The 267,576-nt window shown below is 42.1% G+C and overlaps 4 protein-coding genes, 4 long non-coding RNA genes and 1 pseudogene across 8 annotated transcripts; 6 read left to right on the top strand and 3 right to left on the bottom strand.

The window, feature by feature from the left end:
• Nucleotides 1–5,827: 5,827 nt before the first annotated feature.
• Nucleotides 5,828–10,681, bottom strand: LOC121841604. The gene is made up of 2 exons (XR_006080618.1): nucleotides 10,240–10,681; nucleotides 5,828–7,115 (listed from the first exon to the last, which is right to left on the bottom strand). It is a non-coding gene; the product is annotated as an uncharacterized LOC121841604 (long non-coding RNA).
• Nucleotides 10,682–46,439: 35,758 nt separating this feature from the next.
• On the bottom strand, nucleotides 46,440–56,317 carry LOC112257880 (zinc finger protein 664-like). The gene is made up of 2 exons (XM_042310849.1): nucleotides 55,732–56,317; nucleotides 46,440–50,139 (listed from the first exon to the last, which is right to left on the bottom strand). The coding sequence occupies exons 1-2, from the start codon at nucleotides 56,063–56,065 to the stop codon at nucleotides 49,019–49,021; spliced, it is 1,455 nt and encodes a 484-aa protein (XP_042166783.1). The 5' UTR covers nucleotides 56,066–56,317; the 3' UTR covers nucleotides 46,440–49,018.
• Nucleotides 56,318–60,133: 3,816 nt separating this feature from the next.
• Nucleotides 60,134–63,568, top strand: LOC121841603. The gene is made up of 2 exons (XR_006080617.1): nucleotides 60,134–60,294; nucleotides 62,371–63,568. It is a non-coding gene; the product is annotated as an uncharacterized LOC121841603 (long non-coding RNA).
• A 65,525-nt stretch (nucleotides 63,569–129,093) lies between these two features.
• On the top strand, nucleotides 129,094–130,928 carry LOC112259456 (zinc finger protein 180-like). The gene is made up of 3 exons (XM_024434160.2): nucleotides 129,094–129,115; nucleotides 129,595–129,660; nucleotides 130,042–130,928. The coding sequence occupies exons 1-3, from the start codon at nucleotides 129,094–129,096 to the stop codon at nucleotides 130,770–130,772; spliced, it is 819 nt and encodes a 272-aa protein (XP_024289928.1). The 3' UTR covers nucleotides 130,773–130,928.
• An 890-nt stretch (nucleotides 130,929–131,818) lies between these two features.
• LOC112257879 (zinc finger protein OZF) lies at nucleotides 131,819–222,950 on the top strand. The gene is made up of 2 exons (XM_042310857.1): nucleotides 131,819–132,507; nucleotides 221,484–222,950. The coding sequence occupies exons 1-2, from the start codon at nucleotides 132,438–132,440 to the stop codon at nucleotides 222,602–222,604; spliced, it is 1,191 nt and encodes a 396-aa protein (XP_042166791.1). The 5' UTR covers nucleotides 131,819–132,437; the 3' UTR covers nucleotides 222,605–222,950.
• LOC121841605 lies at nucleotides 153,741–163,632 on the top strand. Its single transcript, XR_006080619.1, has 2 exons — nucleotides 153,741–153,894; nucleotides 163,207–163,632. It is a non-coding gene; the product is annotated as an uncharacterized LOC121841605 (long non-coding RNA).
• Nucleotides 182,613–188,646, bottom strand: LOC112257881 (annotated as a pseudogene).
• Nucleotides 210,180–232,025, top strand: LOC121841594 (zinc finger and SCAN domain-containing protein 31-like). Its single transcript, XM_042310871.1, has 2 exons — nucleotides 210,180–210,792; nucleotides 231,365–232,025. The coding sequence occupies exons 1-2, from the start codon at nucleotides 210,447–210,449 to the stop codon at nucleotides 231,883–231,885; spliced, it is 867 nt and encodes a 288-aa protein (XP_042166805.1). The 5' UTR covers nucleotides 210,180–210,446; the 3' UTR covers nucleotides 231,886–232,025.
• A 1,661-nt stretch (nucleotides 232,026–233,686) lies between these two features.
• LOC112257889 lies at nucleotides 233,687–235,812 on the top strand. Its single transcript, XR_002954656.2, has 2 exons — nucleotides 233,687–234,437; nucleotides 235,484–235,812. It is a non-coding gene; the product is annotated as an uncharacterized LOC112257889 (long non-coding RNA).
• Nucleotides 235,813–267,576: the final 31,764 nt, after the last annotated feature.

Genomic DNA, 267,576 nt, shown 5'->3' on the forward strand with positions numbered 1-267,576 from the left:
TGGATTCAGGTCTGGGGAACGGGCGGGCCAGTCCACAGCATCAACGCCTTCCTCTTGCAGGAACTGCTGACACACTCCAGCCACATGAGGTCTAGCATTGTCTTGCATTAGGAGGAACCCAGGGCCAACCGCACCAGCATATGGTCTCACAAGGAGTCTGAGGATCTCATCTCGGTACCTAATGGCAGTCAGGCTACCTCTGGCGAGCACATGGAGGACTGTGCGGCCCCCCAAAGAAATGCCACCCCACACCATGACTGACCCACCGCCAAACCGGTCATGCTGGAAGATGTTGCAGACAGCAGAACGTTCTCCACGGCGTCCAGACTCTGTTACATCTGTCACATGTGCTCAGTGTGAACCTGCTTTCATCTGTGAAGAGCACAGGGCGCCAGTGGCGAATTTGCCAATCTTGGTGTTCTCTGGCAAATGCCAAACATCCTGCACGGTGTTGGGCTGTAAGCACAACCCCCACCTGTGGACATCGGGCCCTCATACCATCCTCATGGAGTCTGTTTCTGACCGTTTGAGCAGACACATGCACATTTGTGGCCTGCTGGAGGTCATTTTGCAGGGCTCTGGCAGTGCTCCTCCTGCTCCTCCTTGCACAAAGGCGGAGATAGCGGTCCTGCTGCTGGGTTGTTGCCCTCCTACGGCCTCCTCTACGTCTCCTGATGTACTGGCAGTGCCTACATGCTCTGGACAATATGCTGACAGACACAGAAAACCTTCTTGCCACAGCTCGCATTGATGTGCCATCCTGGATGAGCTGCACGACCTGAGCCACTTGTGTGGGTTGTAGACTCCGTCTCATGCTACCACTAGAGTGAAAGCACCGCCAGCATTCAAAAGGGACCAAAACATCAACCAGGAAGCATAGGAACTGAGAAGTGGTCTCTGGTCGCCACCTGCAGAACCACTCCTTTATTGGGGGTGTCTTGCTAATTGCCTATAATTTCCACCTGTAGTCTATTCCATTTGCACAACAGCATGTGAAATGTATTGTCAATCAGTGTTGCTTCCTAAGTGGACAGTTTGATTTCACAGAAGTGTGATTGACTTGCAGTTATATTGTGTTGTTTCAGTGTTCCCTTCATTTTTTTTGAGCATTGTATATTAAATATATATTGAAAGATAAATGGCATCGACATTGTAAAATAGAAAAACATATTGGAGAAGGCACTAGCCAATACAGTACTGCCACACAGTAACAGTACTGCCATACAGGCCTAATATCACATTTCAAGATATCTTTGTACACAAATTGTTCAATATTTTCTCAGGCTGACTTGAAAGATTATACACAACATTTTGCTGCGTGGCAATACTGTGTTTGGATTCTGAAGGGTATTTATACAAGAGGTAGCCGAGACACTGTATTAATACCATTATGCATTTGAATTCCATCTACAGCTACCATCTAAGATATTAATTTCCCTCCACAAGGGGGCGTCCATGTAACGTTACCAAAATGGGATAGTATTGTCCATGTAACGTTTCCAAAATGGGATAGTATTGTACATGTAACGTTATGCCCCCTTGTGAGTTAATAGTATTGCTTGCTGTAGCAGGCTATATAAAGAGGAAGACCTCCATTGACGATTCTGTTCGTTGTAACATCTCGTCTGGACAGGTCACCGTCCTTAGTTAGTTAGTTCGTTAGTTAATTAGCTATTTCGTTAGTTAGTTAGTTAGTTAACGTTAGCTAGTTCATTATCACAAAAGTGAGAACTGCTCTGGATTGGAAACTTACGTTAATGCCTGTAAAGCCATGTTGGCTATATGGAAACGATATACAATATATGAGAAAGAAATATAGTTCAGGGAAATAATCCAAACCTAGTTGTGCCTAGTTAGGATGAACTACTAAAATAATGATTTTGTCAGACAGCATAGACAGCAGCTCTAAACTTTATGATCCATTCATCCTTCTATCCCTCCTCAGTCTTCCTCTCCTCTGAAGACCCAGTGAGGGTGGAGCTCAGTCAGAGAGCTGTTGAGGGACTGGTTAGGAAGAATACTTCTACAGCAAGAGAGGTGAGAGGTCACACATGGTTTAGATGGCAAATATTTATGTCCCCTTAGCGGTTCATCACATCAGCAAAAGGGAATATGTTCCATCATCTATGTTAATTTACATTAGTGCAAATTGTCCACTGATATTGGTGTAATTTCTCACCCCTTTTGGCTGTATGAAAGTTAATTTCTTCTCAGGCACACACATTTGTTCTTTGATATTATGAAGGTAATTTGTGTGCAATGTACTTTTCCCCACATCTCTTTACATTGCTTATGCATATTTGGTGGCCTGACTATGTCAAAGGCCCACCCTGGTTGTTCTGAACCTAATGCTTAGAGTGATTGGATGACAAAAGTCACATTTAGGTGATAGGTGTAACTGAGGGCATAGATGCTCCATATCCATTACTTTGAGAGTTTTACATAATATGACTAAATGTGTTTCTTTCTGTGTTGCAGGGGCAGTCAAGAACTGGAACGGCAAGGCCACAGAACATGACATAAGCAGAGCTGTGGAAGACCACCTCAAGCCCCTGGTAGAGCCGGGGGTGGTGTTTACCACTCCACTACGCCTTCAGCAGGCTGGAAAAGTGGGGTTGATCTGTTTGATCCATTTGTTTGTTTCAGTTTGCAGTAGTTGAATCCTTTCACATGGGATAATACTGATTTTCATACTAAGAGGGACCAAGAGTCTGTTGATTTGGTCTTTGGGTTCATTTGTTGAAATCAAATCAAGCTTTATTTGTACCGCTCACGAGCTTCTAGAACTCGCGTCTTCCTAAAACTCACTAGCTTCGAGAACTCTCGTCTTCCTAAAAGTCACTAGCTTCGCGAACGCTCGTCTTCCTAAAACTCACTAGCTTCTAGAACTCTTGTCTTCCTAAAACCCACAAGCTTCTTGAACTCTCGTCTTCCTAAAACTCACTAGCTTCTAGAACTCTCGTCTTCCTAAAACCCACAAGCTTCTTGAACTTGCGTCTTCCTAAAACTCACTAGCTTCTAGAACTCTTCTAGTACATTTGGGTTGGCACATCTGAGAATGAACCCTGATATTCTAAAAGAAGGGCAACAACGTCAATATAATTATACCCAAAAATTGTCAGTTGGTTGCACAAATAATTAATAAATGTTACATAAATTCAAATCAAATGTATTTATAAAGCCCTTCGTACATCAGCTGATATCTCAAAGTTCTGCACAGAAACCAGCCTAAAACCCCAAACAGCAAGCAATGCAGGTGTAGAATCACGGTGGCTAGGAAAAGGTCCCTAGAAAGGCCAAAACCTAGGAAGAAACCTAGAGAGGAACCAGGCTATGAGGGGTGGCCAGGCTCTTCTGGCTGTGCCGGGTGGAGATTATAACAGAACATGGCCAAGATGTTCAAATGTTCATAAATGACCAGCATGGTCAAATAATAATAATCACAGTAGTTGTCGAGGGTGCAGCAAGTCAGCACCTCAGGAGTAAATGTCAGTTGGCTTTTCAAAGCCGATCATTAAGAGTATCTCTACCACTCCTGCTGTCTCTAGAGAGTTAAAAACAGCAGGTCTGGGACAGGTAGCACGTCCGGTGAACAGGTCAGGATTCCATAGCCGCAGGCAGAACAGTTGAAACTGGAGCAGCAGCACGGCCAGGTGGACTGGGGACAGCAAGGAGTCATCATGCCAGGAAGTCCTGAGGCATGGTCCTAGGGCTCAAGGTCCTTCGAGGGAGAGAAAGAGAGAATTAGAGAGAGCATACTTAAATTCACACAGGACACCGCATAAGACAGGAGAAGTACTCCAGATATAACAAACTGACCCTAGCCCCACGACACATAAACTACTGCAGCATAAATACTGGAGGCTGAGACAGGAGGGGTCAGGAGACACTGTGGCCCCATCCGAGGACACCCCCGGACAGGGCCAAACAGGAAGGATATAACCCCACCCACTTTGCCAAAGCACACCACTAGAGGGATATCTTCAACCACCAACTTACCGTCCTGAGACAAGGCCGAGTATAGCCCACAAAGATCTCCGCCACGGCACAACCCAAGGGGGGGGCGGGAAGATCACATCAGTGACTCAACCCACTCAAGTGAAGCACCCCTCCTAGGGACAGCATGAAAGAACACCAGTAAGCCAGTGACTCTGCCCCTGTAATAGGGTTAGAGGCAGAGAATCCCAGTGGAGAGAGGAGAACCGGCCAGGCCGAGACAGCAAGGGCGGTTCATTGCTCCAGAGCCTTTCCGTTCATCTTCACACTCCTGGGCCAGACTACACTCAATCATATGACCCACTGAAGAGATGAGTCTTCAGTAAAGACTTAAAGGTTGAGACCGAGTCTGCGTCTCTCACATGGGTAGGCAGACTATTCCATAAAAATGGAGCTATATAGGAGAAAGCCCGGCCTCCAGCTGTTTGCTTAGCAATTCTAGGGACAATTAGGTCTTGTGACCGTAGCATACGTGTAGGTATGTACGGCAGGACCAAATCAGAAAGATAGTTAGGAGCAAGCCCATGTAATGCTTTGTAGGTTAGCAGTAAAATCTTGAAATCAGCCCTTGCCTTAACAGGAAGCCAGTATAGGGAGGCTAGCACTGAAATAATATGATCAAATTTTTTGGTTCTAGTCAAGATTCTAGCAAGCCGTATTTAACACTCACTGAAGTTTAATTAGTGCTTTATCCAGGTATCCGGGAATGTAGAGCATTGCAGTAGTCTAATCTAGAAGTAACAAAAGCATGGATACATTTTTCTGCATAATTTTTGGACAGAAAGTTTCTGATTGTTGCAATGTTACGTAGATGGAAAAAAGCTGTCCTTGAAACAGTCTTGATATGTTCGTCAAAAGAGAGATCAGGTTCCAGAGTAACGTCGAGGTCCTTCACAGTTTTATTTGAGACGACTGTACAACCATCAAGATTAATTGTCAGATTCAACAGAAGATCTCTTTTTTTCTTGGGACCTAGAACAAGCACCTGTTTTGTCCTAGTTTAAAAGTAGAACGTTTTCAGCCATCTATTTCCTTATGTCTGAAACACAGGCTTCTCGTGAGGGCAATTTTGGGGCTTCACCATGTTTCATTGAAATGTACAGCTGTGTGTCATCCGCATAGCAGTGAAAGTTAACATTATGTTTTCGAATAACATCCCCAAGAGGTAAAATATATAGTGAAAACAATAGTGGTCCCAAAACGGAACCTTGAGGAACACCGAAATGTACAGTTGATTTGTCAGAGGACAAACCATTCAGAGACAAACTTATATCTTTCCGACAGATAAGATCTAAACCAGGCCAGAACTTGTCCGTGTAGACCAATTTGGGTTTCCAATCTCTCCAAAAGAATGTGGTGATCGATGGTATCAAAAGCAGCACTAAGGTCTAGGAGCACGAGGACAGATGCAGAGCCTCGGTCTGATGCCATTAAAAGGTCATTTACAACCTTAAGTGAAGTCTCAGTGCTATGATGGGGTCTAAAACCAGACTGAAGCATTTCGTATACATTGTTTGTCTTCAGGAAGGCAGTGAGTTGCTGCGCAATAGCTTTTTCTAAATCTTTTGAGAGGAATGGAAGATTCGATATAGGCTGATAGATTTTTATATTTTCTGGGTCAAGGTTTGGCCTTTTCAAGAGAGGCTTTATACTACCATTTCTAGTGAGTTTGGTTCACATCCGGTGGCTAGAGAGCTGTTTATTATGTTCAACACAGGAGGGCCAAGCAAAGGAAGCAGCTCATTCAGTAGTTTAGTTGGAATAGGGTCCAGTATGCAGCTTGAAGGGTATATATATTTAAATTGTAAATATGAAGTACCAAAACCAAATGTACACCCCTTTGTTAATATGTATTGACAATAATTTACTTAATGGTGAGGCACGAAATAATACAAAATTAATATACACACAAACTTCTGCCACAGAAATCATATTACTTGTATTTTTTTAAACAAGCACCTTAAAAACTGCACAAGTAGCAATAAATCACTGATATCGATTTGGGGGGAAATCAGGTTGCATATCCTGTTAAAACCAACACAGCAAAAACCACAAGGAATTTGTAAAAAACAGCTAGCTACATTTTGAAGTGTTGCATTTTGATTTAAGTGGGTCACCAATGTGGCAAGTGTAACAACTATTTTTTGTAAGTCACTTTTTGTTAAATCACATAAATAGTACTCTTCCAATTCAGAGCCTGGATTTTCCCCGAGGCTAATATCCATATCATGCTGAAATCAATAGAACAGGCGACAAACGTTTACAGTTCTACATTGTGACATCATTTAAAATACTCCTTCTACAATGTTAAAACATTCTACATTGTGACATCATTTCATTTATATCATGAAACAACTCCTCCATGTATTTTCTGATGTTTGATCAGAGTATGTCTTGTCACATTGATCACAGTTATGAGATTTCTCTCGTGTGTGTTCTCTGGTGTACAATAAGATGGTTAGATGTAGTAAAACTCTTTCCACATTCCTCACAGCTAAAAGGTTTATTTCCTGTGTGTGTTCTCTGGTGTGATACCAGGTTGCCTGACTGAGTAAAACTCTTCTCACATTGATTACAGCTAGAAGGTTTCTCTACTGTGTGTGTGTTCTCTGGTATGATTTTAATTGTCCTGAGTGAACAAAACTCGTTCCACAGTCAGAGCAGCAAAAAGGTCTCTCCTGTGTGGATTTTCTGGTGAACTTTAATGTCTGCTGAGGCGAATCTCTTCCCGCATTGCGCACAGATATAAGATTTCTCTCCTGTGTGTGTCCTCTGGTGCAATATCAGGCTGAATGACTGAGTAAAACTCTTCCCATATTGAATACAGCTATACGGTTTCTCTCCTGTGTGCGTTCTCTGGTGTTTAGTCAGACGCTAGATGTAACATATCTCTTCCCACATTGATCACAGGTATAAGGTTTCTCTCCTGTGTGTGCTCTCTGGTGTGATTTTAAACATCCTGAAGAAACAAAGCTCTTTCCACAGTCAGAGCAGGGGTGAGTTCTCTTCCTTGTGGGCCTCTGCAGGTGTTTCTTGGGGTGTTTTGATCTGGAGAGACTGTTTTCTGCCTTGTTAGCATCATGATTTTGTTGAGGCTCCACGATAGTCCCGTCTCTCTCCTGTGTGAGCAACAAAGTCAGATAGATGGTTAAAGCCCACAACAGCGGAAATCCACTGTAAAAGGTGATGCCAACAGCGTAGCCATGATGTTGTACAACAATTGAAAATCTGTAATGAATGTTAAAATTATTTGACAATGGTCGTAAAATGAGCAAGAATAGTCAGTCTTGTTTTCACATTAGTAGTAACATCGATGATTGTAGGCTAGAAATAAGATATTCATGTTGTTGAAACTCTAAACAGTGTGCCAGATGACTTTTGGTCTCCAATATAGGCCATGCAATTTGGTTGTAGAAACTCCTCCATGCTAATGAGGAAACCACTATTTACCAATATCGATTTTAGTTTTTCACAATGTATTCTGAATATTACAGCGCAATGTGTGTCTATATATGGAAAGATACATGTCAAAAATGTTCAACCAATTGATTGGTAGAAACAACAGAAGACTCTTGGTTGGCCAAGATTTATTTTAGTTGGGGACAGCACTAGAACATGATTTTGGGGCTCCCGAGTGGTGCAACGGTCTAAGGCACTGCTAAGACCCTGGTTCGAATCCAGGCTGTATCCCAACCGGCCGTGATTGGGAGTCCGATAGGGAGGCGCACAATTGGCCCGGCGTCGTTCGGTTTTGGCTGGTGTCGGCCATCATCGTAAATAAGAATTTGTTCTGAACTGCCCTGCCTAGTTAAATAAGAGAAAATGTAATAAAACTTCAAGGGCATTCAGAAAGTTCAGACCCCTTCCCTTTTTCCACATTTTGTTAAGTTACAGCCTCATTCAAATGTTTAATTACCTCCACAGGCAATCTTCACTGGCAATTCTAGAATATACTATATACAGTGCCTTGCGAAAGTATTGGGCCCCCTTGAACTTTGCGACCTTTTGCCACATTTCAGTCTTAAACAAAGATATAAAACTGTATTTTTTTGTGAAGAATCAACAAGTGGAACGACATTTATTGGATATTTCAAACTTTTTTAACAAATCAAAAACTGAAAAATTGGGCGTGCAAAATTATTCAGCCCCCTTAAGTTAATACTTTGTAGCGCCACCTTTTGCTGCGATTACAGCTGTAAGTCGCTTGGGGTATGTCTCTATCAGTTTTGCACATCGAGAGACTGAAATTCTTTCCCATTCCTCCTTGCAAAACAGCTCGAGCTCAGTGAGGTTGGATGGAGAGCATTTGTGAACAGCAGTTTTCAGTTCTTTCCACAGATTCTCCATTGGATTCAGGTCTGGACTTTGACTTGGTCATTCTAACACCTGGATATGTTTATTTTTGAACCATTCCATTGTAGATTTTGCTTTATGTTTTGGATCATTGTCTTGTTGGAAGACAAATCTCCATCCCAGTCTCAGGTCTTTTGCAGACTCCATCAGGTTTTCTTCCAGAATGGTCCTGTATTTGGCTCCATCCATCTTCCCATCAATTTTAACCATCTTCCCTGTCCCTGCTGAAGAAAAGCAGGCCCAAACCATGATGCTGCCACCACCATGTTTGACAGTGGGGATAATGTGTTCAGGGTGATGAGCTGTGTTGCTTTTACGCCAAACATAACATTTTGCATTGTTGCCAAAAAGTTCAATTTTGGTTTCATCTGACCAGAGCACCTTCTTCCACATGTTTGGTGTGTCTCCCAGATGGCTTGTGGCAAACTTTAAACAACACTTTTTATGGATATCTTTAAGAAATGGCTTTCTTCTTGCCACTCTTCCATAAAGGCCAGATTTGTGCAATATATGACTGATTGTTGTCCTATGGACAGAGTCTCCCACCTCAGCTGTAGATCTCTGCAGTTCATCCAGAGTGATCATGGGCCTCTTGGCTGCATCTCTGATCAGTCTTCTCCTTGTATGAGCTGAAAGTTTAGAGGGACGGCCAGGTCTTGGTAGATTTGCAGTGTTCTGATACTCCTTCCATTTCAATATTATCGCTTGCACAGTGCTCCTTGGGATGTTTAAAGCTTGGGAAATCTTTTTGTATCCAAATCCGGCTTTAAACTTCTTCACAACAGTATCTCGGACCTGCCTGGTGTATTCCTTGTTCTTCATGATGCTCTCTGCGCTTTTAACGGACCTCTGAGACTATCACAGTGCAGGTGCATTTATACGGAGACTTGATTACACACAGGTGGATTGTATTTATCATCATTAGTCATTTAGGTCAACATTGGATCATTCAGAGATCCTCACTGAACTTCTGGAGAGAGTTTGCTGCACTGAAAGTAAAGGGGCTGAATAATTTTGCACGCCCAATTTTTCAGTTTTTTATTTGTTAAAAAAGTTTGAAATATCCAATAAATGTCGTTCCACTTCATGATTGTGTCCCACTTGTTGTTGATTCTTCACAAAAAAATACAGGTTTATATCTTTATGTTTGAAGCCTGAAATGTGGCAAAAGGTCGCAAAGTTCAAGGGGGCCAAATACTTTCGCAAGGCACTGTAGCCTAGAAACCTGGTTAAACGATCATTATGACATCATGGATGGCCAGTCCTTGTATTCATAGTGTAGTGAATTCAGGGGGTAGCCCTGAGCTGAACTCAAACCTGGGTCCAGCGACTGTCAAGCCAACACCTTATAACTGTTACACCAAGATCTCTAAACTACTTGACGTGGTCCCTTGGTTTTGGGTTAAGTTTGCTACAATAGCTTTCTCTATGAATTTGAGATTGGTTACATTTCTCCAGCCCCAAGTGTCTGGGCAGTCAATTTGTTTCTGTTTAAATACTAGGTTGTCGCTTTAAAAAAATCAATCAACCAATCTGCAGTTAAAACACTAACAAAGCTGTAATTCCACCACTGTTTTGGTAATAAGATGATGATGGGGCTGGAGAAATGTAACTGGTCTCAAATTCATACAGACAGACCTATGGATGCAAGGACTGACCGTCCATGATATCAACATTATAGTTTTAACCATGTTGAGGTGATTCATCGTTTCTAAACAGAGTAAAAAAAGAGTGTTAATCAGCTGTTAATCAGGGCCTGTTAGAACCATTGGATGCCTTAAGATGCGTTTGGGAAACCGGGCCCAGATATCCAGTTTCCTTCTTATACAGTAACATCCTCCTCTTTCACTCTCAATGCGTCTTCCTCTTCTTTCACTGTAACAGTCTCACCCTCTACTTGCTTTTGTAATGTAACAGCCTCCTCTTCCTCCTCCTCTTTCACGAGAACTTCTTTCTCCGTCCAGCAGACCTCCTCTTCTTTTTTTTCAGGAGAGTAGCTAAGTGACCGCATGGTCGGGGATGTTAGCTAGCTAGGCTAATGCTAACTTAACCAGCCCGCTAGCTGACTAATAACAACACCGTAAATATGAAATTAAATCGGATAACTAACTAGACGACAGAGGTGGGTTTTAAACACAGTGGCTAATATACACGAAAGCGTCTAAAGAGCTTTATTGGTTCGGCTATTTTGTCTAGCAAGCTACCGAGGTGTCTGACGAACTGTTGTTGCTGTTGAAAGAAGCGTTCCGTCCACTAGATTATACGTCACACTAGCAGCATCGCCTTAAAGTCAGACCGCCATCTGCTGACTGGAGTGGGTAACGCAGTTGAGTAAAATGTATATTGTAATGTTCAGACAAAAAGTTAAAGTGTAGGAATCAGAGACGACGCTAGTCCTAAAATATTAAAAAGCCCCCCTAAATAAATCAATATCAGTCAATATATTTTTTCTGTGATTAATTTTTTTCGTGAACTTTTCCATCGCATCTTAAACTTCTTACTGGGCCGGCACTAGGACCGGGGGAGGCTGCTGCTGCACTAGTGACTGTTGGACTTTCTTCAGCAAAGATGGCTGACAGAAATACTAGGAGAGAAGGGGTACCCCTACACAGAACTGAACTGGATTAAAGATGGCGGACAGAAATACTAGGATGGAAGCAAATGTAAGGGATTATAATGTCATAACGAATCATGCAAAAACATGTACAGTTGACAGGAATGTTAGTTAATGTAGAGACAAACGATTATGCTTTTTAATTTAAAAAAAAATATTTTACGAAAATCGGGATTTAGCCAGCTAGCTGCCAAGCTAACATTAGCTAGCTTTATGGGTCTCGTGACATGACTATGCAATTGTCATTCTGGTTGTTTGAGGGACTCCTGAAGCAACAAGAAAACCTGGCTGTCATTTTGTGAAACAGTGGATGTATAGAATCTAGCTAGCTGAAGAATTTACTGCAAATTTAATGTAGTGTTGTAAGCTTGCCTTGGTGATATTTGCCATGCAGATAGATTAAATAACGTAGCTAGCTATGTTCTTGCTTATTGTGCAGTGGATGATTAAAATACCTGTAGTGTACTGTATAGAGGTGTAGCTAGCTATCTAGCCGATCTGTGTATGGACCCAAACGTTTGGTATACATATTAGTTAAGAACCTAGCTATGAACCTCAGCTATCATAGACAGTTGTATCAACTTCAAAACAGCCTGAATGACATTCATGAAGCCTATGGATTGAGTAGAATATAATATGTTGTACCAAGGATGCAAGTCCTATATACATGTAGTTATTACCATGCATGAGATCCCCACATTGTAGCCTGTACATTTAATATATTCACTGATCATGTACTCTACCTTGGTAAATAAAGGTGCTGTTCAGGTATGAATGTCTTTGAGATTATTTTTAAGTCATATCCAATACCAGGATTATCGATGTAGCCAGATCAGATCCAGGATCCAGCTGATATATCCAGCTGATATAACCTAGAGGATTTAGGGAGAAGGGGGATGAAGTGAAGGAGAGAGGCTGTTATTGAGAAAATAAGGTAGTTAAAGTGACAGTGTTCAACAGGAATCTGTGTGTGGCCTCACCTGGTGTCCACACCATACTAAGTGGCTGCAGAGTACTTTATGCTGAAAAACATGAATGGACAAACAATATAGCGTAGTTATAGAAATAATGAAGTGTCTTACTATTCTCCACGGTTGGCCCTCTTGCCTATTCTTTGAAGGTGGAAGAAGCCACAGTTATACACCTGAACCGGCTTACTGCACACCACAATCCATCAATCAGATTGATACATGAGTGTGTAGGTGTGGGTTATAGGGTGTCTAATTGTTGTACATGTTGTTTTTTTGCCCAGACATCACACCTTTACCTAAACAGCACCCTCACATGAGAAGTAGAAATCAAAGGGTGAGAAACTGTGAATTGAATAACTGCAGTTGACATAGCTAAGTAAATGGAAGAATACTCTTATTGCAATGTGAATGGCTCTTAAACGAGCCTTTGGTTGTGCATAGTATAGTCTAAGGTGTTGCCAGGGAACAGCACCCTCTTTGAAGAAGTAGGAGGTGAAGATCTCCTGCACACGGAATGCCTCTTTTGCTGCGTTGTTGGACCCCATCCTTGAAACATCCTGCAGAGCAGCAGACTTCTCCTCTGGGACACAACGGCGAGCTGCAGATCCCCTCCTGGTCCTCGTGTCCATCCTCATGAAGTTGCGCAGGACACAGGTAGCCTTCACACACCTGAATTGCTCCAGGAGGCAGTCCCAGATGACCCTGGTCACCCAACCTTGCAGTGCCCTACATTAACATTAACTGTAGGAAATTGTTTTGAAGAAATCTCCAGTTACAAGGTATCTGTAGGAATATGGAAAACATTGAAAATATTAGACTGTTACATCACCAGGTCATTGTGGATTACTGAAGTATAATATCCCTGATAACAAATATAACATTGTATTGATAGATGCATGGGTACACATATGTGCATGTGTAGCATGTGACAATAACAGGATCATATCAAGAATGGCATCACAAATGAATACATAAATACCACTTGAAGCTTGATGATGAGTTGATCATTTGAATCAGCTGTGCAGTGCTAAGGCAAAAACCCTCAATGTGCCTCTTTGAGTCCCCAGGACTGAGAACCACTGCTCTTCATTGGGACCTCTTCATATGTAGACTGGCTTTCATAGAGCTCTTTATCTAAGGACAGAAAACCTCACAAGAAACAGACTTCATTATAGTCAAATTACACCACACTGAATATTATTTTACTATTATCTCCGTCCTCACTTCTAGGGACAGGAACAACACAAAAGTACCTGCCCTTTCCAGAATAGCCTCCTATCTCACTGACAGTTGGGTCTGCTATCCTTTCATCCTCCTCCATGGCTGTTAGCCAGCTACCTACAAATGCATTTGGAGTTTGTTTTTTACAGTGATAAATACAACAAGATAGCTAATATGAAGTTAGGTAGCAGGTGATATTTAATTAACTTAGCTATCTATCTATACAGTATTTGAAGTTAGTTAGATAGCCAACTAGATAGCTCATTTGAGTTAGCCTGCACTGGAGCTAGTTAGCTAATAATACATCGTTTTTTTTTTTACATTTTCAAAATCTATTTACTTACTTACTTGAAGAGGTTCTCCCAGAAATGTGGACAACTGGAAACAGGGCAGCAAAGTTCATCACCAGAGGGGTTTAGAGGATATTACTATTGGACTATGTACCCATTTAATAACCAGACCTTCATATACACTTGCTCTGCAGAATTCTTGACGGAGTCACAGCGGGCGGCCTAAGCGGCATCTAGTCCATCTGCTGACTGGACGCAGTTGAGGAAAATGTACATTTTATTTTCAGACAACAAGGTAAAGTGTAGGAAGCATGAGTTTTTACTCACCAGTGTAACACAGTGTGGTTAAAGACTTAGTAACTTAGTTGTAGTCACGATTTGGTTACCTACAAGTACAAACAGTTTTGTTTTTGTTTTAAATTTACAAAATTAAAATGACATTTTAAATGTTTTCTTTACTCAAGTATGATAGTTGGGTACTTTTTTCCACCACTGTATTTTTATAACGATCCCTTGCGTCATGCAGCAATTCCTCTGAGTAACCCCGCTGTCTGAAACACTCATCCAGCCATTCCTCTGGGTAACCCCGCTGTCTGAAACACTCATCCAGCCATTCCTCTGGGTAATCCCGCTGTCTGAAACACTCATCCATACAGTCGGCTTGTTTGTCATAGTCACTCTGTGTACTACAAATCCTGTGTATGCAACTGTATTGGCTGATGGGGAGGATCTCTTTTAGGGGTGTAGGGTGGAAGCTGTCTCGGCGTAACAGGGAATTGCTGTCAGTCGGCTTCCTGTATAGGTCTGTGCTAAAGCCACACCCCTCCCTCTTAATCAAAAACCAGATAACTTGTTTCATGTTCATCAAAGGTGAGAGTGAATTTCAGATGTTCACTGCTTGTATTGATGAAAATGTAGCCTTTTACAGAGCCTGATGAGGTGCTAGAATGGATTGTTAGGGCTGACAATCACATTCTTCTCTAACAACCCCACATAGAGATTGGCATAATTAGATGCTATTTTTAAAACTACAATGACCATAATGCACTGTGTGTCTACTTGTCTTGTCTGTTTATTTTACACCTGCTATGTAAGAGACAGAATAATGCACAATGGTCAATGCTATCCGGGATCCTTAGGACATCCCTACCCTAAACCCTAACCTTAACCCCTACCTAATGATTTTAAATGCCAACTTCAAAGGGCTAAGGACATCCCAAGGATGTAGCTCTACCTGAAAATACATGATCTAAGTGATTGATAGTTGGTATTCATCAGTTATAAAGCCTAATTCACTTTAATGAACTACTAAAATAGTGATTTTGTCAGACAGCAGCTCTACCCTTTATTGACTGACTGATCCATTCATCCTTCCATCCCTCCTCAGCCTTCCTCTCCTCTAAAGACCGAGTGAGGGTGGAGCTCAGTCAGAGAGCTGTTGAGGTACTGGTTAGGAAGAACACTTCTACAGCCAAAGAGGTGAGAGGTCACACATGGTTTAGATAGTAAATATTTATGTCCCCTTAGTGGTTCATCAAGTCAGCAAAGGGGAATATGTTCCATCATCTATGTTAATTTACATTAGTGCAAATTGTCCACTGATATTGGTGTAATTTCTCACCCCTTTTGGCTGTATAAAAGTTCATTTCCCCTCAGGCACACACATTTGTTCTTTGTTATTACCTGAGCTACTGCCTGTTCACCCCGCTATCATCCAGAAGGCGAGGTCAGTACAGGTCTACTAAAGATGGGCCGAGAGACAGAAGCTGTTTTTCAATCTCAAGGCCATCAGAATGTTAAATAGCCATCAATAACACAGAGAGGCTGCTGCCTACATACACAGGCTTGAAATCATTGGCCACTTTAAGGAATGGAACACTAGTCACTTTAATAAGGTTTACACATCTGGCATTACTCATCTCATATGTATATACTGTATTCTATCCTATTCTACTGTATCTTAGTCTATGCCGCTCTGACATCACTCGACCAAATATTTATATATTCTTAATTCCATTCTTTAGATTGTGTGTATTGTTAGATATTACTTGACTGTTGGAGCTAGAAACACAAGCATTTTGCTACACCCGAAATAACATCTGCTAAACAAGTGTATGTGACAAATAAAATGTGATTTGATGTACATAGGTCTGGTGTTGGTCATTCTACACTCTGTGTTCTACTACCCAGGTCTGGTGTTGGAGATCATTCCACAATCTGTGTTCTACTACCCAGGTCTGGTGTTGGAGATCATTCCACACTCTGTGGATCTCCTGCATGTATTTTCTGATGTTCAATCAGACCACTTGAATGAGAGTATCTCTTGTCACATTGCTCTCAGCTATATGACTGCTCTCTTGTGTGTAGATTCTGGTGTAATTTCAGGGAGCTTGACCGAGTAAAACTCTTCCCACATTGATCACAGCTATAAGGCTTCTCTCCTGTGTGTGTTCTTTGGTGTCTATCCAGGCTGTTTGACTGAGAAAAACTCCTCCCACATTGCTTACAGCTATATGGCTGCTCTCCTGTGTGTGTTCTCTGGTGTGATACCAGGTTGTTTGACTTAGTAAAACTCCTGCCACACTGATCACAACTATAAGGTTTCTCTCCTGTGTGTACTCGCTGGTGTATTTTAAGTTTTGATGAAGATTTGCAATGTTTCCCACAGTCAGAGCAGTAGATAGATTTATTCCCTGTGGGTTTCTGCTGGTGTTTCTTGAGGAGTTCTGATCGGGAGAGAGTCTTCTCTGCCTCGTCAGCTTCATGATGTTGTTGAGGCTCCCCAGAGGATCCACGATAGTCATGTCTCTCTCCTGTGTGAATGACAAAGTCAGACAGATGATTAAAGGCCCACAACAGCAGAAATCCACTGTTTATTTGAGGTAAAAGGTAGCGTACCCATGAAGTTGTACAACAATTGACATCTGTTAAATTATTTGACAGTTGACAGAGGACCAGGGCACAAATAATAATATAAATCAATCATTTTGCTCTTTATGCTATCTTACAAATAAAACCTTTGTTCATTGAAAATTGTGAATAACTCACCACAGGTTAATGAGAAGGGTGTGCTTGAAAGGATGCACATAACTCTGCAATGTTGGGTTGTATTGGAGAGTCTCTGTCTTAAATAATTTTCCACACACAGTCTGTGCCTGTATTTAGTTTCATGCTAGTGAGGGCCGAGAATCCACTCTCACATAGGTTGTCAAAGCAGGATACTCTGAGCGCAGCCCAATCCTTCTGATTAAATAACATTTTCACAGAACCGCTTGTTGCAATTTCGATGAGGTTCTCTTGTTAAGATATCGGTAAGTGGACTGGAGGCAGGGCATGAAAGGGATAACAGTTGTTTGTGTCATCCGTTTCGGGAAAGTACCTGTGCAATTGCGCACCCAACTCAGGTGCTTCGCTACATCACATTTGACATTGTCCGTAAGCTTGAGTTCATTTGCACACAAAAAATCATACAGTGATGGAAAGACATGTGTGTTGTCCTTGGTAATGCAGACAGAGAACAGCTCCTACTTCATAAATCATAGCCTCAATTTTGTCCCGCACATTGAACATAGTAGTCATGTGAGAAACTCGTCATCATGCAAGCGGTCAGACAAGTGAAAATTATGGTCAGTAAAGAAAACGTTAAGCTCGTCTCTCAGTTTAAAAATACTTTGCCCCTTGATAACCAGCGCACTTCTGTATGTTGTAAAAGCATTACATGGTTGCTGCCCATATCATTGCATAGTGCAGATACACGAGAGTTCAGGGGCCTTGCTTTAACAAAGTTAACCATTTTCACTGTAGTGTCCAAAACATTTTCCAAGCTGTCAGTCATTCCCTTGGCAGCAAGAGGCTGTTGGTAGATGCTGCAGTGTACCCAAGTGGCATCGGGAGCAACTGCTTGCACGTGCGGTACCACTCTACTATGTCTCCCTGCGCAATCAGTACAGATACCAACATGAGCAGCAGCTACGTTTGGCTACATATATTAGTGGAATTTCCGCGAGAGAGTAACGGTTAATGTGATTGGAAGTTAATTATTTGACTAAGCTACCTGTATTTGACATTTGTGTTCCTATTTCGCTGAACACTAGATGGTTTAATTGTATTTTTGGCAATGAAACGAGGCTACTCGCGTGAGAAAAAAAACCCCACCAAAATGTAAAGCCCTGTTGGAAAATATAAATTGACTGTTTGAAAATGTGAAGAAAATGTATTATTTGCACATTTAAAAAAAAATGTGAATCACATTATTACTTGGAGTACCCCGGAAGGCATACTCCAGTTTGGGAATACCTGCCATAGACTTACTGTAGGACCTATAACTTCACCTAACAACAACATAGACCTACTGTAGGACCCATAACTTTACCTAGCAATAATACAGACCTACTGTAGGACCCATAACTTCACCTAACAACAACATAGACCTACTGTAGGACCCATAACTTTACCTAGCAATAATACAGACCTACTGTAGGACCCATAACGTCACCTAACAATAACAGAGACCTACTTTACGACCCATAACTTCACCTAACATAGACCTACTGTAGGACCCATAACTTTACCTAGCAATAATACAGACCTACTGTAGGACCCATAACTTCACCTAACAACAACATAGACCTACTGTTGGACCCATAACTTCACCTAGCAACAACATAGACCTACTGTAGTACCCATAACGTCACCCTAACAATAAAATAGACCTCTGACTATAAATCATTTAATATTTCAGGTGAAACATGGAAACTAAAATGTCTTTTTCATGATATTTCACAACCTGGTCACCAGATAATTTTGTTAATAGTCCCACTAGGCTACTCTGTAATGTGTTGTCATTCTAAATGTCTTGAATAAAGGAAAATAGCTCTGTGTGTTGTACAATAGCCTATCCATCAAGGAACAGTTCTCTACACATTATGAGGAAAGTATCTCTGTGTCCAAACCGACAAACGAGACCCGACAGTAAATCAAGCAGACAATAACACATTATAAACATCAATTTGTTAGGGATGTTGGATCCAACATGGAGCACGGCATAACTGTCTTTACCAGAGTAATGAATGAAGAAGCACTTTGGTTGTTGTTGCATGTCGTGACGTTTGTCATTTCACTGTCAGTCAGAAAATTATTTCCTGATTCACTTGACGATAGTTAAACATGTGACTGTAACAAAATAGCTACAGTATTAAGAATGTCTAATTCTTATAGAACCACGTTAATGACAGTATCCATTTAGGTGTTGTCAATAAAGTTAAGGTGACTCTCGGTTAGAACCATTGAGTAGTGCAAAATCTGAAATTATTCAGGATTTCTGTGCCCATGAAAACTGTTTTCCCAGCGTAATTTAAGGAGACACTAAATGTTACGTAGGTAGAGTACATTTCAGAGATCTGAATACAAAAAACTGTAGGAAAACAAAACCAATCTAAACTGGAGGAGCTTACCAAGATGACATTGAATGTTCCTGAGTGGCGAAGTTACAGTTTGGACTTAACTTGTCTTGAAAGTCTATAGCAAGACTAGAAAATGGCTTTCTAGCAATGATCAACAAACAACTTGACAGAAAGGGAAGGATTAAAAAAAAGAATAATGAATATTCACATGAAGATCAGTCACCTATTGGATGACATCACAACTTCCCATCAAGCAAACTCCTTTAAGGCCTTACTATGACATCACTCACTCCTTCTAGTTTCCAGTTGTCTAAAAAAAAAACGATTTTGCTCAAAACATTTATTTGCTTCCCTTTATTAGTGTTTATACTTTACTGTATTTATATATCACTTATCAACAGGAAAAGTTCAAATCACTGGAGGACATCATGAACAATTCAGACAGTACAAAAACATATTCAAGTGTAGAATGCTCTTTTAAAATCACACATTAGTTCAACAACAGCAGAGTTTGTGCCCCTATTAAGATAGTACTCACTGTATTTACTGGTGTTAATCAGATCAATGTCCCTGTTTTATAAGATAGTACTCACTGTATTTACTGGTGTTAATCAGATCAATGTCCCTGTTTTATTAGATAGTACTCACTGTATTTACTGGTGTTAATCAGTTCTCCAGTCTTCTCTTCTTCGTCCTCCTCCAATGTGACAGTAATCTCCCCCTCTTCATCCTCCACTCCCAAAACGGCACCTTCCTCCTCCTCTTTCACTCTGAAGGCGTCCTTCTCTTCCTCCTCTTCTTTTACTGTAACATCCTCCTCTTTCTCTTCCTCCTCTTCTTTTAATGTAACATCCTCCTCCTCTTTCACTCTGAACGAGTCTTCCTCTTCTTTCACTGTAACGGCTTTCACTTCTTCTTTCACTGTAACAGCCTCACCCTCTACTTGTTTTTGTATTGTAACATCCTTCTCTTCCTCCTCCTCCTTGACGAGAGCTTCCTTCTCCGTCCAGCAGACATCCTCTTCTTTAACAGGAGGAGAGTAGCTTAGTGAACTCATGGTCGGGGATAATAGCTTGTTAGCATTAGCGACTAGACTAGTGCTAACTTAACCAGCCAGCTAGCTAGACTTATAACGTAAATATTAAATTAAATGAGGTAGCTAGTTGTTTACACATACGTATGTTTAAAGCATAGTGGCAAATAAACCACGAAATTGTCTAAAGAATTTGAATGTTCCGACTTCGTTGTCCAGCGAGCTACGGAGGTGGCTGCAGTTGTAGAAGAAGCGTTCCGTCCACTAGATTAAACGTCACAGTAGAAACATCGCCTGAAAAACACATATCGCCATCTGCTGTCTGGAGGGAGGAAACGCAGTTGAGGGTGGAAAACTTTTTTTTTCCTTCAATAAATTATAATATTATAAAGCAGTTTAGGGAAACGTTTTTTTCCTCGCCATTAAATATGCATATTATTTCAACACGTACAAAGAGCAACAAGTGTTGTTTGATTAGTTCAGAGTTTTTATGAGAATTTAAAACAAACTCTACATCTACTTCCACATCTGTATTTCTGATTCAGTCAAATAACTAGATATCAAAATAAGCACCTAGTTATTGATACCTTTGATAAAGATGAGCAAAAATACCTGTATAAAATAAATAAACTTTACCCACTACCAGGATATTTTAGCCCAAAACCTGGTAACCTCTCTGCTAGGAGGCTGAAACTTGGCCATACGTGGATCTTCCAGCAAGACACATCAACATCCAGGAAGAAATGGTTAATTGGGCACAAACTCAACATTTTCAATGGCCATCTCAGTTGTCAGACTTGAACTCCATTGAAAACCTGTGGTTTGAATTGAACAGGGCAGTACATAAGCGCAGACTAAATAAATCAAGGACCTGGAGAGATTCTGCATGGAGGAATGGTCTAAGATCCCACCCAATGTGTTCTCTAATCTCATAAAACATTTCAGTGCCGTTATCCTCCTGAGGGGAGGGTGCTGGAGAATTGAAAACATGGGTGGCAATAATTCAGATCCCTACCTTTTGAGAATTACATGTTAAACTATATATTTTTCTCTGAGCAATTGTATTCGTATAAAATAATATAATTTCCCTTTATTTTTTTTACATACAATATAGCTCAGTATTTGAATTCTTTATTTTATAGTGTCGTTTATCTCATCTTTATCAAGGGTGTCAACAATTTGTTCCCCCACAGACCTCCATATTGCTGCTACATGGCGTAACAATACATCATGTAGATGTATATAATGAACAGACTAGGTCTATACTGCTCCTACATGGTGTAACAATACATCATGTAGATGTATATAATGAACAGACTAGGTCTATACTGCTCCTACATGGTGTAACAATACATCATGTAGATGTATATAATGAACAGACTAGGTCTATACTGCTCCTACATGGTGTAACAATACATCATGTAGATGTATATAATGAACAGACTAGGTCTATACTACTCCTGCAGTGCATTCAGAAAGTATTCAAACCCCTTCAATTTTGCTACATTTTGTTACGTTACCATGTCAGCCTTATTCTTAAATGGATAAAAAATACTCATCAATCTACACACAATAACCCTTAACACGTTTTTAGATTTTTCTTTGCTAATTTATTAAAATAAACTGAAAAATCATATTTACATAAGTATTCAGACTCTTTGTATTTTGTTGAAACACCTTTGGCAGCGATTACAGCCTTGAGTCTTCTTGTGTATGACGCTACAAGCTTGGCACACCTGTATTTGGGGAGTTTCTCCCATTCTTCTCTGCAGATCCTCTCAAGCTCTGTCAGGTTGGATGGGGAGCATCACTGCACAGCTATTTTCAGGTCTCTCTAGAGATGTTCGATCGGGTTCAAGTCCGGGCTCTGGCTGGGCCACTCAAGGCTATTCAGAGACTTGTCCCGAAGCAACTCCGCCGTTGTCTTGGCTGTGGGCTTAAGGTCGTTGTAGGTGAACCGTTGCCCCAGTCTGAGGTCCTGAGTTCTCTGTAACAGGTTTTCATCAAGGTTCTCTCTGTACTTTGCTCCGTTCATCTTTCCCTCGATTCTGATTAGTCTCCCAGTCCCTTCCGCTGAAAAACATCCCCACAGCATGATGCTGCCAACACCATGCTTTACGCCAGGCGAGACGCTTGGCATTCAGGCCAAAGAGTTCAGTCTTTAGGTGCCTTTTGGTTCCAAGCGGGCTGTCCTGTTGTTATTACTGAAGAGTGGTTTCCGTCTGGCCACTCTACTATAAAGGTCTGATTGGTGGAGTGCTGCAGAGATGGTTGTCCTTCTGGAAGGTTCTCCCATCTCCACAGAGGAACTCTGGAGCTCTGTCAGAGTGACCATCGGGTTCTTGGTCACCTCCCTGACCAAGAACCTTCTACCCCAATTTCTCAGTTTGGCGCGCAGCCAGCCAGCTCTAGGAAGTGTCTTGGTGGTTCCAAACTTCTTCCATTCTAGAATGATGGTGATGACTGTGTTCTTGGGGACCTTAAATGCTGAAGACATCTTTTGGTACCCTTCCCCAGATCTGTGACTCGACACAATCCTGTCTCGGGGGTCAATATGGACAATTTCTTCGACGTCATTGCTTGGTGTTTGCTCTGACGGGCATTGTCAACTGTGGGACCTTATATAGACAGGTATAATCATAAACAATATGATTTCACGTGGCATAAACAAAAACACAAATTCTCAGTCAGAAAATATAAGTCAGAACACAACGCCTTTATTCTCTCATGTGATTTCAGGTTCTGTGATTGGGAAAATGTCCTTCCACACAGAAAGAGAGCAGTGTTAGGGCTTTTTTGGTGTGTCTTCTTATGCTCCCTCAGGATCCTTAACCAGACAAAACTCTTTACACACTGGGAGTATTGGAAAGGCTTTTCTCCTGTGTGTGTCCTCTCATGAGCTTTTAGGTCCCCTACTTGTGAAAATCAGTTTTTACGCTGGGGGCAGTGGTAAGACTTCTCTCATATGTTTGTCCATTCGTGCTCCTTCAGGCTCCCTAACTGAATAAAACTAATTCCAAAGTGGGAACAGTGATAAGTCTGGTCCCTCTCATACCAAAGACAGAGTATTTAGTTAAATACTAAGAAGAGAACTGAATTAAACCTCCATAAAATAAGACTGTCTTCCTGTGAGAATTAGATTCCTCAAAAACCTGAAGTCAGTTTTCAGAACATACCATCATTTCTTAACTTGGTGGCCGCCATAATAATAATAATAATGCAGAACATAAAATCTAATCTTTCTCTCATGTTTATAGCAGAGCTCTATAGGCAAAGGGGGATACCTAGTCATGCAACTGAATGCATTCAACTGAAATGTGTCTTCCGCATTTAACCCAACCCCTCTGAATTGGAGAGGTGTGGGCGGCTGCCTTAAATCGACATCCATGTCATCGGTGCCCGGCTTTTCGTCTGTGTGTTTTCTCTCATGCCTTTTCAGGGTAGCTAACACGGTAAAACTCTTTCTACAATGGGAAGAGTGGAAAGGCTTTTCTCCTGTGTGTGTCCTCTCATGAGCTTTTAGGTCCCCTACTCGGGAAAATCCATGTTTACACTGAGAGCAGTGGTACGGCTTTTCTCATGTGTGTATTCTCTCATGCTCTTGTAGATGCCCTCTCTGAGTAAAACTGTTTCCACAATGGGAACATTGGAATGGCTTTTCTCCTGTGTGTATTCTCTCATGCCTTTTTAGGTTACTTAACACGATAAAATTCTTTCCACACTGGGAACATTGGAAAGGCTTTTCTCCTGTGTGTGTCCACTCATACTCCTTCAAGCTCCTTGACTGAATAAAACTCATTCCACAGTGGGAACAGTGATGAGGCTTTTCTCCTGTGTGTATTCTCTCATGCCTTTTCTGGTTAGCTAACACGGTAAAACGCTTTCTACACTGGGAACAATGGAAAGGTTCTTCTCCCGTGTGTGTCCATTCATGAGCTTTTAGGTCCCCTGATCGGAAAAATCTCTTTTCACATTGGAAGCAGTGTTAAGGCTTTTCTCCTGTGTGTATTCTCTCAGGCCTTTTCAGGTTAGCTAACAAGGTAAAAATCTTTCTACACTGGGAACACTGGAAAGGCTTTTCTTCTGTGTGTGTCCACTCATGCGCCTTCAGGCTCGCTAACTGAATAAAATTCATTCCACAGTGGGAACAGTGATAAGGATTTATCCTGTGTGTATTCTCTCATGCCTTTTCAGATTAGGTTACACAGTAAAACTCTTTTTACACTGTGGGCATTGAAAAGGCTTTTCTCCTGTGTGTGTCCTCTCCTGAGCTTTTAGGTCCCCTGATTGGAAAAATCTCTTTTCACATTGGAAGCAGTAGTATGGCTTTAATCCTCTGTGTGTACTTTCATGAGCTTTTAGGTCCCCTACTTGTGAAAACCTATTTTTACACTGGGAGCAGTGGTAACGCTTTTCTCCTGTGTGTATTCTCTCGTGCTCTTTTAGGTGCCCCCTCTGAGTAAAACGCATTCCACACTGGGAACAGTGATAAGGCTTTTCTCCTGCGTGCATCCACTCATGCTCCTTCAGGCTTCCTAACTGAACAAGACTCTTTTCACACTGGGAGCATTGGAAAGGCTTTTCTCCTGAGTGTGTCCTCTCATGAACTTTTAAGTCCCCTGATCCAGAAAATATTTTTTCACAGTGGGAGCAGTGGTGTTGTCTCGCTGGTTTGGGCGTCTCTGGGTCTGGTTCCCCAAAAGGACTCTTCCTGCTGTCATAGCGAGAGTCTGGTCTCTCTCCTGCCAAAGACAAACAGAGTATCTAGTTCAACAGAGACCTGAATGAAACCTCCACATGATAAAACTGTCTTCCTATGAGGTTTAATCTAGACTAGATCCCTCAATAAAAGAGCAGAACTGGTCGTCACAGAGTGGCTGTAGTGCTTTGTAGGCTGGGTAAATCCATTTGAATTCAATATATTTTTGACAGCATCCCTTTTGATTTAAAAACAATCTTTCCTTAAATGTTTGACTACGGAAGAAGTGGTAAGAAAGTTACATTTTGTAACTGAATGTAAAAACATTCATGAGATATACAGTACCAGTTAAAAGTTTGGACACACCTACTCTTTATTTTTTATTATTTTCTACATTGTAGAATAATCTTGAAAACTATGCAAACACATATGGAATCATGTAGTAACCAAAAAAAGTGGTAAACAAATCAAAATATATTTTAGATTCTTCAAAGGTGCCACCCGGGGGGACAAAATGGCGCCATAGAGAGAACACTGTGTTTCAGCGAGCTCCCGTGGCATTCGTAAATTTATATTTTTACATTAATCTCCTAGCTTGAAAAAGTGGTAGAATTGGCTAAATAAGTTATCCTATAATGAGTCTTGACGGCTATTTTGCAAAAATCTCCAACAACATGCCTAACAGAACTACTAAGAAGTCGACCAAAAACACCATTAACACTATTAACTCTCAATCAACAGATAACCCCTCGCTCCTTTGGGAGACCTGTAAAGTGTATGCCAGGGGTCTGATTATGCCATACACAGCTAGTAAGAGACAGAAAAAGCGTGAAAAGCAAAAAATGTTAGAGGGTGAATTAGGAACTAAAGAGAAGGACTACATTAAAACTCCCACTCCTGCCCTATTAAAGGAAATATCAGTCATTAGACTTTAGACTTTATCAGTCATCAACGTTAGACTCTCTCCTAACACAGGACGCTGAAAAGAAAATTAGATTTGTCAGGCAAAAGCTATATGAACATTGCAATAAGCCAGGAAAGTACTTGGCATACCAAGCTAAGAAGAGGGCTGACTCTCAGTCAATTGCTAATATTACTGATTCTGATGGTAATCATTTATATGAAAATAAATTGATAAGTGACTCATTTAAGAAATTTTATACAAACCTTTATGCCTCAGAACTGCCAAAGGATGCACCCAAATTAATGGAGAACTTCTTTTGTAAGATTGAGCTCCCTACTATCTCTGAAGAACAGAGGTCTCTCCTTAATGCCCCTATTACCAAGGAAGAGATAATGTTCGCAATTAAGAATCTGCAAAATGGTAAGGCCCCAGGACCAGACGGGTTTTGTAGTGAGTTCTATAAAGAGTTCCATGGCCTGATCCTTGAGCCATTGCGAGATATGTTTAACCACTCATTTTCAAATGACCAGCTCCCTCAAACGCTGAGAGAAGCCAACATTTCACTTATTCTCAAAAAGGGAAAATGTCCAGTCTTGTTCCTCGTACAGACCAATTTCCCTTCTGAATGTGGATTGAAAATTGCTTTCTAAAATTCTAGCCACAAGATTAGAGGACTCACTGCCACTAATTGTGAAAGGAGACCAAACTGGCTTCATTAAGGGCCGTAAGTCATGCAACAATGTCAGGCGGCTTCTTAATGTAATTCAAGCCTACCAACAAAGTGCTATGGATGGTCTTGTGCTCTCCTTAGATGCTGAGAAAGCATTTGATCGTGTGGAGTGGTCTTACCTATTATTTGCTCTAAATAAATTTGGTCTAGGGGACAACTTTATAAAATGGGTGAACGTTTTATATGATGATCCTCAGGCTGCTGTCCTTACTAATGGGCGAAGGTCAAATAGCTTCTCTATACACAGAGGTACCAGACAGGGCTGTCCTTTATCCCCTCTCCTCTTTGCACTCGTTATGGAACCACTGGCCGAGGCCATCAGGGTAAAGCCTGCTATACAAGGGCTGCTCATTGGTGATGTTCACCATAAAATAAGCTTGTATGCTGATGATGTCCTGATATTCATCTCTAGTCCCGAGACTTCAATTACATCTCTTATGAATATTATTTAATTATTCAGCGAATTCTCAGGCTACAAGATTAACCTAACTAAGTCAGTGGCTATGCCACTTGATAGTCTACACTCTGTACCTAATACTTCTCCCACCTTCCCTTTTAAATGGTCTCCCTCAGGTTTCAGGTATCTGGGTATATTTGTAACTCCTAAATTCCAGCAAATGTACAAAGCCAATATTGTTCCCTTGTTTGATACAATAAGACAGGATCTGGAGCGTTGGAACTCTCTCCCGATTTCTTGGTTGGGTAGAATATCCCTCTTGAAAATGAACATTTTACCTAGACTACTTTACCCAATCCAAATGATCCCAGTATTACTCTCCAATAAGGTAATAAAGGGTGTAAATGGATGGCTAAGTTCCTTTATATGGAGTAAACGCAAGCCAAGACTTAAGATGGCAATATTGCAGCTGCCAAGTTCTATGGGCGGCTTGGACCTGCCCAATATCAGGTTCTATCAATGGTGTGCCCACCTTTGTTATATTTCTGACTGGATCACAAATGATGACTCCTCTATTTGGTTAGACATTGAGACTTCTCTTTCAAAATACCCCTTACAGGATATTTTATTTTTCAGAAGTTTCAAGTCTGTAGAAGATCACTGCAATAATCCTGTTACACTTAACACACTTAAAGTATGGAGGTCAGTTCAATGCTTCCTGGGAAGGTCCAAACTAGCCTCTGCTCTTACCCCTATTCTTAACAACCCAGATTTCTGTCCAGGATTGCTGGATGCTGGCTTTAACTTTTGGCTTAATAAGGGCATACGCAGGCTAAATGACTTATTTGCTGATAAGATTTTATTGTCATTTGAGCAGATGGTCGAGAAATATCGACTCCCAAAGCAGGACTTTTTCCGCTTCCTACAAGTAAGACATTATATTCTGAAGAGCACCACCTTAATTGGTAACCCTGATGTGTCTGTCATTGAAAGAATGCTTTTTTTCCCACAAAGGAAAATGTCTGTAAGTCTGTTTTATGAAACTTTTAGGTCCTTTTCTGCTGTCAAGACACAGAGGGTGAAACAAGTGTGGGAGAAAGAATTGTCTGTTACTATTGACGAAGAGATGTGGGAGGACATTTGGTGATATGCAAAAACAACATATATATGTAATCGTACCAGAGCAATCCAAATAAGAATAATACACAGATTGCATATATCCCCAAATCGCAGACATGCTTTTAGCCCCACTTCCTCTTCCCCTCAGTGTCTTAAATGCAAAACTGATACAAGGCACCCTAACACATTGTTTATGGTCATGCACCAAAATGCAAAGATACTGGTCTGGTGTTCTGCAAGAAATTGAAAAGATCCTAGGGGTTGATCTAGAATTGGACCTAGTTTCTTTACTGTTAGGTCTCCCTAGTAGGCATGTTACTTCTGTGGGAAAAAGGAGGCTTTACAACATCCTTACCTTCGCAGCGAGGAAAAACATCCTTTTACAGTGGATTAGTGATAAGGTTCCTTCTATTCAAGATTGGCATAAGATACTATTTGAATGGGTGCCTCTGGAATATCTGACATGTACATTGCATTCTAAAACAGACCAGTTCTACAAAGTATGGGAACCTTATCTAAATTACCTAGAACCTGAGGTATCAGCTATTATGCTGCAAGGATTCTCTTAGAATGGCGGGGATCTATGTATTTCAGAACTACACTGTACGTTCCATGTGTGGAACCTAACCTCTTGGTTGAAACTGAGCTTTTTTGTTTAATTTCTGTTTGTAAATTTGTTTAAAATGTATGTATTGAGAGACGCAATGATGGGGATGGGGTGAGAGAAGCACCGAGCGGGAAGAGGAAAATGGTGTACGTATGTATGGGTGTGTGTGGTATGTATGTATGTGTGTGTATGTGTGTGCGTATGCGTATATATGTGTATATGCATGAGTGTATGTATATGTATGTGTGTGTATGTATATATATATATATATGCGTAGATATGTGTAAGTGAGTGCTGTTTTTTGTGTGTGCTTTGCCTCTGTTGTTGTATCTCTTAATATGGGTGAAAATTGTGAAATTCCAATAAAAATACTGTAAAAAAAAAAACTTTAAAAAAAAATGTGCCACCCTTCGCCTTGATGACAGCTTCGCACACTCTTGGGATTCTCTCAACCAGCTTCACCTGGAGTGCTTTTCCAACCGTCTTGAAGGAGTTCCCACATATGCTGAGCACTTATTGGCTGCTTTTCCTTCACTCTTTGGTCCAATTCATCCCAAACCATCTCAATTGGGTTGAGGTCAGATGATTGTGGAGGCCAGGTCATCTGATGCAGCACTCCATCACTCTCCTTTTTGGTCAAATAGCCCTAACACAGCCTGAAGGTGTGTTGGGTCATTGTCCTGCTGAAAAACAAATTATAGTCCCACTAAGCGCAAACCAGATTGGATGGCATATCGCATCTGGGCAAATTTATTTAAATAGCCCTTCTTAGATCAGCTGATATCTCAAAGTGCTGTACAGAAACCCAGCCTAAAACCCCAAACAGTAAGCAATGCAGGTGTAGAAGCACGAATGCTTCAGAATGCTGTGGTAGCCAGACAGGTGTGTGCCTTTCCAAATGTCCAATCAAATGAATTTACCACAGGTGGACTCTAATCAAGTTGTAGAAACATCTCAACGATGATGATGGAAACAGTATGCACCTGAGCTCAATTTCAAGTCTCATAGCAAACAGGTTGAATACCTATGTAAATAATAATAATAAATAATAATAAATGTTTTTTATTTTAATAAATGTGATTTTTTTTCTAAAAACCTATTTTCGCTTTTTCATTACGGGGTATTTTGCGTAGATTGATAAGGATTTTTATTTATTGTAGAATAAGGCTGTAATGTAACAAAATGTGGAAAGACTTTACTGACATAAATAAGGGATTAAAGACATCCAAACAAATCTCACAGATATAGGACAGACACCAGATATAGGACGGACACCAGATATAGGACAGACACCAAATATAGGACAGACACCAGATATAGGACAGACAGCAACAAACTTCCTTTAGATGTTTTGGGGGAAACAATGTTACTATGGTTACTGTTGTTCCATGTTGTGAATGTTATCCAATGTGTTACTATGGTTACTGTTGTTCCATGTTGTGAATGTTATCCAATGTGTTACTATGGGTTATAGCAGTACGGACAAATAATTTTTGGACATAAAATAATGTAATATTTTTTGTTGATACATCCATTGGTCTTACAATTCAAAATTTAATAGCAAAATCATCCTTGGTATAACCTTAAAACGTTACTCATTCCGTTGTCGTTGGAGTGAGGCCTAGCCTACCGGTGAACGGGGTCTCATTCATATTGGGAAATTATTTGGCTGGAGGAAGGTTGTGCCAAATCCTGTCGCTTGTAAGGAACCCAGAATTGAGGAACCTGATGGTTTATCAGAAAAATACCCTACAGTGTTCCCAGCATGTGCTCTGTCTGAGAAAGTCGCCGGGAGCAAGTCTAGGATGTCAGCAATCCCAGCATGGTCGATCTGTCGGTGATTTTCGGTGAACCTCCTCATTTCGGTGAACCTCCTGAGTTGACCTCTCCTTTGAAAACCACAAAGGTGAGAGTTTGTAGAACCTCAATGAAGAGAGGATCCCTACAGTTGACACTTGGATGTCTTGGAAGCAGCTGACTGCTGAACAGAGCAAAGATGTTTCTAGGAAGCAGCAGATTGCTGAACAGAGTAGAGATGTTTCTAGGAAGCAGCTGATTGATGAACAGAGTAGAAATGTTTCTAGGAAGCAGCAGATTGCTGAACAGAGTAGAGATGCTTCTAGGAAGCAGCAGATTGCTGAACAGAGTAGAGATGTTTCTAGGAAGCAGCTGATTGATGAATAGAGTAGAGATGTTTCTAGGAAGCAGCTGATTGATGAACAGAGTAAAGATGTTTCTATGAACATTCTAATGAGAAAACGGCGCTCTAATGAGGAAATGGTGTTCTCGCGCCACTTCTGGGCAAGACGATTGGCCCAGTTTCGACCGATTATGATTTTTCAACGCCGATACCGATTATTGGAAGACCACAAAATCCGATACCGATTAATCGGCCAATTTGGTATTTATTTATTTGTAATAATGACAATTTCAACAATACTGAACAAACACTTATTTTAACTTAATATAATACATCAATAAAATCAATTTAGCCTCAAGTAAATAATGAAACATGTTCAATTTGGTTTAAATAATGCAAAAACAAAGTGTTGGAGAAGAAAGTAAAAGTGCAATATGTGCTATGTAAGAAAGCTAACGTTTCAGTTCCTTGCTCAGAACATGAGAACATATGAAAGCTGGCCTCGGCAGTCCAGTACTCCCTGTTCCTCCTCCCCGCACTCGCTCTGAGGTGCGTGTCCTCGGCCCAGTACCACCAGTACTGTAATCACGCACCAGGCCAACAGTGCGCCTCGCCAGTCCAGAGCGTCCGGCAACAATACCCAGTCCAGAGCGTCCGGCCACAGTACCCAGTCCAGAGCGTCCGGCTACAGTACCCAGTCCAGAGCGTCCGGCTACAGTACCCAGTCCAGAGCGTCCGGCTACAGTACCCAGTCCAGAGCGTCCGGCTACAGTACCCAGTCCAGAGCGTCCGGAAACAGTACCCAGTCCAGAGCGTCCGGCAACAGTACCCAGTCCAGAGCGTCCGGCAACAGTCTACAGACCGGAACCTCCTACGACGGGCCGCAGACCGGAACCTCCTATGACGGGTCGCAGTCCGGAACCTACCACGACGGGTCGCAGTCCAGAACCTACCACGACGGGTCACAGTCCGGAACCTACCACGATGGGTCGCAGTCCGGAACCTACCACGACGGGTCGCGGTCCGGAACCTACCACGACGGGTCGCGGTCCGGAACCTACCACGACGGGTCGCGGTCCGGAACCTACCACGACGGGTCACGGTCCGGAACCTACCAGTCCGGATCCGCCAGAGTCTCCCTCCAGTCCGGATCCGCCAGAGTCTCCCTCCAGTCAGGATCCGCTAGAATCTCCCTCCAATCCAGAGGCGCCACTCACTCCAGACTCGACCATCAGTCCAGTGGCGTCCTCTAGTCCGTGATCTGCGGTGAGGTTTCCCGCTCCAGAGACATTAAGTAAGGGTGAAGTGGAGCGGGGTCCACGTCCTGAGCCAGAACCGCCACCTCGGAGTCATGCCCACCCACACCCTCCCATTTAGGTTTAGGTGTGCGGCCGGGAGTCCACATCTTTGGGGGGGGGGGGTACTGTCATGCCCTGACCTTAGTATTCTTTGTTTTCTTTACTGTTTTGGTTAGGTCAGGGTGTGACATGGGTGATGTTATGTGTTTTTGTACTGTCTAGGGGTTTTGTAGGTTTATGGGATTGTTTACTATCTAGGTGTTTATGTATGTCTATGGTTGCCTAGATTGGTTCTCAATTAGAGGCAGCTGTTTATCGTTGTCTCTGATTGGGAACCATATTTAGGCAGCCATCTTCTTTGGGTATTCCGTGGGTTATTGCCTATGTCTATGTCTAGTTGCCTGTGTCTGCACTCGTTGGTCATAGCGTCACGTTCGTTTTGTTGTTTTTGTTTTAGTGTTCTTTGTGGTCTTCCTTCAATAAATAATTAAAATATTCTAATCACGCTGCGCTTTGGGCTCCCCTTTACGACAGAGCAAGGGAAACAACCACCCCAAGGCTCAGAGCGAGTGACGTTTGAAATGCTATTAGCGCGCGCTAACTAGCTAGCCATTTCACTTCGGTTACACCAGCCTCATCTTGGGTTGTGATAGGCTTGAAGTCATAAACAGCGCAATGTTTGAGCTGCACAACGAAGAGCTGCTGGCATAACGCAAGGAAGTGCTGTTTGAATGAATATTTACGCATAAAATAAGTTTAATGCTAGCTAGCAACTTACCTTGGCTTACTGCATTCGCGTAACAGGCAGTCTTCTTGTGGAGTGCAACGAGAGAGAGGCAGGTCGTTATTGCGTTGGACTAGTTAACTGTAGGGTTGCAAGATTGGATCCCCCGAGCTGACAAGGTGAAAATCTGTCATTCTGCCCTTGAACAAGGCAGTTAACCCACCATTCCTAGGCCGTCATTGAAAATCTAGTTAAATAAAAGGTATAAAAAAATAAAACATATATAAAAGAAAATCGGCCCAATCGGCGTCCAAAAATACAGATTTCCGATTGTTATGAAAACTTGAAATAGGCCCTAATTAATCGGCCATTACGATTAATCAGTCGACCTCTAGAACAGAGTAAAGATGTTTCTAGGAAGCAGCTGACAGCTGAACAGAGTAAAGATGGTGTTCTAATGAGGACATGGTGTTCTAACGAGGAAATGGTGTTCTAACGAGGACATGGTGTTCTAACGAGGACATGGTGTTCTAATGAGGACATGGTGTTCTAACGAGGAAATGGTGTTCTAACGAGGACATGGTGTTCTAACGAGGACATGGTGTTCTAACGAGGACATGGTGTTCTACCGAGGACATGGTGTTCTAACGAGGAAATGGTGTTCTAATGAGGAAATGGTGTTCTAACGAGGACATGTTGTTCTATCGAGGACATGGTGTTCTAACAAGGAAATGGTGTTCTAGCGAGGACATGGTGTTCTAACGAGGAAATGGTGTTCTAGCGAGGACATGGTGTTCTAACGAGGAAATGGTGTTCTAACGAGGACATGGTGTTCTAACGAGGACATGGTGTTCTAACGAGGACATGGTGTTCTCACGAGGAAATGGTGTTCTAACGAGGACATGGTGTTCTAATGAGGAAATGGTACTGTCGCCGGAAGCTCTGGACTAGGTACTGTCGCCGGAAGCTCTGGACTGCCGAGTCGCACTGGATACCTGGTGCGTGGTGCCGGTACCGGGCTGGTGACACGCACCTCAGGGCGAGTGTGCGAAGCAGGCACAGGATACGTGGAGACGCATTGGAGATCTGGGACATAGAGCTGGCTCAATGCGTCCTGGTTGGATGCCCATTCTAGCCTGGTATATGCGAGGAGCTGGAATAGATCGCACCGGGCTATGAATGCGAACTGGAGACACCGTGCGCATCTCTGCATAACACGTTGCCTGACCAGTCACACGCTCCCCAACGTAAGCACAAGAAGTTGTCTCAGGTCTCCAACCTGTCTCAGCCAATCTCCTCGTGTGCCCCCTCAAAACATTTCTTGGGGGCTGCCTCTCAGGCTTCCGTGCTAGCCGTGTCCCCTCATATCGTCGTCGTTCCTCCTGCGCTGTTTCTACCTGCTTCCATGGCAGAGTCCTGTCCCCTCGGTACTTCTCCTCGTAGTATCGCCATTCCGCTTTCGCTGCCTCTATCTCCTCCTTAGAAAGGCGATACTCCCCCGGCTGCGTCCAGGGTCCTGCTCCCTCCAGTATTTCCTCCCATGTCCATACTGACTGCTCCTCCTGAACACGCTGCTCGGTCCTTTTATGGTGGGTTCTTCTGTCACGGTCGTTGTATGGATGAGAACAAGGCGCAGCGTGGTAAGCATATATTATTTTTTAATTAAAGAAAGAACACTGAACAAACTATCAAAACAAAACGAACCGTGAAGCTAATATGGGTAGTGCAGACAGGCAACTAAACATAGACCAAGAACCCACAAAATACCCAAGGAATATGGCTACCTAAATATGGTCCCCAATCAGAGACAACGATAAACAGCTGCCTCTGATTTGGAACCAATTCAGGCCACCATAGACCTACATAAACCTAGACTTACAAAACCCCTAGATATAAAAAATATTTAAAAAAACATTCAAAAACTAACATACCCACCCTAGTCACACCCTGACCTGACCAAAATAATAAAGAAAACAAAGATAACTAAGGTCAGGGTGTGACACATGGTGTTCTCGCACCACTTCTGGACAAGACGATTGGCCCAGTTTATCTCAAATTGTTGTTCCAGTTGCACTTCGACAAGAGATACTGAGGTTGGCTCACGATGGTAGTATGGCAGGTCATCTTGGGGTCAACAGATGTCTGAAACAGGATGTTGTGGCTCACTGTAAATCCTGTGGCGTTTGCCAGCGGACAGGTAAACCGAACCAAGCCGTACCAGTTGCACCTTTGCAGCCTCTTCCTGCTTTTGACAACCATTTCAGCAAGGTTCTGGTGGACTGTGTTGGTCCTTTGTCCAAAGCCAAGAGTGGTATTTCAGTTAACTATAATGCAGACATGATATAGTAGTTCATATGCATCTGGTTGAGTGACAACACTTTCCTGCATTTCAGCACAGCAGGCCAATTAGTTCTATGCTCAGGTGGGAGCTCCCTCAACATTATCAGGACAGAGAAACCAGACACACGCCCCCTCAACATTATCAGGACAGAGAACCAGACACGCGCCCCCCAACATTATCAGGACAGAGAAACCAGACACATGCTCCCTCAACATTATCAGGACAGAGAAACCAAACACGCGCTCCCTCAACATGACCAGGACAGAGAAACCAGACACGCGCCCCTCAACATTACCAGGACAGAGAAACCAGACACGCGCTCCCTCAACATTATCAGGACAGAGAAACCAGACACATGCTCCCTCAACATGATCAGGACAGAGAAACCAAACACGCGCTCCCTCAACATGATCAGGACAGAGAAACCAGACACGCGCTTCCTCAACATTATCAGGACAGAGAAACCAGACATGCGCCCCCTCAACATTATCAGGACAGAGAAACCAGACATGCTCATTGCTCACCTGGAGAACTCCAAACAAAAAGACAATGAAAAAAATGGACGAATCTTGTAAATGATGGTTCAGAAATAAACCAAAACTGGTTTCTCACAAGTGTAGCAGGTTTTGAACAGAGAACGTTTCCACTCCGAGGAATGACAACGGTAATTAACGGTAATTAATACATGCATTAACAGAAATGAATGCTACTAAATAACAGGAAGTAACGGTACATTTACTACTGGTGACATTTGTAATGGGGAATTGATCAAATACACTCAATCAATTCACACAATGAAACAATGAAGGAGCAAGAATTGGTGGAAGCCAGCACCACCACACAACCCTCCCCTTCTCCTTGTCTCAACATTTTAAATTATACTCAAGAAACATTATCTTCACACATATTTGAGATGCTTTTCACTGACAGCTGCAACTCAATAATCAGCGAAGCCTATTGCCACACGCACTGCCCAAATAGGCATAAGCCTACAAGCTTCATTATGGGGTAATTTGATGTCATTATGGGGTATGAAACAGGAGGTACAAATGTATAACATAGGTTCAAAATATCAACATTCAATGTCTCAAAATATATGACCAAGCTGGAAGTGGAAACGCCAGCCAAGCCACAATCATAGAGGTTCACTGATGATCAACCTCCTCCTTCACATCTGACTCCTGATGATCAACCTCCTCCTTCACATCTGACTCCTGATGATCAACCTCCTCAATGCAGTATGCAGTAATAACGAACAAGTAATCTAACTAACAATTCCCAAAAAACTGTCTCATACACAGTGTAAGGGGATAAAGAATATGTACATAAGGATATATGAATGAGTGATGGTACAGAGCAGCATAGGCAAGATACAGTAGATGATATCGAGTACAGTATATACATATGAGATGAGTATGTAAACCAAGTGGCGTAGTTAAAGTGGCTAGTGATACATGTATTACATTAGGATGCAGTCGATGATATAGAGTACAGTATCTACGTATGCATATGAGATGAATAATGTAGGGTAAGTAACATTATATAAGGTAGCATTGTTTAAAGTGGCTAGTGATTTATTTACATCATTTCCCATCAATTCCCATGATTAAAGTGGCTGGAGTAGAGTCAGTGTCATTGACAGTGTGTTGGCAGTAGCCAGACCTTAAAATACATCAAAGAATTCACACAGAAGAGAAACCTTATGGCTGTGATCAATGTGGGAAATATTTATCAGATCTAGCTATGTAACTATATACCAGAGAACACACACAGGAGAGAAAACATGTAGCTGTGATCAATGTGGGAAGAGATTTGGTGCTTCTGGATGTCTGACGACACACCAGAGAATACACACAGGAGAGAAATCTTATAGCTGTAATCAATGTGAGAAGAGTTTCCCAACATCAAGCTGTCTAACTATACACCAGAAAACACACACAGGAGAGAAATCTCATAGCTGTGATCAATGTGACAAGAGATACTCTGATAAAAGATCTCTGATTAAACATCAGAAAATACATGAAGGAGTTGTTTCATGATATCAATGAAATTATGTCACAATGTAGAATGTTTTAACATTGTAGTAGCAGTATTTTAATGATGTCACAATGTAGAACCCTAAATGTTTGTCCCCTGTTCTATTGATTTCATCATGATATGGATATTAGCCTCAGGGGGGAAATCCAGGCTCTGAAATGAAATAGTACTATTTATGAGATTTCAAAAAAAGAGTTGTGTTACACTTACAATGTTGGTGACCCACTTGAATCAATATGCAACACTTCAAAATGTAGCTAGCTGTTTTCAACTATTTGTTTTCTACAAATTCTCCTCCAACCAGGGATGTACACATTATTCCCAGATTCCGTGTAGTTTTTGAGCTGTTAGTTTTAACAGGACGTGCAACCTCATCTCCCTCCTCTCGGCACAATTGATTTCAACATGATATTGATGAGTTATGACAAATAAGTGTTGTGTTCCTTTGTTTAGCGACCACTACATTTAAATGCAGCGCTCCCAAATGTAGCTGACTGTCTTCTAATCAGTGAGGTAAAAGATATCTCCCATTTCCATGTGTTTTTTTAGTTGTGTTAGTTTCAACAGCACGTACAACCTAATTTCCCCCCTAATTGATATCATTGATTTATTGTTACTTGTAAAAACAACAACGTTTTTGGTGCTTGTGCAGTTTATAAGGAGCTTGTTTAAAAAATACACGTAATATGATTATTGTGGCAGATGTTTGTGTGTAAATAGCACATGTTATGTTTAGGTTTTCAATTTATCCCAAACTGTTTCTGCATATTGGTTATTGATTTGGACACGTTAAACTGTGTTGTGACATTGGGCTACCCACCAAGCAAAATGTCATTGAAAAGACGTTGAAAATATGACTATGCAATCATATATTTCAGATTTACATTTCATGTAACATTTGGTAGTGATATTTATTCATGCAACCAACTGACAATTTTTTGGTACAATTATATTGACATTGTTTCCCTGTTTTTAGAATATCGGGGTTAATTCTCACATGTGCCAAACCAAATGTACCAGAGCATGACATTGGGGACTGGGCCCTGATCCAACAACATGCCTATCAAGTAAACCCTGAAAAGAGAGAAGCTCCGCAGTGAGGTTGAAAGGTACTACGGATATTGCAGGAGTTTCCTCTTGAAATCCGTGGTGTCCGTGGTAAGGACAACTTGGTTGCTGTTTGTCTCAGGGGTGGGCAGTCAAAAAGTTTTGCGTTTTGCGTTTAGGCAGTGCGTTGCCATGGATCACAATTTATTTTGACTGCACGTTTTCCGTATTGGAGATTAGTTTTGTTTGGGCTCATTCCAAGGGGACGAGAGTTCTAGAAGCTAGTGAGTTTTAGGGGGACGAGAGTTCTAGAAGCTAGTGAGTTTTAGGAAGACGAGAGTTCTAGAAGCTAGTGAGTTCTAGGAAGACGAGAGTTCTAGAAGCTAGTGGGTTTTAGGAAGACGAGAGTTCTAGAAGCTAGTGGGGGAAAATGTAGTTTTTTTTTCTCCCTATTTTTAATTGTTGACAGTAGACACCGTGTTTATATTGATTGGTGAAGCATTGTAGTTGATTATTATGTGAAATGGAAATTGTTTTCTGTTAGTGGTGAGCAATCTTGTCCAACAAAAATATAGCATATATTTGTTGTCTTAAGGGAGAAGGTGTTACAGGCTTTGGTTTTTCCATTTATGTTTAGAGGTTGGACTTTCGCACATACAGCTTGTTAGCACGTAGGACGCACTGATTGGTGTCACCTCGTTAGTCAGTATGTGTTACACCTGTGCTGGCTTGTCCATCTCGTTAATGGGAAGGTGTTTCACCTGAGCTGGTCTAGGTTCTATTTAAGAGAGTCTGGCCCAGTGCTCCAGTTGTCTGATAGATGTGGAGAGTCAACCTTTAGTTGCTCCACCTTTATGATTTAAGATGTTTTCATTTCAGGTTGAAGCTTCTTTCTGAAGAGAGCTTTTTTATGAAGAAGAAAAATGAATACAAACAAGCAAACCTGGTCGGTTCCGGGGATTGGTATAGCAAATACCGTAAGATTTTCATGGACTGAAAAGGAGATGGAACCTTGGGGCAGGGAAACTTTTGGAAGGACCATATTGATGGGATGCCTCAGGATAGAGGTGAAGGAAGTACTCTGCCTTCAAGGCAACCCAAATGAAAAGGGTTTTGATGTGACGTTTCACAAGCAAGAGAAACATGATGATGTATTGAAGATGGCAAAGGAAGCGGAAAGAAAAGGACCCCTGTGCCATTATGCGGTGATCAGCCTGGCAAAGAACAACTTCAGGGTGGTCACCGTAAACATGTACAATCCGCACGTGAAGGATGAAGAAGTGAGGGCCTTTCTGGGGAGATACATGGACAATGTCTCCTCAGCGAGGTACCTCAGACTCCCTGGGTTTCTGGAACGGGAGGAGAGGGTTCCAGGCGTTACTCAGGGAGTCCCCGAAGAGTGTGGATTTCTACCTCCATCCTCCGGCGATGTTCTCCCTGGGGGCTGACAGGGGAACACTCTACTATGCACGTCAGCCCCCGTTCTGCAGGCGTTGTATGGCCTACGGCCATATCCTGGCCTCGTGCAGAGCCAAGAAATGTCGTTTTTGTGGGTCGGAAGAGCACGAGGCCAAGGAGTGTGACGAGCCCAAGGCTTGCCACGGGTGTGGCTCGAAAGTACACCTGTGGCGTGATTGCCCGGCTCGTCACAGGTCATACGCGTCTGCAGCTGGGGGGGGAGCGGGGGATGGGGGGAGGAAAGAAAGGACACGTGCGGATTGCATGGATGGCACAGGGGAAAAGACGGCGCAGGAAGAAGATGGGAAGAAGGATGAGGTGGGAAGAAAGAGGCGAGGAGAAGAAAAGAATGGAACAGAAGGAGAGAAGAAAAAGGGGACGGAAGAAGGTGGAGGAGCTGAGAAGAGGGAGAAGGGGACAGTGGTACGAGAAGGAGTGGAAGAGGGAACGGGGACAGTGACGGAGAAGGAGGGAGGAGTGGAGGTGGGGGGAGGGGGAGAGGGGGGGGAAGGAGGGGGGACAGCCTGCCAGGCTTCCTCGAGGTCGAAATGAGGGATTTGGTGGAGGAGTTAGCGGGGATGGGACGTTGTGTCTCCCCGCTACCTCCTTCACCAAAGAAGAAGGGATAAAGAGGGGGAGCTTGGCAGGAAGTGAGAGGGAGGGGGGTGTGGAGGGGAGGGGGCTAAGAGAGTGGCGGGGGGGGGAGGGTAATTTGTCCTCCCGGTTTGCCTCAGCCCCTTGCATTTTAGTGGATGACTCCAGTGAGGGGTCGGTGGGCTGTTTGCTAGAGGGATCCCAACTCCTGTTTGGGGAGGTGGGGTCCCCTACATGCAGCCCCGAGGAAAACAGGGAGGGGGGTGGTGGGTGGGGAGGGAGGACCCAACACACTGCCTGGGTCATGGGTTGGGATGGAGGACGGGGGGGCATCAGGAGAGGAGAGGACGTCCCCGCCTGTGGAAATGGACCAGGGGAGCATCGGGTGAGTCTCCTGGTTTTTCTTTGTTTTTTTAAAATTTTATTTGTTGTAAATAATTAAATGAATAGTTCTGTTTCTTTTTTTAGTCTAAATGTTAGGAGGTTAAGGGATAATGTTAAAAGGAGGGCGGTTTTTTGTTATTTAGAGGGTGTGGGGTTTGATTTCTGTTTTTACAGGAGGTTCACCTGAGGGATGGTGGGGACGTGTGTAGATTTAAGAGGGAGTGGGATAAGGGGGAATCTTTTTGGGGCATAGGAGGGGTGCACTCAACAGGAGTAGGGATTTTGTGTGGGCATAGAGAGGTTAAAATAGAGAACACTTTTGTAATAATGCAGGGTAGAGTTTTGGGGATAGATGTTAAGTTTAGAGAAGCTAGATATAGGTTAATTGGGGTGTATGGGCCACAGGTGGCGGCAGACAGGAGGGAGATGGTGGACTGTCTGGCGCCCCTGTGTGTTACAAACAGGCACTTGGTGATAGGAGGAGACTTTAATATAGATTTAGGGGTAGGCGGTGATAGCAGTGCAGGTGCCATCTCTGGGCTAATGGCTTGCCATGGTCTGGTTGATGGTGGCCTGCACACTAATCCGGCAATGGTCGGTCCTACATGGCGCAACACCAGGGGGGTTGTGCGGAGGCTCGAATACATTTTTGTATCCAGGTCTTTGGGTCAGTTGTCTGGGCGGCTGTTGCCTGTTTTCTTCACGGATCACGACGGGGTGTTCCTGCAGGTGGGGTCGCCAGTCTGCCTCTTCGGTAGGGGGTACTGGAAGTTAGATCGGGATATACTGGAGGAGCAGGCTTTCGTTGACGCATTTTTTTGTTTCTTTCGGAGGATTGACGGCCTCCGGTCCATGTGCGAGGGCGTGTTAGAGTGGTGGGATTTAGTTAAGGTGAGGATTAGGGCTTTTATAATAGGATATTGTAGAAGGAAAAAAAGGGAGGAAAGGAGGGAGGTGGATCGTATCCAAAGGTTAATTGAACTCGAGTACGAGGCAGGCAACCTCGGCGGGTCGATTGACTGGGAGAGATTCGCAGCCCTAAAGGCGCAGCTCAGGGAGCTGCAGGAGCAGAAGGCTCGAGCTTTCCTGGAGCGTGCGCATAGTGGCTTTCTAGAACATAATGAGACTTGTTCCGCTATGTTCTTTAAGTCGGTTAGGGCCAGGCAGAGTAGGAAGGTAATGCATGGAGTTAGGGAAGAAAATGGTAGTATAGTAAGTAAACCAGAGGAAATGGTCAGGGTGACAACTGATCATTTCCAAGGTTTATTTAAGGAAAGGGAAATAGATGTAGAGCAGGGAAACGTGTTTTTAGAACACTTGTCCCGGCGGTTGCCAGAGGACATTAGAGACGTGATGGAGGCCCAGATCTCACTAGAAGAGGTTGAGAGCGCTCTTAGGAGGATGGGAAAAGGGAAGGTGCCTGGGATGGATGGGCTGCCGGCTGAGTTTTACCTCAAGTTTTGGGGTATACTTGGACCAGTGGTTCTCGAAGTCTTGAAGGCCATCCTTGAGACGGGGTCCCGGGGGGATCAATGGCTGTTGGTGTGCTGTCACTTCTTTATAAGAAGGGGGAAGCAACTGACCTTGGCAACTGGCAGCCATTGACCATGCTGTGCGTAGATTACAAGATTCTTGCAAAGGTTTTAGCAGACCGGTTGCGCACAGCCCTTCCCTACGTCGTCCACGAGGATCAGACGTGCGGGGTAGAGGGCCGCTCTATAAGATGGAACCTACAGTTGATCAGGGATTCCATCGCTTGGGTTGAAGATAGAGGGCTGCCTTTAATGGTAGCAGCGCTAGATCAGGCGAAAGCTTTTGATCGCGTGAATAGATCTTTTCTATTCAGGGTGTTAGGTAGATTAGGATTTGGGGAGAAGTTTATAGGATGGATCCGTACTTTATATGTCGGAGCGGGGTGTCGAGTTAGTGTAAATAGTCACTTAGGTGACATTTTTGACCTCTCGTCTGGGGTCAGGCAGGGATGCCCACTCTCGGCTCTCCTCTTCGTTCTGTACATGGAGCCTCTGGGGGCTGCCTGGGCAAAGTCCTGCTCCTAAAGGTGGATGTGTTGCCGTCTCTTTTGGATTTGGCATACATCTACCCATTGCCGGCTTGTCTGAGGAGGCCTCTAGTGAGGCTTGTGTTTCAGTTTATGTGGAGTGGCAGGTGCGAGTGGGTCGCCAGGGCACGCATGATCTGTCCCATCGGGGAGGGAGGTAGGGGGGTACCACATTTCCCCCTCAAGCTGGACGCCATTTTTGTTTCTTTCTTGTTGACGGAGCTTGCTCGTCCGGTTATACACCCGTCCGGTTACCTCCTGCGGGTGTTTTTCTCATATAAGGCGAGAAGCGTAATGGTGTGGTCTAACGCGGGTCCTCGGGCGGAACAGCTGCCGTGGCACTTTGGCCATGCGGCCAAGTGGCTGCGTGCGCACCCCGAGGTTGAAGTTGCCCGAGTAGGTTTAGACCACAGGCACCTGTACGAGGTCAGGCAGGCAGGGAGTCCTGCGCCTGTAGCGGGCATCTCGTCAGTGGTCTGGGAGGGAGTGCAGGCGCGGGGCCTGGACAACAGGCTCAAGGACCTGAATTGGTTGGGCCTCCATAAGCGCTTGCCGGTACGTGCCATCTTGTACCGGTATAGTTTGGTGCAATCCCCCACCTGTCCAAGATCCTCTTGTGGCAGGGAGGAGACTGTGCGCCATGCCTTCTGGGACTGTGCCTTTGCCGGACTAGTATGGGCTAGGGCACGGGTGATGCTAGGTGTGGTTAGGAGTGATTTTGTTTTGACATGGGCTAGGCTAGAGAGAGGCGTAGGGAGAGCAAAGGGAACGGATAGGGACAGGTTTCTGCTCTGGCTTCTCATGAGTCTCTTTAAAAGGGGACTGTGGGAAGCCAGGCAGAATTTAGTCAAGACAGGGAGAGATTGGGGGGGTGGAAGGGATAGTGAGAAGGGTGGAAGGTGATTTGAGGGGGAAGATGAAGAGGGAGGAGAGGAAGTGGGGGAAGCATGCGGCACGGGAGGTGGAAAGGGGGTTTAGGGCTGGGAGTGTTAGAGTGAGTTTGGTAAGGGGATAGATTAGGGAAGGGGAGATAGGGAAAGGGTTAGGTATTGGTTAGGTATGACGGGGAGGGACGATGCTCCCCTGAGGTTTGTTTTTGTTTGATGTTTTTGTAAATAGAATTAATTAAGAATGAATGAGAATTATGATTTTGTAATAGTATGAATGGTATTGATTGTAATAAATTATTTTAACCACCTTTTTGGTTTGCTTCCTGTCTTTAAGTTTGTTGTCAGTTTGTCTTTTGTTTTCCTCTTCTTGGTTGTGGTTGTTCGTTCCCTCTTCTGTTTGAGGTCTTTCTTAACATCAAACAATGGAGTAAGACAAGCTATTTTGGGTTGGATAACCCTAACCCTGCAACACAAACACATTTAGTCATATTATATAAAACAATCAAAGTAATGGATATGGAGCTTCTTTGGCCTCAGTTACACCTGGCACCTAAATGTGATTTCTGTCATCCGATCACTCTACGTTCCATTAGGTTCAGATCTAACAGGATGGCCTTTGACATAGTCTGGATGAAGTTAGGCCACCAAATATGCATAAGAAATGTAAAGAGATGTGGGGTAAAGTAAATTCTACACATATTACCTTCATAATATCAAAGAACAAATGTGTGTGTCTGAGGGGAAATTTACTTTCATACAGCTAAAACAGGTGAGAAATTACACCAATATCATTGGACAATTTGAACTAATGTAAATAAACATAGATGGACCATATTCCCTTTTGCTGATGTGATGAACCACTAAGGGGACATAAATATTTACCATCTAAACCATGTGTGACCTCTGGCTGTAGAAGTGATCTTCCGAACCAGTCCCTCAACAGCTCTCTAACTGAGCTCCATCCTCACTGGGTCTTCAGAGGAGAGGAAGGCTGAGGAGGGATGGAACGATGAATGGATCAGTCAGTCAAAAATGTGTAGAGCTGATGTCTGACAAAATCACTATTTTAGTAGTTAATTAAAGGAAATAAGGCTTTATGACTGCTGAATACCAACTATCAATCACTTAGATCATGTATTTTCAGGTAGAGATACATCTTCGGGACGTCCTTAGCACGTTGAAGTTAACATTTAAAATGGTTAAGTTAGGGGTTACGGTAGGGTTTAGGGTAGGGATTTCCCAAGGATCCCGGATAACATTGACCATTGTGCCTCTTTTACATAGCAGGTGATGGGTTCTGACTTCTGTACATTAAAATATGAAATATCCTTATGTGAAATTAGAATGAAACAATAATGTATGTTGATGCTAATATGATGTACAATATTCCATGATGTTTCTATATGATAACAATAGAGTAGTATATTTAATATTTATATATATATATTATATAGTATTTTTTAACAGTTTCACTAATTCATTTGAATTAACTTAATTATGACACAGCCCTCACTATTGTCATTGGTTACACTATTTGTCTACATAACCTGGTTCAAGTATTCATGACATCACCCTGAGGAAGGCACAGTGATGATGAAACGTTGGTAAAAACCCATTAAATTGCTGGGAGTTTAGACATGGAGAGACTTTATTTTGATAGTTTATAGTTTATTCTCCGTTAGTCAGCACCTCCTCACACACTATTTTTCTGGGTGTGCGCCATCTCATGTTTTTTAAGGGTAGGTAACAACACATCCGCCACGCTGATCCTCAACACAGGGGCCTCAAACTATCATGGTCCAAGCACACCAAGACAGTCGTGAAGACGGCACGACAAAACCTAATCCCCCTCAGGAGACTGAAAAGATTTAGTATGGGTCCTCAGATCCTCAAAACGTTCTACAGCTGCACCATCGAGAGCATACCTGCCTGGTATGGCCACTGCTCTGCCTCCGACCGCAAGGCACTACAGAGGGTAGTGCGTACAGCCCAGTACATCACTGGGGCCAAGCTTTCTGCCATCCAGGACCTCTATCCCAGGCGGTGTCAGAGGAACCCCCCACTCTCTGTTATCATCTATGCATAGTCACTTTAATAACTCTACCTACATGTACATACAGTGGGGCAAAACAAGTATTTAGTCAGCCACCAATTGTGCAAGTTCTCCCACTTAAAAAGATGTGAGAGGCCTGTAAATTTCATCATAGGTACACTTCAACTATGACAGACAAAATGAGGAAAAAAATCCAGAAAATCACATTGTAGGATTTTTTATGAATTTATTTGCAAATTATGGTGGAAAATAAGTATTTGGTCACCTACAAACAAGCAAGATTTCTGGCTCTCATAGACCTGTAACTTCTTCTTTAAGAGGCTCTGTCCTCCACTCGTTACCTGTATTAATGGCACCTGTTTGAACTTGTTATCAGTATAAAAGACACCTGTCCACAACCTCAAACAGTCACACTCCAAACTCTGCATGGCCAAGACCAACAAGCTGTCAAAGGACACCAGAAACAAAATAGTTTCAATCATCTGATTGACCATATTTCTATATGTTACTATCCAAACGTCAGATTAAGACTAATTTCCACAGTGACACAATGCTATTCCCAAACATACCTAATCAATTAGTTGTTTAACAATATTTTAACCTGCAGGAATATTTTCACATTTCTATCTTATGGTTAGTTCCTAGGATAATGCAACTCATACATTTACATCTTTTAATACTTCTAAAATGGGGTACAGGTTTAAAACAAGTAAATGTTAAAAATAATTACAGATAGCCGACTCGGCCTCAGAGCCTTGTGACTGGGCCTACACCCCCACACAGGAATACACACTCAGAGCCTATGAGGTTTTTCTAAAAATTACACTTTGCGTGTTTCACTCACCTCTTTATTTAAAAAAAAGCTGTTGAGCTGTGGTATCCACTCAGATCAAAGGTGGGTTCATCTGCTCCGTTCCCGAAGTGTGGTCTCCCTGAGATCCCAAGTTAGAGGGATCTCTCGTGTACCATTTAGCCAGGTCGTCAGTCACCAAGTCAAGATTCACGCCCTCATCGTCAAATGTGGTTGTTGATTTCTTTCATATCAAATGAGGTGACAAACGTATCACACAAGTCAGAGTTATACTTGAACTAAATCTTTATTCACTTAATAATAAGGGAGCAGGTCAAGACAACGTACACATATGAAGTTAATCAATTGAGTGGTCTACGATAATGATGGCTGGTCGACGTATCACCCCCAGATGATTCGTTGAGAGCCCAGATACAAAAGTACAAAGGTCTTTTATAGCCAAGATGCACCCCTTTCAACCTGCATGACAAACAACAGATGTATAGAATGGGTCACAAGGTTAAGATGTGTATGAAAGATACTGTCTGCTGAGAATTACAAGTATCCGATGTAAAAACAGTACTCTTTGTGTAAAGACCAGTGTCTGGCCCTGGGGTCATCTCTCCCTGGTACCATATAGAACAGAAACATTAACTCATGCTCTGGAATGCGGTCTCTTTAGGTTTTATCACCCAAAAGACATTGTAAATCTCCTGTCATTGTTTAGAACACAGACACTATAGTTACAAGAACCCTCTATTCGTTACAAGAACCCTCTATTTGTTGCATAAAACAACCATTTGATGCAATAAAAGTATTATAACAATGTTGCAGTTTTGCTCTCAGTGTCCACTGAAAGTTGACTAGTAACAACAACTGGGACCAAAAAGACACCCACCATGAGACCCACTAAATCAGCCCAAGAAGAGGCAAACAAAAGAAAAACCCACAACAAATGTAAAAAATAATAATAATAATAAAATAAAAAAAGGGACGCAAACCAAATAGGTAGCGCAACTAAAGGTGTTGACTCTCCACATCTATCAAGACAACTGGAGCACTCTTAAATAGAACCTGGACCAGCTCAGGTGAAACACCTTCCCACTAACGAGATGGTCAAGCCAGCACAGGTGTAAGACATACTGACTAACGAGGTGACCCCAATCGGTGCAACCTACGTGCTAACGAGCTCTACGGGCAAAAGTCCAACCTCAAAACATAAATGGAAAAACTAAAGACTAACACCTTCCCCCTTAATAAGAGAATGCTTACCACCAACATAAAACAATTTCAATTACACATTATAATCAACTACAATGCTTCACCTTCACCAATATAAACATGGTGTCTACTGGCTATCAACAATTAAAAACAAGAAAAAAATGTTTTTTTCCCCACTAGCTTCTAGAACTCTCGTCTTCCGAAAACTCACTAGCTTCTAGAACTCTCACCCCTTGGAACGAGCCCAAACTAAAATAATTTCCAATACGGAAAAACGTGCAGTCAAAATCAATTGTGATCCATGGCAACTCACTGGCTAAGAGCAAAACACAACACTTTTGACTGCCCACCCTTGAGACAATCAACAACCAAGTTGTCGTTACCAAGGACATGTCTGATTTCAAGAGGAAAGTCATGCAATAGCCGTAGTAACTTCCCAACCCACGGCGGAGCTTCTCTCTCTTTTCAGGGTTCACTAGAAAGGCATGTTGTTGGATTGGGGCCCAGTCCCCAATGTCACAATCTAGTACATTTGGGTTTGCACATCTGAGAATGAACCATGATATTCTAAAAGCAGGGAAACAATGTCAATATAATTGTAGCCCAAAAAAATGTCAGTTGGTTACATAAATAATTATGATTACTAAATGTTACATGAATTGTGAATATGAAATATTTGGTTGCATAGTCTTATTTTCAACGTCTTTTCAATGACATTTTGCTAGGTGGGATAGCCCCAATGTTAAAACACAGTTTTAACTTGTCTAAATCAATAACCAATATGCAGAAACAGTTTGTGATAAATTGAAAACCTAAACATAAAATGGGCTATATACACAAACATCTGCCACAATAATCATATTACTTGTATTTTTTAAAACAAACTCCTTATAAACTGCACAAGCACCAGAAACACTGTTGTTTTGACAAGTAGCAATAAATCACTGATATCAATTAGGGGGGAAATCAGGTTGTTCGTGCTGTTGAAACTAACACAACTAAAAAAAAACACATGGAGATGGGAGATATCTTTTACCTCACGGATTAGAGGACAACCTGCAGAAGACAGTCAGCTACATTTTGGAGTGATGCATTTAAATGTAGGGGTCGCTAAACAAGGGAACAACACTTATTTGTCATCACTCATCAATATCATGTTGAAATCAATTGTGCTGAGAGGAGGGAGATGAGGTTACACGTCCTGTTAAAACTAACAGCTCAAAAACCACACAGAATCTGGGAGTAATGTGTACATCCCTGGTTAGAGGACAATTTGTAGAAAACAGCTAGCTACATTTTGAAGTGTCGCATTTTTTACTCAAGTGGGTCACCAACGTGGTAAGTGTAACACAACTTGTCAATTTTTGTTAAATCACATAAATAGTACTCTTTCAATTCAGAGCCTGAATTTTCCGTGAAGCTAACATCCCTATCAAGTTCAAATCAATAGAAAAGGGGCAAATGTTTAGGGTTCGACATCGTGACATGACTAAAATACTCCTACTACAATGTTGAAACGTTCTACATTGTGACATTAATTCATTGATATCATGAAACAACTCCTTCATGTATTTTCTGATGTTTGATCAGAGGTATTTTATCAAGGACAAACACTGATCACAGCTGAGAATTCTCTCCTGTGTGTGTTATATGTTGTGTAGTCCGCTTGCTAGACGTAACAAAACTCTTCCCACATTGAGCAATGCTATGAGATTTCTCTCCTGTGTGTGTTTTCTCTGGTGTGATATAAGGCTGGTTGACTGAGTAAAACTCTTCCCACATTCAGTACAGCTATAAGATTTCTCTCCTGTGTGTGTTCTCTGGTGTTTAGTCAGACTGCAAGATGTAACAAAACTCTTCCCACATTGAGCACAGCTATACGATTTTTCTCCTGTGTGTGTTCTCTGGTGTGATATCAGGCTGGTTGACTGAGAAAACCTCTTCCCACGTTGAGTACAGCTATACGGTTTCTCTCCTGTGTGTGTTCTCTGGTGTCTATACCAGTTGCTAGATGCAGCAAAACTCTTCCCACATTCAGTACAGCTATAAGATTTCTCTCTGGTGTGTGTTCTCTGGTGTCTATACCAGTTGCTAGATGTAGTAAAACTCTTCCCACATTGAGCACAGCTATAAGGTCTCTCTCCTGTGTGTGTTCTCTGGTGTGCTATCAGGGTGGTTGACTGAGAAAAACTATTCCCACATTGAGTACAGCTATATGGTTTCTCTCCTGTGTGTGTTCTCTGGTGTCTAGTCAGCTTGCAAGATGTAGAAAAACTCTTCCCACATTGAACACAGCTATAAGGTTTCTCTCCTGTGTGTGTTCTCTGGTGTGATATCAGGGTGGTTGACTGAGAAAAACTCTTCCCACATTGAGCACAGCTATAAGGTTTCTCTCCTGTGTGTGTTCTCTGGTGTGATATCAGGGTGGTTGACTGAGAAAAACTCTTCCCACATTGAGTACAGCTATACGGTTTCTCTCCTGTGTGTGTTCTCTGGTGTCTAGTCCGCTTGCAAGATGTAGTAAAACTCTTCCCACATTGAGCACAACTATAAGATTTCTCTTCTGTGTGTGTTCTCTGGTGTATTTTAAGTTCATACGAAAATTTGAAATGTTTCCCACAGTCAGAGCAGCAGTGGGTTCTCTTCCATGAGGGTCTCTGCAGGTGTTTCTTGAGGTGTTCTGATCTGGAGATACTTTTCTCTGCCTCGTCAGCATCATGAGGTTGTTGAGGCTCCCCAGAGGATCCACGATAGTCCCGTCTCTCTCCTGCATGAACCACAAAGTCAGACAGATGTTTAAAGGCCCACACAATTAGCAAGAATAGGAATATTTTCACATTAGTAGTAACTGATGATTGTAGGCTAGACATTGGTTATTAAAGTTGTTGAAATCCTAAGCATTGTGCCAGACGACTTTTGTTCTCCAATATAGGACGCTTTCTGTGTTTGCTAAAATTGTGGTATGACGTCGATGCACACGCATTTTGTTGTAGAAACTCCTCCCCTCTAATGAGGAAACCGCTAGTTATGGATTTAGTATATCTGTCTGGAGCAAAAATGGCGAGCAAAGATTTGAGTTTTTCACAATGTAGTCTGTATGTGAATGGGGGAAAACTCAGGGAAGTAACCTCCATTTCCAGGAAGCTTATGAGAGCATTTCACACTACTTTGGATTATAATTGTAAGGCTCGCTTGAATGTCCTGCTTAATATGTTTGCGTCATCATCGCAAATCAATCGCTTTGTACTTTAAAAAAAAACACTTCAACCAATAAAATGCTCTTTTTTGCTAGATATTCCATCAGCCTGACAACAAGGGTTTGTACACTAAGTGTTTGCCAAATTTGCCCATAACTTCACCTAACAACATAGACCTACTGTAGGACCAATAACTTCACCTAACAACAACATAGACCGAGGACTATAAATAATTTAATATTTCAGGTGAAACATGGAAACTAAAATGTCTTTGTCATGACATTTCATAATCTGGTCACCAGATAATTTTGTCAATAATCCCACTAGGCTACGCTGTAATGTGTTGTCATTCTAAATGTCCTGAATAAAGGAAAATAGCTCTGTGTGTTGTACAATAGCCTATCCATCAAGGAACAGTTCTCTACACATTATGAGATAAGTATCTCTGTGTGCAAACAGACTAACGAGACCCTACTATAAATCAAGCAGACAATAACTATAAACATCAATTTGTTAGGGATGTTGGATCGAATGTGGAGCACGTCATAACCGTCTTTACCAGAGTAATGAATGAAGAAGCACTTTGGTTGTTGTTGCATGTCGTGGTTGGTTGTTGTCGTTTGGTTGTTGTTACAAGCATTTCGCTACACTCGCATTAACATCTGCTAACCATGTGTATGTGACAAATAAAATTTGATTTGATTTGATGTTTGTCATTTGACTGTCATTCAGAAAATGATTTCCTGGAACAGCTGATGATAGTTGATCATGTGACTAACTAAATTGCAACAGTATTAAGAATGATGTGTAATTATTGAAGAACCGCGTAAATGACAGTATCCATTTGGGTGTTGTCAATAAAGTTAAGGTGACTCTAGTGTTAGAACCATTGGATTAAGCAAACTCTGAAATGATTTCGAATTCCTGTGCCCATGAAAACTGTTTTCCCAGCATAACATAAGACACTAAATGTTACGTAGTTAGAGTGCATTTCAGAGATCTGAATACAAAAAAAACTGTCCCACAGCAAGATCCAGTATTTAAGTTGAAGTTCATCATACGACATGCTTAACGTTATGACTATAACTACTGTTCCCCGAAGGAGGGAAACTAGGTACAACATACTATTAAATCCACACCTCGCTGGAAGCCCCGCCTTCCACAGGTGATGAGCGTGAGGCTCGGGTTTATTCCTTAAATTTAATACCGCTCTTCACCGACCCAGGAAAGGGCGGGTTCAAAACAGGTGTTGTACCTCATTTCCCTCCTTCAGGGAAGAGTAATTAAAGTCAAAGTTACATTTGGGATGTCTGATAGTATTTCTGATTGTCTTAACGCACCACCACTAATGAGTTGGAGCTTCTCAAAGTAATTTTTCTTCACCTCAAACAGCAAGTAAACAAAGTCTAATCGAAATCCATTGCGAATGACAATAATTCCTCAAAGTATTTTCATAAAATATTTCCAGCTCTCTCCCTTTCGATAAACACTCAGCATAAAAGGGAAAAATGTAATGCTCTGATCAAGTGGAAATGTCATAAAATACCTGATTACTTCTTATCCTTTACACAAATAGCCGACAGCGGTGTCTGTCCCAAACTCACTGGCCGGGAAACTCTGAGTGCCCAGAATATTTTATACAATGTTGCAAGCTTGCTATCACGAGTATCGGGCCAACCCAGTTGATACCATGTTTAAAGTTTGTTGAAGACAGGCCATGTGCAGCCAATGTGATTTATAGGATATTTATTTTTAATCAGGATATTTTCTACCTTCAGGCTGCAATGTTGTTATTTGTTGGCTTTATGTCGGCTATTTTTACATAGTTGGCAATGGCAATAAAAGTTACTTTTCGAGTTGTATAATTTTCATTTAGATTCATATAGAATGTAGATTAATGTCCCCTGTAACTATTCCCCAGGTCGTTGCTGCAAATGAGAACGAGTTCTCAGTCAACTTACCTGGTAAAATAACAGATACATTTTTATTCATTTATCACTGACGATGATTTTGAGATACTACTATAAATTAATCTGATCCACAAAAATGAGCACATGAAAATCATAACTTGCATGCAGATTGGTAGAAATGGTAAAATAAATTAGCACTATTAATGGAAAAAGTTTGACGACCGCTGGTGCCGTGTATTACTGAAAACTTCAGGAGCATAACGACAGAATTTACGAAGTCCAGCAGCAGCGGGAGGAGGAGAGTTTTTCTACTTCTGGTTAGGTGATATTGATGAATGGCTCCCTTGAGTAATTTGTGTATCTGTAATTAATTAATCAAAAAGCATGCTTAAAGCATCAGACGCACATACAGTTGATTTTATTAAAACATGGGGTGATTAGTATAAAGAACAGATGACTCTTGGTTGACCAAGATATATTTTAGTTGGGGACAGCACTAGAACATGATTTTGGGGCTCCCGGGTGGTGGAGCGGACACTGCATCTCAGTGCTTGAGGCGTCACTACAAACACCCTGGATCAAATCCAGGCTGTAGCACAACCGGCCGTGATTGAGAGTCCCATAGGGCGGCGCACAATTGCCCCAGAGTCGTCTGGGGTAGGCAGTCATTGTAAATAACAATTGGTTCTTAAATTATTTGCCTAGTTAAATAAAGGTTACATTTAAATAAATAAAAAGTATTGTTTTATGACAAACCATTTTCTACAAATCTGTCAAGGCACCAACTTTGAGAAGGTTATAAAACAAAGGTTTCAAACCAATTCATGAATGTAACTGAATCTAGGTATGTTTCGCCTTTAACGTAATGGCATGAAAATAAATAGGCAGAATATTATACAATGACATATCAACAGCTGAAACAATTTGGAAATCTACACTGGCAATTCTAGAATAAAGTATTTGATCCCCTGCTGATTTTTCACATTTGCCCATTTACAAGGAAATTATCAGTCTATAATTTTAATCGTAGGTTTATTAGAACAGTGAAAGACAGAATAACAACAACAAATATGTTATAAATTGATTTGCATTTTAATGAGGGAAATAAGTATTTAACCCCTCTGCAAAACATTACTTTGTACTTGGTGGCAAAACCCTGGTTGGCCATCACAGAGGTCAGACGTTTCTTGTAGTTGGCCACCAGGTTTGCACACATCTCAGGAGGGATTTTGTCCCACTCCTCTTTGCAGATCTTCTCCAAGTCATGAAGGTTTCGAGACTGACGTTTGGCAACTCGAACCTTCAGCTCCCTCCACAGATTTATGGGATTAAGGTCTGGAGACTGGCTAGGCCACTCCAGGACCTTAATTTGCTTCTTCTTGAGCCACTCCTTTGTTGCCTTGGCCGTAAGTTTTGGGTCATTGTCATGCTGGAATACCCATCCACGACCCATTTTCAATGCCCTGGCTGAGGGAAGGAGGTTCTCACCCAAGATCTGATGGTACTTTGCACCTGTCCATCGCCCCTTTGATTAGAAGTTGTCCTGTCCCCTTCCCAGAAATTAACCCCCAAAATAATGTTTCCACCTCAATGTTTGACAGGTGGGATGGTGATATTGGGGTCATAGGCAGCATTCCTCCTCCTCCAAACACAGCGAGTTGAGTTGATGCCAAAAGCTCCATTTTGGTCTCATCTGACCACAACACTTTCACCCAGTTGTCCTCTGAATCATTCAGATGTTCATTGGCAAACTTCAGACGGGCATGTATATGTGCTTTTTTTGAGCAGGGGGGCCTTGCGGGCGCTGCAGGATTTCAGTCCTTCACTGCGTAGTGTGTTACCAATTGTTTTCTTGGTGACTATGGTCCCAGCTGCCTTGAGATCATTGACAAGATCCTCCCGTATAGTTCTGGGCTGATTCCTCACCGTTCTCATGACTGTGGTTACAACTCCACAAGGTGAGATCTTGCATGGAGCCCCAGGCCGAGGGAGATTGAGAGTTCTTTTGTTTCTTCCATTTGCGAATAATCGCACCAACTGTTGTCACCAAGCTGCTTGGTGATGGTCTTGTAGCCCTTTCCAGCCTTGTGTAGGTCTACAATCTTGTCCCCGACATCCGTGGAGAGCTCTTTGGTCTTGGCCATGGTGGAGAGTTTGGAATCTGATTGGTTGATTGCTTCTGTGGACAGGTGTCTTCTATAGAGGTAACAAACTGAGATTAAGAGCACTGCCTTTAAAGAGTGTGCTCCTAATCTCAGCTAGAAACCTGGTTAAAAAGACACCTGGATCAATTCTAGAAATCTTCCTGATTAAGAGGGGGTCAAATACTTATTTCCCTCATTAAAATGCAAATCAATTTATAACATTTTTGACATGCATTTTTCTGGATTTTTTGTTGTTGTTATTCTGTCTCTCACTGTTCAAATAAACCTACCATTAAAATTATAGACTGATCATTTCTTTGTCAGTGGGCAAATGTACAAAATCAGCAGGGGATCAAATATGTTTTCCCCCTCACTAGAATATACTATATAGCCTAGAAACCTGGTTAAACTATCATTATGACATCATGGATCAATTCTAGAATATACTATATAGCCTCAATCTGTTTAAAACGATCATTTTGACCTCATGGATGGCCAGTCTTTGTATTCATAGTGTATTTAATTCAGGGGGTAGCCCTGAGCTTAACTCAAACCTGGGTCCAGTGACTGTCAAGCCAACACCTTATAACTGTTACGCCAAGATGTACAGTTGCTACAATAGATTTCTCTATTAATTTGAGAGTGGTTACATTTCTCCAGCCCCCATCCCTCAGCTGTTTACCAAACCAAGTCTCTGGGCAGCCGTTTTGTTGCCATTTAAAAAAAAAAAAACACACAACCCAGCAATATGCAGTTCAAACAATAACAAATCTGTCATTCCACCACTGTTGCTAATAAGATGAAGGATGGGGATGGAGAAATGAAACTACTCTCAAATTAATAGACAGACCTATGGATGCAAGGACTGACCATCCATGATTTCAACATAATTCTAACCATGTTGAGGCTATACAGTGTTTATTTACATTGTTTACAACAGTTGAACTAAGCTTATGAGGCATGTGTTATATTCTTCAATAATCAGTGGCTATAAATAAATAATTTAAAAGTCACAATATGGATGTAGCAATTGCTGATTTCCCGCTTTAACACCAAACATCAGTTCAAGAACTGCAGAGTTTGTGCCTGTTTTTAAGACCGTACTTACTAGTGTTAATCATGGAACGGTTTCTCAATACCATCTTTTGGCTAAATTCACCGTTAGAACCATCTGACACCTTAAGATGCGTTTGGGAAACCGGGCCCAGATATCCAGGTTCCTTCTCCTCTTCCTCGGCCTTTGTGGATGTGACAGTCATCTCCCCCTCCTCCTCTTTCAATCCATAAAACGCTTCCTCCTCTTCTTTTACTGTAACATCCTCCTCCTCTTTCACTCTGAACGTGTCTTCCTCTTCTTTCACAGTAACGGCCTCACCCTCTACTTCTTGTTTTACTGTGATACCCACCTCTTCTTTAGAAGGAGAGTAGCTTAGTGACCGCATGGTCGGGGATGTTAGCTAGCTAGGCTAATTCTAATTTAACCAGCCCGCTAGCTGACTAATAACTACAACACCGTAAATATGAAATTAAATCGGATAACTAACTAGAGGACAGAAGTGGGTTTAAAACACCGTGGCTAATATACACTAAAGCGTCTAAAGAGCTTTATTGGTTCGGCTATTTTGTATAGCAAGCTACCGAGGTGACGAACTGTTGCTGCTGTTTAAAGAAGCGTTCCGTCTACTAGATTATACGTCACACCAAAAGCATTGCCTTAAAGTCTCACTTCGCCCTCTGCTGACTGGAGTGGGTAACGCAGTTGAGTAAAATGTATATTTCATTTTCAGACAAGTTAAAGTGTAGGAAGCATGAGTTTTGAAAATTATACCTGCTTGCTCCTTTTTGTTTTGTCAACTTTTCGGTAGGGATGTTACGTTTGATATTTGGAGCTATGCGGCATGCGTCCAACTCGCTAAGCAGTAAACTTCTAAGCAGTGTGCCGATGCCTGTACCACTTTATCAGCAGCACGTGATCAATGACGTCTGAAGCTTAATTTCGTCGAACAACCACCTGATTGGTTTGGTTTTGGGCTTGTTCGACACTGCAGGCGACTGACTGACCTTCAAATCACTATACATTGTAATTAACTACTCATTATTATTTATAAATCAGTCAGCCAGTCACCATTTACCCACAATGCAGCATGGATTTGATGCTCTCGAACACGGCCAGTGGTTTAGTAAATGACACAAAGGCTACGCTGCTACGGTGTGGGATGTCATCTATAATAATGACATTAGGGCTGTGCTGCTACGGTGTGGGACGTCATCTATAATAATGACATAAAGGCTATGCTGCTACGTGTGGGATGTCATCTGCAATAATGACATAAAGGCTATGCTGCTACGTGCGGGATGTCATCTATAATAATGACATAAAGGCTATGCTGCTACGTGCTACGGTGTGGGATGTCATCTATAATAATGACAAAGGCTATGCTGCTACGGTGTGGGACGTCGTCTATAATAATGACATAAAGGCTCTGCTGCTACGGTGTGGGATGTCATCTATAATAATGACATAAAGGCTATGCTGCTACGTGCTACGGTGTGGGATGTCATCTATAATAATTTGGCTGTTCTAAATTCTGTGTTGCTCAAAGTCTTGAGTAATGAACCTATTTTTGAGACAATTGGCTGGAAAGCGTCAATGCTTCAGGAAGCTTTGTTTCCCCATCATGGAATCTTATCTATTTTGGATTTTGGGGATTTTCCCTGCCATCATTCTGTAGGTCTCTGCTCTTCTGATCTGCAGTCATGTTTTAGTTGGGCTCTGTTAGTTGGGTCCTAACTGGTCGCCATTAGTTGGGCTCCAGCTCGCTGACCATAGTGTCACAAACCAGCTCGAAGAACGTGACAAAAAGTGAGACAACATGGAGATAAAGAATAACAGAATATATTTATTAACTGAAGTAAAGTATATACAATTAACAATGGTGTGTTTAGTCAGTAGTGTAAGTGAGTGGTCGCGTGTATACATGTGATAATGAGGGGTGTTGAAAGGTGCCAATGCAAACCAAAATATGTCTGTCTGCATGGAAAGAGTCTCCTCAATGAATGGGGAAGAGGTACATTTATCCTGGGACACACCCGAGCCCAGGTGTGTCCCATTTCACTGACTACCCTCCCGGTTCCGCCCACCGACATCCTATTAAGGAAAACAAGAGCAAAGAGAAAGAATTCGGCAGACAGAGTGGGAGGGATGTCACAGAAGTCTGGTGATATACCAGGGCCTGAGGATGCAGTTATGTTTGTATGCAGTCTGATGATATACCAGGGACTGGGGATGCAGTTAGGTTTGTCTGCAGTCTGATGATATACCAGGGCCTGGGGATGCAGTTAGGTTTCTAATCAGTCTGATGATATACAGTGCCTTGCGAAAGTATTCGGCCCCCTTGAACTTTGCGACCTTTTGCCACATTTCAGGCTTCAAACAAAGATATAAAACTGTATTTTTTTGTGAAGAATCAACAACAAGTGGGACACAATCATGAAGTGGAACGACATTTATTGGATATTTCAAACTTTTTTAACAAATCAAAAACTGAAAAATTGGGCGTGCAAAATTATTCAGCCCCTTTACTTTCAGTGCAGCAAACTCTCTCCAGAAGTCCAGTGAGGATCTCTGAATGATCCAATGTTGACCTGATCACTCTGGATGAACTGCAGAGATCTACAGCTGAGGTGGGAGACTCTGTCCATAGGACAACAATCAGTCGTATATTGCACAAATCTGGCCTTTATGGAAGAGTGGCAAGAAGAAAGCCATTTCTTAAAGATATCCATAAAAAGTATTGTTTAAAGTTTGCCACAAGCCACCTGGGAGACACACCAAACATGTGGAAGAAGGTGCTCTGGTCAGATGAAACCAAAATTGAAATTTTTGGCAACAATGCAAAACGTTATCTTTGGCGTAAAAGCAACACAGCTCATCACCCTGAACACACCATGCCCACTGTCAAACATGGTGGTGGCAGCATCATGGTTTGGGCCTGCTTTTCTTCAGCAGGGACAGGGAAGATGGTTAAAATTGATGGGAATATGGATGGAGCCAAATACAGGACCATTCTGGAAGAAAACCTGATGGAGTCTGCAAAAGACCTGAGACTGGGATGGAGATTTGTCTTCCAACAAGACAATGATCCAAAACATAAAGCAAAATCTACAATGGAATGGTTCAAAAATAAACATATCCAGGTGTTAGAATGGCCAAGTCAAAGTCCAGACCTGAATCCAATCGAGAATCTGTGGAAAGAACTGAAAACTGCTGTTCACAAATGCTCTCCATCCATCCTCACTGAGCTCGAGCTGTTTTGCAAGGAGGAATGGGAAAGAATTTCAGTCTCTCGATGTGCAAAACTGATAGAGACATACCCCAAGCGACTTACAGCTGTAATCGCAGCAAAAGGTGGTGCTACAAAGTATTAACTTAAGGGGGCTGAATAATTTTGCACGCCCAATTTTTCAGTTTTTGATTTGTTAAAAAAGTTTGAAATATCCAATAAATGTCGTTCCACTTCATGATTGTGTCCCACTTGTTGTTGATTCGTCACAAAAAAATACAGTTTTATATCTTTATGTTTGAAGCCTGAAATGTGGCAAAAGGTCGCAAAGTTCAAGGGGGCCGAATACTTTCGCAAGGCACTGTACCAGGGACTGGGGATTCAGTTATGTTTGTATGCAGTCTGATGATATACCAGGGACTGGGGATGCAGTTAGGTTTATATGCAGTCTGATGATATACCAGGGCCTGGGGATGCAGTTAGGTTTGGATGCAGTCTAGTGATATACCAGGGCTTGGGGATGCACAGTTAGCTTTGTTTTCCTCTAGCTATTCTCCAGTTTGCTCCCAGCTGCTTTCGTAGAACATAGATCACTGTTAAACTAGGCTGCAGAGCGTTCCTAGTTTGACAGATAATTCAACCAGTGTGACCAGTGGGTTTCTTTTAAATGAATGAATATGAAACTGCCTTAAATACAGATATGAAGGACAGTATGTTTTAAATTCTCACTCAATATGCACTGCTCTATTTAAACGTCTCAATATAATATTTTTATTTAATGAAAGGAATGAAAAATAAACAAACGTATCTTAACTGCGTTACCCATTCCAGTCAGCAGACGGCGATGTGCGTCTTTCAGGCGTTGCTGCCTGCGTGACGTATAATCTAGTGGACGGAACACTGCAACATCAACAACAACGAGTCTGCCACCTTGGTAGCCAACAGCCGAAACATTTAGACTGTTTCTGTGCATATTTGCCTCTGTGTTTTAAATATACTTCTGACATCTAGTTAATTGCCCCGTTTTAAATGTTACACGTACATTGTTAGTCAACTAGCTGGCTTTATAAGTTAGCCTAGCACTAAACTAGTCGCTCATGCTAACAACTAGCTAGCTAACATCTCCGACCATGAGCTCACTAAGCTACTCTCCTCCTGCTAAAGAAGAGGAGGTCTGCTGGACGGAGAAAGAAGCTCTGGGCTGAACGTTGTCATGAAAGAGGAGAAGGAAGAGGAGGATGTTACAGTAAAATAAGAAGTAGAGGGTGAGGATGTTACAGTGAAAGAAGAGGAGAAAGAGGAGGATGCAGTTTTTGAAGTGAATGAGGAGAAAGAGGGAGAGAGAACTGTCGTATTGACAGAGGAGTCAGGAGATCGGATTACCACCAGTAAGTACAGTCTTAAAAAAGGGCACTAACTCTCCAAAGTTTTTTGAACGAATGTAGCAGCATGCTACTGAAATTCTATACTTGTAAATGTTGTTCTGTACTACAGGAATTTGTTATATAATGTGAAAGCTAAGTTTTAAAATGGGTGGTTAAAGCCCTGAATGCTGATTGGCGAGGCCGTATACCATAGGTATGACAAAACATGTATTTTTACTGTTCTGATTACGTTGGTAATCAGTTTATAGTTGCAATAATCCACCTCGGGTTTCTGATATATGGCCAATATACCACGGCTCAGGGCTGTATCCAGGCACTCTGTGTTGCGTTGTGCATAAGGACAGTCTTTAACCATGCTATATTGGCCATATACCACACTTCCTCAGGTCTTATTGCTTAACTGTGACATGTGTATACCATCAGAGTCCCCCCCCACCACAAAATCACAACTTAATTGTCTCACCAAATGGCAAACAAGTTATAAATGAAACGTTTGACGTGTCTATTGTTGACCTTGCATGGAGTGTGTAAATACGCAAAAAGCAGATTTTTAAATCATGTTGGAGAAATACAGAAAATAACAAACATTATTGATATGAAAAGGACACGTGTTTTGGGGAGACTAAACATATTAGCAAAAGGACAAGCGTTTTGGGGAGACTGATCATATTAGCAAAAGGACAAGCGTTTTGGGGAGACTGAACATATTAGCAAAAGGACACGCGTTTTGGGGAGACTGAACATATTAGTAAATGTTTGTTAGTCGACAAAAAACGGGCAAAATAGCCATTTGAAGGAAAGGCTGAACTACAGAATGATCATTTAGAAAAGATAGTCATTATTACTTTAGAGATGAAGTGGGACACCAACAAAACGTTAACATTGGATCAAATGCAGCCTGAAATAGTACTATATATATTATTATAGAGCTCTGATCAGCCTATAAACATGACATTATATATTATTTTAGAGCTCTGCTCAGCCTATAAACATGACATTATCTATTATTTTGGAGCTCTGCTCAGCCTATAAACATGACATTATCTATTATTATAGAGCTCTGCTCAGCCTATAAACATGACATTATCTATTATTTAGAGCTCTGCTCAGCCTATAAACATGACATTATGTATTATTTTAGAGCTCTGCTCAGCCTATAAACATGACATTATCTATTATTATAGAGCTCTGCTCAGCCTATAAACATGACATTATCTATTATTATAGAGCTCTGCTCAGCCTATAAACATTACATTATCTATTATAGAGCTCTGCTCAGCCTAAAACATGCCAATATCTATTATAGAGCTCTGTTCAGCCTATAAAAATGACATTATCTAGTATTATAGAGCTCTGCTCAGCCTAAAACATGACATTATCTAGTATTATAGAGCTCTTATTATGACATCAAGACATTCCCTGAGAAATTAGATTTGGAGCTCTACGTCATTTGTTCTTAAATCTCAACGTCACCAAGTTTATTTTTAATGATGTAATGTTGTGAAAACTGACCTCAAGTTATTGAGGGATCTAGTCTAGATTAAACCTCATTGCAAAAATCGCTGAAGTTGGAGACTTATCTCCCTCACCAACTTCAAACATCTGCTATCTGAGCAGCTAACCGATCGCTGCAGCTGTACATAGTCTATCGGTAAATAGCCCACCCAATTAACCTACATCATCCCCATACTGTTTATATTTATTTACTTTTCTGTTATTTTGCACACCAGTATCTCTACCTGTACATGACCATCTGACCATTTATCACTCCAGTGTTAATCTGCAAAATTGTAATTATTCGCCTACCTCCTCATGCCTTTTGCACACAATGTATATAGACTCTCTTTTTTTATTTCTACTATGTTATTGACTTGTTAATTGTTTACTCCATGTGTAACTCTGTGTTGTCTGTTCACACTGCTATGCTTTATCTTGGCCAGGTCGCAGTTGTAAATGAGAACTTGTTCTCAACTAGCCTACCTGGTGAAATAAAAAAATAAAAATAGGAAGACACTTATTTAATGCAGGTGTCATTCAGGTCTCTCTGTTTAACTAAATAATCTGTTTGTCTTTTGGCAGGAGAGAGACCAGACTCTGACAGCGGGAAGACTTCCTCAGAGGAAACAGACATGGAGACGCCTAACCAACACCACTGCGGAAAGAGTTTTAAGTGGTTAGGGAGCCTGAAAATGCATGATGCATGAGAGAACACACACAGGAGAGAAGCCTTAACACTGATCCCACTGTGGAAAGAGTGGTGGTTAGGTGGTTATGGGTCCTGAAAAAGCATGAGAGAAAACACACAGGAGAAAAGCCTTTCCAACATGCTAATACACAGGAGGAGAAGACATACCACTGCTCTCATTGTGAAAATACATTTTCCCAGTCAGAGGACCTGAAATCACACGAGAGAATAGAGAGGCTGTGTTCTGACTTTGTCCATGGCCAGGATTCACAGGGCCAGGGTGTCCGCTATAGGCACCTGGAAAAAATCAGCAGCGGACATTTCTGAACATTTATCCAACAGACCTGTACATCCATGAATGGATCTCTATAGTGTGTAACTATTTCTGCTGTATTCTGATGTATTGTTTAATTGTACTATGTTAGGTGTAATATTTGTGTTGTGGAGAAATGACCAGGCAGGAAACGGGAGTACAGTTAGTTTTCGTTTAGTCAAAACCCCTCGTGCTCTACAGTTCCCGGCACCCCAGTGCGCATGTGCATTTCCTATTAGGTGTAGTAACGTAACACTGCCGTAATGCATTACTGCTTAGTAACAGCACAGTAACTAATATAAACAGATGTAGATCCCAGATACTACATTAGGTATATTTATCTGTGGGTTTATTTCAACAGATTTTACTGATGCTATTAGATTTTACATTTATCTGTGGGTTTATTTAAACAGATTTCACTGATGCTATTAGACTGCTGTGTGGGGGGAGTTTTATATATACAGAGGCTTCAGAAAGTATTCACACCCCTTGACTTGTCCCACATGTTGTTGTGTTACCTCCTGAATGTATAATGGTTCCCCCTTGACTTGTCCCACATGTTGTGTTACATCCTAAGGAAGATGTAACACTGGTGGTCTTGATCTTTAGTCCTACATGGAACACAGAACAGACTGCCTCCCATCAAAGGAGGGACAATGTACAAAAGTATTTTATTGCCAAGATACTCTCCTTTCAACCTACATGATGACTAACAGATGTATAGAACGGGTCACAAGGTTAAGATTTGTATGAAAGATACTTAAAATTCTCAGCAGACAGTATCTGCTGTAAAAAGAGTAGTCTTTGTGTAGAGACCAGGGTCTGGCCCTGGGGTCATCTCTCCCTGGTACCATATAGAACAGAAACATTAATTCAAGCTCTGGAATGCGGTCTCTAAGTTTTATCACCAAAAATACATTGTAAATCTCCTGACAGTGTTTTCTCCCAGAGGCCCATCCTCAGTAGAACAGACAATAGTTATAAGACACTATGGGGGTGTCCACTGAAAGTTGACTAGTAACAACAACGGGGACCTAAAAGACACCCAACATGAGACCCAGTAAATCTGCCCAAGCATCAAACAAAATAAAAACCCACAACAAACTTAAAAACGGGAAGCAAACCAAAAAGGTGGTTAAAATAATTTATTACAATCAATACCATTCATACTATTACAAAATCATAATTCTCATTCATTCTTAATAAAATTCTATTTACAAAAACATCAAATTAAAAACAAACCTCAGGGGAGCATCGTCCCTCCCCGTCATACCTAACCAATACCTAACCCTTTCCCTATCTCCCCTTCCCTAATCTATCCCCTTACCAAACTCACTCTAACACTCCCAGCCCTAAACCCCCTTTCCACCTCTCCCGTGCCGCATGCTTCCCCCACTTCCTCTCCTCCCTCTTCATCCTCCCCCTCAAATCACCTTCCACCCTTCTCACTATCCCTTCCACCCCCCAATCTCTCCCTGTCTTGACTAAATTCTTCCTGGCTTCCCACAGTCCCTTTTTAAAGAGACTCATGAGAAGCCAGAGCAGAAACCTGTCCCTATCCGTTCACTTTGCTCTCCCTACGCCTCTCTCTAGCCTAGCCCATGTCAAAACAAAATCACTCCTAACCACACCCGTGCCCTAGCCCAGACTAGTCCGGCACAGTCCCAGAAGGCATGGCGCACAGTCTCCACCAATTCAACCAATTCAGGTCCTTGAGCCTGTTGTCCAGGCCCCGCGCCTGCACTCCCTCCCAGACCACTGACGAGATGCCCGCTACGGGCGCAGGACTCCCTGCCTGCCAGACCTCCTCGTACAGGTGCCTGTGGTCTAAACCTACTCGGGCAACTTCAACCTCGGGGTGCGCACGCAGCCACTTGGCCGCATGACCAAAGTGCCACGGCAGCTGTTCCGCCCGAGGACCCGTGTTAGACCACACCATTACGCTTCTCGCCTGATGCGAGAAGAACACCCGCAGGAGGTAACCGGACGGGTGTATCACTGGCTGAGCAAGCTCCGCTAACAAGAAAGAAACAAAAATTGAGTCCAGCTTGAGGGGGAAATGTGGTACCCCCCTACCTCCCTCCCCGATGGGACAGATCATGCGTGCCCTGGCGACCCACTCGCACCTGCCACTCCACATAAACTGAAACACAAGCCTCACTAGAGGCCTCCTCAGACAAGCCGGCAATGGGTAGATATATGCCAAATACAAAAGAGACGGCAACACATCCACCTTTAGGATCAGGACTTTGCCCATAAAAGACAAATACCTAGCCTTCCACATTGCTAGCTTCCTCTGTACCACTGCGATACGCATGTTCCAGTTTAGCGTCGCTGAGCCGGAGGTCTCAAAATGAACCCCGAGAATCCTCAGGGCCCCTTCACAGAGAGATAACCCCCCAGGCACATCCGTTCTACCGCGCCATCTTCCGAAAAACTTGACGGAAGACTTTGCATGGTTCAGAACTGCTCCCGACGCTCGGGTGAAATCCCCAAAGCTGGCAAGGGACCTTGTCAGGCACGAGTCCTTGCACAACAGCAAGGAAGTGTCGTCGGCGTACTGCGTCGTCTTAACACGCAGCCCACCACTTCCAGGGATCAACAAGCCTTCCACCCCTGTGTCTGCCCTAATGGCAGCCCCCAGAGGCTCCATGTACAGAACGAAGAGGAGAGCCGAGAGTGGGCATCCCTGCCTGACCCCAGACGAGAGGTCACGTTTGATCCTCTTGGACGACGTAGGGAAGGGCTGTGCGCAACCGGTCTGCTAAACCCTTTGCAAGAATCTTGTAATCTACGCACAGCATGGTCAATGGCCGCCAGTTGCCAAGGTCAGTTGCTTCCCCCTTCTTATAAAGAAGTGACAGCACACCAACAGCCATTGATCCCCCGGGACCCCCCGTCTCAAGGATGGCCTTCAAGACTTTGAGAACCACTGGTCCAAGTATACCCCAAAACTTGAGGTAAAACTCAGCCGGCAGCCCATCCATCCCAGGCACCTTCCCTTTTCCCATCCTCCTAGAGCGCTCTCAACCTCTTCTAGTGAGATCTGGGCCTCCATCACGTCTCTAATGTCCTCTGGCAACCGCCGGGACAAGTGTTCTAAAACACGTTTCCCTGCTCTACATCTATTTCCCTTTCCTTAAATAAACCTTGGAAATTATCAGTTGTCACCCTGACCATTTCCTCTGGTTTACTTACTATACTACCATTTTCTTCCCTAACTCCATGCATTACCTTCCTACTCTGCCTGGCCCTAACCGACTTAAAGAACATAGCGGAACAAGTCTCATTATGTTCTAGAAAGCCACTATGCGCACGCTCCAGGAAAGCTTGAGCCTTCTGCTCCTGCAGCTCCCTGAGCTGCGCCTTTAGGGCTGGGAATCTCTCCCAGTCAATCGACCCGCCGAGGTTGCCTGCCTCGTACTCGAGTTCAATTAACCTTTGGATACGATCCACCTCCCTCCTTTCCTCCCTTTTTTTCCTTCTACAATATCCTATTATAAAAGCCCTAATCCTCACCTTAACTAAATCCCACCACTCTAACACCCCCTCGCACATGGACCGGAGGCCGTCAAGCCTCCGAAAGAAACCAAAAAATGCGTCAACGAAAGCCTGCTCCTCCAGTATATCCCGATCTAACTTCCAGTACCCCCTACCGAAGAGGCAGACTGGCGACCCCACCTGCAGGAACACCCCGTCGTGAACCGTGAAGAAAACAGGCAACAGCCTCCCAGACAACTGACCCAAAGACCTGGATACAAAAATGTAGTCGAGCCTCCGCGCAACCCCCCTGGAGTTGCGCCATGTAGGACCGACCATTGCCGGAGTAGTGTGCAGGCCACCATCAACCAGACCATGGCAAGCCATTAGCCCAGAGATGGCACCTACACTGCTATCACCGCCTACCCCTAAATCTATATTAAAGTCTCCTCCTATCACCAAGTGCCTGTTTGTAACACACAGGGGCGCCAGACAGTCCACCATCTCCCTCCTGTCTGCCGCCACCTGTGGCCCATACACCCCAATTAACCTATATCTAGCTTCTCTAAACTTAACATCTATCCCCAAAACTCTACCCTGCATTATTACAAAAGTGTTCTCTATTTTAACCTCTCTATGCCCACACAAAATCCCTACTCCTGTTGAGTGCACCCCTCCTATGCCCCAAAAAGATTCCCCCTTATCCCACTCCCTCTTAAATCTACACACATCCCCACCATCCCTCAGGTGAACCTCCTTTAAAAAACAGAAATCAAACCCCACACCCTCTAAATAACAAAAAACCGCCCTCCTTTTAACATTATTCCTTAACCCCCTAACATTTAGACTAAAAAAAGAAACAGAACTATTCATTTAATTATTAACAACAAATAAAAAACCCAAAAACCCACAAAAAAAACAGGAGACTCACCCGATGCTCCCCTGGTCCATCTCCACCGGCGGGGACGTCCTCTCCTCTCCTGACGCCCCCCCGTCCTCCATCCCAACCCAGGACCCAGGCAGTGTGTTGGGTCCTCCCTCCCCACCCACCATCCCCCTCCCTGTTTGCCTCGGGGGCTGCATGTAGGGGACCCCATCTCCTCAAACAGGAGTTGGGATCCCTCTAGAAAACAGCCCACCGACCCCTCAATGGAGTCATCCACTAAAATGCAAGGGGCTGAGGCAAACCGGGAGGACAAATTACCCTCCCCTCCCCGCCACTCTCTTAGCCCCCCTTCCCCTCCACACCCCCCCCTCTCACTTCCTGCCAAGCTCCCCCTCTTCATCCCTTTCTTCTTTGGTGAAGGAGGTAGCGGGGAGACACAACATCCCATCCCCGCTAACTCCTCCACCAAATCCCTCATTTCGACCTCGAGGAAGCCTGGCAGGCTGTCCCCCACTCCTTCCCCCATCTCCCCCTCCCCTCCCACCTCCACTCCTCCCTCCTTCTCTGTCACTGTCCCCGTTCCCTCTTCCACTCCTTCTCGCACCACTGTCCCCTTCACCGCTCCTTTACGTTCTTCTGCCTTCTTTTCGTTCTCCTCTTCTTTTCCACTCTTTCCTTCTTCCCGCCTCTTTCTTCTCATTTCTTCCTTCTTTCCATCCTCTTCTCTTGCCTTCTTTTCCCCTGTGCCATCCGTACAATCCGCACGCATCCTTTCTTTCCTCCCCCCATCCCCCGCTCCCCCGCCCAGCTGCAGACGCGTATGACCTGTGACGATCCGGGCAATCACGCCACAGGTGTTCTCTGGAGCCACACCCGTGGCAAGCCTTGGGCTCGTCACACTCCCTGGCCTCGTGCTCTTCCGACCCACAAAAACGACATTTCTTGTTACTGCACGAGGCCAGGGTATGGCCGTAGGCCATACAACGCCTGCAGAACGGGGGCTGACGTGCATAGTATAGAGTTCCCCTGTCAGCCCCCAGGGAGAACATTGCCGGAGGATGGAGGTAGCCATCCACACTCTTCGGGGACTCCCTGAGTAACGCCTGGAAGCCTCTCTTCCCATTCCAGAAACCCAGGGAGTCCCTGAGGTACCTCGCTGAGGAGACATTGTCCATGTACCTCCCCAGAAAGGCCCTTACTTCTTCGTCCTTCACGTGCGGATTGTACATGGTTATGGTGACCACCCTGAAGTTGTTTCTTGCCAGGCTGGTCACCGTGTAATGACACAGGGGACCTTCTTTCCCTTCCGTCACCGTCTTCATAATCTCATTGTGTTTTTCTTCCAAATATAGGGTTACATCAAACCCCTTCTCCATTGGGTTCCCCTGAAGGCATAGAACATCTTTAACCTTCAATTTTAGGTGCCCCATTAGGATGTTCCTCCCGAAGGTTTCTCTCCCCCAAGGCTCCATCTCTTTTCCCCGCCAAGAAAAGCGCACCGTGTTGGCCAGTCCAATCCCCGGAACCGACGGTCCAGATGTACTTTGCGCCATCTCCTCACGGACGATGGCGCACCCGTCCCACCACCTCAAACTTATAAACAGGAAGCAAATAACCAAAAAGGTGGAGCAACTAAAGGTGTTGACTCTCCACATCTATCAAGACAACTTGAGCACTGGGCCAGACACTCTTAAATATAACCTGGACCAGCTCAGGTGAAACACCTTCCCACTAACGAGATGGACAAGCCTGCACAGGTGTAACACATACTGACTAACGAGGTGACACCAATCAGTGCACCCTCCGTGCTGACGAGCTATACGTGCTAAAGTCCAACCTCAAAACATAAAATGGAAAAACCAAAGACTAACAACTTAAGAGTGCTTACCATCAACAGAAAACAAATTCCATTTCACATTATAATCAACTACAATGCTTCACCTAGAATATAAACATGGTGTCTACTGGCTGTCAACAATTAAAAACAAGAAACACACATCCCCACTATCTTCGAGAACTCTTGTCCCCTTGGAACGAGCCCAAACCAAACTCATCTCCAATATGAAAAAACTTGCAGTCAAAATAAATTGTGATGCACTGGCTAAAAGCAAAACACAAAACTTTTTGACTGCCCACCCTTGAGACAATCAGCAAACAAATACTCCTTCTACAATGTTTGATATAATGAAAAAACTCCTTCATGCATGTATTTTCTGATGTTTAATCAGATTTTTTTTTTATCAGAGTATCTCTTGTCACATTGATCACAGCTATAAGGATTATTTCCTGTGTGTGTTCTCTGGTGAGTAGTTAGCTGGCTAGATGTAGTAATGAGGAAACCGCTAGTTTGGGATGTAGCATATCTGCCTGGAGCAAAAATGGTGAGTGAAGATTTTAGTTTTTCACAATGTATTCTGAATATTACAGCACACTATCAGTGCAAGATCAGGATGCTACTCAAGGAAACTCACATGAACTTCTTCAGTCTATTTAAATTCACATTCTTAAACCGAGGCGTCCCGCTAGCGTGACAAATTCCAGTGAAACTGGAGGGCGTGCAATTCAAATTTATAATCATAAAAATTATGGATATTAAACATTTAGGTACATATACAGTTGAAGTCAGAAGTTTACATACACCTTAGCCCGAAACATTTAAACTCAGTTTAAACTCAATTCCTGACATTTAATCCTAGTAAAAATTCCCTGTTTTAGGTCAGTTAGGCTCACCATTTTATTTTAACAATATAAAATGTCAGAATAATAGTAGAGAGAATGATTTATTTCAGCTTTAATTTCTTTCATCACATTCCCAGTGGGCCAGACGTTTACATACACAATTAGAATTTGGTAGCATTGCCTTTAAACTGTTTAACTTCAGTCAAACATTTTGGGTATTCTTCCACAAGCTTCCCACAATAAGTTGGGTGGACTTTGGCCCATTCCTCCTGACAGAGCTGGCGTAACTGAGTCAGGTTTGTAGGCCTCCTTGCTCGCACACGCTTTTTCAGTTCTGCCCACACATTTTCTATAGGATTGAGGTTAGGGATATGTGATGGCCACTCCAATACCTTGACTTTGTTGTCCTTAATCCATTTTGCCTCATCTTATGGAATTATGCTTGGGGTCATTGTCCATTTGGAAGACCCATTTGCAACCAAGCTTTAACTTCCTGACTGATGTCTTGAGATATTGCTTCAATATATCCAAATACTTTTCCTTCCTCATGATGCCATCTATTTTGTGAAGTGCACCAGTTCCTCCTTCAGCAAAGCACCCGCACAACATGATGCTGCCACCCCCGTGCTTCACCGTTGGGATGGTGATCTTCGGCTTGCAAGCTTCCCTCTTTTTCCTCCAAACATAACGATGGTTATTATGGCCAAGCAGTTCTGTTTTTGTTTCAGCAGACCAGAGGACATTTCTCCACAAAGAACGATCGTTGTCCCCATGTGCAATTGCAAACCATAGTCTGGCTTTTTTATGGCGTTTTGGACCAGTGGCTTCTTCCTTGCTGAGCGGCCTTTCAGGTTATGTCGATATAGGACTCGTTTTACTGTGGATATAGATACTTTTGTACCTGTTTTCTCCAGCATCTTCACAAGGTCCTTTGCTGTTGTTCTGGGATTGATTTGCACTTTTCACACCAAAGTGCATTCATCTCTAGGAGACAGAACGCATCTCCTTCCTGAGCGGTATGACAGCTGTGTGGTCCCATGGTGTTTATACTTGCAAACTATTGTTTGTACAGATGAACGTGGTACCCTCAGGCATTTGGATATTGCTCCCAAAGATGAACCAGACTTGTGGAGGTCTACAATTATTTGTCTGAGGTCTTGGTTGATTTCTTTAGATTTTCCTATGATGTCAAGCAGAGGCACTGAGTCTGAAGGTAGGCCTTGAAATACATCCACAGGTACACCTCCAATTGACTCAAATTATATAAATTAGCCTATCAGAAGATTCTAAAGCCATGACATCATTTTATGGAATTTTCCAAGCTGATTAAAGGCAGTCAACTTAGTTTATGTAAACTTCTGACCCACTGGAATTGTGATACATTGAATTATAAGTGAAATAATCTGTCTGTAAACAATTGTTGAGTAATCGACTCGTTCAACATGCAGACAAAGGAATCCAAAAAGCTAAACCCTAAACTTAGTTTCAACAAGTCAAAATACATTCCTATTTACTCCTCAGATACCCTAAAATGTAATCAAACTATAATATTTCTTACGGAAAGAAGTATGTTCAATAGGAAACCGACTTTAGCAGGTGCGTCCTGTCTTCATGTCGAGCGTGCAAACACGAATTTCCAAGACTGTGTCCCTGTACTAAAACTGATATTTCTTATTCATTTTGGAAGTTACAAACCTGAAACCTTGAACATAGACTGCTGACACCCTGTGAAGCCATAGGAATTGCATCCTGGGAGCTAATTTTCAGTATGCCCTTTCTCTTGCAATTCTAAGACCTACTGTAGGACCCATAACGTCACCTAACAATAACATAGACCTACTGTAGGACCCATAACGTCACCTAACAATAGCATAGACCTACTGTAGGACCCATAAGGTCACCTACAAATAGCATAGACCTACTGTAGGACCCATAACGTCACCTAACGATAACATAGACCTACTGTAGGACCCATAAGGTCACCAAACAACAAATATACCTATGTCGTGATGTTTGTCATTTGACAGTCATTCAGAAAATGATTTCTTGAATCAGCTGATGACAGTTGAACAAGGAGTCACGAAATGTTAGGTAGTTCAAGTGCATTTCAGAGATCTGAATACAAAAAACTGTCTGACAACAAGATCCCATATTTAAGATTACTTCTTATCCTTTGCAAAAATAGCCTAAAATTGTGTCCGTCCCGAACTCACTGGAAAACTGAGGGCCCAGAATACTTTATACAATGTCGCAAGCTTACTATCGCGAGTTTCGGCCGAACCAGTTGATAGAATGTTCGTGAAGTCAATGTGATTTATAGGATATTTATTTTTTATCCTGATATTTTCTACCTGAAATGTTTTTATTTTTTGGCTTTTATGTAGGCTATTTTTACCTAGTTGGCAATGGCAATAAAAGTTTATTTTAGATTTGTATAATTTTCTTCTTCTGGTTAGGTTATATTGATGACTGGCTCCCTCTAGTAATTTGTGTATCTGTAATTATTTAATCAAACAATGTGCTTAAAGCATCAGACAAGTTATGTACATATAGTTGATTTTATAAAAACACATGGGGCGATTGGTAGAAAGAACAGATGACTCTTGGTTGACCAAGATTTATTTTAGTTGGTGACAGCACAAGAACATGATTTTGGGGCTCCCGAGTGGTGCAGCGGTCTAAGACACTGCATCTCAGTGCTCGAGGCATCACAACAGACACAGCCTGGATTCGAACCAGGCTATCACAACCGGCCGTGATTGGGAGTCCCATAGGGCGGCGCACAATTGGCCCAGTGTCGTCCGGGTTAGGCAGTCATTGTCTATAAGAATTTGTTGTTAACTGACTTGCCTAGTTAAATAAAGGTTACATTTAAATAAATAAGTGTTTTTTGACAAACCATTTTACAAATCCGTCAAGGAACAAACTTTGAAAAGGTTCTAAAACAAAGGTTTCAAACCAATTCATGAATGTAATTGAATCTACGTATGTTTTGCCTATAGTATAACGGTATGAAAAAACATTGTCTGAATATTATATATCTAAGAAACTGCATCTCGGGGCTCAAGGCTACAGACTTTACTTACAAGCCAACAAAGAAGTCAAGAAAAATGAGTGTTAAGTAAAAAATACAAAATAAAACTAACAAGTAATTAAACAGCAGCAGTAAAATAACAATACCAATATACAGGGAGTACCGGTACAGAGTCAATGTGCGGGGGCACCGGTTAGTCGAGGTAATTGAGGTAACATGTACATGTAGGTAGAGTTATAAATGCCTGTAAATGTTAAACTGTCGTCTCCCATCAGAACACAAAATAAGCTTTTTTTATATACTCCGAACAAACACAGAATAAAAGGAGCAAGCAGGTATGATTTTCTCTTTCATTTTGACACCACGGGAAAGGGCACCAGAACCTACCGTGCTAACGAGTTCCCACTAGATAACACAACCACACAGTGCATGAAAAGCATGAGGTGTGGCTAACGTTTGCACGATTGTGCTAACTACCAAGCTAGCATACAAACTCGGTTGAACAGAGTAGATCCTCCATATGATGTTGAGAAATAGTGCATTGTGAGTTGTGTATAAGACCCCTCTTTCACGCTGCTGCTACTCTCTGTTTGTCTATGAGTCACTTTAAGTGAATTCTTAAAGAACCAGATGGGTATATCATATCATTAATGTATAAATCCCAAAATGGATGTAACAACTGCTGACTGCCCCTTTAAGACTACATATTGGGCTAATCTAACAGTATTTCAGGCATTGTCATTGGATGCATTTGATCAATTGTTAACGTTTTGTTGATGGTCAACTCTTGATGTTCTACACGTTACAGTGTAGCTTCAGCCATTCCTACAGAACAACATTAAAGTGTAGAACCCCTTTACTGCATAAAATCAAATCATATTGGTTCAACGACTGCAGAGACGGTCCTTACTGGTGTTAAACAGATCTCCAACCTCCTCTTCCTCCTCCTTCTCCTCTTCCTCCTCTTTCAATGTGACAGTCATGTTCCCCTCATCTTTCACACCCAAAACTGCATCCTCCCCTTTTTCTTCCTCTTCTTTTACTGTAACATCATCCTCCTCTTTCACTCTGAACGCGTCTTCCTCTTCTTTCACTGAAACGTCTTTCTCTTCTTCTTTCACGGTAACAGCCTCACCCTCTACTTGTTTTTGTAGTGTGACATCTTTCTCTTCCTCCTCCTCTTTAACGAGAGTTACTTTCTCCGTCCAGCAGACCTCCTCTTCTTTATCAGGAGGAGAGTAGCTTTGTGAACTCATGGTCGGGGATGTTAGCTAGCTAGCATTAGCGACTAGCCTAGTTCTAAGCTAACTGAGAAAACCAGCTAGCTGACAAACAACGTAAATATATAATTAAATGGGCCAACAAGTACATACGACAGAAGTGTGTTTAATACACAGCGACTAATATACACCAAAACAGTGTAAAGAGAGTGAATGTTGTAGCTATGTTTGCTAGAAAGCTACCGATGTGTCTGACTAGCTGTTGTTGGTGAAGGAGCGTCCCGTCCACTAGATTATACGTCACACTGGCAGCGTCGCCGGAACCAAAAAGATGCACATCCCCATCTGCTAACTAGAGTGGGCAACGCAGTTGAGGAACCAAACGTTTATTTTTCATTAATTTCATAAAAGTGTAATATCATATTAAATCGTTCAAATAGAAGCATGTGTTGATTGATTCGTGTTTAATGAGTGAGAATTTAAAACAAACTTTACACCCACTACATATTTGCATTGAACAATACTTCTAACATGAATCATTTTGACCCCAGAGGCATACAGTGGGGCAAAAAAATATTTAGTCAGCCACCAATTGTGCAAGTTCTCCCACTTAAAAAGATTAGAGAGGACTGTAATTTTCATCATAGGTACACTTCAACTATGACAGACAAAATGAAAAGAAAAAAATCCTGAAAATCACATTGTAGGATTTTTTATGAATTTATTTGCAAATTATGGTGGAAAAATAAGTATTTGGGCAATAACAAAAGTTTGTCTCAATACTTTGTTATATACCCTTTTTTGCAATGACAGAGGTCAAAAGTTTTCTGTAAGTCTTCACAAGATTTTCACACACTGTTGCTGGTATTTTCGCCCATTCCTCCATGCAGATCTCCTCTAGAGCAGTGATGTTTTGGGGCTGTTGCTGGGCAACATGGACTTTCAACTCCCTCCAAAGATTTTCTATGGGGTTGAGATCTGGAGACTGGCTAGGCCACTCCAGGACCTTGAAATGCTTCTTACGAAGCCACTCCTTCGTTGACCGGGCGGTGTGTTTGGGATCATTGTCATGCTGAAAGACCCAGCCACGTTTCATCTTCAATGCCCTTGCTGATGGAAGGAGGTTTTCACTCAAAATCTCACAATACATGGCCCCATTCATTCTCTCCTTTACACGGATCAGTCGTCCTGGTCCCTTTTCAGAAAAACAGCCCCAAAGCATGATGTTCCACCCCCATGCTTCATAGTAGGTATGGTGTTCTTTGGATGCAACTCAGCATTCTTTGTCCTCCAAACACAACGAGTTGAGTTTTTACCAAAAAGTTATATTTTGGTTTCATCTGACCATATGACATTCTCCCAATCTTCTTCTGGATAATCCAAATGCTCTCTAGAAAACTTCAGACGGGCCTGGACATGTACTGGCTTAAGCAGGGGGACACGTCTGGCACTGCAGTATTTGAATCCCTGGCGGCGTAGTGTGTTACTGATGGTAGGCTTTGTTACTTTGGTCCCAGCTCTCTGCAGGTCATTCACTAGGTCCTCCCGTGTGGTTCTGGGATTTTTCTCACCGTTCTTGTGATAATTTTGACCCGACGGGGTGAGATCTTGCGTGGAGCCCCAGATTGAGGGAGATTATCATTATCTTCCATTTCCTAATAATTTCTTCAAACATTTGATTTCTTCAAACCAAGCTGCTTACCTATTGCAGATTCAGTCTTCCCAGCCTGGTGCAGGTCTACAATTTTGTTTCTGGTGTCCTTTGACAGCTCTTTGGTCTTGGCCATAGTGGAGTTTGGAGTGTGACTGTTTGAGGTTATGGACAGTTGTCTTTTATACTGATAACAAGTTCAAACAGGTGCCATTAATACAGGTAGAGAGTGGAGGACAGAGGAGCCTAATGGTTTAGTATTTCTGTATCAAATGCACATTTAACACATTCAAATCCTTTGGAGTCATCTCGACCCCAGCCAAAAGCACCTTTGATAAATAGTACATTTATTTCAAATCAAAATCAAATCACATTTCATTGATCACATACACGTGTTTAGCAGATGTAATTGCAGGTGTAGTGAAATGCTTGTGGTTCTAGCTCCGACAGTGCAGTAATATCTAACAAGTAATATCTAACAATTTCACAACCCAATACACACACATCTAAGTATTTGAATCTAGGTTTCTCTGTAGACATAATCCATCCCACCAGAGGGTGGAGGGGCACCTCTATCAGTGGTTTTGACCAGATAGACACCTGCAGACACACAGTATAGTGCCTCCCATGTACTCTCCTAAGATTGGATTGTTCCGTGCCACGTATCACGTGACTGTATACAAAACTGCCAGCGGTAGAAACCTCAGCCAGCTTTGAAGAAAACTCTGCCAGAGGTATACAATGCATTCGGAAAGTATTGAGACCCCTTCACCTTTTCCACGTTACAGCCTTATTCTAAAATTGAAAATTTTCCCCCCTCCTAATCAATCTACACACAATACCCCATAATGACAAACCAAAAACAGGTTTTGTAAAAAAAAGGGCTTATCCTTAAGAGGTTTTAATCATTGCTACATAAAGGCCTGATTGGTAAAGTGCTGCAGAGATGGTTGTCCTTCTGGAAGGTTCCCCCATCTCCACAGAGGAGCTCTAGAGCTCTATCAGAGTGACCATCGGGTTCTTGGTCACCTCCATGACGAAGGCCCTTCTCTCCCGATTGCTCAGTTTGGCCAGGTGGCCAGCTCTGGGAAGAGTCTTGGTAGTTCCAAACTTCTTCCATTAAAGAATGATGGTGGACATTGTGTTCTTGGGGACCTCCAATGATACAGACATCTTTGGTACCCTTCCCCAGATCTGTGCCTCGACATAATCCTGTCTCTGAGCTCTACGGACAATTTATTTGACCACATTTCTTGGTATTTGCTCTGACATGTATTGTTAACTGTGGGACCTTAAACAGACAGGTATAATCATAAACAATATGATTTCATGTGGCATAAACAAAAACACAAATTCTCAATCAAAAATAAGTCAGAACACAGCGCCTTTATTCTCTCATGTGATTTCAGGTTCTCTGACTGGAAAAATGTCCTTCCACACAGAGAGAGAGCAGTGGTGGGGCTTTTTTAGTGTGTCTTTTTATGCTCCTTCAGGCTCCTTAACCGGAAAACTCTTTCCACACTGGGAACATAGAAAATGCTTTTCTCCTCTGTGTATTCTCTCATGCTTCTTCAGGCTGCCTAACCAGGAAAAACTATTTTTTTACACTGGGAGCAGTGGTAAGGCTTTTCTCATGCTGTATTCTCTCATGCTCTTTTAGATGCCCTATCTGAGTAAAACTTTTTTCACAATGGGAACATTAGAATTACTTTTCTCCTGTGTGTATTCTCTCATGCCTTTTCAGGCTAGCTAATATGGTAAAACTCTTTCCACACTGGGAACATTGGAAAGGCTTTTCTCCTGTGTGTGTCCTCTCATGAGCTTTTAGGTGCCCTAACTGAATAAAACTCATTCCACAGTAGGAACAGTGATAAGGCTTTTCTCCTGTGTGTATTCTTTCATGCCTTTTCAGGTTAGCTAACACAGCAAAACTCTTTCCACACTGGGAGCATTGGAAAGGCTTTTCTCCTGTGCGTGTCCTCTCATGCAGTTTTAGGTTCCTTAACGAGCAAAAACTATTTTCACAGTGGGAGCAGTGGTGTTGTCTCACTGGTTTGGATGTCTCTGGGTCTGGTTCCCCTGAAGGACTCTTCCCGCTGTCAGAGTGAGCGTCTGGTCTCGCTCCTGCCAAAGACAGAGTATCTCGTTAAACAGAGACCTGAATGAAACCTCCACATGATAAAACTGTCTTCCTATGAGGTTTAATCTAGACTAGATCCCTCAATAAAAGAGCAGAACTGGTCATCACAGAGTGTCTGTAGTGCTTTGTAGTCTGGGTAAATCCATTTAAATTCAATACATTTTTGACAGCATCCCTTTTGATAAAAAAAATAAGCTTTCCTTACATGTTTGACTATGGAAGAAGTGGAAAGAAAGTGACTTGATGTAACTGAATGTAAAAATATTAATGAGATATACAGTACCAGTCAACAGTTTGGACACACCTAGTCATTCAAGGGTTATAATGATTTGTTTTACCATTTTCTACATTGTAGAATTATTGTGAAGACATCAAAACTATGAAATAGAACATATGGAATCATGTAGTAACCAAAAAAGTGTTAAACAATTAAAAATATATTTGAAATTTTTCAAAGTAGCCACCCTTTGCCTTGATGACAGCTTTGCACACTCTTGGCATTCTCTCAACCAGCTTCACCTGGAATGCTTTTCCAACAGTCTTGAAGGAGTTCCCACATATGCTGAGCAATTGTTGGCTGCTTTTCCTTCACTCTGCAGTCCAACTCATCCCAAACCATCTCAATTGGATTGAGGTTGGGTGATTGTGGAGGCCAGGTCATCTGATGCAGCACTCCATCACTCTCCTTCTTGGTCAAATAGCCCTTACAGAGCCTGGAGGTGTGTTGGGTCATTGTCCTGTTGAAAAACAAATTATAGTCCCACTAAATGCTGTGGTAGCCAGACAGGTGTGTGCCTTTCCAAATCATGTCCATTCAAGTTGTAGAAACATCTCAACGATGATCAATGGAAACAGGATGCACAGCTGAGCTCAAAGTAGAGTCTCATAGCAAAGGGTCTGAATACTTAAATAAGGTGTTTCTGTTTTTTATTTTTAATAAATGTGACATTTTCTCTCCAAACCCATTTTCTCTTTGTCATTATGGGGTATCGTGTGTAGATTTATGACGATATGTATTTATTTAATCCATTGAAGAATAAGGCTGTAACGTAACAAAATGTGGGAAAAAGTGAAAAAAAAGGGATAAAGACTTTTATAAATATATTTCTAGATAAATAAATATTTATATTTGTTATTATATCTCTCAGATAAAGGACAGACACTCAGAACAAACTTCCTTTAGATGTTTTGGGGGAAACAATGTTACTATGGTTACTGTTGAGCCATGTTGTGAATGTTATCTAATGTGTTACTATGGTTACTGTTGTTCCATGTTGTGAATGTTATCCAATGTGTTACTATGGTTACTGTTGTGCCATGTTGTGAATGTTATCCATTGTGTTACAGCAGTACGGCCAAATCATGTTTTGACATGAATCAACTGTTGAATATTTTTTGTTCATACTTCAAGGCATTTTACAACTCAAACTCAGAAAGCCAAATGAACCTTGGTATAACCTTAAAACAGTACTATACCGGGGAAGCCCTTCATGTTGGAGGGTGTTTCTACAGTACTATACTGGGGAAGCCCTTCATGTTAGTGTTTCTACAGTACTATACTGGGGAAGCCCTTCATGTTGGAGGGTGTTTCTACAGTACTATAATGGGGAAGCCCTTCATGTTGGAGGGTGTTTCTACAGTACTATACTGGGGAAGCCCTTCATGTTGGAGGGTGTTTCTACAGTACTATACTGGGGAAGCCCTTCATATTGGAGGGTGTTTCTACAGTACTATACTGGGGAAGCCCTTCATGATGGAGGGTGTTTCTACAGTACTGTACTGGGGAAGCACTTCATGTTGGAGGTGTTTCTACAGTACTATACTGGGGAAGCCCTTCATATTGGAGGGTGTTTCTACAGTACTATACTGGGGAAGCCCTTCATATTGGAGGGTGTTTCTACAGTACTATACTGGGGAAGCCCTTCATGTTGGAGGGTGTTTCTACAGTACTATACTGGGGAAGCCCTTCATGTTATTTAAACCTTCTTAAAACAATTCCATATAGCTTAGAAGAACCTCCCCCTCAGACAAGGCTTAGACTGTAATGGGTTAAACTATCCGAAACTTACATTACTCTGAGACTAGTTATCCTGGGATCTAACATTACTCTGAGAATAGTTATCCTGGGATCTAACATTACTTTCAGACTAGTTATCCGGGGATCTTACATCTTACATTACTCAGACTAGTTATCCTGGGATCTAACATTACTCTGAGACTAGTTTTCCTGGGATCTTACAGCTTACATTACTCAGACTAGTTATCCTGGGGAATAGTTTTAATACATTTGCAGTCAGCAGATGGCGGTCTGGGAATTTTAGGCGATGCTGCTAAAGTGACATATATTGTAGCGGACGGAACGTTTCTTTCAACAGCATCAACAGTTAGTCAGACACCTCAGTAGCTTGCTAGACAACATAGCCGAACCAATAAAGCTCTTTAGACGCTTTAGTGTATATTAGTCACTTTGTTTTAAACCAACTTCTGTCGTCTAGTTAGTTATCCGATTTAATTTCATATTTACTTTGTTGTTTTTGGTCAGCTAGCAGGCTGGTTAAGTTAGCATTAGCCTAGCTAGCTAACATCCCCGACCATGAGGTCACTAAGCTACTCTCCTGTTAAAGAAGTGAAAGATGAGGAGCAAGAGGAGGCTGTTACAGTGAAAGAAGAAGTGAAAGAAGAGGAAGACGCGTTTAGAGGGAAAGAGGAGGATGATGTTGCCACGGTATTCCTCCTCTTCGTCTGAAGAAGAGAGGCGAGAAGGATGGGAGGACCAATATGCGGCGTGGTAAGTGTTCATGGTTCTTTAATAAGAAAACTCAAACATGAACAAACTACAAAATAATAAACGTGAAAACCGTAACAGTCCTAACTGGTGCATAAAACACAAAGACAGGAAACAATCACCCACAAAATACCCAAAGAATATGGCTGCCTAAATATGGTTCCCAATCAGAGACAACGATAAACACCTGCCTCTGATTGAGAACCACTCTAGGCAACCATAGACTTACCTAGACAACTAAACTGAACACAACCCCATTAATTTAATAAACCGCTAGACAAGACGAACACAATAAATCACCCATGTCACACCCTGGCCTAACCAAAATAATAAAGAAAACAAAGATGATTAAGGCCAGGGCGTGACAGTACCCCCCCGCCCCCAAAGGTGCCGACTCCTGGCCGCACACCTAAACCCATAGGGGAGGGTTTGGGTGGGCGTCTGTCCACGGTGGCGGCTCTGGCGCGGGACGTGGACCCCACTCCACCATAGTCTTAGTCCGCTTTTGTAGCGTCCTTTGAGTGGCGACCCTCGCCGCCGACCTTGGCCTAGTAACCCTAACAAAGGTCCCACCTGGACTGAGGGGTGCCTCATTACTGAGGAAGCTCAGGACCGAGGGGTAGCTCAGGACCGAGGGGTAGCTCAGGACTAAGAGGTAGCTCAGGCAGGTTGACGGCTCTGGCAGATCCTGGCTGACTGGCGGCTCTGGCGGATCCTGGCTGACTGGCGGCTCTGGCGGATCCTGGCTGACTGGCGGCTCTGGAGGATCCTGGCGGCTCTGGAGGATCCTGGCTGACTGGCGGCTCTGGAGGATCCTGGCTGACTGGCGACTCTGGAGGATCCTGGCTGACTGGCGACTCTGGAGGATCCTGGCTGACTGGCGACTCTGGAGGGTCCTGGCTGACTGGCGACTCTGGAGGATCCTGGCTGACTGGCGACTCTGGGGGCTCCATGCTGACTGGCGACTCTGGCGGCTCCATGCTGACTGGCGACTCCATGCTGACTGGCGACTCTGGCGGCTCCATGCTGACTGATGACTCTGGCGGCTCATGACAGACGGGAGACTCTGGCGGCTCATGACAGACGGGAGACTCTGGCGGCTCATGACAGACGGGAGACTCTGGCGGCTCATGACAGACGGGAGACTCTGGCGGCTCATGACAGGCGGGAGACTCTGGCGGCTCATGACAGGCGGGAGACTCTGGCGGCTCATGACAGGCGGGAGACTCTGGCGGCTCATGACAGGCGGGAGACTCTGGCAGCTCATGACAGGCGGGAGACTCTGGCAGCTCATGACAGGCGGGAGACTCTGGCAGCTCATGACAGGCGGGAGACTCTGGCGGCTCATGACAGGCGGGAGACTCTAGCAGCTCTGGACAGGCGGGAGACTCTGCAGGCCTGGTGCGTGGTGCCGGTGCTGGTGGTACTGGGCCGAGGACACTCACCTCAGGGCGAGTATGGGGAGGAGGAACAGGGAGTACTGGGCTCTGGACACGCACAGGAAGCCTGGTGTGGGGGGCTGCCACCGGAGGGCTGGTGCATGTAGGTGGCACTGGATAGACTGGACCGTGCAGGCGCACTGGAGCTCTTGAGCACCGAGCCTGCCCAACCTTACCTGGTTGAATGCTCCCGGTCGCCCTGCCAGTGCGGCGAGGTGGAATAGCCCGCACTGGGCTGTGCAGGCGAACCGGGGACACCATGCGTAAGGCTGGTGCCATGTACGCCGGCCCAAGGAGACGCACTGGAGACCAGATGCGTAGAGCTGGCTTCATGGCACTTGGCTCGATGCCCACTCTAGCCCGGCCGATGCGAGGAGCTGGTATGTACCGCACCGGGCTATACACCCGCACTGGAGACACCGTGCGCTCCACAACACGGTGCCTGCCCGGTCTCTCTCGCTCTCCGGTAAGCACAGGAAGTTGGCGCAGGTCTCCTACCTGTCTTCGCCATACTTCCTGTGTTTCCCCCCCTAAGAAATTTTAGGGGCTGACTCTCAGGCTTCCTACCGCGCCGCCGTGCTCGTTTCTCCAACTCCATTCTCCTGTAAAGCTCCAGCGAATCTGGATCTCGATCTCTTCCCAAGTCGTATAGTCCAGATTTTGCTCCCAAATCCAATAATCCTGACATCGCTGCTCCTCCTGCCGCTGCCTGTCACCACGCCGCTTGGTCCTGTTGTGGTGGGTGATTCTGTCACGGTATTCCCCCTCTTCGTCTGAAGAAGAGAGGCGAGAAGGATCGGAGGACCAATATGCGGCGTGGTAAGTGGTCATGGTTCTATAATAAGAAAACTCAAACATGAACAAACTACATAACAATAAACGTGAAAACCGTAACAGTCCTAACTGGTGCATAAAACACAAAGACAGGAAACAATCACCCACAAAATACCCAAAGAATATGGCTGCCTAAATATGGTTCCCAATCAGAGACAACGATAAACACCTGCCTCTGATTGAGAACCACTCTAGGCAACCATAGACTTACCTAGACAACTAAACTGAACACAACCCCATTAATTTAATAAACCGCTAGACAAGACGAACACAATAAATCACCCATGTCACACCCTGGCCTAACCAAAATAATAAAGAAAACAAAGATAACTAAGGCCAGGGCGTGACAATGTTACAGTAAAAGAAGAGGAAGAGAAAGAGGAGGATGCAGTTTATGGGGTGAAAGAAGAGGAGGGGGAGATGACTGTTACATCCAAAAATGAGGAGGAAGAAGAGGAGGAAACTGGATATCTTGGCCCGGTTTCCCAAAGGCATCTTAAGGCATCCAATGCTTCTAACGATGAACAGACCCTGATTAACACTAGTAAGTACTGTCCTAAATACAGAGGCACAAACTCTGCAGTTGTTGAACTGATGTTTGGGGTTAAAGGGGAAATCTGCAATGGTTATATCCATATTTGGACTTTTAAATTATTTATTTATAGCCATTGATTCTTGAAGAATATAACACATGCCTCGTGAGCTTAGTTCAACTGTTGTACCCCATCAGAATCCCAAATAAGCTTTTTTTACTTCAATGTTTAGAAACAATGTAAATCAACACTGTATAGCCTCAACATGGTTAAAACTATAATGTTGATATCATGGATGGTCAGTCCTTCCATCCATAGGTCTGTCTATGAATTTGAGAGTAGTTACATTTCTCCAGCCCCATCCATCATCTTATTACCACAACACTGGTGGAATTACAGCTTTGTTATTGTTTGAACTGCAGATTGGTTGATTGACGTGGCTTTTTTAAACGCCAGGATTTAAACAGAAACAAAATGGCAGCCCAGAGACCTGAGCTGTGTTTCAATACTCATACTAACCGCACGGTTTTGGTTTCTGGTGGGGTAATACAGTTGAAACATTTGAGTCATTTATAAGTTATATTCTTCAAGAATCAATGGTTATATAGTAAATGGGTCTTTCTATAACTGTCAGTGTAGATTTCCTGTGGGGGTCAAATTGTTAGAGCTGTTAAGTCATTAGCTGTGTTAGAACACTCATACTAACCCTACTATTTGTGATGTTAATTGAGTATATAGTATGCTTTTTGTCATAGTATGGATATAGTTATTAATATGCTAGAAGTTCCCTGTTGTCGTACTACATTCGCCAAAATACGAAGTATACATGCAGAGGACACTATTTCTGTGCTTTTAGGGCCCAAAATGCAATTCTTCAGGAAATGGGCGTGGCTTCAACTATTTTCAGATTTGAAGAAAATGGCGGAAAATATGCAGCTGAAGTCCGACGAGAGAGTGGATACAAATGAACTGCTTTAAATAATTATGACAAATGTTAAGAAAATGTTGAACAATGTAATGACTTTTCAAATAAGAAACGTTACACATTGTTAGCTACGCTCTCCTTACAACCCGCATAGCATATCTTTACAGCAGTATGTACCAGTATGTGAGCTAGCTACCTAACGTTACTTGGCTACTTAAACATCAAACTTGCCAGTATAGTAACTATATTCTAACTAACTACCCAATGTTTATTGACTTGATTATTCACGTCATTCTTAGCCAAGGGGTCGTGTTTCTCAATGGACATTGTTCATTCGGGGGCGTGTGTATATTCGCTCTGGCTCTCTACTCCGATTTTCAGAGCACTCTAGTCTGAGTGTACCAGAGCGCAGAATAATGAATTTACTAGCGCTTAACACCCATTTAATATGTCCAGGTGTCAGTAAGCGTAGGCCGAAAAAGCTCAAGTTAAATTGTTGCCAGCAGCACAGTTAGTCACCAACGCTCTGAATAACTTGAAAACAGCATAACCAGCTCTGCTAGGGCAAGTAAAATGGTCAGAGAGGTTTTCTTTCATTTGTGTATAGCAAGTTATCCAACGTTAGCCAGTTAGCGGTTAGAGGTGTTGCATCTATATTGTTCGCATTCCAGTACAGTTGCTGCTTCACCAACTTTTTGAATAAAACAATATTGTGACCTGTATTGTTAGGGAGTTTGTAAACAAATCCAAACGCGCGTTCTGGCCCAGTTATATTACAGGTCGTAGAAACATGTCAAACTAAGTATAGAATCAATCTTTAGGATGCTTTTATCATAAATCTTCAATAATGTTCCAACCGGATAATTCCTATGTCTGTAGAAAAGCAATGGAACGAGAGCTAACTCTCTCGTGACCGTGCGTCACGAGCCTGTGGCACTCTGCCAGACACCTGGCCCAATCTCCTCTCATTCAGCCCCCCTTCATAGTAGAAGCCTCAAACAAGTTCTGAAGACTGTTGACATCTAGCGGAAGCCTTAACAAGTGCAATATGACCCCATTTACACTGTATATTGGAATGGCAACGAGTTGAAAAACTGCAAACCTCAGATTTCCCACTTCCTTGTTGGATTTTTCTCAGGTTTTCGCCTGCCATATGAGTTCTTTTATACTCACAGTCATCATTCAAACAGTTTTAGAAACTTCAGAGTGTCTTCTATCCAAATCTACTAATACGATGCATATATTAATAACTGGGACTGAGTAGCAGGCAGTTTACTCAGGGCACACTTTTCATCCAAACTTGAAAATGCTGCCCCCTATCCCAAACCGTCTGTCTGACTTTGTTGTTCACACAGGAGAGAGTCGGTAGTCGTGGATCCTCTGGGGAGCCTCAACAACCTCACGATGCTGAAGAGGCAGAGAAGAGTCTCTCCAGATCAGAACACCTCAAGAAACACCTGCAGAGATCCACAGGGAAGAGAACTCACTGCTGCTCTGACTGTGGGAAGAGATTCACCTCATCAGGCCTTAAAATTCATCAGAGAACACACACAGGAGAGAAATCTTATAGCTGTGATTAATGTGGGAAGAGTTTTGGTCAATCTGGAGAACTGACAGTGCACCAGAGAATACACACAGGAGAGAAATCCTATAGCTGTGTTCAATGTGGGAAGAGTTTTGTTCGATCTGGCCATCTGACGTTACACCAGAGAACACACACAGGACCTCGTAGCTGTGATCAATGTGGGAAGAGTTTAACTACATCTAGCCATCTGATTGTACACCAGAGAATACACACAGGAGATAAATCTTATAGCTGTGACCAGAGATAATCTGATAAAAGATCTCTGATTAAACATCAGTAAATACATACATGAAGGAGATGTTTCATGATTTCAATGTATTAATGTCACAATGTAGAATGTCTTAACATTGTAGTAGGATTATTTTAACGATGTCACAATGTAGAACCCTAAACGTAGTTGATTATAATGTGAAATGGAAGTTGTTTTCTGTTGGTGGTAAACATTCTCTTTAAGGTGTTACTGTTTTTGTTTTTTCCATTTATGTTTTGAGGTTGGACTTTAGCACGTATAGCTCGTTAGCACGTAGGGTGCACTGATTGGTGTCACCTCGTTAGTAAGTATGTGTTACACCTGTGCTGGCTTGTCCATCTCGTTAGTGGGAAGGTGTTTCACCTGAGCTGGTCCAGGTTCTATTTAAGAGTGTCTGGCCCAGTGCTCCAGTTGTCTTGATAGATGTGGAGAGTCAACACCTTCAGTCGATCCACCTTTTTGGTTATTTTGCTTCCTGTTTATAAGTTTGAGGTGGACTCTACACCAGGTGCGCCATCGTCCGTGAGGAGATGGCGCAAAGTACATCTGGACCGTCGGTTGGGGGAATTGGACTGGCCAACACGGTGCGCTTTTCTTGGCGGGGAAAAGAGATGGAGCCTTGGGGGAGAGAAACCTTCGGGAGGAACATCCTAATGGGGCACCTAAAATTGAAGGTTAAAGATGTGCTATGCCTTCAGGGGAACCCAATGGAGAAGGGGTTTGATGTAACCCTATATTTGGAAGAAAAACACAATGAGATTATGAAGACGGTGACGGAAGGGAAAGAAGAAGGTCCCCTGTCAAATCATTACACGGTGACCAGCCTGGCAAGAAACAACTTCAGGGTGGTCACCGTAACCATGTACAATCCGCACGTGAAGGACGAAGAAGTGAGGGCCTTTCTGGGGAGGTACATGGACAATGTCTCCTCAGCGAGGTACCTCAGGGACTCCCTGGGTTTCTGGAATGGGAAGAGAGGCTTCCAGGCGTTACTCAGGGAGTCCCCGAAGAGTGTGGATGGCTACCTCCATTCTCCGGCAATGTTCTCCCTGGGGGCTGACAGGGGAACCCTATACTATGCATGCCAGCCCCCGTTCTGCAGGCGTTGTATGCTGTACAGAAACCCATACCCTGGCCTCGTGCAGTAACAAGAAATGTCGTTTTTGTGGGTCGGAAGAGCACGAGGCCAGGGAGTCTAGGACGAGCCCAAGGCTTGCCATGGGTGTGGCTCCAGAGAACACCTGTGGCGTGATTGCCCGGATCGTCACAGGTCATACGCGTCTGCAGCTGGGGGAGTTGGGGATGGGGGAGGAAAGAAAGGACGCGTGCGGATTGTACGGATGGCACAGGGGAAAAGAAGGCAAGAGAAGAGGATGGAAGGAAGGAAGAAATGAGAAGAAAGAGGCGGGAAGAAGGAAAGAGTGGAAAAGAAGAGGAGAAGGAAAAGAAGGCAGAAGAACGTAAAGGAGCGGTGAAGGGGACAGTGGTGCGAGAAGGAGTGGAAGAGGGAACGGGGACAGTGACGGAGAAGGAGGGAGGAGTGGAGGTGGGAGATGTGGAGGGGGTGGGAGGGGGAGATGGGGGAAGGATGGGGGGGACAGCCTGCCGGGCTTCCTCGAGGTCGAAATGTGGGATTTGGTGGAGGAGTTAGCGGGGATGGGACGTTGTGTCTCCCCGCTACCTCCTTCACCAAAGAAGAAAGGGATGAAGAGGGGGAGCTTGGCAGGAATTGAGAGGGAGGGGGTGGAGAGGGAGGGGGGGGGGGGGCTAAGAGAGTGGCGGGGGGGGGGGGGGGGAGGGAATTTGTCCTCCCGGTTTGCCTCAGCCCCTTGCATTTTAGTGGATGACTCCAGTGAGGGGTCGGTGGGCTGTTTGCTAGAGGGATCCCAACTCCTGTTTGAGGAGGTGGGGTCCCCTACATGCAGCCCCGAGGCAAACAGGGAGGGGGATGGTGGGTGGGGAGGGAGGGAGGACCCAACACACTGCCTGGGTCATGGGTTGGGATGGAGGACAGGGGGCGTCAGGAGAGAGAGGACGTCCCCCGCCGGTGGAGATGGACCAGGGGAGCATCGGGTGAGTCTCCTTTTTTTTTGGTTTTTGGGGTTTTATTTGTTGATAATAATTAAATGAATAGTTCTGTTTCTTTTTTTAGTCTAAATGTTAGGGGGTTAAGGAATAATGTTAAAAGGAGGGCGGTTTTTTGTTATTTAGAGGGTGTGGGGTTTGATTTCTGTTTTTTACATGAGGTTCACCTGAGGGATGGTGGGGATGTTTGTAGATTTAAGAGGGAGTGGGATAAGGGGGAATCTTTTTGGGGCATAGGAGGGGTGCACTCAACAGGAGTAGGGATTTTGTGTGGGCATAGAGAGGTTAAAATAGAGAACACTTTTGTAATAATGCAGGGTAGAGTTTTGGGGATAGATGTTAAGTTTAGAGAAGCTAGATATAGGTTAATTGGGGTGTATGGGCCACAGGTGGCGGCAGACAGGAGGGAGATGGTGGACTGTCTCGAAATGGGGATTTGGTGGAGGTGTTAGCAGGATGGGGGGCCCCTGTGTGTTACAAACAGGCACTTGGTGATAGGAGGAGACTTTAATATAGATTTAGGGGTAGGCGGTGATAGCAGTGCAGGTGCCATCTCTGGGCTAATGGCTTGCCATGGTCTGGTTGATGGTGGCCTGCACACTACTCCGGCAATGGTCGGTCCTACATGGCGCAACTCCAGGGGGGTTGCGCAGAGGCTCGACTACATTTTTGTATCCAGGTCTTTGGGTCAGTTGTCTGGGCGGCTGTTGCCTGTTTTTTCTTCACGGATCACGACGGGGTGTTCCTGCAGGTGGGGTCGCCAGTCTGCCTCTTGGTAGGGGGGTACTGGAAGTTAGATCGGGATATACTGGAGGAGCAGGCTTTCGTTGACGCATTTTTTGTTTCTTTCGGAGGCTTGACGGCCTCCGGTCCATGGGATGGAGGACGGGGGTGTTAGAGTGGTGGGATTTAGTTAAGGTGAGAATTAGGGCTTTTATAATAGGATATTGTAGAAGGTTTCTTTTTTTAAAAAAAAGGGAGGAAAGGAGGAGGTGGATCGTATCCAAAGGTTAATTGAACTCGAGTACGAGGCAGGCAACCTCGGCGGGTCGATTGACTGGGAGATTCACCTAAAGGCGCAGCTCAGGGAGCTGCAGGAGCAGAAGGCTCGAGCTTTCCTGGAGCGTGCGCATAGTGGCTTTCTAGAACATAATGAGACTTGTTCCGCTATGTTCTTTAAGTCGGTTAGGGCCAGACAGAGTAGGAAGGTAATGCAGGGAGTTAGGGAAGAAAATGGTAGTATAGTAAGTAAACCAGAGGAAATGGTCAGGGTGACAACTGATCATTTCCAAGGTTTATTTAAGGAAAGGAAATAGATGTAGAGCAGGGAAACGTGTTTTTAGAACACTTGTCCCGGCGGTTGCCAGAGGACATTAGAGACGTGATGGAGGCCCAGATCTCACTAGAAGAGGTTGAGAGCGCTCTTAGGAGGATGGGAAAAGGGAAGGTGCCTGGGATGGATGGGCTGCCGGCTGAGTTTTACCTCAAGTTTTGGGGTATACTTGGACCAGTGGTTCTCGAAGTCTTGAAGGCCATCCTTGAGACGGGGGTCCCGGGGGGATCAATGGCTGTTGGTGTGCTGTCACTTCTTTATAAGAAGGGGGAAGCAACTGACCTTGGCAACTGGTGGCCATTGACCATGCTGTGCGTAGATTACAAGATTCTTGCAAAGGTTTTAGCAGACCGGTTGCGCACAGCCCTTCCCTACGTCGTCCACGAGGATCAGACGTGCGGGGTAGAGGGCCGCTCTATAAGATGGAACCTACAGTTGATCAGGGATTCCATCGCTTGGGTTGAAGATAGAGGGCTGCCTTTAATGGTAGCAGCGCTAGATCAGGCGAAAGCTTTTGATCGCGTGAATAGATCTTTTCTATTCAGGGTGTTAGGTAGATTAGGATTTGGGGAGAAGTTTATAGGATGGATCTGTACTTTATATGTCGGAGCGGGGTGTCGACTTAGTGTAAATAGTCACTTAGGTGACAATTTTGACCTCTCGTCTGGGGTCAGGCAGGGATGCCCACTCTCGGCTCTCCTCTTCGTTCTGTACATGGAGCCTCTGGGGGCTGCCATTAGGGCAGACACAGGGGTGGAAGGCTTGTTGATCCCTGGAAGCGGTGGGCTGCGTGTTAAGATGACGCAGTACGCCGACGACACTTCCTTGCTGTTGTGCAAGGACTCGTGCCTGACAAGGTCCCTTGCCATCTTTGGGGATTTCACCCGAGCGTCGGGAGCAGTTCTGAACCATGCAAAGTCTTCCGTCAAGTTTTTCGGAAGATGGCGCGGTAGAACGGATGTGCCTGGGGGGTTATCTCTCTGTGAAGGGGCCCTGAGGATTCTCGGGGTTCATTTTGAGACCTCCGGCTCAGCGACGCTAAACTGGAACATGCGTATCGCAGTGGTACAGAGGAAGCTAGCAATGTGGAAGGCTAGGTATTTGTCTTTTATGGGCAAAGTCCTGGTCCTAAAGGTGGATGTGTTGCCGTCTATTTTGTATTTTGCATACATCTACCCATTGCCGGCTTGTCTGAGGAGGCCTCTAGTGAGGCTTGTGTTTCAGTTTATGTGGAGTGGCAGGTGCGAGTGGGTCGCCAGGGCACGCATGATCTGTCCCATCGGGGAGGGAGGTAGGGGGGTACCACATTTCCCCCTCAAACTGGACGCCATTTTTGTTTCTTTCTTGTTGACGGAGCTTGCTCGTCCGGTTATACACCCGTCCGGTTACCTCCTGCGGGTGTTCTTCTCGTATAAGGCGAGAAGCGTAATGGTGTGGTCTAACACGGGTCCTCGGGCGGAACAGCTGCCGTGGCACTTTGGCCATGCGGCCAAGTGGCTGCGAGCGCACCCCGAGGTTGAAGTTGCCCGAGTAGGTTTAGACCACAGGCACCTGTACGAGGAGGTCAGGCAGGCAGGGAGTCCTGCGCCTGTAGCGGGCATCTCGTCAGTGGTCTGGGAGGGAGTGCAGGCGCGGGGCCTGGACAACAGGCTCAAGGACCTGAATTGGTTGGGCCTCCATAAGCGTTTGCCGGTACGTGCCATCTTGTACCGGTATAGTTTGGTGCAATCCCCCACCTGTCCAAGATCCTCTTGTGGCAGGGAGGAGACTGTGCGCCATGCATTCTGGGACTGTGCCTTTGCCGGACTAGTCTGGGCTAGGGCACGGGTGATGCTAGGTGTGGTTAGGAGTGATTTTGTTTTGACATGGGCTAGGCTAGAGAGAGGCGTAGGGAGAGCAAAGGGAACGGATAGGGACAGGTTTCTGCTCTGGCTTATCATGAGTCTCTTTAAAAAGGGACTGTGGGAAGCCAGGCAGAATTTAGTCAAGACAGGGAGTGATTGGGGGGTGGAAGTGATAGTGAGAAGGGTGGAAGGTGATTTGAGGGGGAAGATGAAGAGGGAGGAGAGGAAGTGGGGGAAGCATGCGGCACGGGAGAGGTGGAAAGGGGGTTTAGGGCTGGGAGTGTTAGAGTGAGTTTGGTAAGGGGATAGATTAGGGAAGGGGAGATAGGGAAAGGGTTAGGTATTGGTTAGGTATGACGGGGAGGGACGATGCTCCCCTGAGGTTTGTTTTTGTTTGATGTTTTTGTAAATAGAATTAATTAAGAATGAATGAGAATTATGATTTTGTAATAGTATGAATGGTATTGATTGTAATAAATTATTTTAACCACTTCCTGTCTTTAAGTTTGGTGTGGGTTTATCTTTTGTTTGCTTCTTCTTGGGCAGATTTAGTGGGTTTCATGTTGGGTGTCTTTGAGGTCCCAGTTTTTTGTTACTAGGCAACTTTCAGTGGACACTGTGAGAGCAAGATTGTTATAAAAATTGTATTGCATCAAATGGTTGTTTTATGCAACAGAATAGAGGGTTTTAATAAATATTGTGTCTGTTCTACTGAGGATGGGCCTCTGGGAGAAAACACTGACAGGAGATTTACAATGTCTTTTGTGTGATAAAACCTAAAGAGACTGCATTCCAGAGCATGAGTTAATGTTTCTGTTCTATATGGTACCAGGGAGTGATGACCCCAGGGCCAGACCCTGGTCTCTACACAAAGAGGACTGTTTTTACAGCGGATACTGTCTGCTGAGAATTATAGGTATCTTTCATACAAATCTTAACCTTGTGACCCGTTCTATATGTCTATTGTTGGTCATGTAGGTTGAAAGGGGTGTATCTTGGCTGTAAAATACCTTTGTACTTTTGTCTCGGGGCTCTCAACGAATCATCTGGGGGTGATTTGTCGACCAGGCCTCATTATCATAGAGACTCAATTGATACACTTGATATGTGTGTGTTGTATTGACCTGCTCCCTTATTAATAAGTGAATAAAGATTTAGTTTAAGAATAAATCTGACTTGTGTGATAATTTTGTTTCCTCATTTGATATTAAAGAAATTAACCACCACATTTGGCAATGGGGATGTGAATCTTTACTTGGTGACCACTCCTGACTATCTGGGTAAATCGTGCACGAGGGATCCCTCAAACTTGGAATCTCAGGGAGACCACACTTCGGGATCGGAGCAGATGGACCCACCTTAGACCTGAGAGGCAGCGAGCACATTCTATACAGCTAGTTTAAAAAAAAGTGAGTTTTTAGAAAAGCCTCGTAGGCTCTGAGTGTGTATTCCTGTGTGGAGGTGTGAACAGGGCCCAGTCAGGAGGCTCTGAGTGTAAATGTATGAGTTACATTATCCTAGGAACTAACCATGAGAAAGAAATGTGAAAATATTCCTGCAGGTTCAAATATTGTTGAAAAACAACAAATTGATTAGGTATGTTTGGGAATAGCATTGTGTGACTGTGATATGAGAGTTGTGGAAATGAGTCTTAATCTGACGATTGGATAGTAACATATAGAAATATACTTAAATCAGATGATTGAAATTTGGATAATCAGCTGGATGATATTTTAGAAAGCAGATCTATAGTTCCTGGGAGGCTTGATTTTGCCATGGTATCTGGGAGGGTAGAGACCTGTTGGGGATCCCATGGTCATTGTCCGGGACACACATGTTCATTGTTTTTTGTTCTGCTGGGAGTTTGGAGTGCTGCTTTGTAGCTATGGAGAGTCCTTGAAAAAGCAAATGGAATGGTTGTTGTGAGTACCTGAGAAATTCTTACGTTTTCTATGGATTCTGTGAATATATGAAAAGATGATTAATTGTATGTGTGTATAATGATTACTAGAGATTTGATAAAGTAATACTGGCATTATAATTAGATACAATTTGAACAACCCATATGTAGATAAACGTAGGTTTTGAGTTGGTATCTTTAATGGATAATTTGATAAAGATGAGGTTTAAGCATTATTAAACAGTCTACAAAGTCTGGGCAGTTGTCTCAGAAACTGATGGGAGTGTGTCCACTTTAGGATAAGTTACCCTAACGATGTAACTATAAAACGCTTACTTGATTTTCTCCGTCTGGGTACTACAATGGAAATAAAACTGCCCTTAAAATTAAGGCATGAAAATTCGGGGGGTGTGTCTTCCCAGTATGAGAGGAGTTGCTATTGTAACAGTAGAGCTTCCCTCTCTCTCCTCGCCCCGAACCAGGGACCCTCGACACACATCGACAACAGCCAACCTCGAGGCATCGTTACCCATCGCTCCACAAATGCCGCGGCCGTTGCAAAGCAACTACTTCAGAGCGAGTGACGTCACCGATTGAAAAGCTATTAGAGTGCACTCCGCTGACTAGCTAGCCATTTCACATCGGTTACACTATATTTATTGAATAAAACTTTTTCCATAAAGTTAGAGTGAAGCAAGGTGGTGTGGGAGAAAGATGTACATATAGGGAGGAACATAATACTGTAACACAAGAGAAAGATACACAGAGTGCATTTGCCATTCTGGTAAAATGCATTGTCTATTGTATAGGACAGGAGGCCAGAGTAAGGCCATGAGAGCATAGGACAGCTGGACAAACCAAGGTCAGAGGGACATACAAAGGAGGGGGTCAGCCAAATGACCAACTGATGGACTGTAGACATAGGCCATATATTTTTAGGACATGAAGATGCTGAAGGAATATCAGAAGAGACACATAATCTACGAGTCCTAATATGGACAGACATACCAAAGATCACACCAGGCTGAACGTAAGGGGGCCCATAGCATAAGATGGGCATGTATTATTTTTGGGACATGAAGAGGTCCTGTCACCATTATAACTTGACTGAAAGCAGATATGGGCGTTATCTAGCTGAACAAGCAGGATGCACAGATTGGGATATAATGGTGGCAGATGGACTGAGGGAAGTAACTTAATTTGCATGCGGGATGGACTCATATGTTGTATGTGTATAAATCAGAGCCAGTGCTCTGGACAAGTGTGTGTTCCGCGGACCATCTAGGCTTCTGATATGTTTGTATTAGAAGCCTATATTGAATTCACAAGTTCTTGTAAGTGTTACATTTTGTTACGATTCTCCACGACAGTGGCTGACTAGCTGTTGATGTTGTAGAAGCGTCCCGCCCACTAGATTATACATCACAGTGGCAGAATCACCTGAAAGACGCACATCGCCATCTGCTGACTGGAGTTGGTATCGCAGTTGAGAAAATACTTTCAGACAAAAAGCGGCTGCTCCTAAAAACCATCGACTCCTTTTGAAAATGGGCAATGTGGCATCAGAAACATTTATTAATGTGTAAAAATGTACTACAAAGTGTAGCTAAATATAATAACTTTGTTCATACCCACTCAGCACGTAACGTCCAAGGACGTCGAATTATGGGCGATATCAGGTCTGTCTGTTGTGGCCGCTATTTCGCACTAAAATAGTCATCCCAAATTGGGCTGTGTATAACTATGTAAATGTCTCTTGGACAAGGTGACTTTTATCAATATACACTCTAAAAACTAAAGGTTCCTGGAGTATCCTGTAGGGGTTCTTCAAATTGAAACTGTGGGGGAACCCCTAAAAGTTATTTGAAGAACCTTTTTGTGGGAGGTTCTTAATGGTCCCTCTATCATGGTTCCTCTGAGAACCTTTTGGGGTTCATTTTGTAAACCCTGTCCTCCCTCCATTATAAAAAGATATTTTAATAACAATATTGACAATATTGATTTAAATAATTCATTGTTTTTTTAGTGGCACCACAAATGTGAATTAATATTTACAAAACAATTTACCAAACAAAACACATTACAAAATTGCAACGTTTCTGCAGACATGTCAGACCATAATAAATAATACATTTACTTTGTATAGTGCTTTTCATGACATTTATTGAAAAAAAAAATACATATATATAAAAATATATATATATATATATATATATATATATATATATATATAAATAATGATGTACAATAAAAACAACATACATTAAAACTGAATCATTGGTAAACTAACAATATCGTAGACTTGATGCTAAATACAGATTTTTCAGCTTTAGTGTGTATATCGTATCTACTTAGTTATGTTAGGAAGTTTGCCATCTTTATGACCGACCCTGGTAACTTCACCCCAACTTCTCTTCTCCCCAGAACACAGTAACTTAAGAACAAAAGTGTTTTTCTGACATTTTGGGGAAATTCAAGGGAAAATAAAAAATACAGCCCTAGCAGAGCCCCAAGTCCCATGGGGACGTCCTCGAGGGCATGGATTTTCTCCCCATCAAAGGCCGGCGAGATTTCACTCTCATGGTGAAATAGATTTCCACCGATATGCAGTAAAGGAGTGAAGAGCTGGGAAATCTATGTCAACAAAAGTAATGAAAGATTAATACACATACAATTAACAAAGAACATAAATGTTCAGCTGTCGTTTTATATAAGCATGCACACCTATATTTATGAAGAAATAGATGATTTGTGCATAGGTATACCTTGTCACGGACATAAAGGCCGCTCAGGTCCTCATTGAAGAGGTTGGGCAAGAGCAGGATCGCTGCTGTGGTCTCCAGTCCTAGTAAAGCAATGATCTTACTACACTTGCTAATTTTATTACAAAATACATTAGAGAAAGGGAAGGAATAAGAGCAAATACCTCTTCTGTATTGTCCTTCAGGGACTGTCAAAATAGCAGGATGATGTCCTCACCCCTGCCTCTCTACCTCTGCTTGTCCTTGAAATCTCTTTTTGTCTATATCCATTCAATGGACTTGATTCATTTCTGAGAAGATCTGAAAAGATCATTTGCACACATTTGTATGCTAATAGATGTCAGTTTGTACTGACTGCTATGTAGGTTAAATGTACACTTCAAATGCAGCTGTCCTACAACAGATTTTACCTTATTCTTGATCCCATTTGCATTGTGTAAAAAATAAAAGTGAGAATTGCTCTAGATTGTAAACTTACATTAATGAGTGTAAAGTCATGTTGGCTCTATGGAAACGATATACAATATATGGGAAATAATATAGTTGAGGGAAATAATCCAAACCTAGTTGTGTCTAGTTAGGACATAACGTTATCTAGCTAGATAACGGTACTGTACTGTAGCTCATACAATGCCGACGGTCGAACCCGGCTTTCTAATATTTACGGTAATTAACTATAGAAAAGTTATGGAAGCTATTCACAGAAACCATCATTGTCTTCGTTATTCATTATTAGTATGTTATATTACAATAATACATTTTTTCGAGACATACTCAGAGCTAAAAATCAACCCAACTTAATCTTTTCAACTTGTCACATCCAAACTTGTCACCGTCGTTTTCAGTTGTAATTGCGAAGTTCCCGGAAGAAGTCCAGCAACAACGAAGGTTCCTCGATGAACCCACCTTCTAACAAGTTCTTTGAAGAACCTTTTGTGGCTGTTTTTCATTGACCAAGAACCCTACGGTTCTTCGGGGATCTGAGAACAGCTCCAGTTGAACCCTTAATTTTTAGAGTTGTAGTCGGCTCTATATACTCTCAGATTCAAAACATGATGTTAAGCATCAACGATCAAGTCAAATGCTGCTGCTCCAATACAGTATGAGGTGAGACGGTGAACTGATGTTGAACCGGGCAATCAGCTGCTGCTGCTCCAATACAGTATGAGGTGAGACGGTGAACTGATGTTGAACTGGGCAGTCAGCTGCTGCTGCTCCAATACAGTATGAGGTGAGACGGTGAACTGACGTTGAACCGGGCAGTCAGTCATTCTGTACTATGAGTCTGGTCTAACATTGTTACTGCACATTGTGGTGGAAATTCTAACCAATCAGGAAAGACTTTGTCATTCCTTCAAACAATCAACCTTTATTTGATAAGAATTGCAATAATGTAGGTGGTCAGTCCTACACTCTGAGGTGGAAGGCTGAGAGCTCCATGACACAAGGAGTTCAGAAGCCTTATATAGTCAAACTATCTTGTGCATATAGAAAACACATGATCTTGGTATGTGTCCGTGTGTGGAGAATGAGGCACGGACTAACTGTGAATTGGTCGTCTCAGTCTGTAGCAACAGGTAGTTCAAGTCTTCTAGTGAGGTGTCAAAACAACAGGAAATCACTCTAAACACAGTTCCTCTGAAGTAGATCAACGGTTCCCCGAATTGGGGCAAGCAAGCGCCTTTGGCCTGTCTGCCGGATGGGTGTGTCTAGAGCGAGTCTAAAGATAAATCAGACCCAGCCTGAACTGTGTGATGGAGTAGGGAGTTGTAGTTTCCAACAGGCCAATATTCTACATAGTTTAGCCGCATAAAACATAATTAACTTCAATGACCATAATCCATTGCGTGCCTACTTGTCTCACCTGTTTATTTTACACCTGCTATGTGAAAGAGACAGAAGAATGCATGATGGTCAATGCTATCTGGGATCCTTGGGACATCTCTACCCTAAACCCTAACCTTAACCCCTACCGTAACCATTTTAAATGTCAACTTCAACAGGCTAGGGACGTCCCAAGGATGTATCTACATGAAAATACATGATCTAAGTGATTGATAGTTGGTATTCAGCAGTCATTAATTACTTTAATGAACTATTAAAATAGTGATTTTGTCAGACAGCAGCTCAACAGTTTATTGGCTGACTGATCCGTTCATCCTTCCATCCCTCCTCTCCTCTGAAGACCCAGTGAGGTTGGAGCTCAGTCAGAGAGCTGTTGAGGGACTGGTTAGGAAGAACACTTCTACAGCCAGAGAGGTGAGAGGTCACACGTGGTCTAGATGGTAAATATTTATGTCCCCTTAGGGGTTCATCACGTAAGCAAAAGGGAATATGTTCCATTATCTATGTTAATTTACATTAGTACAAATTTTTCACTGATATTGGTGTAATTTCTCACCCCTTTTGGCTGTATGAAAGTTAATTTCTCCTCAGACACACACATTTGTTTTTTGATATTATGAAGGTCATTTGTGTCAAATGTACTTTTCCCCACTCATTCATCCCAACTCTTTATATTGAATATTTAGTGGCCTGACTGCATCCAGACGATGTCAAAGGCCCATCCTGGTAGATCTGAACCTAATACAGCTTGGAGTGATCAGATGACAGAAGTCACATTTAGGTGTCAGGTGTAACTGAGGCTGTAGATGCTCCATATCCATTACTTTGAGTGTTGTATATAAATCAAATCAAATGTTATTTGTCACATACACATGGTTAGCAGATGTCAATGTGAGTGTAGCGAAATGCTTGTGCTTCTAGTTCCGTCAATGCAGTAATAACCAACAAGTAATCTAACCTAACAATTCCACAACTATTACCTTATACATACAAATGTAAGGGGATAAAGAATATGTACATAAAGATATATGAATGAGTGATGGTACAGAACGGCAGAGGCAAGATGCAGTAGAGTACAGTATATACAGTGCCTTGCGAAAGTATTCGGCCCCCTTGAACTTTGCGACCTTTTGCCACATTTCAGGCTTCAAACAGAAAGATATAAAACTGTGTTTTTTTCTGAAGAATCAACAACAAGTGGGACACAATCATGAAGTGGAACGACATTTATTGGATATTTCAAACTTTTTTAACAAATCAAAAACTGAAAAATTGGGCGTGCAAAATTATTCAGCCCCCTTAAGTTAATACTTTGTAGCGCCACCTTTTGCTGTGATTACAGCTGTAAGTCGCTTGGGGTATGTCTCTATCAGTTTTGCACATCGAGAGACTGACATTTTTTCCCATTCCTCCTTGCAAAACAGCTCGCGCTCAGTGAGGTTGGATGGAGAGCATTTGTGAACAGCAGTTTTCAGTTCTTTCCACAGATTCTCGATTGGATTCAGGTCTGGACTTTGACTTGGCCATTCTAACACCTGGATATGTTTATTTTTGAACCATTCCATTGTAGATTTTGCTTTATGTTTTGGATCATTGTCTTGTTGGAAGACAAATCTCCATCCCAGTCTCAGGTCTTTTGCAGACTCCATCAGGTTTTCTTCCAGAATGGTCCTGTATTTGGCTCCATCCATCTTCCCATCAATTTGAACCATCTTCCCTGTCCCTGCTGAAGAAAAGCAGGCCCAAACCATGATGCTGCCACCACCATGTTTGACAGTGGGGATGGTGTGTTCAGGGTGATGAGCTGTGTTGCTTTTACGCCAAACATAACGTTTTGCATTGTTGCCAAAAAGTTCAATTTTGGTTTCATCTGACCAGAGCACCTTCTTCCACATGTTTGGTGTGTCTCCCAGGTGGCTTGTGGCAAACTTTAAACAACACTTTTTATGGATATCTTTAAGAAATGGCTTTCTTCTTGCCACTCTTCCATAAAGGCCAGATTTGTGCAATATATGACTGATTGTTGTCCTATGGACAGAGTCTCCCACCTCAGCTGTAGATCTCTGCAGTTCATCCAGAGTGATCATGGGCCTCTTGGCTGCATCTCTGATCAGTCTTCACCTTGTATGAGCTGAAAGTTTAGAGGGACGGCCAGGTCTTGGTAGATTTGCAGTGGTCTGATACTCCTTCCGTTTCAATATTATCGCTTGCACAGTGCTCCTTGGGATGTTTAAAGCTTGGGAAATCTTTTGTATCCAAATCCGGCTTTAAGCTTCTTCACAACAGTATCTCGGACCTGCCTGGTGTGTTCCTTGTTCTTCATGATGCTCTCTGCGCTTTTAACGGACCTCTGAGACTATCACAGTGCAGATGCATTTATACGGAGACTTGATTACACACAGGTGGATTGTATTTATCATCATTAGTCATTTAGGTCAACATTGGATCATTCAGAGATCCTCACTGAACTTCTGGAGAGAGTTTGCTGCACTGAAAGTAAAGGGGCTGAATAATTTTGCACGCCCAATTTTTCAGTTTTTGATTTGTTAAAAAAGTTTGTAATATCCAATAAATGTCGTTCCACTTCATGATTGTGTCCCACTTGTTGTTGATTCTTCACAAAAAAATACAGTTTTATATCTTTATGTTTGAAGCCTGAAATGTGGCAAAAGTTCGCAAAGTTCAAGGGGGCCGAATACTTTCACAAGGCACTGTACATATGAGATGAGTAATGTAGGGTATGTAAACAAAGTGGCATAGTTTAAAGTGGCTAGTGATACATGTATTACATACAGATGCAGTAGATTATATAGAGTACAGTATATACATATACATATGAGATGAGTAATGTAGGGTATGTAAACATTATATTTATTGGCATTGTTAAAAGTGGCTAGTGATACATTTTTTACATCAATTTCCATTATTAAAGTGGCTGGAGTTGAGTCAGTGTGTTGGTAGCAGCCACTCAATATTAGTGGTGGCTGTTTATTAACAGTCTGATGGCCTTGAGATAGAAGCTGTTTTTCAGTCTCTCGGTCCCTGCTTTGATGCACCTGTACTGACCTCACCTTCTGGATGATAGCGGGGTGAACAGGCAGTGGCTCGGGTGGTTGTTGTCCTTGATGATCTTTATGGCCTTCCTGTGACATCGGGTGGTGTAGGTGTCCTGGAGGGCAGGTCGTTTGCCCCCGGTGATGCGTTGTGCAGACCTCACTACCCTCTGGATAGCCTTACGGTTGTGGGCAGAGCAGTTGCCGTACCAGGCGGTGATACAGCCCGACAGGATGCTCTCGATTGTGTATCTGTATAATATGACTAAATGTGTTACTGTTACTGTAATTTAATGATGCCAATAAGTTTTCATTAATTGAAAACCCTTAATCTATTTTATGAGAATTTGTAAGATTCTTGTTTGCATAAAATAGACGGAGACCAGTCTTTTCAATAATAGGTAACAGAATTTATTCTCGGAGCATGCTGCCACTTCACCACGATCAACAGTTTATAGACAAAACATGACGTCATTTCATTGCTTAACAGAAACCCCTCCTCTCGACAGGGATAAAGTGAGGTGAAAAGTTCATTCTAACTTACTAACACACTCCCAGGTAACTTTTGACCCCTCAACATTATCAATCACCACTTAGCTGACAGTTCTAATTAACAGAAAACCTAGGAATGCAGTCACTGTCTTATCTAAAAATCCCAGAGCTAAGTTTCGTTGGTTCAACCACAGGTTAACGACCTTGTCTGTGTCACACAATCCAATCGTATGAACTCATATTGTTAATCAGATATAATAAAACAGAGTATAAGTTTACTTAGTTACAGTTCCATTTAAAATGATTTGTTCAGTCATTTAATCATAACTTTTCCAACATTCCACCCTAAAAATGACTTAACAACTCATACCATCATTAAACACTACATGGAAATATCAATGATATACTAGAAGAAGACAACCCAATACATGTATGTACACACAATCAACTTCAATGACTGTTCTAACCTACATCAGAATCTTAACTCTACTTATCAGGATTTTCCGTTACAATCTTCATGAAAAAACAGTCTATACATTTAAACAAGAAAACATCTAAATTCCCTAAACATCAAATATGGTCTCCTCGCGAGTGAATGTATTTTGTATTCCACTGGTCAGAGCTTAGGATTGTTCCATATATCACCATCTGAAGTGTCATTGATTTCTCCAGAGTCCTGGAAATGATAACTTTCATACACACAATCAAAACACATCCGCACAAAACTAACACAGTCACACAGGTGACGGTAGCCCATAACACAGTAATCATACATTTTTTCCATCTTCCAAACACACTGTCAACCCAATTAGTCAGAGAAGTATTCACCCCTGAGTTCACTGCCAACTTGTGAGCTAGGGTGTGTAAACCAGCCAAGGCCTTGGTCACTGATCCATCTGGAGCTGTGTCATCGGTCCCCAAACTACCCCCATACACTCCCACCCTTTTCAGCCAGCAAACATATCCAAGACTATTCTATTCTGCCAAGCCATTCATTACATCTCTGATATAATTGGTGAAGCGCTGTGGATTTTTAATAGATATAATTGAGCCAATCCACATTCTCATTGAGAGTGGACCACCAAAAAATACTTGACTCTAATCCTGCCAGGATCTAATTTATAGCTTTGATCTCATCTGGCCCCCCGTGGAACCACAATGTTATTAATACAAACCCTATCATCAAAAGACCCAGACGGAGTACTTCTTTTCTCCCATTTAGTCAACATCATGTCATGGTGTTGAATGAGTGTGAAAGGCATTCTCAAATGCACATACCCCTGTCCAATTAGCCAGTAATACTCAGCCATAACGTCATTCCCCCACACAACCACCACCAGATGTGTGCCCTGGGCCTCCTTATCTTACTGAAATCCCCAGATCTCAACCAGCCTGCCAAATCACTCATTTGCTGCATCAGAAGTAACATTATCTGTCCTATTGCATGGAATGATTTTCCCCACATATTTCCCAGAAGTACTATACCGAATCAAACAGTAAACAGTCTCCCCTTGCCTCTGTGAAAGGAGGAAGCTTAGATTTCAGAGGAACATGTGGATATAAATAGTTCAAATCCATACAACTGTTATTATTTGGCTTTCCTGCTTCCATGAATAGCTTTACCATACAGGCCATTCCCTTAGGTGAATTAATTCCATTTAATGGAAAAAGGATGGTTGTCAACTGAGGTTTGCTGTGGCACAAGCATAGCATTCTTCTTTAGCTATTGATCTGGCCGTATATTGAATCTTTCATCTGAACTATCCACACTGGCTCTTGGCTCTGGACAACTCCACAGTCAGTGTCTGCTTTGTCAGGGGGATTCTGCTTGTATTCCGCTGACTATAGAGCAATTATATGCTCAAACTTTTTCTACCCAGAATGCACTAGATTATCAACTGAAACCCTTTCTTTCACTACACTCCATCTTCTTCCATACTGGGTATGTAGATTTATGTAGCCCTCTCACATGATGTGAGCTATAACCTGTTCCCATGAACTACACAGGGATTTGCATAGATGTCTTCCATAATAGCTGCTCTTAATCCTGAACTGCTAAGGAGTCAGAGGCCCCATTTGGTCTACATAGAACTCCACTGAGACATCCTTCCAAATCCCACTCTCACTTCCTGTTTATCCAGATCAAGTGATCTCTTATGCTTGGTTAACTTCTTAGAGATAGGGGGCAGCATTTCCACTTTTGGATAAATAGCGTGCACAATTTCAACTTCCTGCTACTCATGCCAGGAATATATTATATGCATATGATTAGTAGGTGTGGATAGAAACCACTCTGACGTTTCTAAAACTGGTTCAATCATGTCTGTGACTATAAAAGAACTTATGTAGCAGGCAAAACCGCAAGGAAAACCACACCCTCTTCCAGAGAACACATCATTAGCAAGAGCCAGACACACTTTCACTTCTATGAACAAAAACATGGATGGAATGACGGGAAAGGAAATCTTAATTCGAGAGATGGCCCCCAGAATTCTGTTAATTCCAGTTCTCCTCTCGAACACTGTTATTGTTCGACAGTGTCAATGTGTCTTACCCTCCCGCAGTGTGATATGAATCCGGGTAGCTCTTTCAGCTAGCTGTCACCAGGAGTCCTTGGTATGGTCCCCCCAACAGGCCTCAGGGACTGGATTGAGTGACTTCACCTGTAATTCACCTGTAGTGCATAAAATCTTGGACATACAGGTTTGGTTAACAAACAGTTTCTCATTTGTTCTGATTATATCTTTAACTTATATACCTACTTGTTAGCTTTTAAAAATGTTTTTGTTTATTATCCAGTAGTCACATCCTATCCTAGAACACAATTTACCCATCCCCCCTTTGTTACCTGGCTCTGCCCAGGTAACAACCTTGCCTACTCTAAACAATGACTTAGGTAAGATTAGTAAATTATCCTTATATCTGACATCATCATGTAGGAGTGCCCCTTTCATTTTCCACATGTCCAATTCTCCCTTGGGCGTCCATTCATGTCAATCCTGTACCAATTCTCTGTCAAGTGTCTTATCTACTTTAAGAAGTATCTGTGCTACTTATATATTTTCTTAAATATATATTTATCGTTTTAAACAGTAACCCTTTTCTCTCCTATCTCTCAAATACCACTAAGTGTCTCACTGTTTGACTTTATCTAAAATCATTGATTTTAGAAAAAACATGTCTATGAGTGGCAATCTCTAAAGTCCTTACACTAGTAAGTACTGTCTTAAAAACAGAGGCACAAACTCTGCAGTTGTTGGACTGATGTTTGGTGTTAAAACTGAAATCTGCAATTGCTACATCCATATTGTGACTTTTAAATTATATATTTATAGCCATTGATTCTTGAAGAATATAGCACATGCTTCATGAGCTTAGTTTAACTGTTGTACCCCATCAGAACCCCAAATTAGCTTTTTTTACTCCAATGTTTAGAAACAATGTAAATCAACACTGTATCGTCTCAACATGGTTAAAACTATAATGTTAATATCATGGATGGTCAGTCCTTGCATCCATAGGTCTGTCTGTCTGTAGTTACATTTCTCCAACCCCATAATCATCTTTATACCAAAACAGTGGTGGAATGACAGATTTGTTATTGTTCGAACTGCAGATTGCTGGGTTGTGTGGGTTCTTTAAACAGCAACAAAATGCCTGCCCAGAGACTTGGTTTGGTAAACAGCTGAGGGATTGGGGAAGGAGAAGTGTAACCACTCTCAAATTCATAGAGAACGCTATTGTAGAAACCGTAACCCAACACCCAGTGACCTTGTCAAGAAGTTCAGACATCTTGGCGTAACAGTTATAAGGCGTTGGCTTGACAGTCGCTGGACCCAGGTTTGAGTTCAGCTCAGGGCTACCCCCGAATTCACTACACTGTGAATTCAAGGACTGGCCATGCATGAGGTCATAATGATAGTTTAACCAGGTTTCTAGGCTCTATAGTATATTCTAGAATCCATCCATGATGTCATAATGATAGTTTAACAAGGTTTCTAGGATTTATAGTACATTCTAGAATTGCTAGTGAAGATTTCCCGTGGGGTCAAATTGTTAGAGCTGTTGATAAGTCATTGTATCATATTCAGACTATTTATTTTCATGCCATTACATCAATATCACCCAACCAGAAGAGAAGAAACTCTTCCTGAACCACCACCTCCTGCTGGCCTTCATAAATTCTGACTTTGCTGGTAATAGTCGATACAAGCAGTCAGCAACCTACATTTGGAGTGCACATTTATCTTCCATTAAAACTGATCTGCATACCAATTATGATTTTAATATTTTCATGGAACAGTTTCATTTTATTGATAATAGTATCTCGAAATCATTGTCTGTGATTAATCTACATTCTATCTAAATGAAAATTATACAAGTCTAAAAGTAACTTTTATTGCCATTGCCAACTATGTAAAAAATAGCCAACATAAAGCCAACAAATAAAAACATTGCAAATAAATATCTTGTAAATCACATGGCCTGTCTACAATGAACTTGAAACATTGTTTAAAATAATTCTGGGCTCTCGGTTTCCCGTGCCCGTGAGTTCGGGACAGACACAGTTGTCGGCTATTTGTGAAAGGGATAAGAAGTAATCAGGTATCAGTAATCAGTAATAATTTCCACTGGATCAGTGCATTACATTTTTCCCTTTCGTGCCGAGTGGTTATCGAAATGGCGAGAGCTGGATTAAAAAAATATATACTTTAAGGAACTATTCTCATTTGTAATTGATTTTGATTAGACATTGTTTACATGCTGTTAGAGGTGAAGAGAAATTTGCTTTGAGAAGCTCCACAACTCATTAGTGGTGGTGCGTTAAGACAATCAGAAATACTATCAGACATCCCAAATGGGCACAATTATAGGCCTAGATTTGTGCTCCGGCCAGGTAGACTAGTCCTACTCCCACAGGCGTAGTAGGTCTTTGTTGTTGTTAGGTTAAGTTATGGGTCCTGCAGTAGGTCTCTGTTGTTGTTAGGTGAAGTTTTGTGCCAATTTGGCAAACACTTAGTGTACAAACCCTCATTGTCAGGCTGATGGAACAGTTAGCCAAAGAGCATTTTACTGGTTGACGTGTTTAAAAAAAAGTATAAAGCTGTTGATTTGTGACAATAACACAAACATTACATTATTAAGCAGGACATTCAAACGAGCCTTACAAAGTAGTGTGAAATGCACTCATAAACAACCTGGAAATGGAGGTTACTCCCCAGAGTTTTCCCCCATTCACATTCAGTAAATATTGTGAAAAACTAAAAGCTTTGCTCACCCTTTTTGCTCCTGGCAGATATAGTACATCCATAACTAGCGGTTTCCTCATTACCAGATATACTACATCCATAACTAGCGGTTTCCTCATTACCAGATATACTACATCCATAACTAGCGGTTTCCTCATTACCAGATATACTTCATCCATAACTAGTGGTTTCCTCATTACCAGATATACTACATCCATAACTAGTGGTTTCCTTATTACCAGATATACTACATCCATAACTAGCGGTTTCCTAATTAGCAGGGAGGAGTTTCTACAACCAAATTGGGTGTGCATCGCCCTTGTGCTGCAATTTTAGCAAACACCGAAATTGTCCGATATTGGAGACCAAGAGTCATCTGGTACATTGCTTAGGGTTTTCCACAACTTGAATAACTCAATCATCGATGTTACTACTAATGTGAAAACAAGGCAAAATATGACTATGACTTCTTGCTAATTTTAACTTTTTTTTAAGTAACTTTTTTTTCTTTTGAACTTTTACAGTGTATTTCTGCTGTTGTTGGCCTTTAACCATCTGTCTGACTTTGTTGTTCATCCAGGAGAGAGACGTGACTATCGTAGATCCTCTGGGGAGCTTCAACAACATCGTGATGCTGACGAGGCAGAGAAGAGTCTCTCCACATCAGAACACCTCAAGAAACACCAGCAGAAACCCACAGGGAAGAGAACTCACCGCTGCTCTGATTGTGGGAAGAGATTCACCTCATCATCAGGCATTAAAATTCATCAGACAATCCACATAGGAGAGAGACCTTTTAGCTGTACTCAGTGTGGGAATAGTTTTACTCAGTCAACCAGCCTGATAGCACACCATAGAACATACACAGGAGAGAAATCTTATAGCTGTGATGAATGTGGCAAGATTTTTGTTACATCTAGCAGTCTGACTATACACCAGAGAACACACACAGGAGAGAAACCTTTTAGCTGTACTCAATGTGGGAAGAGTTTTACTATGTCTAGCTATCTAACTATACACCAGAGAGAACACACAGGAGAGAAATCTTATAGCTGTGCTCAATGTGGGAAGAGTTTTACTCCCTCAACCACTATCACGCCATAGAACACACACAGGAGAGAAACCTTTTAGCTGTGCTCAATGTGGGAAGGGTTTTACTATGTCTAGCAGGCGGACTTCACACCATATAACACATATAGGAGAGAAAACTCAGCTGTGATCAGTGTGACCAGAGATAATCTGATAAAATACCTCTGATCAAACATCAGAAAATACATACATGAAGGAGTTGTTTCATGATATCAATGAATTAATGTCACAATGTAGAATGTTTAAACATGGTACTGGGAGTATTTTAATAATGTCACAATGTCGATCCGTAATCATTTGCCCCCTGTCCTATTGATTTCAACTTATATTAGCCTCACGGAAAAATCCAGGCTCTGAATTGAATGAGCTACTATTTATGTGATTTAACAAAAATTGTGTCCCACTATGTCAAGATAGTGCATGGTATGTAAGTTTACTATCACTTTTCAACCAACCCATTTGTTGAAAATAAGTCATTGAAATCAACAATATGTCATGTTCTGTGGCCTTGCCATTCCATTTCTTGACTGCCCCTGCAACACAGAAACACACACAGTAATGGATATGGAGCATCTACTGCCTCAGTTCCACCTGGCACCTAAATGTGACTTCTGTCATCTGATCACTCCAAGCTGCATTAGGTTCAGATCTACCAGGATGGGCCTTTGACAGTCTGGATGCAGTCAGGCCACTGAATATGCATAAGCAATGTAAAGAGATGGGGTGAATGAGCGTGGAAAAATACATTCGACACAAATTACCTTCATAATAAATCAAATGTTATTGGTCACATACAGGTGTTCAGCAGATGTTATTGGTCACATACAGGTTTTCAGCAGATGTTATTGGTCACATACAGGTTTTCAGCAGATGTTGTTGGTCACATACACGTGTTCAGCAGATGTTATTGCGGATGTTATTGTGGCGAAATGCTTGTGTTTCTAGCTCCGACAGTTCAGTAACAAGTAATATCTAACAATTTCACAACATATACCCAATACACACAAATCTAAGTAATGGAATAAGAAAAAATAAATATATGGATAAACAATGTCAGAGCAACATAGACTGGGATACAGTTTATACATATGAGATGAGAAATGCAAGATAGGTAAACATTATTAAAGGGCCAATGATTTCATGATGCCTGTTTAACAGTCTAATGGCCTTGAGAAAAACAGCTTCTTTCAGTCTTTTGGTCCCAGCTTTGATGCACCTGTACTGACCTCGCCTTCTGAATGATAGTGGGGTGAACAGGCAGTGGCTCAGGTAATAACAAAGAACAAATGTGTGTGCCTGAGGGGAAATTCACTTTCATGTGTGACCTCTCACCTCTGTGTCTGTTGAAGTGTTCTTCCTAACCAGTCCCTCAACAGCTCTCTGACTGAGCTCCACCCTCACTGGGTCTTCAGAGGAGAGGAAGGCTGAGGAGGGATGGAAGGATGAATGGATCAGTCAGTCAATAAAGTGTAGAGCTGCTGTCTGACAAAATCACTATTTTAGTAGTTCATTAAAGTAAATAAGGCTTTATGACTGCTGAATACCAACTATCAATCACTTTAAAAAAAATCATTTTCTAGGTAGAGATAAATCCTTGGGACGTCCCTTACCCATTGAAGTTGACATTTAAAAAGGGTTAAGGCAGGGTTTAGGGTAGGGATGCCCCAAGGATCCTGGATACCATTGACCATTGTGCATTCTTCTCTCTTTAACATAGCAGGTGATGGGTTCTGAACTTAAAAATATTAAATATCCTTATTCATGTCACTGTTTGAGAGAGGGGAATTTAGAACGTTTACCTTCTGTCAGAATGTGTTATTGTTAGACGTCAGGGATCCTATGGAAGGAGAACAAGTCAACAGGATAGCCATGAGGTATGACGGAGAAGGGCCACAGTCTGGTATAAGTCAACAGGACAGCCGTGAGGTGGGAGGAATTTAGGCTGAGGTCAGATGAAGTGAGGAATAACTGATGTGACTAAAGTTCTGCCTAGCAACAGAGGTGTGAGGAGGAGACTCAGCATGAAGGGTTAAATACCAGTAAGGAGGAGACTCAGCATAAAGGGCTAAATACCAGTAAGGAGGAGACTCAGCATAAAGGGTTAAATACAGGTCAGGAGGAGACTCAGCATAAAGGGTTAAACTCAGCATAAAGGGTTAAATACCAGTAAGGAGGAGATTCAGCATAAAGGGTTATATAGCAGTAAGGAGGAGACTCAGCATAAAGGGTTAAATACCAGTAAAGTGGAGATTCAGCATAAAGGGTTAAATATCAGCGCTTGTGTGAATATGTCTTGGTGTTATGCAGCTGTGTGACTCAGTGGGTGAATAAACTTGGTTTGAGCTTTACTTATCGTCTGAGTTTTTACTCTTTATTTAGAACTTAACACAGGTGTAAAAGAAACACAGACAAGACAAGTTGGCGCGCAGTGGATTATGGTCATTGTAGTTAATTACAACGTTTTATGCCCTAAACTATGTAGAATATTGGCCAGTTGGAAACTACAACTCTCTACTACATCACACAGTTCAGACTGGGTCTGATTTATCTCCAGACGAGCCCTAGAAACACCTTCTGGGCAGACAGGCCAAAGGCGCTTGCTTGGTCCAATTCAAGGAACCATTGATCTACTTCAGAGGAACTGTGTGGAGAGTGATTTCCTGTTGTTTGACACCTCACTGGTAAACTAGAATAACTAGCTGATGCTACAGAACGAGAAGACCATTTCACAGTTAATCTGTGTCTCGTTCTCCACACACGGACACATACCAAGATCATGTGTTTTCTATATGCACAAGATAGTTTGACTATATAAGGCTTCTGAACTCCTTGTGTCATCGAGCTCTCGGCCTTCCACCTCAGAGTGTAGGACTGACCAGCTACATTATTGCAATTCTTATCAAATAAAGGTTGATTTTTTAAAAGAAATGACAAAGTCTCTCCAGATTTGTTAGAATTTCCACCACAATGTGCAATAGGCTTTTTCAATACCAACAATGACAGACCAGACTCATAGTACAGAATGAATGACTGGCTGCCCAGTCCAACGTCAGTTCACCGTCTCACCTCATACTGTAGTGGAGCAGCTGCAGCTGACTGCCCAGTCCAACGTCAGTTCAACGTCTCACCTCATACTGTATTGGAGCAGCAGCAGCTGACTTGATCGTTGATGCTAATCAGCATGTTTTGAATCTGAGAGTAAATAGAGCCGACTACAACTCTAAAAATGAAGGGATCAACTGGAGTTGTTCTCAGATCCCCTAAGAACCGTAGGATTCCTGGTCAATGAAAAACAGCCCCAAAGGTTCTTCAAAGAACTTGTTAGAAGGTGGGTTCATCGAGGAACCTCCGTTGTTGCTGGACTTCTTCCGGGAACTTCGCAATTACAACTGAAAACGATGGTGACAAGTTTGAATGTGACAACAGTTAAAAAGGTTAAGTTGGGTTGATGTTTGGCTCTGAATACGTCTCAAAATAATTTATATATAATAATATAACATACTAACAATGCATAACGAAGACAATGGTGGTTTTCTGTGAATATCTTCCATAACGTTACTATAGTTAATTAAGGTAAATATTAGAAAGCCGGGTTTGACCGTCGGCGTTGTATGAGCTACAGTACAGTACCGTTATCTAGCTCAATAACGTTATGTCCTAACTAGGCACAACTAGGTTTGGATTATTTCCTGAACTATATTCTTTCCCATATATTGGAAACATTACATGTACAATACTGTCCGATTTTGGAAACATTACATGTACAATATTGTCCCATTTTGGAAACGTTACATGTACAATACTGTCCCATTTTGGAAACATTACATGTACAATACTGTCCCATTTTGGAAACATTACATGTAAAATACTGTCCCATTTTCGAAACATTACATGTACAATACTGTCCCATTTTGGAGATGTTGCATGTCCACCCCCCTTGTGGAGGGAAATTAATATCTTAGATGGTATCTGTTCAAATGCATAATGGTATTAATACAGTGTCTAGACTACCTCTTTTGTATAAATGCCCTTCAGAAGCCAAACACAGTATTGCCACGCGGCAAAATGTTGTGTGTAATCTTTCAAGTCAGCCTCATAAAATATTGAACAATTTGTGTACAAAGATCTTGAAATGTGATATTAGGCTTGTATGGCAGTACTGTATTGGCTAGTGCTTTCTCCATTATATTCTTCTATTTTACATTACATTGTATGTCATTGCCATTTATCTTTCAAGATTTATTTAATATATATATATATATATATATATATATACATACATACAGTGGGGCAAAAAAGTATTTAGTCAGCCACCAATTGTGCAAGTTCCCCCACTTAAAAAGTGTCATTGCCATTTATCTTTCAAGATTTATTTAATATATATATATATATATATATATATATAAATATACATACATACAGTGGGGCAAAAAAGTATTTAGTCAGCCACCAATTGTGCAAGTTCCCCCACTTAAAAAGATGACAGAGGCCTGTAATTTTCTTCATAGGTACACTTCAACTATGACAGACAAAATGAGAATTTTTTTCCAGAAAATCCCATTGTAGGATTTTAAATTAATTCATTTGCAAATTATGGTGGAAAATAAGTATTTGGTCAATAACAAAAGTGTATCTCAATACTTTTTATATACCCTTTGTTGGCAATGACAGAGGTCAAACGTTTTCTGTAAGTCTTCACAAGATTTTCACACACTGTTGCTGGTATTTTGGCCCACTCCTCCATGCAGATCTCCTCTAGAGCAGTGATGTTTTGGGGCTGTTGCTGGGCAACACGGACTTTCAACTCCCTCCAAAGATTTTCTATGGGTTTGAGATCTGGAGACTGGCTAGGCCACTCCAGAACCTTAAAATGCTTCTTACGAAGCCACTCCTTCGTTGCCCGGGCTGTGTGTTTGGGATCATTGTCATGCTGAAAGACCCAGCCACGTTTCATCTTCAATGCCCTTGCTGATGGAAGGAGGTTTTCACTCAAAATCTCACGATACATGGCCCCATTCATTCTTTCCTTTACACGGATCAGTCGTCCTGATCCCTTTGCAGAAAAACAGCCCCAAAGCATGTTTCCACCCCCATGCTTCACAGTAGGTATGGTGTTCTTTGGATGCAACTCAGCATTCTTTGTCCTCCAAACACAACACGTTGAGTTCTTACCAAAAAGTTATATTTTGGTTTCATCTGACCATATGACATTCTCCCAATCTTCTTCTGGATCATCCAAATACTCTCTAGCAAACTTCAGACGGGCCTGGACATGTACTGGCTTAAGCAGGGGGACACGTCTGGCACTGCAGGATTTGAGTCACTGGCGGCGTAGTGTGTTCCAGATGGTAGGCTTTGTTACTTTGGTCCCAGCTCTCTGCAGGTCATTCACTAGGTCCCCCCGTGTGGTTCTGGGATTTTTGCTCACCGTTCTTGTGATCATTTTGACCCCACGGGGTGAGATCTTGCGTGGAGCCCCAGATCGAGGGAGATTATCAGTGGTCTTGTATGTCTTCGATTTCCTAATAATTGCTCCCACAGTTGTTTTCTTCAAACCAAGCTGCTTACCTATTGCAGATTCAGTCTTTCCAGCCTGGTGCAGGTCTACAATTTTGTTTCTGGTGTCCTTTGACAGCTCTTTGGTCTTGGCCATAGTGGAGTTTGGAGTGTGACTGTTTGAGGTTGGGGACAGGTGTCTTTTATACTGATAACAAGTTCAAACAGGTGCCATTAATGCAGGTAACGAGTGGAGGACAGAGGAGCCTCTTAAAGAAGTTACAGGTCTGTGAGAGCCAGAAATCTTGCCTGTTTTTAGGTGACCAAATACTTATTTTCCACCATAATGTTCAAATAAATTAAATAAAAATCCTACAATGTGATTTTCTGAATTTTTCTTTCCTCATTGTCTGTCATAGTTGAAGTGTACCTATGATGAAAATGACAGGCCTCTCTCATATTTTTAAGTGGGAGAACATGCACAATTGATGGCTGACTAAATACTTTTTTTGCCCCACTGTATGTATGTATGTATGTATGTATGTGTGTTTTAATGCTTGTTAGACTATTATTTGACAAATTTTCTCTTCCTTTGAAATTCTTATAGGACAGAACATGGACACAATGCAATTGGGATCAAGAAGAAGGTACAGATATGTTGTAGGACAGCTGCATTTGAAGTGTACATTAAACCTACATAGCAGTCAATACAAACTGAAATCTATTAGCATACAAATGTGTGCAAATTATCTTTTCAGATGTTCTCAGAAATGAATCAAGTCCAGGGAATGGAAACGAGAGTGAAATCCCGCTGGCCTTTGATGGGGAGAACATTCACGCCCTCGAGGACGTCTCCATGGGACTTGGGACTCTGCTAGGGCTGTGTTTTATATTTTCCCTTACATTTCCCAAAAATGTCAGAAGAACACTTATGTTCTTAAGTTACTGTGTTATGGGGATAAGAGAAGTTGGGGTGGAGTTACCAAGGCCGGTATTAAAGATGGCAAGTTTAAAAAATGAACCCCAAAATGTTCTTCAAAGAATAACATTTAGGGGTTCCCATGCAGTTTCAATTTGAAGAACCACTAAAGGATACTCCAGGGACATTTACTGTTTAGAGTGTATATTAATAAAAGTCACCTTGTCCAAGAGACATTTACATTGTTATACACAGCCCAATTTGGGATGGCTAATTTGGGGCGAAAAAGCGGCCACAACAGACCGACCTGATTATCGCCCATAATTCAACGTCACGTGCTGAGTGGGTATGACCAAAGTTATTATATTTAGCTACACTTTGTAGTACATTTTTACACTATAATAAATGTTTCTGATGCTACATTGCTCGTTTTCAAAGGGAGTCGTTGGTTTTTAGGGGCAGTCGCTTTTAGGGGCAGTATTTTCTCAACTGCTGTAACGGTTTTCTAGTGGTGATGAAGGAGAGTCGGACCAAACTGCAGCGTGTCGATTGAGATTCATGTTTAATCAAATAAAGAAACACGAACACTACACAAAACAATAAACGTAATCGAAACCGAAACAGCCTATCTAGTGCAAACTAACCGAGAGTACACATAGGACACTAAGGACAATCACCCACGACAAACTCAAAGAATATGGCTGCCTAAATATGGTTCCCAATCAGAGACAACGATAAGCACCTGCCTCTGATTGAGAACCATTCCAGACAGCCATAGACTTTGCTAGATAACCCACTAAGCTACAATCCCAATACCACCACCAAAACCCCAAGACAAACACACCACAATTACAAAAACCCCATGCCACACCCTGGCCTGACCAAATACATAAAGATAAACACAAAATACTTTGACCAGGGCGTGACAACTGCGATACAAACTACAGTCAGCAGATGGCGATGTCCGTCTTTCAGGTGATTCTGCCACTGTGATGTATAATCTAGTGGACGGGACGCTTCTTCAACATCAACAGCTAGTCAGCCACCTTGGTTCACTAACTTTATGGAAAAAGGTTTATTCAATACATCTAGCAACTCCGCTCATACTGGGAAGTATAAATCCAATAAGCGTTTTATAATTACATCGTTAGGTTAACTTACCCTAAAGTAGACACACTCCTATCAGTTTCTGAGACAACTGCCCAGACTTTGTAGACTGTATAATAATGCTTAAACCTCATCTTTATCAAATGATCCATTAAAGATACCAACTCAAAACCTACATTCATCTACATATGGGTTGTTAAAATTGTATCTAATTATATTCCCAGTATTACTTTATCAAATCTCTAGTAATCAATTATACACACATACAATTTATCATATATTCACAAAATCCATATAAAACATAAGAAATTCTTAGGTTCTCACGAAAAACATTCCATTTGCTTTTTCAAGGACAGTCCATAGCTACGAAGCAGCTCTCCAAACATACTCCCAGCGGAACCAAAAAAATATGCTTTTGTTTCCCGGACAATGACCGGATCGTCAATGGTTCTCTAACCTCAATGGTTCTCTAATGGTTCTCTAACCTCTCTAACCACGGCAAAAATCAAGCCTCCCAGGAACTATAGACTTTCCGCTGCTTTCTAAACTATCATCCCGCAATCTTCTATGATGGCAGTGAAGGAACGGAACCCCAAGATAACGTTATATCAAAGCTTATTATCCACATATCAATCATCTGACTAGGCATATTTCACTGTGAGGAATTATAGATCTCTAGGAGGAACTAGGGATCTGTGAGGAACTACAGAGATGTCCGTGAGGAACTACAGAGATGTCCGTGAGGAACAACGGATATCTCTAGGAGGAACAACGGATATCTCAAGGAGGAACAACGGATATCTCTAGGAGGAACAACGGATATCTCTAGGAGCAACAACGGATATCTCTAGGAGCAACAACGGATCTCTCTAGGAGCAACTACGGATCTCTCTAGGAGCAACTACGGATCTCTCTAGGAGCAACTACGGATCTCTCTAGGAGCAACTACGGATCTCTCTTGGGAGCAACTACGGATCTCTCTAGGAGCAACTACGGATCTCTAAGAGCAACCTCGGATCTCTAGGAGCAACTACGGATCTCTAGGAGCAACTACGGATCTCTGTGAGGAACTACAGATCTCTGTGAGGAACTACAGATCTCTGTGAGGAACTACGGAACTACAGATCTATGTGAGGAACTACAGATCTCTGTGAGGAACTACAGATCTCTGTGAGGAACTACGGAACTACAGATCTCTGTGAGGAACTACAGATCTCTGTGAGGAACTACGGATCTCTGTGAGGAACTACGGATCTCTGTGAGGAACTACGGATCTCTGTGAGGAACTACGGATCTCTGTGAGGAACTACGGATCTCTGTGAGGAACTACAGATCTCTGTGAGGAACTATGGAACTATAGATCTCTGTGAGGAACTATGGATCTCTAGGTTGAACTATGGATCTCTAGGAGGAACTATAGATGTCCGTGAGGAACTATAGATCTCCTTGAGGAACTATAGATCTCCGAGCTCTCATATCAGTCACACAACTCTCATATCACAGTCACACAATGCTATTCCCAAACATACCTAATCAGTTCCATGTAGTTCCATCTAGTTTTCATTCAGTTCACACAGATAGCTGACTCACCCTCAGAGCCTCCTGACTGGGCCCTGTTTACACCTCCACACAGGAATACACACTCAGAGCCTCCTGACTGGGACCCTATGAGGCTTTTCTAAAAACTACACATTGCGTGTTTCACTCACCTCTTTCTTTAAAAAAAACTAGGTTTGAGTTGTGTGTCCACTCAGATCAAAGGTGGGTTCATCTGCTCCGTTCCCGAAGTGTGGTCTCCCTGAGATCCCAAGTTAGAGGGATCTCTCGTGCACCATTTAGCCAGGTCGTCAGGAGCCAGGTCATTTACCCAGGTCGTCAGGCACCAAGTCAAGATTCACGTCCCCATCGCCAAATGTGGTTGTTGATTTCTTTGATATCAAATGAGGTGACCAATGTATCACTCAAGTCAGAGTTATACTTGAACTAAATCTTTATTCGCTTAATAATAAGGGAGCAGGTCAAGACAACGCACACATATAAAGTGAATCAATTGAGTGCTCTACGATAATGATGGCTGGTCGACGAATCACCCCCAGATGATTCGTTGAGAGCCCCGAGACATAAGTACAAAGGTATTTTATAGCCAAGACACACCCCTTTCAATCTACATGACAAACAAGAGAAGTATAAAATGGGTCACAATATTAAGATTTGCATGAAAGATACTTAGAATTCTCGGCAGACAGTATCTGCTGTAAAAACAGTACTATTTGTGTAGAGACCAGGGTCTGGGTCTGGGGTCATCTCTCCCTGGTGCCATATAGAACAGAAACATTAACTCATGCTCTGGAATGTGGTCTCTTTAGGTTTTATCACCCAAAAGACATTGTAAATCTCCTGTCAGTGTTTCTCCCAGAGGCCCAACCTCAGTAGAACACACAGACACAATAGTTATAAGAACCCTCTATTCTGTTGCATAAAACAACCATTTGATGCAATAAAAGTATTATAACATAATGTTTCAGTTTTGCTCTCAGTGTCCACTCAAAGTTGACTAGTAACAACAACTGGGACATAGAAGACACCCACCATGAGACCCACTAAATCTGCCCATAAATGGAAAAACCAAAACACCTTCCCCCTTAAGAGAATGCTTACCACCAACAGAAAACCACTTCCATTTCACATTATAATCAACTACAATGCTTCAACTTCACCAATATAAACATGGTATCTTATGGCTGTGAAAAATTAAAAACAAGAAAAAAACACTCCTAAAACTCACTAGCGTATAGAACTGTTGTCTTCCTAAAACTCACTAGCGTCGGGAACTCTCGCCCCCTTGGAACGAGCCCAAACAAAACTCATCTCCAATACGGAAAAATGTGCAGTCAAAATAAATGGCAACGCACTGGCTAAATGCAAAACACAAAACTTTTTCACTGCCCACCCTTGAGACAAACAGCAACCAAGTTGTTCTTACCACAGAGATGTTTTATTTCAAGAGGAAACTCCTGCAATATCCGTAGTAACTTTCCACCTCACTGCAGAACTTCTCTCTCTTTTCAGGGTTCAATAGATAGGTATGTTGTTTTATCGGGACCAAGTCCCCAATGTCATGCTCTAGTACATTTGGTTTGGCACATATGAGAATTAACCCTGATATTCTTTAAGCAGGGCAACAATGTCAATATAATTGTACCAAAAAATGTGTCAGTTGGTTGCATAAATAATTATCATTACTAAATATTTCATGAAATGTAAATAAATAAAATATTTGGTTGCATAGTCTTATTTTCAATGTCTTTTCAATTACATTTTGCTAGGTGGGATAGCCCAATGTCAAAACACAGTTTTAACATGTCCAAATCAATAAATAAATCAATAACCAATGTGCAGAAACAGTTTGGGATAAATTGCAAACCTAAACATAACATGTGCTATATACACAAACGTCCACCACAATAATCATAACTTTTTTAAACAAGCACCAGGAAAGCCGTTGTTTTGACAAGTAGCAATAAATCACTGATATCGATTAGGGGGGAAATCAGGTTGTTCGTGCTGTTGAAACTAACAACTAGAAAAAAACATGGAAAACTCACTGGTTAGAGAACACCCTGCAGAAGACAGTCAGCTACATTTTGGAGAGATGCATTTAAATGTAGGGGTCGCTAAACAAAGGAACACAACACTTATTTGTCATCACTCATCAATATCATGTTGAAATCAATTGTGCAGAGAGGAGGGAGATGAGGTTGCACGTCCTGTTACAACTAACAGTTCAAAAACCACACGGAATCTGGGAATAATGTGTACATCACTGGTTAGAGGACAATTTGTAGAAAACAGCGAGCTACATTTTGAAGTGTTGCATTTTGATTCAAGTGGGTCACCAACGTGGTGTGTGTGTAACACAGCTCTTTTTGTGTTAGTCACTTTTTGTTAAATCACCTAAATAGTACTCTTTCAATTCAAAGCCTGGATTTTTCCCAAGGCTAATATCCATATCACGCTGAAATACATTGTATGGGGCAAACGTTTAGGTTTCTACATTGTGAAATTCCTTAAAATACTCCTACTATAATGTTAAAACATTCTACATTGTGACATTTTTTAATTGATATCACAAAATAACTCCATGTTTTTTCTGATGTTTGATCATAGATCTTTCATCAAAGTATCTCTTGTCACACTGATCACAGCTATAAGGTTTCTCTCCTGTGTGTGTTCTCTGGTGTACTATCAGCACTCCAGATCCACCAAAACTCTTCCCACATTGACCACAGCTATACGATTTCTCTCCTGTGTGTGTTCTCTGGTGTTGAGTCAGATGGCAAGATCGACCAAAACTCTTCCCACATTGAACACAGCTATAACTTCTCTCTCGTGTGTGTTCCCTGATGAATGTTAATGCCTGATGAGGTGAATCTCTTCCCACAGTCAGAGCAGCAGTGAGTTATCTTCCCTGTGGATCTCTGCAGGTGTTTATTGAGGTGTTCTGATCTGGAGAGACACTTCTGTGCCTCTTCAGCATCACGAGGTTGTTGAGGCTCCCCAGAGGATCCACAGTAGTCCCGTCTCTCTCCTGTGTGAACAACAATGTCAGACAGATGATTAAAGGCCCACAACAGCGGTAATCCATTGTAAAAGGTGATGCCAACAGCGTAGCCATGATGTTATACAACAATTGATGTCTGAATGTCAAAATTATTTGACAATTGTCTTAATATGAGCAAGAATAGTCATATTTTGTCTTGTTTTCACATTAGTAGTGACATCGATGATTGTAGGGTAGAAATAAGATATTCATGTTGCTGAATCTCTAAGCAGTGTGCCAGACGACTTTTGGTCTCCAATATAGGCACATTTCTGTGTTTGCTAAAATTGCGGCACAAGGGCAATTTGATTGCAGAAACTCCTACCTGCTAATGAGGAAACCGATAGTTATGGATGTACTATATCTGCCTGGAGCAAAATTGGTGAGCAAAGATTTGTTTTTCACAATGTATTCTGAATGTGAATGGGGGAAAACTCAGGGGAGTAACCTCCATTTCCAGGTTGCTTATGAGTACATTTCACACTACTTTGGATTATAATTGTAAGGCTCGTTTGAATGTCCTGTTCAATATAATGTTTCCGACAGTATTATGAATTATGTGTAATTATTGAAGAACCGCGTTAATGACAGTATCCATTTGGGTGTTGTCAATAAAGTTAAGATTAAATTTTTTATTTCACCTTTATTTAACCAGGTAGGCCAGTCGAGAACAAGTTCCCATTTACAACTGTGACCTGGCCAAGATAAAGCAAAGCAGTGACAAAAAACAACAGAGTTACACATGGGATAAACAAACATATAGTCAATAACACAATAGAAAAATATATATACAGGGTTTGCAAATGGAGTAAGGAGGAAATGCATTAACTAGGCCATAGTAGCGAAGTAATTACAATTTAGTAAATTAACACTAGAGCGATCGATGTGCAGATGATGTGCAAGTAGAAATACTGGTGTGAAAAAGAGCAAAAAAAGAAAAACATGGGGATGAGGTAGGCAGCTGGATGGGCTATTTACAGATGGGCTGTGTTCAGCTGCAGCGATCAGTAAACTGCTCAGATAGCTGATGCTTAAAGTTAGTGAGGGAGATATAGGTCTCCAACTTCAGCGATTTTTGCAATTCGTTCCAGTCATTGGTAGCTGAGAACTGGAAGGAAAGACGGCCCAAGTAGGTGTTGGCTTTGGGGATGACCAGTGAGATATACAGTCTAACATATGTGGACAACAACAAATACAATGCCTTGCGAAAGTATTCGGCCCCCTTGAACTTTGCGAACTTTTGCCACATTTCAGGCTTCAAACATAAAGATATAAAACTGTATTTTTTTGTGAAGAATCAACAACAAGTGGGACACAATCATGAAGTGGAACGACATTTATTGGATATTTCAAACTTTTTTAAATCAAAAACTGAAAAATTGGGCGTGCAAAATTATTCAGCCCCTTTACTTTCAGTGCAGCAAACTCTCTCCAGAAGTTCAGTGAGGATCTCTGAATGATCCAATGTTGACCTAAATGACTAATGATGATAAATACAATCCACCTGTGTGTAATCAAGTCTCCGTATAAATGCATCTGCACTGTGATAGTCTCAGAGGTCCGTTAAAAGCGCAGAGAGCATCATGAAGAACAAGGAACACACCAGGCAGGTCCGAGATACTGTTGTGAAGAAGCTTAAAGCCGGATTTGGATACAAAAAGATTTCCCAAGCTTTAAACATCCCAAGGAGCACTGTGCAAGCGATAATATTGAAACGGAAGGAGTATCAGACCACTGCAAATCTACCAAGACCTGGCCGTCCCTCTAAACTTTCAGCTCATACAAGGTGAAGACTGATCAGAGATGCAGCCAAGAGGCCCATGATCACTCTGGATGAACTGCAGAGATCTACAGCTGAGGTGGGAGACTCTGTCCATAGGACAACAATCAGTCATATATTGCACAAATCTGGCCTTTATGGAAGAGTGGCAAGAAGAAAGCCATTTCTTAAAGATATCCATAAGAAGTGTTGTTTAAAGTTTGCCACAAGCCACCTGGGAGACACACCAAACATGTGGAAGAAGGTGCTCTGGTCAGATGAAACCAAAATTGAACTTTTTGGCAACAATGCAAAACGTTATGTTTGGCGTAAGAGCAACACAGCTCATCACCCTGAACACACCATCCCCACTGTCAAACATGGTGGTGGCAGCATCATGGTTTGGGCCTGCTTTTCTTCAGCAGGGACAGGGAAGATGGTTAAAATTGATGGGAAGATGGATGGAGCCAAATACAGGACCATTCTGGAAGAAAACCTGATGGAGTCTGCAAAAGACCTGAGACTGGGACGGAGATTTGTCTTCCAACAAGACAATGATCCAAAACATAAAGCAAAATCTACAATGGAATGGTTCAAAAATAAACATATCCAGGTGTTAGAATGGCCAAGTCAAAGTCCAGACCTGAATCCAATCGAGAATCTGTGGAAAGAACTGAAAACTGCTGTTCACAAATGCTCTCCATCCAACCTCACTGAGCGCGAGCTGTTTTGCAAGGAGGAATGGGAAAAATGTCAGTCTCTCGATGTGCAAAACTGATAGAGACATACCCCAAGCGACTTACAGCTGTAATCACAGCAAAAGGTGGCGCTACAAAGTATTAACTTAAGGGGGCTGAATAATTTTGCACGCCCAATTTTTCAGTTTTTGATTTGTTAAAAAAGTTTGAAATATCCAATAAATGTCGTTCCACTTCATGATTGTGTCCCACTTGTTGTTGATTCTTCACAAAAAAATACAGTTTTATATCTTTATGTTTGAAGCCTGAAATGTGGCAAAAGGTCGCAAAGTTCAAGGGGGCCGAATACTTTCGCAAGGCACTGTACCTAAGTCAGAATCGTCCAGAGTAGTGATGCTAGTCAGGCGGCGGGTGCAGCCAAGATCGGTTGAAGAGCATGCATTTAATTTTACTAGCGTTAAAGACCAGTTGGTGGCCACAGAAGAAGTTTGGTATTGCATTGAAGCTCGTTTGGAGGTTTGTTAACACATACAGAATGGTGTCGTCTGCGTAGAGGTGGATCAATGAAAAACCCGCTGTAAGAGCAACATCGTTGGTATATACAGAGAAAAGAGTCGGTCCGAGAATTGAACCCTGTGGTACCCCATAGAAACTGCCAGAGGTCTGGACAACAGGCCCTCTGATTTGACACAGAACTCTGAGAAGAAGTTGTTGAACCAGGCGAGTCAGTCATTTGAGAAACCAAGGCTGTTGAGTCTGCCGTTAAGAATACGGTGATTGACAGAGTCGAAAGCCTTGGCCAGGTCGATGAAGACGGCTGCACAGTACTGTCTCTTATCGATGGCGGTTATGATATTGTTTAGTACCTTGAGTGTGGCTGAGGTGCACCCGTGACGAGCTCAGAAACCGGATTGCACAGCGGAGAAGGTACGGTGAGATTCAAAATGGTGAGTGATCTGTTTGTTAACTTGGCTTTCGAAGACTTTAGAGAGGCAGGGCATGATAGATATAGGTCTGTAACAGTTTGGGTCTAGTGTGTCACCCCCTTTGAAGAGGGGGATGACAGCAGAAGCATTCCAATCTTTAGGAATCTTGGACGATACGAAAGAGAGATTGAACAGACTAGTAATAAGGGTTGCCACAATGGCGGCAGATCATTTTAGAAAGAGAGGGTCCAGATTGTCTAGCCCAGCTGATTTGTATGGGTCCAGGTTTTGCAACTCTTTCAGAACATCAGATATCTGGATTTGGGTGAAGGAGAAGCTGGGTTGGCTTGGGCTGGGAGGAGGTGCTCTTATTCTCCATGGACTATACATTGTCCCAAAACTTTTTGGAGTTAGAGCTACAGGATGCAAATTTCTGTTTGAAAAAGCTAGCCTTTGCTTTCCTAACTGACTGTGTGTATTGGTTCCTGACTTCTCTGAAAAGTTGCATATCGCGGGGACTATTCGATGCTCGTGCAGTATGCCACAGGATGTTTTTGTGCTGGTCGAGGGCAGTCAGGTCTGGAGTGAACCAAGGGCTATATCTGTTCTTAGTTACACGTTTTTTGAAAGGGGCATGCTTATTTACGGTGGCATGGAAATTACTTTTAAAGAACAACCAGATATCCTCTTCTGATGGGATGAGGTCAATATCCTTCCAGGATACCCGGGCCAGGTCGATTAGAAAGGCCTGCTTGCAGAATTGTTTTAGGGAGCGTTTGACAGTGATGAGGGGTGGTCGTTTGACCGCGGACCCATAACGGATGCAGGCAATGAGGCAGTGATCGCTGAGATCCTGATTGAAAACAGCAGAGGTGTATTTGGAGGGCAAGTTGGTCAGGATAAGATCTATGAGGGTGCCCATGTTTACACATTTAGGGTTGTACCTGGTGGGTTCCTTGATAACTTGTATGAGATTGAGGGCATCTAGCTTGGATTGTAGGACGGCCGGGGTGTTAAGAATATCCCAGTTTAGGTCACCTAACAGAACAAAATCTGAAGATAGATGCGGGGCAATCAATTCACATATGGTGTGCAAGGCACAGCTGGGAGCTGAGGGGGGTCTGTAACAGGAGGCAACAGTGAGAGACTTATTTCTGGAGAGATTCATTTTTTAAATTAGAAGCTCGAACTGTTTGGGCATAGACCTGGAAAGTATGACAGAACTATTCAGGCAATCTCTCTAGTAGATTGCAACTCCTCCCCCTTTGGCAGTTCTATCTTGACAGAAAATGTTGTAGTTGGGAATGGAAATGTCAGAATTATCTCATTCGTTAAGTATTCAGACCCCTTCACCTTTTCCATATGTTGTTACGTTACAGCCTTATTCTAAAATTGAATCATTTCTCCCCCTCATCAATCACACAATAGCTCATAATGACAAACCAAAAACATTTTTTTTTAAATTGTTTTTTATTACATTTTTGTAAATGTATTTAACTATTCAAACCCTTTGCTATGAGACTCAAAATTGATCTCAGCTGCATCCTGATTCCATTGATCATCCTTGAGATGTTTCTACAACTTGATTGGAGTCCACTTGTGGTAAATTCAATTGATTAGACATGATTTGGTAAGGCACACACCTGTCTATATAAAGCCCCACAGTTTACAGTGCATGTCAGAGCAAAAACCAAGCCATGAGGTCAAAGGAATTGTCCATGAAGCTCTGAGACAGGATTGTGTCGAGGCACAGATCTGGGGAATGGTACCAAAAAATGTCTGCAGTATGGAAGGTCCCCAAGAACAAAGAGGCCTCCATCATTCTTAAATGGAAGAAGTTTGGAACCACCAAGACTCTTCCTAGAGCTGGCCACCCGGCCAAACTGAGATATCGGGGGAGAAGGGCCTTGGTCAGGGAGGTGACCAAGAACCCGATGTTCACTCTGACAGAGCTCCAGAGTTCCTCTGTGGAGATGGGAGAACCACCCAGAAGGACAACTATCTCTGCAGCACTCCACCAATCAGGCTTTAATGAAGCAATGATTCAATTAGCAAAATGTAGTTCAATGAACAATTCAGTGAACTGTTCTGTGAAAGGAGCTTGCAGGTATTTGTTGTTTTGCATGTTGCCTACTTTGATGCTAATTAACATTTTCCAATTTGAGAGTAAAGAGACACAAATATATTGATAAAGTATTTGTATTTATTATGGATCCCCATTAGTTCCTGCCAAGGCAGCAGCTACTCTTCTGGGGTTTATGATGGATCCCAATTATTTCCTGCCAAGTCAGCAGCTACTCTTCCTGGGGTTTATGATGGATCCCCATTAGTTCCTGCCAAGTAAGAAGTAAGGTCAGGGAGCGTGCCAGCCTGCCTGAACCGCCCCTTTCGAGCAAAAGGTATAAATGATGGGTCATGAACTAACAGGAATAAATGATGGATTATGAATCAACAGGTATAAATGATGGGTTATGAATTAACAGGTATAAATGATCAGTTCTGAATTAGCAGGTATAAATGATGGGTTATGAATTAACAGGTATAAATGATGGGTTATGAATGAACAGGTATAAATGATGGGTTATGAATGAACAGGTATAAATGATGGGTTATGAATTAGCAAGTATAAATTATGGGTTATGAATTAACAGGTATAAATGATTGGTTATGAATGAACAGGTATAAATGATGGGTTATGAATTAACAGGTATAAATGATGGGTTAAGAACTAGCACATCCCCTGCGAGCCCAGGCATTTCAATACATTCAGGATTTCTTACGGTCCATGTGCAATATGTTCCTTGCAATTATTCCAATATTTTCAAGTATATTTCATGACTGGCAGAAACGTGCTGTTTTTTTTATTGGGCCATTAACTCTGTCTCAGAGATTTTTGTGATTGGTTACATTTCAGTCACATGTGCATAAGAGAGAGGTGTTGTCTGATGTCTGCAGGTCAATGCAACTGAGAAATATGATCCTTGTAATTATTCTCTGTGAATATCAGCAGTGGTAATGATTGTGAAATATTTAGTTCATTTCATGAGCGATATAATAATTAATGATTTCTGAACAACCATTTTTTATTTAATGTCTATTAAGAATATCTTATCAACTTTATTTCACTTGGTGATGTTTCATTATAGAGAACATAACATGACTGTTATGGTTTTCTTCTGGTGAAAGAGAGGAGGACCAAAATGCAGCGTGGTTATCTTTATACATCTTTAATGAAAGATGAAAATAGAACAATATACAAAACAAGAAACGTGAAAAAACCAAAACAGCCCTATCTGGTGCAACAAACACAAAGACAGGAAACAATCACCCACAAGAGACCTAAAGAATATGGCTGCCTAAATATGGTTCCCAATCAGAGACAACGATAACCACCTGCCTCTGATTGAGAACCACTCCAGGCAACCATAGACTTACCTAGAATACTTAACTAAACACAATCGCATAAACTTCAAAACCCCTAGACAAAACAAACCACATAAATCACTCATGTCACACCCTGGCCTAACCAAAATAATAAAGAGAACACAGAATACTAAGACCAGGGCGTGACAATGACAATAGATGACATTAAGTAGCTGAATATGATTATGGACTAACAGTCTAACCGTTTGAAGGACACAGCTCATGTTATTCTGGTTAATCAGTGGGAGACTAGTTGATTATGGACTAAAGGAGTGGAGATTGTTTTACAATTGGGAAATAATATGTCATGTTTTACTCGTACCTCAGCCAGCATTGTGAATGGTTAGGAAATAATATGTCATGTTTTACTCGTACCTCAGCCAGCATTGTGAATGGTGTCTGAGGCAGTGACCATGGCAGAAAATCAAATTTCTTAGGTGTTTTCAGTCATGCATGAAAGGTCTGGGGTGGTTCTGTGGTTATAAGTTTCTGACCTTGGAATACATTTCTGGCCATGCTGGCAGGGTCTGAATCAAACCCAATGTCCACCTGGCACACTGACAGGGCCTGAATCAAACCCAATGTCCACCTGGCACTCTGGCAGGGTCTGAATCAAACCCAATATCCACCTGGCACACTGGCAGGGTCTGAATCAAACCCAATGACCATCTGGTACACTGGCAGGGTCTGAATCAAACCCAATGATCATCTGGTACACTGGCAGGGTCTGAATCAAACCCAATGTTAAAGGGAGGGAAGATTGGTTAAGAGGGTGATGATTATGGTTGTTCTACTGCCTGATTGTTATGCAAGAACACTATTTACAAATCCTTTGTTAAAGAACAAGTTGTTGTTTGTGTCTCATTGCTTTGCTTTATCTTGGCCAGGTCACAGTTGTAAAAGAGAACTTGTATCAACTGGCCACCTGGTTAAACTATCATTATGACATTATGGCCACCTGGTGAAACTATCATTATACACTGATGAAGACAGCCTTTAATTACGTTGGTAATTAAAATTTTGCATCTGAGCTCCTAGAGTGTGCGGCTCTCTTTTATTTTCAAGTTTTCTACTCTGCTAGTCAGCACCTTGCCAAAATAGGTGTGCGTTTATTTTTCTTCTAGATTACACTATTATTATGAAATCATGGCCACCTGGTTAAATAAAGGTGCATTTAAAAAAAAAAATTTAATCTTTTTTTGTAACATTAACAATGTCTACTCTGTATTTCTGATCAATTTTATGTTATTATAATGGACAAAAAAATTGCTTTCTTTAAAAACAAGGACATTTCTAAGTGACCCCAAACTTTTGAACAGTAGTATACATCTACATGATGTATTGTTACACCATGTAGGAGCTGTATAGACCTAGTCTGTTCATTATATACATCTACATGATGTATTGTGACACCATGTAGGAGCAGTATAGACCTAGTCTGTTCATTATAAATATCTACATGATGTACTGTTACACCATGTAGGAGCTGTATAGACCTAGTCTGTTCATTATATACATCATGATGTGTTGTTACATGATGTGTATGTTCATTATATACATCTACATGATGTATTAGTAGGAGCAGTATAGACCTAGTCTGTTCATTATATGCATCTACATGATGTATTGTTACACCATGTAGGAGCAGTATAGACCTAGTCTGTTCATTATATACATCTACATGATGTATTGTGACACCATGTAGGAGCAGTATAGACCTAGTCTGTTCATTATATACATCTATGTGATGTATTGTTACACCTCGTAGGAGCAGTATAGACCTAGTCTGTTCATTATATGCATCTACATGATGTATTGTTACACCATGTAGGAGCAGCATAGACCTAGTCTGTTCATTATATACATCTACATGATGTATTGTGACACCATGTAGGAGCAGTATAGACCTAGTCTGTTCATTATATACATCTATGTGATGTATTGTTACACCATGTAGGAGCAGTATAGACCTAGTCTGTTCATTATATACATCTACGTGATGTATTGTTACACCATGTAGGAGCAGTATAGACCGACAGTAGCTGGCGACTTGTTTAGATTTAGTTTGACTTAATGAAACTTCCTTAAATCTGCTGTGGTAAACATTTTTATTCGCACTAATCAATCAGCACATTCAGGTCTTTGTATGTCTCAGTATAATAGTATTATTTAATTAAATACATTTAAAATTTACTTTATCTGAAAATAAAATATGATCCTCAACTGCGTTTCCCCCTCCAGTCAGCAGACGGCGATGTGCGTCTTTCTGGCGACGCTGCCAGCATGACGTATAATCTAGTGGACGGTTATTCAGAAACAGCTCGTCAACCACCTCGGTAGCTTGCTAGCCAACATAGCCGAAAGATTCAAGCTATTTATACGTTTTCGGTCTATATTAGCTTCTGTGTTTTAGAAGTACTTCTGTCGTATCTACTTGTTAACCTATTTAATTTAATAATACGTTATTTTGTATTAGTCAGCTATTGTAGCTGGCTGGTTAAGTTAGCACTAGCCTAGTCGCTAATGATACATAACTAACATCCCCGAACATGAGCTCTCTAAACATCTCCCCTCCTGTTAAAGAAGAGGAGATCTGCTGGACGGAGAAAGAAACTCTGGGGCTGAACATTGTCGTGAAAGAGGAGAAGGAAGAGGAGGATGTCACAGTAAAAAAAGAAGTAGAGGGTGAGGCTGTTACAGTGAAAGAAGAAGAGAAAGACGTTACAGTGAAAGAAGAGGAAGACTCGTTCAGAGTGAAAGAGGAGGAGGATGTTACAGTAAAAGAAGAGGAAGAGAAAGAGGAAGGTGTAGTGTTTGGAGTGAAGAAGGAAGGAAAGGAGGAGACGGAAGGTCAGATTAACACCAGTAAATACTAATATTTAATAACGGGGGCACAAACTCTGCAGTTGTTTTACTGTTGTACACAAACGTGGTTTTAAAGCAGTAATGGTTTTTTATTTTAGTACATTTTAAAGTGAGAAATCAGAGTCTGGTGTAATTCCGTTATTGTGGAATTGCCCAGCTCCTAACTTCTCAACAATAATATAAGCACAACATGCAACAATTTCAAAGATTTTACTGAGTTACAGTTCATAGAAGTCAATTGAAGTAAATAAATTATGCCATAATCTATGGATTCCACGGCTGGGCAGGTGCCATACCCATTGTCAATGTTTGTAAAAACATTTAAACATTCACTACATTGACTGTCTGACTTTGACGTTCATACAGGAGAGAGATGTGACCTCCGTGGATCCTCTGGGGAGCCTCAACAACATCATGAACCTGACGAGGCAGAGAAGAGTCTCTTCACATCAGAACACCACAAGAAACACCATCAGAGACCCACAGGAAAGAAACCTCACTGCTGCTCTGACTGTGGGAAACGTTTCAAATCTTCATCAGAATTGAAAAAACACCAGCGATTACACACAGGAGAGAAGCCTTATAGCTGTAATCAATGTGGGAAGAGTTTTACTCAGTCAAGCCACCTGGTATCACACAAGAGAACACACACAGGAGAGAAGCCTTATAGCTGTGATCAGTGTGGCAAGAGTTTTACTCAGTCAAGTAGCCTGGTATCACACCAGAGAACACACACAGGAGAGCAGCCATATAGCTGTGATCAGTGTGGCAAGGGTTTTACTCTGTCAACCAACCTGGTATCACACCAGAGAACACACACAGGACATCAGCCATATAGCTGTGATGTATGTGCAGACAGTTTTACTACATCAAGCCAGCTGGTAGTACACCAGCGAGTACACACAGGAGAGAAACCTTATAGCTGTAATCAGTGTGGGAAGAGTTTTACTCAGTCAAACAGCCTGAAATCACACCAGAGAACACACACGGGAGAGAAACCTTATAGCTGTGATCAATGTGACAAGAGATACTCTCATTCAAGTAGTCTGATTAAACATCAGAAAATACATGCTGGAGATCCACGGAGTGTGGAATGATCTCCAACACCAGACCTGGGTAGCAGAACACAGAGTGTGGAATGATCTCCAACACCAGACCTATATACAGTTGAAGTCATAAGTTTACATACACCTTAGCCAAACACATTTAAACTCAGTTTTTCACAATTCCTGACATTTAATCCTAATAGAAATTCCCTGTCTTATGTCAGTTAGGATCACCACTTTATTTTAATGTGAAATGTCAGAATAATAGTAGAGAGAATTATTTAGTTCAGCTTTTATTTATTTCGTCACATACCCAGTGTGTCAGAAGTTTACATACACTCAATTAGTATTTGGTAGCATTGCCTTTAAATTGTTTAACTTGGGTCAAACGTTTCGGGTAGCCTTCCACAAGCTTCCCACAATAAGTTTTGTCCCATTCCTCCTGACAGAGCTGGTGTAACTGTGTCAGGTTCATAGGCCTCCTTGCTCACACACACACTTTATTTATTTTTTATTTCACCTTTATTTATCCAGGTAGGCTAGTTGAGAACAAGTTCTCATTTGCAACTGCGACCTGGCCAAGATAAAGCAATTTGACACATACAACAACACAGAGTTACACATGGAATAAACAAAACATACAGTTAATAATACAGTAGAAAAAAGAAAACAAGTCTATATACAGTGAGTGCAAATTAGGTAAGATAAGGAAGTTAAGGCAATAAATAGGCCATGGTGGCAAAGTAATTACACTTTAGCAGTTAAACACTGTAATGGTAGATGTATTGTTACACCATGTAGGAGCAGTATAGACCTAGTCTGTTCATTATATACATCTAGATGATGTATTGTTACACCATGTAGGAGCAGCATAGACCTAGTCTGTTCATTATATACATCTACATGATGTATTGTTACACCATGTAGGAGCAGTATTGACCTAGTCTGGTCATTATATACGTCTACATGATGTATTGTTACACCATGTAGGAGCAGTATAGACCTAGTCTATTCATTATATACATCTACATGATGTATTGTTACACCATGTAGGAGCAGTATAGACCTAGTCTGGTCATTATATACATCTACATGATGTATTGTTACACCATGTAGCAGCAGTATAGACCTAGTCTGTTCATTATATACGTCTACATGATGTATTGTTACACCAACAAAATGAAGGGAAATAACCAGCTTAAATAACAGGTAACCAGCTTTTGGGCTAAAATATCCTGGTAGTGGGTAGAGTTGATTTATTTTATACATACATATACACACATCTTTATCAAGGGTATCTATAACTAGGTGCTTATTTTTATATCTAGTTATTTGACTGAATCAGAAATACAGATGTTGAGTAGATGTGGAGTTTGTTTTAAATTCTCATAAAAAATCTGAACTTATCAAACAACACTTGTTGCTCTTTGTACGTGTTGATATAATATTCATATTTAATGGAGAAAAAAAAACTTTCCCTAAACTGCTTTATAATATTATAATTCTCGATCATGAGCTCACAAAGCTACTCTCCTGCTAAAGAAGAGCAGGTCTGCTGGACGGAGAAAGAAGCTCTCGTGAAAGAGGAGGAGAAAGAGGTTTACAATACAAAAACAAGTAGAGAGTGAGGCTGTCACAGTGAAAGAGGAGGAGGATGTTACTGTGAAAGAAAAGGAGGAAGATGCCATTTTTGGAGTGGAGGATGAAGAGGGGGAGATGATTACTGTCACATTAGAGGAGGACGAAGAAGAGAAGACTGGAGATCTGATTAACACCAGTAAATACAGTGAGTACTATCTAATAAAACAGGGACATTGATCTGATTAACACCAGTAAATGCAGTGAGTACTATCTTAAACAGGGATACAAACTCTGCCGTTGTTGAACTAATGTGGGATTTTTTCAAATGCATTCTACACGTGAATATGTTTCTGTACTGTATGAAGGAGTGAGTGATGTCATAGTAAGGCCTTCAAGGAGTTGGCTTGATGGGAAGTCGTGATGTCATCCAATAGGAGACTGATCTTCATGTGAATTTTCATTATTCTTTTTTAAATCCTTCATGTTCTGTCAAGTTGGTTGTTGATCTAGAAATCCATTTTCAAGTCTTACCATAGACTTTCAAAACAATTTAAGTTCAAACTGTAACTAGGCCACATAGGACCATTCAATGTCATCCTGGTAAGCTCCTCCAGTGTAGATTTGGCCTTGTGGTTTAGGTTATTTTCCTGTTCGTACAGTTTTTTGTATTCGGATCTCTGAAATGCACTCTACCTATGTAACATTTAGTGTCTCCTTATGTTACGCTGGGAAAACAGTTTTCATGGGCACAGAAATCCTAAATCATTTCAGAGTTCGCAAAATCCAATGGTTCTAATCGAGAGTCACATTAACTTTATTGACAACACCCAAATGGATACTGTCATTAATGCAGTTCTTCAATAATTACACATCATTCTTAATACTGTAGCTGTTTAGTTAGTCGCATGTTCAACTATCATCAGCTGATCCAGGAAATAGTTTTCTGAATTTCAGTCAAATGACAAACATCACGGCATGCAACAACAACCAAAGTGCTTCTTCATTCATTACTCTGGTAAAGACAGTTATGCCGTGCTCCACGTTGGATCTAACATCCCTAACAAATTGATGTTTATAATGTGTTATTGTCTGCTTGATTTATAGTAGGGTCTCGTTTGTGGAAACAGAGATACTTAGCTCATAATGTGTAGAGAACTGTTCCTTGATGGATAGGCTATTGTTCAACACAGAGCTATTTTCCTTTATTCAGGACATTTAGAATGACAACACATTACAGAGTAGCCTAGGGAGATTATTCACAAAATTATCTGGTGATCAGGTTATGAAATGTCATGACGAATACATTTTAGATTCCATGTTTCACCTGAAATATTAAATTATTTAAAGTTATAGGTCTATGTTATGGTCTAAGTTATGGGTCCTACAGTAGGTCTATGTTATTGTTAGGTGACGCTATGGGTCCTACAGTAGGTCTATGTTATTGTTAGGCGACGTTATGGGTCCTACAGTAGGTCTATGTTGTTGTTAGGTGAAGTTATGGGTCCTACAGTAGGTCTATGTTATTGTTAGGTGAAGTTACGGGTCCTACAGTAGGTACAGTGCCTTGCGAAAGTATTCGGCCCCCTTGAACTTTGCGACCTTTTGCCACATTTCAGGCTTCAAACATAAAGATATAAAACTGTATTTTTGTGAAGAATCAACAACAAGTGGGACACAATCATGAAGTGGAACGACATTTATTGGATATTTCAAACCTTTTTAACAAATCAAAAACTGAAAAATTGGGCGTGCAAAATTATTCAGCCCCCTTAAGTTAATACTTTGTAGCGCCACCTTTTGCTGCGATTACAGCTGTAAGTCGCTTGGGGTATGTCTCTATCAGTTTTGCACATCGAGAGACTGAAATGTTTTCCCATTCCTCCTTGCAAAACAGCTCGTGCTCAGTGAGGTTGGATGGAGACCATTTGTGAACAGCAGTTTTCAGTTCTTTCCACAGATTCTCGATTGGATTCAGGTCTGGACTTTGACTTGGCCATTCTAACACCTGGATATGTTTATTTTTGAACCATTCCATTGTCGATTTTGCTTTATGTTTTGGATCATTGTCTTGACAAATCTCCGTCCCAGTCTCAGGTCTTTTGCAGACTCCATCAGGTTTTCTTCCAGAATGGTCCTGTATTTGGCTCCATCCATCTTCCCATCAATTTTAACCATCTTCACTGTCCCTGCTGAAGAAAAGCAGGCCCAAACCATGATGCTGCCACCACCATGTTTGACAGTGGGGATGGTGTGTTCAGGGTGATGTGCTGTGTTGCTTTTACGCCAAACATAACGTTTTGCATTGTTGCCAAAAAGTTCAATTTTGGTTTCATCTGACTAGAGCACCTTCTTCCACATGTTTGGTGTGTCTCCCAGGTGGCTTGTGGCAAACTTTAAACAACACTTTTTATGGATATCTTTAAGAAATGGCTTTCTTCTTGCCACTCTTCCATAAAGGCCAGATTTGTGCAATATATGACTGATTGTTGTCCTATGGACAGAGTCTGGCACCTCAGCTGTAGATCTCTGCAGTTCATCCAGAGTGATCATGGGCCTCTTGGCTGCATCTCTGATCAGTCTTCTCCTTGTATGAGCTGAAAGTTTAGAGGGACGGCCAGGTCTTGGTAGATTTGCAGTGGTCTGATACTCCTTCCATTTCAATAGTATCGCTTGCACAGTGCTCCTTGGGATGTTTAAAGCTTGGGAAATCTTTTTGTATCCAAATCCGGCTTTAAACTTCTTCACAACAGTATCTCGGACCTGCCTGGTGTGTTCCTTGTTCTTCATGATGCTCTCTGCACTTTTAACGCACCTCTGAGACTATCACAGTGCAGGTGCATTTATACAGAGACTTGATTACACACAGGTGGATTATCATCATTAGTCATTTAGGTCAACATTGGATCATTCAGAGATCCTCACTGAACTTCTGGAGAGAGTTTGCTGCACTGAAAGTAAAGGGGCTGAATAATTTTGCACGCCCAATTTTTCAGTTTTTGATTTGTTAAAAAAGTTTGAAATATCCAATAAATGTCATTCCACTTCATGATTGTGTCCCACTTGTTGTTGATTCTTCACAAAAAAATACAGTTTTATATCTTTATGTTTGAAGCCTGAAATGTGGCAAAGGGTCGCAAAGTTCAAGGGGGCCGAATACTTTCGCAAGGCACTGTATATGTTGTTGTTGGGTGAAGTTATGGGTCCTTCAGTAGGTCTATGTTATTTTTAGGTGAAGTTATGGGTCCTACAGTAGGTCTATGTTGTTGTTAGGTGAAGTTATGGGTCCTTCAGTAGGTCTATGTTATTGTTAGGTGAAGCTATGGGTTAATTTGTTTGACACTTAGTGTACAAACCCTCATTGTCAGGGAGATGACAAAGCTAGCCAAAGAGCATTTTACTGGTTGAAGTTTTTTTTAAAGTGTAAAACAGTTGATTTTGTGACAACACAAACATATTAAGCAGGAGATTCAAGCGAGCCTTACAATTATAATCCAAAAGTAATATGAAGTGCACTCATAAGCCACCTGAAAATGGAGGCTATTTTTGCAGTCAGCCTAAGAGAACTACCCTGAGGTTCCCCCACGGTGGTGAATTAGTAACTAGCGACACAGAGCTTAATTTGAGTTTCGTTGAGTACCACTCCTGATCTTGTGTTGATAGTGAGCTGTAATATTCATAATACATTGTGCAAAAACTAAAATCTTCGCTCAACATTTTTGCTCCAGGCAGATATACTACATCCATAACTAGCGGTTTCCTCATTAGCAGGGAGGAGTTTCTTCAACCAAATTGCATGTGCATCGCCATTGTGCGCCAATTTTAGCAAACACAGAAAGGGGCCTATATTGGAGACCAAAAGTTTTCTGGCCCACTGCTTACACGGAACCCAAACCGGCTGCACGGTGCGCCATCGTGCATGAATGTATTTTGTCCCCCCACACCAAACGCAATCATGACACGCAGATTAAAATTTCAAAACAAACTGAACCAATTATATTAATTTGGGGACACGTCAAAAAGCATTAAACATTTATGGCAATTTAGCTAGCTGGCTTGCACTTGTTAGCTAATTTTCCCTATTTAGCTAGCTTGCTGATGCTAGCTAATTTGTCCTGGGATATAAACATTGAGTTGTTATTTTACCTGAAATGCACAAGGTACTCTACTCCACCAATGAGTCCACATGTAAACAGTCAACCGAATCGTTTCTAGTCATCTCTCTTCCTTCCAGGCTTTTTCTTCTCTTGACTTTACATTGCGATTGGCAACTTTCATAAATTAGGTCCATTACCGCCACTGACCTCGTTCGTTTTTCAGTCACCCATGTGGGTATAACCAATGAGGAGATGGCACGTGGATACCTGCTTCTATAAACCAATAAGGAGATGGGAGAGTGTTAAGGGATTTTTTTATCAATAATGACTAATTATGTATACATTTCAATTAGGACTGACTAATCAGAATACTATTATGTTACTGTATATATGTATGAATTTTCTTTTAACCCTAGTACTGAATATAATGTGTGTAACTATAATCAAGAAGTAGAACAATGACTGTCTGTTCCTTGGTAGAAATGAATGAACTTATAGCCAGACTGGCTAGAATGCTTATCTCCACAGGCAGACCTTGGCTTGCGTCGTAAATTATCTTAGTAGGGAGAGACGATGTGGGAAGGCTTGAGAACTATACAGCCATTGTACTGCTGGTTGATGAGACGGGGTAGTACGAAAACTAATGACGTCATTTTCAGTTTATAATCTGTGGTAAACTGTATCATGTTCAGTACTCTCGAGAATAAACGCAACTGGTTGATATTTGAGACTGGTCTCTGTCCATTTTATACAAATAAGAGTCTTACAAATTCTTAGGAATTGACAGAGTGTTTAATTTTAATTGGGTATTAAAACATAGAGGAATATAATTCCTGTAACAGAGAGGCAGGACTTGCAGGGCGATCTACATCACAAATAGAACTGACTTCTATTTTAGCCCTTAGCAACACAGACGCTCGTCGTTCTAATTTTATTTTGCAACGCGAGCGGTGTAGTCAGCCTGTTTGGATTTCAACAACTTTAATAACTTATTTCTAGTTACTACTAATGTGAAAACAAGACATAATATTACTAATATTACAAAATATTACTATTGTTGCTAACTTGTCTTAATTCTCAAATTTATCAGACGTCAATTGTTATACAACTTCATGGGTATCACCTTTTCTTCAAATCTGCTGTTGTTGGCATTTAACCATCTGTCTGACTTTGTGATTCACACAGGAGAAAGACGGGACTATCGTGGATCCTCTGGGGATCCTATAACAACATCATGATGCTGACGAGGCAGAGAAGAGTCTCTCCAGATCAGAACTTCTCAAGAAACACCAACAGAGACCCACAGGGAATAAATCGAATTGCTGCTCTGACTGTGGGAAATGTTTCATAAGATCTAATTCACTAAAAGTACACCTGAGAATTCACACTGGAGGGAAATCTCACTGCTGCTCTGACTTTGGGAAAAGATTCAATTCTCCAGTAGACCTTAAAATATATAAAATAATTCACACTGGAGAGAAACCTTTTGTCTGTGATCACTGTGGGAAGAGTTTTATTCGGCTAAAAACTCTGAAAACACACCAGAGAATACACACAGGAGAGAAATCTTATAGCTGTAATCAATGTGGGAAGAGTTTTTCTACATCTAGTTATCTAAGGATACACCAGAGAACACACACAGGAGAGAAATCATATAGCTGTAATCAATTTGGGAAGTGTTTCACTCAGCTAAATAGCCTGATAGTACACCAGAGAACACACACAGGAGAGAAATCTCATCAATGTGGGAAGAGTTTTGGTACATCTGGATGTCTGACCACACCAGAGAACACATACAGGAAAGAAATCTCATCAATGTGGGAAGAGTTTTACTACATCTAGCCAGCTGACTTTACACCAGAGAACACACACTGGGGAGAAATATTATAGCTGTGATCAATGTGGGAAGGGTTTTCTCGGCCAGACAGCCTGAATATACACAAGCGGACACACACAGGAGAGAAACCTTATAGCTGTAGTCAATGTGGGAAGGGTTTTACTTCATCTAGCCAGCTGACTTTGCACCAGAGAAGACACACAGAAGAGAAATATCTTAGCTGTAATCAATGTGGGAAGAGATACTCTGATAAAAGATCTCTGACTAAACATCAGAAAATACATGGAGTATACATGTTATCAATTAAATAATGTCACAATGTAGAATGTTTTAACATTGTAGAAGGAGTATTTTAATGATGTCACAATGTAGAACCCTAAACGTTTGTCGCCTGTTCTATTGATTTCAGCATGATATGGATATTAGCCTCAGGGGGAAAATCCAGGCTCTGAATTGAAAGAGTTACTATTTATGAGATTTAACAAAAAGTGACTAACAAGAAAAGAGTTGTGTTACACTTACCACGTTGGTGACCCACTGGAATCAAAACGCAACAATTCAAAATGTAGCAATCTGTTTTTTACAAACTGTCCTCTAACCAGTGATGTACACATTACTCCCAGATTCCGTGTGGTTTTTGAGCTGTTAGTTTTAACAGGACGTGCAACCTCATCTCCCCCCTCTCACACAATTGATTTCAACATGATATAGTTGATTGATGACAAATGTGTTGCGTTCCTTTGTTTAGCGAACTCTAAATTTAAATGCATCACTCCAAATTGTAGCTGACTGTCTTCTGCAGGCTTTCCTGTAACCAGTGAGGTAAAAGATATCTCCCATTTCCATGTGTTTGACCAAAATGAACTGATGGAAGAGGTATAAAAAAAATGAATAATGACAATTACACATGCAATGAAACTACGCATTTTTTTTCCGCACTTCAATGCTAAAAACAAGCTGGTTAGCAGAGAATGGTTTCGATCCATCGACCTTTAGGTTATGGGCCCAGCACGCTTCCGCTGCGCCACTCTGCTTTCAGCCACTTCAGAAAAGACTAGAACTCACAATCCATGGCTTAGGAGGCTAGGGTCTTAGGCCACTGGGGTTCTGTGTAATCAGTATGACCTAAATGAACTGATGGAAGAGGTAAAAAAAAAATTAATGGCACTTACACATGCCCATTAAACTACGCATTATTTGACATTTTTGTTCGCACTTCAATGCTAAAAAATAATCTAGTTAGCAGAGAATGGTTTCTATCGATCGACCTTTAGGTTATGGGCCCAGCACGCTTCCGCTGGGCCACTCTGCTTTCAGCCACTTCGGAAAAGACTAGATCTCACAATCCATGACTTAGGAGGCCAGTGTCTTAGGCCACTTTTGTTCTTTGTAATCAGTATGACCTACACGAACTGATGGAAGAGTTAGTTTAGTTAGATTCAACATCATGAACAACCTGATTTCCCCCCTGATCGATATCAGTGATTTATTGCTACTTGTCAAAACAACAGTGTTTCTGGTGTTTGTGCAGTTTATAAGGAGCTTGTTTAAAAAATACAAGGAATATGATTATTGTGGCAGATGTTTGTGTACATATGTTTTAGTTTTTCAATATATCACAAACTGTTTCTGCATATTGGTTATTGATTTGGACACGTTAAAACTGTGTTTTGACATTGGGGCTTTCCCACCTATCAAAAATGTATTTGAAAAGAAGCCTATGCCCGTTCGGTTGTAGTTAAATTACTTGAAAACAACTTAACTTCAACTTACTTTGAGGTAGCCTAGTGGTTAGAGCTTTGGGCCAATAACCAAAAGGTTGCTGGATCGTATCCACGTGCTGACAAAGTAAAAATATGTCCTTTTGACCCTAAACAAGGCAGTTAACCCACTAGGCCGTTCCTCGGCCGTCATTGTCGATAAGAAGTTGTTCTTAACTGACTTGCCTAGTTAAATAAAAGTTAAATAAAAAGTGGACTAGAGTTCTTGAAGCTAGCGAGTTTTCAGATTCTATAAAGAAAATTTTAAAAATAAATAATACTAATGTGTTTTTTCTTGTATTGTTGACAGCCAGTAGACACCATGTTTATATTGTAGAAGGTGAAGCATTATAGATATAATGTGAAATGGAAGTTGTTTTCTGTTGGTGGTGAGCAAACTTGTCTGTCAAAAATATAGGATATATTTGTTGTCTTGAAGGGGAAGGTTTTACAGGCTTTGGTTTTTCCATTTATGTTTTGAGGTTGGACTTGAGCTTGTCAGCACTGATTGGTGTCACCTCGTTAGTCAGTATGTGTTACACCTGTGCTGGCTTGCCCATCTTGTTAGTGGGAAGGTGTTTCACCGGAGCTCGTCCAGGTTCTATTTAAGAGTGTCTGGCCCAGTGCTCCAGTTGTCTTGATAGATGTGGAGAGTCAACACCTTTAGTCGATCCACCTTTTTGGTTATTTTGCTTCCTGTTTATAAGTTTGAGGTGGTGGGACGGGTGCGCCATCGTCCGTGAGGAGATGGCGCAAAGTACATCTGGACCGTCGGTTCCGGGAATTGGACTGGCCAACACGGTGCGCTTTTCTTGGCGGGGAAAAGAGATGGAGCCTTGGGGGAGAGAAACCTTCGGGAGGAACATCCTAATGGGGCACCTAAAATTGAAGGTTAAAGATGTGCTATGCCTTCTCAGGGGTTTGATGTAACCCAATTTGGAGAATGAGATTTGATGTAAGGTCCCCCTATATTTGGAAGAAACAAAAAACACAATGAGATTATGGACAAGAGCGAGGTCAGGGACTCCCTGGGTTTCTGGAATGGGGAAGGCTTCCAGGTGTTACTGAGTGTGGATGGCTACCTCCATCCTCCGGCAATGTTCTCCCTGGGGGCTGACAGGGGAACCCTATACTATGCACGTCAGCCCCCGTTCTGCAGGCGTTGTATGGCCTACGGCCATACCCTGGCCTCGTGCAGTAACAAGAAATGTTGTTTTTGTGGGTCGGAAGAGCACGAGGCCAGGGAGTGTGACGAGCCCAAGGCTTGCCACGGGTGTGGCTCCAGAGAACACCTGTGGCGTGATTGCCCGGATCGTCACAGGTCATACGCGTCTGCAGCTGGGGGGGGAGCGGGGGATGGGGGGAGGAAAGAAAGGACGCGTGCGGATTGTACGGATGGCACAGGGGAAAAGAAGGCAAGAGAAGAGGATGGAAAGAAGGAAGAAATGAGAAGAAAGAGGCGGGAAGAAGGAAAGAGTGGAAAAGAAGAGGAGAAGGAAAAGAAGGCAGAAGAACGTAAAGGAGCGGTGAAGGGGACAGTGGTGCGAGAAGGAGTGGAAGAGGGAACGGGGACAGTGACGGAGAAGGAGGGAGGAGTGGAGGTGGGAGGGGAGGGGGTGGGAGGGGGAGATGGGAGGGGAGGGGGGGGAAGGAGTGGGGGACAGCCTGCCGGGCTTCCTCGAGGTCGAAATGAGGGATTTGGTGGAGGAGTTAGCGGGGATGGGACGTTGTGTCTCCCCGCTACCTCCTTCACCAAAGAAGAAAGGGATGAAGAGGGGGAGCTTGGCAGGAAGTGAGAGGGAGGGGGTGGGGGGGGGGGGCTAAGAGAGTGGCGGGGGGGGAGGGGAGGGTAATTTGTCCTCCCGGTTTGCCTCAGCCCCTTGCATTTTAGTGGATGACTCCAGTGAGGGGTCGGTGGGCTGTTTGCTAGAGGGATCCCAACTCCTGTTTGAGGAGGTGGGGTCCCCTACATGCAGCCCCGAGGCAAACAGGGAGGGGGGGATGGTGGGTGGGGAGGGAGGACCCAACACACTGCCTGGGTCATGGGTTGGGATGGAGGACGGGGGGGCGTCAGGAGAGGAGAGGACGTCCCCGCCGGTGGAGATGGACCAGGGGAGCATCGGGTGAGTCTCCTGTTTTTTTTTTGGTTTTTTTATTTTTATTTGTTGTTAATAATTAAATGAATAGTTCTGTTTCTTTTTTTAGTCTAAATGTTAGGGGGTTAAGGAATAATGTTAAAAGGAGGGCGGTTTTTTGTTATTTAGAGGGTGTGGGGTTTGATTTCTGTTTTTTACAGGAGGTTCACCTGAGGGATGGTGGGGATGTGTGTAGATTTAAGAGGGAGTGGGATAAGGGGGAATCTTTTTGGGGCATAGGAGGGGTGCACTCAACAGGAGTAGGGATTTTGTGTGGGCATAGAGAGGTTAAAATAGAGAACACTTTTGTAATAATGCAGGGTAGAGTTTTGGGGATAGATGTTAAGTTTAGAGAAGCTAGATATAGGTTAATTGGGGTGTATGGGCCACAGGTGGCGGCAGACAGGAGGGAGATGGTGGACTGTCTGGCGCCCCTGTGTGTTACAAACAGGCACTTGGTGATAGGAGGAGACTTTAATATAGATTTAGCGGTAGGCGGTGATAGCAGTGCAGGTGCCATCTCTGGGCTAATGGCTTGCCATGGTCTGGTTGATGGTGGCCTGCACACTACTCCGGCAATGGTCGGTCCTACATGGCGCTACTCCAGGGGGGTTGCGCGGAGGCTCGACTACATTTTTGTATCCAGGTCTTTGGGTCAGTTGTCTGGGCGGCTGTTGCCTGTTTTCTTCACGGATCACGACGGGGTGTTCCTGCAGGTGGGGTCGCCAGTCTGCCTCTTCGGTAGGGGGTACTGGAAGTTAGATCGGGATATACTGGAGGAGCAGGCTTTCGTTGACGCATTTTTTTGTTTCTTTCGGAGGCTTGACGGCCTCCAGTCCATGTGCGAGGGTGTGTTAGAGTGGTGGGATTTAGTTAAGGTGAGGATTAGGGCTTTTATCATAGGATATTGTAGAAGGAAAAAAAGGGAGGAAAGGAGGGAGGTGGATCGTATCCAAAGGTTAATTGAACTCGAGTACGAGGCAGGCAACCTCGGCGGGTCGATTGACTGGGAGAGATTCGCAGCCCTAAAGGCGCAGCTCAGGGAGCTGCAGGAGCAGAAGGCTCGAGCTTTCCTGGAGCGTGCGCATAGTGGCTTTCTAGAACATAATGAGACTTGTTCCGCTATGTTCTTTAAGTCGGTTAGGGCCAGGCAGAGTAGGAAGGTAATGCATGGAGTTAGGGAAGAAAATGGTAGTATAGTAAGTAAACCAGAGGAAATGGTCAGGGTGACAACTGATCATTTCCAAGGTTTATTTAAGGAAAGGGAAATAGATGTAGAGCAGGGAAACGTGTTTTAGAACACTTGTCCCTGGGGTGCCAGAGGACATTAGAGACGTGATGGAAGCCCAGATCTCACTAGAAGAGGTTGAGAGCGCTCTTAGGAGGATGGGAAAAGGGAAGGTGCCTGGGATGGATGGGCTGCCGGCTGAGTTTTACCTCAAGTTTTGGGGTATACTTGGACCAGTGGTTCTCGAAGTCTTGAAGGCCATCCTTGAGACGGGGGTCCCGGGGGGATCAATGGCTGTTGGTGTGCTGTCACTTCTTTATAAGAAGGGGGAAGCAACTGACCTTGGCAACTGGCGGACATTGACCATGCTGTGCGTAGATTACAAGATTCTTGCAAAGGTTTTAGCAGAAGGTTGCGCACAGCCCTTCCCTGGGGGTTATCCACGAGGATCAGACGTGCGGGGTAGAGGGTTCCGCTCTATAAGATGGAACCTACAGTTGATCAGGGATTCCATCGCTTGGGTTGAAGATAGAGGGCTGCCTTTAATAGTAGCAGCTAGATCAGGAAGGAAAGCTTTTGATCGCGTGAATAGATCTTTTCTATTCAGGGTGTTAGGTAGATTAGGATTTGGGGAGAAGTTTATAGGATGGATCCGTACTTTATATGTCGGAGCGGGGTGTCGAGTTAGTGTAAATAGTCACTTAGGTGACGTTTTTGACCTCTCGTCTGGGGTCAGGCAGGGATGCCCACTCTCGGCTCTCCTCTTCGTTCTGTACATGGAGCCTCTGGGGGCTGCCATTAGGGCAGACACAGGGGTGGAAGGCTTGTTGATCCCTGGAAGTGGTGGGCTGGACGCCATTTTTGTTTCTTTCTTGTTAGCGGAGCTTGCTCAGCCAGTGATACACCCGTCCGGTTACCTCCTGCGGGTGTTCTTCTCGTATCAGGCGAGAAGCGTAATGGTGTGGTCTAACACGGGTCCTCGGGCGGAACAGCTGCCGTGGCACTTTGGTCATGCGGCCAAGTGGCTGCGTGCGCACCCCGAGGTTGAAGTTCCCCGAGTAGGTTTAGACCACAGGCACCTGTACGAGGAGGTCAGGAAGGCAGGGAGTCCTGCGCCCGTAGCGGGCATCTCGTCAGTGGTCTGGGAGGGAGTGCAGGCGCGGGGCCTGGACAACGGGCTCAAGGACCTGAATTGGTTGAGCCTTCATAAGCGTTTGCCGGTACTTTCCATCTTGTACCGGTATAGTTTGGTGCGATCCCCCACCTGTCCAAGATCTGCTTGTGGCAGGGAGGAGACTGTGCGCCATTCCTTCTGGGACTGTGCCTTTGCCGGACTAGTATGGGCTAGGGCACGGGTGATGCTAGGTGTGGTTAGGAGTGATTTTGTTTTGACATGGGCTAGGCTAGAGAGAGGCGTAGGGAGAGCAAAGGGAACGGATAGGGACAGGTTTCTGCTCTGGCTTCTCATGAGTCTCTTTAAAAGGGACTGTGGGAAGCCAGGAAGAATTTAGTCAAGACAGGGAGAGATTGGGGGTGGAAGGGATAGTGAGAAGGGTGGAAGGTGATTTGAGGGGGAGGATGAAGAGGGAGGAGAGGAAGTGGGGGAAGCATGCGGCACAGGAGAGGTGGAAAGGGGGTTTAGGGCTGGGAGTGTTAGAGTGAGTTTGGTAAGGGGATAGATTAGGGAAGGGGAGATAGGGAAAGGGTTAGGTATTGGTTAGGTATGACGGGGAGGGACGATGCTCCCCTGAGGTTTGTTTTTGTTTGATGTTTTTGTAAATAGAATTTTATTAAGAATGAATGAGATTTAGGATTTTGTAATAGTATGAATGGTTTTGATTGTAATAAATTATTTTAACCACTTTTTTTGGTTTGTGTCCTGTTTTTATTTTTTATCTTTATTTAACTAGGCAAGTCAGTTAAGAACAAATTCTTATTTTCTTATTTTCAATGATGGCCTGAACTGCCTGTTCAGGGCAGAATGACAGATTTGTACCTTGTCAGCTCGGGGGTTTGAACTTGCAACCTTCCGGTTGCTAGTCCACCACTCTAACCACTAGGCTACCCTGCCGCCCCAGCCGTGTTTTTTTAAATTTTGTTTGCCTCTTGTGCAGTTTTAGTGGGTCTCATGGTGGGTGTCTTTTAGGTCCCAGTTGTTGTTACTAGTCAACTTCCAGTGGACCCCCACCCATCGTGTTTTTCAGAGCCCCTTCGAAACCCCACCTGTTTAATTGTGGTTGTTGTCAGTGACTCTTTGTTAGTCCCTCCTTCTATTTAAGGGACATTTCTGTTTTTTTCAATGGAGAACGTAACAAACAATGTAGTAAAACAAGCTTTTATTTTGGGTTGGATTTTGCATCATATTGTTAATATTTTAATCAATAACATTTAGAATGCTTAAAATGCTCATTAATCTTGTTTTTTATCCTCTTATGTTTCATTGTGTAGTAAATTAGTTTTTTTTCTTTTTTTCTTTCTGTGAAGCCATGTCTGAAATGTTCTGTATAAATCAAGCTTGATTTGAAAATATTTGCTGAATGAATCCAATGACCGACCAATCAACAGACTCTTGCAAAAGCAACACATATTTGGGGAGGCAGGTAGCCTAGTGGTTAGTGTAGGGCCAGTAACTGAAATTTTGCTGGATCGAATCCCCGAGGTGACAAGATAAAAATGTAATTCTGCCCCTGAACAAGGTAGTTAACCTACTGTTGCCTGGTAGACTGTCAATGTAAATGAGAATTTGTTCTTGCCTCGTTAAATACATTTTACTTTTTTTTTTTAAACAAAAAATATTTATCTTTGTATTAGTATGAAAAACAGTATAAATGAAGTATTTAAAAAATAGTGCATGTTGAAATCAACAATACATCAAAGGATTCAACTATTAAACATTGAAACAAACAAATGGATCAAACAAATCAACCCCACTTTTCCAGCCTGCTGAAGGCGTGGTGGAGTGGTAAACACCACCCCCGGCTCTACCAGAGGCTTGAGGTGGTCTCCACAGCTCTGCTTATGTCATGTTCTGTGGCCTTGCTGTTCCATTTCTTGACCGTCCCTGCAACACAGAAAGAAACACATTTAGTCATTTAAAAAAAACACTCAAAGTAATGGATATGGAGCATCTATGGCCTCAGTTTCACCTGGCACATCAATGTGACTTCTGTCATCTGATCACTCCAAGCTGCATTAGGTTCAGATCAACCAGGATGGGCCTTGGACATAGTCTGGACACAGTCAGGCCACTGAATATAAATAAGCAATGTAAAGAGGTGGGGAAAAGTACCTTCTACACAAATGACCTTCATAATAGCAAAGAAAAAATGTGTGCCTGAGGGGTGAGAAATTACACCAATATCAGTGGACAATTTGCACTAATGTAAATCAACATATAGATGATGGAACATATTCCCTTTTGCTGACGTGATGAACCACTAAGGGGACATAAATATTTACCATCTAAACCATGTGTGACCTCTCACCTCTCTGGCTGTAGAAGTGTTCTTCCTAACCAGTCCCTCAACAGCTCTCTGACTGAACTCCACCCTCACTGGGTCTTCAGAGGAGAGGAAGGCTAAGGAGGGATGGAAGGATGAATGGATCAGTCAGTCAATAAAGTGTCGAGCTGCTGTCTTTGCTGTCTGACAAAATCACTATTTTAGTAGTTCATTAACGTAAATAAGGCTTTATGACTGCTGAATACCAACTATCAATCACTTAGATCATGTATTTTCAGGTAGCGATACATCCTTGGGACGTCCCTAGCCTGTTGACGTTGACATTTAAAATGGTTAAGGTCGGGGTTAAGGTTAGATTTTAGGGTTGGGATGTCCCAAGGATCCCTGATAGCATTGACCATCATGCATTCTTCTGTTTCTTTTACATAGCAGGTGTCAAATAAACAGACAAGACAAATAGGCATGCAATGCATTATGGTCATTGTAGTTCAATTATATCAATGGCTGATGGAACATATTCCCATTTTATCTTCCTTTATTTAAATTGACAAGTCAGTTAAGAACAAATTCTTATTGGCAATGATGGCCTAGGAACAATACCTTCCTAGACAATGTGCTGGACTCTAATTATTTATGTGGCCCATGGACCCTGTGTAACTTTAGGAGAAAAAAAAACTTTTCTCCATGGACTGCAGGCGACAGGCTCAGGACACGGTTGATTGGCTATCAGACAAGGTTCATTACACTGCTAGCTGGCATGACTGCTTTGCTGGATTATACTATAGCTGAGATCCCAATACCCATGTCAGATAGCTTACTGACAGATCAATGAGGTCAGATCCCAATACCCATGGAGACATAGCTTACTGGCAGATCAATGAGGTAAGATCCCATATAAACATAGCTTACTGACAGATCAATGAGGAAAGATCCCATGTAAACATAGCTGACTGACAGATCAATGAGGTCATATCTAAATACCCATGTAAACAAGTGTTCTCGTTATTACCAGAGTGACATTGTTTTTAAGTTGTTATTTGGGACAGGTATTGACCTCAGATGTGTCAATATGATTTGTTAGATCTTTTTATATGTCTAAGCCAAGACGTGTTATATTTTGTATCTTGCTCCCTGACATGGTGGGTGTGTTGGCATCAGGACACAGGTTATTGGTTTTGTTTTTACTTGCATCATATCAGGATGGGTTGGTAGAATGTAGAAGTATGTTTTAAATTCATACTTATTACAAATCTGCAGTTGTCTGACTATTATATTATTACTTAATGAAAGAAATGTACAAATGCACTTTTTGACTGGAAATAAAATAAACATTTATCTGCGTAAGCCACTCCAGTCAACAGATGGCGATGTGCGTCGTTCAGGCGATGCTATCAGCATGACGTATGATCTTGGAAAGTCTACACATTCTAGTTATCAGACTCACATGGAATTCTTGTGCAATTTAAATGTTTAAATATGAAATGTGATTTTAGCTTCTAAATTAGAGAATTGTTTTCAATAAGTAAACTGGGCTCAATCACTGGCCACGCCCAAGTGAACAGACATTGGTTGAGAACTATGAAACACGCCCTTCTCTCCCCCACTACAAAAGTCCGTTGACGGAAGTCAACCTCATGTTTCAGATGAGGTATCCATACGTTTAAAAGGGCTCATTTCAACCCTGGAGATGACGATCACCACGCTGGAAGGATGAATTTCGACTACACCAGCCAGAATACAGTACGAGCTGAGTTGAGGCAACTTGGTAAGAACTTTGAACTCTTATTCACTGAAGAAGAAGTGATACATCCTAGATGTTGAGTTTTCAGCTGTAGCTGTAAATGTACGTGGCCTAGGAAAGGACAGACAATCTCCTGAGAACGACAGGGTACAACGTATCTGTTCTACGACACTACGACCAGACAGATTCTACAAGGGACGAGGGCGATCTCTGCTGGGCAAACCAGTCTTCCATCTTCGACCCGTCATGACACAGGTACAAGAATGTCAATATACTTTTATAATATTCTACAGGAAGGCCGTCCAGGTGATTTCCCTGCTTTCATAGATAAAATGGCGTCTCTAACCTCCTCTTCTGTTATAGTCCAGTCCAGGTCCTCTACCTGGCTATCTGATCATTTAGGTAATTCTATGCCAGACAAAGAAGTGTCCATATCTATGGGGCTGAACAGGAGGATGTATATAAATATTCATAATAACATTAAAACACACTGTTAATCTCTTTGGATGAGGTCACCATCTTAGTGTCCTTCTCAATGGCTGGAATTACATTCCAAGTGTTCTGCATGTTTAGTTGTCTTGCTTGTAGCCTGCCTGTCTTCTCACCTCCCTCATTAAACTGGTTCTAGGTCTAAACAGAGCATATTCTGCCTTCTTGTTCTACATTCTGTGCATCTGAAATTGGAATTTGCAGGCAGTTTTGAAATGTGCGATCTGTGAAATGTCCAAATCCCTTTCCAGACCACATATCTGTTTCTAATCTTTTCACTGCTTCAAACCTTCTCTCTTCTTTCTGGACGCATGTTATTTCCCCTCTAATACACCAGAGCCTACCATAATACATGTTATAGAGGTTCCCACGCTGTGTTATTTCCCCTCTAATACACCAGAGCCATAATACATATTATAGAGGTTCCCACACTGTGTTATTTCCCCTCTAATACACCAGAGCCATAATACATGTTATAGAGGTTTCCACACTGTGTTATTTCCCCCGCTAATACACCAGAGCCATAATACATGGTGTAGAGGTTTCCACACTGTGTTATTTCCCCCGCTAATACACCAGAGCCATAATACATGGTGTAGAGGTTCCCACACTGTGTTATTTCCCCTCTAATACACCAGAGCCATAATACATGGTGTAGTGGTTCCCACACTGTGTTATTTCCCCTCTAATACACCCGAGCCATAATAGTTGTTATAGAGGTTCCCACACTGTGTTATTTCCCCTCTAATACACCAGAGCCTACTATAATACATGTTATAGAGGTTCCCACACTGTGTTATTTCCCCTCTAATACACCAGAGCCTACCATAATACATGCTTTAGAGGTATCCCACATTGTGGACATCCTTTCAGTTGAACCCATGTTGATCTGCTAGTGACTGGCTAAATATCTCATGTTGTAATAGCATGGTGTTGAGTCTAAATCTATCCTTCCTCTGCTAGTGACTGGCTAAATATCTCATCTTGTAATAGCATGGTGTTGAGTTTAAATCTACCCTTCCTCTGCTAGTGACTGGCTAAATATCTCATCTTGTAATAGCATGGGGTTGAGTCTAAATCTACCCTTCCTCACACTTTCGGAGTTTATACCAACATGTAACTCTACCATAGCATGATCTGTGAGGGCGGCGGGCATTGAACATTATCCCAGTACACACCTGACTGCAGGACATTGAGGAAAATGTTTCATTGAGCCAGCTGATGGGCCCTGGGCAAATCTCTTGTACTGGAAGTACTCTGACCTGACTTCCTCTGGTGTAATCATGCCATAGTCAAGAGCTCCTTGTAAAAGGCAACCAGACTCCTCAGCTCCTCCTGACCATACTGACTGAAGGCCTCTCTGACTAAGAACCACACAGAGACATGCATTTTGTAGTCGGTTTAATAATACTTGTGAAAACTGACTTCAGGTGATTGAGGGATCTAGTCTTGATTAAACGTCATAGGAAGTTTTATCATGTGGAGGTTTCAATCAGGTCTCTGTTCAATTAAAAAATCTGTTTGTCTTTGACAGGAGAGAGACCAGACTCTCCTTCTGACAGCAGGAAGAGTCCTTCAGGGGAACCAGACCCTGAGACGTCCAAACCAGCAGGACGACATCGCTGCTCCGAGTGTGGAAAGAGTTTTACTCAGTTAGGGAGCCTGAAAACACACAAGAGAATACACACTGAAGAGAAGCCTTACCACTGCTCCTTGTGCGGAAGGCGTTTTAGGTGGTTATGGAGCGTGGAAAGGCATGAGAGGACACACACTGGAGAGAAGCCTTACCACTGTTCCCAATGTGGAAAGAGTTGTACCCAGTTAGGGAGCCTGAAGGAGCATGAGAGAATACACACAGGAGAAAAGCCTTACCAATGTTCCCATTGTGTAAAGCATTTTGCCCAGTTAGGAAACCTGAACCAGCATCAGATGACACAGACAGGAAAAAAGACTTACCACTGCTCCCACTATGCAAAGAGATTTACCCGGTTAAGGTTCCTGAAAGAGCATGAAAGAATACATACAAATACACAGGAGGAGAAGACATAGCACTGCTCTCATTGTGGAAATACATTTTTCCAGTCAGAGGACCTGAAAACACATGAGAGAATAGAGAGTCTGTGTTCTGACTTGTCTTTTTGACTGAGAATGTGTGTTTTTGTTTGGGCTGTCAGACTTGAGATAACTTTTTGTAATGTTAGTGTACAATTTTTTTTATTGCAATTAATCCATTGTCTGAAATGGTTAAAAACACACTGAAAACATCCAAAATACATCCTGTATACCACTAAAATCTACAACGCCATGTAAAAACAAGATGACATTGTAATGTTTTAAAATGGTATAACTGCCTTTGTTTTTGCTGGACCCCAGGAAGAGTAGCTGCTCCCTTGGCAGGAACTAATGGGGATCCATAATAAACCCCAGGAAGAGTAGCTGCTCCCTTGGCAGGATCTAATGGGGATCCATAATAAACCCCCAGGAAGAGTAGCTGCTGCCTTGACAGGAATTAATGCTGCTCCATAATAAACCCCAGGAATAGTAGCTTCTGCCTTGGCAGGAACTAATGGGGATCCTTAATAAACACCAGGAAGAGTAGCTGCTGGCTATATTTGTCTCTCTTTACTCTCGGATTCTAAAATGCTAATTAGCATCAAAGTAAACGACATGCAAGACTACAAATCCCTGCAAGCTCCTGCATGTCATCTCTAGCCGACACCTTTTACACAACAGTTCACTGAATTGTTCATTGAAATAAATTTTGACAATTTAATCATTGCTACATTAAGGCCTGATTGGTGGAGTCCTGCAGAGACGGTTGTCCTTCTGGAAGGTTCCCCCATCTCCACAGAGGAAATCTGGAGCACTGTCACAGTGAACATCAGGTTCTTGTTCACCTCCCTGACCAAGGCCCTTCTCCCCCGATTTCTCAGTTTGGCGGGGCTGCCAGCTCTAGGAAGAGTCTTGGTGGTTCCAAACTTCTTCCATTTAAGAATGATGGAGGCCTCTTTGTTTTTGGGGACCTTCAATGCTGTAGACATTTTTTGGAACCCTTTCCCAGATCTGTGCCTCAACACAATCCTGTCTCAGAGCTCTATGGACAATTCCTTGGGACCTCATGGCTTGGTTTTTGGTCTGACATGCACTGTCGACTATGGGACCTTATATAGACAGATGTGTGCCTTTCAAATCATGTCCAATCAATTGCATTTACCACAAGTGGACTCCAATCAAGTTGTAGAAACATCTCAAGGATGATCAATGGAATCAGGATGCAACTGAGCTCAATTTCGAATAGCAAAAGGTCTGAATACCTAAGTAAATACATTTGCAAAAATCTCTAAAAAGCTGTTTTCACTATGCTTTGAATAAGGCTGTAATGTAACAAAATGTGGAAACTGTGAAGGGGTCTGAATACTTTACTTTTCTACTGCAGTTTTGTACATGATCAAATCAAATCAAAGTTTATACACTGTCATGTGATACGTGATATAGAAAGTCCAATCTTAGGAGAGTACATGGGAGGCACTATACTGTGTGTCTGCGGGTGTCTATCAGGGCAAAACCACTGATACAGGTGCCCCTCCACTCTCTGGTGGAATGGATGATGTCTACAGAGAAACCTAGATTCAAATACTTAGATTTGTGTGTATTGGGTATATGTTGTGAAATTATTAGATATTACTTGCTAGATATTACTGCACTGTCGGAGCTAGAAACACAAGCATTTTGCTACACCCGCAATAACATCTGCTAAACACGTGTATAAAATGTAGTTCTGTAGTTCAGAGTGAATAAAATGTGATTCGATTTTGATTTGAAACAATCATCCTATTTATCAAAGGTGCTTTTGGCTGTGGTCAAAATAACAACAAAGGATTTGAATTTGTTACAAGTCCATTTTGATACAGAAACACGAAACCATGATTTAGATTCATTAAGAACAAGTTGATTGACAAAGTCATGAAAAATTGGAAGAATTGAATAAACCACATTTTCACTATGATAAAAGATATGCCTCTGGGGTCAAAATGATCCATGTCAGAAGTATAGGGTGTAAGGTGTAAGGTTTGTTTTAATTTTTCACTCATTAAACACGAATCAATCAACACATGCTTATCTTTGAACGACTTTATATAATATTAAACTTTTATGAAATAAATGAAAAATAAACGTTTGGTTCCTCAGCTGCGTTTCCCACTCCAGTCAGCAGATGGCGATGAGCGTCTTTTAGGTTCAGGCGACGCTGCCAGTGTGACGTATAATCTAGTGGACGGGACACTCCAACCACAACAGCTGGTCAGACACCTCGGTAGCTTTCTAGCAAACACAGCTACAACATTCACGCTCTTTACACTGTTTTGGTGTATATTAGTCGCTGTGTATTAAACACACTTCTGTCGTATGTACTTGTTGGCCCATTTAATTATATATTTACGTTGTTTGTCAGCTAGCTGGTTTTCTCAGTTAGCTTAGAACTAGGCTAGTCGCTAATGCTAGCTAGCTAACATCCCCGACCATGAGTTCACAAAGCTACTCTCCTCCTGATAAAGAAGAGGAGGTCTGCTGGACGGAGAAAGTAACACTCGTTAAAGAGGAGGAGGAAGAGAAAGATGTCACACTACAAAAACAAGTAGAGGGTGAGGCTGTTACCGTGAAAGAAGAAGAGAAAGCCGTTTCAGTGAAAGAAGAGGAAGACACGTTCAGAGTGAAAGAAGAGGAGGATGTTACATTAAAAGAAGAGGAGGAAGAGAAAGAGGAGGATGCAGTTTTCAGAGTGAAAGAGGGGGAGGGGGAGATGACTGTCACATTGAAAGAAGAAGAGGTTGGAGATCTGTTTAACACCAGTAAGTACCGTCTCTGCAGTCGTTGAACCAATATGCAGGAAAGGGGTTCTACACTTTAATGTTGTTCTGTAGGAATGGCTGAAGCTACACTGTAACGTGTAGAACATCAAGAGTTGACCATCAACAAAACGTTAACAATTGATGAAATGCATCCAATGACAATACCTAAAATACTGTAGTCCTCAATATATCCTATTAGATTAGCCCAATATGTAATCTTAAAGGGACAGTCAGCAGTTGTTACATCCATTTTGGGACTTACACATTAATGATATGAACCCATTGTTTCCTGAAGAAATCACTTATAAATGCCTCATGAGCTTAGTTCAACTGTTGTACCCCATCAGAATATAAGCTTTTTTTTTACTCCAGTGTTCGTCCGTTAATATAAACAAACACTGTTTTCCCTCAAAACATGGTTAAAACTATAATGTTGATATCATGGATGGTTGCATTTCTCCAGCCCCATCTCTTAGCTTTTTACCAAAACGGGCGGGGAGTACGCTTTGTTATTGTTTCTACTGCTGGCTGCTGCTTTAAACAGCTTCTTCAGGAGTGGTGTCCCGTCCACAGGAAGGTTGAGCTAACGTATGCTAATGCAATTAGCATGAAGTTGTAGGTAACAAGAACATTTTCCATTACATAGACATATCTGATATTGGCAGAAAGCTTAAATTCTTGTTAATCTAACTGCACTGTCAAATTTCCAGTAGCTATTACAGTGAAATAATACCATACTATTGTTTGAGGAGAGTTCACAGTTTTGAAAATGAAAAGTTATTAATGAAGAAATTAGGCACATTTAGGCAGTCTTGATAGACAATTTTGAACAGAAATACAATGGCTCATTGGATCAGTCTAAAACCTTGCACATACACAGCTGCCATCTAGTGTACAAAATCTAAATTGCACTTGGGCTGGAATAATGCATTATTGCCTTTCTCTTGAATTTCAAAGATGATGGTACAAAGCAAAATACATCATAATGTTTTTTTTCTTCTTTGTGTTATCTTTTACCAGATCTAATGTGTTATGTTCTCCTACATTCCTTCAACATTTCCACAAACTTCAAAGTGTTTCCTTTCAAATGGTTTGAAGAATATGCATATCCTTGCTTCAGGGCCTGATCTACAGGCAGTTAGATTTGGGAATGTCATTTTAGACGAAAATTGAAAAAAGGGGCAGATCCTTAAGAGGGTTTACCGTTACTCCTCAAGGTCCAAAGACTGTATGTTTTTCAGAGGGCGACTGGCTCTGGCTGCCAAAATAGCCAAATATTCCATCTAAATGTGAATCGATTCTCAATTGCGATACATTTCTAGAAACATAAATCTCTGTACTTTCATATCACATCAAAAATAATTTCACATAATACTTTCATATCACATCAAAATAATTTCACAATACTTTCATATCACATTAAGATAATTTCACATAATACTTTCATATCACAAACATAAATCTCTATACTTTCATATCACATCAAAAACAATTTCATATAATACTTGCATATTACATCAAAATAATTTCACACAATACTTACATATCACGTCAAGATAATTTCACATATTACCTTGCATATCACATCAAAATCATTTCACATAATACTTTCATATCACATCCAAATAGGTAACCAGTAGCAACGCCCCAAACAGTCCTAGATGGCAGCAGTGCCTTGCGGTCGAACCAAATTAGTTTCTCATCATCTCTCCTTCCTTCAGGCTTCTTTTTCTTCTTTGGACTTTATATGGCGGTTGGTAACCAACTTTAAGGTGGGTGGTAAGTGTGTACCTCAGTGTGGACCTCAGTTCATCTTTCAATCACCCACGTGTTCTCCTAAAAACCAATGAGGAGATGGGAGAGGCCGGACTTGCAGCGCGTCGAGAGTCACAAATAGAAGCAAGTTGTAGTTTAGCGCCTGGTTACGCAGGAGCTTGTTGATGCGCGCAAGCAGTGTGGGTGCAATAATTGATTAACATGTATGTGTACATTTATTTTGCAATGCTCGCGCACGCCACGCAAGCATTGTGGTCAGCATGTTAGTGGTAGAGCGTGATCACCCCCTGGACTTGTGTGGTTCTCATAGTTTCCTGATCACAAACAACAAGTTATTCTTGGGTTTGCTTGTCCTGTCTTTAGGAATGAGTAAGATGGCTAAAAATGAGACCTAGACGATGAAGGTTGAGCCAGGTTCAGGATAGCTACCATGAAGCCCAAGGGAATACAGAGATACTCACATTTGTTGTCTTGTATGTCTCGGCTAGGTGAATGATTAGGCTGCCCTCGCTCCAATCAGTTCATGTACAAGACTAGGGGATGTCTGGCACTGTCAGATTCTCTTGACAATCGTGTTGTTTTCTGATAGTGACTTCCTCTCCTGGGTGCCCGTACCTCGGAGAAGTCTGAGTTGTGGGACACGGAGATGGATTGGGTCTTTGGTCGGATCAAACTAGTCTTGAAGCTGGGCGGTATACCATATTTGACTATATAACAATATTGACGAATGGACCGGTTTGGGTTTTTACTTTACCTTCTATAAGGGTATTTCAATGTTTGCTTTGTTAAATGTGATGTACCCCAAAGACAAAAAATGTTAAGGAACCTGGGAGGGGGGGGGCTCTACATTCAGTGCTCCCTGTAGAATTCTGGCTGTAAAGTCTTGGAGATCCAGAAATCTATTTGCCGCCTTCACAATGATGTCAAGCTTCTCAGTTTTTTAAATTAGTATGACTAGTGCAATTTCTCACTTGCTCTATAAACACAACAAAGTCCACCTTCTTCACTATTAGTGTGTTGGGATCCTTCTCCTGCATGGCTTCACTGCAGACTGTGGGACATTCACTACCATCTCCTCTCTACTCACTCCTTCAGCTATTTTCACTGCCTCCACATAGGAGACCTGCTGGATGGGCCTGATCCTAGCTACTGCGACCTCCTTCATCCGTACAGGGCACTCCGGGAACGTGATTCCCATCACATTTACAACAACATGCTTCATCTGACTCTTCAACTACAGCATATTTATTCATTCGACAAACATTTTCCGCGTGTCCCAACTTTAACAATTGCAACACCGCAGCGGCTTCTGTACATAGGGTCTCACCGCATATCTCACATACCCAGGTTTTACATCAGATGGGAGAAGCAGTTCACCAAACAACAATAAAACCTTACATCTATCATTCAATTTAATGGACGTGCGTCTCCCTGGAAGGTTATCCCTAAACCACCCAGCCTCTATGTCCAACGCAACACCAGATGACACTTTGAACCGGTGCCCTACTCTGAAAATCATAGCCTTCCACATCATACGTCCACATCTTGTTGAGTCACAGAGCTTTATCCTTTTGCGCTGTTGACACACGAAATCAGCATCGGTTCGAGTGACTGCTCACGGTCACTCGAACCGATTCCACTTTACCCAATTCATCCTTCACCATCTTTGAGACCGTTAACAGGTCACCCACAAAAACATCCTTGCTGATGATTCCCACTCCGACCCTAAACTGCTGTTCATTACCAACTTTAGCCTTTTTCACTCCACTGTTATTCACCATCGTCCACTCACTCTCACCAACTGTACAGAGTCACTGTTCTTCACCATCGTCCACTTAGTCTCAACAACTGTACAGAGTTAATGTGCAGGGGTACCGGTTAGTTGAGGTAATATGTACATGTAGGTAGAGTTAAAGTGACTATGCATAGATGATAACAACAGAGAGTAGCAGCGGTGTAAAAAGGTGTGGGGGGGGGGCAATGCAAATAGTCTGGTTAGCCATTTGATTGGATGTTCAGGAGTCTTATAGCTTGGGGGTAGAAGCTGTTTAGAAGCCGCTTGCCGTGCGGTAGCAGGGAGAACATTCTATGACTCGTGTGACTGGAGTCTTTGACAATTTTTAGGGCATTCCTCTGACACAGCCTGGTATAGAGGTCCTGGATGGCAGGAAGCTTGGCCCCTGTGATGTACTGGGCCATTCGCACTACCCTTTGTAGTGCCTTGCGGTCAGAGGCCGAGCAGTTGCCATACCAGGCAGTGATGCAACCAGTCGGGATGCTATCGATGGTGCAGCTGTAGAACCGTTTGAGGTTCTGAGGACCCATGCCAAAACTTTTCCGTATCCTGAGGGGAAATAAGTTTTTCGTGCCCTTTTCACAACTGTCTTGGTGTGCTTAGACCATGTTCGTTTGTTGGTGATGTGGTGATCTGCCCCACTACAGCTCCGTCGATGAGAATGGGGACGTGCTTGGTCCTCTTTTTCCTGTAGTCCACAATCATCTCCTTAGTCTTGATTAGAGGTCGACCGATTATGATTTTCCAACGCCGATACCGATTATTGGAGGACCAAAAAAAAGGTTGATACCGATTAATCGGCCAATTTTTACATATATATTTGTAGTAATGACAATTACAACAATACTGAATGAGCACTTATTTTAACTTAATATCATACATCAATAAAATCAATTTAGTCTCAAATAAATAATAAACATTTAAATAATGGAAAAACAAAGTGTTGGAGAAGAAAGTAAAAGTGAAATATGTGCCATGTAAAAAAGCTAACATTTAAGTTCCTTGCTCAGAACATGAGAACATATGAAAGCTGGTGGTTCCTTTTAACATGAGTCTTCAATATTCCCAGGTAAGAAGTTGTAGGTTGTAGTTATTATTATTTATCTCTATACCATTTGTATTTCATATACCTTTGACTATTGGATGTTCTAATAGGTACTTTAGTATTGCCAGCCTAATCTCGGGAGTTGATAGGCTTGAAGTCATAAACAGCGCAATGCTTGAAGCGCAGCGAAGAGCTGCTGGCAAATGCACAAAAGTGCTGTTTGAATGAATGCTTACGAGCCTGCTGATGTCTGCCACCGCTCATTCAGACTGCTCTATCAAATCATAAACTTAATTATAATTTAATTACACACAGAAATACGAGCCTTAGGTCATTAAAATAGTCAAATCCGGAAACTATCATTTCGAAAACAAAATGTTTATTCTTTCAGTGAAATACTTAACCGTTCCGTATTTTATCTAACGGGTAGCATCCATACGTCTAAATATTGCTGTTACATTACACAACCTTCAATGTTATGTCATAATTATCTAAAATTCTGGCAAATTAATTACGGTCTTTGTTGGGAAGAAATGGTCTTCACACAGTTCGCAATGAGCCAGGCGGGCCAAAATGTTGCATATACCCCGACTCTGTTGCAAGAGAAGTGACACAATTTCCCAAGTTAAAAGAAATTCATGTTAGCAGGTAATAGTAACTAAATATGCAGGTTGAAAAATATATACTTGTGTATTGATTTTAAGAAAGGCATTTATGTTTATGGTTAGGTACACATTGGTGCAACGGCCGCTGTGTGGAGGATCAGCGTGGTGGATTTGTTGTTATCTACCCTTACAACATGGGGGAAGCCCATCAGGAAGTCCAGGATCCAGTTGCAGAGGGAGGTGTTTAGTCCCAGGATCCTTAGTTTATGATTAGGTACATTGGTGTACAGTGCTTTTTTCGCGAAAGCGCATGTTAAATAACCCATTTGTCGAAGTAGGCTGTGATTCAATGACAAATTAACAGGCACCGCATCGATTATATGCAATGCAGGACAAGCTAGATAAACTAGTAATTTCATCAACAATGTGTAGTTGACTAGTGATTATGTTAAGATTGATTGTTTTTTATAAAATAAGTTTAATGTTAGCTAGCACCTTACCGTGGCTCCTTGCTGCACTCACATTAAAACAGGTAGTCAGCCTGCCATGCAGTCTCCTCGTGGAGTGAAATGTAATCGGTGTCCAAAAATGCCAATTACCGATTATTATGAAAACTTGAAATCGTCCCTAATTAATCGGCCATTCCGATTAATCGGTCGACCTCTAGTCTTGATCACGTTGAGGGAGAGGTTGTTGTCCTTGCACCACACGGCCAGGTCTCTGACCTCCCTATAGGCTGTCTTGCCGTTGATCAGGCCTACCACTGTTGTGTCATTGGCAAACGTAATGATAGTGTTGGAGTTGTGCCTGGCTGTGCAGTCATGAGTGAACAGGGAGTACAGGAGGGGACTGAGCATGCACCCCTGAGGGGCCCTTGTGTTGAGGATCAGTGTGGTGGATGTGTTGATACCTACCCTTACAACATGGGGGCGGCCCGTCAGGAAGTCCAGGATCCAGTTGCAGAGGGAGGAGGTGTTTAGTCCCAGGATCCTTAGTTTATTGATGAGGTTTGAGGGCACGATGGTGTTGAACGCTGAGCTGTTGTCAATGAATATCATTCTGACATAGGTGTTAATTTTGTTCAGGTAGGAATGGGCAGTGTGGAGTGCAATAGAGATTTGTTAGGGTGGTATGCAAATTGGAGTGGGTCTCGGGTTTCTGGGATAATGCTGTTGATGTGAGCCGTGACCAGCCTTTCAAAGCACTTCATGGCTACAGACGTAAGTGCTACGGGTCGGTAGTCATTTAGGCAGGTTACCTTAGTGTTTTTGGGCACAGGGACTATGGTGGTCTGCTTAAAACATGTTGGTATTACAGACTTGGAAAGGGAGAGGTTGAAGATATCAATGAAGATACTTGCTGGTTGGTCAGCGCATGCTCGCAGTACACATCCTGGTAATCCGTCTGGCCCTGCGGCCTTGTGAATGTTGACCTGTTTAAAGGTCTTACTCACATCGCCTGCGTAGGATGTGCTCACACAGTCTTTTGGAACAGCGTAGTTTCGCTCTTCTGGTAGGCTCATGTCACTGGGCATCTATCTTAGTCCTGTATTGACAGTTTGCCTGTTTGATGGTTTGTCGGAGGGCATAGCGGGATTTCTTATAAGCTTCCGTTTTAGAGTCCCACTCCTTGAAAGCGGCAGCTCTAGCCTTTAGCTCAGTGCGGATGATGCCTTCAATCCATGGCTTCTGGTTGGGGTACGTACGGTCACTGTGGGGACAACGTCATCGATGCACTTATTGATAAAGCCAATGACTGTTGTGGTGTACTCCTGAATGCCATCGGAGGAAATCCGGAACATATTCCAGTCTGTGCTAGCAAAACTGTCCAGTAACTTAGCATCTGCTTCATCTGACCATTTCTTATTGACCGAGTCACTGGAGGGCGAGGGAGAGCTTTGTATGCGTCTGTGTGTGTGGTCCAGAGTTGTTTTCCCTCTGGTTGCACATTTAATATGCTGATAGAAATTTGGTAAGACAGATTTAAGTTTCCCTGCATTAAAGTCCCCGACTTCAAGGAACACTGACTACTGGGTGAGCGTTTTCCTACTCATTCAATTAGTTTTTAGCGCCAGCCTCAGTCAGTGGTGGTATGTAAACAGCTACGAAAAATACAGATGAACTCTCTAGGTAGACAGTGTTAACTCGAAATGACACAACAACAAGGTTCCAGTTTAACAAACTTTACTAAACCGTATGAACACACTACAAGGTAGCCATTCCCCTCAAGGCTAGGGCCATCAACAACCCAACTTCCTGCGCAGGCGCACTCTTGACAGAGTGATAACAGAAATATAGGGATACTTAAAACATGAACTTAACTGATAGTATCATGAGAGACTCTACCTCCGGCGAGCAATAGCTCAACACTTCCTTAGATATTGTGCACCAGCTGTTATTTACAAAATACATAGTCCGCCGTCCCTTGTCTTATCAGACGCAGCTGTTCTATCCTGCCGGTGCAGCTTATAACCAGCCAGCTGTATGTTGATAATGTCGTCGTTTAGCCATGACTCCGTGAAGCATAAGATATTACAGTTTTGAATGTTCCATTGTTAGTGTAGTCTTCCGCATAGGTCATCGATTTTATTTTCCAAAAGATTGCACATTTGCTAGCAGAATGGAAGCAAGTGGGGGTTTATTCGATCGCCTATGAAATCTCAGAAGGCAGCCTGCCCTTTGGCCCCTATTTCTCCGCCTTCTTAACGGGGACCTGGGCCTGTTCCCAGGAATATCGTATATCGTTCTCGTAGGACTCGTTAAAGGAAAAAAGGATTCTGCCAGTCTGTGGTGAGTAATCGCAGTTCTAATGTCCAGAAGTTATTTTCGGTCATAAGAGACGGTGGTAGGGCAACATTATGTACAAAATAAGTCAAATAATAAGTTCCAAAAAACACAATTGGTTGGGAATACGTAAAACGTCAACCTTGCTCTCTGGCGCCGTCTTAAAGACAGTTATGCCGTGCTCCACGTTGAATCCAACCTCCCTAAACAAATTGATGTTTATAATGTGTTATTGTCTACTTGATTTCCAATAGGGTCTCGCTAGTCTGTTTGGACACAGAAGATACTTAGCTCATAATGTGTAGAGAACTGTTCCTTGATGGATAGGCTATTGTACAACACACAGAACTATTTTCCTTTATTCAGGACATTTAGAATGACACCACATTACAGAGTGGGATTATTCACAAAATGATCTGGTGATCAGGTTATGAAATGTCATGACAAAGACATTTTAGTTTCCATTTTTCACCTGAAATATTAAATGATTTATAGTCCTAGGTCTATGTTATTGTTAGGTGAAGTTATGGGTCCCACAGTAGGTCATTGTTGTTGTTAGGTGACAATATGGGTCCTACAGTAGGTCTATGTTGTTGTGAGGTTATGGGTCCTACAGTAGGTCTATGTTATTATGTTAAACACTTATATGAAGTATAAAGCAGTTGATTTGCAACAATAACACAGGACGTTCAAACGAGCATTACAACTATAATCCAAAAGTAGTGTGAAATTCACTCATAAGCAACCTGTAAATGGAGGCTATTTTTGCTGTCAGCCTATGAGAACTCCCCTGAGTTTTCCCCCACGGGGGTGAATTAGTTAATAGACACAGAGCTTAATGTGAGTTTCCTTGAGTAGCACTCCTGATCTTGCACTGTAATATTCAGAATACATTGTGAAAAACTCAAATCTTTGCTCACCATTTTTGCTCCAGACAGATATACTACATCCATAACTAGTGGTTTCCTTGTTAGCAGGGAGGAGTTTCTACAACCAGATTGTGTGCTCATCGCCCTCGCGCCGCAGTTTTAGCAAACACAGAAAGGGGCTTATATTGGAGACCAAAAGTTATCTGGCACACTACTTAGAGTTTCAACAACTTTAACTTATGTCTAGCCTACAATCATCGATGTTACTATAATGTGAAAACAAGACAAAATATGACTACTGTTGCTCACTTGACAGTCTTAAGACAATTGTCAAATAATTTAACAGACTTGTTGTGCAACCTCATGGGTGCGCACTGGGCATCACCTTTTACTGTTGTTGTGGGCCTTTAACCATCTGTCTGACTTGTTGTTCACACAGGAGAGAGATGGGACTATCGTGGAGCCTCAACAACCTCATGATGCTGACGAGGCAGAGAAGAGTCTCTCCACATCAGAACACTTCAAGAAACACCAGCAGAGATCCACAGGGAAGAGAACTCGCTGCTGCTCTGACTGTGGGAAGAGTTACTCAACATCAGATTCACAAAAAATACACCAGAGAATTCACACAGGTGATAAATCTCACCGCTGCTCTGATTGTGGGAAATGTTGCAAATCTTCATCAGAACTTAAAATACACCTGAGAAATCACACAGGAGAGAAACACTGTAGCTGTGATGAATGTGGGAAGAGTTTTGATACATCTAGCCATCTTACTGTACACCAAAGGACTCACACAGGAGAGAAACCTTATAGCTGTGATCAATGTGGGAAGAGTTTTACTCAGCTAAGCAGCCTGATAACACACCAGAGAGAAACCTTCTAGCTGTACTCAATGTGGGAAGAGTTTTACTCATTCAACCAGACTGATATCGCACAAGAGAACACACAGGAGAGAAAGCTTATAGCTGTGATGAATGTGGGAAGATGTTTACGACATCCAGCAATCTGAAACTACACCAGAGAACACACACAGGAGAGAAACCTTTTACTCAGCTAAGCAACCTGATACCACACCAGAGAACACACACAGAAGAAAAACCCTATAGATGTGATCAATGTGGGAAGTTTTTTTTTTTACATCGAGCCATCTGAAGATACACCAGAGAGAAGTCTTTTAGCTGTGATCAACGTGGGAAGAGTTTTGTTACATCAAGCGTTCTGACAGTACACCAGAGAACACACACAGGAGAGAAGTCTTTTAGCTGTGATCAACGTGGGAAGAGTTTTGTTAGTACACCAGAGAACACACACAGGAGTGAAACCGCATAGCTGTGATCAATGTGGGAAGAGTTTTACAACATCTGGCTCACTGATTTTACACCAGATAACACACAGGAGAGAAATCACATAGCTGTACCCAGAGAATCTGATTAAAGATCTCTGATCAAATATTAGAAAATACATACATGAAGGAGTTGTTTCATGATATCAATGAATTAATGTCACAGTGTAGAATGTTAACACATTGTAGTAGGAGTATTTTAATAATGTCGGAGCCTAAACAATTGATTTCAGCATGATATGGATATTAGCCTCATTGGGAAAATACAGGCTCTGAATTGAAAGAGTTACTATTTATATGACTAACAAAAAGAGAGTTGTTACATTTACCACGTTGGTGACCCACTTGAATCGAAATGTAACACTTCACAATGTAGCGATCTGTTTTTTACAAATTGTCCTCTTAACAAGGGATGTACACATTACTGTGAGCGGACCAAGTAATTGGGCGTCACTCTAAAGCGGGAAGTTGGAATAAACGAGTCAGGAGTAGGTTTTCTTGATTGAACACAGTTCCCTATTGAGGGCATTTGGTCAACACATACACTCCAAAATAATCAATGAAAATCTTCCAAGGAAAAACATACATCTTCTCCAGATGAAACAGGAACACAATAGGATTATCTTTAAACTACAACAAAAGTCACGGGATTGTCACCGTCCTAGTGGTTCTTCCTGGATAGCTCCTCTCTCTCGGCCATCTTCCAGAGATAGTTTTCCCCTCCACTCTCTGCTGGTTCCATTCTCTCTCTTATAGGGGAAGGAGAGTATGTCATTAGTACCGTCAGCTGTGCTTAATTGCCTCTGGTTACCTTGTCTCCCATGCCTTGTTGGGCTACTATCCGTGATCCCAGCCTGCCCTCTGGTGGTCTTTCCACATCAAATCATATTTATTTATATAGCCCTTCGTAAATCTCAAAGTGCTGTACAGAAACCCAGGCTAAAACCCCAAACAGCAAGCAATGCAGGTGTAGAAGCACGGTGGCTAGGAAAAACTCCCTAGAAAGGCCAAAACCTAGGAAGAAACCTAGAGAGGAACCAGGCTATGTGGGGTGGCCAGTCCTCTTCTGGCTGTGCCGGGTGGAGATTATAACAGAACATGGCCAAGATGTTCAAATGTTCATAAATGACCAGCATGGTCCAATAATAATAAGGCAGAACAGTTGAAACTGGAGCAGCAGCACGGCCAGGTGGACTGGGGACAGCAAGGAGTCATCATGTCAGGTAGGGCTCAGGTCCTCCGAGAGAGAGAAAGAAAGAGAGAATTAGAGAGTGCACACTTAAATTCACACAGGACACCGAATAGGACAGGAAAAGTACTCCAGATATAACAAACTGACCCTAGCCCCACGACACAAACTACTGCAGCAAAAATACTGGAGGCTGAGACAGGAGGGGTCAGGAGATACTGTGGCCCCATCCGAGGACACCCCCGGACAGGGGAGGGAGATATAAGTCTCCAACTTCAGCAATTTTTGCAATTCGTTCCAGTCATTGGCAGCAGAGAACTGGAAGGAAAGGCATCCAAAGTAGGTGTTGGCTTTGGGGATGACCGGTGAGATGGCTGCGATCCCTGTACTATATACAGGGACCAACATCAGGGGAAATTTCAGAGTGACAACTAAAAATACAATTTCGTAACATTAAACATTCTTGAAAATGCAAGTGTCTTACACCCTTCAAAAGATTAGAATCTTGGTAATCAAAACTACGTTTTCCAATTTAAAATAGCTATTACAGAGAACAAATCCCATGCTTTTGTTTGAGAAGAGCAATCAAGAACAGAAACATTTTCCGACATGACAGTTTTAAGACATTCACATCTGAAGGTAAAATTATGACTTACATTCTGATATCTTGCTCTTATTTCTCTTCCTGAGTATCCCATTGATCAAATGAAGTGCCGTTTTCTTTGATAAAATCCATTTTTATAGTCTAAATCTAAACATGTTGTAAACTATTTGTGCCGTGAATTCCATCTCTATCATTTTTTTACGGAGCATTCGGGGTGATTCGCCCCTGTAAACAATAGTTTATATAGTCATGGTGGGTTTCAGTGCATTCCTATGGTTGTTTTGCAACACAGTCAAACGTCATTGTTTTTTTTGCGGGGAGAATTGACCGAAGTGAGCTGATTTGAAGACAACGATAAATGACTACCTGACGCACCAATAATTTTAGCGAAGCTTCATTGATTGACTATATTTCTGCCCAATGACCACTGATCTTCTTGAAATCTAGCTGGGTAGATAGCCAATGAGCTGAGGTAAACGCCAGTATGTAATGGTTTGGGGTTGGACCACAATCCCTTGGTTGTAATCGCACGCGCAGGGAACTCCATTTTCGCCTTGACGATCAGAGCAGTTGCTGTAAGGCTTTTTATGTGCAGCTGTATTTCGGAAAGTTGTAGTTTCAACGATTTCATTGAAGATATCCTGGCAAATACATAATGTAAAGTGAAAGTGAGACAGATTTTTTGTTTGAGGAATCTTGGAGTGTTATGATTCAAACGAACTGAGGAGCTGTTTCTGCAAGGACAGGACGTACTTCTGGACGGGTAAGTGCTAATGCCGTTTTATGAAATATAAACATATATATATATATATTATATATAAAAAAATGTTTTGCAATGAAATGTGTAGTTTGTTTTGTGTGTGTGTGTGTGTGTGTGTGTGTGTGTGTGTGTGTGTGTGTGTGTGTGTGTGTGTGTGTGTGTGTGTGTGTGTTGTGTGTGTGTGTGTGTGTGTGTGTGTGTGTGTGTGTATGTATGTATGTATGTATGTATGTATGTATGTATGTATGTATGTATGTATGTATGTATGTATGTATGTGTATGTGTGTGTGTGTGTGTGTGTGTGTATATATATGTATATATATGTATATATATATATATATATATACACACACACAACAATGGCCGGAGTTGAATGGAACACCTTAGTGACTGTTCCCTCTGCTCTATACAATCAAAACATATCTGTTTATTTTATGTGATGATAAAAGGCTCATACAATACAAATATTTTTTTAATGTTTTCTTTCACAGTGATAGCGAGTCTGACTGGGAGGCCCCGGTGCCATGCTGCCCGCTCTACCTGTGGCCCCAGTGGTGTTCATATGCCACAGTTCATTACTGCAGGCATGACTGTGCCTCAGGGCCAAAAGGGCACAGCATGGAGGCGTCGTTGTGTTCTGTGTCGCATGAAATGCACCACTTGTTCAGTTTGCCTCTGCTTTACATCAGAAAGAGACTGCTATGGGACAGGGCACAGGCAGCAAAATACTGTGACGAGGATTCCAAGGGATGTACTGTTTTTTTTTTTTCTATATTTATGTTCTAATATTTTGTAAAACATTTTTTGTGTGTGTGTGTGTTAGAATTGCTTTTTGATGTGTTGTATATACTTATTTGCACTGCTGTATATAGTTATAGGTCATTTCACCAATTCGGCCACTTGGGTACATTTGGGCATCTTGTGTGGGACACCTGGGTGACTTCATGCTAAATGTCATGTAGCTCACCCATTCCTGAAGTTATCAGTCTAAAACTTTGCACACCTACAGTTGCCCTCTTGTGTTATCCATCAAAATTATCTCCAGCATCCTATCTGACTGTGTGGCTCTTCTAGTACATGTGAAAGATGATACTACAACAATAAAAAACAGAAAACGTATGCTCTTTCTTTCTCTTTTCTTCCACCAGATCTACTGTGTTATATTCTCCTACATTCAATTAACATTTCCACAAACTTCAGAATGTTTCCATTCAAATGATACCAAGAATATGCATATCCTTGCCTCTGGGGCTGAGCTACAGGCAGTTAGATTTGGGTATGTCTTCAGGTGGAAATTGAGAACAAACAGGATATACCTCCTGGAGCGCGTGCTATATGGTGACCCATTGCTATGGTGACCCGTGAGCTGAGTAAAGGCGGCCAGGCAAAGCCTTATAGATGACCTGGGGCCAGAGGGTTTGGCGATGAATATGTAGCGAGGGCCAGCCAACGAGAGCATACAGGTCGCAGTGGTGGGTGGTATATGGGGCTTTGGTGACAAAATGGATGGCACTGTGATAGACTGCATCCGGATTGCTGAGTAGAGTGTTGGAGGCTATTTTGAAAATGACATCACCGAAGTCAAGGATCGGTAGGATAGTCAGTTTTACGAGGGTATGTTTGGCAGCGTGAGTGAAGGAGGCTTTGTTGCAAAATAGGAAGCCGATTCTAGATGTAATTTGGGATTAGAAAAGCTTAATATTAGTCTGGAAGGAGAGTTTACAGTCTTGCACAGCAGAGAAGATACGGCGGGATTTGAAATGGTCAGTGATCTGTTTGTCAACTTGGCTGTCGAAGACTTTAGAAATGCAGGGCAGGATGGATACAGATCTGTAATAGTTTGGGTCTAGATTGTCACCCCCTTTGAAGAGGGGGATGATCGCGGAAGCGTTCCAATCTTTAGGAATCTCGGACGATACTAAAAAGAGGTTAAACAGACTAGTAATAGAGGTTGCCACAATGGCGGCGGATAATTTTAGAAAGAGGGTCCAGATTGTCTAGCCCTACCTCCCTGTTGGCCGTCTCGTCGTTGTTGGTAACCCAGATTGGCTAGCCCAACCGGGTCCAGGTTTTGCAACTCTTTCAGAACATCAGCTATCTTGGATTTGGGTGAAGGAGAAGCTGGGGGAGGCTTGAGGAAGTAGCTGAGGGGTTAGGGAGCTGTTGGCCGGGGTTGGGGTAGCCAGGAGGGAAGCATGGCCAGCCGTAGAGAAATGCTTCTTGAAATTCTCGATTATCGTGGAGTTATCGGTGATGACAGTGTTTCCTAGCCTCAGTGCAGTGGGCAGCTGGGATGAGGTGCTCTTATTCTCCATGGACTTTGCAGTGTCCCAACATTTTTTGGAGTTAGAGCTACAGGATGCAAATTTATGTTTGAAAAAGCTTTCCTTTTCTTTCCTAACTGACTGTGTGTATTGGTTCCTGACTTTGAAAAGTTGCATATCGCGGGGACTATTCGATGCTAGTGCAGTACGCCACAGGATGTTTCTGTGCTGGTCGAGGGCAGTCAGGTCTGGATTGAACCAAGGGCTATATCTGTTCTTAGTTCTACATTTTTTGAAAGGGGCATGCTTATTTAAGGTGGTGAGGAAATTACAATTAAAGAACAACCAGGAATCCCCTACTGACGGGATGAGGTCAATATCCTTCCAGGATACCCGGGCCAGGTCGATTAGAAAGGCCTGCTTGCAGAAGTGTTTTAGGGAGCATTTGACAGTGATGAGGGGTGGTCGTTTGACCACGGACCCATAACGGATGCAGGCAATGAGGCAGTGATCGCTGAGATCCTGATTGAAACAGCAGAGGTGTATTTGAACAAGGCAGTTAAACCCACTGTTCCTAGGCAGTCATTGAAAATAAGAATTTGTTCTTAACTGACTTGCCTAGTTAATTAAAGGTAAAATAAAACATCTGGAGGGCAAGTTGGTCAGGATAATATCTATGAGGGTGCCCATGTTTACGGATTTAGGGTTGTACCTGGTGGGATCCTTGATAATTTGTGTGAGATTGAGGGCATCTAGGTTGGATTGTAGGACGGCTGGGGTGTTAAGAACGATAGCGTCCCACACACTTAACAGAGGTTAAGCATATCCCAGTTTAGGTCACCTAACAAAACTAACTCTGAAGATAGATGGGGGGCAATCAATTCACATATGGTGTCCAGGGCACAGCTGGGAGTTTAGGGGGGTCCGTAACAGGCGGCAACAGTGAGAGACTTATTTCTGGAGAGATCAATTTTTAAAATTAGAAGTTCAAACTGTTTGGGCATGGACCTGGAAAGTATGATACAACTTTGCAGGCCATCTCTGCAGTAGATTGCAACTCCTCCCCCTTTGGCAGTTATGTCTTGATGGAAAATGTTGTAGATGGGGATAGAAATTTCAGAATTTTTGGTGGCCTTTCAAAGCCAGGATTCAGACACGGCAAGGACATCAAGGTTGGCAGAGTGTGCTAAAGCAGTGAGTAAAACAAACTTAGGGAGGAGGCTTCTGATGTTAACATGCATATGTAACCATGGCTTTTACGGTTACAGAAGTCAACAATTGAGAGCGCCTGGGGACACACATGGCCTGGGTTACCCTCTACATCACCCGAGGAAGAGAGGAGTAGGATGAGGGTACGGCTAAAGGCTATCAGAACTGGTCGTCTAGTGTGTTGTGAACAGAGAATAAAAGGAGCAGATTTCTGGGCGTGGTAGGATAGATTCAAGGCATAATGTACAGACAGGGTTTGGTAGGGTGCAGGTACAGAGGAGGTAAACCTAGGCATTGAGTGACGATAAGAGAGGTTGCATCTCTGGAGGCACCAGTTCTGCTAGGTGAGGTCACCGCATATGTTTGAGGTGGGAGAAAAGAGTTCTCTGAGGCATGTTTAGTTGGACTAGGGGCTCCGCAGTAAAATAAAACAATGATAACTACCCTAAACAACAGTATACAAGGCATATTGACATTAGAGAGACATAAAGCAATCACAGGTGTTGATTGGGAGAGGTAGCTAAGACAACAACGGGTAAGACAACAGTTAATCAGCTAAGACAACAACAACGGGTAAAATGGCGATGAATGGGCAGAGAGGGTCAGTTAATTACACACAGGGCCTGAGTTCGAGGCTAGGGCCGACAGATAGACAAAATAAACTAAATGGAGTACCGTGATTAATGAACAGTCCAGCAGGCATCAGCTATGTAGCCAAGTGATCATAGGGTCCAGTGAACAGCAATATATGAACCAGGGAAGCCATTAGGTAGTCATTACTACGCTAGCCGGGAGAGGCACCTGGCTCGAGGGTAACTGGTGTTAACTTAAGGGCGTTAGCCACTACAGCCAATCCGGTGCAGAGTTTACAGCAGGAATCCGGTGACGTAGTGGCTTCTAGTCGTCTTAGTGAAGAGTCTGGGACACATCAGCTGTGTAGCCAAGTGATCATAGGGTCCACTGAGCAGGCCGGGAGATGGGCCTGACTCAAGGCTAGCTTTGAGGCTGGGCCACTTGGTGGCAGCTAGCTAGCTGGGATTATCCAGTGTAATGGTCCAGAGTTTACAGCAGGAATACGGTGATGTAGTGAATAAAAACAGTCCGATATGCTCAGGGTTGATATCACGCTGTGAAGACTGGCAGGTATTATCCAGGCTAAAAGCAGCTGGTGCCTGAGCTAAAAAGGTAAAGACCGCTAGCAGTGGCTAACAATGACTAAATAGCTAGTAGCTAATTAGCTGGTTAGCTTCTGATGGCTAGCTTCTGATGGAGGTTCTAGCTATAAGGTTTAAAAAAAATAGCAGATCCATATCACATTGGGTGAGGTGGGTTGCCGGAAGGTATATTTAATTTAAAAATGGAAAAAGATTGAAATATATTGCAAGATATATGAATAAAGCATAACATTTACAACAAACACGTCTTTATTGGATTAGAAGATGGATTACAAGATGACACAGTTAAAAACCATTGGATTTAGCACTGTGCCCATGAAAACTGTTTTCCCAGCGTAACATAAGGAGCCACTAAATGATACATAGTTTGAGTGCATTTCAGAATACAAAAAAACTGTCCGACAGCAAGATCCCGTATTTAAGTTAAAGCTCATCATATGACAAGCGTAACGTTGTGACTATAACTACTGTTCCCTGAAGGAGGGAAACAAGGTACAACATACTATTAAATCCACACGTTATGTCTATAACTACTGTTCCCTGAAGGAGGGAAACAAGGTACAACATACAATTAAATTCACACCTTGCTGGAAGCCCCCCACCTTCTACAGGTGATGAGAGTGAGGCTTGAATTTCTTCCTTAAATTTAATACCGCTCTTCACCGACCAAGGAAAGGGTGGGGACAAACAGGTGTTGTACCTCGTTTCCCTCCTTCAGGGAAGTGTAATTATAATCAAAGTTACTTTTAGATTTGCATAATTTTCATTTAGATTTAGATAGAATGTAGATTAATCACAGACAATGATTTTGAGATACTATCATAAATTAAATTAAACTGTTCCACAAAAATGTGAATATGAAAATCATAACTGGCAAGCAGATCAGGAGAAATGGTAAGATACATTGGCACTCTAAATGGAAAAAGTTTGACGACCACTGTTCTAGTCAATTACTGAAAACTTCAGGAGCATAACATCAGTCGGGAAGAGTTTCTTCTTCTTCTGGTTAGGTTATATTGATGACTGGCTCCCTCTAGTCAGGTTATATGGATGACAGGCTCCCTCTAGTCAGGTTATATTGATGACTGGCTCCCTCTAGTCAGGTTATATTGATGACTGGCTCCCTCTAGTCAGGTTATATTGATGACTGGCTCCCTCTAGTCAGGTTATATTTATTACAGGCTCCCTCCTAGTCAGGTTATATTGATGACTGGCTCCCTCCTAGTCAGGTTATATTGATGACTGGCTCCCTCCTAGTCAGGTTATATTGATGACTGGCTCCCTCTAGTCAGGTTATATTGATGACTGGCTCCCTCTAGTCATTTGGGTATCTTAATTATTTAATCAAACAGCATGCTTAAAGCATCAGACAAGTTACGTGCATATGGTTGATTCTATTAAAACAAATGGGGCGATTGGTAGAAAGAACAGATGACTCTTGGTCGACCAAGATTTATTTTAGTTGGGGACAGCACTAGAACATGATGATGGGGCTCCCTAGTGGATCAGCGGTCTAAGACACTGCATCTTGGTGCTTGAGGCGTCACAGACACAGGCTGTATCAACATGTTTCAAGCAGACCACCCTGTGCCCAAGAACCCGAAGGCAACCTGCCTAAATGACTACAGACCCGTAGCACTCATAGCCATGAAGTGCTTTGAAAGGCTGGTGATGGCTCACATTAACACCATTATCCCAGAAACCCTAAACCCACTCCAATTTGCATACCGCCCAAACAGATCCACAGATGTTGCAATCTCTGTTGCACTCCACACTGCCCTCTCCCACCTGGACAAAAGGAACACCTACATTAGAATGCTATTCATTGACTACAGCTCAGCGTTCAACACCATAGTACCCTCAAAGCTCATCACTAAGCTAAGGATCCTGGGACTAAACACCTCCCTCTGCAACTGGATCCTGAACTTCCTGACGGGCCGCCCCCAGGTGGTGAGGGTAGGTAGCAACACATCTGCTACGCTGGTCCTCAACACTGGAGCCCCCCCCAGGGGTGTGTGCTCAGTCCCCTCCTGTATTCCCTGTTCACCCACGACTGCATGGCCAGGCATGACTCCAACACCATTATTAAGTTTGCAGACGACACTGATCACCGACAACGACTAGACAGTCTATAGGGAGGAGGTCAGAGACCTGGCCGGGTGTTGCCAGAATAACAACCTATCCCTCAACGTAACCAAGACTAAGGAGATGATTGTGGACTACAGGAAAAGGAGGACCGAGCACACCCCCATTCTCATCGACGGGGCTGTAGTGGAACAGGTTGAGAGCTTCAAGTTCCTAGGTGTCCACATCAACAACAAACTAGAATGGTCCAAACACACCAAGACAGTCGTGAACAGGGCACGACAAAGCCTATTCCCCCTCAGGAAACTAAAAATATTTGGCATGGGTCCTGAGATCCTCAAAAGGTACTACAGCAGCAACATCCTACTGGTTGCGTCTCTGCCTGGTACGGCAATTGCTTGGCCTCCGACCGCAATGCACTACAGAGGGTAGTGTGTACGGCCCAGTACATCACTGGGGCTAAGCTGCCTGCCATCCAGAACCTCTACATCAAGTGGTGACAGAGGAAGGTCTCAAAAAATTGTCAAAGACCCCAGCCATCCCAGTCATAGACTGTTCTCTCTACTACTGCACGGCAAACGGTACCGGAGTGCCAAGTCTAGGACAAAAAGGCTTCTCAACAGTTTTTACCGCCAAGCCATAAGACTCCCAAATAGGTAATCAAATGGCTACCCGGACCTTTTACATTGTGTACCTCCCCCCAACCCCTCTTTTACTCTGCTGCTACTCTGTTTATCATATATGCATAGTCACTTTAACTGTACATACTACTTCAATTGGCCTGACCAACCAGTGCCCCCGCACATTGGCTAACCAGGCTATCTGCATTGTGTCCCGCCACCCGACAACCCCTCTTTTACGCTACTGCTACTCTCTGGTCATCATATACAGTACATATAAACTCAGTTTTCACAATTCCTGACATTTAATCCTAGTAAAAATTCTCTGTCTCGGGTCAGTTAGGATCAACACTTAATTTTAAGAATGTGAAATGTCAGAATAATAGTAGAGAGAATTATTTATTTAAGATTTGATTTCTTTCATCACAATCCCATTGGGTCAGACATTTACATACACTCAATTAGTATTTGGTAGCATTGCCTTTAAATTGTTTAACTTGAGTCAAATGTTTCGGTTAGCCTTCCACAAGTTTCCCACAATAAGTTGGGTGAATTTTGGCTCATTCCTCCTGACATAGCTGGTGTATCTGAGTCAAGTTTGTAGGCCTCCTTTCTCGCATATGCTTTTTCAGTTCTGCCCACAAATGTTCTATAGCATTGAGGTCAGAGCTTTGTGATGGCCACTCTAATACCTTGACTTTGTTGTCCTTAAGCAATTTTTCCACAACTTTGGAAGTATGCTTGGGGTCATTGTCCATTTGGAAGACCCATTTGCAACCAAGCTTTAACTTCCTGACTGATGTCTTGTGATGTTGCTTCAATATATCCACATAATTTTCTTCCTCGTGATTACATCTATTTTGTGAAGTGCACAAGTCCCTCCTTCAGCAAAGCAACCCCACAACATGATGCTGCCACTCCCGTGCTTCACGGTTGGGATGGTATTCTTCGGCTTGCAAGCCTACGCCTTTTTCCTCCAAACATAACGATGGTCATTACAGCCAAACAGTGATATTTTTGTTTCATCAGACCAGAGGACATTTCTCCAAAAAGTATGATCTTTGTCCCCATGTACAATTGCAAACCGTAGTCTGGCTTTTTTATGGCGGTTTTGGAGCAGTGGCTTCTTCCTTGCTGAGCGGCCTTTTAGTTTATTTCGATATAGGACTCATTAAAATGTGTATATAGATATTTTTGTACCCGTTTCCTCCAGCATCTTCACAAGGTCCTTTGCTGTTGTTCTGGGATTGATTTGCACTTTTCGCACCAAAGTACGTTTATCTCTAGGAGACAGAACGCGTCTCCTTCCTGAGCAGTATGACAGCTGCGTGGGCGCATGCTGTTTATACTTGCGTATGATTGTTTGTACAGATGAACGTGGAACCTTCAGGGGTTTGGAAATTGCTCCCAATGATGAATCAGACTTGTGGAGATCTACAAAAGAAATTCTGAGGTCTTGGCCGATTTCTTTTGATTTTCCCATGATGTCAAGCAAAGGCACTGAGTTTGAAGGTAGGTCTTGAAATACATCCACAGGTGCACCTTCAGTTGACTCAAATGATGTCAATTAGCCTATCAGAAGTTTCTAAAGCATGACATTTTTTTTACATTTTCCAAGCTGTTTAAAGGCACAAGCAAAATTGTGTATGTAAATTTCTGACCCACTGGAATTGCGATACAAGTGAAATAATCTGTCTGCAAACAATGGTTGGAATAATTACTTGTGTCATGCACAAAGCAGATGTCCTAACCGACTTGCCAAAACTATAGTTTGTTAACAGGAAATTTATGGACTGCTTGAAAAACTAGTTTTAATGACTCCAACCTAAGTGTATGTAAACTTCCTACTTCAACTGTAGTTGGATGGGCTATTTACAGATGGGCTATGTACAGGTGCAATGATCTGTAAGTTGCTCTGACAGCTGGTGCTTAATTAAAGTTAGCGAGGGAGATATGAGTCTCCAGCTTCAGTGATTTTTGCAATTCGTTCCAGTCATTGGCAGCAGAGAACTGTAAGGAAAGGCAGCCAAAAGAGGTGTTGGCTTTGGGGATGACCAGTGAAATATACCTGCTGGAGCACGTGCTACGGGTGGGTGCTGCTATGGTGACCAGTGAGCTGAGATGAGGCGGGGCTTTACCGATGTATTAATTTATGTATTAATATGTATTAATTTATTTTGTGATTCTGGGTAATCCACAGCAGATTTATGGAGAATTGCTGTGGGTGAGTTGAAAATTGAATGGTTACGGCATAGAAATGTATAAAGTTGACAACACATCATAAAATGTATTTCATCCATACTGTGTGTATCCCATCTTTGTAACTTTGAAAATAAATGAACTATCCATCCATTGCTCCTTCCTGTGTTGACTTACTGACTTCAGGGACTAGGAACTAGCTCGATATCTAACTCAAGCTTGCCAACGTTAACCACCTTGTGCTTTTCATGTACTGTGTGGTTGTGTTATCTAGTGGGAACCCGTTAGCACGGCAGGCTCTGGTGCCTTGTTACCTTGGGTTCAAAACAAAAGAGGAAATCAACCTGCTTGCTCCTTTTTTTCCCTTTTCTTTTTTGACACAACAGTCTGAAAAGTGGTTTAAGGCTACGCTATGCTACGGTGTGGGACGTCATCTATAAATTCTGTGTCGCTCAAAGCCTTGAGTAATGAACCTATTTTTGACACAATTGGCTGGAAAGTGTCTATGCTTCAGGAAGCTTTGTTTCCCCATCACTACTTTTCAGCATATTCTCTGTGAAGTAGACTACGGGAGTTTTGTAACTTTTTCCACCTTGGCTTACTGATAGGTTCCAGATGTCAGTCAGCTAGCGCGCTATCTATTTTGGATGTTGGGGATTTTCCCTGCCATCATTCTGTATGTCTCTGCTCCTTTGATCATGTTTTAGTTGGGTTTTGTTAGTTGGGTTCTAACTGGTCTCCGGTAGTTGGTGTTCCAGCTCGCTGACCATAGCTAGTTGGCTAAATAGCTAACATTAGCTGGCTGGCTAAGATAACTGCATATAGCTAACATTCTTTGATTAGATGGCATGATGTATTTCCAAAACATTGGTTTACTTCAATCACTCAAGTCATGAGTGCAAATGATTGGTTTAATTTAAAGTTATACATTTGAAGTTCTTTCTGTTGTTGTTTACATCACAGGGAATAGACTGGTCCCCCATATTACTTCACACCTGACTTTGGCATTCTTCTGAATTCTGATTGGTTTAATGTAATAAAACCAAAAATAGAACAGTGAGGTTAACTTTGCATTGGGACTTTATTTGATATTTTATAAACAATACAAAACACACACAAAACAACATCATACAAACATTAACTACATCACACCTGCCCAGACCCACTAGAACACACCTCCATCTCCATTAACTACGTCACACCTGCCCAGACCCACGAGAACACACCTCCATCTCCATTAACTACATCACACCTGCCCAGACCCACTAGAACACACCTCCATCTCCATTAACTACATCACACCTGCCCAGACCCACTAGAACACACCTCCATCTCCATTAACTACATCACACCGGCCCAGACCCAGTAGAACACAACCCCATCTCCATTAACTACATCACACCTGCCCAGACCCACTAGAACACACCTCTATCTCCAGCTCCTGCATCACACCTGCCCAGACCCACTAGAACACATCTCCTTCTCCATTAACTACATCACACCTGCCCAGACCCACTAGAACACACCCCCATCTCCATTAACTACATCACACCTGCCCAGACCCACTAGAACACACCTCCATCTCCAGCTCCTGCATCACTGTCCGCCACATGGCCTCAAACTGCACCATTTTATTTCTCTATGTCGCCCAGCACACTTTTAGATAATAAAGCATTTGAACTTTCCACTGCGTTAACACCGGAGGATTGGTAGATTTCCAGTATTCCACCACACATGTGCTGCACTGGAATTATCCTTCTACACATGTACTGCAATGGAATTATCCCTCTATATATGAACTGCACTGGAATTGTCCCTCTATATATGTACTGCACTGGAATTATCCCATTGGCTAGCAGAAACCTCATCAACTCTGTCTCAGTGATTTTTGTGATTGGTTATATTTCAGTCACATGTGCATAAGAGAGAGAGGTGGTGTCTGATGTCTGCAGGTCAATGCAACTGAGAAATATGATCCTTGTAATTATTCTGTGAATATCAGCAGTGGGAATGATTGTGAAATATTTAGTTCATTTCATGAGAGCAACATGATAATTAATGATTTCTGAACAACCATTTTTTATTTAATGTCTATTAAGAGTATCTTATCAACTTTATTTCACTTGGTGATGTTTCATTATAGAGAGCATAACATGACATCTACAGTGGCAAGAAAAACAACCCTTTGGAATGACATCTAAGTAGCTGAATATGTTTTTTTTCCCACCAAGGCAATAATAGTGTTCGTGGGAGGACACCACAGAAGAAGCCACTGCTGTCAAAAAAAACATTGCTGCAAATCTGAAGTTTGCAAAAGTGCACCTGGATGTTCCACAGCGCTACTGGCAAAATATTCTGTGGATACATTAAACTAAAGTTGAGTTGTTTGGAAGGAAAACACAACACTCTGTGTGGAAAAAAAGGCACAGCACACCAACATCAAAACCTCATCCCAACTATAAAGTATGGTGGAGGGAGCATCATGGTTTGCGGCTGCTTTGCTGCCTCAGGGCCTGGACAGTTTGATATCATCGACGGAAAAATGAATTCCCAAGTTTATCAAGACATTTTGCAGGAGAATGTTAGGCTATCTGTCCTCCAATTGAACCTCAGCAGAATTTGGTTGATTGAACAGGACAACAACTAAAAACACAGAAGTAAATCAAGTAATCAATCAACAGAATGGATCAGTCTATCATTATTGGTATTGAAAAAGCCTATTGCCCATTGTGGTGGAAATTCTAACCAATAAGAAGAGACTTTGACATTTCTTCAAACAATCAACCTTAATTTGATAACAATTGCAATAATGTAGCTGGCCAGTCCTACACTCTTGAGGTGGAAGGCCGAGAGCTCCATGACACAAGGAGTTCAGAAGCCTTATATAGTCAAACTATCTTGTGCATATAGAAAACACGTGATCTTGGTATGTGTCCGTGTGTGGAGAACGAGACACAGACTAACTGTGAATTGGTCGTCTCGTTCTGTAGCAACAGCTAGTTATTCTAGTTTTCCAGTGAGGTGTCAAACCAACAGAAAATCACTCTAGACACAGTTCCTCTGAAGTAGATCAAAGGTTCCCTTAATTGGGCCAAGCGCCTTTGGCCTGTCTGTCCAGAGGGTGTGTGGTTGCACACCCACACAAACATACATATAAACTTCTCAACCTTAAAGAGATCCTTCAACACATTGGAAGTCATATAAACTTAAAGAGGTTAACATAGATTTTCCCTCACAACATTGCACAGAGATAAATCAGACACAGCCTGAACTGTGTGATGTTGTAGTTTTGCTAGAGATAAATCAGATCCAGACTGAACTGTGTGATGTAGTAGGGAATTGTAGTTTCTCTAGAGATAAATCAGATCCAGCCTGAACTGTGTGATTTAGTAGAGAGTTGTAGTTTCTCTTGAGATAAATCAGATCCCGACTGAACTGTGTGATGTGGTAGGGAGTTGTAGTTTCCAACAGGCCAATATTATACGTAGTTTAGCACATAAAACATTGTAATTAACTGCAATGACCATAATCCACTGCGCGACTACTTGTCTTTTCTGTGTTTCTTTTACACCTGTGTTAAATTGCAAATAAAGAGTAAAAACTCAGACAATAAGTAAAGCTCAAACCAAGTTTATTCACCCACTGAGTCACACAGCTGCATAAGACCAAGACATATTCACACAAGCGCTGATATTTAACCCTTTATGCCAAGTCCTCTCCTTACTGGTATTTAACCCTTTATGCTGAATCTCCTCCTTACTGGTATTTAACCCTTTATGCTGAGTCTCCTCCTTACTGGTATTTAACTCTTTATGCTGAGTCTCCTCCCTACTGGTATTTAACCCTTTATGCTGAGTCTCCTCCTTACTGATATTTAACCCTTTATGCTGAGTCTCCTCCTTACTGGTATTTAACCCTTTATGCTGAATCTCCTCCTTACTGGTATTTAACCCTTTATGCTGAGTCTCCTCCTTACTGGTATTTAACCCTTTATGCTGAGTCTCCTCCTTACTGGTATTTAACCCTTTATGCTGAGTCTCCTCCTTACTGGTATTTAACTCTTTATGCTGAGTCTCCTCCTTACTGGTATTTAACCCTTTATGCTGAATCTCCTCCTTACTGGTATTTAACCCTTTATGCTGAATCTCCTCCTTATTGGTATTTAACCCTTTATGCTGAGTCTCCTCCTTACTGGTATTTAACTCTTTATGCTGAGTCTCCTCCTTACTGGTATTTAACCCTTTATGCTGAGTCTCCTCCCTACTGGTATTCAACCCCTTATGCTGAGTCTCCTCCTTACTGGTATTTAAACCCTTTATGCTGAGTCTCCTCCTTACTGGTATTTAACCCTTTATGCTGAATCTCCTCCTTACTGGTATTTAACCCTTTATGCTGAGTCTCCTCCCTACTGGTATTTAACCCTTTATGCTGAGTCTCCTCCCTACTGGTATTTAACCCTTTATGCTGTCTCCTCCTTACTGGTTTTTAACCCTTTATGCTGAGTCTCCTCCTTACTGGTATTTAACCCTTTATGCTGAGTCTCCTCCTTACTGATATTTAACCCTTTATGCTGAGTCTCCTCCTTACTGGTATTTAACCCTTTATTCAAATCAAATTTTTATTTGTCACATACACATGGTTAGCAGATGTTAATGCGAGTGTAGCGAAATGCTTGTAGTATTCTGAATCTCCTCCTTACTGGTATTTAACCCTTTATGCTGAGTCTCCTCCCTACTGGTATTTAACCCTTTATGCTGATTCTCCTCCTTACTGGTATTTAACTCTTTATGCTGAGTCTCCTCCTTACTGGTATTTAACCCTTTATGCTGTCTCCTCCTTACTGGTATTTAACCCTTTATGCTGAGACTCCTCCTTTCTGGTATTTAACCCTTTATGCTGAGTCTTCTCCTTACACCTCTGTTGCTAGGCAGAACTTTAGTGGTAACCATTTAAAATGTCAACTTCAACGGGCTAGGGACGTACCAAGGATGTATCTCTACCTGAAAATACATGATCTAAGTGATTGATAGTTGGTATTCAGCAGTCATGAAGCCGTATTTCCTTTAATGAACTACTAAAATAGTGATTTTGTCAGACAGCATAGACAGCAGCTCTACACTTTTTTGACTGACTGATCCATTCATCCTTCTATCCCTCCTCAGCCTTCCTCTCCTCTGAAGACTCAGTGAGGGTGGAGCTCAGTCAGAGAGCTGTTGAGGGACTGGTTAGGAAGAACACTTCTACAGCCAGAGAGGTGAGAGGTCACACATGGTTTAGATGGTAAATATTTATGTCCCCTTAGCAGTTCATCACGTCAGCAAAAGGTATTATGTTCCATCTATGTTTATTTACATTAGTGCAAATTGTCCACTGATATTGGTGTAATTTCTCACCCCTTTTGGCTGTATGAAAGTACATTTATTCTCAGGCACACACATTTGTTCTTTGATATTATGGAGGTAATTTGTGTAAAATGTCCTTTTCCCTACTAAATCACCACATCTCTTTATATTGCTTATGCATATTCAGCGACCTGACTGTGTCCAGACTATGTCAAAGGCCCATCCTGGTAGATCTGAACCTAATGCAGTTTGGAGTGATGGCAGAAGTCACATTTAGGTGCCAGGTGTAACTGAGGCCATAGATGCTCCATATCCATTACTTTGAGTGTTTCATATAATATGACTGAATGTGTTAATTTCTGTGTTGCAGGGGCAGTCAAGAAATGGAACGGCAAGGCCACAGAACATGACATAAGCAAAGCTGTGGGAGACCACCTCAAACCCCTGGTAGAGCCGGGGGTGGTGTTTACCACTCCACCACGCATTCAGCAAGCTTGAAAAGTGGGATTGATCTGGTTTATCCATTTGTTTTTCTCTGTTTTAAGTAGTTTATCCTTTGACATACTGATCTTCATACTAAGAGGGACCAAGAGTCTTTCGATTGGTCGGTCATTGGGTTCATATATATATCTCCATCACTAACTTAAAGCATCAGCTGTCAGAGCAGCTTACCAATCATTGCACCTGTACACAGCCCATCTGTAAATAGCCACACCCAACTACCTCATCCCTGGATTGTTATTTATTTTTGCTCCTTTGCACCCCAGTATCTCTACTTGCACATTCATCACTCCAGTGTTTAATTGCTAAATTGTAATTATTTCACCACCATGGCCTATTTATTGCCTTACCTCATTACTCCATTTGCACACACTGTACATAGATATTTCTGTTGTGTTAATGACTGTACTTTTGTTTATCCCATGTGTAACTCTGTGTTGTTGTTTGTGTCACACTGCTTTGCTTTATCTTGGCCAGGTCACAGTTGTAAATTAGAACTTGTTCTCAACTGGCCACCTGGTGAAATAAAAATAACATTTTGTTGTTGGAATCAAATCAAGCTTTATTTATACAGCACATTTCAGACATGGATGCAACACAATGGCTTCACAGGAAAAAACAAATAAAAGACAATGAAAATAAACAAATATTTAGTACATAACAAACAGAAGACTAATGAGCACCCTAAGGAAATTCCTTTGATTAAAATATTAATCGGATGCAATATCCAACCCAAAATATAAGCTTGTTTTTTAGGAGGGGTTCTGAAAGACACTGAGGGTGTCCACATAAAATTGACTAGTAACAACAACTGGGACCTAAAAGACACTCACCATGAGACCCACTAAATCTGCCCAAGAAGGGACAAACAAAAGAAAAACCCACAACAAACTTAAAGACAGGAAGTAAACCAGAAAGGTGGAGCAACTAAAGGTGTTGACTCTCCACATATCAAGACAACTGGAGCACTGGGCCAGACACTCTTAAATAGACTAACGAGGTGACACCAATCTGTGCGTCCTACGTTCCATTTCTCATTTTAATCAACTACAATGCTTCATCAATATAAACATGGCATCTACTGGCTGTCAACAATTGAAGACAGGAAAAAAAATATTTCTAAATAATAATATACAATAGCATTATTTTTTTCAACATTTTCTCTATAAAATCCAAAAACGCACTAGCTTCTAGTCCACTTTTTATTTAACTAGGCAAGTCAGTTAAAAATGTGTTCTTATTTTCAATGATGGCCTGGGAACAGTGGGTTAACTGCCTTGTTCTACAACATATTTTTACCTTGTCAGCTCGGGGATTCGATCCAGCAACCTTTCGGGGACTGGCCCAACGCTCTAACCACTCGGCTACTGAAAGTACGTTGAAATTAGGTTGTTTTGAAAATAATTTAAAAAATACACATTTTCAACTACAACCGAACAAATATTGGGCATCGGGCATCGTCTTCTTTTCAATTACATTTTGCTAGGTGGGATAGCCCCAATGTCAAAACACAGTTTTAAAATGTCTAAATCAATAACCAATATGCAGGAACAGTTTGTGATATATTGAAAACCTAAACATAAAATGTGCTATGTACATAAACATCTGCCACAATATTCATATTACTTGTATTTGTTAAACAAGCTCCTTATAAACTGCACAAGCATCAGAAACGCTATTATTTTGACAAGTAGTAATAAATCACTGATATCAATTAGGTGGGAATTCAGGTTGTAGGTGCTGTTGAAACTAACACAACTAAAAATATATTTTACCACACTGGTTAGAGGACAACCTGCAGAAGACAGTCAGCTACATTTTGGAGTGATGCATTTAAATTTAGGGGTCACTAAACAAAGGAATGCAACACTTATTTGTCATCACTCATCAATATCATGTTGAAATCAATGCGAGAGGAGGGAGATGAGGTTGCACGTCCTGTTGATTATCTGGGAATGTGTACATCACTGGTTAGAAACAACTTGTAGAAAAAATCTAGCTACATTTTGAAGTGTTGCATTTTGATTCAAGTGGGTCACCAACGTGGTAAGTGTAAGAACTCTTTTTTTGTTAATCACTTTTTGTTAAATCAGATAAATAGTACTCTTCCATTTCAGAGCCTGGATTTTCCCCCTGAGGCAAATATCCATATCATGCTGAAATCAATAGAAAAGGTGACAAACGATTAGGCTTCTACATTGTGACATTATCAAAATACTCCTACTACAATGTTGAAACATTCTACATTGCGACATACATTTTTTGATATCATGAAACAACTCCTTCATGTATGTACTTTCTGATATTTGTTCAGAGATCTTTTATCAGATTATCTCTGGTCACAGCTATGAGCTTTCACTCCTGTGTGTGTCCTCTGGTGTCGTACCAGGCTGTTTGACTGAGTAAAACTCTTCCCACATTGATTACAGCTATAAGATTTCTATTCTTTGTGTTTTCTCTGGTGTACAGTCAGCTGCCCAGATGTAACAAAACTCTTCCCACATTGACCACAGCTATAAGGTTTCTCTCCTGTGTGTGTTCTCTGGTGTATAGTCAGACTGCTAGATGTAACAAAACTCTTCCCACATTGACCACAGCTATAAGGTTTATCTCCTGTGTGTGTTCTCTCGTGTGATATCAGGTTGGTTGACTGAGTAAAACTCTTCCCACATTGATCACATCTATAAGGTTTATCTCCTGTGTGTGTTCTCCGGTGTACCTTCAGATGGCTAGATTTACCAAAACTCTTCCCACATTGATCACAGCTATATGGTTTCTCTCCTGTGTGTCTTCTCTGGTGCACTGTCAGATCGCCAGAATGACCAAAACTCTTCCCACATTGACCACAGAAAAAATGTTTATCTCCTGTGTGTGTTCTCTGGTGTGATGTCAGGCTGGTTGACTGAGAAAAACTCTTCCCACATTGAGTACAGCTAAAAGGTTTCTCTCCTGTGTGGATTCTCTGATGAATTTTAATGCCTGCTGATGAGGTGAATCTCTTCCCACAGTCAGAGCAGCAGTGAGTTCTCTTCCCGGTGAGTCTCTGCTGGTGTTTCCTAAAGAGTTCTGATGTGGAGAGACTCTTCTCTGCCTTGTCAGCATCATGATGTTGTTGAGGCTCCCCAGAAGATCCATGATAGCCCCGTCTCTCTCCTGTGTGAACGACAAAGTCAGACAGATGGTTAAAGGCCCACAACAGCGGAAATCCACTGTAAAAGGTGATGCCAACAGCGTAGCTATGATGTTGGACAACAATTGATATCTGTAATGAATGTTAAAATTATTTGACAATTGTCTTAAAATGAGCAAGAAGTCATATTTTGTCTTGTTTTCACATTAGTAGTAAAATCGATGAATGTAGGCAAGAAATAAGTTATTAAAGTTGTTGAAACCCTAAGCAGTGTGCCAGACAACTTTTGGTTTCCAATATTGGCCCATTTCTGTGTTTAATAAAATTGTAGTATGTGGGCGATGCACACAATCTGGTTGTAGAAACTCCTCCCTGCTAATGAGGAAACCGCTAGTTATGGACGTAGTATATCTGCCTGGAGCAAAAATGGTGAGCAAAGATTTTAGTTTTTCACAATGTATTCTGAATGTGAATGGGGGAAATCTCAGGGGAGTAAACTCCATTTCTAGGTTGCTTATTTCACACTTTTCTTTCTTTTTTTCTTTTACCTTTATTTAACCAGGCAAGTCAGTTAAGAACAAATTCATATTTTCAATGATGGCTTAGGAACGGTGGGTTAACTGCCTTGTTCAATGGCAGAATGACAGATTTTTACCTTGTCAGCTCGGGGATTCGTTTTTGCAACCTTCCGGTTACGAGTCCAACGCTCTAACCACTTGCCTTACATTGCACTCCACGAGGAGCCTGCGTGGCAGGCTGACTACCTGTTACGCGAGGGCAGCAAGAAGCCAAGGTAAGTTGCTAGCTAGCATTAAACTTATCTTATAAAAAACAATCAATCTTAACATAATCACTAGTTAACTACACATGGTTGATGATATTACTAGTTTATCTAGCGTGTCCTGCGTTGCATATAATCGATACGGTGCCAGTTAATTTCTCATCGAATCACAGCCTACTTCGACAAACGGGTGATGATTTAACAAGCACAATTGCGAAAAAAGCACTGTACACCAATGTACCTAACCATAAACATCAGTGCCTTTCTTTAAAATCAATACACAAGTATATATTTTTAAACCTGCATATTTAGTTAATATTGCCTGTTAACATGAATTTCTTATAACTAGTGAAATTGTGTCATTACTCTTGCGTTCTGTGCCAGCAGTCAGGGTATATTGCAGCAGTTTGGGCCGCCTGGCTCATTGCGAACTGTGTGAAGTCCATTTATTCCTAACAAAGGCCGTAATTAATTTGCCAGAATTGTACATAATTATGACATAACATTGAAGGTTGTACAATGTAACAGCAATATTTAGACTTAGGGATGCCATCCATTAGATAAAATACAGAACGGTTCCGTATTTCACTGAAAGAATAAATGTTTTGTTTTTGAAATGATAGTTTCCGAATTCGACCATTTTAATGACCAAAGGCTCGTATTTATCTGTGTTATTATGTTATAATTAAGTCTATGATTTGATAGAGCAGCCTGACTGAGCGGTGGTAGGCACCAGCAGGCTCGTAAGCATTCATTCAAACAGCACTTTCGTGCATTTGCCAGCAGCTCTTCGCAATTCTTCAAGCATTTAGCTGTTTATGACTTCAAGCCTATCAACTCTCGAGATTATGCTGGTGTAATCGATGTGAAAAAAGGCTAGCTAGTTAGCGGGGTACGCGCTAATAGTGTTTCAAATGGCACTCGCTCTGAGGCTTGGAGTAGTTGTTCCCCTTGCTCTGCATGGGTAACGCTGCTTCGAGGGCGGCTGTTGTTGACGTGTTCCTGGTTCGAGCCCAGGTAGCGGCGAGGAGAGGGACGGAAGCTATACTGTTACACTGGCAATACTAAAGTGCCTATAAGAACATCCAATAGTCAAAGGTATATGAAATACAAATCGTATAGAGAGAAATAGTCCTATAAATACTATAACTACAACCTAAAACCTCTTACCTTGGAATATTAAAGTCTCATGTTAAAAGGAACCACCAGCTCTCTCATATGTTCTCATGTTCTGAGCAAGGAACTTAAACGTCAGCTTTTTTACATGGCACATATTGCACTTTTACTTTCTTCTCCAACACTTTGTTTTTGCATTATTTAAACCAGATTGAAAATTTTTCATTATTTATTTGAGGCTAAATTGATTTTATTGATGTATTATATTAAGTTAAAATAAGTGTTAATTCAGTATTGTTGTAATTGTCATTATTACATTTAAGAATCGTCCGATTAATCGGTATGGGCATTTTTTGGTCCTCCAATAATCGATATTGGCATCGGCGTTGAAAAATCATAATCGGTCGACCTCTAGAGCTTACCAAGATGACATTGTATGTTCCTGAGTGGCCTAGTTACAGTTTGGACTAAAATCGTCTTGAAAGTCTATGGCAAGACTTGAAAATGGCTTTCTAGCAATGATGAACAACCAACTTGACAGAACATGAAGGATTTTAAAAAGAATAATGAACATCCACATGGAGATCAGTCGGCTATTGGATGACATCACGACTTCCCATCAAGCCAACTCTGTGAAGGCCTTACTATGACATCACTCACTCCTGCTAGTTTGCAGTTGTCTAAAAAAAACACTATTTTGCTCAAACATTTATTTATTTCCCTTTAGTGTGTTTATACTTTACTGTATTTATATATCACTTTTCAACAGGAAAAGTTTTTTTTTAAATCACTGGAGGACGTCATGAAAAATTCCAACAGTACAAAAACATATTCAAGTGTAGAACGCCCTTTTAAAAATCACACATTAGTTCAACAACTGCAGAGTTTATGTCCGTTTTATAAGATAGTACTCACTGTATTTACCGGTGTTATTAATCAGATCTCCAGTCTTCTCTTCTTCTTCCTCCTCTAATGTGACAGTAATCTCCCCCTCTTCATCCTTCATTCCAAAAACGTCTTCATCTTCTTTCACTGTGACAGTAACCTCCTCCACTCCAAAAACTGCATATTCCTCCTCCTCTTTCACTCTGAAGGCGTCTTCCTCTCCTTTCACTGTAACAGCCTCACCCTCTAAATGTTGTTGTATTGTAACAGCCTCCTCTTCCTCCTCCTCTTTCACGAGAGCTTCTTTCTCCATCCAGCAGACAGCCTCTTCTTTAGCAGGAGGAGAGTAACTTAGTGAGCTCATGGTCGGGGAAAATAGCCAATTAGCATTAGCGACTAGACTACTGCTAACTAAACAAACCAGCTAGTTGACTTACAACGTAAATATTAAATTAAATAGGGTAGCTAGTTGTTTCCACATAAGTACGTTTAAATCATAGTGGCAAATAAAACACGAAATTGTCTAAAGAACTTGAATGTTCCGACTTTGTTGCCTAGCGAGCTACCGAGGTGGCTGCAGTTGTTGAAGAAGCGTTCCGTCCACTAGATTATACGTCACACTAGAAACATCGCCTGAAAGACACATATCGCATCTGCTTTCTGGAGGGAGGAAACGCAGTTGAGGAGGGAAAACTTTTTTTCTCTCTTCATTGAATTTTAATATTATAAAGCAGTTTAGGGAAACGTTTTTTTATTCTCCAATAAATAAGAATATTATATCAACACGTACAAAGAGCAACACGTGTTGTTTGATTAGTTAAGATTTTTTATGAGAATTTAAAACAAACTCAACATCTACTCCACATCTGTATTCCTGATTCAGTCAAATAACTAGATATCAACATTATCACCTAGTTATTGATAACCTTGATAAATATTTGCAAAAATGACTGTATAAAATAAATAAGTAAACTTTACCCACTACCAGGATATTTTAGCCCAAAACCTGGTTACCTCTGCTAGGAGGCTGAAACTTGGCCATAAGTGTTTGAATGTTAAATGACGAGACAGAGGCATTGATGCGAGTAACCAGTCTTGTTCAGTACATGACAACACATCCGGGTATCTCAAGCACCCCGGTAAAACACAAGAGTTGCAGTAATTAACATTTACCAACAGATGGCAACACTGTGCCATCTTACACCCATAACAATAAGTGGATCTTCCAGCAAGACATCAACATCCACAAAGAAATGGTTAATTGGGCACATAATCAACATTTTCAACAGCCACCTCAGTCTTCGTACTTGAACTCCATTGATAATCTGTGGTTTGAATTGAACAGGGCAATCTACAAACGCAGACAAAATAAATTAAGGACCTGGAGAGATTCTGTATGGAGGAATGGTCTAAGATCCCACCCAATGTGTTCTCTAATCTCATAAAACATTTCAGTGTCGTTTTCCTCCCAATTGGAGGGTGCTGGAGAATTGAAACATGGGTGTCAATAATTCAGACCCTTACCTTTTGAGAATTACATGTTAAACTAAATCTCTTTCTCTGAGCAATTGTATTAGCATAAAATAATATAATTTCTCTTTTTTTTGTTGGTGTAACAATACATCATAAAGATGTATATAATGAACAGGCTGGTTAAGTTAGCATTAGCCTAGCTAGCTAACATTCCCGAAGATGAGTTCACTAAGATACTCTCCTCCTGTTAAAGAAGATGAGGTCTGCTGGACGGAGAAAGAGGGTCTCGTCAAAGAGGAGGAGGAAGAGAAGGATGTTACAATACAAAAACAAGTAGAGTGTGAGGCTGTTACAGTGAAAGAAGAAGAGAAAGACGTTTCAGTGAAAGAAGAGGTAGGCACGTTAAGAGTGAAAGAGGAGGCAGAGGAGAATGCAGTTTTTGGAGTGAAAGAGGAGGAGGGGGAGATGACTGCCACATCCAAAACGGAAGAAGAGGAGGAAACTGAATATCTGGGCCCGGTTTCTCAAATGCATCTTAAGGCGTCCGATGGTTCCAATGATGAACTTTGCCATAAGATGGTTTTGGGACCCGGGACTCGATTAACACTAGTAAGAACAGTCATTAAAACAGAGGCACAAACTCTGCAGTTGAACTGATGTTTGGTGTTAAAGGGTAAATATGCAATAGCTACATTCCATATTTGGACATCAAAATGATTTATTTATAGCCATTTATTCTTGAGGAATATAACACATGCCTCATGAGCTTAGTTCAACTGTTGTACCCCATCAGATCCCCAAATAAGCTTTTTTACTCTAATGTTTAGAAACAATGTAAATCAACACTGTATAGCCTCAACATGGTTAAAACTATAATGTTGATATCATGAATGGTCAGTCCTTGTATCCATAGGTCTGTTTATGAATTTGAGAGTAGTTACATTTCTCCATCCCCATCATCATCTTATTACCAAAACACTTTGTTATTGTTTAAACTGCAGATTAGTTGATGGGGCTTTTTTAAAGGGACTACCTAGGTTTTACATAGCATTTACATGCCTGCCCTGAGTCTTGGTTTGGTAAACAGCTGAGGGAAGGGGGCTGGAGAAATGTAACCACTCAAATTCATAGAGAAAGCTATTGTAGAAACCGTAACCCAACACCTAGCGACCTCGTCAAGAAGTTCAGACATCTTGGCGTAACAGTTATAAGGTGTTGGCTTGACAGTCACTGGACCCAGGTTTGAGTTCAGCTCAGGGCTACCCCCAGAATTCACTACACTATGAATACAAGGACTGGCCATCCATGATGTCATAATGATAGTTTAACCAGGTTTCTATGCTATATAGTATATTCTAGAATTCTTCCAAGATGTCATAATGATAGTTTAACCAGGTTTCTATGCTATATAGTATATTCTAGAATTCTTCCACAATGTCATAATGATAGTTTAACCAGGTTTCTAGGCTATATAGTATATTCTAGAATTCATCCATGTTGTCATAATGATAGTTTAACAAGGTTTCTAGGATATATAGTATATTCTAGAATTGCCAGTGTAGATTTCCTGTGGGGATCAAACTGTTTATAAGTCATTGTATAATATTCAGCCATTTTTCTTCATACCATTTACATTAAAGGCGAAACATACCTAGATTCAGAAACATTCATTATTTCTTTAAGTTAATGAATTGGTTTGAAATGTTTGTTTTAAAACCTTCTCAAAGTTGGTGCCTTGACAGTTTTGTAAAAAATGTTTTTACCATAAATCACTATTTTAATTTGTTTTAAATTTAACCTTTATTTAACCAGGCAAGTCAGTTAAGAACAAATTCTTATTTACAATAATGGCCTACCCCGGCCAAACCTGGACAACGCTGGGCCAATTGTGCAACACCCTATGGAACTCCCAATCACGGCCGGTTGTGATACAGCCTGGAATTTAACCAGGGTCTGTAGTGACACCTCAAGCACTATATCCTATCCTAGCCACATGGGAGCCCAACATTGACTACCATTGGCTGGCATGCATAACTTCCAGTGAATTAAGCTTACTGGTGTTCCCCCAGCATTAGGGCAACCCCATTCCTATTTTAAATTCCTGGAGATTATTGGACATTTTCCAGTACCCTTAGAATTGTCCAGTTTAGAATTGTACTGTTTTCTTAGAAGTAGGTAGCAGAATCAATATAGTTAACCATTAGACATATGTGATTGTGCAAAGCTGGATCAACACACCTGGTCATTCTGGGTCTTGTGAAGGCCTTTGTACAGGAACACTGGTTAATCATTTGTAAGCACCATAGGCTTGGACTTGTGAAGGCCATTGGACAGGAGCATTAGTTAATCAGTTATAGGCACCTGCAATAGGAGTGTGCATGTCTGTTTATTTTTGTGTCATTGCAATGGTCACGCCACCAATAGAATCTATGCCCTAATGTCTGAGCCAATCAGAGAATGGAAACTAAGCAGAAAGATAAGGGTGGCCAAGGCTAAAGGGTATTAATCATTTACATAAAGGGTAGTGACTATGTTATGTAAGGGAACACACCCCTGAAATGTACAAAAATGAATGGGAAGTCATTGGCACTGGACAAACCATATACACGGTGTCCAACACCCCTCATTTCGGCGTCGTTTCATTCAAAGTTGATTGCAAATGCCATATGGCAAATGCCAAGTGTAACACTTTAAAAATCCAAAAGATGGCGAGTGCGCTCCACTGTGGTTCTTCATATTGCAAATGTAACACAAGTCAACATCCAAAAGTACAATTTTGAAAAACTGAACATTTTTTCTAAAACTTATCACCCCCTTAAAAAAGTGCTTTCTGGACCGTTTTTCAAAATTCTTTCGATTTTTGTGTCAATTACACATGTATAAGAACTGTATCAACATACTTTAGTCATATTTTATTATCATTATTATTATTATTTTTTTAAACTTGTGCATAAGGCATATGTTTTCTCCATTTACAATATGATTTCATAGGAAGTCAAAAGTCAAAAATGTGAACTTTTTTCAAAAACTAAAACTTTTTTGTTGTCAATTAATCATGTGTAAGAACTGTATGAATATACTTTGTCAAATGTTATTATCATATTTTTTTTAAATTACTGTTATTATTTCATCAGGCATATGTTTTGTCCATTTGCAATATCATTTCATAGGAAGTCAAAAGTCACTTTTTTGGCCAAATGCCATAAGAAATGTCCAAATGCAATATGAAAGATTTGAAAATGCCAAATCAGGATGTTATGTCCATTTGCCATGTACCATCACGAATTTGACATGCTCAAAAATACTGCAGAAATGCAAAATTGACTGGCCTGATGAACTCGGGATGGCCGGGCAGTGATCAAATCAAATCAAATTTTATTTGTCACATACACATGGTTAGCAGATGTTAATGCGAGTGTAGCGAAATGCTTGCGCTTCTAGTTCCGACAATGCAGTAATAACCAACAAGTAATCTAACTAACAATTCCAAAACTACTACCTTATACACACAAGTGTAAGGGGATAAAGAATATGTACATAAAGATATATGAGTGAGTGATGGTACAGAGCGGCATAGGCAAGATACAGTAGATGGTATTGAGTGCAGTATATACATATGAGATGAGTATGTAAACAAAGTGGCATAGTTAAAGTGGCTAGTGATAGATGTATTACATAAAGATGCAGTAGATGATATAGAGTACAGTATATACATATACATATGAGATGAATAATGTGGGGTATGTAAACATTATATTAGGTAGCATTGTTTAAAGTGGCTAGTGATATATTTTACATCATTTCCCATCAATTCCCATGATTAAAGTGGCTGGAGTTGAGTCAGTGTGTTGGCAGCAGCCACTCAATGTTAGTGGTGGCTGTTTAACAGTCTGATGGCCTTGAGATAGAAGCTGTTTTTCAATCTCTCGGTCCCAGCTTTGATGCACCTTTACTGACCTCGCCTTCTGGATGATAGCGGGGTGAACAGGCAGTGGCTCGGGTGGTTGTTGTCCTTGATGATCTTTATGGCCTTCCTGTGACATCGGATGGTGTAGGTGTCCTGGAGGGCAGGTAGTTTGCCCCCGGTGATGCGTTGTGCAGACCTCACTACCCTGTGGAGAGCCTTACGGTTGTGGGCGGAGCAGTTGCCATACCAGGCGGTGATACAGCCCGACAGGATGCTCTCGATTGTGCATTTGTAGAAGTTTGTGAGTGCTTTTGGTGACAAGCCGAATTTCTTCAGCCTCCTGAGGTTGAAGAGGCGCTGCTGCGCCTTCTTCACGATGCTGTCTGTGTGGGTGGACCAATTCAGTTTGTCTGTGATGTGTACGCCGAGGAACTTAAAACTTACTACCCTCTCCACTACTGTTCCATCAATGTGGATAGGGGGGTGTTCCCTCTGCTGTTTCCTGAAGTCCACAATCATCTCCTTAGTTTTGTTGACGTTGAGTGTGAGGTTATTTTCCTGACACCACACTCCGAGGGCCCTGACCTCCTCCCTGTAGGCCGTCTTGTCGTTGTTGGTAATCAACCCTACCACTGTTGTGTCGTCCGCAAACTTGATGATTGAGTTGGAGGCGTGCGTGGCCACGCAGTCGTGGGTGAACAGGGAGTACAGGAGAGGGCTCAGAACGCACCCTTGTGGGGCCCCAGTGTTGAGGATCAGCGGGGTGGAAATGTTGTTGCCTACCCTCACCACCTAGGGGCGGCCCGTCAGGAAGTCCAGTACCCAGTTGCACAGGGCGGGGTCGAGACCCAGGGTCTCGAGATTGATGACGAGCTTGGAGGGCACTATGGTGTTAAATGCCGAGCTGTAGTCGATGAACAGCATTCTCACATAGGTAGTGGTTCCTCTCCATCGCTCGTTGTGTTGATTTCATCATGTCCATTTGGTGATGTTTTTTCACTGTTGAATCATATTGCAAATGCACGTGCATTTGCAATATGTTTCCATGGGCATTTACCATCACGAATTTGGCATGCCCAAAAATCCTGCAGGAATGCGAAATTGACTGGCCCGATGAACCCGGGATGGCTGGGCAGTGATTCTGGTTCCTCTCCATCACTCCTTGTGGTTGATTTCAGAATGTCACTGTGGTGATGGTACCTCACTGTTTAAACATATTGCAAATGGACAAAAGTCACCAACAAGTCACCGTCCATCAGTCAATTAGATATCATTCTGACACCAAACATATACAAACTGACACCACACCCACTTTTTCCAACTCGTTTAGAAGCCAACGATCACATACTTCAGAGCTGGCCCAAAATTCGCAACGCCTTCTGTTCAAACCATAATAAAACGTAAAACATGTAGTTATGTTCTAGCTGCGGGTCCAGTTCTGACATTATGTGTAGGCCTATGTGAGGTGACCCCGAATCCCAAGTTTCGGCTTGATAGGTCATTTGGTGCCCGAGCAAGACCCTAATTGGTGCTGAAAATCCATGCCTTGCTACGGGGTCCTTGAATGAGCTATCGGACAGAAATGTTGGGGTCCGTCCATATGGGCCGAGGCGGTCGCATTGCACCTAGTCTTACGACTCTGGGACATTTCTAAATGTCGGCATTTTCGTGATGCAAAAATGAATTGAAGTTATTGCAAATGTACGAGGCTGTTTCTCGGTCCGAGAACCTTCTAGTGCCAAGTAACTCACCACGCACTATCGACCTGAGGTCTAGAACAGGTTTCTAAAGTTTCAGAACTCTAGGTCTCACGGTTCTTTTTTAGCTCGAACAAAGGTAACTATTGCAGGCACTGTCTGTCTCTACGCACCCCAACGTGTCCCTCCTTCCAAGCTGTGTGATTTAGTTTTTCTTTGAAATTTTATGGGAGTCATTTCATTTACAGTTCATGAGGGTTGCCTAATCGAACATATGAAGTTTTGGAAAGATCTGACTTTTTTAAGCCTTCGAAACAGCCCCTGTGACACCAATTATGGCACTTCCGGTTGGCACAGGAAGCTATAAGTAAACACATATCTTTCTTGGGGTATGCTCTAACAGAATCCTGAGTTTAAAGCCTTTATGTTAAGAATTGACTGATCTACACAGGGTTGAATGCAGTCATTTTCACATTTGCAGGTTATGTACATCAAAATACCTTTTGGGTGAATTTAATCACTTCCGGTTGCTCCAGGAAGCTTAGAATCGACACAGGTAGACCTCATAGTGGCCTGATGGATTGTAGTTATCCGATTTAATTTCATATTTACGGTATTGTTTTTATTATTCAGCTAGTGGGCTAATTAAGTTAGCATTAGCCTAGCTAGCTAACATCTCCAACCATGAGGTCACTAAGCTACTCTCCTCTTGTTAAAGAAGACGAGGTCTGCTGGACGGAGAAAGAAGCTCTCGTCAAAGAGGAGGAGGAAGAGTAGGATGTTACAGTAAAACAAGAAGTAGACGGTGAGGCTGTTACAGTGAAAAAAGAAGAGAAAGACGTTTCAGTGAAAGAAGAGGAAGACGCGTTCAGAGTGAAAGAGGAGGAGGATGTTACAGTAAAAGAAGAGGAGAAAGAGGATGATGCAGCTTTTGGAGTGAAAGAGGAGGAGGGGGAGATGACTGTCACATCGAAAAAGGAGGAGGATGAAGAGGAGGAAACTGGATTTCTGGGCCCGGTTTCCCAAACTCATCTTAAGGCATCCAATGGTTCTAACGATGAACTGTCCCTGGTTAATATGTTTGTGTTATTGTCGCAAATCAACTGATTTATAGTTAAACACTTCAACTAGAAAAATACTCTTATGCTAGCTTTGCCATCAGCCTGACAATAAGTACACTAAGTTTTTAACCAATTTGTGTTTTCAGACCCTCCCTTGGGCGTATTATCACGGGGCAGAAATCTCAAAGATGAATTGGTAAACTCTGATTTACTACCCCACACAGTGCTCAATGCAATGGCACTTGTAAATGTAGATCCTTCAAACACCCCCAAATAGGGAAACAGATCCCAATCAAAGGTGTTATCACGTGCACCACTAAGGCAGTTATTTATCTTACAACTTGTCCTTGTGGTAAAATGTATATGACGTATCCAGTTGCGACCCACTTTTTGGATGCAAAACCCTTGATTTCGTCCCTACATTATATCGGCATCTAATACATCACCCTCCCTAGGAGAGGGGGTGACCTCGACAATTTATTGTTAAAACGAGAGGCTGCCTGGGTCTTTAATTTAAAGAGCCTTGCTCCCGTCAGTCTCAACGTAGCCATTATTGTAATATTGCTGTTCATTGTTAATGGTTGGAGGTCTATGGAGCCAAATTGTATCTATGACCGTATGCTCTCCATTTATGTTTTTATATGTTCTATGTATATCTGTAAATTAACCAATGATAGCAGGCCACACCCGGACATGATTACAGACACCTGTGTGTGTCCTTTGACACAATATAAACCAGTTACCTGCAGTGTTTGTCATTATACCCTGACAATGACAGCTTGTCTGTGAAAATGTTGGTATTTGGTTATTAAATTATTGCATTTGAGCTCCTAGAGTGTGAGGTTCTCCTTTTCAGGCCACCGGGGTCTGACAACTTGGATGGAAAATGACTGAGGATATTAGCAATGATATTGCCACTCCTATTTGCCATATCTTCAATATCACCCTCCTAGAAAGTGAGAAACCCCTACCTTGTCAAAACACAACTGATTGGCTCAAACAGATTAAGGAAAGAAATTCCACAAATGAACTTTTAATTATACATTTTTCTGTGACAAACTGAATTAGTTTTTGATTTTTACCGCTTTTAAAATGGCATTTTATAGATGTATGTATTTCTACTAAATCAAAACAGGAATTTTTATTCAAAAAAGGTTGTTAAAGTATGCTAGACATTTAAAGAATAAATCATACCTAGTCTGATGTTTCTGTAACAATCAATGAATTAGTTATTGATTTTTACCATTTTAAAATGTCCATTGTCTGTTGAATGTATGAATATAAATCCAACTTTACCTCAGTCTTAACTTTCAATGTCTAGGTCTCATTTTTAGGCATCTTTCTCATTGCTACAGCCAGGACAGTGTCTGTGATTAGGAAACTATGAGAACCACACAAAGTATAGGGGGTGATCACGCTCTACCACTAAGGGTCCGTTTAGTTGGCACAATGTAAGACAGTCTTGTGTTCCAATTGTATGTTTAAGTAGCATGAATTGTTCCTGTTCACACCGAGGTGAAGAGCGGAATAATTGAAGGAATGAATTGGAGCCTAACGCTCATCACCTGTGGAAGGCGGGACTTCCAACCAGGCGCGGATTTCATTGGCCTATTCAGGTGTGATTTTAGATCATTCAACCGAAGTCGTGACTCCCAATAGTACTGTATGTTGTACCAAAGATGACTGACGCTTAAGAGAACTACACTGCCATAAATACAAGGCAAGTCAACTGATGTTATATGATTTTAAAAAAAATTACAAATCCAGAGAAGGCACCAACTTTGAGAATGGTTTAAAACAAAGGTTTCAAACAATTCATAAATGTTATTGAATGTAGGTATGTTTCACCTTGAACTTTTTATGGCTGCAGGGGCAGTATTGAGTAGCTTGGATGAAAGGTGCCCATATCAAACAGCCTGCTCCTCAGTCATAGTTGCTAATATTTGCATATTATTATTAGTATTGGATAGAAAACACTGAAGTTTCTAAAACTGTTTGAATGATGTTTGTGAGTATAACAGAGCTCATATTGGCAGGCAAAATCCTGAGTTGAAATCAAAACAAGAAGTCAGAAATCTGAGCTTGTATGTATTCACCAGAGTCCCCAATGAAATCCCCCTTGAGATATGAATGATGTTGCACTGCCTAGGGGTTCCAATAGATGTCAACCATCAATATAAATGATGAGGCTTCTATGTTGTTGTGTGAGTGAATGAGAGCAGAACATATCAGAGGTCCATCAAGCAGCCATTTTGTGATCGTGCTTTTTCCTCATGGTATTCACTTGCGTTCCATTGCTCACGTAGACAAGAAGGAATACTCCGGTTGGAACTGTATTGAAGCTATATGTTAACATCCTAATGATTGATTCTGTACTTAGGTTGAAATGTTTCTTCGACCGGTAATATCACTTTTTGAAGTTTTTGTCCGATATAAGGCTGACCAGAATGAGCGTTTGGATATGTGTACCAAACGCGCTAACAAAAGAAGGTATTTGAACATAAATAACTGACATTTAAATAAATGACATTTTCGAACAAAACAAACATTTATTGTGGACCTGGGATTCCTGGAGTGCTTTCTGATGTAGATCATCAAAGGTAAGGGAATATTTAGCATGTAATTTCTTGTTTATGTTGACGCCATCTTTGCGTCTGTGGTGTTTTTATTTTTGAGCGCTGTCTCAGATTATTGCATGCGTTTCTTTTTCCGTAAAGTTTTTTTGAAATCTGACACAGCGGTTGCATTAAAACCTGTTGAGGATCTTGAGTCCCAATTGGGAACCAGCCCTCCCACCGTCAGCTGGAATGTGGCGCATGGAACGCAAAAAATATTCTTAAAAATATTTAACCTCCACACATTAACAAGTCCAATAGCTCAAATGAAAGATAAACAACTTGTTTATCTAGCCAGCAAGTCAGATTTCTAAAATGTTTTACGGCAAAAACATAGCACATATTTATGTCAAACCACCACCGAAGACACACCGAAGACCAAGCTAATTTCCATAGCCAAATTCAACAAAATATGCAATCACCAAACGCAGGATTAAAATTAAAATAATTTCACTAACCTTTTGAAATCTTCATCAGATGACAGCAATATAACATGTTACACAGTACATTTATGTTTTTTTCAATAATATGCTATATATATCCATAAATCTGTTTACAATGACGGCATGTTCAAAAAAATGCTACTCAAATGTCCGGAGAAATGCGATAGCTCCAGCATATGACGTCAGCTAACATGGAATACACAACATAAACTTAGACTAAATATGCATGTTCTACATATATATAGAAAGATACACTTCTTCTAAATGCAATCGCTGTGTTACATTTATTTTTAACGTTACAGATTTCGTTCACTAGGCTATAATATGAGTCGGCGCTCAGGAATTAGCATTTTGGCTCCTCTACTTGGAGTCCACAGAAACCCATAATAAACACATAAATATTCCCTTACCTTTGCTGTTCTTCCATCAGAAGACCTGGAAGGGTTTATACTTACCAAAAACAGCTTTAGTTTGGAAGTCTGTGTCTTTCGGTGATCAAACACGACATATTTCGGTTGAAATGCAGCCAAAAAGTCAAGTGGGTGCGCATCAAAACGTCGAAATTACATATTATATGTCGACTAAACTTGTCAAACTATGTTCAGAACACAGCGTTAGCATGTTATCTAGCTTCACAGCAATTCTCAGGACGATCAGAAACACACGAGTCGTTTAATCAATCTTGGAACAAAGACATCACCCGAGCAGAACGCGCATGAGAGTAACCTGTTTTCTCGCGTGACCGAAAGGTTTCGGCCCGCCAAAACCCTCGTGAGCGCGCGATTCTCACAATGAGAAGCCCCATTGAAAGCAGACATCGCGCTGAAGAGATAGAAACTGTTCCCAGGACTGTAAGTGCTTGGGAAGGGTGGGGCGATGACGTCAAAGTTGGGCCAACTTTTATGATGACAAGAGAGAGTTTGGGAGAATGAGTGCCCTGAGAGTTCTGCTTTACATAGAGACATAATTTAAACGGTTTTAGAAGCTTTAGAGTGTTTTCTATTCAATAATAATTTTTATATGCATATATTAGCAATTTTTGATAGATTTCTTTTCTGTTTACTATGGGCACGCAATCACCCCAAAGGGGCAGTAATCAGCCCTATCTTTAACAGGTTTTAAGGAGAGGTATATCTATTATTCCATATAACTTGTATTATCATCTACATTTATGATGAGTATTTCTGTTGAATGATGTGGCTATGCAAAATCACTTGATGTTTTTGGAACTAGTGAATCTAACGCGCCAATGTAAACTCAGATTTTTAAAATATTAACTTTATCAAACACTTTGGTGGGATTAACAACAAGATTACCTTTAAAAGATTACCTTTAAAATGATAAAAGACACATGTATCTTTTAGGAATTGTAATTATGAGATTTCTGTGGTTTGAATTTGGCGCCTTCTGTTTTCACCGGTAGTTGTCATATCGATCCCGGTATCGGGATTGCAGCCATAACAGGTTAATGTAATAGCATTAAAAAAAGGCGAATAGCTGTGTTTGAATACCCATACTGAATTCTACACACTTAATGAGTATATACTATTAGTTAATTTTATTTATTAGTTCATGTTAGTATACTGTATACTGAACCGTATCATTTCAAATGAACGCTCTTCTCCTGTCTCTCTACCGGAAGTTTATGCTGTTGCTATGCAACCTCTTGCTAGCTAGTTAGCATAACACATTACTAGTTAGACATTTTCCCACTTCAGGTTGTGTTTTCTTAAATTCAATCTTGAATACCAGAGTGCTTCATAAATTCAGACCATTGTCCGTTTGTAAATTCATCCCGTTTCTCTCTCGGAGCCACTGGCCATTCCGTTCCAGGAGTTGGGTTGATTTGACCGTTCTGACCTCAGCTTGCTGGCTACTTCCAAACACAAATGAGACTCTGACCATTTTACTCGCTCTGGCAGAGCTGGTTAGGCAGTTTTCATGTTATCCAGAGAGACTAACTGTGCTGCTGGAAAAACATTTAAATTACGCTTTTTTAGCCTACGTTTACTGACACCTGGACATATTGAAAGGGTGTTCAGCGCTAGTAAATTCATTATTCTGCTCTCTGGTACTCAGATGAGAGAGCTCTGAAATTGGAGTAGAGAGCCAGAGAGCCAGAGAGAATTTATGAAAGTACCCGAATGTCCATTGAAAAAGCACAACGACTATACCATTTAGCTAAGCTAAGAATGACTGAAATAATCAAGTCAATAAACGTTGGGTAGTTAAGTTTGTTAGAATATAGTTAAATGTATAGTTTAATGTATAAGTAGTTAACTAACGTTAGGTAGCTAGTTGACATACCGGTACATACATGCTAACAAATTGCCAGACATAATAACGTGTAACGTAACTTATTTGAAAAGTCATTACTTTATTACATTGCTTAACGTTTTCTTAACATTTGTCATAATTAGTTAAAACAATGAATTTGTATCAGCTCTCGTTGGACTTTCTGCCATTTTCTTCAAATCTGAAAACGATGTGAAGCCACGCCCATTTCCTGAAGAATTGCATTATGGGCCCTAATGTACTGCGTGTTTACGTAATATTGTGGCAAATTTAGTACAACATCCGGCAACTTTTGGAATACTAACAATATCGTACTGTGACCAATAAGCATACTATATACTCAATTAACATCACAAATAGTAGGGTTAGTATGAGTATTCTAACACAGCTAATGACTTATCAACAGCTCTAACAATTTGACCCCCACAGGAAATCTACACTGGCAGTTACAGGTAGACCCATTTACTATATACCCATTGATTCTTGAAGAATATTACTTATACATGACTCAAATGTTTCAACCGTATTACCCCGACCAGAAACCAAAACATAAGTTTGTATCTCCAACCCTCAAAACATGTTAATAAAAAAATAAAATGTATAGCCTTAATCTTGTTTAGAACTATCATTTTGACCTTATGGATTGCCAGTCCTTGAATTTACAGTGTAGTCAATTCAGGGGGTAGCCCTGGGCTGGACCCAGCGACTGTCAAGCCAACGCCTATTACTGTTACTCCAAAATGTCTGAACTTCTTAACGAGGTCACTAGGTTACGGTTTATAAAATTGCTTTCTCTATGAATTTGAGAGTGGTTACATTTTTCCAGCCCCCATCCCTCAGCTCTTAACCGAACAAAGTCTTCAGGGCTGACATTTTGTTGCTGTTTAAATACTACGGTGCCCCTTTAAAAAAGCAACACAATCAACCAACCAAGCTGCAGTTCAAACAATAACAAAGCTGTAATTCCACCACTGTTTTGGTAATACGATTATGGATGGGGCTGGAGGTATGTAACTACTCTCAAATTCAGAGACAGACCAATGGATCTATGATATCAACATTATAGTTTTAACCATGTTGAGGCTATACAGTGTTGGTTTACATTGTTTCTAAACATTAGAGTAAAAAACAGCTTATTCTGGGTTCTGATGGGGTACAACAGTTGAACTGAGCTCATGAGGCATGTGTTACATTCTTCAAGAATCAATGGCTATAAATTAACAATTAAAAAAGTCTAAATACGGATCTAGCTATGACATATTTCCCCTTTAACACCACACATCAGGTCAACAACTGCAGAGTTTGTGCTTCTGTATTTAAGACAGTACTTACTAGTGTTAATCAGGGCCCATTCATCGTTAGAACAATTAGATGCTTTAACATGCCTTTGGGAAACCGGGCCCAGATATCCAGTTTCCTCCTCTTCTTCCAATGTGACAGTCATCTCACCCTCCTCCTCTTTCTCCTCTTTACTGTAACATCCTCTTCCTCTTTCACTCTGAACGCATCTTCCTCTTTCACTGAAACGTCTTCCTCTTCTTCTTTCACTGTAACAGCCTCACTCTATACTTGTTTTTGTATTGCGACAGCCTCCTCTTCCTCTTTCACGACAACGTTCAGCCACAGGCCCTCTTTCTCCGTCCAGCAGACCTCTTCTTTAGCAGGAGGAGAGTAGCTTAGTGAACTCATGGTCGGGAATGCTAGCTAGCTAGGCTAATGCTAACTTAACCAGCCCGCTAGCTGACTAATAACAACAACACCGTAAATATGAAATTAAAACTGATAACTAACTAGACGACAGAAGAGGGTTTAAAACAAAGTGGCTAATATACACTAAAGCGTCTAAAGAGATTTATTGGTTCGGCTATTTTGTCTAGCAAGCTACCGAGGTGGCTGACAAGCTGTTGCTGCTCTTGAAAGAAGCGCTCCGTCCACTAGATTATACGTCACACTAACAGCATTGCCTTAAAGTCGCAGATCGCCATCTGCTGACTGGAGTGGGTAACGCAGTTGAATAAAATGTATATTTAAATTATTTGACGAAAAGTTAAAGTATAGGAAGCATGAGTTTTTACTCACCAGTGTAACAACACAGTGTGGTTAAAGACTTAGTAACGGAGTTGTAGTCACAATATGGTTTAATATAAGTACAAACTGTTATGTTGTTGCGTTATTACATATTTCTTGACTTATTTCTGGATATCTTCTAAACTACCCACAATGCACTATTTCTCAGTGTCATGTGGAGTATCTACTCTGTGCTACAGAGTTTGTATGCTAGCTCGGTAGCTAGCTCAAGCTTGCTAACGTTATGCGTTCATGCAACGCGTGGTTGTGTTATCTAGTGGAAACCCGTTAGCACTATATAGCCGAGAAACCTGATTAAACTATCATTATGACGTCATGGATGGCCAGTCTGAACCCGTTAGCACGGTAGAGCTTCTGGACATCAGAACAGCGATTAGTCACCTCGAACTTGACAAATATTTCTTCTTTAACGAGTCTGACGCAAAGTATATGCTGCTTTTAGAAGACCAGGCCCAAATCCCCGTCATTCACGTGAAGAAAATTTGGAGATGAGCTAAATTACTTTTATGCTCTCTTTGAGGCAATCAACTCTGAAGCACGATTGAGAGCACCAGCTTTTCCGGATGACCACACTCTCCGTACCCAATGTGAGCAAGGCCTTTAAACAGGTCAACATTCACAATGCCCCAGGGCCAGACGGATTACCAGGGCGAGTACTCAGAGCATGCGCAGACCAACTGGCAAGTGTCTTCACTGACATTTTCAACCTCTCCCTTTTTTATTTTATTTAACTAGGCAAGTCAGTTAAAACCTCTAGTGACTCCCCATCCCGCATGAGGGAGCGTAATCATCGACTGACACTAATTAGCATAACGCAACGGACATAAATATTCCTAGAAAATATTCCTATTCATGAAAATCACAAGTGAAATATATTGAGACACAGTTTAGCCCTTTGTTAATCACCCTGTCATCTCAGATTTTCAAAATATACTTTACAGCCAAAGCTAGACAAGCATTTGTGTAAGTTTATCGATAGCCTAGCATAGCATTTTGTCCAGCTAGCAGCAGGTAACTTGGTCACGGAAATCAGAAAAGCAATCAAATTAAATCGTTTACCTTTGATGAGCTTCGGATGTTTTCACTCACGAGACTCCCAGTTAGATAGCCAACGTTCCTTTTTTCCAAAAATATAATTTTTGTAGGCGAAATAGCTCCGTTTGTTCTTCACGTTTGGCTGAGAAATCACCCGGAAATTGCAGTCATGAAAAGACCTAAAAATATTCCAAATTAGCTCCATAATATCGACAGAAACATGGCAAACGTTGTTAATAATCAATCCTCGAGGTGTTTTTCAAATATCTATTCGATAATATATCCACTGGGACAATTGGTTTTTCAGTAGGACCGATTGGAATAATGGCTACCTCTGTATTTTACGCGAGAATCACTCTGGGAGCCATCGGGTGACCAGTTGCGCAATGTAGCCGCTTACGGGTATTCTTCAACATAAATGCATAAAACTACGTCACAATGCTGTAGACACCTTGGGAAATACGGAGAAAAAGTAATCTGGTTGATAGCCCATTCACTGCTCAATAGGGACGCATTGGAACGCAGTGCTTTCAAAACATGAGGCACTTCCGGATTGGATTTTTCTCACGCTTTCGCCTGCGATATCAGTTCTGTTATACTCACAGACAATATTATTACAGTTTGGGAAACTTTAGAGTGTTTTCTATCCTAAGCTGTCAATTATATGCATACTCTAGCATCTTGTCCTGACAAAATATCCCGTTTAGTACGGGAACGTTATTTTTCCAAAAATGAAAATACTGTCCCCTAGTCACAAAAGGTTGTGAAGAACAAATTCTTATTTTCAATGACTGCATAGGAAGGGTGGGTTAACTGCCTTGTTCAGGGGTAGAACGACAGATTTTGTACCTTGTCAACTTGGGCATTCGATCTTGCAACCTTTTGGTTACTAGTCCAACACTCCAAACACTAGGCTACGCTGCCGCCCGACTTAGTGCCGGTACCCCCTGTATATAGCCTCGTTATTTTATTGTGTTACTTTTTATTTCATTTTTTACTTGAGTTTAATGAGTAAATATTGAACTGCATGGTTGGTTAAGGGCTTGTAAGTAAGTATTTCATGTTGTATTCAGCAAATATGACAAATACAATTTCATTTGATTGGTTTGGTATTGTGTTTGTTCGACATTGCAGCCGACAGTGCAGGTGACTGCCGACTGACTGATCTATAAATCACCTTGCATCATAAATAACTACTCATTATTATTTATAAATCAGACAGCCAGTCACCATTTACCCACAATACAGCATGGATTTGATGGTCTCGAACACGGCCAGTGGTTTAGTTGATGGCTATCATGTGTGGGATGTCATCTATAATACTTTGGGTGTTCTAAATTCTGTGTCGCTCAAAGCCTTGAGTAATGAACCTATTTTCAACATAACAGGCTGAAAAGCTGCATTGCTTCAGGAAGCTTTGTTTCCCCATCACTACTTTTCAGCATGTTCTCTGTGGAATACACTACGGGAGTTTTGTATGGTTTTCCACCTTGGCTTACTGCTACCGCGCAAACTGACTGATATCTGGAATCTATCCATTTGGATGTTGGCGATATCCCCTGCCATCATTCTGTATGTCTCTGCTCTTTTGATCTGGTTTTGTTAGATGGGATCTAACTGGTCTCCGGTAGTTGGTGTTCCAGCTCGCTGACCATAGCTAGTTGGCTAAATAGCTAATGTTAGCTGGCTGGCTAAGATAACTGCATATAGCTAACAATCTTTGATTTTTGGTTAGATGGCGTTATGTATTTCCAAAACTTTGATTTACTTTAATGATTGGTTTAATTTGAAGTTCTACATTTGAAGTTATTTCTGTTGTAGTTTAGGTCATAGGGAATAGGCTGGTCCTCCATATTACATCACACCTGACTTTGGCCTTCTTCTGAATTCTGATTGGTTTAATGTAATAACTCCAAAAATAAAACAGTGAGGTGTAACTTTGCATTGTGACTTTTTAAACATTTTATTTGATATTTTAAAAACAATACAAAACATACACATACAAACAACATCATACAAACATTAACTACATCACACCTGCCCAAACCCACTAGAACAAACCCCAATTGCCAGCGCCCGCATCAGCCCATTTTTATTTTTCTCCGTCGCCCACTTTTAGATAATAAAGCAATTTACCTTTCTATTGAATTAACAACAGAGGATTGGTTGATTTCCAGGTTTTAATTAGGTATAATATTTAAGATGATAGACGAGAAACGTATTGTCCAATTCTGGGGTATCCCACTGTACCCTCAAATGTCATGTTTTGAAATACCAGACAGACAGATTAAAATAAATTTGACATTGTATAACTTCTGATAGAAAGTTGGCTAACTCCACCCATAACTTTGTAACGTTATAACATTCCCGGAAGGCATGGATTTTTAAAATGTATTTTAAATTTATGTATCCTTTATTTAACTAGGCAAGTCAGTTAAGAACAAATTCTTATTTACAATGACGACCTACGGACGACACTGGGCCAATTGTGCGCCACCCTATTATTGAGTCATTGTTAGTTTTACACTGAAGACATGACTCTGTCGTTGTGCTGTAGAATTTGTGAATTTTGTTCCTTGTATAATAAGATACTATCATTTGTCCAAACATCACAGGCCACAGACTTTGATGCAGTTAAAGACTTCCAAAAGTGTTTTAATGGGGTTTCTCCCTGTGCACCTGCCAATTTAAATCCATTAAATGAAACAAGTTACCAGACACGACATATTGCTAATGCTCTTCCTATTGATATCCTGAATGTCAATTAACTTGTGGTCGTGATGACGGCCTATTCGATGACGTCGTCGATTGGGATTCCTCAAAAAAGAAGACGCTCTGGATTGATCACTGGAGTCAGATGTGAAGGAGGGGGTTGATCATCAGGAGTCAGATGTGAAGGAGGAGGTTGATCATCAGTGAACCTCAAGGATTGTGGCTGGGCTGGTGTTTCAATTTTCAGCTTGGTCATATATTTTGATACATTGAATGTTGATATTGTGAACCTATGTTTATGTATTTGTACCTCCTGTTTTGGGATGTGATGTCACTAAGTACTGCCCCAAAATATACAGTGCATTCAGAAAGTATTCAGACCCCCTCACTTTTGCTACATTTTGTTACGTTACAGCCTTATTCTAAAAGGGATTAAATATTTTTTCCTCTCAATCTACACACAATACCCAATAATGACATCACAATACCCCATAATGACAAAGAGCCTATATACAGTACCAGTCAAAAGTTTGGACACACAACCTACTAATTCATGGGTTTGCTTTATTTTTACAATTTTCTGCATTGTATAATAATAGTGAAGACATTAAAACTATAAAATAACACACATGGAATCATATGTGAAAAAAAAGAGTTAAACAAATCAAAATATATTTCCTATTTGAGATTCTTCAAAGTATTCACAATTTGCCTGGACAACTTTGCACACATTTGGCATAGTTGTGTTGTCTTCACTATTATTCTACAATGTAGACAGTAGTTAAAATAAATAAAAAACATTGAATTTGTAGGTGTGCCCAACCAATTGACCGGTACTGTATATGCATTGTGGAGGAGAACTGATCCTAGATCTGTACAAAGGCATAACATCTACAGCAGGAACAACTGTCTGTGTTAAAAAGGCCCAGCTGGATTGAATTGAGCTATTTAAAATGCCATATTTGAATGTCAAATGATTTGTTCTGTTTGTCTATACAAATCAAATCAAATCAAATCAAATCAAAAGACAGGGTCTGATGTTAAGGCTTGGAAATATTAGGGTGGTAGATTTGGGGGAGAATTTGACATGTCAGTTGGAATAGTGATAGATTTTGGAGGGACCCTTTTCACTACAGCCAATCAGTGAGCAGCTTCCCTTCCCCACATCTCAGGCAGTTCTGTTACAACACTTCCCTGCTTTCATCAACAATGGAGTAAGCATTCATCAACAATGGAGTAGCTTCCCCGCTTTCATCAACAATGGAGTAGCTTCCCCCTTTCATCAACACTTTCATCAACAATGGAGTAGCTTCCCCGCTTTCATCAACAATGGAGTAGCTTCCCCGCTTTCATCAACAATGGAGTAGCTTCCCCGCTTTCATCAACAATGGAGTAGCTTCCCCCGCTTTCATCAACAATGGAGTAGCTTCCCCGCTTTCATCAACAATGGAGTAGCTTCCCCGCTTTCATCAACAATGGAGTAGCTTACCCCGCTTTCATCAACAATGGAGTAGCTTACCCCGCTTTCATCAACAATGGAGTAGCTTACCCGCTTTCATCAACAATGGAGTAGCTTACCCGCTTTCATCAACAATGGAGTAGCTTACCCCGCTTTCATCAACAATGGAGTAGCTTTCATCAACAATGGATTAGCTTTTCCCCACTTTCATCAACAATGGAGTAGCTTTTCCCCACTTTCATCAACAATGGAGTAGCTTTTCCCCGCTTTCATCAACAATGGAGTAGCTTTTCCCGCTTTCATCAACAATGGAGTAGCTTTTCCCGCTTTCATCAACAATGGAGTAGCTTTCCCCCGCTTTCATCAACAATGGAGTAGCTTTTCCCCGCTTTCATCAACAATGGAGTAGCTTTTCCCCGCTTTCATCAACAATGGAGTAGCTTTTCCCCGCTTTCATCAACAATGGAGTAGATTTTCACCGCTTTCATCAACAATGGAGTAGCTTTTCACCGCTTTCATCAACAATGGAGTAGCCCACTGAACTAAAGCCTTGACACTTCATATCTGGGGTATTTTTACCTTAGCCAGCATTGTGAATGGTTAGGAGATAATATGTCATGTACAGACCTAGTCTGTTCATTATATACATCTACATGATGTATTGTTACACCAACAAAAAAAGGGAAATTATATAATTTCATACTAATTGCTCAGAGAAAGAGATATAGTTTAACATGTATTTCTCAAAAGGAAGCAACCTCGCCTTAGGAGGATAACAACACTGAAATGTTTTATGAGATGAGAGAACACATTTGGTGTGACCATTCCTCCATACAGAATCTCTCCAGGTCCTTGATTTCTTTTGTCTGTTCTTATGGACTGTCCTGTTCAATTCATACCACAGGTTTTCAATGGAGTTCCAGTCTGAAGACTGAGATGGCCGTTGAAAATGTTGATTTTGTGCCCAATTAACCGTTTCTTCGTGGGTGTTGGTGTCTTGCTAGAAGACCCGATTATGGCCAACTTTCAGCCTCCTAGCAGAGAGGAAACCAGGTTTCTGGGATAAACTATCCTGGTAGTGGGTAAAGTTGATTGATTTTATACAGTAATTGTTGCTCATCTTTATCAAGGGTATCAATAACTAGGTGCTCATTGTGATATCTAGTTATTTGACTGAATCAGAAATACAGATGTGGAGTAGATGTACAGTTTGTTTTAAATTCTCATAAAACATCTGACCTAATCAAACAACACTTGTTGCCCTTTGTACGTGTTGATATAATATTCATATTTAATGGAGAGAAAAAATCGTTTCCCTAAACTGCTTTATAATATTATAATTCAATGATGGAAGAAAAAAAGTTTTCCCTCAACTGCGTTTACTCCCTCCAGACAGCAGATGGCGATATGTGTCTTTCAGGCGATGTTTCTAGTGTGACGTTTAATCTAGTGGACGGAACGCTTCTTCAACAACTGCAGCCACCTCGGTAGCTCGCTAGCCAACAAAGTCGGAACATTCAAGTTCTTTAGACAATTTCGTGGTTTATTTGCCACTATGATTTAAACATACTCATGTGGAAACAACTAGCTACCCCATTGAATTGCATATATACGTTGTAAGTCAACTAGCTGGCTGGTTAAGTTAGCACTAGTCTAGTCGCTAATGCTAACTAGCTTTTATCTCCGACCATGAGTTCACTAAGCTCCTCTCCTGATAAAGAAGCTCTCGTCAAAGAGGAGGAAGAAGAAGAGGCTGTTACAATACACAAACAAGTAGAGGGTGAGGCTGTTACCGTGAAAGAAGAAGAGAAAGACGTTTCAGTGAAAGAAGAGGAAGACGCGTTCAGAGTGAAAGAGGAGGATGTTACAGTAAAAGAAGAGGAGGATGCAGTTTTTGGAGTGGAGGAGGTTACTGTCACAGTGAAAGAAGATGAAGACGTTTTTTTAATGAAAGATGAAGAGGGGGAGATTACTGTCACATTAGAGGAGGACGAAGAAGAGAAGACTGGAGATCTGATTAACACCAGTAAATACAGTGAGTACTATCTTATAAAACAGGGTTGTTGATCTCGTGTGATTTTTAAAAGGGCATTCTACACTTGTTGTACTATATGAATTGTTCATGACGTCCTCCAGTGATTTTTACTTTGAACTTTTCCTGTTGAAAAGTGATATATAAATACATTAAAGTATAAACACACTAAAGGGAAACAAATATTACTTTGCAAATGGTGTTTAATAGACAACTGCAAACGTCAAGTAGTAGAGTATTCGAGGAGTTGGTTTGATAGGAAGTGGTGATGTCATGGACAGGAGGTGAAAGGAGACTGGAGTGACAGTTTAAAGCTACAACAAGGAAGCATTGACAGATTCCAATGGATATTGATGTTCAAATGCTACAGCGATTATGAAGGTGAAAAACTTGAAGTCAAAAGGTCAATCCAGAGGTATAAATCCACAATAAAACTATATTAAACAATGATATTAAATGGTTGAAAACTGTATCTTAAAACGTCATCTTCTATACAGGCACCCATCATCTGTTCCATGTGGACTTCAACTGACCCCGTCTTCCCATATTCCAAATAATGAAACGCACCTAGAATTGGCCACTAGGGGTCATGACAAATAGAGGGATATTCTGTATCCAAATAAACAACTTCCATACAACACTGTACACAGTCAGCATTTCTATATTAATTCTATATACTATAAATAATTATATAAAATTCTATTCAGTATAAAAAATATCTACAAATACTTTTTCTTTCTGATACCAAAATGAGACATTTAGAAATATAACTAATGACTGTCTCATGTCCAGATTATATCTGTTAGTCATTTAGTTATATTTCTAACGGATATAATCTGTACATCAGACAGTCATTAGTTATTTTTTTGAGGATGAGAGACAAAAGGTCTGGTTGTTCATTCTGTTGGAATAGTTTCTAGCCAATCGCTCTGGTTGTTCATTCTATAGTTTCTGGCCAATCGCACTGGTTGTTCATTCTATAGTTTCTAGCCAAGCAGAAAATGTTACTGTCTAAGAATGTCAACATTGTTGCTGTAGTGGCTTCAAACAATGTCCCAATATTCTAATTAGCCACTTGGATATGTTCTGTAGGAATTGATGAAGCTACAAAGAGGGGGTCCACCAACAAAATGTAAAATATATTAGAAAGCATTTAATCATTTTTCACAACATTTCTAAAGGTGATTTTGCATAAAAGTGATGCTGAACCATGGTGATAATTATCCTTTAATGTTCAATGTGCAGAAATCTCTCCCCCATTTGATAAAAAAGGTGATATTTCGCCTGATTTCAGTATGTCTACACTCTGAACTTGTTTTGTCACAATCATTGTATTATCTAAACCGCTGTGAAATATATTTTCTAAAACCTCAAATATTGTATTTAAAGCAGTTTGAAGCTGGTGTACAAAATCCTAAGGGAAAATACTAAAAAAAACACTTAAGAATGGGAAGCATAGGCAGCGCACATAGATCAGATCTGTGACTTCTTAGACTTGCTTTCAATGAGTGACATATCTATAACACACATTTCTATGTGAAGTTTGTCAGGTCACCCAAAAAGTGACATGTAGCAGCTTTAAGGCCTATAAACAGGTCATTGTATGAAATTACATCAGTATAGAGCATGTGACCAAGTCTCCAAAAGGCTTTTCAGCCAATCATATTTCATGTCTTTTAGAATGCGCTTCCCAGATCTTGTTTTCCACTCATAGCTGGTCCCACTGCACCCTCAAATGTCATGTTTTGAAATACCAGACAGACAGATTAAAATAAATCTGACATTGTATAACTTCTGATAGAAAGTTGGCTAACTCCACCCATAACTTTGTAACGTTATAACATTCCCGGAAGGCATGGATTTTTTATTTATTTATTTAACTATAGGCAAGTCAGTTAAGAACAAATTCTTATTTACAATGACGGCCTACCGACGACACTGGGCCAATTGTGCGCCACCCTATTATTGAGTCATTGTTAGTTTTACACTGAAGACATGACTGTCGTTGTGCTGTAGAATTTGTGAATTTTGTCTCTTGTATAATGAGATACTATCATTTGTCCCAACATCACAGGCCACAGACTTTGAATCAGTTAAAGACTTCCAAAAGTGTTTTAATGGGGTTTCTCCCTGTGCACCTGCCAATTTAAATCCATTAAATGAGACAAGTTACCAGACAGGACATATTGCTAATGCTCTTTCTATTGATAACCTGAATGTCAATTAACTTGTGGTCGTGATGACGGCCGATTTTTATGACGTTGTCCATCGGGATTCCTCTAAAAAGAAGACGCTCTGGATTGATCACTGGAGTCAGATGTGAAGGAGGAGGTTGATCATCAGTGAACCTCTAGGATTGTGGCTGGGCTGGCGTTTCAATTTCCAGCTTGGTCATATATTTTGATGAATTGAATGTTGATATTGTGAACCTATGTTATGTATTTGTACCTTTATATTTTAGGATGTGATGTCACTAAATACTGCCCCAAAATATACAGTGCATTCGGAAAGTATTCAGACCCCCTCACTTTTGCTACATTTTGTTACGTTACAGCCTTATTCTAAAATTGATTTAAATTATTTTTTTCAATCTACACACAATATGCAATAATGACATCAAAACCCCATAATGACAAAGAGCCTATATACATTACCAGTCAAAAGTTTGGACACAACCTACTCATTCAAGGGTTTGTCTTTATTTTTACTATTTTCTACATTGTATAATAATAGTGAAGACATTAAAACTATAAAATAACACATATGGAATCATATGTGAAAAAAAGAGTTAAACAAATCAAAATATATTTCCTATTCAAGAAAGTATTCACAATTTGCCTTGACAACTTTGCACACACTTGGCATAGTTGTGTTGTCTTCACTATTATTCTACAATGTAGACAATAGTTTAAAAACATTGAATTTGTAGGTGTGCCCATACAATTGACCGGTACTGTATATGCATTGTGGAGGAGAACTGATCCTAGATCTGTACAAAGGCATAACATCTACAGCAGGAACAACTGTCTGTGTTAAAAAGGCCCAGCTGGATTGAATTGAGCTATTTATTAAAATGCCATATTTGAATGTCAAATGATTTGTTCTGTTTGTCTATACAAGACAGGGTCTGTGTAGGCTTGGCATATTAGTGGTAGATTTGGGGGAGAATTTGACATGTCAGTTGGATTAGTGATAGATATTTGGAGGGACCCTTTTCACTACAGCCAATCAGTGAGCAGCTTCCCTTCCCCCACATCTCAGGCAGTTCTGTTATAACACTTCCCTGCTTTCATCAACAATGGAGTAACTTCCCCCGCATTCATCAACAATGGAGTAGCTTCCCCTGCATTCATCAACAATGGAGTAGCTTCCCCTGCATTCATCAACAATGGAGTAGCTTCCCCCGCTTTCATCAACAATGGAGTAGCTTCCCCCGCTTTCATCTACAATGGGAGCTTTCATCAACAATGGAGTAGCTTCCCCGCTTTCATCAACAATGGAGTAGCTTCCCCGCTTTCATCAACAATGGAGTAGCTTCCCCTGCTTTCATCAACAATGGAGTAGCTTCCCCTGCTTTCATCAACAATGGAGTAGCTTCCCCTGCTTTCATCAACAATGGAGTAGCTTCCCCTGCTTTCATCAACAATGGAGTAGCTTCCCCTGCTTTCCTCAGCAATGGAGTAGCTTCCCCTGCTTTCCTCAACAATGGAGTAGCTTCCCCTGCTTTCCTCAACAATGGAGTAGCTTCCCCTGTTTTCATTAACAATGGAGTAGCTTTCCTTGCTTTCATTAACAATGGAGTAGCTTCCCTTGCTTTCATCAACAATGGAGTAGCTTCCCCTGCTTTCATCAACAATGGAGTAGCTTTCCCTGCATTCATCGACAATGGAGTATTGACCTAGTCTGTTCATTATATACACCTACATGATGTATTGTTACACCAACAACAAAAAGGGAATTTATATTATTTTATACTAATTGCTCAGAGAAAGAGATATAGTTTAACATGTATTTCTCAAAAGGAAGCACCCTCGCCTTAGGAGGATAACAACACTGAAATGTTTTATGAGATGAGAGAACACATTTGGTGTGACCATTCCTCCATACAGAATCTCTCCAGGTCCTTGATTTCTTTTGTCTGTTCTTATGGACTGTCCTGTTCAATTCATACCACAGGTTTTCAATGGAGTTCAAGTCTGAAGGCTGAGATGGCTGTTGAAAATGTTGATTTTGTGCCCAATTAACCATTTCTTCGTGGATGTTGATGTGTCTTGCTGGAAGATCCTCTTATGGTTAAGTTTCAGCCTCCTAGCAAAGAGGTAACCAGGTTTCTGGGCTGAAATATCCTGGTAGTGGGTAAAGTTTATTTCCTTTATACAGTAATCTTTGCTCATCTTTATCAAGGGTATCAATAACTAGGTGCTTATTGTGATATCTAGTTATTTGACTGAATCAGAAATACAGATGTGGAGTAGATGTAGAGTTTGTTTTAAATTCTCATAAAACATCTGACCTAATCAAACAACACTTGTTGCTCTTTGTGCGTGTTTATATAATATTCATATTTAATGGAGAGAAAAAAACGTTTCCCTACACTGCTTTATAATATTATAATTCAATGATGGAAGAAAAAAAGTTTTCCCTCAACTGCGTTTCCTCCCTCCAGACAGCAGATGGCGATATGTGTCTTACACTAGAAACATCGCCTGAGACGTTTAATCTAGTGGACGGAACGCTTCTTCAACAACTGCAGCCACCTCGGTAGCTTGCTAGCCAACAAAGTCGGAACATTCAAGTTCTTTAGACAATTTCGTGGTTTATTTGCCTCTGATTTAAACATACGTATGTGGAAACAACTAGCTACGGCATTTAATTTCATATATGCGTTGTAAGTCAACTAGCTGGCTGGTTAAGTTAGCACTAGTCTAGTCGCTAATGCTAACTAGCTATTATCCCGGACCATGAGTTCACTAAGCTACTCTCCTCTTGATAAAGAAGAGGCGGTCTGCTGGACGGAGAAAGAAGCTCTCGGATGTAACAATACAAAAACAAGTAGAGGGTGAGGCTGTTACCGTGAAAGAAGAAGAGAAAGACGTTTCAGTGAAAGAAGAGGAAGACACGTTCAGATTGAAAGAAGAGGAGGATGTTGCAGTAAAAGAAGAGGAGGAAGAGAAAGAGGAATATGCAGTTTTTGGAGTGGAGGAGGTTACTGTCACAGTGAAAGAAGATGAAGACGTTTTTTTAATGAAGGATGAAGAGGGGGAGATTACTGTCACATTAGAGGAGGACGAAGAAGAGAAGACTGGAGAACTGATTAACACCAGTAAATACAGTGAGTACTATCTTTTAAAACAGGGACACAAAATGCAGTTGTTGAACTCGTGTGATTTTTATAAGGCCATTCTACACTTGTTGTACTGTATGAATTGTTCATGACGTCCTCCAGTGATTTTGATAGGAAGTGGTTCTGTCATGGACAGGAGGTGAAAGGAGACTGGAGTGACAGTTTAAAGCTACAACAAGGAAGCATTGACAGATTCCAATGGATATTGATGTTCAAATGCTACAGCGATTATGAAGGTGAAAAACTTGAAGTCAAAAGGTCAATCCAGAGGTATAAATCCACAATAAAACTACATTAAACAATGATATTAAATGGTTGAAAACTGTATCTTAAAACGGCGTTTTCTATACAGGCACCCATCTGTTCCATGTGGACTTCAACTGACCCCAAGTCTTCCCATATTCCAAATAATGAAACGCACCTAGAATTGGCCACTAGGGGTCATGACAAATAGAGTGATATTCTGTATCCAAATAAACAACTTTCATACAACGCTGTACACAGTCAGCATTTCTATATTAATTCTAACTACTATAAATAATTATATAACATTCTATTCAATATCAAAAATATCTACAACTACTTTTTCTTTCTGATACCAAAATGAGACAAACATTTAGAAATATAACTAATGACTGTCGGATGTCCAGATTATATCTGTTAGAAATATTACTAATGACTGTCTCATGTCCAGATTAAATCTGTTAGAAACATTTAGAAATATAACTAATGTCTAACATATATAGTCTGGACATCAGACAGTCATTAGTTATTTTTCTAACCGATATAATATAGCCAATCGCACTGGTTGTCAACATTGTTGCTGTAGTGGCTTCAAACAATGTCCCAATATTCTAATTAGCCACGTGGATATGTTCTGTAGGAATTGATGAAGCTACAAAGAGGGGGGTCCACCAACAAAACGTAAAAAAATTGGAAAGCATTTAATCCATTTTTGCATTTCTAAGGGTGATTTTGCGTAAAAGTGAACCTGAACCACGGTGATAATTATCCTTTAAGGTTCAATGTGCAGAAATCTCTCCCCCATTTGATAAAAAAGGTGACATTTCGCCTGATTTCAGTATGTCAACACTCTGAACTTGTTTTGTCACAATCATTGTATTATCTAAACCGCTATGAAATATATTTTCTAAAACCTCAAATATTGTATTTAAAGCAATTTGAAGCTGGTGTACAAAATCCTAAGGGAAAATACTAAAAAAAAACACTTAAGAATGGGAAGCATAGACATGGCGCACATAGATCAGATCTGTGACTTCTTAGACTTGCTTTCAATGAGTGGCATATCTATAACACAAATTTCTATGTGAAGTTCGTCAGGTCACCCAAAAAGTGACATGTTGCAGCTTTAAGCCCTATAAACAGGTCATTGTATGAATTTAGATCATTACAGAGCATGTGACCAAGTCTCCAAAAGGCTTTTCAGCCAATCATATTTCATGTCTTTTAGAATGGGCTTCCCGGATCTTGTTTTCCACTCATAGCTGGTGATGTCATTGACATAGCTGTCCCCCAGTATTAGTTATGAGCATGTTAATGAGGCAGTATAGACCCAGTGGAAGAGTCCTGAGTGTTGTTTTGAAGTATTATAAAGGTGGGGGACTGGCAATCTAACAGTACAGACCCAATGGAAGAGACGGGCAATGTAACAGTACAGACCCAATGGAAGAGACGGGCAATGTAACATCCATAAAGGTTTTAGGAAATGTAAAACCTGGAGCTGACATCAGATCATCTTGAAACTTTCTCTGGAAGTGAACTTTTATCAAGGTTTTATAATTATTTCCTGCTTTTCATTGTCAGTATGTTTTATATGGTCTATAATTATTTCCTGCTTTTCATTGTCAGTAGGTTTTATATGGTTTATAATTAGTTCCTGCTTTTCATTGTCAGTAGGTTTTATATGGTCTATAATTAGTTCCTTCTTTTCATTGTCAGTAGGTTTTATATGGTCTATAATTAGTTCCTGCTTTTAATTGCCAGTAGGTTTTATATGGTTTATAATTAGTTCCTGCTTTTCATTGTCAGTAGGTTTTATATGGTATATAATTAGTTCCTGCTTTTCATTGTCAGTAGGTTTTATATGGTTTAGAATTAGTTCCTTGCTTTTCATTGTCAATATGTTTTTTCAGCGTTATGATGTCAGTAACATACACTGGTTGTGGATGTGATGGATATTGATGGATCTTCTCTTCAGAAGCTGTTCCATTCACCACATTCAGTGTGCTTGTTCTGAGATATTTTCTTCAGATGTCTACTGAAGCAATTGTTGATAGCTAGAACACATTTTCAAGTTAAGATTCTCTTAAAAAAACATGCTGAAGTCAGTGGTTGGAATCGCTTCTGGGAACTGAAATATATGCTGAAATCTGGGGTTTAAAATCAGTTCAGGAAGCTGAAATATATGCTGAAATCTGGGGTTTAAAATCAGTTCAGGGAACATAAATGTATAGTGAAATGCATTTCTCTACATTGCAGTACTGTTTTATAGACAGAAAGATGAGAAAAGTGTTCATCAACAATCTGTGAATAGTCCTGCAGTATATTTTCCAACTGAAAGCCCCCCTAAATATCCTGACTTCGCCCCGTGTCTAGAAAAGTGGATTGGGCGCTATATAATAGTAATAATAACAGTAATGTCTTATTTGTAATACTTTTCAAATAAGTAGCACAAAAATATATGTATAATAACATCAAATCAATAACAACATTAAATCCTTAAATATCAAGCCAAAAGGTGGCTACTTAGAAAAATCTAAATAGATTTGAGATTCTAGATTCAACACTTTTTTGGTTACTACATAATTCCATATGTGTTATTTTATAGTGTTGATGTCGTCACTATTACTCTACAATGTAGAAAATAGTCAAATGCGTAGATAAAAACAGAGAGTAGTAGCAGTGTACAAAACAAATGGGGGCGTGGGGGGGTCAATGTAAATAGTCCAGTGGCCATTTGATTAATTGTTCAGCAGCTTTATGGCTTGGAGGTAGAAGCTGTAAAGGAGCCTTTTGGTCCTAGACTTGGCGCTCCGGTGCTTGCTGTGCGGTAGCATAGAAAACAGTCTAAAACTTGGGTGACAGGAGTCTTTAACGATTTTATGGGTCTTCCTCTGACACCGCCTATTATATAGGTCCTGGATGGCAGGAAGCTTGGCCCCAGTGATGTACTGGGCCGTACACACTACCCTCTGTAGCGCCTTAGTCAGATGCCAAGCAGTTACCATACCAGGCGGTGATGTAACCGATCAGGATGCTCTCGATGGTGCAGCTGTAGAACCTTTTGGGAGGGGACTAAGTACACATACCCGAGGGGCCCCTTTGTTGAGGATCAGCGTGGCAGACGTGTTGTTGCCTACCCTTACCACCTGGGGGCGGCCCATCAGGAAGTCCACGATCCAGTTGCAGAGGGAGGTGTTTAGTCCCAGGGTCCTTAGCTTAGTGATGAGCTTTGTGGGCACTGGTGTTGAACGCTGAGCTGTAGTCAATGACCAGCATTCTCACATAGGTGTTCCTTTTGTCCAGGTGGGAAAGGGCAGTGTGGAGTGCAATCTTTGGATCTGTTGGAAAGGGCAGTGTGGAGTGCAATCTTTGGATCTGTTGGAAAGGGCAGTGTGGAGTGCCATCTTTGGATCGGTTGGGGCGGTATGCGAATTGGAGTGGGTCTAGGGTATCCGAGATGATTCTGTTGATATGAGCCATCACTTTCAAAGCACTTCATGGCTACCGATGTGAGTGCTTTGGAGCGGTAATCCTTTAGACAGGTTACCTTCGCTTCCTCGGGTACAGAGACTATGCTGGTTTGCTTGAAACATGTAGGTATTATAGACCTGGTCAGGGAGTGGTTGAAAATGTCAGTGAAAACACTTGCCAGTTGGTTCATGTATGCTTTGAGTACGCGTCCTGGTAATCCATCTGGCCCCACAACTTTGTGAATGTTGACCTGTTTAAAGGTCTTGCTCACATTGGCTACCGAGAGCGTTATCACACAGTCATCCAGAACAGCTGGTGCTCTCGTGCATGCTTCAGTGTTGCTTGCCTCGAAGCGAGCATGAAAGGTATTTGGCTCGTCTGGTAGGCTGATACCTATATCAGCAGGTTGTGTTCCTCTGACAGGTTGTTTTACTATATCAGAACACACTAGCACCAGTGTTCCTATATCAGACCACACCAGCACTAGTGTTCCTATATCAGACCACACCAGCACTAGTGTTCCTATATCAGACCACACCAGCACTAGTGTTCCTATGTCAGACCACACCAGCGTTCCTATGTCAGACCACACCAGCGCCAGTGTTCCTATATCAGACCACACCAGCGCCAGTGTTCCTATATCAGACCACACCAGCGCCAGTGTTCCTATATCAGACCACACCAGCACCAGTGTTCCTATATCAGACCACACCAGCACCAGTGTTCCTATATCAGACCACACCAGTGTTCCTAAATCAGACCATAACAGTGTTCCTATATCAGACCGCACCAGTGTTCCTATATCAGAACACACTAGCACCAGTGTTCCAATGTCAGACCACACCAGTGTTCCTATGTCAGACCACACCAGCACCAGTGTTCCTATATCAGACCACACCAGTGTTCCTATATCAGACCACACCAGTGTTCCTATATCAGACCGCACCAGTGTTCCTATATCAGACCGCACCAGTGTTCCTATATCAGAACACACTAGCACCAGTGTTCCTATATCAGAACACACTAGCACCAGTGTTCCTATATCAGAACACACTAGCGCCAGTGTTCCTATATCAGAACACACTAGCACCAGTGTTTCTTATTGCCTCAGTTTTCTGCTTCGGCTTGTTGTTATTTCATTTTCTTTTCTTCTTGTACCATCGGCCATGGTCATAGGAGCCTATATTCATTGATACCTATATTCATTCATATTAATGAACCCCCTCTGTTGCAATCCAAATGCTAGGCTATAAACATGGGGTAATAATGTCTAGATGATTCTTTCTAGTGAACATTAGTTTATGAATTGCCTGGCTGGACAGTGGAGATTAGTTGATGAATTGCCTGGCTGGACTGTAGGACAGTGGAGATTAGTATATGAATTGCCTGGCTGGGCTGTGGGACAGTGGAGATTAGTTTATATATTTCCTGGCTGGGCTGTGGGACAGTGGATGTGTAGGAATGATTCAAATACCCGGTTAGTATTGTGAATAACTAACGCTATAACCAATCAGCATCCAGGATCCAAATGTTGTGTTATACTGAAATATCTAGACCTCAATAGGAAGACTGTTTTGTCATATGGAGGTTTTAGTCAGGTGTCTGTTTAACTAAATACTTTGTTTGTCTTTGGCAGGAGAGAGACCAGACTCTCCCTCTGACAGACGGAAGAGTCCTTCAGGGGAAACAGACCCAGAGACTCCCAAAGCAGTGAGACGACATCACTGCTCCCTGTGTGGAAGGAGTTTTACCAAGTTAGGGAACCTAAAAGAGCATGAGAGAAAACACACAGGAGAAAAGCCTTTCCAATGCTCCCAGTGTGGAAAGAGATTTTCGCGAACTCATGAACTAATATTACATGAAAGGACACACACAGGGGAAAAACCACACAATTGCTCCCAGTGTGGAAAGAGTTTTACGCAGTTAGGGAACCTAAAAAAACACAAGAGAGTACACTCTGGAGAAAAGCCTTTCCCCTGTTCCCATTGTGGAAAATATTTTAGGTTGTCAGAACACTTAAAATCACATGAGAGGACACACACAGGGGAAAAAACACACAATTGCGTCCAGTGTGGAAAGAGTTTTTCCCATCTAGGGAACCTAAAAAAACATAAAAGAATACACACTGGAGAGAAGCCTTACCCCTGTTCCCATTGTGGAAAGAATTTTAGGTTATTACAAAACTTAAAATCACATGAGAGGACACACACAGGGGAAAAACCACACAATTGCGTCCAGTGTGGAAAGAGTTTTTCCCATTTAGGGAACCTGAACAAACATAAGAAAATACACTCTGGAGAGAAACCTTACCCCTGTTCTCATTGCGGAAAGAATTTTACACTGTCAGAAAGCTTAAAATCACACGAGAGGACACACACAGGGGAAAAACCACACAATTGCTCCCAGTGTGGAAAGAGTTTTTCCCACTCAGCGACCCTGAATCAACATAAGAGAATACACTCTCGAGATAAGCCTTACCACTGTTCCCAATGTGGAAAGAATTTTGCATTGTCAGATAACCTGAAAGAGCATGAGAGGACACACACAGGAGAGAAGCCTTACCAATGCTCCCAGTGTGGAAAGAGTTTTACTGACTTAGATAGCATGAACATACACAAGCTAATACACTCTAAAGAGAAACCGTACCATTGTTCCCAGTGTGGAAAGAGTTTTACTAAGCTAGGGAACCTGAAAAGGCATGTGGACAAACACACGCAGGGGAGGATAACCTCACAGTTTGGAAAGAGTTTTAGTTAGGGAACCCAATTGTGGAAAGACATTTTCCCAGACAGAGGACCTGAAATCACATGACAGAATAGACAGGCTGTGTTCTGATGAGTCACTGTGTTCTGACTGATGTTTGACCGTTGTTTTATGTCACATTAAATCATATTGTTTATATTAAATTTAACTCAAATATAGGCCTCTACTTTTGTTTTAGTTTTTTCCTCTGGAGACATGATCATGTCTAAAATAAGATTACAATTTTAAAATGTGTTTAATTGAATACAAGTATGAACCCTTATTATTCCACAATGTGCCAATTGTAAAAATGATTTGATTAATGCAACGTTATCTGAATAAACTGTATAGAACGATGTTAGCCGCTAGTGGACATTCATTATCTACATCTATGTACTTACAGAAATTAGTTATTCTGAATGGAGGGCTGGAAGGTGGATAACACAACGTATCAGGACAGGTCTTCTGATTGGGTGAATGGATGGCAGGAGAGGTCTTCTGATTGGGTGAATGGATGTCAGGACAGGTCTTCTGAGTGGGTGATTGGATAGCTGGATGGTAGATAACACAACATGTCAGTCAGAACAGCAGGAGAGGGTTTAACCTTTTTATTTAAATTAGTTTGCTTCTTTAGTCTTTTTGGTTTTCAATAGGCTTTGTCTATTACAGCAACAGCAAGGACCACCTCAGTAGTCCTGTAGTGTCCACCTATCTGGTAAAGAGGAGGGGATCATCTCTGATCCACCTCCGTAGTACTGTAGTGTCCACCTATCTGGTAAAGAGGAGGTGATCATCTCTGATCCACCTCAGTAGTACTGTAGTGTCCACCTATCTGGTAAAGAGGAGGTGATCATCTCTGATCCACCTCAGTAGTACTGTAGTGTCCACCTATCTGGTAAAGAGGAGGTGGGGTTTGCACATTGTAGTCTATTCCATTTGTCCTTAAGTGAAATTTCCACCCACTCGGGGAACCTGGCCATGCAAAACAAACTAGCCCAATATTTCTGCCTCATTGACATAGCAGGTTAGGAGGCTGAGGTTAAGGTTAGGAAAAGGGTTAGCTAAATTGCTCTCCTAACCTGCTACGAAATGTCACTTCTGGTCGTAACTGTACTCCATCTAGTCACAACCGAGAATCATGAATTGACTTCCTGAAACAATTCAACCACTGTGGTTCGTCTGTGAGCTAGCTGATCAATCAATAGTTTGAGTTGCCTGATCCTGTGGTATTCTGTTCACTAGGAGAGTCAGTATCTACAGTGGGGAGAACAAGTATTTGATACACTGCCGATTTTGCAGGTTTATCATAGGTACACTTCAACTGTGAGAGACCGAATCTAAAACAAAAATCACATTGTATGATTTTTAAGTTATTAATTTGCATTTTATTGCATGACAAGTATTTGATACATTAGAAAAGCAGAACTTAATATTTGGTACAGAAACATTTGTTTGCAATCACAGAGATCATACGTTTCCTGTAGTTCTTGACCAGGTTTGCACACACTGCAGCAGGGATTTTGGCCCACTCCTCCATACAGACTTCTCCAGATCCTTCAGGTTTCGGGGCTGTCGCTGGGCAATACAGACTTTCAGCTCCCTCCAAAGATTTTCTATTGGCTTCAGGTCTGGAGACTGGCTAGGCCACTCCAGGACCTTGAGATGCTTCTTACGGAGCCACTTCTTAGTTGCCCTGGCTGTGTGTTTCGGGTCGTTGTCATGCTGGAAGACCCCAGCCACGACCCATCTTCAATGCTCTTACTGAGGGAAGGAGGTTGTTGGTCAAGATCTCGCGATACATGGCCCCATCCATCCTCCCCTCAATACGGTGCAGTCGTCCTGTCCCCTTTGCAGAAAAGCATCCCCAAGAATGATGTTTCCACCTCCTTGATTCACGGTTGGGATGGTGTTCTTCGGGTTGTACTCATCCTTCTTCTTCCTCCAAACACGGCGAGTGGAGTTTAGACTAAAAAGCTCTATTTTTGTCTCACCAGACCACATGACCTTCTCCCATTCCTCCTCTGGATCATCCAGATGGTCATTGGCAAACTTCAGACGGGCCTGGGCATGCGCTGGCTTGAGCAGGGGGACCTTGCGTGTGCTGCAGGATTTTAATCCATGACGGTGTAGTGTGTTTCTAATGGTTTTCTTTGAGACTGTGGTCCCATCTCTCTTCAGGTCATTGACCAGGTCCTGCCGTGTAGTTCTGGGCTGATCCCTCCCCTTCCTCATGATCATTGATGCCCCACGAGGTGAGATCTTGCATTGGGCCCCAGACTGAGGGTGATTGACCGTCATCTTGAACTTCTTCCATTTTCTAATAATTGCGCCAACAGTTGTTGCCTTCTCACCAAGCTGCTTACTTATTGTCCTGTAGCCCACCCCAGCCTTGTGCAGGTCTACAATTTTATCCCAGATGTGCTTACACAGCTCCCTGGTCTTGGCCATTGTGGAGAGGTTGGAGTCTGTTGGATTGAGTGTGTGGACAGGTGTCTTTTATACAGGTAACGAGTTCAAACAGGTGCAGTTAATACAGGTAATGAGTGGAGAACAGGAGAGCTTCTTAAAGAAAAACTAACAGGTCTGTGAGAGTCGGAATTCTTACTGGTTGGTAGGTGATCAAATACACTGCTCAAAAAAATAAAGGGAACACTAAAATAACACATCCTAGATCTGAATGAATGAAATATTCTTATGAAATACTTTTTTCTTTACATAGTTAAATGTGCTGACAACAAAATCACACAAAATGTATCAATGGAAATCAAATTTATCAACCCATGGAGGTCTGGATTTGGAGTCACACTCAAAATTAAAGTGGAAAACCACACTACAGGCCGATCCAACTTTGTAATGTCCTTAAAACAAGTCAAAATGAGGCTCAGTAGTGTGTGTGGCCTCTACGTGCCTGTATGACCTCCCTACAATGCCTGGGCATGCTCCTGATGAGGTGGCGGATGGTCTCCTGAGGGATCTCCTCCCAGACCTGGACTAAAGCATCCGCCAACTCCTGGACAGTCTGTGGTGCAACGTGGCATTGGTGGATGGAGCGAGACATGATGTCCCAGATGTGCTCAATTGGATTCAGGTCTGGGTAACGGGCGGGCCAGTCCATAGCACCAATCAAATCAAATGTATTTATATAGCCCTTCGTACATCAGCTGATATCTCAAAGTGCTGTACAGAAACCCAGCCTAAAACCCCAAACAGCAAGCAATGCAGGTGTAGAAGCACGGTGGCTAGGAAAAACTCCCTAGAAAGGCCAAAACCTAGGAAGAAACCTAGAGAGGAACCAGGCTATGTGGGGTGGCCAGTCCTCTTCTGGCTGTGCCGGGTGGAGATTATAACAGAACATGGCCAAGATGTTCAAATGTTCATAAATGACCAGCATGGTCGAATAATAATAATAAGGCAGAACAGTTGAAACTGGAGCAGCAGCACAGCCAGGTGGACTGGGGACAGCAAGGAGTCATCATGTCAGGTAGTCCTGGGGCATGGTCCTAGGGCTCAGGTCAGTTAAAACTGGAGCAGCAGCACAGCCAGGTGGACTGGGGACAGCAAGGAGTCATCATGTCAGGTAGTCCTGGGGCATGGTCCTAGGGCTCAGGTCCTCCGAGAGAGAGAGAAAAAGAGAGAAAGAGAGAATTAGAGAACGCACACTTAGATTCACACAGGACACCGAATAGGACAGGAGAGGTACTCCAGATATAACAAACTGACCCTAGCCCCCCGACACATAAACTACTGCAGCATAAATACTGGCGGCTGAGACAGGAGGGGTCAGGAGACACTGTGGGCCCATCCGAGGACACCCCTGGACAGGGCCAAACAGGAAGGATATAACCCCACCCACTCTGCCAAAGCACAGCCCCCACACCACTAGAGGGATATCTTCAACCACCAACTTACCATCCTGAGACAAGGCCGAGTATAGCCCACAAAGATCTCCGCCATGGCACAACCCAAGGGGGGGGCGCCAATCCAGACAGGATGACCACATCAGTGAATCAACCCACTCAGGTGACGCACCACTTCCAGGGACGACATGAGAGAGCCCCAGTAAGCCAGTGACTCAGCCCCTGTAATAGGGTTAGAGGCAGAGAATCCCAGTGGAAAGAGGGGAACCGGCCAGGCAGAGACAGCAAGGGCGGTTCGTTGCTCCAGAGCCTTTCCGTTCACCTTCCCACTCCTGGGCCAGACTACACTCAATCATATGACCCACTGAAGAGATGAGTCTTCAGTAAAGACTTAAAGGTTGAGACCGAGTTTGCGTCTCTGACATGGGTAGGCAGACCATTCCATAAAAATGGAGCTCTATAGGAGAAAGCCCTGCCTCCAGCTGTTTGCTTAGAAATTCTAGGGACAATTAGGAGGACTGCGTCTTGTGACCGTAGCGTACGTGTAGGTATGTACGGCAGGACCAAATCAGAGAGATAGGTATGAGCAAGCCCATGTAATGCTTTGTAGGTTAGCAGTAAAAACCTTGAAATCAGCCCTTGCTTTGACAGGAAGCCAGTGTAGAGAGGCTAGCATTGGAGTAATATGATCAAATTTTTTGGTTCTAGTCAGGATTCTAGCAGCCGTATTTAGCACCAACTGAAGTGTATTTAGTGCTTTATCCAGGTAGCCGGAAAGTAGAGCATTGCAGTAGTCTAACCTAGAAGTGACAAAAGCATGGATTAATTTTTCTGCATCTTTTTTGGACAGAAAGTTTCTGAATTTTGCAATGTTACGTAGATGGAAAAAAGCTGTCCTTGAAACAGTCTTGATAAAGAGAGATCAGGGTCCAGAGTAACGCCGAGGTCCTTCATAGTTTTATTTGAGACGACTGTACAACCATTAAGATTAATTGTCAGATTCAACAGAAGATCTCTTTGTTTCTTGGGACCTAGAACAAGCATCTCTGATTTGTCCGAGTTTAAAAGTACAAAGTTTGCAGCCATCCACTTTCTTATGTCAGAAACACATGCTTCTAGCAAGGGCAATTTTGGGGCTTCACCATGTTTCATTGAAATGTACAGCTGTGTGTCATCCGCATAGCAGTGAAAGTTAACATGTTTTCGAATAACATCCCCAAGAGGTAAAATATATAGTGAAAACAATAGTGGTCCCAAAACGGAACCTTGAGGAACACCGAAATTTACAGTTGATTTGTCAGAGGACAAACCATTCACAGAGACAAACTGATATCTTTCCGACAGATAAGATCTAAATCAGGCCAGAACTTGTCCGTGTAGACCAATTTGGGTTTCCAATCTCTCCAACAGAATGTGGTGATCGATGGTATCAAAAGCAGCACTAAGGTCTAGGAGCACGAGGACAGATGCAGAGCCTCGGTCCGATGCCTTCCTCTTGCAGGAACTGCTGACACACTCCAGCCACATGAGGTCTAGCATTGTCTTGCATTAGGAGGAACCCAGGGCCAACCGCACCAGCATATGGTCTCACAAGGGGTCTGAGGATCTCATCTCGGTACCTAATGGCAGTCAGACTACCTCTGGCGAGCACATGGAGGGCTGTGCGGCCCCCCAAAGAAATGCCACCCCACACCATGACTGACCCTCCGCCAAACCGGTCATGCTGGAGAATGTTGCAGGCAGCAGAACGTTCTCCACGGCGTCTCCCGACTCTGTCACGTCTGTCACATGTGCTCAGTGTGAACCTGCTCTCATCTGTGAAGAGCACAGGGCGCCAGTGGCAAATTTGCCAATCTTTGTGTTCTCTGGCAAATGCCAAATGTCCTGCACGGTGTTGGGCTGTAAGCCCAACCCCCACCTGTGGACGTCGGGCCCTCATTTACCACCCTCATGGAGTCTGTTTCTGACCGTTTGAGCAGACCCATGCACATTAGTGGCCTGCTGGAGGTCATTTTGCAGGGCTCTGGCAGTGCTCCTCCTTGCACAAAGGCGGAGGTAGCGGTCCTGCTGCTGGGTTGTTATCTTCCTATGGCCTCCTCCACGTCTCCTGATGGCCTGTCTCCTGGTAACGCCTCCATGCTCTGGACACTACGCTGACAGACACAGCAAACCTTCTTGTCACAGCTCGCATTTATGTCCCATCCTGGATGAGCTGCACTACCTGAGCCACTTGTGTGGGTTGTAGACTCCGTCTCATGCTACCACTAGAGTGAAAGCACCGCCAGCATTCAAAAGTGACCAAAACATCAGCCAGGAAGCATAGGAACTGAGCAGTGGTCTGTGGTCACCGCCTGCAGAACCACTCCTTTATTGGGGGTGTCTTGCTAATTGCCTATAATTTCCACCTGTGTTCTAGTCCATTTGCACAACAGCATGTGCAATTTATTGTCAATCAGTGTTGCTTCCTAAGTGGACAGTTTGATTTCACAGAAGTGTGATTGACTTGGAGTTACATTGTGTTGTTTAAGTGTTCCCTTTATTTTCTTGAGCAGTGTACTTACAGTGGGGCAAAAAAGTATTTAGTCAGCCACCAATTGTGCAAGTTCTCCCACATAAAAAGATGAGAGAGGCCTGTAATTTTCATCATAGGTACACTTCAACTATGATAGACAAAATTAGGGAAAAAAATCCAGAAAATCACATTGTAGGATTTTTAATTAATTAATTTGCAAATTATGGTGGAAAATACGTATTTGGTCACCTACAAACAAGCAAGATTTCTGGCTCTCACAGACCTGTAACTTCTTCTTTAAGAGGTCTGAGTCTGATATACCAGGGACTATGCAGTTAGGTTTGTATGCAGTCTGATGATATACCAGGGACTGGGGATACAGTTAGGTTTGTATGCAGTCTGATGATATACCAGGGCCTGGGGATGCACAGTTGGGTTTGTTTTTCTCTAACTACTCTACAGTTTGCTCCCAGCAGCATTCATAGAACATAGATCACTGTTAAACTAGGCTGCAGAGTGTTTCTAGTTTGACAGATAATTCAACCAGTATTTGACCAGTGGGTTTCTTTAAATGAATGAATATGAAACTGCCTTAAATACAGATGTGAAGGACAGTATGTTTTAAATTCTCACTCAAAATTTCACTGCTCTATTTGAACGTCTCAATATAAGATTATTATTTAATGAAAGGAATAAAAAATAAATTGGTCTGCGAATGAAAAATATGAAAGCGTATCTTAACTGCAGACGCCGATGTGCGTCTTTCAGGCGACACTGCCAGCGTGACGTAGCTGGCTTGAAAAGTTAGCCTAGCACTAAACTAGTCGCTCATGCTAACTAGCTAGCTAGCTAAGCTACTCTCCTCCTGCTGAAGAAGAAGAGGTCTGGATGGAGAAAGAGGGTCTGTGGCTGAACATTGTCGTGAAAGAGGAGAAGGAAGAGAAGGATGTCTCAGTAAAACAAGAAGTAGAGGGTGGGTGTTACAGTGAAAGAAGAGGAAGACCCATTCAGAGTGAAAGAGGAGGAGGATGTTACAGTAAAATAAGAGGAAGAGAAAAAGGAGGATGCAGTTTTTGAAGTGAATGAGGAGAAAGAGGGAGAGAGAACTGTTATATTGACAGAGGAGTCAGGAGATCTGATTACCGCCAGTAAGTACTGTCTTAAAAACGGTCACTAACTCTCCAAAGTTTTTGAACGAATGTGTGGTTTTAAAGCAGCATGCTACTGAAATTCTACTCTTGAAAATGTCCTGTACTACTACAGGAGTTTGTTATAATATAACATTAAAGCTACATTTTAAAATGGGTAATTAAATCCCTGAATGCTGATTGGGTGACAGCTGTGGTATATCAGGCCGTATACCATGGGTATGACAGAAAATTTTTTTGTTCTGGTTTCTGATATATGGCCAATATACCACGGCTAAGGGCTGTATCCAGGCACTCTGCGTTGCGTTGTGCATAAGAACAGTCTTTAACCATGCTATATTGGCCATATACCACACTTCCTTGGGTCTTATTGCTTAACTGTGACATGTGTATACCATCAGAGTCACCCCCCCCCCACCACAAATTCACAACTTAATTGTCTCACCAAACGGCAAACAAGTTATAAATGAAACGTTTGACATGTGTCTATTGTAGACCTTGCATGGAGTGTGTAAATATGCAAAAAGCAGATTTCAGATGTTGGAGAAATACAGAAAATAACAAGCATTATTGACATGAAATGGACTCGTGTTATGGAGAGACTAAACATATTAGCAAAAGGACAAGTGTTTTTGACCGACTGAACATATTAGCAAAAGGACAAGCGCTTTGGGGAGACTAAACATATTAGCATATTAGCAAAAGTTTGTAAGTCTACATAAAACATGGCCGTTTCAAGGAAAGGCTGAACTAAAGAATTATAATTTAGAAAATATAGTAATTATTACTTTAGAGATGAAGTGGGCCACCAACAAAACGTTATTAACATTGGATCAAATGCAGCCTATAACATTGACTGAAATAGTAATATATATTATTATAGAGCTCTGCTCAGCCTAAAACATGACATTATCTATTATTATAGAGCTCTGCTCTGCCTAAAACATGACATTATCTATTATTATAGACCTCTGCTCAGCCTAAAACATGACATTATATATTATTATAGAGCTCTGCTCAGCCTATAAACATGACAGAATATATTATTATAAAGCTCTGCTCAGCCTAAACATCACCTATAAACATGACATTCACACCGTCACCAAGTTTATGTTTAATAATGTATTGTTGTGAAGACTGACCTCGGGTTATTGAGGTATCTAGTCTGGATAAAACCTCATAGGAAAACAGTTCTATTATGTGGAGATTTCATTCAGGTCTCTCTTTAGTATTAAACAAATTACTCTGTCTTTGGCAGGAGAGAGACCAGACTCTCACTCTGACAGCAGAAAGAGTCCTTCACAGGAACCAGACACGGAGATGCCCAAACCAGCGAGACGACACCACTGCTCCTACTGTGGAAATAGTTTTACCCGATTACTACACCTGAAAGCACATGAGAGAATACATACAGGAGAAAAGCCCTTCCACTGTTCCCAGTGTAAAAAGAGTTTTAGGTGGTTAACGAGTCTGAAAAAGCATGAGAAGGGACACACACAAGAAAAGCTCTACCAATGCTCCTTGTGTGGAAAGAGTTTTACCAAGTTAGGGGGTCTGACAAGGCATGAGAGGACACACACAGGAGGGGATAAGACGTATCACTGCTCCCAGTGTGGCAAGAGATTTAACCGGTTAAGGCATCTGAATAAGCATGAAAGAATACATACACAGGAGGAGAAGACATACCACTGCTCTCATTGTGGAAAGACATTTTCGCAGTCAGAGGACCTGGAATCACATGAGAGAATAGAGAGACTGTGTTCTGACTTGTGTTTTTGACTGATAATTAGTGTTTTTGTTTGTCACATTAAATCATATTGTTTAAATTAAATCAGACATGACAATCTGACCAAAACAACAGGCCTGTTTCTGTTGTTTATTCATCTTGATCTAAAATCACATTAAATATTTTAACATGTGTATTTCGTTTTCATTATGAACTTTGATTGGTTGTATACAAGTATAAATCCTCTGATGTAGTTCATAAAATGATTTGGATATTGCTAAATGTAAATTATTATATAAGGAAGTAAGTAGCCTTGGCTTGTAGCTGTTTCTGTAATGTGAGGCAGCTTGATGTACAAGTACTTCCCCTGGACAGGACTCTAGTCTATTAAGTTATTACATAGATGAATTGAATTTTGCTATTCATCACTCCAACATTGGATTTGATTTGATATATGATTTGGATATTGCTAAATTACTTTGATTGGATACAGCTGCAGCCAAATATATTGGCACCCTTACACTTAGAAATAATTTCCCTATTTCTAATCAAATCAGCTGAAATTGATGGTGGTCTGGTACCACTACTATACTATGATGGTCTCCACACCTTATTGTACTAGTACCACTACTATACTATGATGGTCTCCACCTTGTTATTGTACTAGCTCCACTACTATACTATGATGGTGTCCACACCTTATTGTACTAGCTCCACTACTAGTATCACTACTATATTATGATTGTCTCCACACCTTATTGTACTAGCTCCACTACTTTACTATGGTGGTCTTCACACCTTGTTATGATACTAGCACCACTACTAGTACCACTACTATACTATGTTGGTCTCCACACTTTGTTTTTGTACTAGTACCACTACTATACTTTGATGGTCTTCACACCTTGTTATTATACTAGCTCCACTACTAGTACCACTACTATACTATGATGGTCTCCACACTTCATTCTACTAGTACCACTATTAGCTCCACTACTATACTATGATGGTCTTCACACCTTGTTATTGTACTAGCTCCACTACTAGTACCACTACTATACTGTGATGGTCTCCACACCTTGTTATTGTACTAGCTCCACTACTATACTATGATGGTCTCCACATCTTTTCATCAAATGTATCTTTATAAAGCCCTTTTTACATCAGCCGATGTCACAAAGTGATGTACAGAAACTCAGCCAAAAAACCCAAACAGCAATGCAGATATAGATGCAAGATGACTCCCCAATTAAGGTTCAACCAGCCGCCTGTAGTTGGGAGGTAGTTCTGTAGTTGTATACAGCCAGACTGGAAGGGTTCATGCAGATTGTTGGTAGAGAGGTAGTTGTATCTAGCCAGACTAGAAGGGTTCATGCAGATTTTTCAAGGTTGGTTTGATGGAGGCAGTTTTAAGGGAATTATTCACAGTGCCTGAATTAATACATTGATTTATGATTGTATGAGTCCTGTGGGAACAGGGTCCAAGGGGCAGGTAGTTGACCTCATATTATGGACCATTTCAGAGACAGATGTTGGGGTTGTCAATGAGAATGTGGTGAAACTGCAGCTGGGGGCCTCGGTATGAAGCAGAGGGGCAGGTCTGAAACAAGGGGTAGATTGGACAGTGAAGTAAATCCTCTTTATTTTGGATTTGGGGATTTGAAAAATGGTACTTTATTCAATGGAGTGGGTAAAGGAGGAGTTATCGAGTGGTTTTCCTCTAGCTACTCTGCAGTTTTCTGCCAGCAGCTTTCATAGAACGTAGATCACTGTTAAACTAGGCTGCAGAGCGTTTATTTGACTGAATGAATATGACATTGCCTTAAATGCAGCGTTAGATGTAAAGTTAAAATTCTCATTCATTACAAATCTTCACTAATCAATCAACACATGCTTTCATTTCGAGGTATCAATATAATATTATTATTTAACGAAATATATTTTAAAAATACTTTTTTTTTCTTCAGGAAATTAAATAAACATTTCCTTATACTGCGTTACCCACTCTAGTCAGCTGATAACAATGCTGCCAGTGTGACGTATAATCTAGTGGACGGGACACTTCAACAACAACAGCGAGTCAGTCACTTCAGTAGCTTGCTAGGCGACATGGCCTAAACATTCAAGCTTTTTAGACTGTTTCAGTGCACATTTGCCTATGTGTTTTAAACATGCTAATGTTTCATAGCTAGTTGCCCCATTTATTTTCATATTTACGCTGTTAGTCAGGCAGATGTCTTAAATTTACCTAGCGGTCGGCTAGTCGCTAATGCTAACTAGCTAGTTAACATCCCCGACCATGAGCTCCCTAAATTTCTCCCCTCCTGTTAAAGAAGAGGGGGTCTGCTGGTCGGAGAAAGAAACTCTATGACTGAACATTGTCGTGAAAGAGGAGAAGGATGTCACAGTAAAAAAAACAAGTAGAGGGTGAGGCTGTTTCAGACAAAGAAGAAAAGAAAGACGTTTCAGTGAAAGAAGAGGAGGATGTTACTGTAAAAGAAGAGGAAAAGAAAGAGGAGGATGTAGTTTTTGGAGTGAAGGAGGGAGAGAACTGTCACATTGAAGGAAGAACAGGAGTAGGAGACAGGCGATCTGATTAAAACCAGTAAGTACTGTCTTAAAAACAGGAACATGCTTTATCTATTATTATAGAGCTCTGCTCAGCCTATAAACATTATGATTATGATAAATCTCTGCTCAGCCTATAAACATGACATTATCTATTATTATAGAGCTCAGCCTATAGACATGGCATTATCTATTATTATAGATCTCTGCCCAGCCTAAAACATGACATTATGTATTATTATAGAGCTCTGCTCAGCCTAAAACATGACAGTGTGGAAGCAGTTTTAGGTGGTAAGTAAGCCTGAAAACACATGAGAGAATACACACAGGAGAAAAGCCTTTCCAATGTTCCCAGTGTAAAAATAGTTTTAGGTGGTCAGGGAGTCTAAAAAAGCATGAGCGAAAACACAGGAGAAAAGCCTTTCCAACATGCTAATACACAGGAGGAGAAGACATACCACTGCTCTCATTGTGAAAATACATTTTCCCAGTCAGAGGACCTGAAATCACATGAGAGAATAGAGAGACTGTCTTATGACTTATGTTTTTGACTGAGAAGTTGGGTTTTTGTTTGGGCTGTCAGGCTTGAGTTCACTTTGCGTAATGTTAGTGCACTATTTTTTTATTGCGATTAATCCATTGTCTGAAAATGTTGAAAATACACTGAAAACATTGAAAATACAATTTCCAATTGTCCACATGGCTGGGAGAACCTATTCAAGTAAGTCAGTAAATAGATTTTGAAAATGTAAAAAAACTCGATGTATTATTAGATAACTAGTTACAGTGCAGACTAACTCAAATGAGCTGCTAAATGAGCTAGCTAGTTGGCTAGCATCTGAACTGGCTACATAGAGGGCACAGCATGATCAGAGGTGAGAGGTCACAAGGTCAGGTCAACAGGAAGTATTATTCAAGAGATTCTTTACATTGAAATACAGATAGATGCAGTAGTCCCAGAGTTAATGATCCAAGGTCAGTTTTGCATTTCACCTCCTGATTGATGACTAACAATGTTAGAATAAAAAATAAAAATGCAACACTTAAACATGCTCTCTCTCTCCATCTGTCTCTTGTCTGCAGACATGTTTTGATGTGAGAGGATGCCAACCCCCAGTCCCATCATCGCCACCTCACCTGCTTTTAAGATGACCTTTGGGCCGACTGGAGACACTATTATGTAATTGTGATGAACTGAGAATATTTATGTAGCACTGTGATTCATTAATCATGTGCTGCCTTCCTTGCTCCTATGTGCTTACCTCTTTCCCTTTGTCTTTTACACCTCTCTCTCCACCTCCTCTTTCTTCCTCTGTTTTTATAATGCACAACAGATGTGCATTGAAGTCCAGATTGAACTATTTATAACATTTGGATAATGAGCTTTTCAATAAAGCGTTTCACATTCTCTACTGGTTGAAATGAAGTGTAATGTGATGAAATACTCCACCTATCCTGTGTTTATCAGATCAATGCAGATGAAGGACATTAGATATTGTGATGAACCGGTTTTAGAGTATTTACATGATGCATAGGAAGTGTGGTGTAGTGTTTTTGAACATTATATTTCTGTATATATGAATTAACTAGATAAATCCTGTTTCTAGTCTATTAGTTACAATGTGTAACCATTGATGTCCCAGGACCAAGATTGGTAAACACTGTTGAAGTGTATAATTGTAATACATACATGCAGACACAGCATCATTCAAAGACTGGAATTTGATAGTCCTGGTATTGGATATGACTGAAAAATAATCTCAAAGACATTCATACCTGAACAGCACCTTTATTTGCCAAGGTAGAGTACATGATCAGTGAATATATTAAATGTACAGGCTACAATGTGGGGATCTCATGCATGGTAATAACTACATGTATATAAATCTTGCATCCTTGGTACAACATGATATTATATTCTACTCAATCCATAGGATAATGTAATTCAGGCTGTTTTGAAGTTGATACAACTGGCTATGATAGGTTCTAATATGTATACCAAACGTTTGGGTCCATTACACAGATCGGCTAGATAGCTAGCTACACATCCATGGGCATACAGGGATTATAATCATCCACTGCACAATAAGCAAGAACATAGCTAGGTACGTTATTTCATCTATCTGCATGGCAAATATCAGCAAGGCAAACTTACAAAATTGTACATTCAATTTGCAGTAAATTATTCACCTAGCTAGATTCTATACATCCACTGTTTCACAAAACGACAGCCTGGTTTGCTGGTCATTTCAGGAGTCCCTAAAACAACCAGAATGACAATTTCATACTCATGTCACAACATCCACAATGCTAGCTGGCTGATGTTAGCTAGTCAGCTAGCTTGCTAAATCGCGATTTTCGTAAATTAACTTTACGTTAAAAAAATGCATAATCGTTTGTCTCTACATTAACTAACATTCCTGTCAACTGTACATGTTTCTGCTTGATTCATTATGACTTTATAATCCCTTACATTTGCTTCCATCCTAGTATTTCTGTCTGCCATCTTTGATCCAGTTCAGTTCTGTGTAGGGGTACCCCTTCTCTCCTAGTATTTCTGTCCGCCATCTTTGATCCAGTTCAGTTCTGTGTAGGGGTACCCACCTCTCCTGGTATTTCTGTCTGCCATCTTTGATCCAGTTCAGTTCTGTGTAGGGGTACCCCTCTCCCCTAGTATGTACTGTCTTAAATACAGTGGCTCAAACTCTGCAGTTGTTGAACTGATGTGTGGTGTTAAAGGGGAAATTTGCAATTGCTACATCCATATTGTGACTCTTAAATTATTTATTTATAGCCATTGATTCTTGAAGAATATAACACATGCCTCATGAGCTTAGTTCAACTGTTGTACCCCATCATAACCCAAAATAGGCTTTTCTTACTCCAGTGCTAAGAAACAATGTAAATCAACACTGTTTAGCCTCAACATGCTTAAAACTATAATGTTGGTATCATGGATGGTCATGGATGGTCAGTCCTTGCATCCATAGGTCTGTCTATGAATTTGAAAGTAGTTACATTTCTCCAACCCTATCATTTATAACCAAAACAGTGTTTGAACTACAGATTGGTTGATTGATTCATGTGTGGATTTTTTAAACAGCAACAAAATGGCTGCCCAGAGACTTGGTTTGGTAAAGAAAGAAATGTAACCACTCTCAAATTCATAGAGAAAGCTATTGTATCAACCTTATCCCAACACCTAGCGACCTCGTCAAGAAGTTCAGACATCTTGGCGTAACAGTTATAAGGTGTTGGCGAAAACATACCTAGATTCAATTACATTCATGAATTGGTTTGAAACATTTGTTTTATGCCCTTCTCAAAGTCGGTGCCTTGACTGATTTGTAAAAAAAAATGTTTTGTCATAAAACACTATTTTGTTATTTTAAAAAAAAGTAACCTTTGATTAACTAGGCAAGTCAGTTAAGAATCAAATCTTATTTCCAATGACTGCGTACCCCAGATGACAGTGGGCCAATTGTGCGCCACCCTACGGGACTCCCATCACGGCCGGTTATGATCAGATCAAAGTTTATTTGTCACAGGCGCCGAATACAACTGGTGTAGACCTTACAGTGAAATGCTTACTTACAGGCTCTAACCAACAGTGCAAAAAAAAGGTATTAGGTGAAAAATAGCAGTAGAGAGGCTACATACAGGCACGGGTTAGTCTGGCTGATTGAGGTAGTATGTACATATGGTTAAAGCGACTACGCATATATGATGAACAGAGAGTAGCAGTAGCGTAAAAGAAGGGTTGGCGGGTGGCGGGACACAATGCAGATAGCCCGGTTAGCCAATGTGATCTGATCACAACCGGCCGTGATGGGAGTCCCGTAGGGTGGCACACTGGTTGGTCAGGCCAAATGAGGTAGTATGTACAGTTAAAGTGACTATGCATATATCATGAACAGAGAGTAGCAGCAGCGTAAAATAGGGGTTTGGTGGGGGCACACAATGCAAATAGTACAGGTAGCCATTTGATTACCTGTTCAGGAGTCTTATGGCTTGGGGGTAAAAACTGTTGAGAAGCCTTTTTGTCCTAGACTTGGGGTGGCTGAGGTCTTTGACAATTTTTAGGGCCTTCCTCTGACATCGCCTGGTGTAGAGGTTCTGGATGACAAGCAGCTTAGCCCCAGTGATGTACTGGGCCGTACACACTACCCTCTGTAGTGCCTTGCTGTCGGAGGCCAAGCAATTGACTTACCAGGCAGTGATGCATCCAGTCAGGATGTTACAGCTGAGGAACCTTTTGAGGATCTGAGGACAAATGCCAAATCTTTTTAGTTTCTTGAGGGGGAATAGGCTTTGTCGTGCCCTCTTTACGACTGTCTTGGTGTGTTTGGACCATTCTAGTTTGTTGGTGATGAGGCTCTCAACCTGCTCCACTACAGCCCCGTCGATGAGAATGGGGGCATAGTCGGTCCTCCTTTTCCTGTAGTCCACAATCATCTCCTTAGTTTTGGTTACGTTGAGGGATAGGTTGTTATTCTGGCACCACCCGGCCAGGTCTCTTACCTCCTCCCTATAGGCTCTCGTCATTGTCGGTGATCAGTGTTGTCTGCAAACTTAATGATGGTGTGGGAGTCGTGCCTGGCCATTCAGTCGTGGGTGAACAGGGAATACAGGAGGGGACTGAGCACACACCCCTGGGGGGGCTCCAGTGTTGAGGATCAGCGTGGCAGATGTGTTGCTACCTACCCTCACCGCCTGGGGGCGGCCCGTCAGAAAGTCCAGGATCCAGTTGCAGAGGGGGGTGTTTAGTCCCAGGATCCTTAGCTTAGTGATCAGCTTTGAGGGTACTATGGTGTTGAATGCTGAGCTGTAGTCAATGAATAGCATTCTCACATAGGTGTTCCTTTTGTCCAGGTAGGAGGGGGCAGTGTGGAGTGCAATAGAGATTGCATCATCTGTGGATCTGTTTGGGCGGTATGCAAATTTGTGTGAGTCTAGGGTTTCTGGGATAATGGTGTTGATGTGAGCCATTACCAGCCTTTCAAAGCACTTCATGGCTATGGATTCGAACCAGGGTGTCTGTAGTGACGCCTCAAGCACCGAGATGCAGCGTCTTAGACCGCTGCACCACTCGGGAGACCCAAAATCATGTTCTAGTGCTGTCCCCAACTAGTATCCAAGATGGCGTAGCAGTGAAGACGTGATTTTTTTCGTCCTCTCGTGTACGTTTGTATTTTTCATATTTTTTTGTATATATTTCAATTTTATTTTCAATCTCTTTCCGATTTTTAATTTGATTTTACCTTCCGGTAACCTGCCTCACCCAATGTGATACGGAATCACTGTTATTTTTAATTTTAGAACACATTCAAGAACCACCAGAAGCTAACCAGCTAATTAGCTACAAGCTATTTAGTCATTGTTAGCCACTGCTAGCGGCTTTTACCTTCTGCACAGATACCAGCCCTGTTTTTAGCCTGGATAATACTCGCCAGTCTACCAGTATCGGACTGTCTCTCCACAACAACGTCGGATCCCTGCCGTAATCCCTGGACCACTACTTCTGATCTTCACAGCTAGCTTGCACTCACTGTGGCACCCAGTACCGAAGCTATCCCTGAGGCCCACCTCCCGGCCTACTCAGCTGTCCACCCGAACCCCACTCATACACGGCTAGAGCCCAATACTCTACCGGATCCTTGCTGTAAACTCTGGACCTTGGCACCGGATCACCGCTGCTACCGATTGGCTATAGTGGCTAACGCCACTGCCACGAAGCTAGCACCAGAAAGCCGTGAGCAAGGCGCATCTCCCGGCTAGAAAACTAAATACTACAATACCTCTTTCGCCATCTGGCTTGGATTCTCTGTCGACATGGCGCCCCGCAGCGCCACCACGACTGGTCTGCCAATGAATACTCCATCCGCTGTGCCTTCAACCGGCCTCCGTCGGAGCAGACGCTCCTACTAGCCCCGGGCTACTAACTTTAAACACTGTGTCGCCCACGTGCTAGCGTAGTGGCGGCTTCCCTGTTCCTTCTACTGCTGCCCTCTGGACACTATAATCACTTGGCTACATAGCTGATGCCTGCTGGACTGTTCATTAATCACAGTACTCCATTCTGTTTATTTATTTTTTATCTGTCGGCTCCAGCCGCGAACTCAGGCTCTGTGTGTAGTTAATACGACCCTCTCTGCCTAGTCATCGCCATTTTACCTACTGTTGTTGTGTTAGCTAGCTCTCCCAATCAACACCTGCGATTACTTTATGCCTCGCTGTATGTCTCTCTCAAATGTCATAATGCCTTGTATACTGTTGTTCAGGTTAGTTATCATTGTTTTAGTTTACAATGGAGCCCCTAGTTCCACTCTTCATACCTCTGATACCTCCTTTGTCCCACCTCCCACACATACGGTGACCTCACCCATTTACAACCAGCATGTCCAGAGATACAACCTCTCTTATCATCATCCAGTGGCTGGGCTTACCTTCGCTGTACCCGCACCCCACCATACCCCTGTCTGCACATTATGTCCTGAATATATTCTACCACGCCCAGAAATCTGCTCCTTTTACTCTTTATCCCCAACGCTCTAGGCGACCAGTTTTGATAGCCTTTAGCCGCACCCTCATCCTACTCATCCTCTGTTCCGCGGGTGATGTGGAGTAAAACCCGGGCCCTGCATGTCCCCAGGCACCCTCATTTGTTGACTTCTGTGATCGAAAAAAGCCTTGGTTTCATGCATGTCAACATCCGAAGCCTCCTCCCTAAGTTTGTTTTACTCAATGCTTTAGCACACTCTGCCAACCCTGATGTCCTTGCCGTGTCTGAATCCTGGCTTAGGAAGGCCACCAAAAATTCTGAGATTTCCATACCCAACATTTTCCGTCAAGATAGAACTGCCAAAGGGGGAGGAGTTGCATTCTACTGCAACGATAGCCTGCAAAGTAATGTCATACATTCCAGGTCCATACCCAAACAGTTCGAACTTCTAATTTTAAAAATGAATCTCTCCAGAAATAAGTCTCTCACTGTTGCCGCCTGCTACCGACCCCCCTCAGCTCCCAGCTGTGCCCTGGACACCATTTGTGAATTGATCGCCCCCCATCTAGCTTCAGAGTTCGTTCTGTTAGGTGACCTAAACTGGGATATGCTTAACACCCCGGCAGTCCTACTCACCCAAGCCTCCCCAGCTTCTCCTTTACCCAAATCCAGACAGCAGATGTTCTGAAAGAGCTGCAAAACCTGGACCCATACAAATCAGCTGGGCTTGACAATCTGGACCCTCTATTTCTGAAACTATCCGCCGCCATTGTCCCAACCCCTATTACCAGCCTGTTCAACCTCTCTTTCATATCGTCTGAGATCCCCAAAGATTGGAAAGCTGCCGCGGTCATCCCCCTCTTCAATGGGGGAGACACTCTGGACCCAAACTGTTACAGACCTATAGGGAGCCAGTCATCAACATAACCTGACTATAGGGAGCCAGTCATCAATTTAACCTGACTATAGGGAGCCAGTCATCAATTTAACCTGACTATAGGGAGCCAGTCATCAATTTAACCTGACTATAGGGAGCCAGTCATCAATTTAACCTGACTATAGGGAGCCAGTCATTAACATAACCTGACTATAGGGAGCCAGTCATCAATTTAACCTGACTATAGGGAGCCAGTCATCAATTTAACCTGACTATAGGGAGCCAGTCATCAATTTAACCTGACTATAGGGAGCCAGTCATCAATTTAACCTGACTATAGGGAGCCAGTCATCAATTTAACCTGACTATAGGGAGCCAGTCATCAATTTAACCTGACTATAGGGAGCCAGTCATCAATTTAACCTGACTATAGGGAGCCGGTCATCAACTTAACCTGACTATAGGGAGCCGGTCATCAATTTAACCTGACTATAGGGAGCCGGTCATCAATTTAACCTGACTATAGGAAGCCGGTCATCAATTTAACCTGACTAGAGGGAGCCGGTCATCAATTTAACCTGACCAGAGGGAGAGAAACTCTTCCCGACTGCCGTTCTGCTCCTGAAGTTTTCAATAATTGACTACACCACCGATCGGCAACCTTTTCCAGTTGGAGTGCCAATGTATCTTACCATTTCTACCGATCTACCAGTCATGATTTTCATATGCACATTGTAAAAATATTGTAAAAATAGCCAACATAAAGCCAACAAATAAAAACATTGCAGCCTGCAGGTAGAAAATATCCTATAAATCACATTTGCTGCACATGGCCTGTCTACAACAAACTTGAAACATTGTATCAACTATCAACTTGGTCCTCTGAAACTTGTGATAGCAAGCTTGCAACATTGTATAAAATATTCGGGGCCCTCAGAATTTCCGTGCCAGTGAGTTCGGGACAGAAACAGCCAGGTATTTTATGACATTTCCACTGGAGCATTACATTTTTCCCTTTCATGCCGAGTGGAAATATTTTACGAAAATACTTGGAGGAACTATTGTCGTATGCAATTGATTTTGATTAGACTTAGTTTACTTGCTGTTTGAGGTGAAGAAACATTTGCTTTGAGAAGCTCCACAGCTCATTAGTGGTGGTGCGTTAAGACAGAGATACTATCAGACATCCCCAAATGGGCCCATTTATAGGCCTACATTTGCACGCAGGCCAGGTAGACTAGTCCTACTTCTATATGCGTAATTAGATGTCCGTCCTTACTCAACATTGACAGGAGTTTTCAAACAAAGGGTAATTTATAAATTGACAAAACTGACGCATCTTGCGGGGTAAGGTCTGGATGGTCTGCCCGGGGCCGTTTAATTTAGTATCCGTTTGGGTAGGCATGGGGAATGATTGTATTTTCACATAGTATGTTTTACTGAAGTTGACCGACTGAAAGGGAGTGTAACTTTATGACTATTGTTGGATTATAAACTTTGAACATTGAGATATTAAAGACATGCTAGTTCAGACACAGAGTATATAAAGGAGTGAGATCTGTAGAAAGACAGAGTGACTGTGGAATGTGCTGGGATTGGTTTAGGGGAAGCGGATGGACATCTGTTGATTAGGCAAAGGAAGGGATAAGGGCAGGAGGTCAGGTCGGATCCCCTGAAGGGAGTAATAAGGGTTTAGTATCCTGTCACCCTCTTCCTGTGGAACCAGGAGATGTAAGGATTGGAGATTGGAGAGAAGGAGTGTCCAAAGTGGCGTATACAGTGGGGAGAACAAGTATTTGATACACTGCCGATTTTGCAGGTTTTCCTACTTACAAAGCATGTAGAGTTCTGTCATTTTTGTCATAGGTACACTTCAACTGTGAGAGATGGAATCTAAAACAAAAATCCAGAAAATCACATTGTATGATTTTTAAGGAATTAATTTGCATTTTATTGCATGACAAGTATTTGATCACCTACCAACCAGTAAGAATTCCGGCTCTCACAGACCTGTTAGTTTCTATTTAAGAAGCTCACCTGTTCTCCACTCATTACCTGTATTAACTGCACCTGTTTGAACTCGTTACCTGTATAAAAGACACCTGTCCACACACACAATCAAACAGACTCCAACCTCTCCACAATGGCCAAGACCAGAGAGCTGTGTAAGGACATCAGGGCTAAAATTGTAGACCTGCACAAGGCTGGGATGGGCTACAGGACAATAGGCAAGCAGCTTGGTGAGAAGGCAACAACTGTTGGCGCAATTATTAGAAAATGGGAGAAGTTCAAGATGACGGTCAATCACCCTCGGTCTGGGGCTCCATGCAAGAGGGCATCAATGGGGAATCAATGATCATGAGGAAGGTGAGGGATCAGCCCAGAACTACACGGCAGGACCTGGTCAATGACCTGAAGAGAGCTGGGACCAGTCTCAAAAAAAAACATTAGTAACACACTACGCCGTCATGGATTAAAATCTGGCAGAGCACGCAAGGTCCCCCTGCTCAAGCCAGCGCATGTCCAGGCCCGTCTGAAGTTTGCCAATGACCATCTGGATGATCCAGGGGAGGAATAGGAGAAGGTCATGTGGTCTGATGAGACAAAAATAGAGCTTTTTAGTCTAAACTCCACTCGCCGTGTTTGGAGGAAGAAGAAGGATTAGTACAACCCCAGAACACCATCCCAACTGTGAAGCATGGAGGTGGAAACATCATTCTTTGGGGATGCTTTTCTGCAAAGGGGACAGGACGACTGCACCGTATTGAGGGGAGGATGGGTGGGGCCATGTATCACGAGATCTTGGCCAACAACTTTCTTCCCTCAGTAAGAGCATTGAAATTGGGTCGTGGTTGGGTCTTCCAGCATGACAACGACCCGAAACACACAGCCAGGACAACTAAGGAGTGGCTCTGTAAGAAGCATCTCAAGGTCCTGGAGTGGCATAGCCAGCCTCCAGACCTGAAGCCAATAGAAAATCTTTGGAGGGAGCTGAAAGTCTGTATTGCCCAGCGACAGCCCCGAAACCTGAAGGATCTGGAGAAGTCTGTATGGAGGAGTGGGCCAAAATCCCTGGTGCAGTGTGTGCAAACCTGGTCAAGAACTACAGGAAACGTATGATCTCTGTAATTGCAAACAAAGGTTTCTGTACCAAATATTAAGTTCTGCTTTTCTGATGTATCAAATACTTATGTCATGCAATAAAATGCTAATTAATTACTTAAAAATCATACAATGTGATTTTCTGGATTTTTGTTTTAAGATTCCGTGTCTCACAGTTGAAGTGTACCTATGATAAAAATTACAGACCTCTACATGCTTTGTAAGTAGGAAAACCTGCAAAATCAGCAGTGTCAGGAGCCATCATCGACTCAGTGGGTTTTGTCCAACATGTCTCTGGACCCACTCACTGTCACAGTCATACGCTGGACCTAGTTTTGTCCCATGGAATAAATGTGGTGGATCTTAATGTTTTTCCTCATAATCCTGGACTATCGGACCACCATTTTATTACGTTTGCAATTGCAACAAATAATCTGCTCAGACCCCAACCAAGGAACATCAAAAGTCGTGCTATAAATTCACAGACAACACAAAGATTCCTTGATGCCCTTCCAGACTCCCTGCCTACCCAAGGACGCCAGAGGACAAAAATCAGTTAACCACCTAACTGAGGATCTCAATTTAACCTTGCGCAATACCCTAGATGCAGTTGCACCCCTAAAAACTAAAAAAAATTCTCATAAGAAACTAGCTCCCTGGTACACAGAAAATACCCGAGCTCTGAAGCAAGCTTCCAGAAAATTGGAACGGAAATGGCGCCACACCAAACTGGAAGTCTTCCGACTAGCTTGGAAGGACGGTACCGTGCAGTACCGAAGAGCCCTTACTGCTGCTCGATCATCATATTTTTCTAACTTAATTGAGGAAAATAAGAACAATCCGAAATTCCTTTTTGATACTGTCGCAAAGCTAACTAAAAAGCAGCATTCCCCAAGAGAGGATGACTTTCACTTTAGCAGTGATAAATTCATGAACTTCTTTGAGGAAAAGATTATGATTATTAGAAAGCAAATTACGGACTCCTCTTTAAACCTGCGTATTCCTCCAAACCTCAGTTGTCCTTAGTCTGCACAACTCTGCCAGGACCTAGGATCAAGAGAGACGCTCAAGTGTTTTAGTACTATATCTCTTGACACAATGATGAAAATAATCATGGCCTCTAAACCTTCAAGCTGCATACTGGACCCTATTCCAACTAAACTACTGAAGAGCTGCTTCCTGTGCTTGGCCCTCCTATGTTGAACATAATAAACGGCTCTCTATCCACTGGATGTGTACCAAACTCACTAAAAGTGGCAGTAATAAAGCCTCTCTTGAAAAAGCCAAACCTTGACCCAGAAAATATAAAAAACTATCGGCCTATATCGAATCTTCCATTCCTCTCAAAATTTTTAGAAAAGGCTGTTGCGCAGCAACTTACTGCCTTCCTGAAGACAAACAATGTATACGAAATGCTTCAGTCTGGTTTTAGACCCCATCATAGCACTGAGACGGCACTTGTGAAGGTGGTAAATGACATTTTAATGGCATCGGACCGAGGCTCTGCATCTGTCCTCGTGCTCCTAGACCTTAGTGCTGCTTTTGATACCATCGATCACCACATTCTTTTGGAGAGATTGGAAACCCAAATTGGTCTACACGGACATGTTCTGGCCTGGTTTAGATCTTATCTGTCGGAAAGATATCAGTTTGTCTCTGTGAATGGTTTGTCCTCTGACAAGTCAACTGTAAATTTCGGTGTTCCTCAAGGTTCCGTTTTAGGACAACTATTGTTTTCACTATATATTTTACCTCTTGGGGATGTTATTCGAAAACATAATGTAAACTTTCACTGCTATGCGGATGACACACAGCTGTACATTTCAATGAAACATGGTGAAGCCCCAAAATTGCCCTCGCTAGAAGCATGTGTTTCAGACATAAGGAAATGGATGGCTGCAAACTTTCTACTATTAAACTCGGACAAAACAGAGATGCTTGTTCTAGGTCCCAAGAAACAAAGAGATCTTCTGTTGAATCTGACAATTAATCTTAATGGTTGTACAGTCGTCTCAAATAAAACTGTGAAGGACCTCGGCGTTACTCTGGACCCTGATCTCTCTTTTGAAGAACATATCAAGACCATTTCGAGGACAGCTTTTTTCCATCTACGTAACATTGCAAAAATCAGAAACTTTCTGTCCAAAAATGATGCAGAAAAATTAATCCATGCTTTTGTCACTTCTAGGTTAGACTACTGCAATGCTCTATTTTCCGGCTACCCAGATAAAGCACTAAATAAACTTCAGTTAGTGCTAAATACGGCTGCTAGAATCCTGACTAGAACCAAAAAATGTGATCATATTACTCCAGTGCTAGCCTCTCTACACTGGCTTCCTGTCAAAGCAAGGGCTGATTTCAAGGTTTTACTGCTAACCTACAAAGCATTGCATGGGCTTGCTCCTACCTATCTCTCTGATTTGGTCCTGCCGTACATACCTACACGTACGCTACGGTCACAAGACGCAGGCCTCCTAATTGTCCCTAGAATTTCTAAGCAAACAGCTGGAGGCAGGGCTTTCTCCTATAGAGCTCCATTTTTATGGAACGGTCTGCCTACCCATGTCAGAGACGCAAACTTGGTCTCAACCTTTAAGTCTTTACTGAAGACTCATCTCTTCAGTGGGTCATACGATTGAGTGTAGTCTGGCCCAGGAGTGGGAGGGTGAACGGAAAGGCTCTGGAGCAACGAACCGCCCTTGCTGTCTCTGCCTGGCCGGTTCCCGTCTTTCCACTGGGATTCTCTGCCTCTAACCCTATTACAGGGGCTGAGTCACTGGCTTACTGGGGCTCTCTCATGCCGTCCCTGGAGGGGGTGCGTCACCTGAGTGGGTTGATTCACTGTTGTGGTCATCCTGTCTGGGTTGGCGCCCCCCTTGGGTTGTGCCGTGGCGGAGATCTTTGTGGGCTATACTCAGCCTTGTCTCAGGATGGTAAGTTGGTGGTTGAAGATATCCCTCTAGTGGTGGGGGGCTGTGCTTTGGCAAAGTGGGTGGGGTTATATCCTTCCTGTTTGGCCCTGTCCGGGGGTGTCCTCGGATGGGGCCACAGTGTCTCCTTACCCCTCCTGTCTCAGCCTCCAGTATTTATGCTGCAGTAGTTTATGTGTCGGGGGGCTGGGGTCAGTTTGTTATATCTGGAGTACTTCTCCTGTCCTATTCGGTGTCCTGTGTGAATCTAAGTGTGCGTTCTCTAATTCCCTCCTTCTCTCTTTCTTTCTCTCTCTCGGAGTACCTGAGCCCTAGGACCATGCCCCAGGACTACCTGACATGATGACTCCTTGCTGTCCCCAGTCCACCTGGCCATGCTGCTGTTCCAGTTTCAACTGACCTGAGCCCTAGGACCATGCCCCAGGACTACCTGACATGATGACTCCTTGCTGTCCCCAGTCCACCTGGCCATGCTGCTGCTCCAGTTTCAACTTCCACCTGACTGTGCTGCTGCTCCAGTTTCAAATGTTCTGCCTTATTATTATTCGACCATGCTGGTCATTTATGAACATTTGAACATCTTGGCCATGTTCTGTTATAATCTCCACCCGGCACAGCCAGAAGAGGACTGGCCACCCCACATAGCCTGGTTTCTTCCTAGGTTTTGGCCTTTCTAGGGAGTTTTTCCTAGCCACCGTGCTTCTACACCTGCATTGCTTGCTGTTTGGGGTTTTAGGCTGGGTTTCTGTACAGCACTTTGAGATATCAGCTGATGTACGAAGGGCTATATAAATAAATTTGATTTGATTTGATTTGTCTCAAATACTTGTTCTCCCCAATGTATATATATATATACTTGTGATGATGATAACATGTTTTTGTCTGAATTAGAGCTGTAACGACCCTTTGGGAAAAATTAAACTTGATTAAGCTTCTCTAGTGTCCGTGAGTTATTTTCTCTGAAAAATTTGAACCTAACACACTAATTACTGTTCCCCGAAGGAGGGAAACGAGGTACAACACCTGTTTGGCCCCACCCCTTCCTGGGTCGCTGAAGAGCCGTATTCAATTTAAGAAATAAATCCGAGCCTCACGCTCATCACCTGTGGAAGGCGGGGCTTCCAGCGAGGCGTGAATTTAATAGTATGTTTTATCTAGTTTCCATCCTTCAGGGAACAGTAGTTATAGTCCAGTGGTGGGCCGTCAGGGCCATCAAGGCCTTCTCTGCTGGCCTAAACATCATCAGAATATAATTTTTTAAAATATATATTTTCCCACAAATAGGTATTCAATTATTCACCAGAGTAAGAGTTACAGTGGGGCAAAAAAGTAGTTAGTCAGCCACCAATTGTGCAAGTTCCCCCACTTAAAAAGATGAGAGAGACCTGTAAATTTTCATCATAGGTACACTTCAACTATGACAGACAAAATGAGAAAGAAAATCCAGAAAATCACATTGTAGGATTTTTAATGAATTTATTTGCAAATTATGGTGGAAAATAAGTATTTGGTCACCTACAAACAAGCAAGATTTCTGGCTCTCACAGACCTGTAACTTCTTCTTTAAGAGGCTCCTCTGTCCTCCACTCGTTACCTGTATTAATGGCACCTGTTTGAACTTGTTATCAGTATAAAAGACACCTGTCCACAACCTCAAACAGTCACACTCCAAACTCCACTTTGGCCAAGACCAAAGAGCTGTCAAAGAACACCAGAAACAAAATTGTAGACCTGCACCAGGCTGGGAAGACTGAATCTGTAATAGGTAAGCAGCTTGGTTTGAAGAAATCATCTGTGGGAGCAATTATTAGGAAATGGAAGACATACAAGACCACTGATAATCTCCCTCGATCTGGGGCTCCACGCAAGATATCACCCCGTGGGGTCAAAATGATCACAAGAACGGGGAGCAAAAATTCCAGAACCACACAGGGGAACCTAGTGAATGACCTGCAGAGAGCTGGGACCAAAGTAACAAAGCCTACCATCAGTAACACACTACGCCGCCAGGGACTCAAATCCTGCAGTGCCCGACGTGTCCCCCTGCTTAAGCCAGTACATGTCCAGGCCCGTCTGAAGTTTGCTAGAGAGCATTTGGATGATCCAGAAGAAGATTGGGAGAATGTCATATTGTCAGATGAAAACAAAATTGAAATTTCTGGTAAAAACTCAACTCGTCGTGTTTGGAGGACAAAGAATGCTGAGTTGCATCCAAAGAACACCATACCTACTGTGAAGCATAGGGGTGGAAACATCATGCTTTGGGGCTGATTTTCTGCAAGGGGACCAGGACGACTGATCCGTGTAAAGGAAAGAATGAATGGGGCCATGTATCGTGAGATTTTGACTGAAAACCTCCTTCAATCAGCAAGGGCATTGAAGATGAAACGTGGCTGGGTCTTTCAGCATGACAATGATCCCAAACACACCGCCCGGGCAACGAAGGAGTGGCTTCGTAAGAAGCATTTCAAGGTCCTGGAGTGGCCTTGCCAGTCTCCAGATCTCAACCCCATAGAAAATCTTTGGAGGGAGTTGAAGGTCTGTGTTGCCCAGCAACAGCCCCAAAACATCACTGCTCTAGAGGAGATCTGCATGGAGGAATGGGCCAAAATACCAGCAACAGTGTGTGAAAACCTTGTGAAGTCTTACAGAAAACGTTTGACCTCTGTCATTGCCAACTAAGGGTATATAACAAAGTATTGAGATAAAGTTTTGTTATTGACTAAATACTTATTTTCCACCATAATTTGCAAATAAATTCATTAAAAATCCTACAGTGTGATTTTCTGGATTTTTTTCCCTCATTTTGTCTGTCATAGTTGAAGTGTACCTATGATGAAAATTACAGGCCTTTCTCATATTTTTAAGTGGGAGAACTTGCACAATTGGTGGCTGACTAAATACTTTTTTTGCCCCACTATATGCTCTTCATTTCATAGCTTTCCTCTTGGTTGCACTGCTTCCAGCCCCAGGTTGAGATTTGAAGGGCTGCTCTTTATGTTAGATCTTTTATCCAATCATATTCAGCCATCATGAGTTGCCAGGGGTCTAAAATCTGCCCTCCGGCCTTCAGAATCAACAGTGTGGGCGCTTGAAGTGAATGGAAATGAAAATTTTGTGTCAACCAATCAGCTTTAGAGTTGGCTATTGTACGCCTGCTGGCTGGCTCCTATGGGCAGGTCTATGCAGAACCTCAGAACTAGGAAACTGAATTTGATAAACGAATGAATACGTGTACTACTAAGCTGTTTTTTCAATCCACAATGGCGGAAGGAGGAGAAGATATCGATTTGGTCGAGGATATAATTTAACGCCATTCTCAAGACAAACTTTTCAAGTTAGAAAAAGTTAGACATTGTAAGGAGAGGTCGCCCGACGACGACGCTACAAAGCCTGTCACAGGCGGGAAAGGTTTGGGTTTGGGAAGGGTTTGCTCGCCACTTTCAAAGTTCCAACTACGAGCGCTATCAATGGCTCACAGGCTCCGAGAAGCACTGCAAATTGTACTGCTGGGAATGCCTATTATTTGCAAGTGATGGATTTGGTGTTTGGAGCCACACTGGCTTAGCAAACTTGAGTTGTCTAACCAAGGCAGCAACGAGACACCAAAGTACGGCTGGGCACTTGAAAACTTTTGGGGACACCCGAGTGGATCTACAGCTCAACGAACAAGTGCACAGGGCAATGGAGCTGCACAATGAAAAGGTTAAGGAAAACAGGGAAATATTGAAAAGACTCATTGATTGTGTCATGTTTTTGGGTGACGCCTGGTTATACTGTGTTTCTGTCTAAATGTATAGTGTCTAGAGCCATGGCATCATAATGATGGTAATAAGAGGTGGATTAATTTGGGTGGGACTGTGTAGGACCTCACTGAAGGCCCAGGCCTCAGGCCCACGGCACGCCACTGTTATAGTCATAATGTTACGCTTGTCATATGATGACCTTCAACTTAAATACGGGATCTTCCTGTCAGAGAGTTTTTTTTCTATTCTGAAATGCACTCAAACAATGTATAATTTAGTGGCTCCTTATGTTACCCTGGTAAAACAGTTTTCGTGGGCACAGAAATACTAAATAATTTCAGAGTTTGCTAAATCCAATTGTAATCCAAGATGGCTTAGTAGTAAGACGTGTTTGGTGTTGTCTTTTTTGTATATATTGCAATATTTTTCAATCTCTTTTTCCATTTTTAAATAAAATATACCTTCCGGCAACCCGCTTCACCCAGTATGATACGGATCTGCTATTTTTTACACCTTATAGTTAGAACCTCCATCTGCAGCTAGCCATTAGAAGCTAACCAGATAGCTTCTGATGGCTACCTGCTGATGGAGCTTCTAACTATAAGGTCTAAAAAATAGCAGATCCGTTAGCTACTAGCTATTTAGTCAGTGTTAGCAACTGCTAGCGGTCTTTACCTTTTTAGCTCAGACACCAGCCGCTTTTAGTCTGGATAATGCCAGTCTGCACAGCGCAATATCAACCCTGAGCATATTGGACTGTTTTTCTCCATTACTTCACCATATTCCTGCCGTAAGCTCTGGACCATTACACCAGATAATCACAGCTAGCTAGCTGCTACCGGGTGGCCCAGCCTCAAGCTAGCCTTGAGCCAGGCCCATCTCCCGGCCTGCTCAGTGGACCCTATGATCACTCAGCTACACAGCTGATGCCTCCCAGACTCTTCACTAAGATGACTAGAAGCCACTACATCACCGGATTCCTGCCGTAAGCTTTGGACCTTTGCACCGGATTGGCTATAGTGGCTAACGCCCTTGTCCCGAAGCTAGCACCAGTTAGCCTCAAGCCAGGTGCATCTCACGGCTAGAAAACAAAATTACTCCAGCTACAATACCTCTTGCCAATTGGCCTGGAACCTTTGTCGACACGGAGCCCTGCCTATCCATCATGACTGGTCTGTCGACGTAATTCCGTCCGATGTGCCCTCAACCAGCCTTTGCCAGACGTCGGTGACACCCTTGTCCCGAAGCTAGCACCAGTTAGCCTCGAGCCAGGGGCATCTCCCGGCTAGCATAGTAATGACTACCTAACAGCTTCCCTGGTTCATATATTGCTGTTCACTGGACCCTATGATCACTTGGGTACATAGCTGATGCCTGCTGGACTGTTCATTAATCACGGTACTCCATTTTGTTTATTTTGTTTATCTGTCGGCCTCAGCCTCGAACTCAGGCCCTGTGTGTAGTTAACTGACCCTCTCTGCCCATTCATCGCCATTTTACCCGTTGTTGTCTTAGCTAGCTCTCCCAATCAACACCTGTGATTGCTTTATGCCTCGCTTTATGTCTCTCTCTAATGTCAATGTGCCTTGTGTTCTGTTGTTTAGAGTAGTTATCATTGTTTTATTTTACTGCGGAGCCCCTAGCCCCACTCAGGCTCAGAGAGCTCTCTTGTCCCATCTCCCACACATGAGATTACCTCACCTAGCATAACTAGTGCCTCCAGAGATGCAACCTCTCATCGTCACTCAATACCTAGGTTTACCTCTACTGTGCCCGTACCCTACCATACCCCTGTCTGTACATTATGCCTTGAATCCCTCCTACCACACCCATAAATCTGCTCCTTTTATTCTCTGTTCCCAACGCACTATTCGACCATTTCTGATAGCCTTTGGGCCGTACACTCATCCTACTCCTCTGTTCCCCTGGTGATGTATAGGTTAACCCAAGCCCTGTGTGTCCCCAGGCGCTCTCATTTGTTGACTTCTGTAACCATAAAAGCCTTGGTTTCATGAATGTTAACATCAGAAGCCTCCTCCCTAAGTTTGTTTTACTCACGGCTTTAGCACACTCCGCCAACCTTGCTGTCCTTGCCATGTCTGAATCCTGGCTTTGGAAGGCCACCAAATATTCTGACATTTCCATCCCTATCTACAACATTTTCCGTCAAGATAGAACTGCAAAGTTCTATCATACTTTCCAGGTCCATGCCCAAAGAGTTCGAGCTTCTAATTTTACAAATTATTATCTCCAGAAATAAGTCTCTCACTGTTGCTGCCTGTTTACAGACCCCCCTCAGCTCCCAGCTGTGCCCTGGACACCATATGTGAATTGATTGCCTCCCATCGATCTTCAGAGTTCGTTCTGTTAGGTGACATAAACTGCTAGACCAAAGCTAGATGCCCCCAATCTCACACAAATTATCAAGGAACCCACAAGGTACAACTCTAAATCCGTAAACATGGGCACCTTCATAGATATTATCCTGACCAACTTGCCCTCCAAATACCCCTCTGATGTTTTCAATCAGGATCTCAGCGATTACTGCCTCATTGTCTGCATCCGTTAACGGTCCGCAAGTCAAACGACCACCCCTCATCACTGTCGAACGCTCCCCAAAACACTTCTGCGAGCAGGCCTTTCTAATCGACCTGGCCCTGGTATCCTGGAAGGATATTGACCTCATCCCGTCAGTAGAGGATGCCTGGTTGTTCTTTAAAAGGAATTTACTCACCACCTTAAACAAGCCTGCCCCTTTCAAAAAATGAAGAACTAAGAACAGATATAGCCCTTTGTTCACTCCAGACCTGACTGCCCTCGACCAGCACAAAAACATCCTGTGCGTACTGCACTAGCATCGAATAGTCCCCGCGATATGCAACTTTTCAGAGAAGTCAGGAACCAATACACACAGTCAGTTAGGAAAGCAAAGGCAAGCTTTTTCAAACAGAAATTTGCATCCTGTAGCTCTAACTCCAAACAGTTTTGGGACACTGTAAAGTCCATGGAGAATAAGAGCACCTCCTCCCAGCTGCCCACTGCACTGAGGCTAGGAAACACTGTCACCGCCGATAAATCCACGATAATCGAGAATTTCAATAAGCTTTTCATTACGGCTGGCCATGCTTTCCTCCTGGCTACCCCAACCCCGGCCAACAGCTCCGCACCGCCCGCAGCTACTTGCCCAAGCCTTCCCAGCTTCTCCTTTACCCAAATCCAGATAGCTGATGTTCTGAAAGAGCTGAAAAACCTGGACCCGTACAAATCAGCTGGGCTAGACAAACTGGACCCTCTTTCTAAAATTAGCCACCGCCAATGTTGCAACCCCTATTACTAGTCTGTTCAACCTCTCTTTCGTATCGTCCGAGATTCCTAAAGATTGGAAAGCTTCCGCGGTCATCCCCCTCTTCAAAGGGGGTGACACTCTAGACCCAAACTGTTACAGACCTATATCCATCCTGTCCTGCCTTTCTAAAGTCTCGAAAGCCAAGTTAACAAACAGATCACTGACCTTTTCTAATCCCACCATACCTTCACCTCTGTGCAATCCAGTTTCCAAGCTGGTCATGGGTGCACCTCATCCACGCGCATGATACTAAACGATATCATAACCGCCATCGATAAAAGACAGTACTGTGCAGCCGTCTTCATCGATCTGGCCAAGACTTTTGACTCTTGTCAATCACCGTATTCGGCAGACTCAACAGCCTTGGTTTCTCAAATGACTGACTCACCTGGTTCACCAACTACTTCTCAGATAGAGGACAGTGTGTCAAATCAGAGGGCCTGTTGTCCACACCTTTGGCAGTCTCTATGGGGGTACCACAGGGTTAAATTCTCGGGCCGACTCTTTTCTCTGTATATATCAACGATGTCGCTCTTGCTGCGGGTGTTTCCTTGATCCACCTCTACGCAGATGACACCATTCTGTATACTTCTGGCCCTTCTTTGGCCACTGTGTTAACTTATGGCTGCAGGGGCAGTATTGAGTAGCTTGGATGAAAAGGTGCCCATTGTAAACGGCCAGCTCCTCAGTCTCAGTTGCTAACAAATGCATATTATTATTAGTATTGCATAGAAAACACTCTGAAGTTTCTAAAACTGTTTGGATTATGTCTGTGAGTATAACAGAACTCATATTGCAGGCAAAAACCTGAGAAATTCCACTTCCTGTTTGGATTTTTTTCTGGGGGTGGCAGATTTTTCAACCTAGCTCTCATTGAAATTACAGCTAGATATGGAGGAGTTTTCACTTCCTACGCCTTCCACTAGATGTCAATAGAACTTTGTCTGATGACTAATGTGAAGGGGGGTCGAATGAGACAGGAAATAGTCACCACTGCCACGAGTTGACCATGCTTTCACTATGCGCATTCACAAGGGAAGGACCTGTGTTCCACCGGTCATTTGAAGTCATTCTAATTCTCTGGATGGAACGTTATTCAAGATGTATGTAAACAACATTCTAAAGATTGATTCAGTACATGGTTTGACATGTTTCTACTTACTGTTACGGAACTTTTGGACATTTCGTCACGTTATAGTGGACGCGCTTTGTGACTTTGGAATTGTTTACCAAACGCGCTAACCAAAGTAGCTAATTGGACATAAATAACGGACATTATTGAACAAATCAAGCATTTATTGTGGACCTGGGATTCCTAGGACTGCATTCTGATGAAGTTCATCAAAGGTAAGGAAACATTTATCATGTATTTTCTGGTTTCTGTTGACTCCAACATGGAGGCTAATTTTTCTATTGTTCTGAGCGGCGTCTCAGATTATTGCATGAGTTTCTTTTTTCGTAAAGTTTAAAAAAAAATCTGACACAGCGGTTGCATTAAGGAGAGGAATTTCTATAATTCCATGTGTATAACTTGTTTTATCATCTACATTTATGATGAGTATTTCTGTTGAAACGATGTGGCTATGTAAAATCACTGGATGTTTTTGGAACTAGTGAATGGAATGCTCCAATGTAAACTCAGATTTTCTGATATAAATATTAACTTTATCAAACAAAACATGCATGTATTGTGTAACATGAAGTCCTATGAGTGTCATCTGATGAAGATTATCAAAGGTTAGTGATTCATTTTATCTCTATATGTGCTTTTTCTCTCTCTTTGGCTGGCAAAATTGACTGTGTATTTTAGTGAGTTGTTGGTGAGCTAACATAATCGTTTGTGGTGCTTTCCCCATAAATCCTATTTGAAATCAGACACTGTGGTGGGATTAACAACAAGATTACCTTGAAAACGATATAAGATACATGTATGTTTGAGGAATTTTAATTATGAGATTTCTGTTCCTTTGAATATGGCGCCCTGTACTATCACTGGTTGTTGTTATATCGCTCCCGGTAACGGTATCTCAGCCATAAGAAGTTAACAAACCTCCAAACAAGCTTCAATGCCATACAACACTCCTTCTGTGGCCTCCAACTGCTCTTAAACGCTAGTAAAACTAAATGCATGCTCTTCAACCGATCGCTGCCCGCACCTGCCCGCCCAACTAGCATCACTACTCTGGATGGTTCTGACTTAGAATATGTGGACAACTACAAATACCTAGTTGTCTGGTTAGACTGTAAACTCTCCTTCCAGACTCATATTAAGCATCTCCAATCCAAAATTAAGTCTAGAATCGGCTTCCTATTTCGCAACAAAGCCTCCTTCACTCATGCTGCAGAACATACCCTCGTAAAACTGACTTTCCTACTGATCCTTGACTTCGGCGATGTCATTTACAAAATAGCCTCCAACTCTCTACTCAGCAAACTGGATGCAGTCTATCACAGTGCCATCTGTTTTGTCACCAAAATCCCATATACCACCCACCACTGCGACCTGTGTGCTCTCATCGGCTGGCCCTCGCTACATATTCGTCACCAAACCCACTGGCTCCAGGTCATCTAAAAGTCTTTGCTATGTAAAGCTCCGCCTTAACTCAGCTCACTGGTCACCATAGCAACACCCACCCATAGCACACACTCCAGCAGGTATATCTCACTGGTCATCCCCAAAGCCAACACCTCTTTGGCCGCCTTTCCTTCCAGTTCTCTGCTGCCAAGGACTGGAACGAATGGCAAAAAAAATCACTGAAGTTGGAGACTTTTATCTCCCTCACTAGCTTTAAGCGTCAGCTATCTGAGCAGCTTACCACTCGCTTCAGCTGTACACAGCCCATCTGTAAATAGCCCATCCAACTACCTACCTCATCCCCATTTTTAAAACTTTTTTTTGCACAACAGTATTTCTACTTGCACATCATCATCTGCACATCTATCACTCCAGTGTTAATTTCCAAATTTGCAATTACTTCGCTACTATGGCCTATTTATTGCCGTGGCTCCTTACTCCATTTGCACACACTGTATATAGATTTTTCTATTGTTTTATTGACTTCTTTTATCCCACGTGTAACTTTGTTTTTTTGTCACACTGCTTTTCTTTATCTTGGCCAGGTCGCAGTTGTAAATTAGAATTTGTTCTCAACTGGCCATCTAGTTAAGTACAGGTGGGGGAAAAATGTCATTAAAAATACATTATCTTCTCTGGGATATGTGAGATGGTAGCGTCCCACCTCGCCAACAGCCAGTGAGAGTGCACGGCGCCAAATTCAAAACAACAAAAATCTCATAATTAAAATTCCTCAAGCATACAAGTATTTTACACAATTTTAAAGATAAATTTCTCGTTAATCCAGCCACAGTGTCTGATTTTAAAAAGGCTTTACAGCGAAGGCACCACAAACGATTGTTAGGTCACCACCAAGCCACAGAAAAACACAGCCGTTTTTCCAGCCAAAAAGAGGAGTCACAAAAAGCACAAATAGAGATAAAATTAATCTCTAACCTTCGATGATCTTCATCAGATGACCCTCATAGGACGTCATGTTACACAATACATGTATGTTCTGTTCGCTAAAGTGCATATTTATATCAAAAAATCTCATTTTACATTGGCGCGTTACTTTCACTGGTTCTAAAACATGCAGTGATTTTGCATAGAGCCCCATCAATTTACTGAAATACTCATCATAAATGTTGATGAGATTACAAGTATTACACATGGAATTAGAGATATGCTTCTCCTTAATGCAACTGTAACAGTACTCTTCTTGCGTTGTGTACAATCAGTCATCGACACGGAACTCCAACATGTAGCACCAGTCATGTAGATTTATTCTGATATGAACAGCACAAAATTGCACGTCATGCAATGCACGGCTCACCATCCAACTCTGCACTCACGCTCGCTGGTTTGGTGCTTGTTCACTGGGCTAGTTACCAAAATAATCCAATTACAATATACAATATAAGATCTTTAACAATGTACCTGATATGAACAGTACAAAATTGCACGTCATGCAATGCACGGCTCACCATCCAACTCTGCTCTCACGCTCTGTACAAAATATATGAACCCCCCCACCAGACACAGTAAGTTGCTAGCTAGTACTGGCGGGAATTCTTTACAACAAAATGCACAACAAATATTCTCCAAAAACCGCTGCATCTTATGTGTGATGTTCGAATAACATTTACAAACAATTTGATATAAATTGTACATTTAAATCATCACTTGAGAGGAAAAAAATCACTTTTGATGTATAGTGCTTTGCAACCAACAACTTACCTCTGGTTTGGTGCTTGTTCACTGGGACGATTCTAACTGGAACATCCCCCCTTCGTAAGCAAGCTACGCAAACCAGCCAATAAGATGCAATGTTGAGTAGGTGAAGGCAAGACAAACTCAAACCAAAAACCCATTGGCTTAACAATAAAGTGGCAAGGATAATCACCAATATAACCCTGTTACACTCCCCCCTACTGAATTCCACTTGTCAAAAAAAAAAAAAGAAATACAAAACGGCACTGCGCAAACATACCAGATACAGAGACACTCAACATATGTACAGAATAATCCAGAGAAAAAAAATATACTACCTAATAGAGAAAACTAAAAGGTAAAGCTGTGTATATCAAGGATGCAGACCTTGATTTAAAACATTCACTAAATATTCCAGTCATTAGACTATTCTCCTTGAGAATTAGAATGAAAAGCGGTTGATCAATCCCCTTAGCCCTCATAAGTAAACATGCCTGTCACATGTTAAGTACACTCAGTGACTTTAAAACATCCAAGTAATAAAATAAACCACCATAAGAGACTTTATCATATGTCACATTACCATCCTGCAACCTCTAATCATGGTCACAATGATGTAAAAGCAAAACAAATAAAAGATGTCAATACCATTGACCCTCTTCACATATTTAACCTTCAAGAGCTAACTTTCTGCTTATTCATAATCTCAATCAGTCTTGACACTGGTTTAAATAGCCTTCCTGCCCTTGACCTAATACGACCCCGACTACCTTCAACTGCATAAGGGGTAACAGTGTTGTGTACTGTTGCAATAGTGTGTCCGTCAACACAGTCAGTACGTAACTGATCAGGTAAGGAATGGTCAGCGTTTGGTAGGTCAGTACGGATATCGTAAGCAGACTGGTCAATTAGCTCACTCACTACACTGTTACAGTCTCGGTCAGATTCTTGAAGACTCTCTGATCGAGGCAGACCCTCCAGCTGCAGTATATCATCCACGGAGTCCAAAGATGGAATATCCTGAGCATCCAAGGATCGCACATCACCCTCCAGGCTTGGACCTGTTCCTTCAGAAGACAACTCTGACACCCACACTCTGGTTCTGTACTCAGCACCATCATCCACTGCAGTGTCCATGGCAGCTGAGACCACAAGGCTGTCATTCATGTCCTCAGACTCTGTTAATCCAGATATGTCTGTTCCCTCCTCAACAGCAGCATGGGGAAGAGGAAGAAAGTTGACTGGCATTATCAGGTTGCGATGTACTGTCTTCTCCCGTCCAGTGGAGCTGTTCTGAATCTTAAAAGTGTGACTGTCAGCATTCAATCCAGTGACAAGGTAGACAGTATCCTCCCAACGGTCAGCGAGCTTCCGCTTTCCCAGCTCCCCCTTGTTAGCCAACAATACTCGATCCCCAATCTCCACTGGTGCTCCTCTGACTCTTCTGTCATAAAGGTCAGCATGCCTCTTCAAATGCTTCCCTGCAGATGCCTGTGCTGCATTCATGGCTTCTTTCAGATCTCTCCTCAAAGACTGAACAAACTGGTCATAGTCGACAACTTCTGGGTTCTCTATGACAGAGCCAAAGTCTATGTCAACAGGCAGTCTTGGCGTCCTCCCAAACATTAGCAGGAACGGGGCAAAGCCTGTGGTCTTGTGGATTGTACAATTGTATGCAAGCGTAAGGGACTTCAGCGCCTGGGGCCATCTGTGCTTTGCTCTCGTTGGCAGGGCCCGGATCATGTTTCCAAAAGTCCTTTATCATCCTTTCGCAGGACCCGTTCCCCATCGGATGGTACGGCGTGGTGTGAGACTTCTGAACGCCTGCAACACTCAACAGTTTGGCTATTAAAGCGCTCTCAAAGTTGGCTCCCTGGTCTGAGTGTATACGGCGAGGCATCCCGTAGACACAGAAAGAGTTGTTCCACAACTGATGAGCTACTGACTTAGCAGACTGGTTCGGACACAAGAAGGCATGAGCCAACTTGGTAAAGTGGTCAGTAACAACGAGCACATCCAAGGACTTGTTTGAAGAATCTTCTGCAGACCAGAAGTCTATGCACACTAGTTCAAGAGGCTCAGTTGTTATTATGCTCTCAAGAGGAGCTCTTGCTTCCGGATCAGGAGTCTTGCTCACCACGCATCTCCTGCAGCACTTCACATAAGCTTTTACCTCCCTCTCCAGGCCATGCCAGAAGAACCTCTGTCTTGTCAGGTAGACTGTTCTCAGTTGGCCCTGGTGGCCAGCTTCATCATGGACACCCTTCAACACCATTGCTTTCATGGATGCTGGAACCACATACAGATACATTTTCCTCTTTGTAACCACATTCTTTGAAACACGATACAGTACACCCATCTTCATGGTCAACTTGTCCCAACTTCTGAGAAGACACAAAACCTCAACACTCTCATGGGCACGCTCTCTCTGGGATGGTCTTCTCCCCCTCTCCACAAAGAAGATGACTTTGCTGATCACGTTGTCATCACGCTGCTTACTCATCAGTAGGTCGTGTGGCAGAACATCGACATTGGTCTGCTCTGATGGCATAACAGCCTGTGGGAGCTGTGGCAACAGCAGTGCATGTGAGCCCACTTCACCCACCCAGTGAATGAAGAACAGCTGCAACTTCATGTCTTGATAAAGCACCAGATGGGGGGGTCAACAGTAGCCTGATAGCTAATGACCACTTCGTTGGAGTCAGAGGCTTTGTCAAAGGGGTGGCTGGACCAGCGAAACACATCTTGCACTCTGTCTGTGCGCACAGCGTCGGCTTCAGCTAGTAAGGTCTCGTACGGGACCCTTGTCAGGCGATGGAGTGCACTGGGTCGTACGAAGGGCTCTCTGCTCAAAGCATCTGCAACAACATTTATTTTTCCAGGGATGTACTTGATGTCAAACTCGTACGGTGCCAGCTTGGCGACCCATCTCTGTTCACAAGCATCAAGCTTTGCTTTGGTCAGAATGTATGTCAAGGGATTATTATCCGTCCATACCGTGAACTGCTGTCCCCGTAGCCAGTGGTGGAACTTGTCACAGATAGCCCATTTCATGGCAAAGAACTCGAGCCTGTGCGCAGGATACCTCGACTGTGCATAACTGAGGGACTTGCTCGCGAAGGCTATAGGTCTCGCTGTAGCTCCCGGTTCCTGCACCTGGGATAGCACAGCACCTAAGCCATTGCTGGATGCATCCACCGAGAGTAGAAAGGGTTTTTCGAAGTTGGGGTGGGCCAACAAAACCTGGTCCAGTAAGGCTTGCTTTAGCTGGAATAAGGCCTGTCTGCATTCTGTTGTCCAGTCGTCAACTTCCTGACCGGTGAGCTTTGCTTCTTTTTCCAGCGTGGAGCCTTGTATCCAGTAGTCAATCCAAAGAGAGGCTTTGCAATGGTCGAGCAACCTTCAATGAACTGTTGATAATACACCACCATCCCAAGGAATGACCTCAATTTCTTCTGAGATGGAATGTCAGTGCCATCTTTCATCAGATCAGCTTCTGTTACTCCTGTAATAGGCCCTCACCTTCTCAGGGTCTGTAGCTACACCATCCACACTAATGATGTGCCCCAGAAAATTCACAGGCCTCTGCAGAAAGTTACACTTCTTTGGCGCCACCTTCAGGTTGTGAGCCTTGAGACGCTCAAAAACCATTTCCAGGCGCTGTATAGCCAGATCTTCAGTGGGCGCATAGACCAAGACATCGTCAAGGTAACACAGCAGGCTAAGAAAGTTCTGATCCCCAAAGATGTTTAGCATCATCCTCATAAAGGTTGCAGGACTATTACACAACCCCTGTGGCATACGATTGTATTCGTACAATCAAAATGTCGACGTAAAAGCTGTGAATCTCCAGTCATCCTCATGCACTTCCACATTGTAGTAGCCAGAGGTAAGGTCCATTGTCGAGAAAAAGGCATTTCCACCTAACGCAGCCAGCGCGTCAGCCTGGTGAGGGAGTGGGTGGGTGTCATTGATGGTGCGAGCATTGAGCAAACGAAAATCAGTACAGAGTCTCAGGTCTCCAGACTTCTTCCATACAAGGACAAGGGGAGAGGCGAACTCACTACTAGACTTCCTTATGATATCACGTTCTTTCATCTCATTCAATGCTTGTTTGAGCTTCTCATAATTATTTGGTGAAAAAATCGGTAGGGAATCCGAAAGGGTTTCTCATCACTCAGTTGAATGCCTTGAAGACATCCGGAAGCTTTTCCACAATCCAACTTGTGCCTGGAAAAAATAGACTGGTACTCAGCTATGAGCTGGATGAGTTTCTTCTTACCAGCAGGAGACGCTTGACAGGAGGAGACATCAATATCAGTCAAACCTAAGTCACATCAAATCAAATCAAATCAAATTTATTTATATAGCCCTTTGTACATCAGCTGATATCTCAAAGTGCTGTACAGAAACGCAGCCTAAAACCCCAAACAGCAAGCAATGCAGGTGTAGAAGCACGGTAGCTAGGAAAAACTCCCTAGAAAGGCCAAAACCTAGGAAGAAACCTAGAGAGGAACCAGGCTATGTGGGGTGGCCAGTCCTCTTCTGGCTGTGCCGGGTGGAGATTATAACAGAACATGGCCAAGATGTTCAAATGTTCATAAATGACCAGCATGGTCGAATAATAATAAGGCAGAACAGTTGGTACTGGAGCAGCAGCACGGCCAGGTGGACTGGGGACAGCAAGGAGTCATCATGTCAGATAGTCCTGGGGCATGGTCCTAGGGCTCAGGTCCTCCGAGAGAGAGAAAGAAAGAGAGAAAGAGAGAATTAGAGAGAGCACACTTAAATTCACACAGGACACCGAATAGGACAGGAGAAGTAATCCAGATATAACAAACTGACCCTAGCCCCCCGACACATAAACTACTGCAGCATAAATACTGGAGGCTGAGACAGGAGGGGTCAGGAGAGCTCAGGATCGCTTGAACTGTCAGGTCCGTCAGTATCGTGAAGTTGGCTGTAACCGTCATCAGTCAGTGTCAAGTCATCTTGGCAGTCAGTGAGTATATCAGCCGTTCTCTGACCTTGCTGCTGTAAAGCTGCTGGTGAATCATCATTCAGACACGAACAGTCAAAGTCCTCTAGAGCCATGCAAGGAAAGACATCTGCTAGAGTGGCGTTTCGTCACAATGTCACTGTCTTCTGAGAAGGGTTTATCACTCTAACAGGGAGCCACCCATCCCCCCGCAATAGAGCTACTGTCCTCACTACCAGTATTGACCTTGGTGTTGACCTTGAACTGCTGGGCTCAATGACAACAGCACTGCCAGCTGATAGATTCTGAGTGTTTCGTAGTCTGCCCCAGACTAAGTGCTCCTGCATAGGCTCTAGAGTCACAGCCCCTTTTAGTCTCACAGTTCCAACTTTGTCAGGTACTTCACTGTCTCTTCATCTCTCCACATTAGCCATCATATCGATTAGCTTTCTCTCCTCACCACCGTCACACACAGGAGTATAAACCCTCTTCCAGAGATCTCCATCCGTCTTCAGGTGGCGAATCAAGTGCTTTAGGAGATTGCTGCCCAAGATGAGGTCATCACTCTGGCCTTCAACCACCAGTGTAGGCACAGCAACTCTACATCCGTACACCTCCATCTCCAGCTCACATACTCCCAAAGGCCTCGTCTTCAACCCACCACAACCAACCAAGACTACCTCTGTAGGACTCAATGATGGACTTTCAACACTCCTGCATGCAACAGTTCAGGTAAGACCCTAGAGCTCAAGGTACAAGCCATGGACCCACTGTCATGCATAGCTCTCACTTCCACTTCTCCTCCTATTAACACCTTGGCATAGAATAAATCATCATACGGGGAAAGTCTCTGTGTGTTCTGCATTATGATACTCTTCTCAGTCTCCATTTCGTCACAAACACTTTTATATACAGACTCCAAATCAACAGCTCTCACTGATGGGGACTCTACAAAAGGCCCAACACTTTCCCTTTCTACATGCAGGCCTACTAGTTTTCCGGGAGCTGAGCAGTGACTACTGTAGGGACTCCACCAGCTGTGCTCAGAGCTGCGGCCTTGGGGCACTGAGAGCGTGCGTGGCCAGCTACATGACAAAGAAAGCAGAGGTGATTGGCCCTGCAGTGAAAGTAAGTATCATGTCCAGCACCCCCACACACGTTACATGGCCCATTAGACTTCAATTTGCTCCTATTCCCTTTTTGGAACTTATGGTCAGACTGTTGTGGCCTCTGCTCCAGCACACGCTCCAGCATTGCAAGGATACGTTCCATCGGCTCAGCTGAGCCCTGAATAGTCTGGGCTCGGGAAGGCAACGTATTGGGTACTTCCTTGTGAGTTCTCACAGCAGGCATGGTGATCGGCATGACAGCACCAACTTCCTGCTTCATTGTTGCGATGGCTGGGGTCAACTTAGATAAGTGAGAGTACCTCCGCTCCCTCCTGTATTCATCCAGCCTCTCATGAACATCTGCAGCAGTCCACTGCTGTAATGGCTTGCACTTAAAGATAAGCGACAGTTCAGCATTAGGGCAATGTCTGATGAACATGACTGTGAGCTCACAAGATGGGTCTTCAACACTTTTTTCCTGTCTCTTTAGACAATCTTCAGCAACCTCCATAGCCCTGTTCAGTCTGAGCCAATATTCAAATGGTTGTTCATCAGTCAGAGGTAATGTGGCATAAAAGTCAGCAAGGGGCATGCTTGAAAAAACAGTGTCACTAAAATGTTGTTTCAGTATGTCAAAGATGGGACTCGGGCCTTTAGATAAATCAATGGAGGGATTGCTGCGTATGCCAACTTTAACAACATCGCGGGCCCTTCCCATAAGCCTGCCCATAACCTCAACTGCTTGGTCCATCACAGACACGCCCCTTTTACGCATGTAAACCATTACCATATCCTCCCACTCATGCACTGTGCACTTTTCAGAGCCATCCCCCCGAAAGTACACCGGTTCCCTGATATCAGACTTCAATACCAGGTTCAGGCCTGACACATCCATACCCCTCGAGCTGCATACACTCCCCATAACATTGTCCCCAACATGTCCAACAATTGCTTTTGACTCCAAACAGGAGGCAATGTTGTCACCAATGGAATGACCAATCTGCTGTACTATGTCTGCTATGAAATCCATGGAGACCTCCCCACTCCCTGTGTTTGGCAAAACTCTTTCATACACATCCTTGGGCGTGTCCATGGGTAAACTATCATCAAAACCCTCCAGTTTAGGCATAGGTGTAGAAGTAACTGGAATTTTGGCTGAACCCCTACCAACAGATGGTGACAGATTAAATGACAGGAAACCCCTACCTTTCCCAACACCTTCCATTTTAACAATGGAAAATCAACACCCTAATAAAAATGTAAATAGCAAAACATGTATATATATTATATATTTTTTTAACCTCACGTCTAAATCTAACCTATATCTAGTACACTGGTAAAACTCACCCTACTTATATCAGATATACATTAGAATTGCAAATAAACAAGTAACACAAAAGTTATCGTTTATCTGTGAAGAGCCTCAGCCAGAGAAATCATCAATTTCGATAATAAAACGTTGTAGTGGCGCCCTCTTGTGGCGAAATGCGATATTGCCATAAACTGCACCAGCAACGTCTTATCTGATTCCACAACGGCAACCACGGCGAAGCTCTGAGATGGAAATCCAGCGAAGGATGATCCGATCCAGAAGAACGGTCACGGCACCACTGTAACAGTACTCTTCTTGCGTTGTGTACAATCAGTCATCGACACGGAACTCCAACATGTAGCACCAGTCATGTAGATTTATTCTGATATGAACAGCACAAAATTGCACGTCATGCAATGCACGGCTCACCATCCAACTCTGCACTCACGCTCGCTGGTTTGGTGCTTGTTCACTGGGCTAGTTACCAAAATAATACAATTACAATATAATATCTTTAACAATGTACCTGAAATGAACAGCACAAAATTGCACGTCATGCAATGCACGGCTCACCATCCAACTCTGCACTCACACTCTGTACAAAATATATGAACCCCCCCCCCACCAGACACAGTAAGTTGCTAGCTAGTACTGGCGGGAATTCTTTACAACAAAATGCACAACAAATATTCTCCAAAAACCGCTGCATCTTATGTGTGATGTTCGAATAACATTTACAAACAATTTGATATAAATTGTACATTTAAATCATCACTTGAGAGTATAAAAATCACTTTTGATGTACAGTGCTTTGCAACCAACAACTTACCGCTGGTTTGGTGCTTGTTCACTGGGACTATTCTAACTGGAAAATCCCCCCTCGTAAGCAAGCTACGCAAACCAGCCAATAAGATGCCATGTTGAGTAGGTGAAGGCAAGACGAACTCAAACCAAAAACCCATTGGCTTAACAATAAAGTGGCAAGGGTAATTACCAATATAACCCTG

This window comes from Oncorhynchus tshawytscha, linkage group LG32, assembly GCF_018296145.1.
Source record: "Oncorhynchus tshawytscha isolate Ot180627B linkage group LG32, Otsh_v2.0, whole genome shotgun sequence".
Lineage (NCBI taxonomy): Eukaryota > Metazoa > Chordata > Actinopteri > Salmoniformes > Salmonidae > Oncorhynchus > Oncorhynchus tshawytscha.

Excerpts from the sequence above, each read along its gene's own strand:
- LOC112257879 (XM_042310857.1), top strand. The coding sequence starts at position 132,438 with ATGATTACTGTCACATTAGAGGAGGACGAAGAAGAGAAGACTGGAGAT. Across the intron at positions 132,508-221,483 it reads GATTAACACCAGTAAATACA|GAGAGAGACCAGACTCTCCC; the intron begins GTGAGTACTATC and ends TGTCTTTGGCAG.
- LOC112257880 (XM_042310849.1), bottom strand. The coding sequence starts at position 56,065 with ATGCGGTCACTAAGCTACTCTCCTTCTAAAGAAGAGGTGGGTATCACA. Across the intron at positions 50,140-55,731 it reads CCGTTCCATGATTAACACTA|GAGAGAGACGGGACTATCGT; the intron begins GTAAGTACGGTC and ends TGGTTCATGCAG.
- LOC121841594 (XM_042310871.1), top strand. The coding sequence starts at position 210,447 with ATGAGTTCACTAAGCTCCTCTCCTGATAAAGAAGCTCTCGTCAAAGAG. Across the intron at positions 210,793-231,364 it reads GATTAACACCAGTAAATACA|GAGAGAGACCAGACTCTCAC; the intron begins GTGAGTACTATC and ends TGTCTTTGGCAG.
- LOC112259456 (XM_024434160.2), top strand. The coding sequence starts at position 129,094 with ATGACGTATAATCTAGTGGACG. Across the intron at positions 129,116-129,594 it reads GACGTATAATCTAGTGGACG|AAGAGGAAGAGAAAGAGGAA; the intron begins GTTATTCAGAAA and ends TTACAGTAAAAG. Across the intron at positions 129,661-130,041 it reads AGGAAAGGAGGAGACGGAAG|GAGAGAGATGTGACCTCCGT; the intron begins GTCAGATTAACA and ends ACGTTCATACAG.